This window comes from Stigmatopora nigra, chromosome 10 (genome assembly GCF_051989575.1).
Source record: "Stigmatopora nigra isolate UIUO_SnigA chromosome 10, RoL_Snig_1.1, whole genome shotgun sequence".
NCBI classification, from domain to species: domain Eukaryota; kingdom Metazoa; phylum Chordata; class Actinopteri; order Syngnathiformes; family Syngnathidae; genus Stigmatopora; species Stigmatopora nigra.
In genome coordinates, this window is record NC_135517.1 from 9,783,609 (window position 1) to 10,034,472 (window position 250,864).

Sequence of the window (250,864 nt, forward strand, 5' to 3'; positions counted from 1 at the left end):
AGTTACCCATTTTCTTTTTAAACTTTGCCGGCCTAATATCAATTGTCAGAAAACTCATAATAAACTTTTCTCAATAATATTGTCCTCCATCTGTCACTTGTTCTTTGTTGTCACTCCTTCACTTTGGAACACTGCATTAATTTTTTTCCAACCCAGTTGTCACCCCGTTTTTGTTTTCCTGACCACAACTGACCCAAAGTAGGAACCCTTTGTCTCAAAGTGAACTTTGACCACACAGGGCCTGGGACCTGTTTTTTTCTACGGCCCGAGGCAGATTTAAAGAAAGCTGAGAATGCCCCCCAAAAAACTTTTTAACCATGTGAAAAGCCAGCAGGTTTGATACAGTAGGATTGCTCTGGACTTTGGTTGATTAAGGAGAAATAATTTGGATGATTAAAGCATGAACTGCATTTCTATATGTCCTTAAATTCCAAGCGTTTCCTGGAAAAAATACACCATTAAGTCACACAAATACTAAGTCGAAAGGTCCACTGTCCCTGGGTGAAGTTTTAAACCAGGGAGAGGCTATCCTCTTGTTCACTTGGATAAAACGCAACTCACAGGTGTCAATCCACGGTTTGGACCTACAACTCTCACCATGTGTGACTCCAGAACTAAATTCCCACTCCTCTCAAAAGAACTCGTACTACTTAGTTTTCTGACAAGGTGAGCCAGACTCGTCTCTACCAGAGAGGAGGCATTCCACTTTGCTCTAGTTAAATATTAGAGCCCAAAGGTCCCTTCTCATTTTGTCATACACCTGATCTTCTATACTTTTCCCTTAGTTGGGGAGCTCAATGGAAGTTGGAGCCAAGTTGCCTCTTTGGCCTGTACAATGCCTGGCCCAGTAGGGCCGAGCACCTGAACCTTCCTATTGTGCGCAACCTCTTGTCCTGGTAAGAGCTTGCTGGTGACCTCTGACCTTGTGGGCGAAAACAATACTCTAAAATAATGTTTCTCAGAGTGGGTTTTTCTTTGGTTCCTTAGACCTCTTTGCCACGGGTGATTGCAGCAGGGTCAAGAATGCAGACAACAACCAGGTACATGGCGACACAGTAACTGGTCCATTACAATACGGTTAAGAGACATCTTTAAATGTAACGTTTTGTGTGGGTTTACTTTCAACCTGACAGGTGGCTTACCATAGAAGTCATAAGAGGTGAAAGAAAAGGGTGGCAATAAACACACCTGTGCTGGAGCTGAAAGCCCCACCTTGATTCCCCAGCAACAATCCCTCAATGCCCTCAGGGAAGGTGTGTAGAAGGAAGAAAAAGAAATGGAGAAGAGGAATGGACAGGAAGGAAAGGATTGGGGGGGGGGGGGCTTTAAAGGCCTCCTCAACTGTCAACTGATAGTTGTGTTAAGCTTTCATTAATCATTTGCATCCAATACAAATGATTGGACTGGAGTTGGCACTGCAGGAAGTCTAAGAAGAGGCTTCAGGGGGTTGCTATGAGATTCTAGAAACACACTACAACCCGTTGTACTCTATTTACCCCAATGACACAAGATTATTTTTGTTTATGGGACATGAGCGAAAGCACTAGACCTCAGTACATACAATAATGTAATACCACAGATGCTCTTTGGGGAAAAGCTCTCCAGCCACACATACAAACACAATGCAAAAACCTAGTTAGAGATCAGCAGGAACAGAAATTGTTGTACAACACTAGGAAATTACCTTTCACATTCAACTCAAATAGTGGCAACTCTGCATTAGAGGGACAAAGTACATGCCCGGCCGGATAACATTGTGATAAATTTAGACTTTAAAATAGTAATAATAATAATAATGACATACCTTATGTTAGTTAGTTATGGATTCAATCACAAAATGTATGTTCATAAAGAAGCATCTGAATTAGCTAAATTACATTAAGCCTGAAACATTATCCTGTTGGGATTACAAGCCCTGCAAGTAACTGCCGGTCAGTTAAGGTGAAACTAATATAGAAAATCTGAGTGCTGTCCCACCATTCTTTCCAGTACAAAAACAACTTAACTAGAAGTAGGGCAGATTTAGTGGTATATAATGAGCTATTCATAAGCATTTTGACAATGGATGGAGTAGAGTTTATCTACACTTATACACCGGCCCTGGCTTTAGCGATGCCCTTGTCGTTTTTATTTAGGATGGAGGGGAGTTGAGGTGATGTCACTGAAGCAGTTGCTGGAAATGACATCGTGACACATACTGATGGAGTCATGATGTTGGAGAGCATTATGCTACCAGCCTGTGGGGATTCATTATCTTTTTATCGGAAGAAACACGTAATGTTGTGTTAATTAACAGTGGCTGTCATATATGGCAAACGGAAGTGCAATGAAAGGAAGAGAAAGTCTGCATTTAAGATATTTAATGATTTCTATCAGGGCGAGGAGACAGAAAGGTTCAATGGTGGCAGGATAAGCATCCCTTGCCGAAGCATCTCACATATACATGCAAGGGAAAGTGCAGTACGTCCCTGCATCTTTTTTAATCCCTTTTCCATTCCCCAATGTATTTTTCTTTTTTCACTGGACCTCTCAACACCATTCCGAGCTGCTATTTATAGGATGCTACTGCCCCCCCTGTATGTTCCCCTGCTTGAATGCAGATCTGTGTGTGTTTCAAGGAAGCTTGAATGGTCTTGAGTTTCCGACTCCTAATCGCTATGGTGTGTAAATCACTGAACAACATACATGAGAAGGTGTGTGTCTGTGTGTGTTTGTGTGTAGAAAAAGGGGAGGGAGTATGACTGATTTATCCTCCTTGTCCAGTTGTTTCCGATGAATGTGCCGACCACCATTGACTGCTTTTCCGAAAGGCTTTGGGAACATGTAAATCATCCCTTTGGAAGTTTGAAAGTGTGGATTTATTAGGGGCTTGTGTTTGTATAATAATTTTATATGATGGAAATGATGTTTTCCTGAGATTGATGTTAAATACAACACGTGGTTTAGTCCAGCGCAGCAGTTTTTCTTGCGTGCCGTGTTTAGTTCAGGCCTCCAGCTAGCCTGATGAAAAGCTGGAGTTATTGATTCATGAGTTCACACTCTAATGGTGCTTTGCTTTGTGGGCTAATTGGCAACTGTTATGTTGGGTCTTCACAACCTACTTAACCATGCTTTATTTGAAGGGCCTCATGCTGAATTATGACATCAAGTACAAACAAACCCATGATTACCCAAGGACAAATGGCATCTGTTTGCGGTCATCCTAAGCTTTTGAGGTATAATTTAATTCGCCGTTTTTTTCTATGTTTCTGTCTCTTATCTGTCCAGGAGCAATTGGCTTGGTTAGGAACGTTAGCATGGTCCCTTAGGGTCTGTGCCAAACATAAGTTCAGAGCCAGTTGAGAGGTGCCACAAGCAATATCCTCTCTACATGCTGCAATCAACTCAATTACAATAATCATTTTAGTGTCCTTTATGTACTCCTTACTGTCTAGTTTTATTCCTCATGAGTGATTTCAGGAGGGCCCTAGTCGGCTTTATAATGCTTCTTTTGATTCAAAGGATTATATTATAAGACTGTATGTGGACGCCGAACCACCATGCCAGATGAAAAGAAAATATTTGAGGAAAGATGGGTAGTACAACCTGATGAAAAATGAAATATAAAAAAAAATGTAAAGGGTGTGTACAGGATAGGGACCTTCATAAAACAATTTGTGAAACATACTGTATACATATCACGCCGAGAGCAGAGAAGGCTCATTGTGATTTTTTTTGTGTGGCTCAGATTGTCTTCATTTCTGGGAAAGTGGAAACCCAACCCTGCTCTCCAGAGGTCTGGTTACCAGGTGAGAGAGGCCGACAGAAAAGGAAAAACGGAAAGGAGTGCGACACAGGTGTGTGAAGGAGAGCAGCGAGGGACTGTGGGATTTTGGCCATGTTCATTGGAGACTGTTACAATTTGCAATAGAAAGGCTAAAAGAGAGACAGATCACAAAACAGCACATTAAAAAAATTGAATTCCATGAGAAAAGTCATTGTATAGGAAATTGTAGACAGCTTGACCAAAATCAATCAGGCAAATGTATATAAAATAAGAGGTCAAGGTCAGCATGCTTGTTTGTATTCCAACAATCTGCTATTTTGTTTTTGATAGCCACTAAGAAACAAAACTGAAACCAAGAACAAGGATGGAAAAAAAAGTTGGAACATTACACCTTCTAGTGGTCAACACAGGTATTTGCCAACTAACCAGTGGTACTGAAGATGAATTCAAAAATTTTATTCAACATAAAACAGTGTTTTGTGACAGTGTGTGTGTGTGTGTGTGTGTGTGTGTGTGTGTGTGTGTGTGTGTGTGTGTGTGTGTGTGTGTGTGTGTGTGTGTTAAAGCACAATAGGTTTTGAGCATGGTGTTACAAAACCATGTGTGTTTGACAGAAGTGTTTTTGTGGCTTGAGTTTCTCTTTTTTTCTTTGGTATTGTCTGGAGTGGATTGTGGGGGCAGGAGCTCAGAAGAGCAGCTGCTTCTGACAAACGCTGAATACTGACTGTGTGACACTTGGGGGTTGAATATTGATTTTTTTCTACCTGTGTTTATGTGGGCGGGTGCATGTTTGAGTCAAAGTACATATATTTTAAATACAACTAAGATTGGACTTATTCTATTTGAGGCCAACATCTAAAACCCTGTATGAGTGATAACTTCCATTTATTCATTCACACTCACACTCTGCAGGGTCAGTGAGGAAGTTGATGCCAGGGTTGGATGAATCACCCTACATTCATGAGGTAAAGTAAGACAGCAAATCATAAACAAGTATAATTTCACACTTCAATAAACTACAAAAAAAGATATAATAATATAAAATATTCCAACTCTGAGTCCTCCGACATCCCCAAAAAAACATTCATAGTCCCCAATCATCATTTATGCTTCTTATTTTAAAAAGGCAAATGAAATAGAGGCCAGATATGCAATCAAAATCTATTTTTGAATATAGCCAATAAGCACAATGCACTGCATGGATCCATTTACTAATCGGTTAAATGGCAGTCTGCTTTCACCAGAACAGGTTTATCAGGTCCATAAGGCAGACACAACGCTTTACTGTCAAGCTTGATCGAGAGCTAAAAGGAAACATCCAATAAAAATATTCAAAATAAAAATTTGCCTTCTTTTTTTGCAAGTAAAATATCACAGTACATACTGAATCACTGTTGGAAAAAATAGATATTTGTAATCATTTCGGTTAATTAGCCTGACCACAGTGAGGTAAATACTCTAACCAATGAATATTTTCTCTATGTATTTTGAGGGATCTTATTTCGACATTGTGGATTGGGAGGTCAAAGGGGGAAATGGGATTCATGTTGTACAGTTAGTTATCTGTAATGGACAACAAAAACAGGTGCATGTTTTGGTGGCCCTTTAAACAAACTGAAGAGATATGATGAGATTCTGAAGCCATTGATTTACAAACATCATTTCATGTTGCAGCAAGATTTTGCACCGGTTACAAGGTTGGTATTGGCAGCTCCGCAAAGTATCAACCATCCCATCCATTTACCACATTTGGGATGTGCTGGATCCGAATATACAACAAAACATTGCAGTTTTGTTCAAATATTCAGCGATTTCCTGAAGCTATTAAAGAGTGTGGTTAGTATAACCATTCCACTGGGTACAATCAACATTTTGAGCATCTTTATGCAAAAGTTATGTAGTACTGCAATCCCCTTGGAAAACCCACACAGGCCCGGGGTGAAAATGCAATCTCCACACAAGTGGACCAACCTGGATTTGATCCCAGATCCCCCACAGTGAGGCCGATACGCTAACCACTCAAGACGCTGGGCCACCCTCATCTGCCTGTTCACAGGTCAAATTATTTATTTTATCATGCACATTATACCTCTATGTGTGATATGCGATAACTTTATTCATCCAGTATTTGGGAAATTTCATTGCCATATGGATAAGACAGATACATAGTATCTTTTTCCCAAATTTGACTATTATTGGTAAAAACTCTGGGAAACAACATGTTTTTGTCCTTGAAAAGTGTTGCTTTAAAATACTGGTTTTATTTTGAAACTCCAGGATAATTACTCGCAAACGGCCGTTAATATAACGTCTAACTTAACCTCAAAACTGGTGTGTAGACCAGAGGAGGAGTGTCGTGGAGGAGTCAACACCATTGTGACGCCTCCTAAGTGGGAATGAGGAAAAAACAGAGAACAGCAGGCAAGACGGTGGAGGAAAACCCCAAGTTGGTTTTTCCTTTTATAACTTCTTCCCACGGCAATTTTCAGCCGCCATCCGTATGAATCTGTGTGAATACTAAAAGGTAAACGAAACACCTTTCTACATCTATATGCGATGCAGGTGCACAGCGTGTATTTTGTTTGTTATTTAACTAAGTGGTGTGGGTAAACAAGATGTAAGACGGAAATAATGGTTTAGTTTTATAAAGTTGCACATTTTTAAAGAGTTGATTTCTCTCAGTTCAACGACCGATCGTTCACTGTTGACGTGTGTTTATCCGTAACATATTAACCCAGCTCGACAGCGACAACTATAACTTCTTTTTATGGGTTAAACTTGTGTTGCCATTTATAGTTGTGCATCACTCAAGCAAAGCAGGTGAGCAGCGAGGAAAAAGAGGGCAAGCAAACAAAGATGACGTACATAGCTGTTCGGAAAATGATGTTATTCACGGATAAGCGAGACCGTGTCCTGAATACACACGCACTAAATGTTGGTCTGTCAAGCGCAGCTTTTTACTTTGAAGACGGAGTTTCTTTCTCACACTCACCTGACCGGATGGAGATGTTCATATTTCGCAACTGGTTGGCACCATTTATACATTTATACCTATTCATTCATTTTCTGAATTGTTTTATCCCCACAAGGGTCGCGGGGGGTGCTGGAGCCTATCCCAGCAGACTTTTGGGGCAACTATTCTCGCTCACACTCATATCCAGGGTTAGTGTCCAATCAGCCTACCATGCATGTCTTTAGAATGTGGGCGGAAACCAGAGTACCCAAAGAAAACCCACATAAGCCCAGGGAGAACATGCAAACTCCAAACAGGTCTGCTGACCTGGATTTGAACCCAGGACCCCAAAACTGTGAGTCTGACGCGCTAACTACTCAGTCGCCTGACCGCCACCTTTATACCTAAACTGTTGCAAAAAAAGTGGACATGAACATTCGTGTGTGTAAAAAAGAAAGCAATGTAATTGTGATATTGTGTGGAACAGGCGGGCACAGTCATTCAACTTTTGGGTGGGGATCTGCGGGACTCGTAGATTCAAAAAGACTGACAGGTCAAACCAGATGCTGCAAACAATGCGTGAGGAATTTTTAGTGACACTTTTGGTAGTGCTACTTTAGACTCTGTGTACACTCTGCCACCTTCACAGTACAGTAGCTTGAAATGTTTCCATGTGTGTACAGTAATCCCCGAATATCGCGGTAAATGTAGACCAGTCATGATAATTGAAAAATCGCCAACTATGGTCACCACTATGATAACTTTTTTTTTTCAGTGCTGAGTCCTAGTAGCAAGAGTGGATTCCGCTTGTGAGTTTCTACGTGGATTTTCACAATTTTGCTGAACAAGAAACAAAACAAAAATCATAATTTAGAGCAGAAAAAAATTGTGAAGGAGTGAATTTGCGATGAGTTATATTTTTGATATTTAAACCTGTGTACTAGTGAGTTCTTCAAATCTTGTCTATCTTAAAGATATAATAAATGTACATCTTTCCATAAAAGTCTGCAACTTAATATGTTGAAGCAATGCAGGCCTTAATACATTTCACTGTTTGGTAACAGTTAATGAAGCGGCCAACTAGTTCAAGTGTACGAGGTTCGGGATAGGGTCTTAGACATGATACCCACCTAAAGAGCACATTATGTCGCCGTCTTGGAGGTCGCAGACACTCTTCTGAACTACTTTGCTTCCTGAAGAGGGCTGCAGAGGAAATCAAACAGGAAGTACTGGGTCCCAAATTTGTAGGAACTCTTATAATGACTTCCTGATCTAAATGACTTGGTGCATGCGTCCCTCATCTTAAAGTTTGGTAACTATTTTTGGAGCGATACACCGTTATAATCAGTTTTGGGGGGTTGTTGACCATCACTACTATCAGTGGCACATTGTGTGCAATACATAGGCATGCATAAATTCAATGCATTAATGTAAAGTCCTTCATTCTTTAGTGGCTGCTCAAATTTGCTTGATAATTCTTATGTTGGCTTATGGAATCTATGCTCTCTCCACATTACAAAAAAAATATTTTTTATAGTGTAGACTTGGTTTCTATGGCTAAATATTTGCTGTATGAGTTATATAAGTAGACTTTAACATATTTTTATTTCTATTTTTTTAGAAATCTAATGATGCAGACCTCAGTTGACTCCTCCCAGTTGATTGATGTCTCCAAAACTAAGCCATCTCTCCCTCCTAAACCGCGACTTACTCCCAAACCCTTTTCAGCACAAAACAACATAATTCGCTCCATAAATGCCCCAAAGACTATTAATGTGTCCTCTAAAGACAAGGATGGAAAAACTAATATTGCTCCTAAACCCCCCATGACCAAACCAGCCGCCAAACAACCTCAGCCACCCGCCAAACAACCTCAGCAAAAATCCATGAGTATACTACCTTTAAAGGATCAAACAAAACAATCCAAACCTGTACCCAAACCTATTGCAGTACAAAGAGAAGTTGCCAAAACAAACAACAAAACAGACACACAGGCAGTGACAAACACTAAACAGGATGACATCAAAAAGGGCGAAAACAAATCTCCACCAACCAATGTCCAGAAGACCGACGAAGTCCTGAGTAATGATTCCCCAAATATTAATGAAACATTTAAATGGGGAGGAACCCGAAAGCGCTTGTCTGTCGAGCTAACTTCAAAGTTTAACTCTGGTGGCATCCCTCGGCCAAGTGAACCCAGCAAAGATTCATCTATGAACAAGGGAAAAGAAAATACAAACCAAACAAAATCAATAGAGCCAGAGACACCCATAATAGCAAGTGATGAAGACCAAATAATAGAGAACACCAATGGAGGTGGTAGTATTAAACGCCGGATAAGTCTTCTCTTTGACACAAGGCCTGAGGTTGCTGTGAAGAGAATTCAGCCGGAGTTTGCTAACGAAACCGCTGGTGTCAAAGAACGGATTAAGAACTGGACGACTCAGGAACCCAGGTTAGTAATCCCCATTTCCTCAGTCAAAATTCTGTCTTTGGACATCATGCATGTAAACCTTATGTTTGATATTTTATTTCATGTCTCTTGGGGATTATGTCTTGGTTACAGTCACATTGTACAGTGTAAAGTTCACACACTTTAATTATGAATTGTTCCTCAGTGAACTTCTTTCCAGATAAACAATTAAGCTTCAGTTAAGCCCCAAGTTGTAAATTGTTCAAGCCTAGATAGCAGCAGGCAAGACGAGTATTGGCAGATCAATTTAACGAATGAATGAATCTTCCTTCCCAGCGTAGTGGCCCCAACTGCACCAACAATAGAGAAGACTCCCAAATTTCCAGCTGTTCCTGAATCAAGGAAGCCTGACACAACTGAAAAATCAAGCCTTGAGACATCGGAAGATTTCGAGCCCGGACATCATGACGCCACCAATGACTCCTCACCTGAAATTGTTAAAAGATCTGACACTCTGAAACGCCGCTCTCTTCACTTTGGTGCCACGGAGGGAGACAAAGGCGAAGCTCCTCGTGACATAGTGTCGAAAGTTGATAACAATGTAGATGAAATGGGAACTTTAAAGAGCAAGGGCGAGGGCATGAATGAGGAGGGGAAAATAATACAGGAGGAGAAGAAAGGAAAAGAGGAGGATGAGGAGCAAAAGGAAGAAGAGACGAGCCCCGGGGAGGCCGAGAATGAAAGACATAGGCTTGCAGAGGAACAAGAGGAAAGGCAAAGGATAGAGGAGAGAAGGCAGGAGGAGGAGGAGGAGGAGGAGAAAGAACGATTGAGACTGGAGCGGGAAGAAGGGGAGAGGCAGAGAAGACAGGAAGAGGATAGGTTGAGAGAAGAAGAAATGAGGATGGAGGAGATGGAAAAGCTAAGAGTAAAAAGGTTGGAAGAGGAGAGGCAGAGAAGTGAGGAATTGGAGAAAGAGAGGCTAAAAGAACAGGCGAGAAAAAGTGAGGAACTAGAAAGATTGAGGCTGAGGAAAGAAGAAGAGGAGAGGCAGAGAAGGGAGGAATTGGAGAAGGTTAGGTTGCAAGAAGATGAGAGAAGAAGGGAGGAATTGGAGAAGGAAAGGTTGCGAGAAGAGGAGAGGCAGAGAAGGGAGGAATTGGAGAAGGAAAGGTTGCGAGAAGAGGAGAGAAGAATGGAGGAAATTGAAAGATTGAGGCTAAAGAAGGAAGAAGCAGAGAGGCAGAGAAGGGAGGAATTGGAGAAGGAAAGGTTGCAAGAAGAGGAGAAAAGAAGGGAGGAAATTGAAAGATTGAGGCTGAAGAGAGAAGAAGAGGAAAGACATATGAGGGAGGAAAGAGAGAGAGAAAGACTGCGGGAAGAGCAGACGAGGAAAAAAGAGATAGAAAGCTTAAGACTGAAGAAGTTGGAAGAGCAGAGGAGAAGGGAGGAACTGGAGAAGGAAAGACTTCGGGAAGAGGAGCAAAGAAGGGTTGAGATCGAAAGACTGAGGTTGAAGAGAGAAGAACAGGAAAGACGGATTCGTGAAGAATTGGAGAGGGAAAGGCTCAGAGAAGAAGAGAAAAGGCGGGAGGAGATGGAGAGATTAAGGCTGAAAAGGGAAGAAGAGATGCGTAGACAGCAGGATCTAGAAAGGGAAAAAGTAAGGGAAGAAGAGAGAAAAAGGCAGGAAATTGAAAGAATGAAAGTGAAAAAGTTGGAAGAGGAGAAGCTGAAAAGGGAAGAATTCGAAAAAGAAAGGTTGAGAGAAGAGGAAAGAAGGAGGGAAGAGATAGAACGACTGAAGGTCGTGTGGAAAGAAGAGGAGAGACAGAAAATGTTAGCCTTGGAGAGGGAAAGGAAAATGGAAGAGGAGAGACGGAGGCAAGAGATAGAAAGATTGAGGGAACAGGAGGAGAGACGAGTTCGGGAAGAATTGGAGAGGGAAAGGTTAAAGGAAGAAGAGAGAAGGAGGGAGGAGATAGAAAGACTGAGGCTGAGGAGGGAAGAGCAGGAGAGACAGAGAAGAGATGAATTGGAGAGGGAAAGAGTGAAGGTTGAGGAGAAAAGGAGAGAGGAGAGAGAAAGACTGAGGCTGATGAGGGAAGAAGAGGAAAGGCGCTTGCGTGAGGACTTTGCCAGGGAAAGGCTCAGGGAAGAGGAGCAAAGAAAAAAGGAAATGGAAAGATTGAGGCTAAAAAGGGAGGAAGAGGAGAGACAGGAACGAGAACAATTGGAGAAGGAAAGATTAAGGGAAGAGGAGAGAAGGAGGGAGGTTGAAAGAATACGGCTGGCAATGGAACAAGAGGAGAGATTGGAGAGGGAAAGACTGAGGGACGAGGAGAAACGAAAGGAGGAGATCGAAACACTCAAGTTGAAGATAGAACATAATGAACGGCAGAGAAGGGGGGAAATTGAGAGGGAAAGTATAAGGGAAGAGGAGAGAAGATGGGGGGAGATGGACAAATTCAGGCTCAAGGTGGAAGAGGATGAGCGACAGAGACAAGAAGAATTGGAGTACAGGAGAGAGGAGTCTAGAGTGGTGCAAGCACTGAAGGAAGAGGAGTCCAGGACAAGACAAAAGATGGAGATGAAAATGCTACAGCAAAGGGAAGATCTGGAGAGGATGAGGAGGGCAGAGAGACAAAGACTGGAGGCAAGAAGGGAAGAGGAGGAGAGAAAAGAAAGTTCATCCAAATTCTCGCCACAAACTAAAATAGTTTTTGATAACTTCTCAGTCAATGAGCCTGCACCTCTGGGGGATGTCGGTCATTTTGACGATTTTTCAGTGAGGCCAACTCGATGGGGTTCACAGCCGAGAGTGGATGTAACTACACGGGACGCAAGAATAGAGCCGCCCGTGCCCTTCAATGACGACAATCGGCAAAGAGATGCTGAAGAAAGAGTGAAGAATAAAGGGGACTTTGAGAGAAGATCGCACTTGGACAGCTTGGAGAAAAAAACTGAATACCGAGGGCAAGAGGAGGAGTCTCGAGTGCAGGAGGAAGGGTTTCCCCAGGAAGAGATGACAAAAAGACACAGATCTATCAAGCATGAGGTAAATTCCATAGCTTTTCTTCTTTTAATGTATCCTTATAATCAGTTACAGGCAGAGAGTTTATGGGGCAAATGTTGGGCCTGGATATGTTGCAGTCTTGAGCTCTGAGGTGGTGCCGTAGGGTCAACATCACTGAATGGTCAGGTGGTCCAGACATAGTCATGTGTGGCTCCAGGCCACCCTGCTTTGTACAGGGTCAAGGGCAATTAACAAAAACAACAAATGCTTACTAGGACAGCTGACTTTACAGAGCTTATTTTTTGTGGACCCGAAGGGGGGGTGGGGGGGGGGCACAGTTAGTCCACATCTACATGAAGCCTAGGAATAGCAAATGGATCATTTTGCTCCATTTGTACAAGGAGTGAAGTTTACTCAAACGGTCATTCTACTGTGATGGACGAAGGCTTTTCTTGCTCTAATTTAATAGTAAAATTAAAATTTGTCACCCGTTATAACTAATCATAAAAAGACTAAAAGAACAAAAAAAAATCTGCTTATATGTGGAATACTGTCAATAATTGCCCCATGCCCAGAATAACATGAAATACTGGGCTACCATGCCTGAATCGTCATTTTCTGAAAAATAAAATAACTCCATTGGGGACACTTATTGAACCTTTTAGATTAGAAATGTGAGGAGGTAAATAGAGTGTACTGTATATAAAAAAATCTTGTTATACTCGCTTCACCTGGTTACGCCATGCCCTAAAATTGTGTCTTTGTTTGCTTGTGTGTTGTGTTGTGTTGGTGTGCATGGGTGTGACTATGATCCTGACTACAGAAACCACCTTTGCACATAAACTAGATTTGCATCCACGCATTATGACAGGCTTGGATGCTGATCATGGTAATTATAGAGGAATAGGTATGATCATATTGTCTGACTCATTCATTTGTTTTAAAACAGGTAGGTAGGTATACAGTAACTCAAATAGTAAATCTAGTATGGATTTGATGATTGTGTCAATCAGTAGCTGGTTCTCAAGTTGTTTACAGACAATTTAGTTTTATTAACTTACCTGATAGTTAAAAAAAAAAATAGACTGTGTTAGGGTTATTAGCCCACTACTTGAAATAAATTTAAAAAAAAAATAGGTCATACACATACTAAGTTGTGCCACCTTTAGCTTTGAGAACAGCATGCATTCAATGCGGCATTTTTTTCAATAAGCTCTAGTCACATAATTTATTTCCACCCAGTGTTGTATTGCAGTACAGTCTTTGGGGATTGGGGAAAAAGAACAACTTTTTAATGAGTGACCTTTGAGCACAAACAAGATTTATAAATTGTGTATATTTTTATAGAGCCCTTTTACTATATTTTACTTGATTATCTTACATTTCTGTCTAAATCAACACATCCTAATAATTCTGCTTACCACACTTCTAAATGATCCAAAAAGCTTTTTAAACTTATTTTGGTAAACATTTTTACAGAGTCGAAAAAAAGTCTGCTGTCACAATTCACATAGCTGCTCCTCATGACTCAGAATGGATTATTTGTCACTTGGCTTCTAATGACTCATGCTGTTTACGACCTAACCAACTATTTACTTGTAAAAAAAAGATATATTGTATCATGGCTCAAAAAATACTTCATATGAACACAGTAGTAATGAGGTACATTACCATACTTAGGTTAATTCTTAGTTTTTCCTTCTGAGGTGTTCACTTTAAATTCTTTGGATTCTTTGTGAGAAATTCACACGGTGCATGTATCCCAACCCCGCCAGATGTATTAATGTACAGTCCACATACCGATGCCAATCCAAATGTACATAAGCCTGTACAGGTTTTTAATATAACAATATACTCTTCATAGAGAAATCCGATCTATTAAGAATGAAGAGCAGGCACAGACAGATCAGTTCACTTGCCTGTTTGAACAAGCACAATGTTTTTAACTTAAAACAGCAGGCTCTGTTGCACCCATCCCTGTGGGTTTGTGTACTTTGTGTGAGAATGTGTGTGTGCGTGTGTTTGTGTCCTTGTGTACACTTTGGGTGTGTGCACACATGCACAGAGTGCTCCCACTTTCTTTCTGTAGCTTTGTATGTCTCAAACTCCCCATTTGGTGGGTTGTTATCGGGTACCACACTGCACATGCTAGTTCCACATGATTTTTTTTCCGTCCAAAAATTGCGTTTGTGAGAAAGTACATGGTGACCTGTTAAAGGCTTATCATGGATAAGATAAGGTTTTTGAAAATGGGTATCTAAATCTTGGGCGATCCGGTGCATGAGTGGTTAGCGCGTCGGCCTCACAGTGGGGGACCTGGGTTTAAATCATGGTTGGTCCACCTGTGTGGAGTTTGCATGTTATCCTCGGGCCTACCATGCATGTTTTCGGAATATGGGAGGAAACCGGAGTACCCTGAAAAAACTCACGCAGGCCCAGGGAGAGCATGCAAACTCCACACTGGTGGACCAACCTGGATCTGAACCCATGACCCCAAGCCACAGGGCCACTTTAGTCAATCTATTACTTTGTTGTTGTATAAATCAATTTGAAAAAAATATTTTTTTCCAATCAAATAGTTCTAAGGTTGAAATGGCTAAATTATTGTAGTGGGTGAGGCCTCTTGGCTAGGGCTCAACTCAGGGTTGTACATCAATGCTTGTTCCACCAGGTGGCAATGCTTCCTGACAAAAAGTGTCCTGTTAAGAAGGGTAATTCTGTGAAAATAACCCCAAACGTCCTAAACCGAGACAAATATGTTTTGAGAACAAATATGATATAATATGACACACTTATATATATGTTTACCCTGGGGATTAATCATAATTAAACAACAGTGCTCCAAATATTCAAATTTTTTGAATATGTATAGTATACCCATGTGTGTGTGTGTGTGTGTGTGTGGTTGTGTGGTTGTTTGTGTGTTTGTGTGTATGTGTATATATGTGTATATGTATATATATACATACACACACACGATTAAGAAATGTCAATGTCGTCGAGTGTGTGCATTTGCGTGTGTGTATTTGCTTGCAAACACATGCCCACGGTGCTATGTTGAGCAGAGCTTTGCCTCTCTGAGCAACTCATTAAAAGACCCATGCTTGAGTATTCTTTCTCTGTAATTTTTGCACTGCACACAGTTCATATAATCATAATGAGATGAGGACAAGTGAAGGAACTTTCTAATGGTGTCCAAACATTTTCTTTCTGTGTCATTTAGGACCCCACCAGCAGTTACCGCATCCATGCTGAAGATAAGGAGACGTTGATAGACTTTGATTCAGACAGGCACCATTCAACCTATGAATGGAGAGCTACAACTGACAGGTAGGATAAACTGTTGCTGAAAATATATAAAACTAATGGTTGTTCACATGAGAGCATATAACTTATTTTTTGATGGAACATATATTCAGGTGCTCAAATGTGATTACAGTGCGCCACAGAACGAGAAGCATGTATCTTTTGGATTTGAAATAAAATAACGTGTAGCCATTGTTGAAGTTTTAGTCCTATTTTTGGAGGATTCAATATTTTTCTCTGATTTCAAAGGACTAATATTCATTCAACTCCCAACTCTTCCACTGATCCGTTCCCTGATGCCTCACTAGAAGATATCAATGAAATTGAATCAGAGCTATCTCCTTTCCCTGAGGTTAGTACCACCCTTATACACAATAAACATTTTGGAATCTGATTTTAATAAAACACAACCATTTGGTATATCATTTTGTATCTACTACACTCAGTACACACAGTAGTGTTGAACTATAAACCTTAAGCCAGACACTGATCATTTAGATCAGTGATTTTCAAACTTTTTTGGCCACCGCCCCCTTCACCGCCGGGCCAAAATGCCAACGCCCCCCTCTTTACCCCTTTCCAACGAACGAAGCTTAAATAAATAGAAGACAGGCGCCTCAGATATTATTCGCTAATTTCGTTTCTTTTAATAGACCAATGCGCAGTTCACCTCGAATCATAAAAATTGATAGCTGATGCATTAAGCCGGTCGCTGTGCGCATACGTCTGTGGTTAAGCGTTGCCGGCGCGCTATTGTGTGCTCCTCTGCGGCTGACTGGATGGTGGTGGTTTCCCCAGTCGCCTGCATCGACGATAAACTCGCGACAATTAGTGATATACGGTATATGCGCGCTGCTCGTGAGCGCTCGAGCAGACAACGTTTCTTGTTTCAATAAAGCTTGTTTTTTGTCGACTTTTTATTACAGACAATCAATTTTTCCGGTCTTTCTACAAACACCAACGTCACATTTTACTGTAATTGCTCCATCGCCCCCTTCACTATTTCAACGCCCCCCATTCGCCTGTTTATTCGTCAGCGCCCCCCTGAAAGTTCACACCGCCCCCCGGGGGGCGGTACCGCCCACTTTGAAAACCACTGATTTAGATCATTTTAAATCAGTTTTGAAACTTTTATGGGTTTTACCTAGTGCTGGCGTAAAGCATTATCCAGCCATTAAACTAACAGGTATGACTTTGAAGAAATTGGTGGTGAAAATTACATTTATTCAATTCCCAGACTCTTTCAAAGTCAGATCTTCTACTGTATACACTTTGACTTTATTAATCTGAAACTTTTTATATTCCATTGCACAGAGCTCCACCCCTCTCCTTGACACCAGCGCACAGAAATCCAGGGCAGATCTGGGGAAGAAGCGCACCCGGTCGCGTCCATCACGCTCAAGCCGCTCACAATTGTCTATGAAAGAAAATTTGGACTGGCGGTCTTGTGACTCCACAGGTCATCCTTAATCTCATTTTCCATTTAAATGTAGTTGAACAGTTTCTTTTGAATTTACTGTTGATAGCTAAATGCATTGATTTGATGGGGATTTTAGATAGAGGACGTGGACAGTCCGACTCGGAAGAGGAGCAGCCAAAACTAAGGATCGTCCCTTCTCCTACTCCTTCTAGAAAGAGCAATGTGTTTCCTGGGATGAGTCCGTCCGCCCTCATTGTGGGTTCACAGAGACCACAGCTAGATATACAGTACTATATCTCAACGTGGTCTTACTGTACTTATCACGTTCTCTCAGGCTCAGATCAAAAAAAGAGCAGAAGGACGAGAGGAGTATGAAGAAGACAAGGAAAGTGCAAATGATGAAGTGGTGCCATCTCCCTCCCTACTGCCTCGCTCTCCCCACCTTCCTCGTTCCGCTGCTCTGCTTGCTGGGGCGGCACGAGTACTTCCACCAGTAGGCGCTCCAGATGGGGGGTAAGAGCAGCTGAAGACAAAATTACTGCTGTATAAAGTCTATTTTATTTTATTTTATTTTTTGTAATCTTTGTGTCCTTTGCAGAGTGGTCTCCTCTCCAGCTTGGCTGACAGAGTTGAAGACCAAAAAGCGTATCAGTCAACTTGAGGGGGAATGATTGCGGAACCACATCTAGCAAGTGAGGATGAAATTGAATACATAGCAAAAATGAATTACTATCTACAGACACTATATATGGTTGAATGGGTATCTTAATGCATAACCGTGGAATTTTTAAATCACTTCTTCATGGCAAATTCACCCATTATCTTGTTTCATTCAAGATGCGTCCTTTTGGTCCTTGAAGTTTCATTTTTTGTTTTATTGTCGTACCTATTTTGAAAGGTTTACTTTCTCAGATCTAAAAGACAATGGAATTTGTTGTTAATGAATGTAGAATGTAATGTCTTTTTTGAATTGTGTTTCTTGTAGGAGCTACTAATATGGGCAGGATCCATCCATGTCAGATGTTTGTGCCAAGAGACACTTCAACAACATCTAAACTATGCACTTAAGTGCCTTATTGGGACATTTGAACCAGATGTGAAATATGCAAAATAAAATTTTGGCTTTTTTATGCAGAATACATAAGTAATTCAGATCTGTATGTTTTGTAAATGGTTTACCAAGGCTTTGTGTCATTGTATATTTATGCCCAGGACATAAACATGAACTAATGCTACAATAGAAACCTGTGATCATCAATGCAATGTGGAGCATGACTTAGATTAGCTATTTTTTTTCCCATTCTTATTTTCTGCTTTTCCAGTGGTTCTTGAAGGGGATCGATGTCGTGAGGCCCCCTATGCTACCAATTTATAGCCACTCACGTGTTGTCTTTAGTGGATCATATTGTATTTCGATCCTTTAAGGTAAATGTTTGCACTTTAAGAAATATGATCATCATGCAGACTCTATATTTATATCATGTAGACATGAACAGACAATCATTTTTTCCAGATGCTAATTGCAAACACATCATGATATTGGCAAAATTGCAGAAAATGTTGGAATATTTTTTATACTACCACTTTGTGTGAATATGTCTATCTACTGTACTTGAGATTTTTTAAGTGCCTGTTTTCCAATGGAAAAAAAATGACCAGCAGTCATTACATAGCAATGTTTAAAATTTCATTAAAAGCTTTTCTATTGAATGTAGTATTTGAGGTTTACCTAGAATCTTATTTGTGGTAAATCACAAATTACATCAAGTATTTAAATTATAGTTTATGAAAGACACCATTGTTGCCCATAGAGTCTCCTCTAGGCAACACACAAGGCAAATAACCTGGTATGAGCCAAGCAGCAATAAGTTGGATGAGCGGATTGCAAAAAGCTGACTAGAACAGATATATAGGTTATTTCTCCTGGCTGGATGGTAGAACACTCATCTATGGCAAGATCATGGTGCGCTCGGTAATACAGGCCGAGCTGGGCAGCCTTTGCCAGGAACAGTGGGCAAGTCTATTGAGAAGCAGTGTGATGAATACAATGGGTGCGACAGACTTGCTGCATCAACAGGCTTTTTGCTGCTGTGGCCAGAAATAAACCATAAATACCCCCACTGGCTTGCACCGAATGCTCGCCAGGCCTCCACACCCTCACACTAAGACAGGTTTTGAAAATAGACAAGAACAACAAAGGACGCAGACATTGGCTTGTACCATACCAGTTGCACTGACACCAGCCATTCAGGTAAATCTGCAACTGGAAAGTTTATTTTCTTAGTTTTTTATTATTTATCCATCTGAGTTCTACCTTCAAAACAAAGTATATCTTATTAATGGGTATGCAGAACGGAAAATAAGTGAATGTACAGAAGATTTAGTCTGACAAGTCTGATCAGTCAAAACGTATCAAGAAAAAATACCACAATTGTCTCTCCAAAAGCACTTTTTCATAAATATGGCTAACGCATTGGATCTTATTAGATTGTGCAGAAGCCCAAATATGACAGATCAACAAGGAAGCCCAGACCAGTTCCCTGCAGAGAAAGGCCAAGGCGGAGCTGGAGCCTCATATAAGGTACTTGAATGACTCAAATTTGACTAAATCAATCTGGAAAATCATTTGGCCATTGCAGTTATTCATTTCTGTCCTATAGTTGGTGGTTTTTGAGTTTGAGAATTTCCGTGGAAAGAAAGTGGAATTGTCTGGCGAATGTAAAGATTTGTTGGAGAAGACAGCGAAAGTTGGGTCCATCATTGTGGAATCTGGACCGTAAGGGATTCTGTGTCTTTGTTGAATAATTAAATACACCAGAGCCCTTACAGAAGAATGTGTGAGCATTTCCTCTCTCTTCTGTTTCAGATGGATCGGTTTTGAGCATATAGGTTTTGCTGGGGAGAAGTTTGTATTGGAGAAGGGGGAATATCCCCGCTGGAGCACATGGACCAATTGCCAGAGCCACTACTGTTTGGGCTCGTTCAAGCCCCTAAATGTGGTTTGTATTTACAATAACCATAACTATTGCAATGTAAACACATTCACTAGGGAATCAAGTGCGTATCTTTCCAGGATAATGCAGATCACAAGCTGCACTTGTTCGAGAATGCAGGTTTTGAGGGCCGGAAGATGGAAATTGTTGATGATGATGTTCCCAGCCTGTGGGCTTATGGTTTCCAGGATCGTGTGGCTAGTGCTAAGGCCATCAACGGCACGTAAGACACCATCTTTTGTTTTTAAATATATGCAAGGTTAAATAGTATGGTAATCAGGCGTTTCATTTGGCCTATTATATTCAAGAACCATTATTCAGTTCACTGTCCCTTTCCTTTTAAGGTGGGTAGGCTACATGTATCCGGGCTACAGGGGACGCCAGTATGTGTTTGAGCATGGAGAATTTAAGCACTGGAACGATTGGGGAGCCGCTGCACCTCAGATCCAGTCTGTCAGACGTGTGAGGGACATGCAATGGCACAAAAGGGGTTGCTTCGTTGCCCCTGCTCCTGCTCCCAATTCAAATCCAAAACCTACCCCAAATCCCAATCCTACTCCTATCCCCAAACCGTCTCCAAATCCCAAGTCCCAAACCCAGGCCTGAGTCTACAACCCCAACACCTCCTTACAAACCTTAAGCCACATATTAAAGCTAAAATCTGCATTAGAACATGCAAATGACTAACCACTATAATTTATAAAGATGAAACAGGCTTACATTATGTCATTGCAAATAAAAGCTTCCTGACCTCTGCATATTTGCAAGTGATTATATGTCATTAAATTGCCACTAAGTTTTTTTTGTAACATTTATTTTCCTTACCGCTTATCCTGCACAAAGGTCACGGGGGTGCTGAAGTCTGACCTAGTCAACTAACTACAGAACTGTAGTTTTACACTTTTACACCAACAATCACAGATATGCAGCTTTTATGGGGCACCCACTTAACCTATTGTGCATATAGTAAATTGATATTTAAAATTATAATTAAATACATCATAAAATGTAAATATTTGATAAAATAAAATATAAAATAAATGCATATAGAAGTAAAAGGATGCTGGAGTAACCCGAGGAACCCTGCACACCCACTCATTCAAATTTCCTATAAACAAACTAACAAAGAATAATAATTTTAATATACGCAATTTTTGATAAACCCAAACAAGTGATCTCATTTTGCCCATTTCTGGGCTTTAAAATTGAGTTCTCTATTTTGAAGACAGAAGTTTAATATTTGATCATCTAAAATAGATATATATACTACTTCCTTAAATATATTGTAAATAATAATGAAGGGATTTAATGAATTCACTTTTGCACTTGAAAATATTATTATTATACAAATAACAACATCATGTCAATCTGTTTGTAAATAGCCAAGAAAAGCGGCCTTCAACATTTTTCGACGCAGAGTGGCCGCTGGTTACTAAATCTACCAACTCCGCAATTAGACATCTCACGTTATATATGTGATATCTTCGAGACGCAGTGTATCAGGTCAGTGATTGGTTAAAAATATGTGCAGTGCCCACAACCACAGATCTAACCAATCACAGAGCAATTCGCCAGCGCACACGTTGGAAAAAAAATAGGCGGTGAACCTGCAAAATTTGAAAGTTTGCCGGAAGCAATGAAGACTCAGAAGGCAACAAGGGAACGTTTTAGATCTTAAAGGCTCTTTATAAATTATTCAAAAGATCCACTACCTGCATAAAAGTACCGTGAGTAGAAATACTCTTTAGTTCTTGTGGGAGTAAACGTTAACTCTTTTTTTATGGTTTGCAAACAATCTCTTTATCTAACAGGCTGAACCAGTGTTTACGTTATCATTCGATTCATTTAGTTGTCGTTCTCCTGTACAATGAGTCGATCAACCATACAATTTAATTAAAAAGCTTTGTATGTGCAATCGCTCCGGTTAGATCTTAACAATGTTGAAGTTCAAATACGTGAGCCAGGTAAACGAGAAAACAATGGGAACCTCCCCTGAGCCAATCACCATCCGGAGCTCGAAGCTCAACCAGCTGTTTCAGGTGCACATACCCCAAATATTGTAAAGATTCATAACATAAGAACATGTCCAACAGTGTGCAATGAGGTAACTTCCCCTTTCCTCCACAGGGTCGAATCAGCCTGAGTGGACAGGAGGGAAGATGCTTCTTAAGCCGGGAGCAGTTTGTTGATTCTCTGCTGTTGTTGTACAAAGAGTGCAAGTCTCCTGAGCTCATGAAGATATCTCATGTGGCCAATTTTGTCAACAAGTGTAAGCACTCTTTGCACGAGTTAAATGTCATGTTTTGTAATTGGTAACAGGACATTAAGTGGGGAACCCAAATTCACCATCCTCTGAATATCACTGCTGGTATATAGAAACCTAGCCTGACACTATAAAGTCTCATAAAGCCTTATTTGAAGAGCGAGACGACACCAAACTTTGCACATATATGCTTCGACTTGCTGTCAGACCAAGTCACTGCACGACCCAACTCTGCAAATTGTTAAATTTTAAATTTTCAAAAACAAGTACGTACTGCACACAATAATACACTGTGTACTCTTCAATTGCTTGAGAATTTGAAATTGACTGAAGCCAACAGCATGAGTCACATTTTGTTTACATCACCTCTGATTGATTCTTTCAGATTCAGTCTGTGCTTGTTAGTCGCACATCTAGCATCGATTTTTGGGATGCAGCCCAAAACACAGAGGACCAGACTGATTTGTCAATCTATTTTGTATATGGTCAAAGTCAAGCTAGACTAAAAAAGAAACAGCAATATTTTACAACAAATATAAACAACCATACTCATTCTAATGGAATCTTATTGGCGAATACAAGAACTTCAGTTGATGCATTACCTGTAAACTTGTCCCCTGCTCTGTTTGCATGTGATGCCAGTTTCTGAGGTGCTCTCTGAGCTCCAGGCCTTCCTGCCCAGCCTTCACGACTTTGAGATGCGTTCTGTGGTGGGCCAGGGACGCTTTGGCAAAGTACAAGTTGTACGGGAGAAGGCAACAGGGGATTTTTGTGCCCTTAAAATAATGGAAAAGAAGGTTTTACGCGCTGCGGAAAACGTAAGTATTCTACTGCATTTCATTATCAAGAATTTGACTTATTAAATCGCCTAAATCTCTTTTTTTGTATCATTATGTATGTATTTATTGGAGGTCCAATCACGTAATCAGAAATCCAGGCAATCATGTCATTTCTCAGAGCATCGTAGTTTGGAGAAATATATCAGGTTTTAAAATGCATTTATTGATTCATATTTTAAAATCTTCAAGGGCTATAATACAACACACTAGTCCAAAACTATATAACCAAAAAGAGCTATATAAAACCACAAAAAAAATGTCTTGATAGTTTTTGATTGTCTTGTAATTTTATTTTTATGTCCAAACTAGAATATACACTTAAATGTATTTTTTCTTATTTTTGATGATTTCAGAATTACAGAGATGAGCTAGTTGCTTTTATTTTGATGGGAAAAAGCTTTATGCAGAAAATCAAGCTGAAAGTCATTAATTCAGATTCCACGGAGGTCTTATATGAAAGATTGCTTTGAACATGAAAAGGAATATACTACAGTAATACATGCGTCCTTGCTCCAATTATTGCATTCAAAGAAAATCCCACTGGAGGATGCTGTGGAGTCAAAGTGTGGATACATCATTCCACAGAACTATGACTAACACATCAGATCATAGATAGAGTCAATGAGTTGTGACAGAAAGAGAGGTGAAGTGAGCAATAAATGAGCAGATGCTGTTATATATATATATATATATATATATATATATATATATATATATATATATATATATATATATATATATATATATATATATATATATATATATATATATATATATATATATATATATATATATATATATATATATATATATATATATATATATATATATATATATATATATAATATATATATATATATATATATATATATATATATATATATATATATATATATATATATATATATATATATATATATATATATATATATAAGAAATGCATTGAAATGTTCAGTCAACTTGTATCTGTTATGGACACATTAAATGTAACCTCCAGTGATATACACTGTTGGGTCCAATTGTTTATTCATCTTTCCTACTGCTTACTGCTTAACACATTTGATTTAAAACAATTGAATTGAAAACGTATTTGTCTTTTTTCATATTCTCCACCACATTTTCTCCAGATGGTTTTTCACGAAGAGGAGCGAAAAATTCTGTCTTTGAATTGCAGTCCTTGGATTCCACAGCTCTTTTGTGCTTTCCAGGATGAGGATAACGTCTATCTGGTGAGACTGTAAATTCCCTCACATCTTCTAGCTCAACTACCACAACAGTTTTTACCACCACTATTATGATAGGGAATTCATAAATTATATCCTCAGTTGTATTTAGAAGGTTAATAGTAGTCATTGAAGATATTATTAGGCATTTCGCCGTGAGATAAAGTGATTGAGCTATGAAAATTTAAGACCACCTTGTAAACACGATGCACTCCTGCCCCTAATTCTGTTTCAAAATGTGACACTGCTGCACTTCTGCTGTATGTACGAATATTGCTATGCTAATTAGACCATTGCTAATTATATTAGTTTCGTCCAATAGAATAATTCATTCATTTCATTCCATTCATTCATTTATTTTCTGAACCGCTTTATCCTCACTAGTGTTGTGTGTATGTGTGTGTGTGTGTGTGGGGAGGGGGGGTGCTGGAGCCTAGGCAGGGAACACCCTGAATTGGTGGCCAGCCAATCGCAGGGCACAATGAGACAGACAAATATTCGATCTCACACTCATACCTGGGGGATATTTAGAGTGTCCAATCAGTGTACCATAAATGTTTTTTTGGAATTTGGGAGGAAACCAGAGTGCCTGGAGAAAACCCACACATGCTCGGGGTGAACATGCAAACTCCACACAGGTGGACCAACCTGAATTTGAACCCAGGACCCCAGAGCTGTGAGGCCGATGTGTAACCACTCTTATGCCAGGCTCCAATAAAATCATAATGACAAAATGAGCTAATTCTAAATTCTTTCTGTTTCATATTCATGCTATATATGTATGTAATATTCATTATGGTATATATGTGTAATATTCATTCCCCACTGAAGATTAACTACATCAAATGATTGTATATTAAAAATGCAAATGTTTGCTTATTAAAATATTTATCGATTTATTTAGATTATTTTATATCTACTATTGCTTACTTTTTAATTTTATTTTTTATTGAAAATATCAGTTTTTTTTTAGCTTGTGTTCTCTGTAGTGTATGAGCAGGTTGAAGCATTAGCTAACATAATGGAAAGGAACTTATAGTGCAAAATAGATAATTTACAATATATTGACTGGGAAAAAGTAAATTTGTAAAAAAAAAATGTCCACACAATACTTTTTTCTTTCAAAGCCATGAGTTCTAGGATGTGAAACGAGTAGAACGGTGATATCAATCGGAATAATACATGAGTTGCTCTGGGAAGGAACCTGAATTGTGCAATGTGGGGAGCAACTCGTATCAAACAGCAAAGCTTTTGTATTGAAGGACAAAAATAGTCCTAAAAAAAATGGAAAAGATACCTCTTTTTCCATAATAACGCCTTTATGGATGGACACACAGGAGACGTTAATTTCCTTCAGGTGATTGTCAAAGATGAAAAGCGGCCATTAAAGCTCTGATAATGACAAGCGTGGAATAGACCTGGACCTAATTTCTGGCAATTTTTATACTAACTGGAATGATAACAGTAAAAATTTATATTGAAATTGAATTGTTTCACAGTACTAAATGCTGTCCAGTATTTTGTGATGGCCGTCAGATCTGTTAACACTGTTAAGATAAGTGAAGCTTTATGTGTCCATGGCGTCTGCCTTCCTTCTCCCTGTTTGCGTTTTCTTTAGTGCCCCTCTGTCTCACCTTGCTCCCCAATAGAGCATGGAGGAAAATACAAAGCATCCATCTCTATCTGTGTGTTAAAGAGGCTCCCAGCCTCCCTGTTGCTAGGTAACACAGCAAAATGCTCCCGCTCATTCAGACTTGCCGACCATTCATGCACCAGAGGCTCTCATCTGTTATGGCTATAATGGTTGCCGCGTTATAACTGATATCGGCCTGAACAAAAGTCGTTTATTTTTGCTTGCTTTCTAGAAATGGAAAGCCGTGTTTAGAATTCCGCTTAGGAAATTCAAGTGTCATTTTACCTTTTGTAAACTTTAGGAACTTACTGTAGCGATTTACCCACTATGTCCATTTTTTTCTTTGTATTTTGTTTTTTTCCTTTTCTTTGTTATGATTTTATTTTTTTCCTAAACAACAATCGTTTGACTGGAGTGTGGGAGCTAATCCGGTACCACATCTGAGGTTACATAATCTATGAACGATACCCTATAATCCTAAACTGAACCATGCTTTGATAACACGCATGGTTTAACTGTCGCCAGCTTTTCTAAATATAGGTCCGCTTATGGGCATCTAGAGATATATTCTCGACATGTGATAGCTGTGTATTTTAGTCACAAACAAATCAGACTGATCCCACTGCTATGTTTCTCACTTGTGTACATTTGTGGGTTTAGGCAATGGAGTACTTGCCAGGTGGCGACCTTCTGTCTCTACTCAACCGATATGAGGAACACTTTGATGAGTCCATGGCTCAATTCTATTTGGCTGAGCTAGTAGAGGCCATTCATGCTGTCCACCAGCTGGGCTATGTCCACAGGTGAGGCACTACATGATAAATGGGACAATAGGGTCGACATTTTAGTAACAGCGCCACAAAAATGTAGGTTTTATTTGTTCAATGGATGGTTTTAAGTCACAGAAGGAATTAAAAGAAAACCTTTTAAAATCAATAATGCAAAAACAACAACAACAACGACAAAAAAGCCACTACACTTTCTGGTCTTTTGTTGCTTGTTTTTGTCACCCAGAGTTATACGATACGCACTCATTAATAAACAAATTCAATTCACTGATCAAAACTTCTTACTAAATAATGTTCACCATTACAATCTAGCGCATTGTACAATAAATACAGAAATGTACCAATTGCCAAATTTGTGAAAACAATCTCTTTTATCTGAATCACCTGTAGAGATGTCAAGCCTGAAAACATTGTCATTGATCGAACTGGTCACATTAAGTTGGCCGACTTTGGATCTGCTGCCAAACTCACCGCTAACAAAACGGTGAGAGCATTGTAAAGTTTGCTCTCTGTATTAATGACCCTATTGTTGATGGGTGCATCACTGTTTCATTTATAATTTTCCAGGTGACTGCCCCCACAGTGCCTGTGGGAACCCAAGACTTCCTCTCCCCTGAAGTCTTGGCAGCCATGAACGGGGGTCCTCACAGCACCTATGGTACTGAGTGTGACTGGTGGTCCCTCGGTGTCACAGCCTATGACATGATCTATTCCAGGCTGCCTTTCTCTGATAGCTCTCCAACAAGGACCATCCACAACATTCTTAATTTCCAGGTTTTTAACATTTGGAAACACTGTAATTTTCAGTTCTTGCATGTTTAATATTTCTAAATATTACCTACTTGCAACAGGTAGAGATAAACTGATCGAACTTTCACTTCCTTGTTGTGTTACTCATAGACTTGCCTGAAAATTCCAGAGGAACCGCGAGCCAGTAAACAGTTTGTTGACCTGGTGCTTAATTTGCTGTGTGGATCTGATGAACGTTTAGGATTCCAGGGACTCAGATGTCATTCATTTTTTTCCACCGTTGACTGGAACAACTTAAGACAAGGTGAGGAAATGTTTTACCCTGGCAATAGTGTTTTTTTTTCATTTAAACCCCGAATGCAACCAAAAATATTACTTGAGAGATAATGTATGAGGGCAACACGGTAAAGGAATCGCTATCTAATCAAATCGTGTGGTTCTTATCCTAAAGAGAACAGCCAGTCCTACATTGCATTGCTAGATGTAAGCAAACATCTATTTTTGTCCAGTGGAGGATACTATTGAACGGTGGAAGAGGCTAAGGAAATTAAGTGCATCAAGATTTTCTTGAGTTAAGGAGAATAAACAACACAAACAAGTTGTATTGATTACATTGACAGTAAAGAGTAATGCTGCTGTGGTTAAACAGTGAAAGACGTAGAAGTTGACATTTTCAGCAGAGCATCTGTGACAAAATCACACATAGTCACACTGAGGAACATTTTCAATCACATGCGCTCTCATTAAAATGAGCAACAATGTTGTTATTCCCAAGTGTGTAGCCTCCTGGGAATACATCATGCCACTTAATTTTGGTTTATTTGCATTATGTCCAAACACAAAATATAACCAAATATATACTAATTTTTGCTGAATTTCAATTTATGTTTGGAAATTAATCCACAATGTCATCTGCAGCCAATGAGGCAAGATTTAGAATCTATTAAAGCTGCTTTTGAAGAAATAGAATAGGAATATATATTTAATGGTTTAGATGTTTTTCCTTTTCATTTGAATTTCATTCATTCATACATGAATAGTGTAAAAAAAAAAGGGGGGGATCTCCGATGTATTTATAAGTGTATGCAGATTGAGCTTTGGGGTTTAAGCTGAGAATCTTGCACTGCTGCAGTGAGAGAGGGCAAGTGAGCATGAGAGAAAGTGAGTGAGCGCAAGGAGGGAGGGACAGAGGCAACATCAACGTGCGACTTACCGCACTCTCAGTGCACATCGCTCTGTGAGGTTCCTCCTCCCCTCAGTGTTTCCTCTGCTCCCCCTTTTTTTAACTGGCATCTCAAAACATTTCTTTGCCTTTTTCATTCCACTCATTGTCTGCTTCCCACAGTTCTTCCACCTTTTGTTCCTGCGTTGAATGCTGAAGATGACACCTCTAATTTTGAGGAGCCGAATCAGGCAGCCCCCCGGCTAGCCTCGGCATCCAAGCGAGGAGCTCCCCCTGTGGGCTTCCAGGGCGAGGATCTCCCCTTTCTAGGATGGTTTTTCAGCAGAGCCCTGACAACATTGGCCAAATCGGAGTAAGTTCAATCTGTTTATTTTGCAATGTTGGGCTTTTTACATTTTTTTATTTTATTTTTGTAACACTACCCCCTTACATTCTACCTTATACACCTTTGTTAATTAAATACCCCGTGCTGTCATTGGTACTTTCTGTGCCTTAACAATTCCCCTTTACTTTAATAACAAATTGCAGGTAACCTGGCTTGAGTTAACTAGATAGTATTTGGCTTATCGTTAAGGTCATGCCTGTTGCGACCAATTTTTTTCCCCACCTTATATTCTGCAATTAGAATAAACAAGAGGCGGGTTCTAGTCCCCATGTGGTGTTTCCTTTCTTCAATTGGTATTTTTTGTGTGTCTTGAGAGCAACTTGCTGGTAGAATGACCATAGAATGCAAATTTATTGGACAGAAGCTCTGAGCCGGTGTTATCTAGCCATCGGTGCTTATTGGTATGCAGCTGAGTATGTCAATGAGGTTCGCTGAGAGGTGGAACAGCCCTCCCTTCACACACACACACACACACACCCACACACACAGACATGCACCCACGCAGCGACATTCCCGCCCTCTCTACTGTTATTGTGCTGCTTAATAGCATCCTGAATACAGCATGAGTTTTGGGACCATAATTATCCCTAATGCTATTTGACATCTTCACCTCTGGTAATAATCCAAGAGAATGTGTTGGAGTCTAGCTGTCTGTGCCAGAATGATCGTGCCGGAGACTGCGGAGCATGACAGCTGCAGTAGCAGAAAGGAAGCAAAAGGCGTGAGCAAATTAGGCAGCAAAAGGGATGAGAACTCAGATTGGGGTAGAACATCTATTTCCATGGTGACCACCGTAGTGTTTTTTTCTCCCTCGGTTTTCCACCCCCATCGTGACTGTTCTCATTGTCTCATTTTTTTTCTTCCATTTTTAAATATCGCTTTCCCTGCCTAGTGCACTGGGAATCTTGCTTTCTTTCCTCCGGTAAACTACTTATAGTACAATTTTTTTGCTCATGTGTTCCAAGTGGAAATGCTTTTTCCCCCTAGCACGTGTCACATTAGTGTGGGCACACGTGTACACTTATACATTCACAGAAAAATAGAATTCAGCTTAACATTGTGAATAATGACAATGCTAATCATGTGCTTTGAGGCGTTGTCAGAGTCCTTCTTTTGTTTTCATTTTTGTTTTTATGAATGTGTCTAATGCGCTCATTAGTACAATTGACACGAACTGCCCGAAGCAGAATGCCTTAAACGTAAAATATACTCTGTGTTTTGCACAGGGCCATTATTTATTTTGGAGAATAAAGAAAGAGAATGGGTTAACAGCTTGGTTGCAATCTTTTTGTCATTTTTTTTGGAATATATATTGTATACAGAAGAATGAGATCCATTAACCCAATAGTTGGTTTTTTTTTAAATTCACCTCTGAATGGAATTTGTAAGAATAGATGTGTTGTGGTAAATATTCAACATTTGAATCGAGCGCTCAGACTAATTGACAAACAGGTCCTATTGCCATGAATAGACACAATCGGTTGCTATTGATGAGAGCTTTCACAGCTCCACAGGGAATGATCTGAGGTCACAGAAAAGAACAATCGAGTTTTTCAGGAGTCATGAGCCTTCTTCCTCACAAAGTCCCCCTTAACCATTGGCCTGACCTCTTATATATATTTTTTTCCAGATACAATGCTTGCCAATTTATATTCTAACTAAAAATATATTCATTTAAAGCCTAGAGTAAAGGTAAATATCTTGATGTTCTACTAAAATAACTCATCGAAGCACGCTACAGTATTGCTTTGTTAACTGGGATACAGGCATTCTGGATTAGGAATTTGCCCAAATGTTCACATAATGTCGAAATTGTATAATTGTCTGAAATGTCTTGTTATGCAATGATTATGATTAATGAGCACTAAATTGCTTTAATCCAGCTCTAGATTGTTCGAATTAGGATTTGTGCAAATTCATCCTCCAACATTAAAATCATTCATGATTTAACCAATATTCTTCTATCCGTCAGGAGATACACATCAAGTTGCATATTTGGCTGTTCAGACTGCGTTTTTAAATAACTTATTTCCTTCCCTGCTTGCAAGATGTTTAAATAGTATCAAAGTTTCCTTCCCAAATCCCCAAACCACTGATAAGATTTTTATTTGAACCCAACATGCATGTCATTTAAATAATAAAAACAAGTTCAAATGAACTACGACTACCCAGCTTGTTCCTGACACATTGAGAAATGAAAAGCACCAATTAAGCACAACGTTTTCCATATATTTTATCACATTTGGTGCAGGTCTCAAGAATGTTTTGGCTTCAGCATGTACTGCCGCATATACAATTCAATCGAATGTTTTTTTTTCCCTCGAGGGGATTGTCTGACTAGTGATTTTTATTTTCTCTGAGAAATAATAAAGCTTGCTACTTCTACATGCACTGGCATTAAACGGTAAAATTTGACTTACAGGTGGTCAAATTTGTATTTTCTAATGTGTATACACTATTTTTTTATATTTGGCTCCATAAGAACTCTGTTTTGATGTCTTTTTGATTTAAGGGCAGCTTCTGCCGGCCTTAATTCTCCTGCTAAGACCAACTCTATGGAAAAGAAGCTCTACCTTAAAAGCAAAGAATTACAGGAAACCCAAGACAAATGTCACAAGGTGAGATTTGTTACTAGCTGTATTTAACATTAGAATTTGCGTAGGTGTTTATGCCACATCACCCGCTGATTCATTGAAGGTAATACAATACTAATATCTATACAAGAAAATAAATAGAGTATATACAAAACACACACACAATGGATAGCCTTTTTTATAATGAGGTTAAAAATAGCCAACAGAAATGCGTTTTTCTAGGTTTCTGAAGCGCGGCAGTCATTTTAACTCCCACTAAACCGACCATGATAGAGTGGGACAATCCCAAAAGTGATCCCCCTCAAGTAATTGTGTTTATGGCTTCTTCTCTGTTTGTTATCCGTCAGCCCCCAATAAATGGAGACACTATTCTTCCACAGTGGCTGTTTTAAGCTAACCATTGATGGGTCATAACTCAGTACCTACCCCCTTTAGACAATATAAACCTCTTTGTTGTTGATTGATGTACTTGTGAACTGAACGCAGTGCATTGGTGGGCAGCTGCTGTTCAATAAGGTCACTCATAGGTTACTTTTACAACATCAAATTTCACCAGCTGAACTCCGGTGGTTAACAAAATGTTAAATATTGATATTGATGATAACAGTGCAAACATCAAATGAATAATAAAATTAAACATATTACCATTAAAACAGACTCTATATTATGGCTGCTCAAAATGTGTATCCGTCCACTTATGATAGATTTCCCAAGCCATACATTTCGGCCCAAAAATATTTCTATTTGCGTAGCCGTTATGTTTAGTATAATCTTCTCTGGCAGTATAAATTAATACTGCTGGAGAAGAACAATGCATGAGCAAGAACAAATGTATTCCCAAAAGCATCGAAATTCAAAGTACATTTGATTTATTTCCAACAATGCTCATTGTTAAGCTGCAAAGACACGACTTTATTTTTTGAACTTGACATGGATACAGATGGAGCAGGAGATCTCCAAGTTCCAACGCAAAATGAATGATCTGGAGTCAGTGCTTCACCAGAAAGATGTCGAGCTGAAGGCTTCTGAGACTCAAAGAGGCATCCTCGAGCAAGACCTCGCTACCTACATAACAGAATGCAGTGTGAGTCATCCAGTACACAATACCTGCAGTTATGAGAAGTTCCCTCCAGACATTTTGGAAGTTACATAAACATCCTGTGATATGTCCTCCCGCAGAGCCTAATTACCTCAGTAAAATCTTATTTATGTTTCTGTGAAGGAAGCTTTGGATCATGATGTTGCAAACAGCCTTTTTCAGTGGCACTCAGATCCAATTGATCATTACCAATATAAATGCTGAGTTTTGAAAACAACCGCCACACTAAATGTTGTTCCACAAGATGATGTACTTTGGTGCCTTACACTAGATAAACCATACTTTGAGCCACGATCCGTGTATATAACGTGTTTGCAGAGCCTAAAGCGGAGCCTCGAGGAGGCACGTGTGGAAGTCTCTAGAGAAGATGACAAGGCTCTGCAGTTGCTGCACGACATCCGGGAACAGAGCAACAAGCTGCAGGAAATTAAAGAGCAAGTATGTGTAGTAGCTACCAGACATAATCCCTGTTCTCCCTTGTTATCAGTACTGGCCTCTTATTCAGTGTTTTGGCCTAGGTAGATTACAAAAAAGATAACTCAGGTGACAGTAAAGGTTTTTTAATTATATTTTATTACAACATTAGATTCTTTCTTTTTCAAATTTGACAAAAGTGACCAGAATGTCAAATGACTTTAGTCATAGTCTTTTTTGTGCCACCAGACGTACAACACCAGACGTTTAATGTGTAATTTTCTCAGTCTTTAGCACTCTCGATGTCAGTGGAAGAAGAACAGCGTGACATCACACTGTGACCATTTTCAAAACCTTCTGTTTCCAGAACATTGCAATTTGCAAATGCGGTTGCAATCACTTTAAAAAACAAACTAACCACAGAGATAAGGCGCTTCAAATGGGGCATAACCCCAATTTGACGGACAGTTATGCATGAAACAGTTAAGAAAATATTGGAAACTGACTTTAGTGCCTCTTTAATAAATGGGAACATTCATCAAATCCATCCAATCCTCATGGGAAATCACTGTCCCAACCTGTAATAATGGACTGGCTGAAGGTGCAGTGCAATGATGCACCTTGTCAGCCTTACTCAAGCAGCATATCACCTCTGAGGGTTCCCTTGTTCAGCGTACTGTAATCACAAAGGTCATCCCTGCAGATGGCATGCCTGCAGGGTACAAATATGGAGACTTTGATCATTAATCAAGATGCTTGCCTACGCTTTTCTCAAGAGGGGGCTGGAAACAACGGTTAGATCAGAGAATACTGTACACATTTAATTGAGGAATACTCTTTACGTTATGTAAATGAAGATATCCTAACTGATATTCAGGATTTGTTTTTATGAAAGATGAATCCATTTGCTATACAATAGGTTTATTTTGGTCCAGGAAATTACAGAATTAGATTTTATTAATCTTTTTTCTTTGGTAAATTTCATTTTTTTTGGTGTGGTGATGAACCATCACTACTGCAGTTCACTGCAACGTCTACAGCTTGCTGCATAGTGGAACAATGTCAGCATATCTTTGTCAGGCTGGAGAATAGTTCTAATACTTTGCAAACACCACTCGGAAATAGCTTTTTGTTCAATTCACATTTTGTCCACGAAGCTTAACTGAGGTAAATTTGTATGTCAATCAAAAGAAAAATCAAATCGTAAAGACGGATGATAAGCAGACTTAACATTTTGTAATGAGGAGTTAAGCAGAAACATGCTGTATTCCAAATCTTCTAGCTTTATCGTAATGGGAGTGTGATAGATTGTTTATGCCCTGGTCGTTTAAAAAGTGTCTCGTGAGGCAAAAAAAAAAAAAATTGCAACCATCCCTGGTTTATTTTTTCATACTTTAATACGTACTTGCTAGCGGAGAAGTGTTAACTCCAAACTGCTCTAATGGTCATACTTTCTACTCTTTGACATTGTCCCTCTGAACTAACCTTGTATCAATTATTGCGGAAACAGTTGATGTAGCTCTTTTATTGGTTCCTTGAGGTTGTGGCTTGGCCGTGTTGTTTTAGGAGTACCATGCCCAGCTGGAAGAGATGCAAGTGACCATCAGGCAGCTGGAAGAAGATTTGTCTGCTGCCCGTCGCCGCAGTGATCTCTACGAATCGGAACTTAGAGACTCAAGACAAACCAGTGAGGAACTCAAACGAAAGGCTGTAGAATACCAGCAGAGAATTCAAAAGGTACATTAACAAAGATTTTGCAGTATATTGCACCGCATATTATTATTTGCCTTGCCTTATTACTCAATAATCATTTAAATATTGGGTGGAATGTTATTCAATAACCCGCACACATGATTGCATTACATCAAAGGTTATGAAAAACACTGTGAAAAGATGACTAAAGAAAGGTCACCTCACATTGTTGTTTCCAGGCCAAAGAGCAGGGAAAAGCAGATGTCGAAGAGCTACTCTCCAAACTGGAAAAGGTAAAGTGAGACTCGGTGGCCCATTTTCTCACAAAAGGCTTATATCAAGGCCTAAATCAGATTAGTAAAGAGGTCATTTAAGTGGCTTTCATGAGTGTGGCTTAAATGTTGTCTTGGTTAGTTCTAGACTATGGGGCCCTGGGGTAAGCTTAAATGAGAACGCTTGGTTAACGCCTCATTAGACTAAGTGAGAAAACAGCCTGTTGGTACGTAACATGGCACTCGTGAAATTCTGAAATGTAATTCAGGGCAAATCTGTTCCTCCACATCCCGAATGGCATCTTAGAGAGTAGATTACGCCATTACCTTCCAATGGAAACCAACAAGTATCTCCGTCCATGTAGAGTTAGCCTTGAAACTTCATGAGCAAAAAATGAAAGACATGGAAGAAGAGGAAGACCTGAAAATGAAAATTCACTGTACAGGTTGGATTGGATATTTTCTAACAAATACATGTCAGAAATCTATGCAATAGCATAGATAAAAGTCCTGGTTTAGTTAATCAACCCCCCGTCGATTATATTATTTGCTGTATACCACAAACACAATTAAGGAAAAAAACAAGGGATTAATCCTTTCAATTAACTGAAGTGCGACAATGTGAATGCAGCTCTGTGTGCAAGTCCTCGGTTATTTTCTGCAACCATTATCGATCACACGTCTTCCATTGGATAGTCAGAACAATTAAGCTTCGAGAAGTTGTGCGGCACAGATTCTGCATTGATCAGCCTGCAGCTTCTTCGCTCAAAACCAAGTGCATTGCATAAACACTGAAATCGATTTTTCCACACTTGGTTGGTTCGTTCGACCATCCCTCTGTTTTATCATCACGATACAAGCGCTGGGGATGGAGTAAAATTTAAACATTTGGCTGCTGATAACCAGTAAATATATGATTCCTTAACTGTTTTTCTTTTCTAGACAAATGCTGAGCAACAGGTCAAAATCCAAGAGCTCCAGGACAAACTGTCAAAGGTACTTGTATTAATGATGAAATAAATGCATTTATTTCTCTTTTTCTGTTTGGTTCATAGATTGTCTTTAGACTAACCATGAGAAATCATTCAGCTAGAGTAAAACCTTCCTTGCCTATCACCCTCCTTAGGCGGTGAAAGCCAGCACAGAAGCTACTGAACTGCTGCAAAATGTCAGACAGGCCAAAGAAAGACTGGAAAGAGACCTGGAACGCCTGCGAGGCAAAAGCGATTCTAGTGACACGCTCAAACGACGTCTTAGAGAGACAGAGGTATCACTATAGTCAAAAATGCCTGACCTTACTCTTCTCACTGTAAAGTTTTTGACACATTCTTACTATATTTAGATTTCTATACATTTTCCAACTTCGTAGCATGTATACACTTCATCTCATGTCTTATTTGGTTGATTTTGGTGTGTAAGCAGGAGGGCAGGAAGACCCTGGAGAACCAGGTTAAGAGGTTGGAGATGGTTGAACGCAGGGAGAATAAGCTGAAGGATGACATTCAGACCAAATCCCAGCAGATCCAGCAGATGGCTGAAAAGATCCTGGTGAGAGACCCACAGATAAGACTTTCTTAATACTCTTCACCCCTAATTTCACCCTCTGCCCATGTCCATATATCTTCATCACTCCTTTCAAATAGCTCATTCTTGCACACTACATGCTTGGGCTAGCTCACTTCTCATAAATGGGAGCTTATAAACTAAATACATAGAGTGGAGCATTTAACCAGCGTCAGCATGAACAGGCGCAGCTACAGCCGTTTTGTGGATTTACAACTTTTCAATGCAAGTCTTGATTCCTTTTTTTTTACCTTACATTTATTGTTATACTAAATTTGCTTATACAGTTTTAGTGCTGGTACATTCTTTTAACAATACAATGTAAATGTATGTCAATTTTAGGAAATAGTATATTATTACACACTTTTTTGTTTGATTCATGATCCTTTACTTTCCAGGAACTAGAGGACCACTTGAGGGATGCCCAGTCTACAGCACAAAGGATGGAAACTCAGCTTGTCCAAAAAGAAAGGCTTTACGAAGATAAAATTAAGGTAGTGTAATTATGGTGCTGAAAATCACTTCTTTGTGATAAACCTAGTACAAAAGCTGATAACAACATAATGAAGCTATTAGGTTTACTAATTTAATTCTTTGCAGTAAGGTGCTTTCTTTCTTTGAGTCTTAGCGTACAATTGATCTGGTGTATATCTACATATTCATTCAATGACTTTTGCTGATTAAGGTTCTGGAAGCCCAAATGAAGGTTGACCTGGCTGACAAAGAGAGCCTCGAGGCCAAAAGAGCTCAGCAGGAGGAGGAGTCAAGAGAGAACTCCAAACTCATTAGTGAGCAGAAAGCAGTAAGTAAAATGGCAATGCATTAAGATATTTGGTAGAATTTAGTCAGATAACGGGCTTTTCAAATTCTTACATTGATAATAAATAATTCAAGCAAAGTTAAATATTCTGTTTCCTCCCAGAATTGCTTTTGCTAGATTTAATGCATGCCATAGCTTCTGATGTTTTGGTCATTTCCAACATCATATTTTGTCTCCTCTTTTCCTGCAGACCATTAATGCCATGGACTCAAAGATGAAGAACTTGGAGCAGCGCATATCTGAGCTGTCAGAGGCTAACAAGCTGGCTGCTAACAGCAGCATTTACACCCAGAAGAACATGTGAGTTAACAAGACCTCCTACCCACTCTCGTGAGAATCTCTATACACACCAATGGCAATCCACACTTAAACCTCCAAATCTCTTTGCACTACAGCTGATGGACCCTTTTTAATGATGCAGCATTGCTTACACTATGCAGAAAAAAAAGTGTCTTCAACTCGTATTTGAATAAATGTTATGCATTTTAATAAATGCTCTTAATTATCATTTAATGTAAAAAAAAACATTTCCTGCCATAGCGCTCTTATTTTCACTTTTTTGTTAAAGAGGTGTTTTCGGTATCTGTTCTTTTAAATATACAGTAAGTTAACTGTTGTTGTTTTTATATATACATTTTAGGAAAGCTCAAGAGGAAATGATATCAGAGCTGCGACAGCAAAAGTTCTACTTGGAATCCCAAGCTGGCAAGCTCGAGGCTCAAAACGCCAAATTGGAGGAACATCTCGAAAAAATCAGTCAGCAGGAGCAGACCAAGAGGACCCGTCTGCTGGAGTTGGAGAGTAGGCTCCGAGAAGTGAGGCAATAGGACGCAAAAGCAACATCTTTTTGCTCCGTATTAACCAATGCGCTTAAGCTGTCTCTCAGTGTAGCTTTACATTACAGTATTACTCTCCACAAAGAGGATTAAGGCATCCGATCGGCTACCGAGCTTCTAGCCTGTTTCCATCAATTAAATGGGACTAAAGATCTGTCAAAATATGATGGCTTCATTTGAGTGAGATTAAAAGACATTTTTGTCCTATACAGTAGTTTCTCGCCAAATTTGACATTAACATTAATCATAATGGGCTCTGGCACAAGCTCCTTTTTAAAATATTCTGTTATTTCTACATTATAGCAGAGTGAATATTTCTTCTCTTCCTCCACACATTCTTCCCTGCTGTGACTTCTTTCCTCCATACTTTCTTTCCTGCTGTGTACTAGTAATGCAAAGTCTGTTACTAATTGCTGACTACTCTGCACCCTCACACGCCAACACAGTCGTTACCCACTATTATATAGGTACTATTTTTTTTTATCTTACTCTTATCGTGACTGTAAGGCATTGCATTTAAATTGACTAGGCACTCAAATTCACAAATATCTCAAATGCAATATATCTGACCTTTAATTCCCTTTCCTTAGCCTCAGTCAAGTCTAAATGAGGGATCCAAAATTACTTTCCACCAACAAATATTCACAATTGCCTTTTGTTTCCCAAACTGTTATGGGAAACTAAATAAAGAAATCAATAAAAACCTACCATCTGGTAGACACCCTGTACGGTTGAGAACAAACGTGATAATTATATGCAAATAGAATTCTTTTCAGGTCATTGTGGAGATGTAATTAAACACAATTATCCTTGTCCTTTGGCTTTTCAGATGGGCTTAGAGCATGAAGAGGAAAAACTGGAGATCAAGAGACAGGTGTCAGAGTTGACCCTCTCCCTACAGGAGCGCGAGTCGCAGATAAGCAGCCTGCAGGCAGCTCGTCTTGCCTTGGAAAGCCAGCTGCAACAAGCCAAGACAGAGTTGGAGGAGACAACTGCCGAGGCTGAGGAGGAAATCACCGCCTTGAGGGTAAGACTATTAATGAATGTTCTCAAATCTACATTACAAGCAACAATGGCATGTTCCATAAACTCAATTTAATCTTCAACGATACCTTTTTAAATAGTTTTTTACATTTCATTGTTTTCATACAGCATGTATATCTCTTTCCTGACAGAATCACAGGGATGAAATTCAACAGAAGTTTGATGCCCTTCGAGAAAGCTGTTCAGTAAGTGCTGATTTATATAACGTTAATTGAAATGCATCAATTACTTTTTAATGTAGCCTAATTGAAAAAGGCAGTAGAGCTATTAAATTGCCTGCCCCACTATTTTGAGCTTGGATGTTAATCATGAGTTGTGCCTTTGTAATGTAGAGTTTGTTCTTTGCATGCTTACAAGGGGTTTAGCACTGGTACTCCAGGTTAATCCATTACTTCCAATGCATGTTTTACATTGTTTTTGAAAACTGTAAAAGGAGTTTGGCTCCACCCCAACTCAGGACCTTCATGTGGGCACGTTATATAGAAAATTAATAGATGGATAATTATAACCCATATTGATACAGCACCTTGCTAAATATTTTATGAAAAAATAAAACGTTGCCACTGTCACTTAGTTTTCTATTCCAGTAGCACTGCAGACTCATTTATGTCTTTGTTTGCTTAAGGTGATCACTGACCTGGAGGAGCAGCTTACCCAGTTAAGTCAAGAGAATGCAGAGTTAAATCGCCAGAATTTCTACTTGTCCAAGCAGTTGGACGAAGCATCAGATGAAAGGGATGACCAACTGCAGCTGAGCCAGGAGGTGGACAGGCTCAGGAGAGAGGTGGCAGACCGTGAAATGCATCTCAACAATCAAAAACAAGTAACGTTGCCTGATATTTTGATTTTTCAAAAATATGGGAAAGACTGTCTCTTCAATCTGCCGTTTTATTTACCTTCCCAGAACATTGAGACACTAAAGACCACGTGCAGCATGCTGGAAGAGCAGGTGGTGGAGTTAGAGTCTCTGAATGACGAGCTTCTGGAGAAGGAGAGGCAATGGGAGGCTTGGAGAGGGGCGTTGGAGGATGAAAAGAGCCAGGCCGAAAGACGTGCCAGAGAACTGCAGCGACTGCTGGATAATGAAAAGCAAAACAGGTAATGTTGAAGAAGTTTTCTTTAAGAATGTGGTGAAATTCTCTGACATCTCCAACATCATACACGAACACAAACACACACAAAAAGGATTTTAATGTGTTGCTGCACTTTTCAAAGGCTGCGGGCAGACCAGCGCAGCACAGAGTCTCGCCAGGCAGTGGAACTCGCAGTCAAAGAGCACAAGGCTGAGATATTGGCCCTGCAGCAGGCCTTGAAGGAGCAGAGACTCAAAGCTGAAAGTCTGTCTGATACTGTGAGTTGCAATAGCTGGCTTTATATTTCAGATGAAAGATGCTTCTAACTTTTTAAAATGTGGTTTTAACTCAGCGTTTCAATGCTACTATTTCAGTGCCACCCTCGCTGCTGCAAAATTTGATTATGAATTCCCTTCTGTATTTTCCTAGCTCAATGATCTGGAGAAGAAGCACGCCATGCTTGAGATGAATGCTCGCAGCTTGCAGCAGAAATTGGAGACTGAGAGGGAGTTAAAACAGAGGCTGATGGAAGAGGTAGCAAGTCAATTTGGCTACAGGGCATTTTTCCACACAAATGTAATGCACTTTAAACATCAATTTCAGAACATGTATGGCATGGTAAATTCCTCAATTTTATTTATGTTTCATCGATCCATTTTCTAAGCCACTTGTCATCATGCGACTGATTTAGGACGAGAGGTGGTATACAACATTGATTGTTCGCAAGTAAATTGCTTCGCACATACTGTAGACATAAAATTGGACCAATGTTTGAAAGCAATTCAATACGCGATTAAAGTAACCTGTTCGATAAATAAAATTCCTGCGCAAATCAATTGACAAAATAAATATGAATGGTGACAGTGATGTAAGTGTGGCAATGTAAAAATACACAATTAGGATAATACTAATTGCCATATGGCTGTGATCTGAATTGAGCAATTGCCTTAAAACATCAAGAGTTAGGACACACCTCCCATTGTTTAATGTGCTTCTGATGAAGCCAAATTTGTGCTAGGTTTCTATGATATTCACACACACACACACCCTCAATGTGTTTGTGAATACCATTTCATTGGCTGTCATTTATGGCGGTTATGGCCATTCAATTTATAAACTGAGGGGGAGCCTGACAGACTTTCCATGTCAAATGGATTAAACATCTAATGGGGAAAAACTCATTTAAATTCACAGCAGAAAGATAGAGTCCAATGATTGGATGTCTATCATAGTCAAAAGCAATGAGACGTAACACTGCAACAGGATTGTTTTGGTTTTCTTTACAGAACTTTTCAGGTGCCATCAAGTCGGCACCTATAACACAGAAAGTAGTATGAAGGCCAATAAAGTAATACGGTATAGTCACATAATTACGTTTTTTTGTTGTTGAAGGTGGTGGTCAGGTTCATAATTCAATGAGTAATATTAGGTATTTTTTTTCCCCATATGATATTATTGTTATTTTTGACAATTATAGTATTTGCCTGTTTATGTGTTCGCAGCAAGGGAAGCTACAACAGCAGATGGATCTGCAAAAGAGCCACATTTTCCGTTTAACACAGGGCCTTCAGGATGCACTGGATCAGACTGATATGCTCAAAACAGAGAGAACTGATTTGGAGTACCAGCTGGAAAATATACAGGTGCTCAATGCAATGGAATTAAGATACTGCTTAGGGACTCTCATAACTGATTTTGAAAATTTTAACGATTCCTAGTACATCTACTGTAGGAAAAATAAGCAATGTGTTCTAAGATCTAAATAATGTCCTCAAAGAGGTTTTAATATTACTTTCTACACACAGGCTGTATATTCTCATGAGAAGGTGAAGATGGAGGGCACCATCTCACAGCAGACCAAACTTATTGACTTTCTACAGGCCAAAATGGACCAACCCACAAAGAAAAAAAAGGTCTGTGTAAAATATTACATGGCAATAAGCTTTACCTTGAATCTGTAGGTGCAAGTAAAGCTACTGTTAAAATCATTAGTCCTAATACTGTGCACATTACACAGCTTAAAGGTATTGGGACACCAGGCTTTTATAGCTATGGGTTTCCTCAACAGCAACATTGACAACATGAAGAAGATAATCATTTCATGATCAGTAGACAGTAATATAACTTGACAATGTTCTCTGTGTTAACAGGGTATTTTTGGGCGAAGGCGTGAAGATGTAGGCACGACAACCAATGGAGCATTGACTCCTCAATCTCAACCGGCGGTTCCCTTGCAGTACGGTGATATGAAGCTTGCTTTGGAGAAGGAGCGCTCAAGATGTGGGGAGTTGGAAGAGGCTCTTCAGAAGATGAGAATAGAGCTACGATCTCTAAGGGAAGAGGGTACGTCATGACGACTCTTTGAAGTACCAGCAGTCAATGCTTGTCAGCTCTCATGTAACCTACATAAAAAGCCACACACACAATTAAAATAAAAAGGGGCACTTTGGGAAATAAATCTTGTCTGCTCCTTTTTAAACTGAAAATAATAATAATTTCACCATCAAATTCCCCAAATCACTTCCTTTATAAATAAATAAACACACTACGCAAGCAATTTCTGCTGCGTATACTTAACTTAATCAGGTTAATAATTATTTGTTTCCATGAGGGTGAAAAGATAGTGATGCATGCACCACTGCACTGGAAGTGTTTAGTACCATATATTTAAGGGACAAATATATCCAGACCACTGACGATGTCCCTTTAACTTTTCTGAAAATACAGCCGCTCATTTCAAAGCACAGGATCACATGACTTCGTCCACTCCAGCCCAGGCTCGCCATCAAATTCTCATGTCCGCCATTGTGAAGTCCCCAGAACATCAACCCAATCCTTGTGGGCTGCTTAACCCAACAATCCGCTCCAAGGAGACCTCTACACCTGAAGGTGACACACATACACATACACAAATTGCCTCTTTGACATAAATCTTCAAGTCTAATTTATCAACATCTCAGTATGCTGTTACGATCAACAAAATTGGGTCATTTGTTTGTCAATGTGGTGTGGTTTCTGCGTTCGTTTTGACTATCAACAAGAATCAAAGCACAATTAAGTGCTCAATTATGTTTAATAACTATGCTCAAAGACATATAAAGAAAAAAAAAGTTTGCTTTTTTTTGTTAAACTGTGTATATTTTAGTTATCCAATTCAGCCAATATTTAATCAGGCATGATTCTGTCTGACCGGGAAGGATAATGGATTAAAAACCGATGAAACTGGTTTTAGGGCAGACTTTCCTATTCAGTAGAAGAAAAATGAAATTGTATCTCATTAAACCAATCCTGTTTTTTAATAACTTCTTGAAAGTCTTCTTATCAGAGCGATAACATTAAAAAGTGAACAGACTTAGGCATAATCTGCTCCTATCCCATCAGTGCCATGACCGTTGACTTCCTCTGTGAAGTAATTCAGGCCTCAAACTATTTGTGTGTTATCGTTAGACTGCTATCTCCTTTCTGTCTCTTTCCTCTTATTCCTTGCAGAAAAGAGGAGGGTCACCTTTGAAAGTAAGTTAGCAGTCACCCATTCCTATATCTCACATTTTCTTGAATAACTGTGGTTCTCCATTCAAGCATTTTGTACCATTATATAATTTATTCTTTATTCATCCCATTATAATTGGCATGCATAATGTGGTTCATATCAATTCATACCAAAACCCAGGTTTACAATCCTTTTTATTTCACCATTTTTATCCAGTCTGCTTGTTTTAACCCCCTTAAAAATCTTTCTGCTCACAGTTGTGCATCTCCAACCCCCATTTTTTTTCAATTTGCAGAGTTTGGTCGTCGCGTGAAAGAAAGAATGCACCATAACATTCCCCATCGCTTCACTGTGGGTCTTAACATGAGGGCTGCCAAATGTGCCGTCTGCCTGGACACAGTGCATTTTGGACGCCAGGCTGCTACTTGTCTAGGTATTTTTTTTAGGTTATTCTTATCAAAAACCATAACTCCATCTTTTTAACCTAAATTTAGACTGTATTTTTCACTTGTTTGAAAAGGATCCATTTAGAAAAACGTTATTTCAGGCAATCATTTAAAAATAAATCTCTTCTTTTTGTGTGTATTGCTTTAGAGTGCCACACTCTTTGCCATCCCAAATGCTCGCCATGCCTTCCCGCTACATGTGGCTTGCCAGCTCAGTATGCCACTCACTTTTCTGAGGCTTTATGTCGAGAGAAGGCAGGCTCCCCTGGGCTACAGGTGAAGGAGGCCAGTGGGCATGTTCGATTGGAGGGATGGATGAAGCAACCAAGGTTAATCATTCCATCTTTCTTACATACTGGATGCTGGAGAGTTACAGAATTTATCCTGCTATATATGTGGACATGATTCGCTATAGATTTTTTACTTATAGTTTTGTGTGTCTTTTACAAAGGAATGGCAAGCGTGGTCAGCAGGGCTGGGAGACAAAGTATGTCGTTCTTGATGGAACCAAAATATCAATTTATGATTCAGAGCCCAGGGAAGGTAACGGTTTTCTTTTATTAATATGAAACATTTGCATTCAATATCTAGCTCCTACAAGCTAATATTAAATATCTATTTTAGACTGCATAAATGTAGAAGAGGAGTTTGAGCTTTGTCTACCTGATGGAGAAGTAACTGTTCATGGAGCTGTTGGAGCTTCTGAGCTCATTAACACCGCAAAGTCAGGTAGTGGCTTTCACACCTAATTATAATTTTTTTAATGCAATATATCCACCCATGGGAAATATTCACTATTTTCTGGTGTCTATATCCAGACATTCCTTACATTCTGAAGCTGGAGTCGCATCCCCACACCACTTGTTGGCCAGGCCAGTCCCTCTATTTCATGGCTCCCAGTTTTCCTGACAAACAACGCTGGGTGGCTGTACTGGAGTCTGTGGTGGTCGGTAGCCGCGGATGCAAAGACAAAGGGGATTCAGATGCTGTAAGTGTTAATTTTTTTTTTCAAAATGCACATACCTCCTTTATTTTTGCGAAGTAAACCACATGCACCATACGCAGTATTGATCAGCACTACTGTCGGTGAGCTGACAGTTCCTCGGTGAGTGCTGCAGCCGCACTGCTTAGCAAGCACTATATGGCCGCTTAAATTGTGTGGACATTTGGCAAAGTGCACAAAATGATTCAGCCAAAATATCATTCATTAAAATACATATAAATTGTATGTTGGTATGTACAGTATATGTTTCCATTTGGAGCCTTGGTTGTCACATTTTTGTCTCTGTAAATTTTAACAACACCTACATGTTTCATGCCCGTGTCATATGTATGGCATTACTCAAGGAAGTGCATACTGTTGTTGTTACTGTATGTCGACAACAGGTATATTCAATCCATCTCACTTCAGCCAGTACTTTCATATCTTTTACTCATTTTCACTGTCTCTTTCTGCATGTTATCACCCTCCTGTCGCCCTATTTATGTTTTTACATTGTCCTTTTGATGTGATTAAATGCTGTGTGTGTGTGTGTATCCCCATTCAATGCGGTTGTGTGGATCATCTTAGGCAGGTGTTTCTAAAAGACAGAAGAACCTATCACCCCTGGTTCAGGTACAGTAAGAAAATGCATGAATACTTGGGCTTCAGTAACCAATGGGCTGAGCATGTAGTTGCTGTACCTGTCCATGCATAGAACAATATCACTGCTCTGTGCAGGATCAATGAGAACCAGGCTGATGAATGGTCCATAGTCACTGTTTTAAGTAGCCAAACGTGCACATAAGTTGTACTTTGCAGAATGCATGGGTCTGAATTGAATTCTGCCCGTTTGGCCCATGGCATGCTGTGCTATGCATGCTTTTGCAAGAGCCATGCGCTGCTTCAACTCTTTCACTGAAATACATGCAGCACAGTCTTCTTAAGCGGTGTCGATTTTTAAATGCGCGTTGTCAGCATTTTGATGAATATGAACACTCAATGTCTTTTTTACAAACACAGATTTATCAATTTTTAAAATTTGCTCCAGCATAGATTAGGGAATTTTTTGCAGGCCATTATATTTCAGGTTGGTTTTCAAAAGCTACATTTATATAAGGGTCTAGTTATTGTCAGTGGCCTACATATTACCCATTAATGCAGGGGTCGAGGACCTTTTTGATGGAAAAAGTCATAAACAATTCATATTTTTAAAATGTTAATCCTTGAGAGCCATGCTCAGAATTTAAAAGTCAACATACATGAAAATGTGTGCCTTTTTTAGGCACTTCACCACTTTTCAAGTACAAAAAGTCTCTGAATTCTTTTGACAACATTGTTGCATTGTTGCCAATCAATGAAAAAATCCATGCAAAGGAGTGTCATGAAAAAAAATGATAAAGGCGCTGGGAGTAGTGTCAATGCCATCATACAAACCTAACTATTCCTGCGCTTTCTCACCAGCAGTTTCCATAGTTTACCTCACAGGTTATTGGAGAGCCAATGCACCCATCAAAAGAGCCATATGTGGCTCCCGAGCCAAATGTTCCCGACCCCTGCATTAATGGTTTTAAGTCTACGATATTTTATGTGGATTCACATACACAGAGGGTGGTCCCGTATTTAGTTTTTTCTTAAATTAGGCATTTGAATGCTTATTGTCACTTTTGACGAGCGTCTTACTGAATTCCTGTTTCACATTCCCTGCTCACGGCCTGCTCTTTGTTGTCCTTACAGAAACTTCTGGGAAACTCTTTGCTGAAGCTGGAAGGTGACGACCGCTTGGATATCAACTGCACTCTTCCGCTCACTGACCAGGTCCTATTCTGAAATATTTAGTATAAGCTTGTCATTAGACAACTTTTACAATCTGCCTGCAAGTTTCAAATAACACGCGACTCTGTCACTCGTTTTAGATCGTGCTGGTCGGCTCTGAAGAGGGCTTGTATGCGCTGAATGTCATAAAGAATTCCTTAACCCACATTCCGGGCCTGACCTCCGTTTTCCAGATTCAGGTCCTGAGGGAACTTGATAAGCTGTTGATGATCACTGGTTAGTCATTCGCACCATGCAGGAATTATAAACCTCCCCAATTTTATTACCCCACCACGGTGTATCCAGTAATTTAGTTTTTCATTCATTTTGCTAATTTTTCTCTGTATGTGCTCATTCTGCTCATACAGATATCAAGTCTTGTAAAATATACATTTTTTTGTTCTGGATGTGTCTTTTAGGAGAAGATAGGGCCCTGTGTTTGGTGGAGATCAAGAAGGTAAAACAGTCTTTGTCGCAATCCCACCTCCCAGCTCCACTGGACCTCAACCCCTTCATCTTTGAGACAGTGAAGGGCTGCCACCTTTTCTCGTCCGGAAAGGTGAGTTGCATTACGTGCATCATGGAAAAGCAAGGCATTCTTTTTTGCAGTTAAAGTTATGAGCTGAGCATCACAAAAAAAAAAATGGTTCTCCACAGATTGACAATGGGGTCTGTATATGTGCTGCTATGCCCAATAAGATTACAATCCTACGACTCAATGAAAGTCTCAATAAATTCTGTATCAGAAAGGTAAGTGTGAATACAAGAGTGTGTATGTTTTATGGTGCGTTATCTTACTCAAAAAGTGACTATTCACAGGAAATTGAGACCTCAGAACCCTGCAGCTGTATCCACTTCACTGGTTATAGCATTATTATTGGCACCAATAAATTCTATGAAATTGAAATGAAGCAGTATGTGCTGGAAGGTTAGTCATCCACCTACACCTATTCAATCTATTGTAGTTCCTCTAACATTTAATTGAAAGTGTCATCTTGTGTTTTAACTTGAAGCTGACTGAGCCGGTGTCTATTCCTACAGAGTTCCTGGATAAAAATGACGTCACGCTAGCCTCAGCTGTGTTTTCAGCATCTTCCCATAGCTTCCCTATCTCCATCATTCAGGTCACCACAGCTCCTCAGAAAGAGGAATACCTGCTTTGTTTCCATGGTGAGATGTTCTTTTTTTATGTGCCATGCAATGTGCTACATTGCCAAAGCAGCACGCCATTGAGCACATATGTACATTTTTAAAGTCTTCCCACTATCTACATAGACGAGGTTATTTTATTTTTACCTTACAAATAGAATGTCTAATTTGCAGAGTTTGGCGTGTTTGTGGATGCTTATGGTCGCAGGAGTCGAACCGATGATATCAAATGGAGCCGCCTGCCTCTGTCATTTGGTGAGGTTTGGATAGATACATATTTTCCTCAAAATAGCATATCATGTTGTAATACTAAAACAAGACTTTGTTCTTACAGCCTATAGAGAGCCATATCTGTTTGTGACCTACTTCAACTCTCTGGATGTGATTGAGATTCAGGGACATTCTGCATTAGGGTAACATTTTCATGTTGGATTTATTTATTTTGCTTGTTGTCGATATTGATATTTGAGGCTGAAAATTTGTTATGCAATATACTGACTGTTAAACCAGTATCAATGCTTATTGCAGTAATACTTCGTTTTTTTTCCTGATCATTGAAACTGTACAGTATAGATTTCAAAATCATGCCAAGACTGGTCATTTATTGATTTCAGGTCCCACTCATATGCTCACCTGGATATTCCAAATCCACGCTATCTTGGCCCAGCCATCTCCTCGGGTGCCATTTACTTGGCCTCATCATATCAGAACAAACTGCGGGTCATTTGCTGTAAGGGCAACTTGATTCAGAATCAGGATGGTGGAGGAGACTTGCAGCATTGTGGCTCTGGACGTAGGTGGGTACTGTTTTGTTTTACCTACTAGTCAGTTATTTACTTAGTTTAGTACTTAGGATAAATGAAAGTTTATATGAAAATTCTAGTTATCTGTACAGCTCAATATTTATGTAAAATATTCCTGCCTTTTCTTTTCGTTCCTCTCCCCAACAGTCCAAACAAACGCGGTCCTCCTTCCTACAACGAACACATCTCCAAAAGGCTGGCAGGCAACCACGGAGAAAGTGGCACACCCCACCACTACCGAGAAGCCCGTACTGAGTTTCGGCGTGACATATCCCCCAGCCGTCCTTTGGAAAGAGAAAAGTCTCCTGGCAGAATGCTGGAGAACCGGATGGTCGCCTCTCCCGGCAGAAGCATGGCCGACCCCCGGTTAGATCGCTCCCCTGCCAGGGCCATGGCTGACCCCCGAATGGATCGCTCCCCGGGACGTGTTATGGATGTTCGCCGGGAGAGGTCTCCGGGTCGATTCGAGGAGCGCCAGAGGCTTCATACAGGCTCTGGACGCACGCCAATAAACCCTGTTGCTAAGGTCAGCTGATTAAAAAAAATACAACAACAACAACAAAAAACAAACATTTACAGTAAATATAGTGCTTCCATGCCTTGAGCCAAGGCAGATTTTTATTTAAAAAATAGTGCGGGACAAAGTACACACAAAGTACTGTATATACAGTATACCTACATGTATAATTTTATCTCAGTTTAGTGGGAGTTCTTGGCCGGTTTCATATGAATGGCAAAAAAGTTAACTCATTTCAACTCATTATGTGTCAGTGATAGCAATAGAAGCCCAATCACAGTACATTGTAAAGAGAGTTCAATTGTGACACATTGACATGTCACGCAGTGGCTGTTATTTACAGCTTTAATTTGACTGCTCTTTTTGATTTAAGTAGCCATTTGGGTGATGGAGAGGTGGGCGGACTGTGCTTCAATAGAAATATTTTGGGTAGTAATTTATCAATGTAGAATAAACATGAGCGAGAGCTTTCCTAAAAGATGCTTTATGTGGCTTCCTTCCAAAGGCCAGAGGCATTTTCCATCATTTATATTAATTTAATCTGTCTCCTGGCTCCAGCTTGCTATTTGCTCTAAATATTGACGCGGTAATGTTTGTAAGAGAGCGCTCAAGTGGAACAGTCAAAAACGTTGGATTGCTTGGCGTAACAGGTGCCAAATTCCTTCTGTGTCCAACTGTGAATCAAACCAAATCCTAATGCCTGTTGTTTTTCCTTCGCTAATTAGATTTCATTTTTGTTGTTGATTTTTCGATTTCCAGTTTTTGTTTTTAAATCCAATATGTTGAAAAAAATGAAATAGTTGACTTATTGTATCTTATAATCATGCTTCTATTTTTTGATGTCTTTTTCTTATCTCTTTTGGACAGGTATGGGACCAGTCATCTGTTTAGGAGCTCTTCTAGCACTGACAGCAAAGTCCATCTTCCTGAAAGCCTGAAAAACCACAGAAAATATCACCAAGTCCCTAAAAAACACTGCCACATCTTCATTTTGATTGGCATCAATGCAGACCAACCCACCCAGATAAATAACCAACAGCTTTCAGAAGCAAGAGGTAACCGTAAGGGGAATGAAAAAATATATTTGATGCCGTATGAAAAACCTTTCAAGCAGCATGTTTTTGCTGTGTTGTAGAGTAACCCTGCCTTCAATTGAATGAAGTTTAAAAACATAAAATAAAACAACTTAAGGCAACTAGAAAAGCTCACCCATACCAAGTCAAACTGAACATAAACAGAACCAATAATTGGTAAAAGAAACAAATAGAGGCTTCATCACGGCCTCAGTAGCATTTACATTTTAGAAGCATCAATAGCTAATTATAATCAATCACTACTAAATCAATAAGTGGCCAGATTGACAGTGGTCACCAAATTCTAATAACAGTGAACAGAAACTGTATTAAATCAATAAAAGTACTTCCTGAAGATAGCTTGACACTGAAATTGCACTACCCGCAATGCTGAGCAGCCATGGAGCAGATCCTTTCTAATCCTTCAGAAAGCTATCCGACTGTAAATAGACGAGACATAATTTTATATACATATATAAATATATATTGAGAAGGAATTTGAAGGCTGGATAAGCCATGTCTATTTTTGTTAAACAAAAAAAAGTGATATCTCGCCCTCTTGAATGTCTAACAAGTATTCTTTTATTGCATCCAGATGTCTATCAAAGTGAGTGATTGTATTTTGGCCATGACTAGTGTAGCACCGCCATTGTCAATGACAAACCTTCATTCAAAAAAAAAGGAAGCTAAAAGCAGCATTTATGACTCTCTCAAGCATTTTGTCAACAACAAACTGGTAAAAGTAGTCAGTGGAATTTTGGTTCGTGTGTGTGTAAAACAAACATGACCTTTCTGCTTCCCCCTCCTTTGGATTATTATTATTATTATTTTTTTTTTAATTCCATCACTCATTTTACAAAGAAAAACTACTAGATACATTCTGATTCTTCTGTTTTAAAGTCAATCCTGATGGTGTAAAATGTCAGTATACAGCAGTCAAAAGAGATATTTGTTTATTTAGTAATGTGTTTATTATTTTTCTGTAGATTCTAATGTAACCTGTGACCTCAGTTACATTGTGTTTACACAAAACAAATGCTGTATTTGATGTATTTTTCAATCAATGAACTTGAAGATTCTTCTTTTAGAGTTTTCAATGTAAAAGCTTTCTTGAATGTATTGAAAACTAATCACAATTGGTCATAAAGAGCAAGTCATGGAACCGAATACACACATTTCCTGCTGATCTTGAAGCAGTGAACCCCCCATATTTAGCAGAGGGTTGGGTTGAGACTGAGCACTAACCCTGCAAAAAAAAAAAGAAAATATTATAAGACAAGAAAACCAGTAATTATGCTGACTTGAAACTTCATTTACTTCCTTGAAATCCAAGCTAGTGTGATAATGCAAACAGCAAATAGATGAGTTTTTCCAAAAACCATAGGTTCGGAAATATTTGCAAAAATTCAGTTCAGGGGTTCACTGTTTAGAATAGATTGTTTAGTCATCTTTATTTTTTTTAATCTTTATACTTTTAAGTTGTGCGTTTTATTCAAGTGTTCAGAATTGCTTTGATGCAGCATATGTTATCGATGTCTGCTATCAACAAATGTTTTATTCCAGTTCCCTGTAGAGATTTGATCACAAAATATTAAATATATCCATTCTCTTTAAACTTTGTTAGCATATTTCCTTCATCCGCTGGCTAGGGTTTTTCGAAATCACCTCGGGTGAGTGGGGGGGTTTATCGTCCAGCAGCGATGTAACCATTTGTCCATGTCTATTGTGTTTCCAGGGATCGTTCTATATTTAAGCCAGTACGTACATCCCAGTCGTCAGTCCTCAGCCTTCAGGGAGACAGTGGCTCATCATTCCAGCCACCGTAGCTGCTTTGGCTGCTCATACATCACAAATGGAGGAGCTGCTTTTAACAATAGCATTTGCCCCTTTGGGTAACAATAACTGTGACCTGGCTGTTCATTTTAATGCTTGCGACATGACACCCCCGACATCTGCCGCGAGGCCATCAACGGCCTTTTACTTGACAGCGACTGCCGAGAGCGCCTCCCGATTTAGCTCGCACTCACCGCGTCGCCGCCCACCTCGGGCCCGTTCTCACACACTGTCACTTTTCTTGACCCGGGAACCTTGAGTCAATCTGAGAGGGCCTGTTAATGAGGCTACTCCCATTGTAAGGACGTGTTAATTTAGCAGCTCGCAGTTGAACGGCTACCGGCGATGTTGCCGAGCTCGATTGCCACAACACACACACACACACTCACACTACTTAGGGATGCCATTCCGTTTCTCCACCAGTCTAAAATTAGAGCATCATTTAAAAGGGAAACAAACAGGCTTTCCAACAGTGTAAATATTTATTTGGAAGGATCACAGAAGACAAAAAAGATCTACCAAACACTCATTCAAGCTTTTTTTGTTTGTTTGTTTGTTATGTATATAGATAAAAAGAATCTAATGTAAAGACTATTATACTAAACAAATCTGAATTCCTTTTAAGGATTATTATTAAACCATTTTTACTATTTTACTTTTCTTCCAATTGTATTGGTTCCTCTGGGTGGTGGCAGTAAAGTTTAAAAGTAATTAATATGATCCACTAATGAGTTTTAGTACATATAAGTATATTCGTATGAAACGTGTTTGGATGAGGACATGATTTTAGCAGATTAAACACACAGCCAATAATACTAGAAATAAATCCACCCATAATCTTCGCACAGTAAAATTGATGTTCTGCTGACACCTGAGGTTATACTTGAACCATCAGCCTGCTTTGAATATTCTAATCCTGTTATTTAGCCCTGCCATTGAAAAAAAACCAACTGTGTGTGTGTGTGTGTGTGTGTGTGTGTGTGTATGTATGATGGAGAGAGAGCGAGTATGGAATCCAGTATGTGGCAGACAAAGTGTGTCAAAGCATCATTTACCTGTCACTTCCAAAACAGGACATCGTTTATAAATATCATCCAGTGGAACTGAGAATTGGGGAGCTACAAAAAGCCACCCACCTTCTCCCCATTGTTCACTGGCATCATTGTTGGTCTCGCCTCCCAGCTGCTCAGCCATGGTAAGTCACCCTGTGGGTCTGAGGTGAAGAGAAAAGATGCTAACTGAACTCATTTGACTGTTACTTTTTCACCACTTAAATAATGAATGACTTCTTTCTTTAATTATGTAATGATAACATGTCTTGTGAGTGATTTTTTTTCAAAAATAAAAATATTAACTATTTAAAATAAACAAAAAGATAAACTGACCATTTAAACTTGTGAAGTGGGCGGTGTACGATTATGTTTTTTAATGAGGGAGATAGACGAAGCAATCCATTTGGACGAGGAGGACTGGTAGCGATCATTAACCTCATACTCGCACCTTTTCTTTCTATAGTCACCCAAAAAAGCCAAGAAGAGGACAGGAGATGGAGCCAATTCCAATGTGTTTTCCATGTTTGAGCAGGCCCAGATTCAGGAATTTAAAGAGGTGAGACATTTTTTCATACCTCTTACGCCATTTGAATTTACAAACTCATTTTGTATTCGGAAATAGTGGCAAGAGAAAATGCGATAACAACAAGTAGTAGCAACCCTGTTAGTCCCAAAGTAGGATCTTTCTGTCATGTCCATTCAAGTCTGAGGTTGGAAGACAAACACCTGTCCTCATTTTTGTCCAAACAACAGCCCCCCTGCTGGCATGCGGCTTGGTCAAACCGCAATTGGGTTTCCTATGAAATGCTCATCATGTGCTCCATGCCAAATTTAAACCTTGTGCCCCAGGGATTTTTTTTTTCATACGCCAACAGGCATTCCCCAACATGTAGCTCATTGTGTCCTTTTTTTTGCTTAAGTTTTTGTCAACATTCTGTGTGTGTGTGTGTGTGTGTTTGTGTGGCAACAGGCATTTACCATCATGGACCAGAACAGAGACGGTTTCATCGACAAGAATGACCTGAGGGACACTTTTGCTGCTCTAGGTGTGTTTATGCAAGTGATCCTGGTTGAACACTCTAAATTGCCCCTAAGAACGAGTATGAGCATGAATGTGGCCAAGTCACCCTTGTGAAAGAGATCTTGATCTCAACATGTTCTATCTGGTTAAATATAGGTAAAATAAATAAATGTACCTGTCTTTGCTTCTTCAGGACGCCTCAATGTGAAACAGGAAGAAATTGATGAGATGCTCAAAGAAGCTCCAGGCCCAATCAACTTTACCGTCTTTCTTACAATGTTTGGAGAGAAACTGAAAGGTAGTCAGAAAAACACACATCCCATTTGTTCACCACACGCTAAATTGACCAAAAAATGTTTGTGTGTGTGTTTGTAGGTGCTGATCCAGAAGAGACCATTCTCAATGCGTTCAAAGTGTTTGACCCAGAGGGCAAAGGAGTGTTAAGGAAGGACTAGTAAGTAGCGACAAAATCACCATGAAGTATGAAGTATGCTCATTTGGTGGTGTGTTTGCCATCCACAGCGTGACACAAATGCTGACAACACAAGCCGACCGATTCACCCCTGAAGAGGTAAAGTGCTGTCTTTTTTGTTTTTTTCCATCCTCATGAACATGGGACAAATATGTCTTCTGTGTTTTATAGATGGAGCAGATGTTTACCGCCTTCCCTCCAGATGTGGCGGGCAACCTGGACTACAAGAACCTGGTCCACATCATCACCCACGGAGAGGAGAAGGACCAGGAGTGAACATCTCAGGGTGGGACACGTGGACATAAACAGACTGTAATTCATTCATACGCCGTCCTGTCCACGCTTGCGTCGTAGTTTCTGTGCTGTAACATTAAGTGATGGCCACATTAAGGGAGAAGATGAAGTACAGTCCCACCTCAATACCGACGGATCCCCCATTGATACCCTTCAACACATATTTCTGATTAGATTTGTCAATTTCTCCTCGTTTTTACTGTTTTCAATGAAAATATCCATTCGGCCTGTGCTTGTTTGTCAAATAAAAGTTTCCAGAGAAATGTCTGTTTTATTTATGAAATGTAGACAAATTTTATCTTGGCGTCCCCATTCTAGAAGAATTCTATTGGATGAGATACCCAAAAATGTATGTGTGCTGTGATTGATTGGCAACCTGTCTTGGGGAAGCCAAATGAATGGGGATAGGTACTCGTATTACGGTATGCAGTTTAACACCATGTTAGGTAGTGAATGTGTTGGGGTTGTATAAAATTCCACAGAGATTAAGAAGGAAGATTCATATGTTCGTTGATAGTGTGTTTGCCTGTGTTGCATGCTGACATAAAAAAAATAACCTTGAATCTTTGAATGTATGTAGGTAGACCTGGACGTTTATTTCATGTATACCAACGAGGCAATTACTCACTTTTCCACTAGATGGCAAAAAAGTAATATTAACTTTATGATAAACAGTTTTCTGTTGAACACATTACATGCAGCAATTAAAAAGGTTCTGCAATTTGAGATCTGATCATTATTATGCCACTATCAATACTCTTATTTAACATTTTTGGGTATGCCCTGTAGTGTTATTTTTCACTGTATTAATTTAATTGAAGGCCTTTATTGTTATTACTATGCACAACTATACTACAATGAGATTTAAAGCCTCATCATAAAGTGCGCACATAAATAAGTAATACATAAATAAGTAGTCAACATAATAAGTAGTCTGAAAGATATACATGCATACAACATAGAACTATAGAGAACATGAATAATAAATGCATACATTTTTTAATGGTCACTTCCACATCCCTTGTTTTAAGTTAGGCACCCGCAGCACTTTAATGCACGATGCTGTCTCTTGTTTTGCCACTAGATGGCGCTAACACTCGAGTGTTTGCCTAGTGGGCTGCAGGGCGGCATTGGGGCTGGAAGGGGGCTGCTCCTGCTTGTTAGAGACTCTCTCTCCCCTCTCGGAGGCGATGTGACGATGACAGTGTTTGGTGGGTGTGTTAGAGAGGAACTTGAAAACTTGGCTGCGTTTAGCCAGCACATTTTAGCGAGCGGACGCTACGTTGGAGGTGCGGCCACCCCAAAAAAAAAAAAGAACGGAGCTCGACGGAGCGGCAACGTAGCGGGGTATCGACAACATTGATTTCCAGCCAACATGGATGATTTAGGTAATGTATAGCTCGCCTTCAGCGCAACATTTCAGCAACACGCGTTCGTGTGCGGGCGCCCTTAGCGTTTTCGTGGCTTGTTTTGGGTTGGAAAAAGACATCAACGTGCCCAAGTTTGGGGGAAAACAGCACGCCCGAGTACAATCTGTGAAAGCCCCCATGTGGATATTTAACGAAATGATGCCTTCAGGTACATTAAGAAAACTCCTATTAATTTCCGGGTTTATTTATTTATATAGTATATGTATCCTTTCGGTTTCACGTTCCTCTAACTTTTAATACTTGGAGCCAATTATTTGATTAAAAGCTGTGAGTAAACGTAAAATGGGAAGGCAAAACTGCCAAACATCACGGTTTTTATAAGTCAATAATTAACCATATTGTCACAGTAGCAGCAGAAAGAAGTGAATATACGCTTCATTTTTAGTCATCTACACCACCACTTGTTAAAAAGTCATTTCTATTTCAGATCATCCTGCAACGTGTGTGATCCTTCTGAAGTGTAAATATTTAAAGTCAAATTCCCTCTTGTGTTTAAAAAAAAAGTCCTGTAATTCAAAAGGAGGGGGAAACCTCAGAAGTAGGCTAATTAAACCATGACAGTGTACTGGGACTTCATTGGTAAGAGTGGTACATAGTAATCTGTATTTGCCAAATGTCTTGAGTTGTAAAGTTAATTTTAGAAGAGATTCATAAAGGAATGCTTACATCAGAATGCATTCAGTAAATCACACATGTTACATCTTGTTCATGGGAGGAAATGATGGACCTCCTTTTTGCAGCATCGCTTAAAAATATGGACTTTTCTGTCCTAGAACAGTAGTACCCTTTGAATATAGAGTTATGCCTACGCCTGCAGTCGCCAACATGGTTGGGATGACACTAGAATATTAGTCACTCGATAGCCCCCCAATATTTATGACTACTAGCTCATTGGGTGCTTAAAAAAGAAGTGTCACGCAACCCAGTCTAACATCATACAGTTGTAAATAATACCATGGTTCTAACTGCCGTCTGTAAACCTCTCCTTTCCCATGCAGCAGTGCTGGTGTTTTGTCTTCAATTTATGATTATTTAAACAGCTATTTGGGATGTTAATATGTTTATTCACCACCCAGATGAGAATCCCTCCATGTATTTTTAGCAGAGAGGAAGCGTCCTCTTCTCAAATGATGTGCCAGCAGCAACCTGAAACCTTCGATTGGCCTTCAGACACCTCTCTTTCATTTAGTCTACACAGGAGCCCACGGCGGATTGTGAAATGTAGTCGTGGGAGCGGGGGGGGGGGGGTCTAGCCACATGAAAGCCACAGCCAGAATTCATGCTCCCTCTTGCTCCACCAACTCTTCTATGATGCTGACGATGCCAGTGGCCAACCACACAAGCCACTGTCTATTGACTATTTAAAAGCTGGCTGAGCAGATCAATGCAGATTTTCATTTTTGGTAACCGGCTTTTTAGTCAAGTAGGCATCTGGAAACATGTGGGCGATGTACTGATTTGAATTGCTTCGTTGTTGACACAGATGTGTTTAATCTTCTCGTGATACCGTGACATTTCTCTAGGTAAACTTGGATTGACCTTGCCTCCTCGTTTTTTCACTTTACATCTTTCACAAGCAAAATGCGGTTGTCAAACAGCCTCTAAATTAGCTTTCTTTCTCTAACGCCGATGGGCCCTACCTCAGTTTTGTTGATTCTTTGTTTTGGTTTGCCACACTGTCATTTTAGTAGCAGCGTTTTGATGTTAGGTGACTCCCTAGTGCGTTGTCAGCTCAGCCGCCGCGGCGTTGAATATGTCACTCACAGGGTGGGGGTGGGCGTCGTACTTCTTAAATGAGAACTGATGTAGCCTAGATACGCTTAAGTCTAAATTTAGGCTGGCAAACTGTCTACACCAATACAAAAAGCTTAAGAAGAGAAGAGGCTACTTATGGTTAGTTTCACATTATTCTGATTAACTCTGCTAAGTATAAAAGTTAAGGCAAGAGCGTTTTTTTGTGTTGAAACATACAGGTAAGATGCATTATTGTAATGGAGCAGAATCAAGGTTGTTTACTAACAAAATACACGTCATATTGTTTTAACATTATGTTCATAAGAACATAATTGTTAAAATGGTGTCGTACAAACACAATGTCAAGACAATATACTCCTGGCATTTTTTGTTTTAGGATAATGTAGACCACTCACTGCATTTTTTTTAATTGTAGTTCCTTAAAACGTTATTCATTCTAGTTCCCATTTTACAATATGCCAAAAAAAGTAGGAAAAGGTTATGTACACCCACTAGCCATACTACTAATAATGCATGTCAGAGTTTATCTGGTAATCTATATATGAACATTGACTAATTCTGTGACAAAATGCTCCCCAAAATTCAGTATTCTGCTATTTTAAACAGGTATTATTTTGTCACCTCTGGCACCTAGTTTTTGAAATAACTTAGTTAAAAAAATTCACCATTCGCAGTGTTGGCCTTCCAGTTAAAAGTCAACACTGGATGAATATAACCAGTCATATTTTGAAGGAATCCCTCAGGGTTTTGTCCATCTGTTTAACTTTGAAGTGAATTTGCTGAAGGGCTTTGAACCATATGTTGGTAGGCACACGCGAGCACGCACACACACATGCACGATGTCTTCAGGTCACAGTCCGCTGGTGTGGACAGGCACTTTGACAAGCAATCTTACTGAGCAGTGACGGTTCCACAGTCGGTCCGCCAGCCATTATGTCATTTGGCATTGGTTTTGATGCAGCCTTTGAGGCGACATCTCCGTACCTGTGGGATTCATGCCTAAATTAGGATATGATCTGTTTTTGTTAGTTTTACATTGGCAACTCTATTGTCGCTGTACATGTAAGATCCTGCTGTTTGCGGCCACTCCTTTTTTTGCTTGGGTGTATGAAGAAGTACATGTGACAGGAAGTGCCCTATAAGACCTCAGTGCTGTGGTGGACTATATTCAAGTGCACTATGTGCCATTAACTAACACTGCAGGTCATAAATGCTGTTAGTCACTGGCTGGCTTTTTCTGAGGATTTCCTCAATGAGACGTCCATGCCGAAACGGGAAAATCCCAGTAACCTTCAATATCTTTAGTGTCCTTTGCTTCCTCATGTGCCCCTTAGAAACCAGATTTTGAAGCTAACGTTAAATGTCAAGACCCCATAAAAGTAGCCTTAACAACAACAAAAAGGTTGCAATCTTGATATATAAGATGGCTTGTTATTTTTGTAATTCCAAATCTTTTTAAAAGTCATTTCTTTTGTCATTTTTAAATCTACATATTTCTGCAAACATGTCTGTTGTACTCCCCTGCTTGACTGTGATCCAAATTAAGGCATAAAAACAAAAAGAAAACTACACCCTTCCCCCTTTCAAGATGGCACTTTTGTTACTTGGGTGGGTGTGTTTGGTTTTGGCAGTGTGTCCAGTCCACCACAAATTTTATTGTCTTGGGCGTTTAGAAAGAAGTAACTTGCTTTGGCCCCTGTAGTGGTGTAAATAAATGCTATCTACCGAGGATTTTTCATATTTAAATAGTCTTAAATTTATTAAAAATAATATCTAGTGCTTCTTAAATCTGTAAAATGTTAAATTGCAGCCTATTGCGTGAAATTGTATTGTAATTTTTTTTGTTCATTTGCGGAGTTAATCATTCTATGCAATGTTTTATATAACATTTGCCATAGAATTAGTATGGAAATTCTTTTCTGCATGGTATTTGAAACCTTTTTCAATTTAGCTCGGGTAAACTGGCGACACAGTGTGTGAGTGGTTACCATGTCCACCTCGCAGGCTTTTCCCTTGCCATTTACATATTCTCCCCGTGCCTCTGTGGGTTTTCCCCGTGTAGTGGTCACTCCCAATTGTCCCTGGAGGCGAATATGTATGTGAATAATTCTTCATCTTTGACCACACCTACTGTCAGTAGTTAACTGGGATAACCTCCAGCACCCCCATTCAATTGGTGAGACTTAACGGCTCGTAAAAAAAAAGAAAAAAAAAAGAACAAACTTGATTAAAGTCTTTAGGATAAATCCTTTGAATTACCCTTTTGATAAAATATTTCTGTAAGGGTTACAGGATGTGTGTGCAGGGTAAGATAACACTGCGCTTATATGAGAAAATGTTGCCAGAGGTTATAATAAATGGTTAGCTATGAATGGATTTGATTCATGGAGAAAGATAAGGGTTACCTCTGCCAAGTGGGATAGGGCAAACATGAGACAAGGGGTGGTTTATTCACACCTGTTGTACAGAATAGAATTGTATTCTTTTGCAAATTTCTGTTTACTGATGATTAGCCACATGGCCAAGAGGCTTAAAATGTGTCATTGCTGTTGTATCCAAGGCCCAACTTCCCATATTTCAAAATCACATTGGCCATTGGTTCTGGCTCTAGAAAGGAGTAGATTACATTGGCACTATTCATTGATTTTTTTAGTTTGTACAATAAAAGCATGTTCCTGAACTCGGATATGGATGAAGATGACCAGAACATTGTGTAATTTGGCTTTGTAACTTGTGTGTGGGAGTCTGTTCATCCTGGTGAAAATATTCAAGGGATGTTCGTTTTCATTTAATGGAGCCAGGTTTCATTATACCATGACCGCCGAGACCAGTGCTTCTCATTTTTTTCCTTTGCGCTCTTAACAGTAGAGTTGCATAGGTTTTTTTTTTTTTTAATATTTCCTCCTCTTGGTTTTCAAGGTGACTTGTGTTTGATTCACTATCTGTGTTGCTCTCCGGCTTTTTTTTCCAACCCTGTCAAATTATTTTCCATGGTGTTTTGCTGTGGTGCCCTCTGAGGGCAAAAGCCCCAAAGTCAGTCAGTCAATGTCGCTGACTTCTAGTACACCAATGGTCAGATGCACGTCGGGGGGCTCGCCTCAGAATTTGAGAAGCACTGGCTTAGACACACTGTAGCATACAATGCCATTGACTCCTTTGATGATTGTCCCCAGCCATGGCCATTAACAATTTTGGAGGTTACTATACGCATTGTGCATAAAAAGTCGGGTTCATTCGGGGAATTATTATTTTAGGCTTTAACACTGTGTGACCAATGTATGGTGAAGATTATTCATCCACATAGACTGACAAATTCAGGTTTAGGGATTTCTAGTCATGTGATTTGCTTCTGCTTTGCAGTGACTGTCCTCTCCGTTCACTTCCCCGTGTCCTTGTCCTCCTGTAAGGGACAGAGAGCAGCTTGTTTTTGAGCATCTGACCTACTTTGCTGGAGGGAATACACGACCAAACCAGACCAAACTGATTGCAAGTAGGGAAAAAAATGTCAGGACATCTTTCCATCAAATTGTTTTATGTACTCTTGCTTACTGATGAGGCACCATGACCAAGTGGTAGAAGAGTCTTCTCTCAACCCAAAGGCTGTCCCAGTGTCCTTGAGCAAGATTTGAAATCCCCCTATACTGTTGAAGGCGTGTCATCAGTAGGTGAACAAAAAAATGGCGTCAAAGATTTCGAAAACCGAAGGTAGAAAAGCATTAATTTAAATATAATGATAACTGGTTGCAACACAAAGGTCTCGTAAATAACTGTTAGATTTATATTTTTTAACAAATGAATTAGCCATCTTAATTCTGTTTATTGGCTTTTTTTTAAACGCCACTCTTATTAAAACCCTAAGGTACAGGATTTATTTGCCTTCTGCGCGCTGATGCCATTTATTGGCAAGGCCGTATCAGTGATTTACTTAGCATCGTTGAGAGGGTCTTTGGACAACCTTATCCCTGTCGTTGAGTTCTCTGTCAGACAGATGATGCAAGTTTAAAGGATACTAAAGTGTCAGAATTGGACTTATTGCATCTAGGGACTATCCAGTCTCCCAAAGGAGCAGGGCTTATCACAGACCACGTTTTTTCTGTCTTTTTACTACTGAATTTGGGTTTTGCGATCCAATGTTTTTTCCCGAATTAATTATGGAAAAAATTACACTGTGTGCTTGCCCCTCCATAGAGAGTCCCCAATAAAATATGTAACATAGATTCGGTAAAAAAAAACATTTTGTGTATGTTGGGACAATCTGTCAAGTCGGATCTCATGGGTCAAGGTCATACGGTGAGTATATTTTTGGCGATTTTGTTTGTGCTTCAAATGCAAGCAGCAAGACTGTGTGGTTCACTTTATGTTGCACCTGCTTGTGCGGGTTTGGGGTGAAAAAGTTCATTTTGTCTGCTGTCCTCAGAGTGGCCCTTGGGGGGGGGGGGCAACAAGGGCAAGTGCATGACTCACTAGGGATCGTCTCTTGTTTTGGTCTAAGGCTGGGGTATTCATTGTGTGCCAACACGTATTGCAGCGACAGGCCGTCTCGCTCACGACACTACATGAAAGGCTGTCATATCGCGTTATACGCTCACTCGCTCTGACTCAACACGCGGAAAGCGTAGCCTCTTGAAGCTATCTTGTTCAGTTGTTCACCACTCATGTGTTCCCGTATGAACAACGAGCTGTGGCATGTCAGGAATTCATACCAGCTACATCAAATACAGAGGAAGACCCTAAAGAGTCACAGGAAGGAATGAAAGGATGGACAGAACCAGAGCAAAAATAGAGGATTTTATATATTCTACTTAAAATGTCATGACATTTCAAAACTTCAGCGATAGACATTGTTTTTCGTATATGCCTTAAGCCAGAATGGCTGCCCCACCCCTTACTGTGAACATTACTATATTATCCCTTGATGCTTACATTTCTGTTTAGTCAACTGTTTAGTGCATTTATATAAACCTAACAATTAATTTTGAACCAGCATTTCACAATTAAATAAAAAATATAGTTAAAAAAATCAGTCAAACTGTCTCAGTGTAATCCTGACTTTTTAATAATTCAGTGCATTGATTTGTACATGCATTCATTACCAAAAAATGTGTATACTACGTTAGAAGGACAGTGCTCTGCCTCGGTTGATGTCCTTGTAAACTAGTGCTCACTGGTAATTTATTCAATTATCTTTCATATTCTGATCTGAGAGCTACTCTTTCTGTAGTCTGGTATGGCATTGTTGAAAATGTACTCCTTATATGGCTCCTTCCATACCCTTTTTTCCCTGCAGATCCCCCTCCCTCTTTTTAAATCCTGTTCCTCTCATTCGCTATCCCACCACCCACATCTCCCCAGTTCCTTTTTATCTTCCTCTCACTTCCTTTTTCGCTTTCCTGTAATGAACCCCTGCACAGAGCAATGTCCGTGTAATTAAAATGCATACCATTCATCTGGGAGGAAGGAAGTCTACTCCACCTGCCTCAACCCAGATTTTAGTCTTGAAAGATGGGGATACACCAGCGTTGCAGTAGTTTTACCTATTTCATAATAATGCAATATCTAGGGTAAATAATAGCAAGTATATATACATATATATATATGTATTACGATTGAACTTATTTAAACACTACACCCAGATCACCCTATCGTTATGTTTATTTGGGTGAGGGTGTCCCTCATTTAGAATGTGTTTAGTACTTAATATCAGCTCCAATGAGATTTCATTCAGTGTGTTGTCCATAAAATACAAATAGCCAAATAAAACTATTGAAATGACATGGAGACTTTTAAAATAGGTGTTCTGATCTGTAGCATCTGGATGAATGCGATCCCAATTGTGCATTGATAAAATGCTTTAAAAACTGGAGATGGCCTTGTAATGTTGGGAAGGGGACAGTTTCAATGGGCTCTTGTTCTTTTTCCTCATTCATGGGAGATGAAATGTTGCTCACAGGAGAATGCTTGTGTTAGTGGTATGTCCTTTTGGCAGAGGAAGCTTGACACACCTCTGTGTTTGTGTAGTTTGTGGATGGGCCAGAGCATGCCGAGCACTGGCTTTTCAGCCAACAGCTTCAAAACATCCTCATCACTACTTCCAAACTACTCCATTAGCTTTGTTTCCAACATTATTTGTGCCAATTGGTAAACAAGCTACACGTTTCGTTCACCACCGAATAGTCATTTTGGGCAATTCAAGTTGTTTGTAGCCTGTGGTTAAATGGTTCGGCGTTAACTTATTTTGGAGCTGCAAATTGTTTTCAATGATGCGTAAAGCCAGTTCAGATGCACTGCTGATTTGATTAGCATCTCTTGTGTAAACCATCTGGACTAACATCTGTTGACTAGGGTCTTCAGCACCTGCAGGAAAGCTTTGTTCCGAGAACAGCAGGAGATGGCAAATTACGCAGAGGAGTTTCTTGCAGATATAATGACGTTACCCGCAATATTCGAGGGATTATTGTATCTTACATTGTATTGATCTCACTGACAGAATTGTTTTTTTCCCCTCTGCTACTTTTCAAGGTGTATATACTGCATATGTTAATTGCTGACTTCAGCATTATACTACCCAGTTTTGTGTGAGGCGTTTTGACACAGTTGAGACTGTAACTGTCCACAGTTGCATCCCTGCCATGCAACCCAGTCTACTGGCATGTAAAATATGCTATATATCACAATGTTAACTCGGTCCAAGTGAATCTGCTATCACTCTGATCCTGCTGTGTCTCCTTGCTGTCTGGGGACTTTTACCAATGACACAGTGCTATTCTAAGCGATGGTTTCCAGGTTGTCAGATGTTTCTAATGTTACAGTTTTGATCTTCCTCTTTTATTTAAAGAGCATAGTTGATGTTCAGTAGCCTGTGAGGACCCCATAGAAAGCCAGATAGATATTGTCAAACACTTTCAGGTAAGATATTTGAACAAAGTCATTGTGAGGGGAAATCCATAGGCATCCATAGTGTTCTCTATTTGCTCTCACATTTTCCATCTGCATTTGTGATGCCGAAATTCGCCAAATACCCCTGAGTTTTATATAGGACAGCCAAAAGTGGACAAACGACAACGACGACAGGAATCCGAATTTAAATACGCATATGTTCCTATTTAAAATTAAACTCTTTATGTCAAGCGAATATAGAAAACACACTCCCTAGCCTGGCCCTATCATTATGTCTTTTTTTCCAGAGAGATTACAACTTGAATTTTTACGGTACTAAAATTTCAAACCCCATACGATTGTCTTGAAGCAATTATGTATGTGGCCCTACTGAACTAATTCAAATTTTGTACCAGGGTAAATAGAGAATGTGTTGTTGATGTTTAAATCAAACACTTTTACATGACAGTCAACATTAATTGCTCTGTCTTTAAATCAGCCCCTATTTGGCAATCAATAATACAGTGCGATTTTATAATAAGTTATGGACTTTGCCTTTATCTTTGATTAGAGCTGTTGGCTATACTCCCCCTCCCAATAAGCCAGGAGAAGTATTAGATGATCATTATAATACTGTTGTATAATGGTAGCTGCAGTATTAAGTAGTATCTAATGCATATGAATATGCACACAGACTGATTAAGCCCTTTATAACTGATTGATGATACCGGTTCTCTTCTGTTAAATTTCCTTTATCATCGCTACCTCGGGTAATGTGCCAAGTTTGGAAGCTTCTCTCAGACTCATGTCACTCGTAGTTTGCATGCTTGGCTTGCTCACTTGAGGCAAGTAGATACATTAGTACTTTGTTACTGGCATGGCGTGTGAGATCAGTTAAAATTGACTGTATTTAATTTTGTACGAACATAACTGTAGATTGGTTCAGAATAAAAAAAAAGTAGTATTTACTAAACATATGTATGTACTGTAAATTCTTTCTTCTGTATTTCCTAAGATGCTTTATTGGCGGATCTGGAGTCCACAACATCTCACATTTCAAAACGTCCACTCTTCTTATCTGATGACACGGCCTACTCTCTTCCTGTTGGGGGTCAGAACCAGCAAGATTTCTCCTTTTCACCCCAAGATCAATCTATTCCAACTGAGAAAACCCTCAATGGATTACAGGAAACAGACGTAAATACTTTTGGACATATAATAATCACCAAGACTAACTTTCATTTAATAGACCTAGTACAACTGACTACTTACTTTGTGACTTCTTTTCCTTAGTCGCAAGATTGTAGCAGTCCACTTCAACCACCTGCAGAAGAGGACCATGTATACAGGTAGAATACCCTGTTAAAGAAGAAAAAGAATATGTTCTCTTTGATAATGTTATTCTGACCATTAAACCCAGAATGTATTTTTCATTCTCTGATTATTAATACGTCTTGAATGTTTCTGCTTTATATGTAGTTTTCCCAATAAACAGAAGAGCAGTGAATCTTCTCCTGCAATTAACCAGTCATTTGGCAGTAACCTGTCAGAATTGGACCGCCTGTTGCTGGAACTTAACTCTGTGCAACAAAGCACACCAGCCTATGCTACTGAAGGTTTGCCTATGACTTGGTGTCATGTTGTGAAATGTGTTATTTCCAGTATGATGAAAGCCTTCTAATGCCTTTGTTTTACAATAGAGGAGACAGCCCCACCACTCCCTGCCAGCATCGTGGTCCACAGTACTCAGGAGAATGGAGGTTCCATTCCAACCCAGGTCTCGCCACCTGTGTTGGAAAAGCACTGTGCCACAGTCAGAGGAATAGAAGATGTACGACCAAGCGTAGAGAGCCTCCTGGATGAGCTAGAAAGCTCTGTACCCTCACTTATGTATGTGAGATTCATCTGTTATAAAATGAATCATTGTTCTGACAAGTCATTTGAATCATTCCTCTTTTAGTCCTGCTCCCTTGGTGGTGTCAGACGGACAAGAGGAAACACAAGCACAGCAACAAGCACGAATGTCTGCATCCTCTGCGACGCGAGAACTCGATGAACTGATGGCCTCCTTGTCGGATTTCAAAGTCCAAAGCAATGTGAGAATTTTAGACATATATTTTTTCTATCATTTGAAAAGTAAGAATACTTCAGACAGATACATCCGAGTGTAATTGCTGTGAGTTAAAATAGAAAATTCCTTGCCTCTTTCGGGGGAGACCCAAGGAATCCTAAGTGGCTTACTTATTTCAACCCTGAATGACTCTAGTTTGTTTTTGTCTATGAGACATTTCTTTCCATTCCCTTCATCTCAACCCATTTTTCTTGATCTTTCTCTTTTCTCTATCACCGTGTGTGTCTTTGTTTATATGTATGTGTGTGTTATTGGTAGTCTGGCTCTCAACTTTCATTGAAACAAGAAGTCTTAGACCCCTCTTTTGCTACTGGCTCACAAATGGTCATCCATGACTCTTCATCATCAATTACCCATTTTGACTCATCCTTGGATCTTGATCCGTTATCTAGTTCCACTCCACCGTCCTGTACTCCTCTTTCCCTGGAACTCCACATAGATGAAGATGGTTGCTCGACCCCTACCTTTACTACTAATTTGACTACGTTAACAGCATCTAAAAAAGGAGGTGGTGGAATTGTCACCTCAGAGATCTCTAATTTTGAGAGCTTTGGTGTTTCTAATGGTCAAAAGCAACCCATTCAAAAATTTATTAGCACATCTAGTGAGTCAACCAATGAAGTCTCTAATAATGAAGTTTCAGATTCACAGTACATGAATTCAGATATTTCCAATTTAGACACTGCCTTTTTAGTAGCAGAATCCAAACAAAGCCCGCCTAGTTTGCCCAAACAGTCTCGTCTGACTCAAGACCATAGCCCCCTTTATGAACATGACAACCAAGCGCCTGGACCAGGCTTAGATATGCTTAATATCAATGAATCTTCTGTAACACCAACAACTCCAGAAACATTGCCAATGTCTGCTAGACCTGTAACCGTTCCAAAATCATCAGGTCAGGTTTCAAGTAATGTTCGTAGGAGTCCAGCATTACTTCCCAAGCTGGCAATTCCAGTTCCAAAGCTTGAAAGTCCTATGACTGTCCATGGTGTCTCCAGCATAGAAACCGCATCCAAAAGTTGTACTCCAGAACTAGTTGCTAAGATTGCACAACCAGTACGTCCAAACATTTCAAGTCTATCACCAGTTCGAAAAAGTGAAAATCCAGCCGCTCGGAGTCCTACTGTAGTCGTGAAAAAGACCTATATGGTTGCAGCTACTAGTACTAGTCCCACAAATTCACCAGTTTCACTTGCTGCTTCACCAACGACTCCATCTTCCCCTCCTACCAAATATCAGCAAAGTGAAATAATGGACTTGACATGGCCATGTCGGGATCCTGTCCTGGATAATGCCTTAGATAAACTTTTAACACCTGAATTGACCCCGTTAGATGAGAGCCGTACACCAACTTTTTTCATGCTCGGGGAGGAGAACAGACCATGGGATGTAGATGATGCCTTGTACCCAGACGTGAGCCGAGAGGATACCCTGACACCCATGACCGAAGCAAGTTGGCTTGATGAGTGTTTCACGCCCTCCACCTGCCCAGGGACACCAGATGCAGCGCTGGATCTTCCTACACAGCAGCCATCTGCCATCGAGCGTATATCTACTTCTGGCCAAGTAGGCGATGCATCAAATCTTCTCCCAAAATAAGATGTATGAGATGAATGAATGTAAAAGTATCAAATATCCCAAACATCTTATTTTGGGAGAGCAGTTCCTGGAATTGGACTGGAGTTGTGGGAATGTCTACTTTGTTGAAACCTCAAGTCGGTGTGATGTGATGCATGGAGTGTCTTTGCATAAGACTTGCTAAAGCCTCTTAAGGAATTGGTTTCTTTGTGGGAGTTTTTTGTGGCTGGTGTCGAAAGAATTGATAATAAGATGACTGCATGCCCCCGCTTGCCTAAATCAAGAATTGTAGTCGTCATAGGGCCGCGCCTGTAATGTTTACGCCATCAGCAATGATGCAATCATCAAGAGGTACTTTTGCAAGACTACTTTTCTGATATCTAGCAGTTTTCTCCCTGCTGTATATATTTGTTTCAAATTTGATCCTCAGCCCGACTTTCTCTCATGCAGACTGATTTGCAAGCGCTTTGTGATGGATGAGTCTCTGGCATGCCATGCCTCACTTACCTAGAGCAAATGGTTTTGAGTTGCATTGACAGAAGAGAATTTTTCTTTCTTCTGCAAGAATTTAAATTGGATATGGCTTTGTGTGTTGCAAATGCAGAGCATTTTGGCAGTGCCATTGATTGTTCTTCCTGTGTTTAACATGACACGGAATTTAGCACAACCTGCACTATCATCTGCTCTCCAGCTCAAGTCGGTTATACGTCGCACAAAAGAGACCACCAATGTGCATCCGATGTACAAGGACGGTGTTGTGCGCCGTAAAATGGGACCAGTTATTGTGAATAAGAGTAATTCACAAGATCGGCTCATTGAGGAGCTGCAGGGTAAACTGGGAATTGGCCGCGTGGAACGCCGTCGCAAGCAACAGCCAGATGATTGGCTGACGGAAGGAGTCATCGTCATGTCAAACCCACAACGAATCCGGGAAGACAGGCCCGTGGATAAGGTAGACATTAGAGAGGTTTAGCAGTTTGATGACATCCAGTTCAAATGCAAAATTCCGATGATCGGAGAAGTGAGTTTAAAATGTTCTGCATTATTTAAGGCTGTAGCCAGTTTTTCATTTGTCAATTCTATTTTTCTAACATTTCTTCATCTTCTCTACCAATATGCTTTACTTCATTTACTCCTCTTTGCCTTTTACTTTCTAATTCCTACTACAGATACCCATCCCTCCTGAGTCTCCTGTGCCCCAAAGAAAAGTCATCCCCCCTTTGAAGTCCCCTCCAGCCCCCAAAAAGCTGCCCCCAGTAAAACAGGCACCGCCGCCACTACCACTACCGCCATTACCACTACCGCCACCCCCTCCAACACCTCCCCCACCCCGGGAACCCACCCCACCACCTCCGAAGGAACCTACTCCTCCCCCAAAGGAGCCTACGCCTCCCCCTGTACAGCCTCCTCCATCACCAAGCCCCCCACCCAGGCCTATCACTCCACCACCGCCTCCCAAGGTCTTTATATCAGCGTCCTGTCAGACCGAGTATGACGCCCTGTTCCCACCTATACAGGCACGGATCACCTCTCTCCTTCTCTCTCATTAATTTTCACTTTAAAACGGCTCCCATTTCATGAGCGTCACAACTACGAGAGCTGTCTGTAATTCATTTGACCATTGCAACTTGAAACTGCAGTTTATACCTTCTGTATTTAAGGCAGCACCAGGCTTGAATAGGCCTCGGGTCTGTTTTTGGCAGCACACTGAAAACAGATAACCTCCTTGAGCTACCACTGAAACCCAGTCAGTCACCGTCATGAGTTGCACCAAGCCCCAGGCTAGTGATAGCTAGGCCCCATTTCTAATTCTGATGTCTGACAGTGCCAAGGGTTTTGAGTTCTGAGTGTAGTTTAAAAGATTAAGGCAAGTTTTGTGTCATCCCCCTGGCCATGTGTAGGAATGTTTAGCTTGCATTGCAACTGAAACCCCATTCGTCCTATGACAGCACATTTACCATTCCACTTCCAGCCTTTTCTGACTGGACACCCATAGCTCAGAGTATGCCAGTTTATTATCAACCTCAGTAAGGTGTATGTTAAATATTTTTAGCTTCAATCACTTCAAAGCTATGCACTAAATGACGCATCATGTCTTTGATTGTGAATTTACAAAGCAAAAATGTAGGTACTATAAAGGCGAAAGGTTTCGAAAGGATCGTGATGATAGACTGTGGTCACGTAAATTTGGTTGGGTTCAAACATACTACAATTGTGCAATTGCTCCATGGTCTAGTTGGCAGATTTTAGCCTTCAGCTTCTAGTAGTATTACGTGCTTTTTACTGAACAGAATGCCCATCTATTTGTTGCCGTCTTCGTCTCTTACTAAATGTCCACATCTCTGTCAGATCCAGTCACAGGGAAAGACTTCTCCCACTGGACCACCGAAACCAGCCAATAAACTGGACAACATGCTGGGGAGCCTGCAATCTGACCTGAACAGACTGGGAGTTCAGACTGTGGCTAAAGGCGTCTGTGGAGCTTGCAAAAAGCCCATAGTTGGACAGGTGATTCTATAAAATCCAATACCATGTAGAACTTGAACATGGTAGAGACGAAACAGTCTGATGTAATTGCATGCACAGTATGTAGGCCAAGGATATGTTGTGTAAGCACTCCTATTTACTACAAGATGACAGTAGCCTAGATGAAAATGATTTTTCTCTGTAAACCATTACGGGGTATTCTTAACAAGACCCGTGAGGATGGGAACGAAGCGTTTTAAGTTGTTTTGAGACTTCACTGTTCACTAAGAATAAAAAAAAAGCATATACTGTTTGAATTTCAAATGGATATTTTCTTTTTATCAGGCATTTTTCCCTTTCATTTTGTTTGTATTTAATCCTGTATGCTGTTAATCCCCTAGGTAGTGACTGCCATGGGAAGAACATGGCACCCCGAGCACTTTGTGTGCACCCACTGCCAGGATGAAATAGGCTCCAGGAATTTCTTTGAACGCGAGGGACAACCTTACTGCGAGAAAGATTATCACAGTCTCTTCTCACCACGATGCCATTATTGCAACGGACCCATACTGGATGTGAGTAATGCATATCTGAACACACTCACGCCATTTCCTCGTGTACTCCATGGATGGGTGGATCTTGTTTAGTTCTTTATTCATAGGCTAATGGAACATGGCTTTTATTGAGTGAGCGACTTCTTACAGACACTCTCATATCTGTATTTCCATTAATAACACACGCACACACATGCGTCCTTCCAGCGTCCCTTGAGGGGGAAGTACCGTAGACTCTAACACGGGAATGTCCAACATTAGTCACTCAAGATTTTTTCCATCCATTTCCTCAGAGGTTCTTGACACTTCTTTCCTGAGCAACATGCGTAGACATTTAAAGTATGACAATACATCCTTATGATGATATAGCGTCATAAATAATGAGCCAACTAGTTGCTAACAAAATTGTCCACTCTGCTTGCTTTATTTACAGAAATGATGCACTGAAGTACAAAAGCGAAAAGTACAAAAAAGGAAAATTGTTGATTTTCCCCATTTTTCAATACTATAAGGTTACCAAAAAGGTTCTGTCTATTTAAAAAAAGACATACTAACACTAGCTTTTTTGGTTGCCTTATAGTTTGTTTTTCTATTTTATAGCTTTAATAAAGAATATTATAGATTGATTTCCTGAATTTTTATATATCGCCTTATTGAGCTTTGTGAGTCCTGCCTCGCTCATCATATGGTATTGTGGGCTAACCAGAACTTGTCAAGTTGTGGACGTATACTTAATGTTGTGGCTGGCTGGTCTATTAAATCTAATTTGCATTATGGTTAATTGGATTTGCACTGATGTGCTAAAAGAATACTACAGTAGTTAGTCTTTTGAGACCTTGTTCCCTCTAGTGGTGAGCTATAGGATGCAAATTCTTTAAACACTTGTCCTCTCACAGAAAGTGGTAACTGCTTTGGACAAAACATGGCACCCAGAACATTTCTTCTGTGCCCAGTGTGGCGCCTTCTTTGGACCTGAAGGTACTAGAGCACTCCCCGAATACCTCGCATGGGTAGATTAAAGTTAGGCATTAAATAAACATGAAAATGTCATCATGAATCACTGCTTCCGTGCAGGATTTCACGAGAAGGATGGAAAGGCATTCTGCAGGAAGGACTACTTTGACATGTTTGCTCCCAAGTGCGGAGGCTGTGCCCGGGCCATTCTGGACAACTACATCTCTGCACTCAACTCACTGTGGCACCCCGAATGCTTCGTCTGCAGGGTGAGACACGTTGAGTCTCCGTACCACGGTTTAGCATCACTTGGCATCGCCTTATTTGAGTCTACCATATACTTCTCTTTTGTAGGAGTGCTTCACGCCGTTCATAAACGGCAGCTTTTTTGACCACGACGGTCAGCCGTACTGCGAGGCGCATTATCACGAGCGGCGTGGCTCGCTGTGCTCGGGCTGCCAGAAGGCCATCACGGGCCGCTGCATCACAGCAATGGGCAAGAAATTTCATCCGGAACACTTTGTGTGTGCTTTCTGCCTCAAGCAGCTCAACAAGGGCACTTTTAAAGAGCAGAACGACAAGCCCTACTGCCATGGTTGCTTTATCAAACTCTTCAGTTAAGCCCGTACGTCTTTTCTAGCTCGTCTAAATGCACACAATGGGTGTTTTTGTACCACATGCGTGAGCCTTGGATAGGGTGGTTCACATAATTACAGATTCATGTCGCAACTTCTGACACTGAAGGGACTTTTTCCTGCCTGTCCAATCTCTCAGGCTTTTTGCTAAAGGCGTTTTATCCATCCAAAGAGTTGTTGACAATTTTAATCTTTTCAAGCAACAACATAATACAGTTTCCCCTCGTTTGTGTAATCCTAAATGTATGCCAGGGTGTTTTTATGGTCTACGGGATAACAGAAATTTCATGTATAAAATGTGCGATTGAGCTCCCCAGGCTGGAAAATTTTTTTTACCCTATTTTTCTCTTTTGTCAAAATAGCTTGAATGCATGGAGCGTAGAGAGCAGATATGGTGTTTTAGTGGCCAATCTGTGTGATTAACCCATGAACAATCATTTAACAGTTTTTGTCGTTGCACTCTCCTAACTACATTATTTTTGATTAGACTGTCCTAATTCTGGTGAGTTTCAGTGTCTTATGTTTCTACTCCTTTTTTTTTTTTTTACTGTACACCTAAAAAGAACATCTGTACTGGGTAGATACCTAGTTTGTCATCTACATTAGCTGGTGACTTAATTGTGATTTACACATCTTGAGTTTTATACCCAAAGGAATAACAATTGACTTTTCTTTTTTAAATCCGCCATTCAATTAGAAATAGGCACATTTACTAATGGTGCAAAAACGTTAAAATACAGATATGTATTTCACATCTGTATTCATGCACAAGTTCTACTATTACAATTCATTCTTTGTGATGCCTCAGTTAACTTTTTCCATATTTTAACTCTTGTGATTTTATTACTGTTTTAATACAAAGGCTAGTTTTACATATGCTAGTGCATGTTACTGTGATTTACAGTTTTCTACCCACCAGCTATTGTTGCAATCCAATCTGCAGTAAATTTATATCTGTGTAAAACTGTCAACCATGTGACAGAACTGTGTTTTGTTTCTGTTTTTATGAAAATGTATATTTGTAACTCAAATTGCTGTGGAGAGAGCTGGCTCTACTGGCATGAAAGCTGAAAGTAGATCAGCCTGGTCTCTGTCATGCACACAGAAACATTTTTATCAATCTGTGTTTTAAAAAAAATGTTTTTCTTACCATATTACCAAATTTAGTCTTTGATTTTGCTTCAAGTGCCAAACGTCAGCAGGTTGTGGCGGTCTAAGTGTTTTTAATACACCTTTTTTTTACTCCAAGCTTTTTCACAAGCTGATTTTTCATCAATGAGTATGCAAGGTGTTTTAATCTACATTTATAGTTGCAAGGAGGGGGGACGCAATGTGCCAAATGTGTCAGTGCAATAAGGTCGAATACACTGTGTAGCCGTTCCTGTGATTTGACTCTCTGGTCAGAATTCAGGGAAATCTCTACTGTGCTGCATCTTGTTTTTAAATGCACAAGTACAATGTAGTACGTGGGTGGAGGAAAACATGGAAATACTCTTAGTTGACAGTAACTGTAAACATTCTGCTGCTTAGATGTCCACAACTTTTGACAATGTGTATTTCGGTATGACTATATTGGCTGACAAGTGTTAACAGTTTTGTTTTTTAACTCTCCATGTAGTGTTTTTGTTAGTTATATCTTTATTTTTGCCTGTCAAAAAAGATGAGCTTTTTAATTTTCAATGAGATTAAGTAAAACAAGTCAAAGAATATGTTGTGATCTTTAAACATTTTCTTTCCCAAAGAGCTTTGGTTTTTCTTGGGTGCTACCATGTAAGCTTATGTGGGGCCTGATTAGATGGATTGATTCATCACACCAATGCAAATTAAAGAGAAAAAAAACTGGATTCCCATTTTTTTCTTTGTGAATACTGTAATTTGTTTCAACACAATTGTTTTACATTCAGGTTAATACAAATGTCAGTCATTTTTCAATGTATTTTAAAAAAACAAACTCATTCACAGATGTTTTTCGACGTTGTACGGTGGCCGGTGAGACCCTCTCTATAACACTGACAGTCCAAACTGTCTTCTTGGTGCGAGGTTGTAATTTGGATTTGGTTGTCCGTGACCTCTTGGAATTTTGCGACCAATTTAGGAAACGTAGGCCAGGTATCCAGAATCTCCACATATTTTAGATTTTCCATCTCTTGAAAGTTAAGAATATCATCTTCTGGCACACCCTCACCACATAAACTGATACTTTGAAGTTTAGGAAAGAGTGAGGGGACATAAGAGGCAAATTCATCCATACATGGATTTTGGTAGGAGTCAACATGGAGGTGGATGAGATTGGGTAGAATCTTGGAAATATTCCGAATGTCCTCTAAAGTTACTATTTTACTGCAATATGTGAGACTGCTGAGTGAAGTCGGAATGGCTCTGATGTAATGTAAAATGCTTGGACCTGAAGTAATGGCCAAGGTTGACAGGCGATGGAGCCCACGCAGCCAGATTTGCAAGTTCTCGCTGGAGGAACCGAGGAACTTAGTCTTTTCCTTATAGCGGAGAACCAACGTGTCCAGGTTTGGCATCATCTCCATCACACCTTGTGTCAGTGAATCGCAAAACATATCGAGTTCCAAACTGGATAGTGGGTGTTCCCACTCTAAGGGAGAATGTTCAGGGACCCTGATTCCACCTTGAGCTGGGGTACAACGCCAAGACAGATGCCTCAGACGTGGAAAACTGCAAAGTATCCAGTGAATAATCGTCGATAGATCGCAATTCTTAACGATGCGGTCACACACCAACGATCTGAGATTAGTGAAGACTGCCAGTGCAGAAATAAAACGTTCGGGGCTCCCTTTAAAAAAGATATCACACATAGACAGATGAGTCAACCTCTCCGCTTGTGGAAGTGTGAAGAGGTTCGGCGAAACATCGCTGCAAGCTCCCCGCACAACTAGATGTTTAAGTTGGGAGAAGTTCTTCAGGGAGTCAAAAATGTCGTCAGTGTTTTTGTCCATAATCAAAGTGGTGATAGAAGGGAGGTACCGAGCCAGCAACTCCCAGTCATTCGCCACATGGCTTCTCATCACCACTTTAGTAACGTTTCTTCGGCGCAGCATCTTCCAGAAGTCACAACTGTAACGTTTGGAAGATTTGAGGACTGGAGTCCAGTATTTCCATAGCAGTCCGCAGTCAACAAATTCTTTAAGGTAAGTACACGTGGAGCGGATGCTGTGCTTGTCAATCATGTCTAGATATCCAAAGATTTGGAGTAAGATTTCTCCTGGAAGTTGGTGAAGCGGCATTATTGAGGCAGCGAGATCAAAACGACAAAGATAAAAATCGGGGTTTTGTGAGCCACCCCGGTGCTTATTCCACACACAAAAAAAAATGCATTTTCTTCTCCGCTTGTTGTTATTTTTGGCCGTTGAGCATACACACATTATGCGCATTACCGCCATCTATACCGTGAATGATGGGGCAGTATGTAGTAAGGCATTCATGTTTTGATTGTTATTTTGTTTTTAGAGACTATTTGTTGTGACGTTTGGGAAAAATGAAAACTTAATTTTAATTTGGAAACTGAGAATTAAATCCATGGGTTTTTCCAGCAGACTTCCTCAAAATGATTGACACTTGAAATGCTCACTAGTATTTAGGTTACGCCCACCAAGGCAACGTGATTGGTGGTGTTGGACACTATAAGGTCCGCTTTGTCTCGTTTCACTTCCTCTTTCTTTCACGCGATCCTCCGAGACGGTAAGCATTTTATTTGTCCCTGAATCCACAACCCAATAAAAAAACACAAAGCTCAAAGTACTTCGGCCGATTTAAGCTAGTCAAACTGTGCGGCGTCCTTGAAGCATTTTCAGCGTATTAAAAGCCATTTTCTCAGGGTGTGTCTGTGTGTATAGTCTTACGATTCTACTTGTTAAGGCCTACTACTGTCCTTATAGCCTTAGTTAGCGTTAGCTGCTTAGCACGTGGCGTGCTTGCTCATAAAGATATCAAATTTGCTAAGGGCTTGAGTATTAATCTTTGCAATATCATTGATTTTTCCTGATGCATGAGTTTTTTCACTAGGGATGGTGACATACGTCAAATCTACTTGAAACGATGGGGTTTTTCGTCAGTGTCAATACGGTTTAGCCTTCCAAATATGATATAAGTATTAGGTTAATAAAGTAGTAGCGATCGGAAAGATTTCGTTATTACGTGCATCGATTTATGTATCCCATGTCAAGGGTGTCAAGGCGGTCTAAATTAACGTCAACAAGTCTTCTCGTGGGCGGGACCATTTTAGATGTATGATATTTTTTTTAAATCGGAGTAAAATAACAATCAAAAGTTGTAAACATTCTTTTGTTTGTGCCCCCCCCCCCCCACTAAGGGAAGAGTCTAATTAGATTTTTATTAAGACTCATGATTTACTTTCTCATGCTGCACTAAATGTGGCGTGCCACCCCTTTGATAACTGTTGTTTTGCTTCATGTCTAACAATAGACGGCATGACACCCTAAACTGAAATGAGTTAATCCTAAAAGTCAAAACTCTTGTTGCAGGTATCATCTTGTCTTTAAAACAGCTCTTAAGCGAATCCTTGGTAGCACTGCAAAGATGCCCAGGGAAGACAGGACCACGTGGAAGTCCAACTATTTTCTGAAAATCATCGTAGGTATCTATCGTTTTTCAAGCCTATGAATGGATTTTGTTTTCTTTTGATACATTCTCTGAAATGGCCTGTTTGTAATTTTCCAGCAACTCCTGGATGACTATCCAAAATGCTTCATTGTCGGAGCTGACAATGTGGGCTCCAAGCAGATGCAGACCATCCGTTGCTCTCTGCGTGGCAAAGCTGTTGTGCTGATGGGCAAAAACACCATGATGCGCAAAGCTATCCGTGGCCACCTGGAGAACAACTCTGCTTTGGAGAAGTGAGTTGCACAAGGTGGCCATTTTAGAGACTTATGCGGGATAGCTTAAATACAGCCTGTGTGGTGCTGTCTTTGCGTTCCCCCCGCAAAAAGAAACTTGTTTCCCGCTATCCTTGTTTGTTCAAATATACTAGCAACCAGGGACGTAAGGTTTCAGACACCTGTTTATTTTTCTCACTGCCTGTATTGCAGTCTAAAAAAGTAACCAAAACAGTGACTGCAAAATCTCCTTTTTACAGGCTCCTCCCCCACATTAAAGGCAATGTGGGGTTCGTCTTCACCAAGGAAGATCTTGCTGAGGTGCGGGACATGCTGGTGGACAACAAGGTATAATGCACTGCTTGATCAAACAGCGTTCCAGGTTTGTTTGGCAGGATAAAACTACAGCGCAGCTTGTTTGGTGCGGCGTTCGTCGTTCCCCCTGCAAAAAATAACTTGTTTCCTTTTGGATCTACCTCTCTGCCCAAACCTACTGGCAGCTTAGGCATTCTAGGTTTCAGACATTGCAAAATGGTTTTGTTTTTGGATTCAATTCTGATTCCCGTGAAATTTAACTTGTTTGACAAACCAGGTCCCCGCTGCTGCTCGTGCTGGAGCCATTGCCCCGTGTGATGTGACAGTGCCTGCACAGAATACCGGCCTGGGTCCCGAGAAGACTTCTTTCTTCCAGGCTCTCGGTATTACCACAAAGATTACCCGAGGAACCATTGAAATCTTGGTAGGCTTTCAAGTGAATGGCTTTATCGTGTGTCAGGTTCAAGTTTGTACTCGCTGTTCCTTTTCCCCTCAGAGTGATGTCGGTCTGATAAAGACTGGAGACAAGGTTGGTGCCAGCGAGGCCACGCTGCTCAACATGCTGAACATCTCTCCATTCTCCTACGGACTCATCATCCAACAAGTGTACGACAACGGGAGCGTCTACAGCCCTGATGTGCTTGACATCACTGAGGCCTCCCTGCATGCCAGATTCCTGGAGGTGAGATGAAGGGCCACAAGGAAATAACTGCATTGGCTAAACAAGTGTTGGTATATACCTATATAGTACAAGTATATTGTGTTCATTGTGGAATGCCTCTCCTGCTGTAGGGTGTGAGGAACATTGCCAGTGTATCTCTTGCAATTGGCTATCCCACTCTTGCCTCTGTGCCCCACTCTGTCATCAATGGCTACAAGAGGGTCCTTGCCATCGCCGTGGAAACTGATTACTCCTTCCCTCTGGCAGACAAGGTTTGTATTGCAAATCATTGGACGAATGAACAGTGTGAGGAAATGCTAACGGATGACACCTTTTGACAGGTTAAAGCCTTCCTTGCTGACCCAACTGCCTTTGCTGCTGTGGTCGCCGCACCTGCTGCAGCACAAACTGCAGCAGCTCCAGCCGCTGCTAAGGAGGAAGTCAAGGAGGAGTCTGAAGAATCTGATGACGATATGGGCTTCGGGCTGTTTGACTAAGACCAACCTTGATGAATCAATACCATCTTTCAATAAATTGTCAAACATTGAGCATTTTTTCGTGTCATTGATGGCTCCTGTAAGTCTGAAGATTTTTTTTAATATCACAAAAGCTAAATCATGGGGGGTGGTGTAATGTTGGTTGGTTGTAGATAAATGAACTACTGCCAACTTAACCTTTAGGACAAGCAATTTAGACTCTGCTTGTGGTCCGTCTGTCTCAAGTGTTTGTGCAATCTGATCTGTCAAAGATGAAGCAAAACTAAATATGTAAGTTGCAGTGTCCTATATGCATTGATTTCAACGTGCTGGTTAATGATCTCTGGCTAAGTGAGGCACTATCTAGTGTTAATGATGAGATGCAATGGGTGAATGTTGAAATGAATCTTGCAGAACATATTCAAGGACATTGCCTGTTGACTAATGGAAACGGGCCTCTAATTGATTTTCTGGTCGCATCGGTAGTTGGTATGCCATATATGTAAGTCTTTTTGGATCATTGTTTCCAGCCTTTGCAGCTTTCGTTTTTAAATCAATTTTAGGATTTATGGGATGTCTAGCGGTTACTGTGATATGTTTAGTTTCGACGTAACACTGACGGAGTAGCGATTCTTTTATGTTGAAAAACCCATTCGGGAGGTGACGTTATTACCGAAAGGGCTGTGATTGCGCCGTACGAATGCGCAGCAGCAAAGGGAGAAACGTCCACAATGGCCGAGGTACGACATTTACGTGTTTATTACTGTTGACAAATACCTGAGTGCTCTTGGCTGATTTACAAAGGAATATTAAAAATATTTATTTCCATTTGTGATGGAAATAGCAACAACGGACAATAACTGCCGCGTATTACACAACGATGAAGTCAATACAGAAAATGTATGCTAAGCGTTAATAGCAATTACGAGGCGTCATTGCTCTTTTAATGAACTAGCTACTATTCATGCGAACTAAATATCCAGTCATTGCCAACAAAGTGAATCAATTACTCACATGTTGAGACAATTTCAATAAAACTGTGTAAAATGTATTTATGGGAATGCTAGTTTGGATTTTCCTTCTTATGTGGGGTTGTCATGTAGTAATTAATGTGTCATTATTTTGTGTAGACTCACAGTTTACAGGAACTCCAGCAACCTAGTGCCAGCTCCAAGGTGTTCATCCACAGAGACTATAGCTCAGGAACTCTTTGCAAGTTTCAGAACAAGTTCCCCACAGAACTCGAATCCAGGGTACAGCAAGGACTTTTGACTAGGATTTAATCCATATCCAATGGAGGTTTACCTGTTTTGCTTGCTTGCTTTTTAGATGGAAAGACAACATTTTGAGGAGACCATTCAGACTTTGAACAACTTGTATGCCGAAGCAGAGAAGCTTGGGGGCAAATCCTACATTGAAGGCTGCCTGGCCTGCCTCACTGCATACACCATATTCCTTTGTATGGAAACTCAATATGAAAAGGTGAGCTTGGTCCTCAGTAGGTGACATTCATAGAAAAACGATGACAAAGGAGTCTTAATATGAAATGGTTGAGGGCAAAATATTGATTGATGTTAATCACAGTCTTCTATGTGGGTGTACAGGTCTTAAGGAAGGTCGCCAAATATATTAAGGACCAGAATGAAAAGGTCTACAATCCCAGGGGACTTGTGTTGACAGACCCTATTGAGAGAGGCCTGAGAGTTGTATCCTTTACCAAATGGACTGATTATAAATGTCATGCCAGCCTGACTTTTAGCGTTTAGTCATGTCCAACATCAAATGTTGACCTTAACTGCACATTTTCCAGGTTGAAATTACAATCTTTGAAGACAGAAGTTTTGTTCCTACAAGATAAGACAAAGGTATGCTTTACTTTATATACTACAGGATACTTTATATGTTAAACCTTTCCATACCATGCACAACCGGTTCAGGGCAGAATAACCAGTGATAAAAAATGGGCTATAAGGTTGCATGTACATTTAGCCACAGTGAATATTTAAGTGTGTGGCAATGAATGAATTGATTTGGTGTTATTGTGCTAACAATTTACTTTTTGTGTGCAGACTGGTGACGGACTGATCCAATATCAAAAAAGGGCACTCAGATGTCTGCTTTTTTTCTAAATTGATGTATATAATAATTTCCTGCTCTGTTTTTATTTATACTGTATAGTTAGTTCACTGACTGCCGCTCTTTCAATGTATGGTGATTGTCTTGATATACGCAATGAAAAGTTTCAGCTGATCATTGGGCCTTTCAAATACTGCCATTGTTTAAAATTAACAGTGCAATTTCTCAAGTCGATTAGGACACGTTTGGTGTCTAATATAGAGTTTCTGTAAAATTATACATGTGATGAACTCGTTTGTAATGGTAGTATTTCACATTATTCTTGATTTTTAAAGTGGAGATTTTAATTTTGATACCTAAATTAATATTTTTACCCTTTGTAGAAAGACCATCATCCAAGTGTGATTCTCTTAAATATTGTGAGGCCTATTTATGCCTTTATTGTGAATGTTTGTTTTGTACGATCACCACACAACCACTTCACATTCCACACATGCTTGCTTTCTTGGAAACTTTATTTATTCAACTCTGGTTTCACCTAAAAAATATCACTTCAACCCCCCTTACACAGATTCACTGTAATATCTTAAAATTCAGCATACTGTACATGTAAACCCATTTTAAAATGCAATTCAAAATACACAAATACATAAACGCATGTACTCAATAATAATGGATTATCATTATAGTACTCATTTAGATATACATTGATCTTGGTACATGACCTTTCCTGTTAACTCTTGTGACTCACTTTACTGGTCAGGTAAGCATTTATTGCACGTTAATTTAATTAAAAAAGGCTAATTGTACTCATTCAAAATTTTAAGTTTGTGTTTCATGTGTTTTATTACAGTTCTTGACGCTATACACCGGTATCAAACATACATATCAGATAACAGCATTTTAAATGGCACAAACCAGTTAAAGAGGGTACAGAAAGTAGTCATTTTCAACAATGGTGCTGCAGACTATCCCAGTTGATTTTGGGCTAAAAGTGGACTACTATACACCCTACCAGTTACACTCACATTGCCACTGAGCAGGAATCGAACCCAAACGACCTGCACCCAAGTCAAGCAAATTTACCACTATACTATCAGTTGGCTGTAAGGTATTCAAAATCTATTCAATCATTTTTTTCATTTTGTTAATGTACACAAAACACACCATATTGATAGGAAAACAATTGTTAATCATTTGTTTTCAAATGTATTATGAAAAGGTGCATGGTTTTTGTTTTGTTTTTATAAGGTTAGTTATATGGTCATAGCAAATTCATACACTTTGCTGTGATAATTAAAAACTTAGATCTGGATACTTATACACAATTTTAAGATCTTGTATGTATACATGGTTCGATTTCAATAGATCTTTTGATTATTTTCAATTTTTGACACTTCTCGCGTTCCGTACCGTAAATCAAGGAATACCCAATCAACAGTATTGTTAATCGCCGCATTGTAGTACTACTAGGAACTAAAATGTACTCTTCCTGAATTACTCGACTTTTAAAATTAACCATTGCGTGTTCTTTTAAAAAACATATAACTTTATTCTAGAGCTAATTTCAGCACCGCGTGTTTTTCAACTGACTGTGCATATGACACATTACAACTTCTAGCTTACATCGCTCTCAGCTGTTGTTGGCTCGTTTTTCATATAGTCTGTAAGTTCAATATTATTTTGTTGTTCACACTGGCGTTCCCTTGCTACGATGGAGCTTATCTCCCGAAGCAAGAAAATGAATTTATTAACCAGGTTTTGGATGAGCTGGAAACATACCAGAAGAGGTGCTCCCAAAGGTAAGTAATAAGATGTACTCATCAATGATTTCTGTTTTATCTGTGAAGAAATGAGTCATAAAAGGCCAATATCAAGCAATTGCAAACAAAAAACACTTGTCATTCATTTTCTGAACTGTTTATCCTCATAAGGGTCGCGGGGGGTGCTGGAGCCTATCCCAGCTAACCACGTACACCCGGAATCGGTGACCAGCCAATCGCAGGGCACAAGAAGACGGTCAAACATTCACACTTACACTCATACATAAGGGCAATTTAAAGTGTTCAGATAACCTACCCTGCATGTTTTGGAACTGTGGGAGGAAACTGGAGTACCCATAGAAAACCCACGCTGGCCCAGACTCAGGCTGCTCTCTTGATTTGACCTTTTTTTTTGCCCTTCTGTAGTGTCCTCCTGTTCCCAACTTTACCAAGCAGACTGCGATACCTGATCCACAGGACAATTGAAGACTTGCCAGAACTCACTACTTTCTCAGTGGGTGAGAGCAGTTGTCGTCAAGTGGTCGTTTGCCCCTCGGAGTTCAGGTAGGAAAAGTATATGTGACATTTGATCAACCCAAATCATTATGCATCATGCAGGAGATCATTATAGGAATAGGAAAGTATGTTTTTGTTTAAAGGACTTGCCCCTAAACTGACCACAGTAGTCGTATATTTTCTATATAAAACCTGCATGCACACACAGAAGTGATTTAGAGAGGGCACTTAATGACAAAAAAGCTTGTTTTTGGTGATATTAGTTTGAAAATAAGTCTATAGTTTATCTGGTTGGGGCCTATAAACAATACAAGTAAAAGCTTTATCATCAAATTGCAGAATTTTGGCACCCAATATCTTTTTTTCCATTACTGTTTTGTAAGTATGAATCATTATGGTATTTTATTTTTCTCTAGCACAATATTTGTAAGGACTTTTGTTTCTCAGAGATGAGGTGCAAGAAGACAGTGACATTGAGTGCAACTCCACCTTGGATGTAGAAGCTCTAAGAAGTACTAAAAGTAAATCTAAGAGTAGAATCCGAGCACCCAGGAGACCAGACAAGGCCCTTTACACCCCACGAGCTGCTCGTCAGAATCAGAAGAAGCAAGACTCTGAAGCATCCAGTGATATCCAGGATCCAACCACTTCAACCTCCATCACTACTCAATTGAACTGCTCCTCCTGTGTTGTAATGTCACCACTTGTACTAAGCAAAGAGTCCCTCCCCATCACAGGAGATGGTGCCCTTGTCCATGAAACAACAATGGAAAGAGAAGAAAACCTTTCATTGAGCATTCACAAGGAAGACATCACACTTTGCCGACTGAGTGAAATGAGCTTGGAGGATGACACCGCCGAGAATGAAGGCCTCACATGTGACCTGATGGAAGAGGTTGGACCGCCAGTGGTGCTTTTGGTTATGTTCTTTCTCTCATATGTCTTTATGTCATCACACCTTCAGATCAAGAAACACCTGAAAGAAACGGTGACTTTCACCGTTCAGCACGTAGTCGAGGACTACTCCACTTATGAGAATGTGGTCATCAGCCTTGAGGACTATGGCCACGTTATAGAGATTTATGATTTCCCTGTTATATTCAAAACAGATGATCTTTTGGACGCCTTTACCGAGTATAGGTAGGGCAGCCTTCACTTGTTAATTCCTGAATTGTAAATGTGAGTTGGGTTTTAATCACCTATTGAAACGCTTTTCTCTTTCTATTAGTGATACTGGAATGAAAATCACGTGGGTGGACGACACTCACGCTTTGGGCATTTTTGCCACTCAAGCGGCAGGTGAGATGAATTATAACATGACTCTAGCTGAGAACAGAACACATTTATTCACAATTTAACAATATTACATGACTCTTGCATTGTATTATAAATGATAGTGCAATCAATTTGAATTTGCAATGAGGAGAAGAAATACATGAACTATGTTAATTGTTCATTTGAGTAAAATGACTCACTTTGTCTTGTGGGTGTCTTAAAAATAAATCAAATCAAATCGCAAGCCTTTATTTTCATCATACACAGCTGCGTATAACGAAATTGGTGGTGCTAGTCCACAAAGTCCGTTTTCCCAGTAAAAAAACAAAAACATAAGTAATATAAAAATGTAAAAAGTCACGTCCTGGCAAGGTAAATTCTAAAATATTGCACAATCTTATTGATTTACAATACTGAAATGTTATAAACTATTGTTATGTTTGTATATGATACAGCCACGCACGCCCTCTCTATCTGCCACCCACGGATGAAGGCCCGATCACTTACCGAAGGCAGTAAAAAAGCCAAAGCGAAAGCCGTTAGCCGAGCAGGTGGGTCCTTACTTTCCTGTCTAATCAATAACGTTTATCCAGTAAATTGATATTTAGATCTTTCCACCCTATTCTTTCATTAAAAGGATGTAGAATGATTGAATTTGCGTTGATTATGTTGTGCAGAGTTCATCCAGCCGGTTAAGGAGCGTCCGAGGACTGACAGCGCTGTGGCTAAGCGAATGGTCACCCGAGCCCTGGGACTGAATGGACGCGGACGGGGGCAGTTGCTCAGAGGAAAAGTCTTGGCAAATACAAGTCAACCAATTCCAAAAAGCACCAAGTGAGATGTGGTACGTAAATACATTATATGTTTCGCTCATGATAAATCGAAATTTAAAGTGGGATTAATAATCTGATTTGAAACGAACCGTCCTAAATGCTTGTTCATAAAAATTAAGAATATGAATGTGTTGTACTGTAGTAACAAAAATATATGTAGTACTTAGTAATAATAACAATTGGTCTTTGGGAAACATTATTTTAATACAAAAAAAAACCTTGTTATATGAAAAGTGTTATGGTTAATTTTGCGATGCCAGGGGTTTGTTCACCAGCAATATTTATTTTGTCATAAACTGCCTTTTTTGATTGGGATTTTCTTTTCTCTTTTTTTTTTTTTTTTTTTTACAAAAATTTTTTGATAAATTACCTGGTTTAGAGTGTTAATACATGTTAATTATATCTGCCTGGCGAGAAGAGCACCGTAAGTACATTTTCAATGTAAAAGAAAACATTTCATGTTCTCTCGGCTTCTGTAATTATGAGGAATATTTTTCTTCAAACATTTATCAGCGTATTTTTAGTCAAAGAACCGGTGTTGTGCTTTTTTTTGTAGTAAAGAGGATGTCAGGAAATGTAGTCATCTTAATCAAATGCCATAACATATAGGGGTGGCTGACAACTTTATAAATGAAAGGGAATTTGTCATATGAACAAGACAGCAACAAAAGAATAATTTTCACTCAGACAATTTTGAGGCTTTGCCACAATTCCTGCCAGCAATAATTTAATGGAAGACAAGGGGATTATACACAGATGATGGACAGCATGTTTAAGCTAAAAACAAAAAGTCAATAAATAAAAGCTTTTCAAAGTCAAGTATTCGGGATTCAGAGTCTTTGGTAGAAGACACAAATACTTTGATTTGAGTAAAGAGCGTTTCATGCCTAAAAATGCCTAAAACAAAATCAAATAGCCTTGAATTTGGAGTATTTAAATTGCTGTAAAATATTTTTTTCTTGTTACAAAACAGAGGTGAAAGTTTCTTGAAGTGACCTCTCGACGGTACAAAATTCACAAACATATTTGGCAACACATTTTCCCTGAAATATTTATCAAAAAGCACCTTGAATAAAATGTACATTTTTTACAAAAGCACCACCAAATAAGAGCTGTACTGCACGTGGTGTATCGATTGAATAATTTACCGGATCACTTTCCTCACAGTCACTTTGAGAAAAATATTTCTGTTTTTATTTATTTTTTATCAGCTTATCAACAAAAAAATAGGACTTTATAGACAATTATGTCTATATAATACATGCCGTGAAAGAGACTTTCTGCTATTTTAAGAATGTAATACTACATGATGCGCACTCAAATGTCTTCAAATGTGCTCGTTGTCCGTTTGCACTTGTATTCTGCATCCCACGTTCTTAGCTACGTCCTCCTCCTCTAGTGGTTGTGAGACACTCCTCCGTGCATCCTTTGTATCTGTCCATCATTCTGTCTATTTACCTGTGTGAAACTTGATTGGTCAGTAGGCCAGGAAACTGGTCATCTGTTTCTGAACTCCGTGAGCCACCTGTAATTTTTGAAACATTGACAATTACTACATACGTAGAAAGAAGTTCATTTTACTGGAGATAATGAATAGTAAAAACAATTAACACACCGAAAAAAAAACTCATTATGATTTTTTTAAAGAAACAATAGGTATGCAGTACTTACTCTCCATCTATAGTACTGTCATTTACATTGCCTTTACTGTTCTATTCATTTATGTCCTTAGACAGGTTTTGATTAGAGATTGTTGGACTCAATGATAGTGGTCTTAACATTTTTACATGCAAAAATTCAACTGGTTGTAACATTTGGAAGAGAAAAGGGTGAGAATACTATTGTCTAACCCGTTCAATCAATGGAATTTGAGTGTGATCTAAACATGTTGGCATTGATCTTAAGCTTTTTACCAAAAGAATCTGTGCTGTGCAAATGGAAATACAAGTATTTTTCCACAGAGTATTATGTTAATTCCCAATAGATATTAGTGTTTTTTTTAATGGTGAAGTATTGTATTGTATATGTCACAATTGATTTGGGTAGAAAAGGGCTCACCTATTTGACAGTTGTACATCCAGACACGATTTCCATCAAAGCGGCTGCGGCACTTCATTATGTTGTTGGTGTAGTCCGATTCTGCAACTTCGTAGTTTGGGTTGATCACAACCTAGAAGAGCACACGATGTGTAAATGGGGTAACACAAGTAATTGTGAACCTTTTTTACCAGTATTGTTGTGGCCTCAAACCTACATGAATGACCACATTTTTTTTGTATTACCTGGAGGATGTAGTCGCCCGGAGGAACATCTGTGATGTCAATCCACTGGCAGTCAATGTCGTGCCTGTAGGTATCCGAGCAGCCTACGCTGATGCCCTGTGCTCCAAAGTTGGCACATTCGTATTTCTTCTCAATGCCTGTCAGAATTCAAATGTGTGTTAGTTAACATGTGAGAGTCCTTCACCATTGTTGTTAGGATAGTTTTCAAATGGTTCTTCAAGTGGTGTTTCAGCTTAGTGTTTGACCAAATTGTTTTCTTAACGTGATAATGTTTGATCTTCGTAAATAGATCTCACAATTAGTATTTTGGAGGTCATGGGATTGTTGGTTATAAGGCCCTAACCCGGTCGGATGAGTAATTGAGGAAATAAGACCCTCATCTTTATTGAAAACTAAATAAGTGTACCTTCTTCACAACGTGTGTCCTCCAGGCAGAAGCTGGCTTTGTGACCCTCTGCCACTTTAGTTCCATTCATATTCATCAAGTCATAGTGGGTGAAAACCTCCATGCTGTGGAAATGTCTGTATGAACAGACAGAAAAACTTGTGTAAAAGGACACTCAAATCCAAAGGGAACAAACAGCAAATGTTGTTGCGCTCTTGCCTGTGGCACTCATGCCAGGTCCAGGATTGATGGCCGGCCTTGGGCCTAAAGTCTGTCTGGCCATTGTTATGTATCTGCGAGGAGAAGCGTAGCAGGCGGCGATAAGAATTTATGTCAGCGTTGTCGGCACTGCTGGACAGACACTTTTCCTCTTGGGCACACTGCAAGGCATACATAGGTCTGTCTTCCAGGTAAGCAGTCTGCTCCACTGCATGGGCGTTAAGGACCAGGTCAGGAGCCGCTAGATGGGAAATAGTAATACCATTAGGTTGTGGTTAGAAACCATGTCCATTGAAGAAATATTTTTCTTATATGTAGTAGTGTCATTATTTAAACCCCTCCTTACTCAGAGTACAGGCAACTCCAGCCGCAAAACGTCCGCCACCTTTAGGGCACTGAATGTGTTTCCCATGATGTAGGCACTGATCCAGAGTAAGCTCAGTTCCTGAACATCTAACTCCGCTCATCACAACATTATCAGTTGTCCCATCGCTTTGCCAGTACCACGTCTCCTGTTAATGAAGAAGCGCAGAACACAAGATATAAATTGACAGAACACCAGTCAGTCCAAGGCAACATCATATTTACCATGTATGACATTATCAACTTCTTTTTTTAGACACATCAAGTTAAGTTAGGATAAGCCCATCTCGTTCAATAACCTTTTTGACATATGTAAAATAGCTTAGCTCAATTTGATTTATGCCAGCCACTTCATTTTTTTCGTAGACAAACAATTTATCGTTATACACTATTTGTGGTGACACAAGGTATATAAGCAAATTAAACCAATGCTTGGGATCCTCTTGGCAGATACATTAGGAAGAAAACATTGAACATATAACTAGTCTAATAGCATTCACCATTCAATAAGAAATTTGAAAATATAAGCTGCGATATCAAATCCTATATGGATGTGGAAGACAAAAATCACATTCTGTCTTGGTCCACATGAAGCCTTGGTCTAAACCTGCCCACAATCCGCGCTGTAAAGTAGCTTTAGGTATATCAATCATGAAGTTTCTATTCTTAAGCTGTTAGACAGATGTTTAGTTATTTATTCATAAATGTTAAAATAATCTGCGAAAAGGCATGCCTCACCTCAAATCAGACATGAGATGTATGGAAACATTTTAGGTTTTAGGATTATCTCACTGGTAAATCTTTTGCCATGTGGCAAAGCTAATCGCAAAGTATAGGAGAAATGTAACGGGGGGTATCTGTTGTCCCCAAGGTCCTGACTCAGCCTCTTTTGTGACCACATGGAAAGCATCTTAAAAGAGTCAAAGTTTCCAACGTGACTGATGTGGGAGCTTTACGACAGAAAGTCTGACGGAAAAGAAATCTTAGTTTGCGCGTGAGTTAAGGGATATGGACAGGCGAGCTGTATAGTGTCTCACTGGTAATTTGATGTCATTTCTTCCATTTGTTAAAGGTGTGCACATGCTGATGTATTTAAAATCCAGACAGACACAATTGAGCATGATTACATCCTGAGTCAAGGGAGGGGAACTGCTTTGTTTGTCAATGTCACCATTTTTGAACTTTCCGTTTAATCCAAACACACGAGAAAATACTTGACTAATAGAAAACCCAAGGTAACAAGCTCACAATGATTAGTTGTTGTTCCACAGGCGTACAATCAATAGCAGTTGCACACTTTGAAACTGTTTTATATGGACTACCACAGTAGATAAAAAAAAATAAGCAGACGTAATTTAATAACATGCACAATGCAAGGTGTTGGTTTTATTGCACCAGCTCATTCACTCACGGCTTATAACGAGTGTGAGCATCATAAACCTAGCACATGGTACCGTTTGTGAACAACCGAAATGGGTCTTTTTAATATCTCTATTATTACACAGTTCAGCTGTGCCATATAGTACACTGTGGAGGTGGAGACCCCCCTGAATATTAACTAGATGTTGTGGCAGGCATAATGTTCCTGCTGAGGGAATAAACAAACATCTGCATCATGGCTTAGATATGGTCAGGTATAAAAAAAATGTGGTAGTTAGTTTAACATGGTTTTATTCCAGTTATTGTCTTTCTTTGAAATGATGTCAATGGTGCAACTCTTTGACAATGCACAACTCAAATATTCAATTTTCTTTTACGTGAAGGCATGTACTTGAACAAATGAGTCAGACTGAAACCAAAATTGGCTCTATTGAAAACCAGTTGTCAGTAGAGGCTGCTGTTGCTCACTAAAAGTTGATTTGAAAATCAACAGAATACCCATCCGTGCAATATACAATAGGCCTCGTCAGGAAGGATTTAGAATGGAAATGAATTTTACCTGGAAAGCGTGACTGGCAAATCCCAATCCCAGCTGTTTGCACACCACCATGGCCTCCATCGTCCCCCAGCTGTCACTGCACACAGCCCCCCACACCATAGAGCCGTTCTTCTCCGCAAGAACCTCTACACGACCCTCGTAGGGATTACGCCCACCGAACAATCGAAGCTGTCATGAGAACAGAATAGAATAGGTATTGCAATTTTAGATGTGCTAGATTGGAAAATTGTCACTGTGGAAGAAGCCACTCACTCGGTTCTTGAAACCCATAGCAGGAACATTACACTTGACTGCGACGTCTTCCTCGTGGCTGCAGCCTAGTGAATCCCGGTTGAAGTGACACTCTGTCAGAGATTTCTCAAAGCCGGAACATTCCACTTCATTCATGTGCACTGGCCCGATGCCTACAAAGGCAACCGCACAAAGAACATTATCATTCATATATCATGTCTGTAGTGGGAAATAATCACAATTGTAATAGCATTGCTGGAAAAATGCAACGTAATCTTTGGTTTACACAAAATCCACTAAGAATCATCGGACAATTGAGCTGCAGCCTTGTCAGACTGACTTTGGTCGTAGGCAATGAAAAGAGAAATGATTGAGCTTTTAGTCACTCTCTGTTTTCAATAGAAAAATGGGTCTAAGTAAACAACATTCTTATATCAGTTCAAGTGAAGCACGTATTACAAAAACGCATGTGTGAGTACTTCCCACCATGCTTCCAATGTGTCTAGGGAAGAATGTCCTTAGTGATGTGAGCTCTCAGCCAGAAATGTGTTAACCACTGAAGGAAATAGATCAACAATGAGCACAACTTTGCAGCTGAGACTAGTAGTTAGCTCTTCAATTCTTTCCTATCTGACCATCTCTAATATGACATTTTTTTAAGACTTACAAAAATATTCCATGTGTTTGAAACACGCATGGCTAAACAATACCCTTTAAGAAACTTATCTATGATTTACGGTGACATGTATTCCAAATTAAAATGTTGTTAAAAGGATCTGCATATTTGGAAAGATCTTTTTTTTGGCATACTGATTCCCAAATTACAAATCCCATAGGCTATTCTGAGTCTATGTGTGGTTCCCTTTTGGAACCAGAGCAAACTCGTGAAAAAAAAGAGTGCACTGTCCAGAGAGAATTCTTTCTGTGGAACGTGAAACAGCTGGGTTTTTTTGGAGGAACATTTTGTACACTCCTCTCCGTTTAACCTGAAAACATGTGGATGTCTTACTGCTTCATCAAATGCAATATACGGCAAAGTACTTCACATTTCTCTGAATCCTATTCTGTAACACAATCGTGCATTGTCCATACAATCGTTTGGTGGCCAGTTATGCTGACTTTAGGTCTAGACTAAGTGAAATTTGATGAAAACAGCAGGTGAAGATTTTTTTGTCCAGATGTTTGAATTTAAACAGTTGAAATCGGGTTTAGCCAAACTCTCTTTTCGAACCAAACAGTCCAACTCAACCCCATGTGTAAATATATTGATAAAAAAAATCTAATCTGACTGACTATACAGATTGTTGATAGCGCCACTTCTATTTTTTCCTTCTTGTTCTGTTGATTTAAGACAAGATTCATTTGATTTACAATTGTTTACATTTTAAGTAGCTTTGTAAGGCCATGCCCAGTTTAATTCTAGTTCCCCATCCACATGTGATGTGGGCAAGAATCTGATCAGGTGGAAAATGTTTTCATTTTCCTCATCAGTCATGTTAAAGGTCAAAGAATCATCCATGCAGTCGCATTGGCCCTGTTAATATCAGTAATTGCGTTTGAGTGTACCTTGTCCCATACTAGCTCCAGTCAAGGCCTCTTTGGCGCTGCCGAAGCCTAGTTCTCGACAGACCACGGTGGCAGCTCGAATGTTCCAGTTGTCGTCACACACTGTGCCCCACTCGCCGTTCCTCAACACTTCCACGCGACCCTCTCCTGTCATGGCTCCGCCTCGTAGTCGCACCAGGGGTTGCTATGGAGATAGATTAGAAGAACTAGAAACTTTGAATTTTGGCTGAGAGGCTAAATTTAGGGAATTTAGACCGTAATTTAGAGGATACTGAAACGTACCTCTACTCTGTATGCCTTTCTGAATCCTGTGCTGAGGCTGGGAGCAAAGGTACGTCCAGGAATACAGCTGACTACTACAGGCATGCCTTGCTCGCAGGTGTCGTTACCCTTCAACTTGATCTCTCCACCCAGTTTGCAATCAGACAAGTCAGCCTCATTGCCAGTGCAGTTTACGGAGAAACCCCAGTAGTTCTTCTTGCGTCGCTTTGCCAGCAATCTGAGGGGGAACAGGGGGTAGATGTATGGTATTCGTGAAGCCATATACCACAAAACCTTTTTCAGACACATTTTAGTCAGAATGGTTCTTATGTCAATTCGTCTAACAATCTACTAACTTAAAACATAAATACGAACGTTCTTTTTTGCTATAATGCAGCATTCTTCGAAGGACTGACTTTCAAACAACACCAGAAAAAGCAACAATAAAGTATTCAAGTGTTGATAGAAATTTAATTAAAACCCGTCTCTAGAAGATAATCAGCATTTCTAAGGAAAATGTTTGTTTAGAACTGAGGTTTATCTAGAGCGCCCAAGAATGGATGAGACTACGCACACTGCGTTAACAATGACATCAGAGAGTATACACTGTCTAAACAACAGCACAGAGAAATATTCTCTCACGTCAACAGTACCTTAGCAACAAGAAAATTATTTAGTTGAAAACGCAAAATATTTAGAATTTTGACCTTGGCTTCATTCAAATTAAGCCAGAGCATCATTTTTAATTAAAATAATATTACTATAGGCTGCAAAAAATATATGTAGTGTAATAAATGCATGAACACCAATGATTATAACCTATTATATTTCAGGTTATATAAACATGGACTCTGTAGGAGCATATTTTTACTTTCTTTTGATCATTTCAATGATTAGACACATCTGGCAGGAAATACATTGTTTGTGAGTCAGTGCAGAGTACGGCCAAAGATTGTAGTGGTATTCCAGACTGCCAGCATGGCCACACTCGTGCTCAAAGGAAGAAAAAAAGACAAAAGTTTTGCAAAACATTCCCCACCCAGTCCAGTTTCTTTCTGTTAGAAATAGATTTTGTGAAGGTCAAAGGGTTAAAAAGGATTATGACTAGGGAACCAAGCGATTATGTAACATACACGTAAATCTCTCGTCTGTGTTGCAACATTTGAAGCCCCAAAAGATAACGTCCTAAATGCATTTGAAAACTGACGACTCACTTGTAGGGCTTGTTGTTGAAGCGTTTGTCCGCAGGAAAGCCGTACATGCCACATATGACCCTGCTGTTCATTTCTGTCCAAGCTGTGTTGCAGATTTGTCTCCACTTGCCATTGTCTTTCACTTCCAAAAAGCCCTCGGTGATGGGTACCCTTTTTCTCTGAGAAAATGTGGCCCTTATCCGGACATCCTCCACATTCACTGGCAAACCCTGATCAATTAAAGAGATGTTTACATTACTAGTCAAAGAAACATCGGTGTAATGCAAAACTGATTCAGAATGTACCCCACCCAGTGCCTATAGTTAGCTGAGATAGGCTCTAGTACCCCTGTGACCCTTGTGAGGATAAGCAGTTTGGTAAATGAATGGTTGAATGGTAAATTCCTAATGAGCAACAAGTAATTGATGAACCCAGACATACTCCTAGTCCAACGTTTAGCACAGCTTTCTTTTCAAAACATAATCTTCAGAATTTCTAAATAGTTTGAACATCATCCAATGTGTCAGATAAATCCTCCACTGGGAGAAGAAACAGAAGTGCCTGCTGTGGAATAAATTGCTGTCGGCTTTCAGGTTGATTTAGTATATGTGGGTGGTCTTTGCGCCATGAAAAAGCTGCAGAGCCAGTTGCTAAAATGAATCTCTCAAACCCAAGCTTTGACATTTGACCTTTAAGCCTATTGGGAAAAGGCAACGGCCTCACCATCGTGCTATTGTTCATTACGTTTTTTGAGTAAAAGTTAGCAGTGGGGCGCTTCCATTAGTTTGAGTTATATGATCTAAATTGGGGCTGCAGATTTTTAGCCACTCTGAATAACCGATCTCATTTAATGTGAGCCGGTTGACCTTCCACAAACTTTCAACGTGCCTCAAGGCATGTCTCCCAGAACTATTAAACATTTGCCCGCAGGATGGTTTCCTGAGATGGCGTCAGCTTCTGGGAATGTTCTACAAACCCCCAGTCAGTGGGAAGGAGGAGGGGACAATTAAGTCAAACTGTGACCTCGACCCTCCTGACTGCTGTGGTTTGAGTGGGAGAAATCGTTCATTCATGAGGGGTTTCCTGCTGAATGTAGCCTGACGTAAGATTTTCCACAGACATGATCTCAGAGAAGAGGTTATCAATGTAAATCTCCAGTCTTTCGACATTTTCTTTTAGGGATGGGCATTATTTACTGATTGCCCTTTATTTATGTATCAACAGAGTGGATAGAAAGTAAGATTTACTTCACGTCTACTTAAATGTTTTTGAGTCAATGGGTTGTTTGCATGTTCTCCATCTTTGGCACTTCTCTGGGTATTGTGGCTTCCATTGACTTTTTCAAAACAAGGCTAGGTTAATTTGAGGCGTGTAAACAGAAATTGAATGTGACTGTAATAACTATTTGTTTTTATGGGACCGACTGAGCACCAGTACACAATGTACCCCAGCTCTGTTCAGAGTCTGTTGTTATAGGCTCCCTGTGAATGGTGGTAAAGAAAATAGATGGATGGATCTGGAGTTTGCTGATGTAATGGCTGATATAAAAATCTAAAGTGTGCCAACTTATACTCCAAATTTTAAAGAGGTTTGTGTGGTTGTTTGCAGTGACTGGACTGATTGTCACTCAGTTGCTTCGGCATAGTAGTACTGCAATAATACGCTCGTATTACTTAACCAGACTAAAGTTGGCTCGTTCACATGAATGTGAAGTGTATTAGCTTTCAGAAACAGACTGAACAGATTTGTTGAAAAACCCTATGAACCCTGTCATTTCCATTTACTACTATCAAATCTACTCATTCGTCACTCCCCTATTTAAATGCTCCTGTTTGACCTTTTTTTCTCTCCAAATCTTGATAAGGATAACCAATTGATATTTCTCAACATCATGAGAATCCTTCAACCTAACCACTAAAAGTGTTTTATTGTGCATTGGATCTAGGTGTGAAGGCTTAAGTCCGTCTGTCAAAAATGTGCAAGCAAGAGTGTGAGACTGGTGCTACCAGTGTTATTTTTGGCTCAGGGTAAAGGAACCTGGTTGTTTGAACCATGAATGTGAAAAGAGGAAGAAAGGAGAACAGATAGCCACAGCTGGATTCAGTTCAGTACCCCTCTAAAAAAAAAAGTCTAGAACAGCAGACATAAACTGAGTGTAATCTTGTCTGGAAGAGTCCCAAATCTCTACACGGCTTATTTTCAATGCTCACTTCATGAATGCTAAGAGTTCAGCCTCCACACTAATGAGAAGCCAAAATGCAGTTGCTTCTAGATTTAATGCAAAATTGTTGCTCATCCACAAATAGACCAAAACAGACCCTCTGGTAGTCAATTTCCAATATTCAAAATTTTACACAGATATCCATCCACATGTTTGGGATTTGTTTTAAATATTTACCTGCACAGGCAATAATGGAATAATAATAATGTACTAATGTTGTGTATGTTCTTATGGAACCAGTTCATGCTGACTCTTCCTCTAAAGTCATTCTTAATAGAAAAGCAATCTCTTGACATAGTCAGTACAAAAATTAACAATGTTATGTGACACTATCATTAGTATTAATATTCACATCTGTAACTTACTGACTGGACCATTCAGCACACTGCCAGTTTGGACAAATGCTTTTTTTCATGCCAGGCAGCGCTGTTCTATGAAACCATAACTAAAATGTTCTCAAACTGTAGAGCAGACTTGTTTTTTTAACTGCTTCAACACGTTTCACACAAGCGCCCCCCCACCGGCTGCCCAGCGAGTCGATGCGCGAACATGAGACAGTGGTCTAGCCAGCGTTTCCCCAATACTTCCACAACTGTGCATTTCTTCCACTTTATTCAGGCACGAGACCAAGCCTCACGTTTATCTGCACGTGACAACATCTAGCCCCTACTCCCACCCACCTAACACACACAAATACCTACTCTGCCTGCCTGTCTCGCCCTCGACTTACCCACTAGCCCACCTTGCTTAAACATGGTGAATGTGAATCATTATCATACTACTGTGCCGCTGAAAAGCTCTTTGAGAAGACACAGCTGCACTGCCTCGCTGGGCTCCAGCTTGCTTGGACAAGTGTGCATATTTTTTTCATGCGTGCATGTGACTGCTATGCGTTCACGTATTCCCCCATATCACTTAAGAGTCATTTAAATGTAACTGAGCTGATTAGGGAACTTACTACACCTAAATGGCCAATACATTATATTTGAAAAGTTTAGGCCAAGGTCTGTGGTATTCTTGTGGTCATGTAATAACTTGAGTATACATATGGAAAATGTTTTGTATAGCAGTTAAGCAGAAATATTTCTCCTTTTTGTATCCAATTTTTAAAAATTTTCAACCCATGATTTTAACTACTGCGATACTCTATGACTTGACCGTTTTATTCTCCATGCATAATTAGTTTTCTCTAAAGGGTTCATAAACACCTTTGGTTATTAATATTTCATTAAATCATAAAGTGCAGGTATGCACTATGCATGACAAGAAGCTGGACTCTGGCTTGTGTCATATTTTCGGCCATGATGGGAAACATCTGTTGAACATGTGGCTGTTCTTTTTGTATTTCAATCTAAGAAACAACCTTTTCTCCCTTCGGTTACGCTCCTCCTTACAAGCCAGGCGCATACATCGGATTTCTTGGACGCAAGACAAGCTTAGACTCAGATTTCATCTTTTTGTTCTTTGAATGGCAGCGAATGCAAGGATTGAGAATTCTTGAAAGCTGACACCATGCAGTCATGCATACTTCAACATCTTAACAACAAAATGCTTTAACTTTGCTTTCTTTTGTTTCCACGGGGCTTCAAATGTCTTTATATTTGCTCTGGTTGTGTTCGGTTGGGGTAAAATCACTGAGGGGTATGGTGGAAAATTACAAACCACTTTGCATGTTTATTTCCTTCAACCAGATGTCATATTATTTGAAGATGAGCTCATCTCAATTTGAGTCAATCTGGACAGAGAACATCTCTTATCTAAGTTTCATCAAATGACATCGCTGGAAGTGTAAGAGAGACAATAGTGCGATTGATTTTTGGGCTTCGCCATAAGTACCACTTGGACAAGCACACATTAGTTTACTTACTCAAAGACATAGTCTGTTCGAGCGTACAACATCTGGAAACCAAACTGTTTACATAGTTAGCATGGTACGCTTCCTAGAAGCAGGTGAAAATTAATGTGGTTCTTTTTCTCAGTAATGTTATGTTTCTGTGAATTATCAGACTGAAAAGTCCAGGTTGTAATTGTGAAATATTGTCTTCGTCACAATTTTTCCATTAATAGAGAACCAATGAAAAGTCTTATTTGTGGGTAAGGCTTCTGTCACCAGTCAATTTCAACCAATCGCCATTGGCTGCAAAAGGTAGTAACTTTTCGGTATCATTCAATAAATTACACCTGGCAATGAACCTCACAAATCCAGGCTTTACAATGACTATAATCAAAACTATTCACTATACCAGTGAAAATTCAATTTTTTGTTGTCATCAAAAGGTGTTCAGTTCCTTTGTACTGGGTCATGTTTGATATCTTATGCAGTATATTCAGCCCATGGAATGACCAGTGAGTGCTTTCCTTTGAACTGCTTTAACTTAAATGCACACGTTGCGTCCACTTTCCGAACTGAGCACAAAGCGTCAATTCATTCCGTAAATAAACACACGAAGGGAAGGAACATGGCCTGTTGCAGGCCTTTGCTCCACAAGGGTCAAAGTGGTACAGCTGCACCTAGCTACACTTGGCCCATTCCTTTCTCCTTCCACTTGAAAGGCCTCACCCAGACTGAGGAAATATTTACAGGGTGGGGGACTAAACGGCAGCAACTCCCCTGGAACTGTAAACACAACAAATAAGGAACCAGAGGGTGCATAAATACACCTCCTGTAAAGAATTAGGTAGTTAGAGGCACTGGTGACATGACTAAGTCTTTAAACATGTCGCTCCCAACAGAGTGCACAGACATTTGCTTCTTTTAACTGAAAGATTGTATTCTTAGACAAGCGTTTCCTTCTCCTTCATGACGTCTTCTCTGCTATGAATGCCTGTTAGAGGATTGGATATTTCCCTCTAAAACAAGTCTTGCTTCATTCCCATTAGTCAGGTTCAAATGGGAACCCCCTGTGTCAGAGTTTTTTCAGACATTCACTCTGTCTTGTATGAAACTCACATTAACTTTCCATCTGTTCTAGAGGTGTTGACTGCAGCCAGACATGATCATCTTCGCTTGCTCACAGGGTGGCTTAACCTTTCCAAAATCTCCAAGGGGGTTGAGTGGAAATGACTTTTGAGCAGACAACAAACCTGACAAAGTCATTACTTCACTTGTGCAAAATGTCTGCACGTGCCTGTTGACTCAACGCTTTTACACAGCCACAGTTCCATCGGAATAGTTGTGAATTATACTATATTCGGATTTATATGTATTTAGAAATCCATTCATTTTCCAAACTGCTTATCCTCACAAGGGTCGCAAGAGGTGTTGCTGGATAGGCTTATCCTTATACTTGGTTGCAGCTTCAGTTTTGTTTGGCAGACAAATGTTCTCATACTGGTTTATTCAGTATGTGATAATACCTCATAGAGACCATCATTTATTTGCTTCTGGCAAGGTGATGTTTTCCTACATATCTGGCATTTCTCTTTAGGGTCTTACCTCCTCACCAGTGGTCTGACTCCGCATAAACTTGAAACCTGGAATGCGTTGCTGGGAGCACACCACCCCAACGTCTTCTGAATGTTTGCAATCGGTCACACCAAAGCCGTTCGACCGACATTCGGCGAGGCTCTTCTCTCTCCCGTTACAGTCCACATTGTCTAGCCAGATGCGGCCTGCAATGGACAACAACAACAAAAAATATGATATATAGATAAATTATATGAAAACAACTAACCATCCATGGAACTCAATCATCTGGAGGAAGAAAATGCCCTTTTCTTATGTAAATTTACATAAATAGCAATTGAATCAGGATGTTGGATCACCTGACCATAGTACTTGCAAAGCAAACCCAGTTATACTTAATTAATGGTCAAATGGATCAATTGGACTCACCTCAATGATCTACACGTTTGAAACCAAGAAAGTTTGAGTAACTTGTACTACTACGTTAAGTTGTATTTGCTGGACTTGGTGGAATTGTATTTAGGAAGTCGAGGCCTTAAATGTCTTATTCAAATACTTGTCCATTCGTTTAACATGCTAGGGTTGCAACTCTTGTGTTAATTTTGGCAACTAATCGGCTTGTAAACAGTTCTAAATGGAAAAAGAATAACATTTAGTCAGGGTTGACAAGTCCCTACTTCTTTACTTAGTATACTTTAATCATCCTGTTCCTTCTCCTTAGTTTCTTGGTGCATTATGCATCTTACTGAGAGGACATGGAAAATCTCCCTAATTGCTTTTATGGCCTTGTGTCTCCACCAAGAACAAAAAAACAACAACTGATGAATTGTTTCCATGCAAACCACTTGTGTGGCGGTTTTCAGGCACCCAAACAGTATTCACTTATCCACTCCATAATTTATAACACTTTACCGTGTTTATGTTCAAGGATTTAAATTCTAGGATTACTACGACTGTATTGATTTATCATTTTAACAATCTGTTTTATGCCGTCAAATCGGCACACGTGGCTTAGGTTAATAGACTTAAATCAAATACCCAATGTGTCAGCACATAGCACTCTATAGTCTATGGCCTAGAAACTACATATTTTTTATTGTTTATCTTATGTCAATTGGGAATTATGTATCATATCATTTATCAGGCGGTTTCCTGCCACAATGTCATTTTAAACATTTGATCATGGCTGCAAAAATGGCATTCAGCAGCAGCTACTCCAGATGTGGTTAACCTGATGTGCTCAGTTTTATTTTCGCAAATACAGGAATTCCCCCACTATCTAAAGCACGTGCAGACACTCACAATGATCATTGTTGATTGCCGTGCTTTCCTTGGCCTCTCTCAGCACAATAAATCAGATCTTTTCTTCATTGATTGGACATATGAACATAAAAGCCAACATATTCTGCTCTGGAGTTTACAACATTCTGGCTCTTGGCTCTTAAGTATTCTCCTCCGTCCTTTGGACAGAGTAATAGCAAAATGAGAATCTTGTGAGGTGAGTCACAGAGTTTTTTCTTACCTTGTCCCCTGCCGTACTTGGCCGAGGGCGACCATGACTCAGCGTCCACAAAGCCGAGTTCCCTGCACACCACCTGGGCGGCGTAGATGGAGAAGTCATCATCGCAGACTGTTCCCCACTCGCCTTTGTAGAGAACTTCTACTCTGCCCTCGTGTTTCTTCTTCTTCACTCCAACTAGACGTAGTTGTATGGCCGCAGTGCCGGGTTCGCCTTGGACATTGCACAGCAACCACGTGCAGAGCGTGGTCCAAATAAGGCATTGGGTCATTGTTAGGCGTAACATGATGCAGCTAATAGGAGAAAAGAAGATAAGCATCGGTTAGAAAATTTGAAACAACCATTTATTTTAAATTGTCAGAGAGGAGGTCTACATTTCACATCTTTCCACAGCGACTGTCATTGCTTCTTTCTCGAGTCAATCCACCCTTACTATAGAATTGCTTGGCGTAGGGTGTCCTGCTATGAACATTTGCATAAAGAGCCTTGTTGAGCTATAAATATAAAACAATCTAATAAAAAAAAAAGTATGTGTAACTGTAAGGTTTGCACCTTTGCACAATATTTTTTAGATACTTTGAATTAGTTTACATATTGTGATATTAGGATCTCCTCTATATTATTTTCTTCTCATCTTTTTTCTCTTGTTCTGTTTCTTCATATCCTTTTGATGCTAGTTGAGGGGAAAAAAAGAACCCACCAAAATGATAGAAACAAACCCCTTATGCTAAAACACTAACTAATCTAGTGACAAAAAGTGAAGTCTGATTCTGGTTGCAAGCAGTTGCTCTATTTTTTGCGGCCACTTTTTACGACTTCAGTGGTTGGATGTCAATTTGGGATGTTTGAACATTAATGCTTTTCCATAACGCCAAAGAATTAAAGTGAGGCTTGGAACAGATTCATGGACAGGGACGAGGCGAGGCATAATTTGTGGTGTGTGGTACTTTACTTTGAAGGGAAGAACAGTTTTGTAACACTTGTGTTTGGCCGTAAGTTACCTCGTCTTTTGCCCTCAGTAACACTATGGTAATAACTAACAGATTTGATAGGATTAGACTAAAAACAATTGTGACAGCCAAACAACAAAATACAGGATTTATTATTAGATGATAGAAAAAAATTATCATTTGAGTGCTTTCTCTCTCTCACTCCCCATGACAACTTAATGGAGAGCAAATGTTAGCTTCGGCATGAAAAGGGCCTCCCCTATCATTTATCTCAACTACGCCCGGAGGTTCAACTGGCGAAGTTCAAGGAAATTCTGCTCCACCTCAATATTTCACGACCAAGCATGGTATTATCGGCCAGGGGGACTAGATGCCCTCGGGTAGGAATGCTTCAGGACACGAGAAAGGGAATGGAGAAGAGTGAAAGTGGGAGGCGCAGAGGCAGACGATGACCGAGGGGGAGGTGATAGTTTTAGAGCTGACATCATAGAAACTGGCAAACAAACTGCAGCGGGAGCACACATTAGAGAGTAAGCAGGAAAAGCCGTCAAGTAAATCATGAATCTGTGGAACATCTTTACTTCCTGAGGGTTCATCTTCTTGCGCCAATACTGATAATGCTCACTTCCATGTATGGACTTTGTAACCAATGTATCATTTTTTTTATTCAGAGTTCTTGAGTGTTAAACACTAAAAGGGCCAATGATGAGAAAAAGTGTTCTTCATTCATCATTGAATGTAGACCCAAAGATGATTTAATAGGAAGAGCTGAATGAAAAATTCAACCATAAGAACAAAGATGATAAAGTATTGCTCCAAAAGTCTTTTGGTCGCTGTGTCCGAATAGTTTAGAGCTTTAGACTTGCAGCGTATTATACAGATAGATGTTTGTTACAATTTTCATGCACTATCTACATGGAAGTGACACTGTTGTTAAAAGGCCTTTCTGATACACCATCATATCTGACATCAATAATAATGAACATCAACATTTGTACTTATTGGCAAAAGTATATGTCAGTTTTTGATGCAAATGTTGGATTAAATGTCAGTGGAGTGTGTACCTGGGGTACTCAAATTGCAGTTCTAAGAAATGCAGGAAGGCCTCATTTCTGAGATAATCACAATATATAGGACAGCAACAAACAAACATAAATGTATTTTGCATTGAATTTATTCCTCTTTGGTAAGAGAAAGTTTAAGTAATGGTCCATAAAATGCCAATCGATACGTAATCTATGTAGAAGAAAAAGGATTTCATGTTCCCCAGGTGCATTACTATAAATTAGTTATTTCCTACCTAAAACTTGCATTATATACTAATGAGTTCTGTCAAATAACTGCATTGTTTTTGAGAGTTAAGAAAAAAATCGTAAGAACGATCAAACTGGAAAAAAAATGTGTGTAATTGAAATTTTTCTGGTGACAGATGAGACCTACAACTTGACATCAAGTCTGGTATTTGGAAATAAAGTAAGATAGATCATACCTTATTAGATGACGAAGACTTCTTTGCAAAAAGTGGACTTGATGTGTTCCACCCGTGTAAGAGTTGGAGTTGTTAGGTATTGCTTCTTTGTTCCTTTTTGTACTTTTGCTGGCTCTTCTCACGGCTCCCCTCACAGCTGGCAGCTAGCTCCCGTCCCACTCCTCACGCTTCTATCTGCCAATCAGCAGTGGCCTCAGCATCCAGGCCCCGCCCTAGCGCCCCCCTACACCCCAGACCCAAACACCCGGGTTATACAAACACCATAACGTGGCTCCAAAATCCATCATAGGAAACCTATACTGTACTTTTCATTCCGTTCTCCGTGTAAATGTATGGCTTGTGTTTTAGTGTTTATAATTTTCTAAATTTAATGTTCTGTTTCATTTATTTTTTTTAACATGTGCAGTCTGCGGTATTGCACAGTCTAAGTCGGACTAGAAACAGGGCAGACCACATCCCACAATGTCCTGTCAGGAATCGGACAAGACATTCAATTATAGGATGCTGTTCTTTTGTTTAATTTGAAGTTTTTATCATGCGTTATTCAGTCACATTTTTTCGGCCTTATGTAGCTAGAGTAGAGTCGGTTCTGAGGTCTGATGTTTGATTCTCAGCTCCGTCCTGTCTCCCTGTGTCGGTTCACTTAGATGGGCCTTCTCCCACATTGCGTAAACAGCTTCCACAGAGACTAAATTCTCTTTTGTTTGTTTGTCTGTACGTGCCCTGCGATTTACTGGAAACCACTCGAGGATGTACCATCTCTTGTTGAAGTCAGCTGGGCTTAGGCTCCTCCTCACCTCTGACTCAAGTAGTCAAATACCATAGAAAATTGGAGTATTTAACAGTTTTTAAAAGGGGGGGTTCTTGTCAATTTCTTTTTTTGACTTTTTTTTTTTACTATTCCATTTTGCTATTTAACGTTAATGATTACACTATTTTTCTGTAAAGACTCACTTTTGACACACCCCAGGAATATTTTTCAAGACATTCTTTTCAAGGCAGCTGAAATGACGTATCACAAAAAAAAAACCCTCAAATTAGCCCTAATTAGGGTGATCCATGTAATCCATTTAACTGTAGCTATTAAACATCACTCAGTTTGTGCAAACGTGGATAAGTGAAACCCTGTTTTGGGATAAATCATAAATGGCCACCTGTGTAGATTTGAAAAGATAATTGCCCGTCATTTAAAGCCCAGAGGCCTCAACTACTTTTTCCCCCGTCAAATCTCAACATATCTGCAAAAACTCCATCAGATTACATGCATGACCTCAAGCATTCAACCTTACCTTTGCGTGACACTTCAAAAATAAAAGAGTTCGACAAACAAGGTTTCTTAGAGCAGGAGCAGAATTGTAGGCTAACAAAACAACTAATGATTAAAACAGCAGCAGACAAATGTTTTATTCAGGAATGCACAAAATATAACATATAATACAATTAGTCTACTATAATTCCATATACAAATATTAAGTATAAAATGTACACAATGGAGCTTTATTTTCCAAAAAGATACAAGACAACATTGCAACAGAATGTCGTTTGTCATTATATTGGCAAGAGCTTGTGCTGAAAGGACAGACTATTCATCACATTACATCTTCCCCTAGGTTCAATTTGACCCAAGAATGCCATCAATGCTGGAACAAGTTTAAACTGCACGTTGATATTGCATTCGCATAACAAGATGGATGTAAAAGATGTTTACTTTGGCTGACGACTGCATGAGGTACTTACAAAGACACTTTTCTTTTTGTTTTTTACAAAATAAACCATAAGGACACATCTTATTTGGATAGACTAAGCATGCAAAACATAGTATATACTGAAAAATAATAGTGGAAAAAGGCTAACTGAATGCATGATTCAATTCTACCAAGTGCTTACTTGGAAATGATTGCACAAATTTCAATTGCATGATAGTCATGATGAAAATAGCTATAAATTAAGGTATGCAGACACTTCTCAATACATTTGAATATTGTTGGGAATGGAGTCAGATGTTAGGGTCACTACAGTCAATTATTTTTTTTAAATTAAATAGATTTACATAATCTACTTGTGTTCATAGCCATGGAAATTCATAAAAGTACAGCAATACCCCGTTTTTTGCGTTTTTTTTCCACCACGAAAAACGGGAGTCCTGCAGAAATATTTTTCATACTCTTAATCTCATCTCTATTTCGAGCACTTAGCAAAATATTTAACCAAGTTCAGCTCAGGCACTCAATGATACATATTTCACTTATTTCTGATGCTCCAGAAGGATATTGTATCTTTTACTAAATATGATATAAATGAGTTAATGGCAACACCCCCACACACAAATGTCATGAAAAAATTGTGACTAAAATATCCATACACTTTTCTTACGCTCAAACTATGCCTGACTTTTGTGCTTGAACTCTGTCCGAGTTGTGTACTGTAGTATGAGGTATGCAAACACATTATTCTCCACTCCAGATAATCGAAATGGTTTGGCGTGCTTTTTGTGCTCTTTTAAAATGGAACACGGTCATTGTCTATTCCGTTCCCAATTTGGCAATGAGTTCGTCGCAGATCTTGGTGAGCTCCTCAATCTCCTGATTCTGTTTGGACAAAAACAATGTTGTTAAAGTTAACGACAAAATTGTTTCATTCGACTGTTCTCAGTTTGTTTCAATGCTGTCCCCTTGTGTTACATACTATTATTGTAATTCATTATAAAATACTGTGCTGATTATGAATAACAGGCAAATGTTTTCAGGAGGGAGAGAATTTACTGGATTTTATATAATACCGAAAAAATTATTAGAATATTTCTTTCTGTGGTTCATTCAATACTCCCGTCAAATTTAATCCTAAAATGATTGCCCATTTTCACAAAATTCAAATTGTGATTATTAAACATTTGCTGTTTGGTACCTTCTGAAAGACACCTCTCTCAAGTGAGTCCACCTTCATCTGTTCCTTCCTTAGGCTGGCGTTGAGTGCGATACCCTCTGAACTGGCCTTGGAACGCACCTGAGCTATCTCCTCATTAGCCCTGCACATAGAGGGCATACAATAATGAAATTTGCACAGATAATTTGCTATTTATGCACACATACAGAGTGGCTGTGAAACATGGATTTGAAACATAGTGTCGTATTGGTGTACAGGACAGTGAAAAGAGGGGAGCAATTGGATGAAAACTAATGCTATTGGGTGTTTGTTCTATTCTTTTTACTGTCAACGCAAGCAGATAGAAGCCAAGTCACTTCATCTTTTCTCACCCACATGAAAATTCAGAGGGAAATGAAATATTACCGTTAATCCAGCATTCATGGAACCTCGGCTACATCTGTAACTCATTGCTCAATTTCATCCCTGACTGCCACTAGTAGTGCTTATTTTAGCAATACATCAATACAGCATTTATATATTGCTTTTGGTGTATTCATTATTACATTTCATAATTCTGATATCATTTTTATTAAGTTCTATTTTCAACAAACCTGGAAATATGGGATGACAAATAGCCCAAGGAAGGTTTCAATCATAAATCTTACCTATCCAGTTTCTCTTCTGCGTGTACTTTGAGGGTTTGGTAACGTTGTTCTTCCTGCTTGATGCGCGTCAAATAGTCCTGTGCGCACTTCTTGAGGACTTCCTCGTTCTGCAGACACGACAGATGGCTTGTCAGCTCTGACACGAGGGTGCATATCTCCAAAATCTCATGACTTTGCAAACACGACTAACCTTCTTGAAGCCCTCCAGCACCCCTTTCATGTTTTCATACCTCCTGAAGAGGTCCGCAAAGGAGCGCTCGACAGAATTGAGGTCAGCCAGGGCCTGGTCCCGCTCCAGAGTGAGCTGCATGACCGATTTACTACATGACAATGTCTTTTGCTCCGTCTGATCCTCTGTAACAAAGATGATGATGTTGTTGAATATATAGATTATCTGACGACAACTGTGACATCACAGAGATGAGCAAATAAATATGAATGGGGCTGCCATGCTTCTAAAAATCAAGATAAACATGCAAGCACTAGATGGCAGTGACTTACCAATCATTTGGGCCACTGTCTTTTCATATTCTGCAACAATTTTCCTTGGAAAACCAGAACACAGTGTCAGCAGTCCGTGTGAGTAATCTTTCAATATTTGGGCAGATTTATGCCTTGTACCTCATTTCTAAAACCTCATTCCTGCTCTCCTCGTACTTTGTCTTCCACTCATTCACCTCCATCTCTTTAGTGATGATCTAATAGCAGTAACAAAGGCAATGGAGAAATTAAATTTGTGTTTCCTGATCTCTGCAACACATATTTTGCACTAAGAAGTATTATGTCTAGAATGATAAACAGAGGTCCGTCACAATTTCAAATTTCTCGTATGTTAGCCTGTGTTATTTTCACATTCATTGTTATTTAAATGAAGGCAACCTACCTCCTCTCTGATGAGGGTCAGCACGGCAGCCTTGTCAATCTCAGTTAGGCAAAGTTTGTCTCCGGGCAGCACCTCCAGGTCATTTTCGCTACTACATCCCATTTGACTCTCATGCTGTTAAATGTTGGAAAAAAAACACAGGAACTTCAGTCCATCAAAAGAAACCTGATAGTGTTTTATTATACTTTTCTATGGCAACTCCTTAGACCGCTGCTGTCAGCGATTGTTGTAAAGTACAAGTGTACTCCTAGTGTACTTAGGTGATAAATTTGGATTGTATGCTTAAGTGAAAATTTTGCATGAAAGCGGTGTTCACATTTGCATTTTCAAATATTTTCAAAACTTAAATGAGAAACGTGTTCATCTTGGACAAACACTGAAACAGTAAAAGCAAGTCGTTGCTACCAGCAATGGAAAGGAAATGGTAGAAAACATTTCAATGATGAATGCACTTCACTTACTGTTTCATCCTTCACAATACATGTGTCCTTCTCAACTTCAGGATCCATAATCTCAACTTCTTTTTCCACAATCTCGGATGCTTTGAATTAAAAACAAATAAGAAAACCTAAGTGGAACATCTATTGAAACTGGCACCTATCACCTAATACCGTGGCATAAAACTTATTGTTAATATAGAACCAGTTGTATATGAAAAAAATAAAGAATAAAAAAGGATGAAAACATACCATCTGTGATAACCACGTCATCATCACTGGGCTGTTCACAAGATGCTTTACTGCTTTCAAAATCTTCTTTTTGCTGGCCCTCATTTTGGGTCACCTGACTCTTAATGCCTGTGCATGCCAACTTCTCCTCATCGGTGGCATGGTGAACTGGCTGTGAGATCTCTGGGGGTCGAACCACAACATCCTCCTCTTTCTAAGAATAAGGGAGACACTTATGACAATTAAAATTAGTTCCCATTATATTAACCAATTTGCCCATTTTCTAAAGACCTTGTAAGTGTGAATGACAAGCATAGTACTATGTATGTTTTCATCCACAAATTCATAAATTCCTGTTAATTGATCACTCATACATGTATATTAGAAATTGCATTTTGCAGTAAGTATAACATCTACTAGATACATCCATTGATCAGTTCAGAGAAGAAGTATTTATGTCTAAGGTCATGCTGGAAAGGCATGGGGTGTTTGTACTAGTTAAATTGCTTAATAATGAATAGTGTTGTCTAAACATTCCACTTCAGACTCACACGATCAATGACAAATGATTACCTGAATGCACATATCCTGCTTTTGTGATTGGCTCTCGTCATGTTTCTCCACTTTACAGGGATTCCTACCAAAAAAAAAATGTACAATCACCATCATGGTCTAAACAGAGTTACTCAACTTTACAGTTAAGCATGAGTTGCTTTGGGATTAGGCAAATGGGAAAAAAATCATTCAAATGTTAATGTACGGTGTTGCTTCACATGCCTTCTATAGTCGCTGACTGATTCTAATGAGATAAGCCACAAGCAAGCATTCATCGTGAGAGTACTTACAAAAGAAAACAGAGAAACTTGGCTGGCTCAGATGTCCTGAAGCCGACAGGAGTAGATGAAAAGTGGATATTAAAGTGTTACACAGCAGAAGAGAGACAGAAGAATGAAAGATGGTGATTATAATTATTGTAGAGAAACAGAAGGGGCATGACGGGAGGTGTTTTATATTTGCATAGTGAACAAGATGAATGGAAGTACATGCTGCGTGCAAGAGTTGAAATCATTCCAGCGATCACAGTTCCAAACACTTTGAACAGCCTAAATATAAACAGGTTCAGGAATCGCATCAATGACGACTATGCAGTGCTAAGTGATTGGCATGCACACATAGCATTGTGGGCTAGGCACCCCTTCACTGTAGTATAGGCAATACCAAAATAATACATTTAGCTTTGGGGAGACAAATAAAGTTTCGAGGGAATCTTTTGGACATTTCTAGAGGACGATTGAAAATTCAGTAATGGAAATCAAGTCGTTTCATGTCATGAACTTACTTGGCTGTTCTCTCTTTGTTTTTCTTGGGAATCCGTTTCTTTTCCCTCACTGGTTCCTCTGCTTTTTGTTGGCTTTCATCTTTTGTTTTGTTCTCACACTGAGTGGAATCACTGGAGAAATCGTCATTTCTCAAAGTGCTAGAGGGTTTGAAAGGGTCCACAGAATCTTCAAACATGTCCGGGTTCACACTGTTGGAGCATTTGGGGAGCTCTGGAGGATTGCTCAATGTGCTGTTGCTCCCAAATGGATTGAAATTTGGGTCATCCCACTGACTGGGATCAAAGTTGTAAGTTCCTTTTTTAGGAATGGGAATGTCATCTACGTTTAGAGGTATATTGGAGTCTGAATCTGCTACTTTGGTTTCTGGTGCTTTCTCTGGGACAGATGTTGGATCAGAAACCAATTTTGACACAACAGGTTCTGGTTCACGAGTTGTTACTGGCACTTTTGGCTTTACTTGTTTCTTGAGTTTGCTGGTTGTTTTTTTACATCCAAGTTTCTTTGGAGGTGGTTTGTGGACTGTCTCCTCGCCCAAATCAAAGTCTAGAATCAAAGGTTTTGCCTCTGATCTTAAATCTTTTGTTGGTCCAGGTGTGTTGTCTTCTATGCAAGAGCTACCGAGTGGTTCTGGTCTAGGGAAAGTTATTGAACTGCACGGTGGTGGAGAGTTCTGGATTTTTGATCCACCACTAGTGAAAGGATTAAAACTCTCATCTATCTGGTCAGGGTCAAATTTATATGAGGCTTTGGGAACAGGAAGTTCTTGTTCTTCATTTGATTGTGTCTCCTCATTTTGGATCTCCTTCATTGATAGGGAAGAAGGTTTAGGTTTGCGTGTTTTATTTTTGGAGCTGGATTCGGATGTTTGGATGACGCCACTGTTTTGGAGTTCCGAATCGACAAAAGCCTTCCCTGACTGCTCCATCAGGGGGTCTGGGACAGCTTCACTGCTTGGGACTGAAGTTTTTGCAGGTACTGGAGAAGAAGCTGGAGCAAGCTCCAAATCTGGTTTATTCTCCAATAAAGAAATTATGTCTTGGGGTGACAGTGCTGGTGATGGAACTGTGCATGTCGCCATATCAGGAACCGATGCCTCTAGTCGGGGGGGATCTGGTACTGGAACGGGACATTTCACCACTTCAGGGACCAATGCCTCTACTCGGGGGTGATCTGGTACTGGAACGGGACATTTCACCATTTCAGGAACCAATGCCTCTACTTGGGGAGGATCTGGTACTGGAACAGGACATTTCACCACTTCAGGAGGCAATGGCTCTTCTAGATGGGATTCTAGACATGGAACTGTGCATTTCATCTCTTCAGGGACCAATGTCTCTTCCCGGGCAGGTTCTGGCCATGGAACTGTGCATTTGACACTCCCGGAAATGAATGTCTCTGGGAAGGAATCTGGAACAGGTACATAGTCTAGTGGCTTTGACAAGAAAGTATTTTGTTGTGCTTCTAGTTGCTCGGGGTCTTGCTTGGGTACTGCTGGCTCATCTTGACCCATGTTTTGGAGGAGCAAATTATTGTAATCCCCAAATGAAGCTGTAACAATCAACTGCTCATCCTGATCCGCATCTGAAAAATAACAAATATATTATTATATATATTTCTCCAATCAAATCAGATCTGCGGTCAACACAATATCTGATTGGTTCTCAGAGAGCAAGCTATGATGCTGCTGACTTCCATTTGTAGCTGTTGCTATGGTAATATCTTGCTGTGACATGATAGCTCAGCCATTTAAACCATGTGCATTGCAAAATTATTACTGGAACACCATAGCTTATGCCATGACCTGAACAAGTGAATGAGAGAGTGTGATTGCTTTGATGAAGTCTTTGACTTGAAACGCACAACAACATATTTCCGTGTGTTTGTCATGGTGACCACGTGTCATGTAATATTATGTTGCTAGGAGACAACAGAACCTGCTGGGTTTCCATCTTCTTGTACAACAGTTCACCAGAATACATTTTTATACCACTACTAATTAATGAACCTATTTTTAAATTATGTTATGAATGTTATCTTTCCAAAATGAGCATTTTTCAAGTAATAGCTTTTGTTCAAAATAATATTTAATTAATATTTTTAATTCAATTAGTATTGGCAGTTCAAATATGCAATGAAAATAATTTAAAAGCAGCATAAATCAAGTGAAAATATGTCATTATAAAGAAATGGGGGTTGTTTGTACCTTTGCAACTTTAAAGAGTATAGTGACTTAGTGTGCCCTGTAAAATAAACCCAGAAAGAACATGTTCAGCTTCAGTAATGGAAACTTTGGCTGGCTAAGTACAAATATAGTTACCAGCATGTTGAAAGGCTTCTTTAAATGCTTTAGCTTCTGTCGACCAAGAATTTCTACACAAACGCATGATGCAGGAGGGGAGGAGGTTGTTGACTCATATTGAAATTCTCTCCTAATATGACTCCTCTTTGTACGTTCCGATGTGCTCTCTCAGGGAAATGTAGAAGGAGCTGTTTGACTGGAACTCTCTCAAAAAAACAAAAGTGTCTGGTGTACACAAACAAAAAAAGTGCCTGGTTCCAAATCTTTGAACTTAGTTGCCGAACGGGAAAACTGTTAGCCTGGCAACCCCCCTTTAAACCTCCCCCAACCCAGACTCATCCTGACCCCCGCCAGAGATCGACACAAAACAGGGTGAACTGAAGCTTTTGTTGAACCTGTTGAATTCCAGAGCAAAATCCCTTCCCACACTAAGCAGTATTTGTATTAAAATAACATCACTTCTGTAAGAACGCCATCAAAATTCCCATCAATGAGAACACTTGAGGGAAGAGGCCAATGTTGTGTGTGGATTGTAATATTTTGGTGTCAAAATAAAGGCAGCTAAAAGGTCAATTATTAGTGAGAGCTGGAATGTAGTAGGCAGGTACATTCCTAACCCTGCCTAGCTGCATGTGGATTCAATTACAAAGAACTTGATCCATCATGTATGTGCACTCTTCACATACACACTATGGTTGAGCTCATTCAAGTCCATGTGTGTTCAGAATAATTTTATGGGCTATTACATTTTTCGTTCAGTGGGTTTCCGTGGCAACCCCATGGGGGGAGCATTCTTTGATACTTTTATGGGCAATGCAAACCCATAACTGACTTTTTCAGGTGTTTCTTCTTCTTTTTTTAATTCCCTTACCTGGTTTATTGTAAACATTGTCCAGCTCTCCTGAGGTGATGATGGGTGGGCCACGGACGGGAGTCGATGCCTCGGGAGTATCAAAATGACCGTCGGAGTCAGAGCTGATGTAAATGGGGCAAACAAGAAATGTCCTTAGAACAAGTAGGAAATCTGACAAACGTTATAGAATAATGATAACAGAATTGTGCATTCAGAGAACTGTAGCTATTTCAAGTTAGGCACAATAGATCAACTAGACTTGCATCTGCCACTGCCTAAACAGACATTTCTAAACATTTAAATAGACACACTGCTTTACTTCTCTATTTGAAAGACATAACTGATGAAGGAACAATATCCAACATCTGCAATGCTGCTGGGCATAAAGCCAACATGATGGTCACTCTTGACATCTTGCCACTGTTTCAACGGTCAAAATCACTATAACAGAGCAACATTGTGGAAAAGCCTCAATTTGCATGTCTAAAATAGAAGGGCACTCTGCAAGTCAATGTCTATGTACACTAATGTACCCCTTTTGCTTAATTATTGGACTTCCAAGACCCAAAAAATGTATGGAAAAGTTAGAAAATCTGATGATTCAAAATCAGAAATACCTTGAAAATAGACTATTGTTAAGATTGCAATATGCATGCAGTGTGTACAATAACTGCAATGATTTGACTTGTCTTGTGGAACAAATGGAAACAGGAAGTAGAAGTGGTACAGACAGAAAGAGGAAATAGGCTGACCTCAGACCTGTTGTCTTCCTGCATGCTGTATTCAAACATTTCCTATCATTTCCAAAAATAGTCCAATCAGTAGGCAGCTTTTATACTGTGTGACGAGCCTTATCAACCTGATAAATTTGATGCAATCACACTTTGGCAGCAGTTGAGGTGATAAAACTGAAATAATTGATACACCCATCTTCTTGAAATCATGGGCAAGCTGATCAAAGCTACACCCAAAACACCTCTGTGAATGAAGCATTGTTTAACTACACATTTGAGTCACAACACACAGGTTGAGAAATATTTTGTGAAAAGCACAGCCATCCCAAAAATGTTCAGCTAAACACAACACACAAACACGTGTCATCCTGACAGGCAAAAAGGAGGGTGATATATTCCGCTTTCATCTTTCTGAGCAATACCTCCATCATTTTCCTCTTGTTTTGAGAGGGAGAACATACCTATACACACGTCTCACTGTCACAATAGTCCTAAAGAACACTTGCCTGCAGCCTTGTGATCGCTCTTCATCGTCTTCCTCCCTTTTCTCACCAGGATCTACTGTTTCCTCGCCCTCCTCCTCCTCATCTGCCCCTCGCACCGCCGTCCACGTCCATTTGGCCCATGACACAGGTGACAACCAAGACATCTCTATTTTTTTCCGAGGAGGGCTCCCGTCTGAATTCTGGGCGTTGATTCCCTCGCTTGTCGGAGAACCTTTAAATCTCCCAATTGTACTCTCCCACCATCAAATTAAGATCCCATTGGTGGACTCAAGATAGTGAAAGGTGTTTTCTTCATATGTTCACCTCAAGCCCTTTGGCCGATCAGCTGGTTCTCTATCTGCTCGCCCGCCTCTCCTCCTGCAAACCCCCACCAGCTCGAAAAGCAGACAGTTCCACTGATGCTAAATCTGATCAGGGGGAGGGAGAAAGATTTCTGGTGCAGGAATGGATAGAGGCTTTCTTCAGCGAGCTCCATGTGTTACCCTGTGGTTGGAGAATGGTACGGCCCATCAGCTTGCTGTTTCTCTCTGAATCAGAAGGAGGAGGGAGTTTGAAAGCAAATAGTGAGGGACAGGAGGAGGAGGAGCTGAGCTGCAAAGCAGGGACTCCTCGCTAGGAATGTGGGGCTGCACCTAAAAAGTGTTTTCTCAACCCCCAAGAGGTTTAACGTTTAACTGGCTTCGCTGTCATGTGACAGACGGGTATAACCAGTTTAGTAGCATCACATCAATCAATGCAATTGACGAAATGGATTCATTTTAGTCCTCAACTTCTACTTTTGATGTGCAAAATAGCATGAAATATATATTTAGACATACTTTTGTCTAAATCAGACAAAAAAAATTTTTTTACTAATTATGCAGAGTTCCTTATTTGGGATTGGACGTGTTTTTGCTCCCACATGCGGATTTCCTTAATGTTCTAACACAATCAATATAATCTGGTGGCATAATCCATTGATTTTAATTGGAACCTAATATAATACAGTGTTTTCTCAATGTCATGATCATGTACAGTGTATCATCTGAGTGTATGATGCATGTACTATACACAAAGTTTAAAACTGAGGAAAAAAATGCAACCATTTGCTCACAAGTCTCACTAGTGAGCCGAGGCACACGTGGCTCATTTAGCAGTTCCATATTGGAGCTCAGAGGGTGGAGTTATTTACTGTCTGGGCATGCAGATGGTTTCAGGGTGTCTGTCTGTAGGTTGCAATTATTGTCTCGTAACATCAACACAGGAAATTTGTAGTCACTAGTGGTCAACAGAGTTCTGATAAACCTAGCACTGGATAAAGATTTTGTTCACAACTAAAAAAAAAAGAAAAATTAAAGGTTCAAATTTCAAATTCTGATACTGGGAGGAACCTATGCAGTAATTTTCCGAAGTCTCAGCTTCCAGAAGGAAAAACAATTTGACCATCTTTTGCATTGCAAAGTTTTCTTCAGTAGAAACAATTTATGCTTTGCAGGGAAAAAACAGATGGTAATGATCATTTCTTAAGTCTCATAATCCAGCTGCAATAATGGCACAGTTCAAGCCTGTTCTGAAACGCACAGCAAATATGCACAAAGCTTACTTATATGGGATTTTCAAAAATGTGGGTCCATTGGACATTTTTGTGTATTTTCTAAATCAATACAATATAACATATAAGCAACAAATAAAATGTGATCAAAGTGCAAAATGTGTTAGTGTTTTTTTTTTTAGAATTTCGGATTACATAACAAATGTTTAAAATTAAAAGTAATATATTTTTTTCTCGCCAGAGGGCGACAAAGACAATAATGTTCATTAGTTCATTAGGCTGAAACGGAAGTCCGCCAAACTCGAAGAAGTATTGTTTCCGTTGTGGGGCATTTGTGTCATGTTAGTAAATGGCGGCCGCGTACAGCGTTGTCTGTCAGCATCTTCACGGTTTTAATTGTAACTGTCTAATTGTAATTAAACATGTACTCGGGTGTGTTGAGCATGCGGGTTAGTTACACGATATTTATGTTCAACTTTCAGGTTGGGTCATGTGCAGCCGTGGTGTTTGGAAAGTCACGGTTTAAGGCGGCCACCCGAAAACGACGCAAACGGTGAGACGTGCAGTACGATGTTTGGAAATACACTGCTGCCTTAACGGCCTCTTTTCGTATGCCTTTTTCCGTCAACGTGCAGTGTTAAAACATAACTTTGCCTTCTAGTTGAGCATGGAGGACGAAAACGGAGAGAAAGACAGCGGATGCGAAGTCGCCGAGCTCCGACTTCAAGTGGAGTCGTTAAAAGAGGAGCTGAAAGAGTGCAAAACTGAGCTGGCCAAGTTGCAAAAGCAACTGAGCCATTCCGAGAGACTGCAGAGGAGCACGGACAGCTACAACGAGGATTTGCGGAAACAGGTACGACTCTGACAAATGCAATTGAACGATCGTTAATACAAAGGCTCTCTAAAACTTACGCACTATTTTGGAAAATGAAAAGCCGTCTTCTGTATCTACACTGTCGGAGGCGACATCTGTTTTCCAAACGAAATGGAACCACCCATTGATCGATCCGCATTTGGCTTGTTTAAATTTGAGTGGCACATTAGCCTAAAAAACCACGAATTGTGATCTGTTTTTAATTTTGAATCGGAAATTGGTCTCCAACATGCGGGGTGGGGCCAATGTTGGTTCGTGGAATAATATGTTGCGGCCCCCATTTGACATATAAGAGTTGTAGTATTGGTATCGCCCGGGTTAATTTTCTGATGGGCAATTAAGGAATAATAATACAATTAATTTATTGAATGGTTTATTCAAAAATGTTTACCCTGGGCCTGCATGGATTTTCTCTGGGTACTTTGATATCCTCCCACATGCCCAAAATATGCATAGTATGCTGGGTAAACATTCTAAAATTTAATCAAAATGAAAAGAGACTATTTTTTTATTAGCGCTATTCAATCTGGTTTATTTACTGCTCTTTATGCCGAAACCGCACATTGAGGACCATTGCAGTTCTAATTGTATACGGCTTCACTTGTATAAACTTGAATTGTCTTATTTCTGCCTACCAAATTATAGGTGGATCAACTGAGCGCAGAAATTCACGAGTGGAAGAAAAAAAACAAAGAAAAAGTTCATGCTGAAACACAGACAGAAGAATATGTTTGGTCTGAAACAGGTATATTTTTACATCTTAGTAAACCAACCCTTTGTGTTTGGTAAGTGTGTCTCACCCTTTTTTTCTCTACAGACTATTATAACTACTACTATGGTGACTACTATCAGAACGCCAAGGCTGGCGATGCCCAGGAAAGTCAGGGGGCCAATATGGCGGTGGACCCACCTGCTGGAGACGAGTCAGCAGAAGTTGCTACAGTGGAGCAGGAAAGCGCAACAGTGGCCCCAGCTGCAGATGCATCTGCTCAACCCGAGAGTAGCGTGGTAGCTACAGCCCCAGCTACGGCCCCAGCTACAGCCGCAGCTACAGCCGAGGTGTGTAGAGATAAAATTGCATTCACTTTTTATTGCATAGAAACATCTAATTTGGAGGCAAGCTCTTATTTTAGCATCTACATCTCAATCTCCCCCCAGGAGGGTGATGCGTCGTCCATTGCGGACATGCTGAGAGCCACTGCTGAGGAGGCCATGACACAGACTGGATTTGTCTTTGATGAGACAACCGGCATGTACTATGACCACGCCACTGGCTTCTACTATGACTCGGTTTGTAAAATGTTTGTCTTTTCCTCCACCATTTATGGATGGAGATTATTTGCTACAGTGACAAAGCTTTGTCCATCTCCTCATTGACATTGTTTGTTGAAAGTGGGCAGATCCATATTGTGTGTACTGTAAAATATTGTGTATGAATTGGAAGGGTGCTGATTTGATTTTCACCTCAGGCCAGCCAGCTGTACTACGATGCCAACACAGGCATTTACTACTACTATGATGCAGAAAGTGGACGTTACCAGTTTCATTCCAAAGTTGAGGTTTCTGCTGCGCAGACTGGCGAAAAAGACAATTATGCGAGTGACAAGAAAAGCAGGTGGTACAAAAAAGGCGGAAAGAAATCCTCACATCACCGCGATCAGGTAAGTGACTGACGGCTCTTTCAATGGTAGTTGATTGCTGGCTTTAGAGTGACCGTGGCAACTGGACTGCTATCGCCATTAGAATTACATTATGGTCTCAGTCTTTAAACGCATGCTATCCTCCCAATCAGTAGCCAACGGGAGACTCGCCTAAATTACTATTCCTCCGACCTAGGTCTACGAGCTGACTAGGTCGTTGGCTAATATGAAGATTATCTCAAACTGGAGCACTGCTTGCAACCGAGGTACACATTTTTAATCACATAGCCTAGCATTAGAGTTCATGACCAACACTGAAGCTACATCACCGCCATTAGAAATGAGCTTCACTCCTAATTATTTTCACTTTTGCCAAATTATGAATTGCGTCCACGCACCATAAAAGATGAAACTGGATCCTCAATAGGCGACTTCAATTTGTTCTGGTAAAGGTGGTAAAAAGCAAAATCGGAGATTCTTAGCAGAATTCATGAATACGCCTTAAGATAAATGTTGCCCTGTTCTAATCAACAGTTGGTACACCAAATGTCCTTGCGGTTTTAGCTCAATGGCATAGTTCTTATTATTACACAGTCCACACATAAAACTTTAAGCCTAGCTAAGTACATCTTGCTGCTTCGATTATGAACGGGTTTAAGGATTTTGTCATGCCATCGTTACATTCATTTCTGAAACATGCCCTCACACGTACGCGTAATCTACCTAATGTATTGCCATCAATTTGACACGTACAGCCACGTGGCCTTTTGTCTATTTTTTTCGAATAATTCTTAAACCAATATAGTAAATAGGCCGTAAACCTCTGTGATGGTTAGTATCAACTTAGGTTTGCAATCTAATTGCAATAGGGGGAGACATTTTTTTTAAATCTTGAATAAAGAGTGTCCCTGTATTGAGCTGCCTTTAATGGCTGAGACTGTAAATCCAAAATGTTGTGCCAAATCATTTGGGATCTCCAAAGCCAGCTTTCTCCCTACCATCCAACAACATTAGAAAATCTAATATGCCAAATTTTTAATGTCAGGAGTATGATGAGGGCAAATCAGAGGAAGACGAACAGCATTCGAGGCGCTCTTCAGAATCTCGAAAAACCAGACGACGATCTCGTAGTCGCGAGTCGAGAGGAAAAGACTCCAAACGGCGGGGGGAGAGGGACAAGTCTTCCTCCAAAAGGAAAAAGCATAAGAGTGGTTCGAGCCACGACGAGAAGAGGAGATCCAAGAAAAAAAAGAAGCGATCCAAGTCGTCGTCGCGCAAGAGGTCGCGTAGCTCGCCGGATCGGAGCGACGGCTTGGAGGGCAACAGCGAGGCCGAGGAGGGGGAGCTCACCGAGTCTGAGAAGGAGCAGTGGGAGTCTCCCCGCTCCGTGTCTCCGTCTCCGAGCTCTCCTCACAACCACAGCCCAGAGTCTGAGATGGACAGTCAGTGTCGGGCAGGTGAGCTGGCATCGTGTTGCATCTGGATCTTCTCAGTCCAATGACAGGAATCAATTAGATCTGATCAGTGAAGTAGGGCCACTTGTCCCATATACAAATTCATTTGGTAATGACTACCCAAAAAAATAGATAAGACAAGTTACATGTTGTAGGATTGAATGCTGAACACCGTTAACACGGATTTTGTCATTGTCACACAGCGCTATGGCCGCCGTGCGTGAGAGTCACCGTGGTCCGCTCTCCGGTGCTGCAGGTTGGCACCTTGTTTATCATCACAGCTGACTCTACAGCCACCATAGGCAGGTGGGTTCTGCCTACATAACAATGGAGAAGCGTCATTCACACAGACTTCAACCAAATCTCAAGGCGTCTCAAACGTTGCAAATGTCTTTTTGCAGAGAGAAAGAAATGGATCATGCCATTCGGATTCCAGAAATGGGAGTGAGCAAGGTAAGGTTGTAATATTTGACAATCACTTCAGCACGCAAAGGATGCTTAACATTTCTTTTTTTTGGTTGTAGTGCCATGCAGAGGTGTATTTTGACCAGGAGCAGCAGGGCTACATGCTGGTGGACCAGGGAAGTCAAAATGGAACGGTTATCAATGGAAACAGAATCTTGCAGGTACAGTGTTCCTGAATGCTTGTCTTAATATTGTAGTCATGTGGCTTGTTTTGTTGTCCATTTTTCAAGAATGAGTTACAACAGTTTAAATTGCAGATGAGTGATTTTTTTTTCTTTCTTTTTCTCCTCCCACTTGTCCACAGCCCAAAACCAAGTGTGAGCCGCAGCCTCTGACGCACGGCGACGAGGTCAAAATGGGAGACACGGTACTGTCCTTCCATATACACTCAGGAACCGATACCTGCGATGGCTGTGAGCCAGGTCAAGTGATGGCTCACCTCAGCAAGCACAAGAGAGAGGAGACGCCGGGCAAGTGACCCCATAGAGGCTTTTTGTCATCTACCATGGTCTATGTAGATTTTAATGGATTATTTTTTTCTCTCCACAGGGCCTGCACTACCCAAAGAGGATAAAGAAGCGCTGAGACAGAAAGAGCTGAAATCCATGAAGGCCAAATATGGCCTCCAGGTAAAGGTCGCTCTCTGTATTTGAGGTTTTGTACATTTGCTCGCCATTTGAACTGCTTTTTTTTTCTGTCGGCAGAATAATGAGTTTGAAGAAGGCAAAGCCCTGAGAAATCCAAAGTACAAGGACAGAGCAGAGTCTCGACGCCAGAAGGTGGGCAGCGAGGGGCTTTTCCAACAAGATGATGCTCCCGCTTCTGTGCATGTGTAAGTTTACAGTCGCTAGCTCTAATATGTCAGTATGGCAAATGAGGCTTTATGATTTCACTTTGTGCTCTCAAAGGGAGATCAGCGAAGTCAATAAAGGAAGAAAGATGCTGGAAAAGATGGGTTGGAAGAAAGGAGAAGGCTTGGGCAAAGAGGGGACTGGAATGAAAGACCCGGTGAGATGTTTTATAGCAACTATTCAACCTCCACATTTATCCAGAGGAATAGAAATAACTTGGTCATGAGAAAAAAAAATGGTCTCAACGAGGGGACTCTCTTACTAGCGTTTGCAATTTCTCTCCTTTTTCAGATTCAACTTAAAATCAGGAAGGCCCAGTCGGGACTGGGGGCGGGTGGCGCCATGTCACTGGACGAAGCCTCAGTGACCAGAACGCAATCCCAGAAGAACTGGGAGAAAGCTCGCGAGAGATTTGCAGACTCGTTTCAGGGGGACTCGCCTTCGTCCAAAACCCAGTGCGCGTCCCCTAAAGCCTGGGTCAAGGCAGAGCCCGAGGCTAGCGTTGAGCCGGAGACCCAATGTTAATTGGTCCGACTAGATATGAAATGCATGCATTCCTGCTAAAATTCTAATCATACACACAATGCTGAGAGGACAATTCAGGGTGAGGGTTCAAATGGCAACTGGCGGCCAAATATTGACGCTAAGTTCTGTTTCTGACAATGAAATCATGTGAGGAGATGACTAAGGACGCGGGCAGATGTGCGCCGCAATTCTGAGAAGAACATTTCAATGTAATTCCAACACAACATAACTGTGATTGGGATTGTTCGTAACATTTACATGCATTCTTTACTTTGAGCTTTCATTTTACGCATAAAACAACAAACATTTTGGGCTTGTTCCTGGTTCTCTTTATACTTTAATATTGTTAGTTATGATCAGACACTTTGAGGAATAACAAACGCCCTTTGAAAAGCAGCTTGACAGTTGTCCGTCTGTTTGCAGTCTTATCTTTGGGCTGCTATTGAGGGTGTGGGAATAGTCGCATGTGGGCGCTGGAATAGGTCAGTCACGGCAGAATTATGTTATGGAAGCTACTAGTTTAGTAAGGTGACTTTACCATGCCATTAAGATAAAGAGAAGTAAAAACAGAATTAATTAACTGGTTAATGCAAAGTAAGGCAAAATGTAGAGAATACAGGTTTTCAGTGAATAGCTATGACAGGCATTAATGTCTGCACTCACGTGACACTGTTTGTGTGAGTCTTGCCGTCGGCCCCTCCGATACTCTTCTGACTTATGGCGCCGCCCATGATCTTTGCTTTCGTCCAACCAACACGAACTTCAAGTCCAGTTTTCCGGACTGCTCGAACACAGAAGCTCTTCTGCGGGCGGCTCTTGATGCCTACCAAAGTCTTGAGACTTCTCTCAGTCGACAGGTGACAGTGTCATGCCCTCCCTGTGTGTCTTTCCGCCTCCGCAAACTCGCCCTCCTTAGTCTCCTCCCTCAATTCAGCTGTATGAGCCGCGAGTAAACAATCATCTTGTCGTATTGGCGTTCAACATGGGAGGGATCAGAGCTGGCCGGATTGGCATAATTGTCTTCAACAGGATTGTTTTGTGAGGCGGCTTGTGGCCTTGATGAATGTCGATTGACTGGTTTATGGCACTTGTCAGTGTTTAATGCCTTTTTCCAAGCGTAGTATCATCAGAATAAATCATCTGGCCATGTAAAGTCGGTCCTCCAATGCTACATCCGTTGATAGAACTGTCCAAGCATCTTTATTGGCAGAGACAGATTATCTTGATGCCATAAATCCTGAAATCCATACGCTATGACTGACATCTTGGAAAGAGGATTCACTTTTCCATCTCAAAAATATGGCTTACTGACTTTTAGGCAATTTGTCATCGCTCCTGAAGCATTATTTTTTTTTCTTTTTAGAGTGGGAACAAGCCATGCTTCACTTGATCTGTCTCAGGTGGGCTTTGAAAAATTGTAAAAATGGACTGCACAATTCCCTTTAAAAAAACAAACAAACTGAAGGATATCTTGTTTTTTGAGCTTTGAAAATGACACTGCACGTAGGCCATCTAGAAATATCAGTCATCCCCTATCAGAGCAAACATACTGTCACATGCACACAGCACCTTTACAAATGTCTGGTGTTGTTTGAGACAAAGTAATCTGACTCTCGATAACCGATAGCGTAGGTTACAAAGGTGAACTGTACTGATTGTCTGCTATCACTGCTGAAGAACAGGTTTTTTTCCCCCTCATGTCCATTCAGTAAACACACAAAATTATTACAAGGTAATCCTGAGATTGGGTTAGGAGTATTACTAAAGCCAAGCTCACATTGACTGCTGTTTTGACACTGGAAAATACTCTTATATTTTGCAATCTGACCTAGTGGTGTGAAACTAAGCTTTCATGGTCATGGGAATGCAGTGTAACCTTATCAACCACAAAGTGTTGAATTGAAAACAAATATGAAAATATGTTTTCAGCATAATTAACTAATGCATGGAGAAAGGGTGACCTTTGACTCACTAAAAGGTTCTTCAAATATTCTTTGAGTATGAAAAGTGAGTGCTCTTGGTTGTAAGAAAAAAAATGGATATGCTCATGATTTCAATGAGCTCAATCGAGTTCTGCCCTCTAAATGCCTGAATAGTTCAGTTCTATTTACAAGAATCCTTTTGCTCAAAGCGATCACATGAGCGGCTTCTGGAACAGCTTTATATTTTCCCCTTGCACGGTGATCTCCACATGGTGGGCGGGAACCATAGCAACACCAACAAAAACAAAACAGTGTATTCCAGATGCAAGGCAAAGTCATTCATTTTCTGTGCCGCTTGTGGCAGTGGTGCCGGAGCCTATGCCGGCTAACTACAGGCATTCGGCAGAGTACAACCTGACATGGTTGCCAGCCAATTGCCGTTCAAGTACAACCCCGGTCACACAGCAACAATGATGACAAAGGCTTAGGAACAGAAAAGGGAACATTGAAATTTCTGCTAATGTGGCAAATCTAAATCCTAAAATACCTGATTTAATTATGAGCTTTTTGCCCAAAGCTCATTTCATTGCTCTGATTTTAAACCACACAATTTAAATCATCTTGAGCTGTATGAAACATGTTATCCATCCATTCCTGCCTTTTCCCAGTTGACTTAGGACCAAAAACAGGCCACAATCTGGTCGCCTGCCAATTGCAGGACACAAATAGATAGATAAACAATTCACATCCACACAAATTTGATGGTTTGAGTTTGTGCCTTTGTGTATTTTGCGTTGGAATTTTTGCATGTATTTTATTTTTGTTTTGTTTTATAGACCCTAAAACAGACATGTCCAAAGTCCGGCCCGCGGGCCAATTAAGGCCCGTGGACAAATTTTTACCGGCCCGTGGCCTCTATCATGAAATCAATAATACACGGCCCGCCAGCACTGTTGACCACAGTATAAAATACATGAGTTCATTATTTTTTTTTGTGATGGTCAAAATCACAGTTTGAATATGCAGTGATCATTGTTTTGTTTTCAGCACTGTTCCTACAGTGAGCATATAATAGTGAATAATATGTGATGTTTCACATGAACTTAGATATCCTTGATAGTTTTCTTAATTTTTTGTGGTTTGTGATTTCGGTAAAAACCTAAATGTAAAAAAAAAATTAAAAGTATGCCATTTGTAATAAAAAAAAATCCCAAAAGGTTAATTTGTATTTAATGTTAATTGTTCAAAGAATGTCAGGCTAAATAGTCGGCCCGCACACATTTTCACCTTACCAAATCTGGCCCTCTTTGCAAAAAGTTTGGACACCCCTGCCCTAAAACCTCACGTAAGAGTTAATGCTAGATTAATTCAGAATCTCTTTTACTAACCAGCATAACACATACTCTTTAACTTGGGCTGACAGTGAAGAGTTAAGATACCGATCACTTTTTAACAACTGTTCACTAAATATTGCTATTAATACTAGACAGAAAATGTCCTCCACATCCAGTTTGTTTACTTCTGATATTCATGCACTTGTGTGACTTAGCTGTTGAAGTCAAAAGGAGGGCGACGGGTTTAAAGCTCCTTTAAAGGTCACATTTTTTCCCAATTTTTTTTCTTTGCCTGACAGGAAACGCTTCTCATTCCAGCAACATTCCAATGACAACTTCAGTCAATTCTTTATCAAGTCCAATGAAGGCATTTATTCTTTGGGGTCAACATTGAAACAGTAATGAGCGTTACACATGACTAAAACGGCAGCAGACTACGTAGAGCCGTATTTGAGAACTTTCCACTCTCGGCTGAGACTAGACGAGCGTGTCCAAGCCTTAGGGTGTGTCTTCCGGTGACCTCACCCTCTGAGAAAAGCCAGCAGAAACCTCAAAGGCGTGCTCGCCTACGCGAGACAGTCCCTTGTCAACTCCTCGTTCAAATAGAGGCAGTTTTTGTCAGAACAGCATCCTGTTTACACAGCCTGACACCAGCCATTGTTAAAGCTGAAGTGACTTTATTTACCTGTCACTTTTATGGTGCAGTCAGCAACACACTGGCTTAACAACACTAGGTTACTATTGCGGAATGAAAAGAAGCTTTGTGTTCAAACATACAAAAAAAACCACTGCCCTACTCATACAAAAAAAGATGGTATTTGATGTTTAGAGCTGATGATGTAAAGTCATCCCATCAGGACCAGAGTCAATGACATCTCTAGAGTCAGTTTATCCAGTGTGTCCCCTTACCTCATCAGTTGCCGGGGTGTCCAGTTGTCCAAGTTAGTTGTCAGTGTGAGCTGTCAAGAGAGCATGTGCATGTACTTGGTGGAGCTCGATCCATGTGGCTGCGAGGGAAACGGGAAATGAAGCTCCCAGGCAACAAGCCACAGAAGGGCTGGATTTTAAAGACACAGCAGTCACACTCGGGCTCCAAATTGTGATTCTGTAATGGGGTCAGAAACTTGTGGCTACAGAGCTGTGGGGAATTTTCTCACTTTTCTGCTGAATGTGACTTTGGGAAATTATTTCTATAGATTTTATTTGGATAAAATGTGTTATTTTTTATAACATTTGAAACAGCTTTAATCAAGAATCTCTTAAAACGACATGCAGGTGAGTGCATTGATTTCATAAATGCAGCCCATGAAAATTAAAAAAAAATATATAAAATAGAATATGCATCAATCACAATTTAAAAAAATATAGAAACTAATATACTGAATAACCATCTGTTGTGTGTATCTCATTAGGCATAAAATTGGCTATGAATATTTTCATTATGAGGATTAATTTTAATCTACACTGATCTTAAAATTCCCATTTTTTATTCATCCATCATTAATTGTCATGAATGGCATGAGTGATGTAGGTACATATATACTAAATGATACATATTCACCTTAAATTTTTATATTTTAAATTTGATCTAAAGGAGCTACAATAGGAGTTCATAATTAATACTATTCAGATTAACTGCTGCTTAACTCCAGTCCAGCGGATTTTTAGACATTCTGTCCTTTTCAATTTCTGAAAGTCTGTTCCATGTTTTTCTTGCAACTTTGCTTGTAATCCGTGCCATGGCTGCATGACTTCATACGATCAGCTGTTGCACGCAATCGGAGTAGAAAAGTTTCAATAACGGCTAATATGATTTTTTTTCCAGAAATATATTCATCACTGCAGTTAGGAATTGCACTAGCTCATACTTAAATCATAAAGAAAGAAAAGTAAAGGTGGAGTACTAAGATTATTTCATGATTATTAAAGACCACCCTTTTCTGTCAATTGACTTCAGAATGTGTTGATACCCGTGATAGTAAAACTAATTTGTTTTTAAAAAAGCATATTTATATTTTTAAAGACCATGTATAGCAATGTTCTTTTTTATATATAAACCAAGTATTTAAAAAAAATGTAAGAGCGTGTATAGTTAGGCTTTTATTTTGAAAAAAAGAGTCATTTTTTTGTTTTAAAATAAATAAAACAAGTAGACCATGTATAGTAAGGCTTATTATCGTAAACTATTTTCCTTTGCTCTTATTGAGTAAAATGCAACAAAGGATAGAAAGGTATTTCACAGTACATAATGACACCAAAGCGGTTCAGTAAATGATATGAGACACACTGTTTTGTTTTTTGTTTTTTAGCATCAGGACTACAAAAATCACGAATAGTCTACGTCATCTTCAAACTATGGACATTGAGTTGAGAAGACAAACTATCTCGTAGAATGCGGTAAGCAATCCACCATCTTTTCCACATTCAATATGTCGGGACAATATGGGCGTGGTTACGCCCATTGTCCACGCAGCTGTGCGTAAATTACGCACATGCGCAGCATCTCGCCCTTTGATACAGCGTTTAATGCTAATGGACACGAGCACGACGAGGTAAGGCGTCGTAAGGCAAGTTACTGGCCTAAGTGCATTTTTATCACGCTATAGGTAGATCTTTAAGGCATCAATTGAGTCAAAAATGCCAACAAATCTTTTAGTTTAATGCCAGCTTGAACACATCGTCGACAACTTAAGTTTGGGGTCCTTTTCGGCTTTGTGCCGTATGTAACTAGTTATGTTAGCATTAGCCGACGCTTCCTATTTGACTTAAAACGTATGTTGTCCGTTTTCTTTCCATTATTGAGTCGTGGGTCTTTTTTGATTTAATCAAACAAGGCCGTGACATCAACGCACAGTTTGGTCCAGTTTAGCTTGGTAAAGGCTAACCTCAAAAATGACATCCGGAGGCACAAATTAGCTCCTGGTGTGTTGTAAGTAATGATAGTTATCACTCCGAATGCTAAACACCCCTTTCCAATGGGCAACTGTTCTGTTTTCACCCAAAATATCATTTATACTAAAATTGTTAAGCCGTCTTTCTCCTAGTTGTTGATGTTTGATCACCTTGTCTGGTAAAGGGAAAATAGCAAGGAGTACTCAAACGTATTTTCATTGTTTATCGTGATTGTTTATTAAATATCTAGTAAGATTTCTCTTTACTGTAATAGTTTGTCAACTCCCAAGTATCATGGTTTAATTAAATTTTCCTTGTTTAGTGTCAAGATACAGCTCTTCCTGGATGTCCAGATCACTCACAACCTTGAGGTTACAGGAGAGGAGACGGGGACAGATCAAGGTAAAACAGAAAAAAACTAAGCCTATCTGTTGAATCTCCAAATGTGATAACGTTTGCTTTTTCTTTTTGCTCACATCAGGCCTGTGTCCAGACAATCTTCCCAAGTCAACCACTTGTTAAGTGTCAAGATACAGCTCTTCCTGGATGTCCAGATCACTCACAACCTTGAGGTTACAGGGACAGATCAAGGTAAAACAAAAAACCTCTAAGCCTATCTGTTGAATCTCCAAATATGATAACGTTTGCTTTTTCTTTTTGCTCACATCAGGCCTGTGTCCAGACAATCTTCCCAAGTCAACCACTTGAAGATGATGCCTCTTTTATTGCTCTCATCAGGCCCGTGTCCAGACATTCTTCCCAAGTCAACCACTTGAAGATGATGCCTCTCTGACAGGTACATTTATTCTAAAATATCCAAGTATTCATTCAAATTAAAAGCTTAAGTGCCTCAATGTGAAGTCTCACTACCCCCCTCTCTTCTATAGGTTAAGTCCAGAGTTTTCTGGCTCATGGTGGTAAAACCCCTAAGGTAAGTAGGATCTTATTTTTTTTCAAGTTTTATGCCAACAAATAAAGAGATTTGAGCAGCAATTGTCTTTTTTGAAACACTTGGTGAAAAAAGACCTAAAAGCCCTTCCTGGGTCTTTTTTCTTTTTTTTTTTTTTTTTCTTCAAATTATTTTCTATGTTCATTCCATTTGTCAATAAAATTTTGGGAAAAAATAACCTAAGTGTTTACTGGTTTTTTTTTTATTTTCAAAAAATTCTTTAAAAAAAAAATGACTAAGTGTTTAATGACCTATTTTTTATGCTCCTTCCATTTAAGTGGGAAAAAAATTACCTAAGTGTTTACTGTCTTTTTTTAAAAGAAAATTGTTTAAAAAAAATGACCAAGTGTTTAATGACCAATTTTTTTCCATAGAATAAGTCATGTTTCTACAAAATTTTATTCTAAGTGTAAAAATTTTTTTTTCTGCAGGTGGAGGAAAAATCAGATGGAACAAATCAACTCTTCAATGTGATTTCTAAATGTGCAAATGTGTTCCTGTTAATAAAATCTTTGGCTAAATATGTTACTTGCATTCCTTTGTTAAGTAAATGAAGAATATGACAGGGTTACTTTTCAAGAACTTTTATTTTTCCATAAAAAATTGGAGCTTTTCATGTTGCTTCATAAGGCATCCATCGGTGAAACTCTGGAAGGACAAAAAAAGTTAGACATTTCATACACCATTAAAAAAAATGACAAAGAATAATACTATGTATTATTTAAGAAAAAGATACTTACAAGGAATAATACTCAAGTGCCAACTTTCCTCCAGTCAGCAAACCTCTATCCCACTGCAAAAGAAGGCAAGCAACATTTAAGACACAGGAGGGGAAAAATGGAAATAAATTATACATACCCATCTGATGGCTTGCTTTGCTTTTTCTTTTTGTCCAAGGCAGAGACTCAAAAATAAGAGTCACTATAATAGGGATCTCAAGGGCCCTGATCCAGTCTTCCAACACCACGATCAGACTCCTGGACAGCTTGCTGTGGAAAACAGACCGGTGTTAAAGATCCCTGCTCTATAACAACAAGTACCAGTGAGGTGATGTTGTCCAAGACTGCATCAATCACCATGTCATCAGCCCTTCTTTAGCGTTGATTTGGTAAACTTGAGTGGACCCTGAAGAGAAGCAAAATACAAAGGTTTAGTACACAAGAAATACAATAAATAACCAGAGACATTTGGGTCTCACCTCATCCACAACTGCCTTGATTTCTTTGGTCTTCTCATCGATTATGACAGCTTTCACCTCATCCATCTACAAAACACCAAAGCGTGAACATGAAATTGCTTATTTAACCATTTTGATGCACAAAATGCTATGGTATTTCATTCTGGATGAGTTTTTCAGTCAATAATTGCAAATTCACTTTAAATAAAAATAAATATCCCAAAAAGTCATCATCGCTTCCATTTATGTCTTCTTGCACTGAGGGAAAAAAATCAGTTACTTAACCATTCTTCAGTCAAAAATGACCACTGTGCTATTGTTAAATGAATGTTTGTCAAAACCAAATTTAAAACTAAAGAGGTCCAAGCCTTGAGGCCTTTGAGAAAGTGAAGGGAAAATAAGCCTTGGTAGGTGTATGGTAATCTGTCGAATATCACACAGCTTTAACTTTAGCAGCTTTTCCACGTCACATTTTTTTCCTGGGGGGAATTTTTATTTATTTGTTGATAAAGATGTGAAAACTCACTGAAACTTGCAAATGGAAGCTACTCCCTTGTCCTCCACTTGCTACTAGGACTCAACACCGATGTTAAATATTTATTTATATATATATATATATATATATATTTTATAAATAGGTGACCATACGTCAGTTTTTTGTTTATCACAGCCATATCTGGTCTTCATTAACCGCGATAATCGAGGGGTTATTGTTTTTTTTCTTTTCTGTATCTGCATAACCTTCTTGCTACTGTCACAATGAAATTTACCGAATACGGGATGAATAAGGTTATCCAATCCAATCTTCTATAAGTATAGTGATTATTCCTTACGCCTCCACTAGATGGCACTTGTCTGGGTGCGAGTTAGCCACACAGGTTCTTGCTGTCAAAAAGCAACACCAAACCAGTTAAAGTGCATTTTGATTCAAAATTGGAATACATCATAATGGGAAAGCAATTGGCAATGCCGTGAATACTGAACGCCGATATTTCATTATTACACGGATCGAGAACACTAAATATATTTTGAAAAAAAAAACACTCACATAGCTGACAGACCGCTCGTCCACAAACTGCTCCTTTTGGCCACATTCTTGATGTATCCCAGCAATCTGTGCTCGTTGAGGAACTGAAACACACAAAGGAATTATTTCTTATTAAGCAAAGAGCTATAGTTAACGCAATGTAGTCAATTCGTTAGCAAACATTTTCTGCGTCCATCCGCGTGGGGCTACATCACGACCGAAGCAACCCCTCGTCAAAAAGCACTCTTAAAATGAAAACTGGGGCTTGGAAATCCCCAAATAACAATGTACCGAATCCGCTGCATTGTCCCGTGAGAGCTTTATCCGGTCTTTCTTCGGTAAATCGCCACTTCGGAGCTGTTCTGAAGCCCACAGCCTACTAGCTCTTTGCTTCTGGCTTATCTGCCATTTTAATAATGGCGGCCACTTGAACTCTGACCTCAGTCATGTGACGTGTTGTTAAAGCAACAGTTCTATCGACGCATATTTTATGCTACAGGCCTGCAGAATTGATCGTGAACGCTTCCAGGTAGTTTTATGGCAACAAATAATGGCTTAAATGTGCTTGGTTAAATGTTTAACCCTATAAAAAAGTGGCCCGGTGGAGTAAGTGGTTAGTGTGTCGGCCTCACAGTTCTGGGGTCCTGAATTCAAATCCAGGTCATGTCCATATGTGTAGAGTTTGCATGTTCTCCATGGGCCTGTGTGGGTTTCCTCCAGGTACTCTGAGCAGCTGACAGACAATTTGGAATCAAAGTATTCATGAACAAAATATAATTAACATCAGTCTGTGATTCTGATATCGAGCAACTGTCTCCCTCTAGCGTTCATCTCACAGAATGCATACTATTTGTTTTTATTTGACGTTTTAATTTCTAATTTAATGTACATTCATAATTATATATATATTTGCTTAGTCGTAGCCTTTTTATTTATCTTAGTTTTTTAAATGCTTTTTATTTATTTATTACTATTTAACCATTTTTCTCTCCCAATGTTTTTATTTCAAACTATTTACAAATTATATTTATCTAATGTTTTATCAATAAATTAACATCTTAAATAATTATAATTATTTATATTTTTGCTTACTCGTGGCCTTTTAAAAAAAGGTTCTTACTCCAAAATGCTTTCAATTAATTTATTCATTTATTTATACTATCAAATAACTACAAAATATTGTCTGGTAAATCTAAAATAAAATTAAAAAAACATAACTCGAGTATGAAATTCAAGTCATATTCGATTATTTGAAATTTTGAAAATGGAATCGATATATGTTTTCTTTTGAAGTGACTTTTGCCTCTGTGTGTGTGTGTGTGTGTGTGCGTGCAGATCCGTTTTGCGGGGTCCCCAAGCACCCCCCACTGGCAAGCGAGATGGAGCGACGTGCTCGGAGGCTGAGATGAGGACGTTACATCACTTGCAGTGCAGCATGCCGCATGTAGAGGGACTGAGGCAGCCTGGTCATATTGTGCAGCAGCAGTGGCAACAGCATCAGCATCAGCAGCATCAGCACCAGCAACAGCATCATCTCTCCTCTCTTCTCCTCTCCTCCATCCATCGCAGCGGCTGCGTCACACACACACACACACATCGAGGCGCTCGTCTACATGACTCAATCAACAACAAACGGCACCGTTTAACAAGGGAACCATTACCGTCCACATTTTTTTAAGACAATACAAACGACGGACGAGGTGAGTGTTCTGATTTTTCTTCTATTTTGCTGCTCAAGCACCTCGCATCAAGCGATGGAGGTGATTTTTTTTTCTTTTCACGGTCCACCAAAAAGAGAGCCCTCACGGTGGTTCCAAGCGAGGCTATTTTAGAAGAAAATAGCCCATCTGAAATGGTTTATATCAGCACAATGGCAGATGATGTTAAACATGAATAATCAAGGCCGACGCTTGCTCGAATCCCCCTCCCCCTCTTCTTCTTCTTCTTCACGCTCCTCTAGGTTGGTGAGCGGACAAAATGGTTAAATTGGGGAATAATTTCAGCGAGAAAAACAATGGAAAGGGGGTCTCTGAAGATGGATTTGACACCATCCCCCTCATCACGCCTCTCGATGCCAGCCAGCTTCATTTCCCTCCACCGGACAAGGTAAAAATATGCGAGATCTTGGTTCTCTTGAAGGTTTTGGGGAAACAAAAGCTAGGTTGTGCATTGGTGAAGATATTCGTATTAATGCAATGGTCAAAAAGGAAATGTTAAAACGGTTTAAACTTCAAACACGATAAATTAAAAAATAAACTCGCCTTGACCATATTGGGGCTACACTCACCGTCTATTTTTATTCATTTCAATTATATTATTTTTGTGAAGGTATATTGCATTAATTAATAATTTAAAAAATGTAAAATTAATTATTCATAATTCATAAAAAAGATTATTGAGACTTGGCGATAATTTGAAGGCAATAAAATGTTAGTATTCTGTATTTAAAAAAATCCAGAGTGAAGTCTTAGCTTCATCTTTAGAATACCCCAAAATAAACACCCTAAAGCAGGGATGGCAAACACGTGGCTCTCAACCCGCATGCGGCTCCCGGCCAAAATAAAATCATCTCTTTGCCTCATTGCACGTTTTTCTTTTTTTTAAATTCCCCCATTAAAAGCAATGAATAAATTCTATTTAAAAATAATTTAGCAGATTGGATTTTTGTTCTTTGGCTCTTCCAGTTCAAAATGGATTGAATCTCTATCCATCAATGGTAGGGAATGACTTAAACAGATTTGTACCATGCAGATACAAGTCAAGTTAACCCAGTGCTGCATGTATGTCTACCAATGTGTGCTCCAGGTGGTGGTGAAGACAAAGGCCGACTATGACGGCGACAGCAAGAGGGGCAAAATTAGATCCCCCAAAATTGCAGAGTTCTCCATAAGCATCATCGATGGCGTCTCCGAGCGACTCAAGGTAATACTCCTGGTGTACAAGTTTGGATATTTGTAAACTCAGATACAGATTGAACAAACAAGTCCACCTAAAGCTTTCCTAAACCAATGATATATTTGGGCACCCTGAATCGGTGGCCAGCCAATCACAGAGCTGTTTACCATCACTTTTCTTAATTTTACTAATTACCACATTGATGCACATAACTGTGCTGGTGGTGAACGAGTTCAGGATAAAAGTATAGTGTAATTATTTCAACAAAAAGAAATGTTTCTCACGCAATTCCCTTTATTCTAATAGCTATGACCTGCCTAAGTGAGAATCCATTCTATTCAGCGAAGATGATTCCCTCGGGCCTTTCATCAGACACCGATTAGCAGCTTCTCTCACACCTCTTTAGAACAATTTGAACATGCGTAAACGCCCCAGACTATTCCTTGCGGGCTAGCTTGTCATTTTCAGGTGTGATCAAAAGTATCTTTGAGGTGCAGGAGGGAATTGTTGCCTCACAGATCTTTGGAAAAGCCCTGTTGCTTTGCTTTTGTGTTTGTCTCCTGCCTTGATGCACAGTAAGTATCAAATGTGACCTAATAATAAAGGCCAATAATTTGGAATATCTTTTTGAAATACCTACCTCCGATTTTCACAAAACAGAGATATTTCTAGTTACCATTTCATTCCATTTTCAGGTCTAGAAATGCTGTTCACTTGCAAAGAAGTCATTTTGCCTTGAAATATGACCAACATTTTGAAAAAAATATTATCTTTTAGATGTGAATGGATAAAAGGTATAATGATTAATAAACTAAATTGTACAATTTCAATAAGCTAGCTTTAACAACAACCATATATACTCATTTTGTCTTTATATAAACACAAGACAGGGTTATACAGTAATTCAAACTACGGTGATGGACTTCAAAATGATTGTAAATGGGAGGCCTAGAAATGCTAGTAATTCACTTTTTTAGTATTGAAAAGGAGCATAATACAGATATTCATGCAGCTAATTGTTTTCTAATCAACTGTATGATTGACTACTGTCTTTCAGGTGACCTTGCTGGTGATTTGCGCCCTGGCCTTTTTAGTGTGCGTGGTGTTCCTGGTGGTCTACAAGGTCTACCAATACGAGCAGCCGTGCCCTGACACCTTTGTCTACACGGTAAACACGTGACTTTTTTTCAAAATGTGTTTTCAAACTTATTTCTTCTTAGGTTTAACTGCCGTAAATGAAAGCAATGTCTCCTTAGAAACTAATATTAGTAAAAGATGATCATATAAAATTTGTCAACATCATTTCTTGGGGTACCAGGAGGGAACATTTTAATAGAAATGAAATATGATTCATCAATTACTATGATACATTCCTTTTACTGGTCTAAAAACATGGTTATTAGCAAATCCTATCTTCAAAAAAAGTTTTAACAAATTTGGAAAATGTTCAGTTAATCTTTGTACTTTCCAAGTAATGTGATAGATGGCACTACTTGATTAAGTTGATTCAAACCTCAGCACATCTTTTGACATTTTTTCTCTCCCCGTGGAGCAGCAAGGTCGCTGCATGCCAGCCGGGCTGTATGGCGGAAACTTCCCCCACCAGGGCCCGGGTGGCCGCGGGCGCCTCTTCACCCTCATCAACCACTACAACATCGCCAAGCAGACCATCACTCGTTCCGTGTCACCGTGGATGACCATCATGTCCGAGGAGAAGGTCACCCAGCAGGAGACGGAGACGGCCCAGAAGCTGGCTTGAGCCGGCCGAGAATAGAGGACCAATAACACGCTTGCGCCATACAAGCAAACCTGCTTCCAGGTCAGCCCGACGGTTTAAAATGTTCACCTGATCAGCCAACGGCTTTGTTTGAATGGCGCAAGCTGTTATTTATTGGTACACGGCAGAGTGGCATGGCCACCCGCACACATTCTTGATGTTAACTTTGTACATAAACACAAGCTAGAACTCAATTTAGTGAAATGACTGTGAACTATCATGTTTGTGACACATTTAGGTGAACATGCACGCACGACAATTAGAACCGTACTTTGCTTTTCGTCACTCTGGTTCCGATAGAACCCGTTTTTATGGTCATCGGGGAGCGTGGGCAGCGTGAAAGTCTCTCAGGTGCAAAAACATCGTTGCCAACAATTTCAGATGGAATGGTACAAAATACCAGCTCTGAATTCAGTGTGGCGTTTTGAACAAAAATCTTTGAAATTGTTGCAAACGGAGGCTTGGCACCGACCGGTTGGTTGCGTCGGTAAATTAAATCATGTATACACAACTTTTGATTGTGCAGTTTGAGCCCGGCTGCTTACCGCATAATATTGCCGTCAGGTTTTTCTGTGTTTATGTATTGATTGTATATTTAGAAAAGAATGCCATCATTTTTGTGAACAGTGTGCTTTTTGCAGGCAACGAGATCTAAAGGACACAATTTTAGCATCAATTCTATGCTGCTACACTGAATGTTGTTGCTTTGATAGTAATGACGCCGTATTGTGCAACCCTTTGAATTTATTAATGTCATCGGATGGTGACTGGAAAGCCATCCATCTACAGCCTGTTTTAGTTGAACAATCTGAAAGTAGTTGCTTGCTGCGCGGCTTTTTTTCCCTGTAATGTGTCTTTTCAATAGTCACAAATGCCTCATTTTCATACAGTGTAATGCGTACCATTCAAGTGCATTTGCTACATTCAATGTTAAATGAAGAATTAAAATAAAGTGCCCACGTTTCCCACCAACAATGTCTGACTCTTCATGACGGAGACAAAAATGCCCCAGGAAAACTAAAGACTAAATCGAAAAATCTTTATCTTCTAAATGTAGAAAAATGTGCCTCTTTTATCCCAGACTGCAAATGGGTTTATTTTGATGGTGAAATTGGAAACTGTCAATTTTAAAGGCAGATTCTTGAGGCAATCTCTGATCCTGCTAGTACACATCTGCAGCTTCACGTTACCCTTTCATTGATGTCCCACATAATTGACAAGTGCCCTAAAGTGACCAATCCCCGAAAAGCTGCAAGTTTAAATGTTCCACTCTCGGGGGCGCTAAAGGACAAAAATGTTCCCCTAGTTGACCACCGTTCAATTCCCATTTTTGTTTATAAACTGAGAAATACTTAGAAGAGTGTTTGACAGCAACATAAATATGAAGTAAAACAACTTGAAGTCTGTCTAACAAGTTAAAGTTTGACTCACCATTAAGAGGCCAAATGCCAAGTGTGATGGATACCCATCAATAGAACCTTGATGCTTTCTTCGGGGAGTCGCAAAGGAACATCTTCCAAAGTCTTATACCACATGGCATCACACTCTGTCTTCACATGGCCTCAGAAACGTAACGTTAATCGTAAGACAAGTCGTCTTTTAGAAGTGTCATAAACTCTTCGTCATAGACAGCCTGTAAACAGCTTATCATTAGTAACTATCCTTCATATACAAATGAGATTGATTGAGACATTTCATGGTCTGCTTTATATCTCAAAACATGATATATAAGCTGTACAGTACTTGCATATTTCAACTGCATTCATTATTGTCAAAGTACATCTTGCAGTGAAGAAAGACGGTAGAGCACGTGAGCTGCATATAATATATCAATATTAGCTGTCTACAATAATCAAGTTCTCCTCGTGAAGGCAAAACAATTCTCAGTCTGACAGTAAAGTTTGATTTGTGGATACATCATTGTTAGAACACAAGACAGCAAAGCCAGTGCGGTTCATGTCCATGGTAACCAGGCAAGTGTACTAAGGTTATTGACCAATGGAACATACATTGATTTTTCTCTTTGATAAATCACTTACTTCTTGAGATTATCATGCTACTAATTAAAAAAGAGGACCTAGTGCTTTTTAAAGTGTATCTTAATCCATAGAAGCTGCCTTCAACTGTGAGTGAAGCATATATAAATATTTAAGGTAAAGAGTTGGCTACAAGAGTCTGTTGTCGTTAAAGTCCAACATGATAAATCAACATACTCAATCGGTCTTGTCTTCATTTCATCATGTGACCGAACGTGTTCATTATGCCGCCGGCTGGGACTGTTAGCTATCATACCAGTCCAGGAAGAGCAGTGAGAAGGAGCACATCACTAGGAAGAAGAGGATCCACACACGGAAGCCGGCATTGTTTTTGATGGCCTTGGAACACACAAAAAAGTGACTTTTTCACAACTCAAGAACATGAAGCGCAAGCGGTTTTGATGAAGCCTACCTCGCGTATATCCTCGTTACCTTCCTTAACATTCTCTGTCGCGCCAACGACTAACTGGTGTATGTTGTCAATATCAGTCTCCTGCAATAACAAGTCAGGAAAGACATGTTTCTCCTAAATCTCAAATGTTGACCAAAAAAAAAAAACGCAGCCGTCGCGTCGCCTACTTGTTGAAGGACTTTTTCGGAGAAGATTTCCTGCAGTCTGGAAATTTCCACCACCTTGCCCTCAATTTGCCTGGCAGAAGGAAGACATCCAGATTTATAAACCTTAATTTCTGGTGCATTGATGGTCATTTTGATAATTCTTAAACAGTAGCAACAGTTGATCTGGAGTGACTCACCTGACTTCATCCACCAAGTTGCTCATTTCACTGACCAGCCTTTGATTTTCCTGCTCAAACTTCACACACACAACATAAAAACCACTTTAATAATCAATGGAAGAAAAAAAGAGTAAAGAAAACGCCATCTTTATCACATACTGAGCTCTTAATAAACTATGACACACATTCTACTAAAAAGATAACTGATCAATATTAGATTAAATTGTAATTCAGTAGGACACATAAAAAGGATTTGGACCCACAAACCATTTGAATCTCCTCAGGAGAGAGCTCGTCTTCCACTTTGCTGTCCTCCCACAGGTTGACACTTTGGTCCAACACCTCGGTTGCACTCTTGTCTAAATCCAACAAAGATTTGACAAAGTTCAAAAAAGTGTTTTCTCTTTCATATGGAGAAACAAGATTCAAAAACTAAACTCTGAAGTTTTCTAATTCATATTTAAACAATTCTAAAAACATGGGGCTCATGAGTCACTGATCAGAAGTCTAATTGAAGTTTTAATAGAACAAATATAACAGAATCTGCTGACATACCCAAGCTCTCCTCCAGATTTGTCTTTTCCTCCTTTCGTTCTTCATCCACCGCTTTCTCCACACGAGCGAGCTGATCGGATCCCAGTCGTGACCTGAAATCAAGAGCCTTGGGTGTTTAACAGCAGGAAATGAAGAGGCCTAACAACAAATGAAACAAATACTCACAATCTTTTTTTGTCCACCATTCTCTTGACTCTTATGGCCCTCTGCTCTGAGTACAGCTTACATACCCCTTTTAAAGCAAACAAAGATTTAATATGCATTCTGAACTTTTTCCTTTCTTTCAAGAAGCTGGAGGCTTCTTACAATGAGATTCATCCACTCACCTTTCAAGTACATTTCAATAAGATCCAAGACTGCGCCCCTGTGTTCTTTAGTTTGGGGTGACGTCACCTGCTTCTCTGCTAGAAATCAAACAAATACAAGGCAATGTAAAAAAATAATAATAATAAAAACTAGGTTGTTGCCAAAATCTGTGATACCATACCTTCAGTGCGTAGCTGTTTGATAGCTTCAGAGCATGTCCTCATGAAAATTTGGGCATCCTGGTCAATCTGATCCCGTTCGTTATCTGTCATGCGGGTGAGGTCTGATGAGATGAGGCTGGAAAATACATGATGACAATTGTCAATAAGACAAATGGTAAAAACTAATAGGACACTCTTATAAAGCTGAATTTAGTTAAAATGAATCTTTTTATTCTGAAAAAATCCGACGGAAAAAAAATCAAAGAAATAGCTCGTCAAGACCTTACGTCAAAACTATTCCCATCAAAGTTTTGGGAGTAAAAAGAAAGCCGAAAATCACGTCGCACACACATCCAAATTGATTTTTGACGGGTTTTCCCAGGCCTTTTGAAAATTAGGCTTCACCGAACTAAAACCATCTTGATGTGGACTTGGGAGTGTTGTGGCGGAGACTGGCAGAGAGGAAGTTCCGCAGTTTTCCCGGGACGTTAATCCTACTCTGCTTGGTTGCACTTCAATTATGGCAGACAACTAGACTGGAGCCTGCCTGCCTGCCTGTTTTCTGTGTAAGACCACACTACTTGTTGAGGCTCACCAGAAGCAGAAATGTAGAATTTGACACATACATCAAGTCAGTGTTTGTCACATTGGTCGTAGTGGGAAGCTGAGGCTTACCTTCCCGCACTCACATAATCCTTCCTGTGTTGCAGCAAGAAGTCTTTGAGCTTGCTGATGTTAATGATCTAGGAAAATACAGTGAGAGAAAACATCACTCAGTGTCATTACAAACTTGTCAAAGCATCGAATTGACCTAAGAGCAATTTTCTCCCGACTAAACTGTCCAATCTTGAGCTTATTGAAGATGACGGGCGACCAAAGCCCGTCAGTGGTTGTGAATGCACAATATTTATCTTTGACAATTCATCAGCGTGTGGAACATTTAAAAACTTGCCATTTCGCCATCCAACTGCCCTTCTAAATCATTAAAAAAAAGGCTAGCTATTACACACAGAGCGACTGCAAATAAGCACTAAATCCACGACGTGTTTCTATTTATCGCCGAGTGTATATGTGCACAGTGAAACCAAAGGAAACATGATTGAATTCAATATTTGCCCCTGTAATTCTGTTAAATATTAAAAAAGAAGCAATTGCTTCCCTGTCCACAGACTCGTGCTGGCAGAGCCGAGCCTCACACAGCAGGCTCTGTTGGACGCCGTATAAGACAGGACTCGGACAAGCCCAGGATTGAAAACCGACACAATGGCTTTGACTGTGACGGGATTTGGCCAGCGTGGGAGATTATTATGATAGCATAATGTCTTCGGCCTTCAACCTTTTCCACTCTAACAACACCAATTATCTAATTGCCTTGGCTGTAAGCAGTAATCTGGCACCAGCTGTCTAATAATATCCCTAAACATCCATTCTCGCATCACGCGGGCCTGAAGTGAGGTTTTATTTAAGCTGACTCTGTAAATGTGGAGGGGAGGGGGTCCCTCAGAATTTACAGGGGCTAAGCAATTTGTTGGAAACATAGATGTGCTTTTCTTAGTTGCGTCACGTACGGCACGGTTTTAACGCAGGCTAGTCGACCCTTGTAATAATACAATTATTTGAGGTCAGGAGTTAATTGTTGTTCGCAGCAGTTACGCTTGGGAGGCCAATTAAAGGGCGAGCTCAACTGCTTCAAAGATGTTTGAAACATGAGTCGTATTGTTCGCCGTCTACGGCCGTGAGAACGGCAGACGTGCGACGCCGTCAAACCTGCTGTTTACTATTTATGACGGCGCTGCAGTCTCAATCAATTTAAGTAGTCACTGAACCATTCGCTGCCATTGATGGTGGGGAAATTTAAATTCGATTCAATTAATGGATTGGCATGCCGTGGGCAAGACAAGACATCCAATAAGTTTTTCATCGAGAAGAGTAAAAAATTATGTGGCACAAGGGCAATAGAGTCCCCACGCCACCAAATAGTGCTGTACAATATGACAGAATCTATTGCCAAAACAAAATAAAGCATTTTATCGACATTTTACAAGGTTGCTGTTATCGCCATGAATAGACCTGTTCCTGCAATGGATATTTTCAACAACAGATGGAAACCAAATTGTGCTGACTTGCTAAACTGATGGGATTCCATATGCCACAGTAGTACCGCCAATGAAGATGCCAACCGTGAATAATGCACGCAAAATAATTGAAAATACCAACATATATAATTCACAGATACAACTAAATTTGGTTCCAAAAATAAATAAATTCAATACTAATGATATTATGCTACCCAAAATCAACAATCACATTTGTAGATAATTAGATATCTGTTCACTTGATCAAAATATGTATGATGCTGTGCTATAATACTGCTTTGGTTTGAACTGGATAGTTTTAGGATGTAGCGCTACTTGATATATTAAACGCTTATGGTAGGTCAGTTTGATGGCAGTTGAAAAATAAAGCCAGCAAGAGAGAAAAGCTTTTAAAAATCTCGTATAATTTTCACCAAATAATAAAAGATGTCTTATATCTGCCATCCTGCTATCGTAATATATAAAGAGACCCACATACGAGCAGTATTACACATTTTGTCCAGCAGATAGTGCTAAATCCATAACCTAGAATGAAATGAAGATGCCAGGCAGAACGAGTGTGTGTGTGTGTGTGTGTGTGTGTGTGTGTGTGTGTGTGTGTGTGTGTGTGTGTGTGCGTGCATGCGTGCGTGAGTTGATGGGTTACATCGGTGTGTGTCGAGAGTGCTGCTCTGGGGGTTGAGCTGTCTCCACTGTGTATACATTGGGGCTCGGATTCCCAGCTCAAGCTCAAGGGCTTGCAGGGGGTCAGAGGGATCAATTGCTCTTGTAACCTAAGACCATAAAGAGCAAGTAATTCCTCGACAATGAGGAAGGAGGCGTCCTTGTGCGCAGGGCCGCATGTCTACGGATGAACACGCAACAGTGTCTATTTGCCTTTCTGCATTAGTGTGTGCGTATGGATGCGAGGCCGCTTGAAAGTAAATGTGACGGAGACAGTCTGCCGGGCTGAGTCTAATCTCGACATCATCAAAGACCCCCCACTTCAGCTCCTCACATTCTGCTTGGGCCCGCAGCCCTGACTGAGCCCAAACAAACCATCAGGAGAGATTATTATGAGCAAGACAAGAGAAAAAGGCTTAGTTAGCAGATTTTTCCAAATGGATTCAATGTCTCTTTTGTTTTCTCAAATCCAGGTGACTGACACAATTAGATGACGACTAACTCGATTCAGTTGAAATCCTCAAGGCTATTTTTACTGACGCCATGCTATGTTGGATTTAATTACGCGGGTCTGATATATACAGAAGGAGACCTTAGCAGTGAAGACATGCTGATTTTATTTCCAAATTCATGTAAAGCTCCCACGGGGGTGAGGTCTTTCTTTTGTAAATAGCCAGCAGAATCAGTTTTTCACTGTTTCCGGGACACATTGAATCCCCTCCTTGAAGGGAATCTGGTTGTCATAGTGACACTGCTAACTTCTGTAGAGTCATAGGCAAAACAACACCATTAGTGCAGGGAAGTAGAGTTTCAATGGGTAATGTTATCAAACTCTATAAAGATTAAAGAATAAGAAACTTTTTTTTGCATGGATGTCTTTCATATATGCAGAAAATGCATGTTGTACTTAGTGCACAATGCAATGTGGCACACGATGTTTAACTAATTGGGGACTCTTGAAATCCTTAACTCATTGGCTGTCATTGACCGCGATGGACGTCTAATCCCTTTTGAGTGGAAGGGATGGCCGCGGTCATTTACAGCGTGAGAATCCCAAATTACCTGCCTTTCCTCTTTGTCATTAATATTTATGCATGGTATAACTGACAACATAAAACCTACATTTTTGACGTGTTAGGTCAGAAAGTTGCTAATTAATTTATGCTATTAGATTCTAAAAGTGATGAGGTTTTTTTTATATCACCTCAAGTTTTTAACTATACTATCCTAGTTTCATTAAAAAAAATACAAGGAAAAATACTACCCTTAAAATATGTGCCTGACAAAATGAAATGTCAAATATTGACATACAGGCATGTTTATATGACACTACTTTGTTTTTGTAAAGAATTTGGCTACTACAATTATAGCTGTTAACAAGTAGTAGAGAAAAAAACTTGACAAACTAGAACTATAAAATTGTTATGCAAAATTGTGTAACCAGACTGCTGACTTAAATTTTAATCAACAGAAAAATCTAAAAAGATATTTTTCTTTAAAAAATTCCAGTGTTACAACTGCTTGAATTCCATCCATTTTCTCCATTGCTTATTCCCACTGAAATCTCACAATAATTAAGGACTGATATTGGTACACTAAGTAGGCCAGGTAGTTGTTTAAAAAAAATCTAAATTCATAGCAAACATTAAAAGTTAAGCAAACTTTCACTGTGCTGACATGGCTACATTTGAAAGATGTTAAGAGTGTTGAAAGAGCAAGTTTTGGAATGACGATACTAAAGGCACGGCGGGGAGCCAGGCACGATACTATCCACACAATTTAACAATTTTAAGGTGACCTCCACTATTTAAACTTGAGAAGGAAAGCATGCTGCGTAGAGGGACTATGTGAACAGTGAAATGAAGATCACAGTGCCCTAAAGCGACCTCTCTGAGGGGAAAGATTCCCCTCACTAAGCCCAAATGCGCTCTTCACTTTGGTCAACGCAACCTCATTTTGGAGTGCCGTTTAGTTACGATTGACTTTCAAATGGGTCGGATTTTTGTATCAAAAGCACGGTGCGTATGTCAAATTCAATATGCTCTTTCTATTTTTGTGACGCTCCAAAGAGCGTTCTGCATGTCTAGAAGGGCACCCACATCTGTTGCACATTAGGTGCCGGCCGTCAACATTGTTGCCGAGGACCTAATTTAATATTTTCTCTGTTTTGATCTTCCACCTTTAATCACTGGCTCTTGGGAGGATCGGCTTTCCCCGAGAAATTGTTCGAGAGCAGAAAGCAAATGTTATTCCAGTATGTTTATGGAATCGTGCATGCGAAGAGAGGAGTCGCACACAAAGAGAAATGCTTGGCCATGTCAGACGTGGGAGAAAACCGCAATAGAACCAACCGTAAGCAGTCAGGACATTCCAAACTGGCAATTTAAATTTCTCCACTGAGATGGTTGGAGATGATATGTGCAATGCGAGTAAAACAGCAGTAGGGGGGGAAGAGAGCAGGAGACTCGCACCACAGGACAGAGTAGGGTTTCTTTGAATCAGCACCACTGCTTTTATTAAACCACCATTTCTAATACCTATGTAACATAACATAACAAAAACTTGGTTGTGCAGAACCGAGGTGAGTGGGCTCATGTTTGATGCTTGACATCAGGCACAACTTAAAGTCCAGACTCCCTGAGGGAAATGTAAAGTGCTTCTTCAAGGCGCCTTTGAAGAGGTTTGTTTTCACGGAGCTCATGTTAGGCTAAAGACTCCTTGCTCTATAAGCAGTCTTCATGAATTGGAAAAAAAAAGCCTCTTTTATTTTTTGTTGTTGTTGGAAAATGCCAATCGTTTTGCTTCTGACCATTAGTATAGGCTGCCACCTTATTGGCATGCGTAACAATGGTGTTTTTAAAAAAGAAATTTATATCTGAAAATAATGAGCCATTAACAAAATCAATAAAAAACATAATATTATTTTAACAAATGCCCAAGACAAGGCATGCTGGGAATAATACCATCGCAACATTTTCCAATCTGTGCGTTGACTGCTGCTTGCCAAACAAGTGGGCACAACCTTCATATAGTTAAACCCATCCATAAATAAGAGTTAATAATTAGTTTTACATTTGTATAAAAATAACAAATTACAGAAACAGTTTGTTGAATCTCAGTTCTAAACAAAGCGAACAGTAAACCAAATTTTTGTATTTTTTTTCATTGAATAATTACTAATTATTATATCGTGGCATGTCCTTGCTGTGATATGAAACAGCCCTTTTGTGAGAAATATGTACAAAAAGTAATTTGCAAAATACAAATTGGATGAAAAAGTAACACTTACAATATGAAGGGAAAGAATGATGTGTCTTCTACTGCATGGAAGTGGTCCCAAGTTTCCACCATTTACCACTACTTAGTTTTCCAAGTACCACCATAATTAGTAACATTAAAATTCAGTGACATAAATTTAAGCTAATTCCTTGAGAAAAAAGCTACAGCATGAGGCTTTAAACATGCCCTGTTCCATGTTACAATGTCACACTTCTACTGAGCACTGAATGAAATACACTGTGACTTGCTGGCAATGAAGTGTGTAATGAATTTGAATGACCTATTACAGATTGTAAGTAGCTTTAAATTACTTTTCAAGATATGTGCATGAAATGTTTAAACAAAATCAGGGTACCAAAACATTTGAATGTGACTCCTCTCATTCACATAAGCGATATTTTGTCCAGTAATGCTTAAAAAAAAACAAGAATGCAGAACGTAATAAGAATGGTATATGACCGCTTGTGCTCCATCTTTATCGGTAAATGTCACACAAAAGCCCTCCAAAAAGTGCAGAGTTTCAATTTAACATACACATTCTTCCTGGGTGGCAGAGTGGTCGACTGACTAGCACGTCAGTCTTACAGTTCTGAGATCGAGGGTTCAATCCCTGGTGGGTTCCCAACCTTGCTGTGTAATTTGCACGTTTTCCCCGTGCCTGCATGGGTTTCATCTGGGTAATCCAGGTACCTTCCACACCCCCAAAAAATGTTTGACCCGAGATAAGAGTGTGAGCGTAAATGGTTGTTCGTCCCACTGTGCCCTGTGATTGGCTGGCAACCCCACCACCCTTGTGAGGATAAGCATTATGGAAAAAAAATATGAACACTTTTTTTTTAATGTAAGACTTGAGAATTGAAGGAAAGGGGGATTCTGAAAACTATAAAGTTCCATCATTGTATTACACTTAAGAAAATGTCAAACATGGGTCATAATATTATCACTGAGGCAGTTTTCCAGCTGGACAATGCGTGCAAACTGAATACTGTAATAGCACCGTGATAGCCAAGATTAACACCAGCCACAGAGGCATTTGGGCTGACCCCTTCAATAAATTGTACATACAACACCAATTTTGACATTTTGATAATGCAAAGATACTATCTAAACCAGAACTGCAACCTGGAATAATTTCCTTTTGGCAAGAGCAGTTGAGTGCCCATGAAATAGGGATTTATCCTGATGGGAAAATACATGGTGATACATTATCTCTGTTTTTTTATCTTCTATGTAAACATGCATAGATAACTAAGGAATCATAACACACCAAGGGTGCGACAATGCATGAGTTTATAAGTGCAAGGTGGACAAAATTATAAGCAGAAAATTTCCTGTCGGTACAATGAATAAAAATAATGATAAAATAGCATTATGAAAATGATATTACATTGCTAATACTGTAGTAGACAATAAGACCGTCCCTTCACTCAAGGGGTGGGATCAATTGTTATCTTTTGACTTTACTTTAAATTATTAATTAAATGATTATAATATTATGCACAATACAATATAGGACATATCATGTAAAAAATATATGCATAAAATCATAGTTTTGCACCCCATGATGTTACTGTAAACCTGGCCAGTCTGATGAGGGCATTTAACAATAAGATATATATGCAAAGAAAAAAAACGTTTGTAAATTGTGCTAATTAAAAGGTGATCGGGTGATTATTGATGCACTTTTATTACAGATTTATATCGGGAGTTTGTATTGGCATAACATGCTAAGCTCCAGTTAGCTGGATCAAAACACTTACCACTTCTTTTGCCTTGGGGGAGAAGCCACTTTTGGATCGGCTGCGCTTGAATATCTCATCTTTGGGAGAATCAAACCCTATTCCTATCGCTTTGTTTCTCGTTTTGACTGTTTTAACACTGGCTTTGAAAAGTAGCGTTATATCGACAGCCATGTCTGTGGCGCTCCGCGTGCAGGAGATCCTGCTCTGTAAACAAATGGCCACGTCACCATAAATTCACGTCATCATCCAGCGACCACGGCGGTGTTATCATTCGGAAGGAAATTGAAAGGATTAAACCTCAAGGTTTTTCACAATGACCGCTTATTTTAGCGTGATCAGGACATAACATTTTACCCTCTGGGTGCCTTTAAAGATACGCTTAATGCAGACATCTAATATCGGGTTTCTTTCATTTACAAAATCAGTGTGATAAACACTGCGAGGTCTTTTAGAACATTGTTTTGATCTCGAAATACTATCGGAAGGGTTTTTTTTTTACTATATTCATTGTGATCGAATTGTAATTGAGAATTACATACAACTAATAATGCCGTTTCAACTTGAATCCATGTCAAGCAGAAAGCGTAGACCCAATTGGACAGACCAGGAATGTTATCTTCTCGCTCAACTGGTTCACGAAAGAAAAGAAGTCATCAGGGGGAAGTGCACAACTGGTTTATATGATAAACGACAGGCTTGGGACGAGATCACCCATACCATCAATTCAGCCTTTCCACAGATGCAGCGAACAATGTCTGACTGCAGTAAAAAGTGGGAGAATCTATTGGCAAAGTCAAGGGAGGAGATCAAACGACAGAAAATACAAACAGGTACAGGTACGTTCAAATGACTTGGATTCCTAAGAATGTGACACAACCTGCGGAGCATCCGTGAAAGTGTAATCTAAATATGTTGACTGCCTTCAAACAACTCTTTCCCTCCTATTGTTGTATTAATTAATCAATCAATCAAGCAATCAATAAATCAATCAATCATAACAGCATTAAAAACACCAAGGTCTGTTCTATGACAACGTAATTGTTAACGATTACAAATAGTCAGTGTTACTAGATTAGACTAGTACACACTATAAAGAAAAGGAAATCAATGTCCTCTTAATTTTTGAAAATATACAAAGCATTGACTTATTTTTTTCCCCAGATGACGACCTGTCCCTGGATCAGTTCAGTGCTTTGACCCAGATTGTGATTTCTGTGATGAACCCTTCAGTACTACAACAGGATGAGGATGACTCCCAGCCCTTTGATTTGGTGGAAAATCAGCAAAACAGGTATTCTATAGATATACTTTTTTTTTTTTATCAGGCTATTTACTTATACTATATACACAGTGGTATATTGACTTACAGGTTTCAAATATTTTCTCCATTGAAATTAGTTTAAACGTCCCTAACCACTTCAAATCACCATAAAGTTCCATAAAAAAAAGATTATTTTAATTTGAATATAAGAAATAAACACTTGCACACACTGTAGTTTGTCTGCTGTGCGTGAAAGTGGACATGAAAACATAGTGTCAGACCTCAGTTTGCCAACTACCGCACGTTGAGTGCAGTTTTTTTAATGTAATTGTTTTGTTTGTTGTTAAACTGCATCTGCAACCGTCACTTGCATTTTTGTAACTCTTGGTCTTGACTGGTTTAACATGAAAAACTGCAATGTTTGTGCAATAAGTCAACCTACCATTTCAGTAATCATTTATTTAAAGGGATCTTAGTGCCTATTGAGGATATCAATGTTGGCTTCCTATTTCTTTTCAGTGGCAGTAAAGATGGAAGCATGTTCTCAACTGGTGAACAGTTTAAACCTAAACTTGAGCAAGCAGATCTTGGGCTTCCTGCCTATGCTGGTGAACAGTTTAAACCTAAACATGAGCAGGCAGATCTTGTGCTGCCTGCCTATGCTGGAGATCCATCTTCGACAACACCACTGGGACAAAAAATGAGCCCTTTTTCGAACTTTCCGAAACCACTCGCAGTACAATTCCATCCTCATTATCCTTCTGCATCGGGGGAACAGTCAAATACCCACTCTCTCCCTTTCACAAATGCAGCACAATGCACAATGTCACAAGAAAGAATGGATTTGGAAATGTCCGTGCTCAGAAGACAGGATGCAGTCCTCAAACTTCAAGAAGAGTATTACACACTAAAAATTGAGTGGATGAAGAAGCAAATGGCACAATCTACTTTACAGGACTGAAGTTTCTCATGCGGGGCATGTTATCATGTATAGATGATACGTCGATGTATTTTGATCTTCGCGGAAGAGGCTCCACTGAACTCTTGGGGTTCGATCAAAACCAGGTTAAGAATCACTGTTCTAAAGTCAGGATCGTCGTGATTACATTATAGTGTAGTCTGAACATGTTTGAAATCTGTAGCATTTGAAAAATATAACTTGCAAAATACTCTAGAGCCGAATTACTGTGGTCATGTTTTATGGTAGGTTACTTTTTTTTTGATGAAGTCTACTTACAAAGTTAGTTATGAAATTTAAATTACTACATTTACCTATTTTGAAAAGAGAAAGCCATTAGTGTGACAGTGAGTTTCATGCAATTTCATCGCATAGAATGATTTGCAGTATGCTACCGGTATGAAAAATATTCATGCCAGGGTAAATACATGAAATTATGTCCCGTCTAGACAAAAATGTTGTCATTTGTGCATAATATTTCTCATAAAGCTGTGTATTTGTAAGTGACTGAGCCTCACACTCAAAAGGAAGCATAGAAGCCAACATTTTAAAATAAAAGTCTCTTATTTGCTGTGTGGTTTGCTCATTTCCTTTGTTTGTGTTGAGGCATGCATATGTACTATGAGGGCTGCAGTTTTCTGCCATTTCAGAATTTAAACCATATATTTTATGTTTAGTCTTTTTTATCTTTGACTGAAAAGCAAGCAGGGCTTTAAAAACAGTTTGACAGCTAATTTAGATTTTAATAATGGAAAATCAGTTGATTAAATCCTGAAAATTAACTTATGCATTTCTGAAAACCAGGGAAAATAATCATTTTCATGGGGGAACAAAAAAAATCTGTCTTGAGTTTTGCCTCCTAATGGATGTTATGTCAAACCGCCCTTAGAATTTTGGGGAAAAAAAGGATACTAATTTCAATTGTTGCATCTACTCGAAAAATCTGTGCAACATCTGTTACAAGCCATTGTGGTTTCTAAGATATTATCAAAAAATAACAATTTTAGATCACAACAACAATAAAAACATTTTGTACATACTGTGGAAGATTTCCATTCATTTTCTCTATTAAAAAGAACAAAAAAACTTTCAATTTCAATACACAGGCATTCTTTGGCATTCCTAGATGCTATCAATGTTGGATGAAGTGTCAGTGACAGTATCCATTACTCCATTTCTGACAGATGCACCATGTTCTGGAGTGTCCTTTGGGCAGTCCACTTAAGTGCTCGAAAGAAATCCCTTAATCTACACTTTCTCTTTGTTTGCACTATTATCAGAAATGTCCGCCAGGACTGTTTTATCTTCACAGGACTCATCAAGTGGCTATCTAACTGACATGGCTTAATTCTATCAAAGGTTCTTATCTTAACTCTGCCTGAGGACGCACCCTCGCACCAACTCCCTAAAAAGACTGGCTCTCATTAAGCTCCACTTATTCAAAGTGAGCGTCAGGGCTTTGCACAATGGCTTTAATATATGTTGCGCTCATACTTTTCAAGTTTTCTTGGTGGTGGCAAGCAGTTTGCCACAAACAAGTATGTAATTTTTCTATTCATGAGTTATTTAATAGGGGGGAAATGAGACTTGTTTCACTGCTCTAGGCAGTTGAGGACACTTAAAAGCCTTGAAACAGTAGAAGAATGTCCTGCGGCCTGGACGGATGAGGAGTAATGACATGGGAGTTGTTGCCTTTGAGTTGGGAACTTACCCGTCACACCCTTCAAGCTCACAAACAAGCCCCCAAACAGGTCTCTCCCCAGTTTGCAAGACCTGAGACTTTGTCGGGGCATAACATTTGGTTGTGTTTAAAATTATTCATCCCCCACTGCATATTATTGTAGAATAACATTATTTTTTAAAAAATCTTATTCATAATCAAATGAAACTAAATCTTGTGCAATGAACAATTGCGTTTGTCCATATTACATCAAGTCGTTTTTAAAAGTCTCTTTATAGATTGGATAAATAAATAACACAATAAAACAGGCTTCTTGAGCGCCAAAGAAAATGCATTTAAAAAAATTGCGGTATTGTTCTTGTCATATATTATAACGCGGTCATGCACACGCACGCAAACACACACACAGCCTTATTGTTTTCTGCGCTTAACACGAGTTTGCATGTCTAAGTATAACCATTTTATACCACCATACTAGCCTGTACCCACTTTTTGGATCAGATTCAATAAGTATTGCATGCAAGCTCATGCGCATCCAAGTTTCCCGGAAAAATGATGCAAAACATATGGCGCAATAGGTTAAGTACCGATGTTGCAATCACACGTTAAGACTTTCCATAATGCAGCTGCTGTTACAAATGTCCAAGTTTATTTAGATTAGAAGGGCAATACCCATTACTAAAACGACCTCGGGCACAATGTGGCTTGTCACTGGGTAAGATAGCCACAACTAATGCTTTTATTTACTTGTTGCAATTACATTGGAGAAAGGAAAACCTTTTTTGGAAAGGGCAATCCCTTGTGCCTTTCTTCATTTCAAACCAACTATTAATTTATATTTTGTATATGGACATGTTAAAATATGTTCAGTCTCCACCCCTCTTTTTCCCACTCATACATTCTTATTGATTGCCACATTCTTTTACTGGAATTGTGTTATTGTTCCATATGGCCTCACTAATAGAAAGCCAGATTAGAACATTCTGGATATGCCTGACTTGATCATTTTCCACAATGGTCTTCAAAAAAGGGTCAGCCATTGCTGTGCCAATGAAAGGGGATCCTCTTTGTAATTAAAGCCAGGAGAAAATTGGATCATTTTTTGCCTGGACAGCTTTCACATTCCTACCTAATATGGTACTTGAAGCTTTTTGAAGTAGCTGTATTGCTTTCCTAAATTATACCTTTCATCAGTTAATCGTTAAAAAAGGGGGTTGGGGGGGCTGACATTTTCAATCGGGTGTTTGTGTGGGTGCCAGTCTTATCACGATAAAACAGCAGTGATGGTACAATTTCAATCTTCAGTCGTACCTTTTACATTCACATTTTCCAAAGATGACAGACATATTTACTTCAGGTTTTCACTCCTTGACTGAAACTTATACAGGTTCGTTCATGTATAGTTGAAGCTCTAAAATTAAAGTAAGCATTCAACCAACATTTTGGGGTGTGACCCTTGTGAGGATCAGCGGTTAAGGAAATGAATGAATGAATAACTGAATGAAAAACCCAATATTCTCATTCCCTATTGGGCCACAATGATTTTTGTCCTTGATTAGGCTTTGATTACTTTGAATGAATCTTTCTTTTCTGACATCACTTTTTTTATGTAATGAAATCACCCTGACATTGCCTAGAAATTAAGATAGTTGGTTGAACTAAAACATTTAGCCTTTAGAAGTCTTCGAAAAAAAAGTAATTCTGGATGATTCACAGGACACAATTTGTTGCATTCCCTCATCACTGATGTCATTGAAAGTAGAAAGAGTTGTTTCCCATTTTCGAGTGGAGGCCATTTGTTAGACATTTGCGCTAAGTAGTCACCCCTGCACAATCACCCAGTAATAATTTGACAGCTCTGATGCAGGCAAATGCATTTACAATGACACAAAAGGGTGGAAAAAAGCAAAATGGACACATTTAATGGGGCAGGTTGCACGACTTCCCATTGCCTCATCCTCAGTGGAGCCATTTTACATTGAGATGGCTATTGGTCAAAGGCATAATGCCATGGAAGAAATTGCCAGTGAGCATTCTTTCTGTAAGTGGATATTATACCGTGCTAGGTGACACAAGCTGCTTTTTCTTTCCCATTAGTTGACTTTACAATAAGGTGGCTCCCATCAACAAGGATTACTTTTGTGCATCCTTTTACATTTTACCAAGACAGACTATCAAATAAAAATAAATTAGATTTTGGCATTTTCTCTAACTCTTTCTCCTGTTCATTCTCAATGTGAGAACCTATAATGCATTTTTTTACGCCATCAGGATGGAATAACTCGGACTAACTCACTGTTGTGACACCCCCAGCTATTACAGATGATCTCCTCCCCTGAGTCTGAATGTCTCATACTGTAAGACTGCAAGAAGAGAAGGTCAAACTATGTCTTTTTAGCCAAAAACAAAATGATTTGTGATTTAGAAAACTACACGCAGAGTTTGAAGAGGAAATGGTCTCAATGGCAAACACTCAATTGCACGTAATTACAATGATCCAACCTTGGAAGATACGCTATTCCGTTTTGTTAAAAAATGCTTGTCTTGTCCATGTAGCATTAAAGAGAGGAAACTGGGAAAGCATTACAGAGCCAACAGAGACCATGTCAAACTGATATTGATATCATTATTTCCTTCCTCCTTCAACTATTGAGCTATGAGGCCAGCATTTCTTAATTTTAATGACGGAATATCCTGCTTGGCAATTATCATTCATAACGCAGTACATAATTTGGATTCTGGACACTGCTTTAAAATTAAGTAGTATTTCTAATACAGTGGTACCTTAAGTTACTTAAGTGGACCGCAACTTACACGTTTTTTCAAATATACAATGTCTTAAACATCCCCCAAGAAGTAATAGGAATTCTACATATTGTGCCCAATGGAGTACCATTATTTTCATCACGTGGGATTAAAGATGCCCCTTTTTTGCCTACTTATTAATTGTTGGAAAGCACAAAGTAAACTTTAACCTTTTACTCATTTCTAAGAACATGGTTGTATTTTAAACTGAACTAAAGCCAATTCCCACGATAACAGAATGCATCAATTCATAAAATGTGCTAACAACAAATCATTATAACGCTGGTTTTATACAAGATCATAGTATCAAACATCCATTCATTCATTTCTGACACCGCTTTAACAGTAAAAAAAAGTCAGAATTTAGAAGAGATGCAGTCAAGCCTCCTTGTCACATTTTCAAAAATCTATAATTCTCAATCTTGTAAATGTGCAAAAACAGCATGCTCGGCTGTCACTTCACATTTGTTTGATTCGGGTGTTTCATGTTTGGAGAGCGGTGACGGTTTATTTCCACTGAAACGTCTTCACACAGGACAGAGGCTTAGTCATCGCTTTATATCCCTAGCTCCAATAGACTTTTCCCATGCCTCACTATAAATTCGGCCTTTTATAACCAACACATGGTCAAATATCAGCTCACTCAGTGTCTGTGTGCGCCTCTGGCCTACACCACACACCGGTGGAAGAATGAGAACTCTGTGTGATTGATAGTCACTTCTAATTTAGCTTCAGGCGTTTTGTGTGTTTCCCCGCTGAAATATACGCCCCTTAACGAGACCGAATCACAGACGTGTGCAGGCCAAAGGCTTTGAAATGTAGCAACCCCTGAACCAGAAAATAATCAAGGGGACTTAGCATGGCACTGTGGCCGGAAATTCACTGTGAATACTGGTTTCAGGCATGACCATTTCAGATTCCAAATTTTGGGCTTTTAAAATTCATTGGGAGGGGACCACTGAGCTCCCCCCTACCACCCACCCCTTATTCCAGTCTCCTGCTTGGCTGTATGTAAAACGCTCAATTTGTGCTTCCTCTGACCTAAAAGTGGAAGAGTAGTTTCTCTGTTATTTTTTTTAAAAAGGGGGTTGGGGGGGTGCTACTGACTTTGTGACGCACACAAACGTGCACATGTACAGTAAGTTCTTTTTCGGCATGTGGTTTGCCATCCGAACTTACGGCACATCATAGGTATGGGTTCTTTTCTGCTCGTCTAGCACAAATGCCACAGCCATGCCCCCCACCCTTGCCCTCCTGTTATTTCTCCGCATCTTCCACTCCAGAGTAAGAAATTGCGGTTGAAAGTTTATGCCAAGTCTCCCCGCAGCTTGTCCTGATTACTAAGTAGACAAGTACCCACGAAGAGAGGCAAGCAGAAGCCTTTGGTCTGTTTACCTTCCTTCATGTCTCCGATTGATCATCTCCAAGGGAAAATTTTAATTATTCCTTGCCATGGCGCTTCTTTATGTGTTGATTGTTATGTTAGATCTCAATCAGTTTGTGGCAATACACATCATATAAGCATATTTTGGATAAACAGCACCGGGCCACAAGTTTTTTTAATCTTCAAAATGCCAAGGAAAGCTTCTTTTAGTTCATCGGCAGCTTTACTTTCCCAAATCCCCCTTTTCCTCTGATCACTGCTTTTCTTCTGATTTGTATCTACATCTTACTGCCTTCTAGCCAATTAGCAAAGGCAAACACAACAACAATCAGTCTCTTGGCTTAATATACTCCACCTCTTCACCAGTAAATACCAAGTGATTCCCAAGTGTTTTGTCATTCAGAGGAACCTGCTGTCTTTTTATCTTTACCAAGTTGAAAGGGAATCTTTACAAATGAAAAGCCACACCAAAGAAACACTAATTGTCAAAGCGAGAGACAAAGACAAAAGAGGAATTCCACATTAGCTGATGGACCTTAAGTCCGATTATAGTTAACAGGTCTCTAGTTAGTCATTTGAGTATTGGTGAAATCCTGTCCCCCCAAAAAAGAAGTACACTTTGAAAAATATGTTTTAGAAAATATAATATATATAAAAAGTGAATTTATTATTTTCTTCATCTTCTTCATTTTATATATATATATATATATATATATATATATATATATATATATATATATATATATATATATATATATATATATATATATATATATATATATATATATATATATATATATATATATATATATATATATATATATATATATATATATATATATATATATATATATATATATATATATATTTGTTTTGGTTTATATACATGTGTATACATATATGATATATATTGTGAAAAATGTGTGAGGTAAACAAATAATTAAATAACAAGACTATCAAATGAAATTTGTGCAGATGTTTACAAATAACTATTGCTCAATCCAGCAAGAAAGAAAGCAATCCAACTTTACCCGGTTACTCATTGTATAAAGATGTTTGTTAAAATGTGAATTGTTGTTAGTACAGCATGATGTCACTGCTGTCAAATGTATCGTAAATATCCCATTTACGCCATTTATTAGTCAAGGTATTGTGAAACTGGAGTAAATTGACTTTATTGCCTGTTGACAAAGTGAGAGGTAAAAAGCACAAGGGAGCTTCATCACAATGACAATGGCACATCAATAGACAGTACCATAACAAAAGGAGCATGCAGTAAATAGAGAAATGTTTTGCATGTAAATCATCCCAGTTTCCTTGGCGTCATGTGAAAGTATGCGCGACCGTGCGAAGCATTCCAGGCATGTTGCTGGTATGGGAAGGCCCCGATGGCAGACCGAGCGGCGGCGCCATTGTCAATTTGTCCATCCGAGTCGCTCTTAAGAAACGCGCAAATGGCGAGCGGTGGGGACAAAGGGAGGGACGGGTCGCCAGACAGGCCACAATAAAGGATGAAAGGAAGCAGAATATGATGTAAAGGAAGAAAAGATGGACAGAGGAGCAGCAAAACAATCCAAAAGCGACAACAGGTGCCTGGAGACAGAAGGGTAGAGAAGGGGGCGAGGCAGAAAGATGGATGAAGATAACCCCTGCTGAGTGTCCGTCTCAAACTCTCGTCTCAGACTTTCTCTGCTCCCGTGAGCACAGTGGGAGAACCCGAGACAGCAGATCTCACATTCACAAATCTTAGCCGTTATGTATATGTTGATATACTTTTAATCACTGTATGAGCCAAAATAATAATCCTTCGCTACTTTGTGGTTCAAGTTTTGAGAACACGTGAATCACAGACGTCTTTGTGTGACAAATCCCTCCCTCTAGATGGGTGCCAGGTCTAGCTCAGGCAAACTATACGTAGCAGTGAGGGCCATTCGCTTTGAGCTCCAGTGGAAAGCAGTTGTCGCCTTTTCTTGGCTTAAAGGATGCAAACCGAACCAACAAAGTATGAAACTACAACACTCATTTTAGTCGAAAGAGGGTATGGATCGAATCCTCTCATCATGTCATGTGTCAATAGTAGCCTGGCGATAAACGTGAAATTCCACACCAGTGTAGTAAATACATCTTAGATCAGCTGAGAGAAAACACCTCGACTTCTTTAAAACTGTACTTAAAACTTCTCTGGGAAGGGTAGGAAAATCAGCCAGGACCCTGCATTTTGTGTTTTTCTAATATCAAAATTTCCTCTACATTGGTATCACTGAAAAACACATTGCAGCTGTCATATTTTGTGTTACGTTGATTTACAGGTATAGTGAACCGACTTTTAGAATGCCGTTTTTCCTAAATTTTGCATAGATTGTTTTGCAGTTTTAGTCAAAATGAACCCAACCCCGAGAACTAGTCACTACTATGGAACACCATTTTAAAGAGTCTGAACCTCTGAGGGTAGTAATTATGAATTGTGAGTGTCAGGCTCAGCCAGGACATTGAAATGGCTCATCCTGTGTCACTTGAGCCTTTGTTGGGACTAAGTGACATTGATGGATAGGATATCAGGGGCCCCGATACCACTAAATAATCCCCACCCTCCCTTTGACTGCTAAACTTTGGACTAAAATGGTGTGTAATTAAGTGGCAGTCAAAGCAGGTCATGCTTTTGTTGGTGGCAGCAACAGCAGACGAGAGTCAAGGGGGAGGTGTGTCATTTTGGAAAGAATGATGAGAATACAATAATAAAGAAGAATAAAACCCACATGAAAGTCAATGTTTACTCACCTCTTCTTACTGTGGTGTTGGGTATGTTTGAGGAGTGGTGGTAGGGTTCTTCACACAGTCAAGGGTCATACAGACTTAGGCTGCACTGTTTATACTGGAGATTTTGATTTTCTAGAAATGACAGAAGAAAGTTACAAAAAATGGCACATTACTTTTTTCTTAAAAAGTATTTTCACTTTCCTAATCACTAGGAATGATGTCCAAGAAAAAGTTGAATTACTACTGATGAATATCCCAGTGACATAAGCTCAAAACACTAAAAATAAAATATCCAAGTGCCTCACAGCTGTTGAAGAGGTTTTGTTAATTCCTGTGAGCATATCAGTTGTGCTGAACTAAACAGACCCAGATTTTACATGGAGTAAGTCAATTGAGCCAAGATCCTCATTATTTCAGTGTGCAGTGTATACTTTTCATAAAATCCTTCTTTGGATGAGTGCCATAAAACTATCTTTAACACATGTCTTTTGTCAATAGTGCATCTATTAAATGGGAGTTTCCAAAACAGGCCCTCCCTCTTGCATGTGCACCTCAGAGGAATGTGAAGAGCGCGCCGGTGGAAGCGAGCTGATTTAGCTGTTCTTTGATGCTCCCCCTAGTTAGCCGTCTCCCACTGAGCTCTGACATCCTGTCAGCATGAAAGCTCTTCTTATCCCCCGGGTTTGTCACTACATGACCACAAAATGTTGTTCATCTGGGTTTGTGCGTGTGTATGTGTGTGTAGGGGAGGGGAGAAGGGTCCTAGTGGCTGAATGGGAGATGTTTTGCTATGTAGAAAGTAACCAAACACAGTAAATAAACCAAAGGAGAACGTAACGATACAATGCCAAAAGCATGGGTCTGGTTTGTCTAAGTTGCCTCTGTATGCTTATAATGGTTATATTATACAGTGTTTACGCAAATAGCCGCCAGAGGGCTTGGGGAATAGAATATATCTATTTTCAACTATACAATAGATAGAGTAAGGCATTGTTTTTGATATTTGGAAACATTTTAAGATTGCAGTGATACCCCGCTATATTGCATTTTGTCAGGGTGAACATACGTAAAATAAGCTTTGAGAAACCAGCTGGGGTGCGCTCTTTTTCAACTAGTTTGTTTTGTTCCACCATCTATCTATTCTGACACACTTAATATGCCATTAAAGAAATGGACGTAGTTGCGAGTACATTTTTCTAAGCTTTTATATTTTCTGAGATAACAACAAGTCCCAATGTAAGCCTTTTTATTAGACAGATTTTTGTTCTTGTTGTTGGCATTTCATTTTTTATAGTTTTAATTCCACAAGTTACATCACTTAACGTTTAAAAAATTAGAACCTTTGAACAAAATGTAAAACCCTGAGGATTGGGTGGAATCAAATGTAACTATGTACTTGTTATGGTAATTATAACTCCTCAATTATCCAATAAAGCAATCTTCCCAGTCCTTGAGCAAGTTCCATGTTCCCATATAAATGTAGGAGGAGATTTCTCAGAAGTGAAGCCAGGTTTATGCCACCTTAATTGTTCTATGGGTGTTGAGTAGCTTTAAAGTAAGATGCGGTAACACAAATCAAGTACTGAAAAATGATTCAAGGTTTCTTTAGGCCCAATTTCTCCCCACACAACTAGAATGATTAATTCTTTTCAAGAAGCAAAAAAAGTAGTCAATGCAGCTTTGTCATTTGAAATCAATTTTGAAAATTATGTTAAAAAAATACCCTGGCAATTGTTTTAAGAAGGGGACAGTATATTATTGCTATTTTTTTCTACAAACCCATTATTAGGATATGTCATTTGATATTAGTTCATACAAAAACATGGTTGGTTAAATGAATTATTTGAATTTGAGGAATTTAATGAGTTGATCTCCCAGTTAAAATGCATTGGACGTCTAGTGCTTTCAATGTCACTGAAAGCTGAGCATTCAAAAGGAGTCTCCCAGTTTAAATAAATTATTAGGTGTTTTGCATTAGATTATATTTTGTCAATGGTGGACAAGCAGTTAAATCTTGTAAAGGTGACACATGGCATCAATATTAACTTGCAGGGAAGCAGTTTTGTTAGCGCGTTCATTTATGGTTCTACTTTCTATTTACAAAGTAGTCATTGGGTAATCGGGCAGCAATTTTCATCACAAAATGTAGGTAAACAGATTTGACATTTGTATAAACATGTTTATTTTGGTACTATTCACACTTTATGAGCATTCAGACCTCTTGAATGCCCTTTTTTAGTTCTAGTTGACTTTCCCTTTGTCCACCAGATTTTACCAACACATTCATACGCTTGATTTAGGATTGGGGACACACACATACACACACAAACTGTGAACTCCTAATGAGTAATAATCCTTTTTCTCACCCAGACTAAAGGGGAGAGGACAGAAAGCATCAGTGATCCCCGCTTTTCGACAGCACGTTGTAAAGTTTAAACAAACAGTGGTAATTACCTTTGAGATCAGGTTCTGTTTTGACTGTTTGTCATCCGTACGCCATCTGAGGCGTTTTTTTGATCTGCAGTCGAATGGCAGCCGGGCCTCTTGTTCACTCTTCACATCTCAATGAGAGACAGCAAACCACCGGGTGTGCGGGGAAACGTGGTCACACACACCACACACCCGAAGCACTCTTTCCCTTTGCAGTGGTTATCCGCTGACCAATAAAGACATAAAACAGTATTTTATAAGTTTGTATATAAAAAAGAGCCACAAACATTCTTGCATGCAACAAGTATGGAAACATTTTCAGTCAAATTAAGCTGACTAAAAGAACTGAAGCGATTTCCGATAAAGTCTAAACAGATGTACTTAAACAATTAAAAATGGTACTGATTGATTTTGTTGCAAATGTCAGTGGATCAGTGTCATAATGCATGCACACTTGTACTCATGCTTAAATTGTATTCTTGGAATTTGTCACGACGTCAACAAAATGGAAATATTTATTCACTTTGATCCACACATGGAATAATCAGTTCTTCTATTATTGAATATGTGTATTCCATCCAAGCAACAAATGGAGGTAAAAGCATAAGATCAGAGTAGAAGGTAAAAAAAAACTCACATCTACAAATAGTTGGACATAATAACGACATTTATTAAGAAATCTAATTTGATTTTACCCACTAAAAACTCTGTCATTGCCTGACAAATGATGAGTGCGTTGAGCTCAGAGGTCATTCCTGACAAGCGCTGATCCAGGTACAGCTGACCTTGTCAACAAGTTCCCGTCAAGCCCGTCAGCAGGAGCGCGAGTGTAGCAGTAGCCGGGCGCGACCCGAGCTAAGGTGAGGTTAATGCCTCTAGCGACAATCAGTCTGCTTTTCATTTTCAACCTGCCGGATCATCTCTCCACGTTTAAAGGTCTCTGTCAGAGAGAACAAAGTCTCTTTTGCCCCCGCAAGTCATTTTGACATGTCAATTACTTTGGATTTACTGTTATTAGTGTGATTGCTGCAATAAATCCACCCTATGAGTTTGCCCATTCAAGCACATTTCTGAGTCTCTGGGATTCCTGACAGGAAAAAGTACAACAACAACAACAAAAAACGCGTCTCTCCCACCAGTTGGTTTGAAATGTCTGTCATTGTAATCTGTAATTTTAGTTGTAAAGCAGATTGATTAAAATTCCTTTCAAATTAATTCCAGATATAATACCGTGATTATTCTTTTCAACACCGCTTATCTATCTGATACACTACTTTATAAGCAATCTTTTTTCCTGCAGCATTTACGGCCTTGAAAAGGGTTTGGCCTCCAAATGAGGCATAATGACAACCTACGGGCAAGGCGAATACTAATAAAACCGTCTGACAACGGCATAAGGAATGTTGCCACAATTAATGAAACTTACCGGCCTCTCTTCTGTCTGGTGCCAAGGCACATGTGGAACCTCTAAAAGCTTGTGTATCTGGCCCAGCGAATTACCCCCTCCGAGCAGTCACACCAGGGTATCAGGATGCAGCCTGGACAAAAGTTAAAAGGCTTTGTGAGGGCTCTAATCCTCCTAAGAGCAATATTGTATACACGCAAGCTCTGGCGACGGTTTGTGCACGCCTAAACACAAAAATACACAGACAGGAACTAAGTAGGACTGAAGATCAGTGATAGCCTAAACACTGTTTTGACTTTGAGGTTGATGTCACTCAAATCGCTTATAGAACATGAAATCAGCATCAGTGTGTTACACATTTCTCTGACGACCCAAAGTAGAAAAGAAATGAATGGAGAAGTTCGGTGGGATGAGGAAGACCAGCAGAAGGCAGGAGAAGGGATAAAAATAAAGAGGAGTCAATTGTTAATCGCTGTCAAGCAACATGGGAGAAATCCAGAGGCCTTGGGCTCATATTAAAGTGACCTGAAAGGTTCCAGACACAACAAGCTCTAAACAGTGCTGTCTCCACTGTGGAATGGGCCTCCTACATGGACCTTCTTTGACTATTGGAGGCACTACAAAAGCTTCTGTTTCTATTTATTTTTTGCATGATGATTAAAGAGATAAATAGCAGGAAAAGTGCATAGATCACCTCAGAATTTGTATCATAAAGGTTGCCTTCAACATATTTGAACTCATTTAAGGTCACCAATTATAATGTCATGTCTTATGAAAGACGACGGGAAGCGATACTAACACACAATTGTGTTGGGGAGTGTTTTTTTTAAATGACTAGCTGAGTGAGCCAAACCAGAAAACATACTAATTATATTAATGAAATCATAGCACTTCACTTTCACAACAATTGCGCTACAATTATAGATAATTATTTAATGATGATGATTCAATTGTGAACGTTTAATTTGTGTGATTAGTTTTGGGAAAATGTGTGTACTTTGTGGGAAGACGCACAAACATTTGCTTAGATACATCACAAACATTAAAGTGTTGACTGATATGGGAAACAGAAGTTACGCATCTTGACACCAAGAAATATCATTAAACGCAATAGTAACATGCAACAACAAAATGTAGTCATACTACTAAACTCGCTATAATTTCCTTTATATCAGTAAAATATTTGGTGTAAAATATCTCTAAGAAAGGTCAACGTGACAATGATAAAATGTAATTTATGAAATTACAGTACTAACTGGAGTAATATGCAAAGTCTTGAGCCATTAGATTATAGATTAGATCACTTTGTTCATTCCGTACTCAGGAAATTCACTGTCAATGTCACATGACATTATAAAAAATTGTTCTGGGGTCCCAATCAATTAAGTTTTAAACAAGTAAGTGCGATCACTTAGATTGCACGTACCTACTGACCAAGGCCTACCTTAGCTCAGAGAACAGAGCCACTGTGGCTCCATAATGGGTGGAGTCCTCAAACAAATAACCTGGCCCTGCCTGCAGCTCCCTGCAATTAGCATTATTGAACCTGTCACTCAGACCGATCCCAAAGTGACCCGGTGTGAACATCAATGAGAAGGTGCTAGGGGCGAGGCCACGAAGCCGCTTGGCCCTCACATGTTCAATGCAGCTATCTGTTACGGCTTTAATAATAGTCCGGACTGTCGTTCTGAAGATCTTTTTTGACGCACTGATTGTTCATTGGCGTGACGCGATGTAATGAGGGACACATGTGGGTTAAGGGGGAGGATGTGTATGAACGCAACATCAAAGACATATGGCCAAAGCTTTGAAAAATATGACAAATATTACAATGTGTTTATATCTTTCAATAAAGATGCATTCAAAAGCAGTAAATGTAGAGCCAGATATGAGGGGATACACTAGACAGGCTTTGACAGGATAAATAAGTCCACATGGAGTTAAACGGAAAAAAAAACAGGTTTTTTAAATTTTAGTGAAAAAAAAGCAACAAATGCTTTACCCACAGTATTATCAGTAGGTTTATTAAGGATCCACACTGTTATAATACTAAATGTCTGTCTCCATTATCCAATTGTATGTAAAGTTTAACCACAAGCGAAATGTTTACCTCTGTGCTCAGGTCTATCTTTGTGAAAGAATTGTTAAGTTTATTAATAAATGCACCACTTTTTCATTGCTATTATCTTTTATAAGCTTCCCAATTGTTTATATTTCAATGTGTAACTATATGTTCTCTTTCTCCTTCTTGAAATGTACAACAATAATAATAAAAATTAAAATTACACTTGCACTATTCTAAACCTTTATTATCACTAAAATTAGAATATTTTTCAAGTTTTTACTTATTCTTAACCCTGTATTTTCAAGACCTGCCCTAAAAAACATCTTAGACACAGTCTAATTTCACCAACCTTGTTACTATTTCCCAGCCCAAAGGGCCATATTGTGTAGTCCTAAACACCTTTACTATAGTCCTCATCTGATTGTTACATATTCTATGCTCTTCTATTCATCTAGATTAAACAATGTACTATTTCTTACAGAAAAAAAGGTTGTTAACTATTATCACATAAAGAAAATGCCTCGAAGAAATAAAGAAACTGTTATACATTACACACATAAATTAAGGCGATTTTCAGTTAAGGTCTCATGAAAAGCACCTGCATGCTGCTAAAAACGATAAAAGACCTTTGTTACAACATCCAAAGGTATTTGTGGGCCTAATTACAGTCATTTTCCTCCTGGCATTTTGATGGTAGAACACTTAGCTACGGAATTTTCTTTTGCTTTGAACACCATTGTCATGGATTCAAACCATATTTTTTCACCCGTGGGCACTTCTAACTTCTACTTCTAACTTCCAACATATACTCAGTAATGTTAACATTTTTTTTTTGTCAGGTAAGTACTATCAGGCCTCTACTTCTATCTAGTATTGACATGAGGATGTGTTTCCATATCCCACTATTGCATGTAAGCTTAAATGGAGAAACCTCTAGGTGCCTGTATGGAAAATAAAATGGATGCCTTTCTACAAGCAAGCACAAGAAGCCGGATTTGGCCGAGAAGATGCATCCGTGTCTGTCACCCTTCTACATTGAACATGCTTGGGTAGAAAAGTGGAATACAATATAATAATCAGAAAAACTTGAAATAACAACCTTCTTAATCTCCGTACGCTTCCCTTTCAAACAGTAGTGTAAATACATTTGATATACGTTTGGAAGTCCCTTTTACAATGACATTGAATTTGGAACTGGATACAAACGTCAAGTGCAATATAATGTTTCACCTTTCTGGGGCGGTTGACTTGAACAGCCTGAAAAAATGCCTAAATTGATGGGAGAATACGCAGAAGGCCAGATTAGTTCGGGAACACCCATATTTTATAGTCGAGATCATACTTTTAAGTCAACACAACATACACACCCTTTAACGTTTTAATTTGCAAGGAATGTACAACAGTCATGTGTGAGCCTCATTTATTCATTAATTGTTGAGTTGTTTCCTTATTGGGAAGCCTCTAGCGTGTGAAGACACACATTCATCTCCTCAAACAAAACAAATGTGTGTGAAAATTTCAGGTGAAAGTTGCAACTCATAAATCACACCACAAGTATGCTTTCACTATTTTCTGGTTAGTCCCACTTCAATGTCCCTACAATTCCAGTGTCATCAAGCAGAAATAATGCTGTCATGTGAGAGAGAAATGAAGTTTTTTTTATGGGGAATATAAAATCACAAATATGACCCAATGGCATTGAGTTTGACATATTTGATATACACAGCACATTATATTAGGCATGCCATCAATTCGCAAACACACCTGCAAAAATACATATGCAGAGCATTTAACCCACGAACACTCTTATAAATGCTTTACAGCACTTTCTATAATTTTGTTAATATTTTTTTTTGCAATCTCCTATTACTCACAACGATTGCATGCTTCTTGGGTTGTTCTTCTCGGGAGGCCTTACCCACTCATTTGGGAGTACAAACACAACAAATCTGATCAATGCAAACACAGCAGCATGTTATTGACCTTTTATGCACATAAACATCCCCAAAGAGCATTCCCTAACAAAATCCACATCAATCATGTGTCGTGTGTTGAGTTGAATGCCTCTGTGATTCACAAAGGGGATCACAAGAGGAGGAGATTTATTCTGGAGTAGATTTTAATTAAATAGCATGAATAAGAAGACATTAGTCACTTCAATCGCCAAGTGGCTTAGCAGTACAAAAGCATGCATTCGTGCACAAAAGCGGAATCAAACACACACGCACAATGCTGCGGCCACTTAGTCTCTGAGTCTTGAGGCAGGGTGTTGCAAATCCAGCACTAATGACAATATAATGGTTCATTAGCACATGGCATGTATTGTGTCTATGCAGATGTGTATGAGCATGTGCGTGCACCCGTGTCGTAAATATGTGTGTTTTGTTTCCCAGGCTAACCTGACGAGGTGAGACACTTTGGCACCAGCCTCCGTATGTTGCCCTCAGGGGAGGTGTACAGTGCTAGAGCCTGCTAAGTGAGGAATGCACACACACACACACACACACACACACACACACACACACACACACACACACACACACACTCATACACTCACACACACCCACAGATGGAAAACAAAGTATTTTGTATTGTAATTAATAACATACTGTTTTTTTTTTGTTTTTTTTTGTTTTGTTTTTTAGTTGTTGTTTTTTTGCCATCAAACTGAATGAAACTTTTGCCATTTGTGTTAAAGTGTATGCATCATGTTACACTTCACTCACTGAGTTCTTGATGCAGCGATGGTAGACTTTCAGGGTCAGGTCTCTTCATGTGTTTGACATTATTAGCAGAGCTACCATGTAATCCAGACACAATCCTCGGGCCAATGAGACTTTACTGGGGGGTGAATGGTGGTGGTTATGGAAGCTATTAGGCAATAATGGAATAAACTCTCCCTTGAACTTATTTGGTCCCTGGAGGCTTGTCGCTTTTTACTGACGATCCTTATCGACGGAGACTGAGAACAAATTAACGAGATGCTTTGAAATATTTTGGGAGCTCTCATTTTGAGACTGATAAATCCAGTTTTGACTCAAGACGCCAGTGCAGTATGAGAGAGAGCATAATCACAAAATAAAACAGAGGGGGGTTGAAATGTGATCTGGAGGTAGTAATTTATCAGCGTAATTAAGTCATTTTAAAAACTATTCCTTGCTTAAATGTCTATTTTTTGGTCTTGGAGTATGCTGTCAAATAACAGAAAATAGGTCACGGGTGCAATTACAACTAAAGGATAAGGCCCTCCTGAGAAGAAAATTTTAAATTGAAACAAAACAAAAACTTTAATGCCGTGTGCAATTGTAAGCACGCTGTCTTCTTTGCAGTAATTATCCATCATTACTGTCTATTACTCATTAAGTTGTTGAACTGATTATCATCTCTGAAGAGGCCACAATTACAGGGCACCTTGCCAGGAAAGGTTTAAAAGCATCTAAGACAATATGTTGTGACGAAAACAAATTTGCTACAGTTTGCTTAACTTCCTCATTTTTCTAAACTACATGTCCCTTATATGTAACTCTGCTCATCTTGTTTTACTTGTTAGAGTGCTAAAGAGGAAATATTTAAATGTGTAAATACTAACAAAGTATACAACTGCTTTCCAATGATTCTCTTAAAAAAATACTTTAAAAAAGAACTACACATTTCAAAACACATTTTTTAATAGAAAGAGATGGGAAAAAAGTATTATCCTACTATTAAAAAATTCCCAATATTTTTAAACCAACCTTAACTCTGATAGTAAATTATTGGCTTGTGAGTTGGTTAATCCTGTTATTATTATTATTATATATCCTTGGTTATTCCTGTTTGTGTCACTTTTCCAGGTTGTTATTTTGCGATAAGCCATAAAAAAAATAACGCAATTAAAGTAAATCCAACTGAACGACCATTTCTTTTGACAACACCCATTTCCTTCAAAATCACTCTCTAGGATAATTTTTGTATTGCACAAAAAATACATATTTTTAATTTGTCCATTTTTAACACATGGGTCCGTTCGGGAGGCACTGTGAGAACGCGGCATGAAGGCTAAGCTTCTCGCCCTATTGGAACGTGTTTTCCTTTCTCCATGTTTGGACACACAGCAGACAAGTGGAGGTTAGGACAACACTCCGGTAGGAGCCGAAAGACTTAGCCGACAAGTAATTAGGAGCGGGGTCAAGTTGAGAGAACTAAGCTCTGTAATTCCTGCTGCAATGCTCTGGGTGAGGTAAGGCCCACTATTCTCTGAAGGCCAGAGGACACACGGCTAGGAAGCTTAAAACGGACGTAGAATCTTGTGTTTGAAGCCCTTCACTCAGGAATATTAACATTTTACCAAGCAGTAAGTCAAATTTTGCATTTTGTTTACTTGCTAAAACACACTAACACTATAATTTTATCTGTAAAAACACAAATGCATTGACAAAGTGATTTACCTGCACCCTCATTTCTTTGGATTACAGATTCTTTTCTTCTATTTTTCTTTTTCTGTAATGACACTGTGCACAAAGCAGACTATATATGCAGAAATTTGACTAAAATATTTTTACCACGGTTACTTTAGGACACTAATTAATTAATAACACCTTCATCAAATGTCAACCACTGAAAGGAATAACCATAATAATCATTATTATCATGACAATAATATTAATATTAATTTGAGGGAACATTTTCAACGACAGCTCATCTTAAACAAATAGAAATAAAATCTTACGGTGTGTTCACATGAGCCCAAGGAAAAAAAATGCCTCACGTCCCCTTTACCCTGCCAGTGACCTCCAACTCTACTTTCATGTGGTCCAATCCAAAACCGACCGCAGAAGCCACAACACACTCATAAATCACCATCGGATGACTTGCGCAGTAATAATTGTTCCGTTTGAAAGGCACATAAAGAATAAAATATGGACCAAAAAAAAAAGACGACATATTTTGGTATTTATAGCACACCGGGTGCTTTCATCTGGATAGTTATCATAGCAAAAGGCTTTTGGGGGATCATCCGGGATTCATCTTTTCGATTATCACATGCACAGACATTACGTAGAATTTCTTGCTGTCAGAAATGATTGTTTCCTGTATTGTTTCTCTTCCTGCATTCTTGGATTGAATTTAGAAGCTTGTCGTTGAAAGAAAATTTATATTTAGGAGGTCTGTTCATTGGGTGTTCATTGATGAGGCTAATGTGTGTGTTTAAAGTCAATTAGAAGGGGGAGAGGCCAAGCTTTAGGGCAAATGGTGATGAAAGACTTGCATGAAAGTACATAGAGAGAACTTCTGTTTTCCATTTGTTCAAACCGCTTTCTTTCTCACCGCACACACACAGGCACTCATACCTGGATGTACTTTATACTGTACACAGTAAGTCCCCCACATACACACACACATACGGCTTGCTTTCTCTTTGTGGCCTACACATGTAAGTCATATAGTAAGGAGAGAAGGCCTGGCGCCCAGGGAGAGCAGCCCTAAGAAACTAAATCCATTTTATCATACTGCCAGACGTCATTTCCAATCCTTTTCCACTGGACGCTACGTTCACCAGGCAGCCACACAGGGCACGTTTTGACATTCTAAATTATGGCCATTGCCTGGCTTTCATGCACTGTTTTACATTTAATCTGCATGTTGAATATGTTGCAGCTTCTAGAATGCACTTTATCATTGTTATTTGATTATTTATTTATTTTAACTAAACATTCAACATTGATTACCATAAACCACAATACGCAATGCCAGTGACGAGGGATGAGGGAGTCAGATTTACAAATAAATGAACCTGCATCTCATTCATCAATTGAGAAAAAATAGAAAATATAACATCAAATATTAATAATATATAATAGGTTTTTTTTTAAATATTATGATTTTACTACTATGAGCTACTCACTTGAATAAAATCACCAATAACTTGCTTGTAGAAGTCCTCATCTTTCTTCATTTTTAAATGCCATTTTATCAGCTTGCCAATATACAAACATTAATGCTCTTGTTTGATGCTGAATAGTGGGGAAAACCTGAACCCCTGAGCTCGCTATTGCCCCCTAGTGATGAAGCATGTAAACTGCCTGCGTCACTTTGCAGTTGTGTGCACAAATATAATGAAGCTGTGCAAAATAATACATACTAGTAATTCTATTATTAAAATGCATACAATATATAATACATTATATGTATTATATGCTGTGTTGAGACCGTGTTGCTGTCCCTCTGCATCTCACAATTAAAATGATGCATTTTATATAAAGCTTGAATTTGTTGAAGGTGAAGCATGAGATGATAATTAATGACTGTCCAAAGCAAAAGATCCTCTCAAGTGTATCTGTTGCAAATAAGGCATGGGCCAAAAAGGAGCTCATGGTAAATTATTCTTCATTATAAAAGGGTCATGAGATGCCAAGCAAAGCAAACACATTTCAAAGTCCAACAGCTCCCTTGACGACTGGAGTGGCTGCTCAGATTGAACAGGAAGTAAGCGGTAATTTGCCATGGGTTCTGTCCAGTCTCACATCTCCCAGACATTGTGTCGTCCAATTAGAGCGCAGTCTCGTGCTTCCACAGCCAATGGGTCACAAAGTTGAAATGGATTCTTGCCATCCCCAGACAGTTGGTGATTGACTCCTAAGTCATCTGTTTACTGAAACCACTCATTAAATACATCTTTTTTTTATTTTAATTAGAGTATACAGCTGCTTCAAGGAACCTGGCCTAAAAAAGTGAATATCACAAATATGTTCAAGGCTGGTTCAAGAAATTGAGGGCAATATGGTTTGAATGAAAATGAGTTTCTTCTTCTTTGATTGCGTAACTAACTACGTTTTGAGTTTTTCCTGTTTTCAAAATGAGTGTTGTCTTCAACAAGGGGGGGCATTTTAACCAATTTTCACGGGATAATTAATTTGTTCCACTCAATAGCTTGGCAGGGCCTTGATTATAGCATCAACATTTTATAATAAAGCTATCAAATACAAACAATCAATTACTGATTGCTCACCAAAGAATCTTTTCATTGTCAAAATAAATTATATGGCTATAGTTGTCGCCCCAAAAACAAATTTGACTTTGAGGGCTGTTAAAATTTCTTACATGTATTTTGAGACAGCTACTTGGAATGAGTTGAATCATTTTTGGGGGGAGGGGGGTACTTTTGGATTGATAGACACAAACATAACACTGAAGAATGCTGGTCTGATTCCAAAAACCAAGTCAGCAAAAATGGTATACTATTCTGTTTATATATCCCGAGGGTCCACTGTATGTTCATTTTTCTCTGCAGAAAAATGTCACCCTTAAGACAAAAAAAAATAGTTTTGGTGAATTTAGTTTAGGCATAATTTTCTAGGAGTATATTTGTATTAAAATAAGGAAAATAAGAGTGACTGGAACTTACATTGAATATAAGTGCAAGCTATTTTCCCAACACACTCAGGAAGTGGTTTTGCAACCCTGACCAATCCCATGTTGCCATGCTTGGTTAACATGGTGTCTCCTTACCACCTCTTCACATCTTCCTCTTTATCCCGCTTTTCCTGTCTTGTTTGTTTGTGTCCCTGATGTTTTTATTTAAGGCATCAAAAGAACTTCCCCCCTCGACCCACCACCCAACCACCACCACCACCAGCAACCCACTCACTCACTCCCTCCCTTGCGACATCCCTCCCTGAGCCCCTAAGCAGCCAGGATGATTTGTAAACTTCAAATGACTAAAGAGCCCCAGCCTGGGCTCCTCTGCTCATTTAGGTAATTCAATAAGCCAGAGGGGACGGGAACAGCAACGCACTGGTGCCCCCCGCTACCCTCTGAGCCCCCACTATTCCGAAGGAAATCTCGGCAGACTGTCTGCAACAAATGTCAGCACGTAGTGGAGGCCGTGTCTGCTGACGAGGAACTGATGATCACAGATGCTCCTCACCAGTCGTCTCCCTGTCCAAAGTTCTGGTAAAAAAAAAAAAAGTCAAAAGTCTGCTTGAAAAGTCAAGGAAAACCGACAATTCCCAAGCATCGTTTGTGGTAACAACAGCTGTCACTATGTTCATACTTTGTGCAATGCTTTGTTCTATGTATTTTTTGTATGACAACTAACTTTTAAAGTAATAATAATAATAAATGAAATTAAAAATACTTGCTAAAGTAACTATGAATGGATGGGTTATCTAACTTTTCCGTCCGACTGCCTGGCGACTCAATCTTTGTGTACCCGGCCTCTCTCCCAACCACATATGAAGCTCTATTGGTTAAACTGGTGGTAAAGAGAATGCATTGTCTGTAAAGTATGGTCATTAATAATAAAAATGATCTGAGAAACTGATTTCAGTTTTTGAGAACAATATTATCAGACAAACCACAAAAATCTTTTCTTTTATTACATGCAGATTTGTTTTAGACATTTGTGTTTTTTTTATTATTCAAATCTGCTTAATTCAAATGAATTAAACCACATCCCCGTGATCCCAAACAAAACATACATGTATCCATAAAAATCAAAGTATGGATACGAACCGGTAAAATTTATATAAATATTAATGACCCTCTTCTGATTCCCTCCAATCCTATCAAGAATATTTAGTGATAATTATGTGCATGAGACCTGCGAGATAAAACATAATGACGACTTGTCAAATCCGATAACCTTTCTAAAGACACCCAAGGGAAATCCGTGACCATGCCATTCACCGGGACTGTCTTTTTCTTATTAATGACAAACAAAGCCATTTTAAAAGATATTTTCTACTGCAGACGTTCAGTATATTTTGAGCTTTCTTCTGCATTTTTAATATATATATATATATATCTTCCAAATAATTGTCAATAATCTACAGACAGTGTTGGGGAAGTTGGTTTTCTATGTGCCAATTAGTTTGGAGTTCAGTTAACAAATATTACAATTAACTACCTCAGTTCATAGTTCTAAAGTGAACATTTTGGATTTACTAGTTTATTATTCCAAAATAATTATCTTGTGCAAGTCAAGCCACCAATCTAGCAGTCTATTAGTGCTCAGTCACAATTTGGTGAAATGGTAGCGATAGTGTGAAAAAGGAGGGACCAAAGGGGCCGGACGCAGTTAATAATAACTGCCCCCCGCCCTGCTTGTCGAGAAAGAGGTGAAGACACAAGTCGCCAGTACCAAAATGGTCCTCCACCATAAAAGCTCCAGAAACATAAATCTCTATCTTTATCAAAACCCCACAGAAGCATAGCTGGACCACTCCCATCACTTGGAAAATCTGCATCTGATAAAAGCCACCACGCACCCACCCTACTGATCCACATCACACATGGCTAATAATGGCTCACAGAGTCCGTTAAGAAGTGTTAAAAAGCCGCTTTCACCGGAACCGCAGCCCTGACCTTGTCTAACTTGTAAGAAGTCATGTTAAAAGATAAATCACCAAGTTGGTGATCCGGATCTTACCACAGTAGTGTAAAAAGACCACAGTGCACAATAGATTACTGGGAGGAAAGTGTTGCATTGTGAAAATGTTGCAAAAGAGAAGCAAGTCAGCCAGTTGCTCTGGCTCCTCTGGTCTGCAGTGGCCCACCCCCAAATAAGTGCAGTAAATGGTCCATTTTATCTCTTTGCTGTCAACCATGACTGCAACAGCACCAGATAATCATCTCAGGGATGTAAAAAAAAGAGCAAAAACTATTTAACTGTGATTTTTTTTTTTGGTTTGTCCACAGCAAAAACCCACTTAAAGGATGCAATTGGTGACCCTCTTCCGCAGGACGGAAAAGCTGACTAATTAGCCCAACATTAAAGTTAGAAACTCATCATGGCCTGTCGTCACCGTTCGAAAGATTTTGCTGCCCACTCATGCTAAAACGCATGATTTGCTCTGAAGGGAAAACAACCCACAGAGGCGAAAGCTATTTGGTTTATCCAATTCAAATATTTTCTGTTTCTACGCACAGTCAACACCAACCGGTGCTGGTAAAGCGGCGGGCCTCTGTAATTGGGTTAATTGTCAGTGATTACTCCACTGTTTTGTATGCACTGGCTTCAGACCCCAGTCGGGGCGGAGACGGATCTGGGTTAATGATGTGTTTCCATATTAATTAACGCTGTGGTCCGCTCTGCGCAAAGTATGGGCGTATAGACACATGCAGAAGTCATTTGCTGGAGACCGACACAGTTGGACGCCGAGGGTGGTCGTCTGACACGACACCAAGTGACTGAAAGGAGAGTTAATTTGCCAAACTGTAGGGGAATTAAACATGAGGTATTACCAGTGGATACATTATGTTTCAATACATATGACCTGTGTGACAATGAGACATAACATGAGGGGGCATTAAAGTGGACTTAAATGAACATGAGTGGATACTGTTTGAAAGGTTTAGGGAACATTTCTCAAGGGGACTAAGTGTTATGTTGGAGACTGTAAATGTCATGTTTGGTTGATGTGGACTTTTTTGCCTTCTAATTGATGTTTTGGGGATTTGGGGTTTGGAGAGGAGAGTGGGTGGGGGTCTAGGCGATTAAAGATAATATAAAGCAAGGAGGTTTAAACCCACAAAACTGCCAGAATGCCTTGAAACCAAACTGGATGTTAATGTTTCCCAAGTCTGGAAGTGCATAGTTTGGATCACTGAGACCGGAAAATTGGGTCACAGTGTAATAATAAACTCAGCTTTTATTTGCAATCACTAAAAATAATATTAGCCAGTACATTAAAAGGCCGACCCAAGAGTATGCAAGGCATCACTGCAGTGACCAGTAAAACAAGAAAACGTTACCGCCGTTATATTTTCAAAGTTTGGATTTTTATATGTTCTTATTTATTGTGCGGTGCTACTCTACAATTTGCTGCCATTAAAAACAAATTTCCTATTGGAGAGACTAATAATGGCTCAATGCTTTATAATTATTTTTAAAGGGCCAGTTAAATTGTTGTCATTACATCATATACTATTATAATTCTAAAAAGATGTCTCTTTACTCTCCGTTTCATGCAGCTGCCTTATCCCTGTCACATCTATTCGGTCCACACCGCTCTCCACAGCGAGTGGGTTACTCTACTGTTTACAATATTTCAAATTCCCGCTCAAGTGTTTGGCTTGGCAAGTTGTGCAGCCTTTTCCTTTGCAATTACAGGCTTGCAGGCTTTCTCAAATGGGGCTTTTGAAGAAATAACACTTTTCTCCCTCAGCTCAAGGGAAAAAACAGAGACATTTGGCCCACAGCTCAATAGTCAATCACTCTGGCCAGTTCAAACTGTCTGACGCAGTTGGCTGCTAGAATACTACCGTAACTTGGAACTCTGTGTGTACGTGTTTGTGCCTGTGTGTGGGTGTGTCAGTCTATATGTGTTTGTCAATAAAATGAATGCACATACACATGGAAACTGACATTTTATACAACCTTCAAAATTCTACTGTGTAATCCCACTCTAGTAGAAAAATGCAAACCCATAAAATTATGGCGCTAAGAGACTAATTGGAAAAAATGGGGAATTAATTCTATCACTATCAATGCCGATAGTCAGCTGGAATACATATTTATATTTATAAAAAAAGAAATCATAATTTGTTCTCAATATAAATATTTTACTAATTACCAATAGTTGTCCATTTTCTCAACGCACCCTGAGAACGGGATAACCAGTGGGGAAATTTAATGTATATAGAATAATTTAAGGCCGGCCATGCAAATGAACGAATGATTTAAAAGTCTGACAAGCTAATCATATGACTGTCGTCCATAGAACACTACCACCTGGAGCCAAAAATATTTGGTTTGCATCAGTACGAAATGAAGATAAATAAGATGAGTCATGCCCTGGTACAGGAAATTGGAAGAAGATTACAAAATGAGTGTATTTGTTCATAATTGCCAAAAAAAATGAATCATTTGAGCTGTCCCATGTGATAAAGCAGGTAAAAAAAAGTGTGGCTACAACTTGCATTGAAACATCGCACCAGCCCTGACAGATGTATACGCAGAGCACTATTCTGGTCATCGGCATCAACATAATTGCACAATTACTCAGCTAAATGTTCACTCTGAAGATTATTTGATGGCGAGTTCAGATGAAAGGCACAATAACATCAACATTGGTTGGACTTGCATTGTTAGTCGGGGGGGGGGGTGCCTTTGGAGATGTGGTGGTGGTGGGGGGGTGCCCGAGTTCCTCAGCCCGAGGCTAAGAATGGTCCCTCCCTCTGCTTTCTACCCACACAACGGAGTTAAAAATCCCATTTTCTCTGACTGGAGCCAGGAGTTGGCTTGAAAAGGCCGCAGACAAAAAGCAATTTTCCACGGAACAAAACCATTACAATGGTCCCTCTTTGATCTGGCCCCCTCCCCACTCCACTCCACTCCAGTGCCAATTGAACTTTGTCACCATGCAACTGTCATCCGCAGAAGGAAAGCCCTTCTCTGCTGAATGAAGCAGTCCACAGCAATTTTGCCCAGACAACGCTTTGAAGTGCCAAGGAGAAGTCCCGCTCCAGAGTCGAACTAGTCTGCACTCCTTTTTGTCTTCTCACCCTCTCTCTTTCCACCTTCTTCTTTCATTCGCCTGCCAAATGCTAATATCCAACACGGACAGTCCCGCGGGGCAGTCAAAGAAGAGCAAGGACATTAAACATCCAGCACCTTTGCATTTTCCCCTTCCCTAACTCACCCTCCCTTCTCGCCTTCTGAGTAACAGAGGCATGCAGCGCTGGCATGTGGATAATCAGCCATGGGGCCCCTGCGACATCAAAAGCTTGGAGAGCCCCTAAGAATACAAATGTGAGGCCTAATGGTACACTTCATTAATGTCCTCCCCATCAAAGGCCACTTTACTGACTTGGGAGATTGACTAATTTACACATTGTGGGAAATTGCTCCCAGCCATGCGTAAAACTGCCAAGCATTTATATATAGAGAGAGAGAGGTGGGAGGAGGGAATGCATGGGACAACCACTGGAGGAGCTTGGATTGCGTCAAAGTGGCTCTAGGCCCAGTCACACATGTACTAATATATAACAACAGCCCACAGTCGACACTATGGGTTCTACTGTTGCTCATCAATACACTCACTAGTTCTGTGCTACTCAATGAGTGAGGGGAGGGGGATGCACCCAAATTCAGTATACTAAATGTTTGCTACTATAATAATTGTTTATCCATCCATTTTTTTGCAGAGTGGATCCCAGCCAATAATAGAATAGAATCCATTTTCTCAAAGTAGCCCAACAAAAGTAACTACACAATATTTGATTTTAAAAGCAACTTCATAAATTAGAGTGCGAGTTAGCTTCTTTAATATGTTCAATAGATGCTGTCAATTTTAATGTAACACAAATTGACCGCAATGGTTTTGCCAGGACACAATTGAAAGGGCATCTTTTACAATGTGGATTCAGAATAAAGTTGAAGGTATATACAGTGGGCTATTGTACTATATTACTTAAAGCTTTGCTTTCAAAAAAGCTTTTTTTGGCTTTCACTGAGCCTAGAGTAAATGTGTTATGTAGTCTTACCTTCGCCTGATTTTGGAGAGCCAATTGCAAAGATTGTCTGTTCTTCAGCTGACTGGCGACCAGTTTAGAATGTAGTTTGCCTTTTGCTTGAAGTCAGCAGGGATAGGCTTATGCACCCCGTGATTCCTACCAGAATAAGCAGTGTAGAAAATTGAGAGATTATTGGATAAATGGGCTACTTTTCATTCATTCATTTTCTTCATGGGGGTGCTAGAGCCTATACCAGTTAACTACGGGCATCAGGCGGGGAACACCCTGAATTGGTGGCCGGCCAATTGCAGGGCATAAATGGGCTACTTGCTTCTATAAATTTAAAATCTCTGTCAATAACTACATTTAGCATATTTTTTAATATTAAATAAATGTGGTCTCTTTTCAGCCTTCATATTTAAACTGGTTATTTTCCAATGGTCTAATTCAAGAGTCATAATGTAAATGGTTTACAAATATTAGTATTGACTTTGGGACCAAATGCATTTGTGTATTTCCATCTTCTTCTTCCGTACAAACTGTTTAAATTCCAAATTAAATCGACACATTAGTCATCAGATTAATTTCAAGGCCGGGGCATCAAAAACTTGAGCAACATCCTCCCATGACTAAACTTTCAGGCTTCTGGCCCAGCCGGTGACGGGAAAAAAATCCATTCAAATTGACAATAGAGCTTTTTGAGTCACAAATAGAGAAAGGCATGTTATTGTTAAACGTTTAACAACAGGACTTTACCTGACAGCTCATTCACTCTATGCAGACAGTCACCCCAAGTCATGTTGCAGTCATCGCCATTGATTACGTACTACAGGCCACATTCAAACCCAGCATGTTTTACAACTATTTGTCAACCATGCCCCGGTGTTTAAATGACGTCATCAAATATGTTTTGTGGCTGTCTTACATGTACTCTATAAGTCTCACTTGGCTTACAAGTGGTATATGTGTGTAAGCGTGTCTAGGTGTAGTAAACGTCCACCTTGGATGCCGACACCTGCGATACAGTAAGGCTCTTTCAGGAGCAAAAAATTATATGGCTTTAATTTGTCTTCTTGAAACAGCCAAGTTCCGCTAGGCTTTAACTTTGAGGAGAATGTTAAAAGTGTGTTGAGTGTCTGTATATGGAAGCGGAGCCTTGACATAAGCAAATAGAGAGCTTTGGGTGTAACACCTGTTTATGTTGGAGACCAAGCGAGCTGACAGATATACTAAAGAAGTTTTCAATGTAGCCCAAGAGTGGTAATGAATTTCTTTCTTTTTTTTTGAGGAAAAAGAGCTTTGCTGCTGGACTGGTTTTGCTGGCAAGAAAAGGAGAGCCAAATGTGTCTCACTTTGCATAGTTTTGTGGTCGGGCCCAGGCCGCAGTAGCACACACTTCAGTCATTGGCTGGTCAACAGAGACCATTTGAATATCGTGACTAATTCCACCAATTAAACTGTCACAGGCCTATTTTCAATGGGTCTTTTTCACAAGCGGCTCATCCATAATGCTCGCCTCTGTTATCCCAGGCTTTGACTTTAACTCACTCTATTCACAGTGAAGCAGGATCATAGAGGATGTAAAAGCATAGTCAGAGGCACTACTTGGCTCGAGTCACAGATGTTGCGACAGCTATACAATTGGAACATAAAAAGTCTGTATAAACACTTAAAGATGCTCTTAGCAGCTCGTAAATCAAAATGTGACAGGTAGAGCAGCATCTGACAATCAAACGTAATCAACTCAATTACATAATATGGATACAATATAGGCATTTTTTTGACGATCGCTTTATTGTTGTAATTAGATTCCTTTTCCCCGAGGAACCCAATTTCCTTGGTAAAACAGTTAATTGTATTCGAATAGATTAAAATTATGTTTAGTTTTTCATTTTACATCAAGATGGATAGCTTTAGGTAATACATATTTAGAATATTAAGCACTACGAATACACATAATAAAAGGTTTCAATGTGTACATTAGTGGCTCATACATTAGTTTACTGTATTTAAAAATGTCTAACTACATGAAGCGCTATGATATGTCTCAATAGTCTGAGTAGTCAGTCTCTATATGGGATTATTCTTTTGACAATTACATAAACTTTAAGATCATTCATATTAGTGGTGCATTCTCAAAAATATTGATGAAGCATCATTTATTATTACAAATATTGTAACCATGTCATCTCTGAGTCAAATCCAAATACATTTAAAAGATATTAAGGATTTTTTCTCATGAATTTTGATGTAGTCAAATGAAATACTAAAAATTATGATATTTAGCATTTTATTAAACATCATTAGTCACACTTACATGGTTCTTGAAATATTTTTTTCAGTGTACTATCGCAACATCAGCAGTAGTGGCCTTAGACTTTGACCTTTAAACTCAAATGATACGGATTGAGTTATGTTTTGTCGACATATAGAGAGTAGTCAAACAGTATTAACCTCTCACTGATGTTGCTGACTTCAATTTTTGACCCCCATAGGTAAGTATAGGTAATCCAGATTGTTTACTACTGGGTATACACATGTAATTTGGAGGGAGATGGGCATCTGAGAGTGGCTTATAGACTCAGGGAGGTTGTCAAATCAAACTTTATTTGTATAAAAAATCATGTTATGCTTCACAATATAAGGTGAAACGCTTATTTTGCTTCCGTATGGAAACCAAAGTTAAGATCAACAACAGTATAACCGTAAAATGTTTTAAGAATGTTAAATTAACTCATTGTTAATCTGAACAAAAACTAGTTAAGTATACTTGCACAAATGTATTTATTTCATTTAAGGTTAACTGTAAAACATTTAACCAAATATTTATTAAAAAAATAAAACTTTATAGATTTCAATTTGTTCTCAACTCAATTATAGTAAAAACATTTCACAGGTGGAGCGTTCCAGGAGAGAGTATGTGGAATTTCAGGTTAAGGGATTTAGTGCAGAACATTTTGAAAGACTAATTAATCAGTTTAAAGATTTGACATTAAGTCAAAGGTAACATTAACATGACTGGTTTTGCAGCTCTTTTATGCTGTCAAGGGAAATAATAATCTAAATGTATGACGCTGAAAGTGATCAACTGAGGGAACATCCAAACTTTGTTGTTTGGTTTCAAGGCAATTACATCCCTCCTTTGTGAAGATTAGTATTAAAAAAATGCAACCCTAATTAGCATAAATTTGTTGCCAAGATAGTTGAGTAATAATAGGTTGTTCATTTGATCACCCTGATAAACCAGTTGAGTTGCTTTCCAACGGCTCTGCAATTAAAACTGCTTGATTACCCCTAACAATCATGTTACCAGCCCATGAAATGAATAACATGAGATTGCTGTGAGAAAGTTCATTTCAATTCTTACACAACACTTAAATCAGTCACCTACGATGACTCAGCTTCATCGTACGATCCACCCAAATTGCAACTGTGTAAGGGGGTTCAATGGAGACATTTGGGGGCCTGGCAGAGAAGACATCAATAGCTGGACTCGGGTCTCCTGAAATTCAAAGGGAGAGCTTGAATTCACCTTTTGTCCAGCCCCAAACGAGACGTTGAGGAGGCAGCCCCAATCTAATCCACAGATCTTAAAGTGAGCGAGAGCCACACTTGGATTGAGGTAATGCGCTGCTCCTTGTTGAACAAATTCACCATTGTGGCTAGTTAGGCTGATACTATCCACATACCTGCTTGGGGGGGAACGCATATGAAAAGGCGGCCCGCCGTCTGTGCCAGGACGACGGATGGAGTGGTGAGGAAAAAGGAGGGGCTCCTCTTAATGGGTCACAAATTCACATTGAGAGGAGCCGCCACATCTGCATTTTATCAGCTGGGCCCAGATAGTGTTACAGGGGACGATTGTCTGCAGATTGGCTATTGGCTCTTTTAAAGTGGTAAATTGTTGAGCAAAAGCAGAGCTGCGTGCAGGATGCTGTTGCTACGGACTGCCTGCCACTCATGCCACTCACACCCCTGAAAAGTAGAAGGCCAAATGATGTTCAAGGATCTTTGTATTGTTAAAACTTCCCCAAAACATTAATTTTCGTCCTATTTTTTGCGGGAAACCCTTACGTCCATGAGAGTGAGAACCATATAGGTGGATTTCGAAAACAGTGATGTCCCTAATCTTGGAGCGTGGAAGAAAAGAAAAGCTGCATTTTACATGGAAGCAGCCCAGTTTGACGAGCTGGCCTTTTTATTTACACGAAAACATCAAAAGTATCATTGCTAATTTAGCAGAAAGCCGTTATCTGAGCAGGCTGGGCCTCTTCCCATGCTTGACCCACAACATCCTCCGACACATCTTCTCCACAGGGAGCTGTGGACGTGGGGGCCAGCGTGGTCTGACAGTGAAACAAGTCCCGAGGGGTATGAGAGTCCCCGCCGAGACCCCTTGTCTCTGCCCTTTACTTCATTACCATCTTCCCCCCTCCTCAGTCTCCGCTTTCATCTGCGGTCTGTTGCTGGCTCCATGTCGCTTGCATCCGGGAATATGGGGGGGGGGGGGGGCGGCTGGGAGACTACAAACGGATATGGGAATAGGCAGAATAAACACTATAATGAGAAGGGGGATTTTCATCTCAGTTTTAAAGCCTCTCTTTTACGGCAAAAAAGCTGTCTTCAATGTAAAGAAGTGGTGGGAGGATATGCTATTGTCAGTTAGCTGCTTGAGTCATTATGTTGTCAAGGAAATAAGCAGAATACTGTGGAAAATCTAAAAAGGAAATGTTAGGAAGGTTGTATGATTCAGTGAGCATCAAAGGATGGGGGGGGGGGCTTATGCGTTTTTCTTGGCTTATCTCCCAAAGATATTGTAATAAAATAGATTTGTTTTTTTATTTGTTTTTAAAGAGAATTAGGTCAAGCTTTGAGAAAGGTGGATACAAATTGCTTCCATCGTTCACGATAAATTTGTCTTTTCACACTTAATTATAAACAGTCAACAATTGCATTGTAACTCCGAAGAATGTTATAAGTACATGTAAAAACATCAAAAGGTCTTGGTGGGTAATAGTGAGATTCTGGAAAGCATTTGACTAAGATACAATGTGGATAATATTTTTACAACTGTGGGCTGCTCAGTGCCTGACTGTTAGGCACTATGACCTTACAGTTCAAAGGTCAGGTGTTGAAATCCTGGTTCGACCTGTCCGTGAAGAGTTTGCATGCTGTCCTAGGCACTCCTACAGCATAATTGAAGAGTCTAAGGTTTCAGTTGGTACTAATGTTTGTCTATTTGTGCCCTGCCAGTTGTAAGTGTACACTGCTTATTGCTCAAAGTTGCCTGTTGACTGAGCGACAATACAGATAGACGCAAAATAAATGTAAATGTTGACTATGCAGCAGTATATATATATATATATATATATATATATATATATATATATATATATATATATATATATATATATATATATATATATATATATATATATATATATATATATATATATATATATATATATATATATATATATATATATATATATATATATATATATATATATATATATACATATATTGCAATTGACATTTACCTTGCGATGATAGTCAAAATTCAGGGAAGGAAAAATGATTCCATTAGTCTAGAATAGAGCTCTTCATTTTATCTTAATTATGTGATTATAGAAACCAATTTAGAGTCTAATGGTGTGCATAAAAAGACACAGGAATAAACAAATTAGAGCCGATGGACATGATAAGGCACATACAGAGCACTATTACGTGCACATTTCTCTTCGAGGTTAAATGTATGAAACAGTCAGAATTCACAGACTCACAACACTCATTTATATTTGGAAAAACAATGTAATTTTGCAAAGTGAATACATCGGAGGGTGCATTTTCCAGCACAGTCCAATAATTTCAGGAGAAAGTGAAAAATCTTGCTGCCCACTGATATGAAACCAATTCCGGGCTTTCATTTGTTGAGAATTTGTTAAATAAGGAATGAGAATTTATTGGTTTAGCATCTATTGGGGCCAGCTTTGAAGCATATTTTCCCCAGGATGCTCTCCTTTGATTCGTCAGACACGCACCCGCACGCATACCATTGTTTATGTGCATTTCATCTACACACAGACTGGTTACGATGAGGCTTATCACCAGACTCTCATGCGCCCCCAGACCCCACTAATCAAGACAAACTCCAGCCATGCCCCTCATTCCTCCTCTCATTGCTCCCCCTCAACCCCACCCCTGGGCTCTTCCATCTTCCCTCCCCTCGTCTTGGCCTTCTGTGACCGCTGGGCCGCACCGAGACCCACTGTAATTGGTTTAGACATAATTTACTGCCCACTTGGTAATGTGGCATTTCAGCATCTGATAAAAATCATATCAAGTCACAGTGCTGGCCACTCCAACTTGAAAGGAGCTCATTGTAATCATTTAGATAGGCCAGGAGGTTCCTGCCTCTCTTTCTGCTTCTCCACTGTCTCATGAACGCACAAGGACACTTTCATTATGATGTGTGTATGTGTGTGTGTTGTTTTTCTTTTTTTCTTTTCCTTGCCCTTTTACCACACTTTACTATCAAACTCGTTTTTAAAGGTCACGACAAAGCTCAGTGGTTGCCTGCAATTACCTGCTTAAACAAAAGGACACAAGGGAAAGTGTTATCTTTGTCGGTGGTTCCCAGAATAAATTATAATTATAATGATGGGTGTAATCGTATTTCTTTACCGGAGTACCTTTTTTTGATGTTTTAATTAAAGATTTACGTAAAGATTGGTGTCGATATTTGTTTCTATAAAGCTCGTTTATATGGAGTAGTCCATTATTTTAAAATAGGCTCCAGCACCCCGTGACAAGGATAAGTAGGTTTAAAAATGAATGATTTCAAAAATAAATTATTTGACGTTTGGGGTCAATAAAGCTAATAAAACAGTGTGTAACAGTGTAAAAGAGTGTATTTTTTTCCTCATACAGATAATGAAAAAGGTCGTACCTCGTTTAGTCTTATATTCTTAAATTATTTTCACTTCAGGGTCAATTGCACTTGAAAAGAACTTTCCCGCAATTGAGAATAGAAAGCTAATGTTGACCCATTGAATCGTGTAACACCTTCTGGCTTGAGTCTTCCTATTGTGAACCCGTCTGTATTATCTTCTTTAGACATGCTGTGGAAATATTTGGTGTCCTTTTCAAACAGATAAATTGCATAAATTGAAGGAGACAGCTCTACCTTATACTCACACAGCCCTCTGTTCCTTTGAATAAATCCTCCATAAATCCCCATGATAGTTTTGTACCTTTTGCAAAGAATATTAAAGATGTAAATGTCAACCCACATACAGAGTTAAAACGGTAGAAAGAATCCCCCTCAGGGGGGAAGTGGTATTTTGGATGGAAATTTAGTGTTCCGATTACCGAGGTCTGTAGGAGATATAAGTGCACAATTAGATCCTCGCTTTGTGTTTTATGAGTGCCACTAAATCTGGCTTTTATCAGCTATTTCAAAAGTGTGCAATGGGAGGCCAAGATCCAACTCACCTCGCTCCCTCTTTGGGATCATCTGCCGCACGCTTGGCCACACAATCTCAACACTAAACAGAGGCCTCCAGTTCGCAGCATTCCAGATAAGTAGACAGGTGATCGGCATTTGATCAAAGACCCAACAATACTTCCAAGGAGAGATTCTTTCCCTTTAAAACCACACAACTGATTGTGCTAATTACCGCCTGCCGTCCTTCCTTCAACGAGATAAGTGCCTTTTTTGACATCAAATATCTTTGAGGCAAAAGCAACTTTGTCTTTTTTTTCCACTGTTTACTTCATTTGAAGCATAGTAACAGACAGGATTCCACATTCCATTGCATATCGACTGAGCTATTAGAAGGTAGAAGGATTATGCATTCTTAGTAGAATTTATGTTTTAAGATTCCAAGAATAGCAAAAATAGCAGCACAATTTACAGTATGTGATGCCCTTCAAACGCTACAGGTGCAACTGCATGAATTAACCTGGTTAATCATTAAACCCTTTACACTCAAGTCTTTATATAACATATAAATAATGTACAATAGTTCCAACAATTTTCCAAATTTATACATAGCTTAAAAATAATACTATTAATTATTCTATTGGCTATTGTGTAAAATTTAAATGTCCTAAAACTTCACCTGAGAGAGTTCTTCAGTCTATTTCAACAATATAATCAAAGTTTTTTGGAAAAAATAAACATGAAACTGTTGCTTAAGTAAACACGTCGTACCAATGAAATTCAAAAACATTTGCTTCATATTGTTTTTCTCTTAGAAATCCTAATACTTGTAAAAAAAAACAATGATTAAAAATCTAAGATAGTGATGGTTTTGTTGTTAGATACTTTTTCTTATAATTGTGGATATCTCTGTTAACTTCCACATAATGTGCATTACATTGCATCTGAGTCATTTTCCAGATGTTGGTTGTGTTTTGGAGTCTTAGTGCTAGTCATGTGTGTCTAAACTTTGTAACAACTGAAGGCTGTTGAACCAAGATGTGAATGTGTGTGAGTGCCTGCACCGTTTTTAGTAGTAACGGAAGTCGCCACAATGCCGCAGTCATCATATGACGCCTCCATCCGAGGTTATTTGTACTCATTTGGAAAAGCATGCCGGAAAAGTAAGCCCTATTTAAATTAAAGGCAGATTGCAATCTCTCCAAGTAGAGGGTCTTCAAATTAAGTGCGTGGTTTTCCTGATGGTTCCAAACTAAATAAGTTAGAAAACCGTTTCCATCCATTTTAGGGCAGGATGATCTGGGTGCTATTTACACTTTGAGCAATTTATTCATCTCGCGGCAGCACATTCATGACCATGTGCGCAGCTGTAAGGTATTCTACAACCTTGAGAGAGTCCAAAGCTTGTCGACTTGGAATAACAGCCAATGGATTAACAATGCGTGTGGTTGAATGCGGTTTAAACGGCCAAGCTCTGACTTGATAGCCCCAACGACTTAATAATATGTACAAAAGGGCCAAAGTGGGCTTCCAATTATGGTGGGAAAGGGAGAAAAATACAATCTGTTCACAAAATAGCTTCACAAATGGAAGCCATTTCTGAGCACAAATAGCAACTGGAGTGTTTTAAGTCACTTTACTCAGGTTAACACAACCTTAGAAATCAGATCTGCTGTCATTGGTGGACGGGGTAATCACTTGTTAATCCAGTCTAATACGTCTCAGACTGAAATAATCATTACAAAACGATCATTGACCACTCATTGACTTACTTTTATGAAACCTTATATGACACTGCACTGTGGTCCTGAAATCACCATGCCATAGAGTTGCGCTCTTGACATAAGTGCTTTCACTTGATAAGGCTCACAGAGTACTTAAGGGGGGGCATTTTAGGCACTTGTCAAGAGTCAAGTGCGGCCATCGGCCCGACCCTTTGCATGGAGTTGGACTCTTTTATCAAGGCGTGGAGGATTAGCTTCAGACCAATAACACGCAATTACATTTATTTTCCAATCCTAAGCCTATTAGGGTTCAGCCGAGCAGGCCTCGGCCTCGCTTTAGCTGGATTTAATTGTATTCCTTATACCCAAAGAGCTTTGTACTGCAGGGGGTGCATGAGTGGAGGAGGTCTTTTGGCACAGCCCAATTTAAAAGATTCACCAGAAGATCTCATCTTTGAGCAAGCTTTCAAACTGTAAAGTGAAAGTGACCCCGCACGTGACCGCGTCACTTTGCACACCACTTCTTTCAAGGGCACCGTAATCCTGTTAATCCCAAAATAAGGGACTGGCCACATCTCCCTCTTCAAGATCTCACGCTGTTGGTTTACAGGCCATGTTGCCTTTGTATACATGTGGCGCTTTCTTCCATTGTTGACTCAGCGGGGCTCCCGCTGCATTGTAATACGGGGGGGGAGACATCCTTTCATGCTGAATTTGGAACATATGCTTGGAAACTAGGAGTCAGTGCCAGTGTATGTGCATGTCTAGTTAAATAGCGCACTGTTGGATTGGCTTTTGCCAGTTTGAGGCAAAATCTCTGCCCAGGCTGGCAACTTACACTGTACTACTTTTTATTCTTTTTTTTTTTACATGTTCTTAACAGTGGTAATCTATTAAGTTTTCAAATGGTCTCCAATTCAAAGGTTTATGTTGGTGACAATTTAACCCTTAACTGGGTTATTTTAATCATTGCAATGGTAAATACATTTTCAAGAAGAGGAATGAATGAGAATTTGTGTGGCTTTGATTGAAAGGAATTCAGTCACACAAATGAGTCAAATGCTACACAATTATACCAATTGATCCCACTCTGACTGACCATAAACTTAATGACACAATTCAGACGTGCAGGGTATACATTGTGGCCTACAATTGCAGATTAAAAACTCATTTTCAGCCATGGTAGCAATAGTGCTGAAAACCAGCCTTTTCTATTAGTGGACAAGGTCTATTTTTATCCTTTTACTTGTTAGTTATTCCCAAAAGATGATTTATGTCTGAAAAGACAAAGAAACTGGCTATTTTGTTCCAACATGAATCAAGAAAGACAATTTAGTGGAGCTGCCAGGGAGGATTTTGTCAGACAATAAAGCTAAACGTTAATTCCTCTGATAATGCTCTCAATCAAAGCTGTACCTGCAGCCTTCCTTCTATTCTTCTCTATTCCCCAGCCTCTTGCTTAGTATTCAGCTACACATTTGATGTCTGGCAAGTAGACAAATGTAAACTTCATCCCTCCGTGTCAGACCGACAGAGTACCTGTGCTCACAAATAGAAAAAAACCCACAAGCAGAGCGCTCCATCACGACGGACGCTAATGGGTAATGAACAAAACGGCAATGACGTCTCAAGAGAGAACCTCAGAAGCACTGTGCGGATCCCAAGACGGATCACATCACTTCCTGATACGGATTTATTCCCCAACAACACATACGAACAAACTACTAGTGTTTTTCCCTTGTCGTACACAAGCCTTGAGCATTGGCCCGCATTGACCGACAAATTACGCCTATTAAAAGTAGATTTCACAGCCCAGAGTAAGACAAGAGAGTACTCAGAGACGCCTTGAGCTTTACGCCGCGCAATCAGAACAAAAACAAACATCTGAAGCGGCAAACTGTCATTAAACCATCACGGCCCGAGACCCCCACTTTAAATTGAAACACTTCTTGATGGCTGAACTAACAAATCCCAACATTTTAGTGTTTGGCTTTGGGGGGCAGATTAGTAATCATATCTCTGTCCTGTTATTCTATGTCTAGGCCTGGAGGAGGGGTCGTATGCCTGGGTGGAGAGCTTTAGATGAAGGAGACCTGAGTGGGCTTGGTGGACTTTTGCTGAAAACATAATTGGCAGGGCCCCTGTGACACTGTCTGTCAGATTGTGAGCTCACTCTCTGTGTGCATTCAGCGGGCCCCTGCAATGTTTCATTAAACAAGGAGCGGGGGCCTCTGAGATGTTTGTGCAGCCTCCGTGGCTCCACCACACAGTGAGAGCGCACCACCACAGCCCTACACACATGCAATTAGTAAAGCAATCCCATATATTATAATGACTCTCAAAAAACACATTTTTCCATCTATATACATATATAGTATTTTAAACACTTCTAAAACTTTTATTTGTAATATATGTACGCCACTGCAAAGTACTTTTACAATCATAATATTTACAGTAGTTCATTATACCCATCTGACAGTTACTGTTACAGTTTTGACAAAATAAAGTCAAAAGTATTGTCAGTGTTTTAGCTACCTTAGTTTAAAGGATTAATGCATTTCATAAAGGATACATTAACTTTACACTGGTGAAGGTTCAGAGTATTTTTCTTGAGTATTCTTGAGATTTGGTGTGATTGTCATCACTTTAAATCACAGTTTTTAGAATGTCCAGGAATTCATAATTTCGGGGGGAAATTGCCTGTTACAGATTTGACTAGAAATCTGTCCCATTGACACTAAGGATATGTATTTGTGGTATATATAGCTCCAAGACTGTTGGGTTTGAGAAGATAAAGATGATTGACTTTGGAATTTTTTTCATTCCGAGTAATGCCTGTTGCTGGAAAATGTTGAACCATAATTATCAGAAGTGGGGGGAAATTAAATGCTGTTATGTCTTGGACAGGAAATTATGGCATACATTATCGGAGGTGAAAAAGAGTTTGTGTCTAATAGGAAATCACTCATCTTTTTAAGCAAAAAGAGGGAAAAAAAGAAATGAAACAAAACACCGTATAAGCAGCAAATGTCAAAATGCTAAAGAAAAGTACAAGCTTCCTTGGATTTAATTTTAATTAAATAATATTTGTGCTTTATTAGTGATGTTTTCTTCATAGCAAAAGTTTAGAGGGATAATGTTTTTGTGTGTACTTATGTGTAAAATAATAAGTTACTAAAGAATGTTAAAAATATGACTAAAAATATGAATGGAGGAATATTTTAAACAAATATTATACAAAATGTCTGTATTTAAAAACTGATAAAATAAGCAAATAGGGGGATATGATGTTTGATGAAAAGATCATTTACTTTGCCTAAGCTGCCAGATATTGTTGAACTAAATCTTTTTAATAAGACCACTATGATCACCTGTTAAAAACAAAAGCAAACCAAAATCTGGTACACTCTGAAAAATGAGCCATGAAATGAGTCCTGGTTGTTCATAAAAGGGCAGAGGCTGCTTTTCATGGCTCTTCACTTCAACTGAGATAGTCATCGGCAATATCGAAGAATAGAATGTGAAGATAATAGAAAGCCTTGAAGCTGAGAGGGATTTGTGTTGCCATATAAGGAAACTTATGTAGAAAGGGGAGAGGACAAAGTATACAGAGAGAAGGACACCTCATCTTTGGTCAACCTTCATAAAGGAATGTGAAAACTAAATTGCTGTTTTAAGAGGGCTAAACAAAAACTACCCTATGTAAAAGAGATTAAATGCTATAATGAAAGCCAGCGTTCCTCCCATTTTTCCAACTTTTGATCCCCAAAAGCGGACTCCTCTCAAAGCCATCTCCTCAACGGAATTGCCCCTAATTCCGCCATTCAAGTGGCTCACGGTGTTTTTCCACCATGCCATCCAAATCCGGCTCGGCGGCATTGTTGCATCTTCCAGCCCGGCCCACCGTTAAATGTACTTTTCACTATACTCACGTGTCTGTCAAATGAAACGCAATAATCATATTTATGTAACTCACTCTCATCATTCCCATTCACTCAACAGAAGCTATGCATCTATCGCACTTCAGCCCGTTATGCACATTCGTTTGCATGCCTGTTAGCAATTAGCATAAAGGTTATGCTCAGTTCTGTTTTGTGTGTGTTCGTGTGTGTGTGTGTGTGTGTGTGTGTGTGCGTGCACAGGCCAACCTCTGAGAAAGATAATGGGCCTTAATCGGTGAGTGGCGTGGTAATTGCAAAGGTGTACGGTGACACGACAGTCAGAGCAATTACCCTACTTTTGACATCAATTCTCTCCTCAAATGATGTAATTGAAATGTGACTCATTGCCCTCACGCCCACTCAACCTTGGTTTTGCTCCTACACACGTGTACTTTCTAAAAGAGTGAAGAAAAATCATCCATTTATTAAAATGCGTCGATTTGTTCCAAAAATTTCAACTCCGATTGAACAAAGCACGTCACCTTTCCTCTACCGAAACCATAGAAAGTGACTGGAGTCGACATTTCTGTTTCCACTTAAATCTGGTTTAGAATAGAATTTACAATGTGCCCGTGTGAACTGTATGCAATATTTTTTATTAAGTGTCAGAGGCTACTTGTGTTTGAGTTGCCACTTAAATATCAGCAGTATAAATGTGTTAAGCAAATAGCTTGTTACAGTTTTACTATCACATCCAACACAATTCATCCAAATCACTTATTCTTTACTGCACTAACTTAAAAGTGGATGGTCATAAATAATAGTAATGAGAATGAGCTTTCTCTCTTATCCTATCACACTTTTTTTATTGTGTTTTTATCTGTCTCATGCACACTTCTATCGCTGCTTGAATTGCAGCACTGACCAGCAAGTGGTAACAAACACAGACACAGGCAAAAGGCCACCGTCATAAATAAGCACAAGAATTTGTAAGGTTGACTTTTGCAATTAGGAAGGCAAGGGAAAATATATTGGCAAGAAAGAATTTCATGAGCTTCCACTTGGCAGTCATACTGTCTAAAGAGAGCATCCCAAAAGCAGTTCATCACTCAAAATGTGAGAGATGAAAATTTTTCAGACTGTGAAATATTTCATGGCCAAATATCCCCGGGCAAGATGAAATATCAACGTCATTAAAAAAGATAATTTTTTACCCAGTTTTCCCCGAATTCTGCGGCAATTAATCTGCCCAATTTGATTACGAAGGGCACAAATTAAACAATAAAGAGCTGTCTAATAAGGGATTAATTATGGGTAGGAGGAGAGGAGCGGGGCAGAGTCTACGGCCATACGTCTGTGTCTTTTGCAGACAGCCAAGGCCCATAAGGAAGACAAAGAGGCTCCTCGCCCATGTGGTGCTGCACTGATAGGGCCCCCCCTCATCACAGATCAGTAGATCCGCAGCCCATGGAGCTCATAAACTGCTGGGCCATAATTGAAAGTGCCAAAATCAATAGCGCTGACAGGCCTTAATTAAATTAAATATGTCTCCCAAAGGAGAGGGTTGAGTTTTGGGCATGTGGGTGGATGGATGCGTGCATACGTGCCGATGCCCGAGTGAGCTCGCAGTTAGAAGCACTCTCATATGTGGAATATGTGCATTCTCGGTAGGGTTGACAAAATGCTTCTTGTCTTAAATTGCGGTGCTTTTACGTCATTATAGCGGGATGCTTCCATATTTAAATACTGTCTATTTTAAATCGGCTATTTGTGTCAGGAATGATGATGTCATGCCATATATTTTTTGCCTTTTACAAATGGAGTGACCAAGGAAACAAATACTACTGCATTCATGGAAAGATGGATGAATGAGGGAGAAAAATAATTCAGATAATCAACTGTTTTTGACTAAATCTGTTTAGCCAGGCTTTTTAGTCTTTCCTGCCTGTTTTGTTTTTAAAAACAATTGATTGAAATATGTTATCTTTTAAGTATAATAAGTCTTGCGGCATTGGTTCTATGGTAACCATCCCATATTCCATTTGAGTGTATTGTTTTGGTTGAACTACAAATTGAATTATTTTTGGAATGATTACTTTTTAGGATTCGGATATGACAGATGGAACAAAATTGTGGTCTATATGTGCTTTATTTTATAAAGGAATCGTTCTAAAGCCATCACAATTACATTTTGAACAAGGTGAACATTTAAGGAGCAACAAAATAATAGTCCTTCAAGTGATTAGCATTTCTGGAATGCAAAAAGCTAGTGTTTAAGAGATTAGTTTTAGGGCATTTTTTACATCATTGGCATAGGCAAGACTAATTTATTTATGCAGCAGAATTCAACACTGGGTAATTAAAATTGGCCATGAAGATACACATACAAATAAAATGACATAAAAGTCACATTAAATGATCAAGACTTTGTCTGATTAAAAAAAGGTAAAATACCAATAAAGGTTGTGAGGATAAACTGTACCAATAATAAAAAATGACTAATAAAGGTGATTTTTTTGTGTGTCAAGTCCTGTGAGAACATCAAAATCCACTTATTCATACTGACGCATGTGGAACGCCAATTGTGTTTTACCACAAGCGTAATCAGGGGAAAAGAGAGAACATCAGGTGTATTAAAAAAAAAAAAAAAAAAGAAGGCAAACTCCTCATCATTTTAGACTTTTCCTAACATTTAAGGATTAAGGCGGCCGAAGTCAGGAAAAGGTCACTGACAAACTGTTCCTCTGGGCAGGAGGAGAGGAGAGTGGCAACCTCCTGATGGGGGGTGCAAAAAGCCCCCTTTGGATAAATTTGGGATGTAGACGTAGTGAGATTAACATGGAGCCAGCATTGCTGTGGTGATCTGAAAGACATGGATGTGAAGCACCTCGCCATCAGTGCGCTAACTTCCCACACTGCCTTCCCCCTCCACTCCCCATTTTTTGCTCTACTCTGGTTTGCTTTTCTTTGCTGGGATCACAAAGACGGAGGCAAAGAGACGAAATGATGGGCTTAAAGTTTGAAAGAAAGACGGTTTATGTACATGGTGTCACTGCCAGGGCAAGGCAAAGGTTTCTCCTGTGATATTTTTAATAGCTCAAGTTCACACCCCTGCAAAAATCCTTAGGATTGCATTTCATTATCGCTTTAGATCTGACAGGAATTTCCACCAAATTAATATCCATTGCAATCAAGTTATAATATTATTACTTTTATTCTTTAGAAAAAACAATATTGCAGTTCTATAAATGTTTTGATGTATCAATACGAATGGTAGGTTCACATTTTATTAATTTGATATTAATATTTAATCCAAAATTCAATGCAATTAGTATTGTATTATTAGTGTTGTTCTTGTTTGTCGTGTTTTGTATGTTGTTGTTGCTGTTTTGCTTGTATTAATATATTATTAGCGTATTCCCCTTCATTTGATGGCCAATTATTTCCACTGAAATGATGAGTGACCGAAATGATTGCTTGTTATGCGCTTATTAAGCATTTCATTCAAAACTCTATTTCATTTCTAATCAACAAGCCCACCCGAGCAAATGATAGTTTTATTGACATAAATCATCATCCAATCAATCCATTTGGAAGGTCTGTATATCTCATATTGCCCGCACCAGTGAAGAGCAAATGGTTTTAGTGCCCCTTCCTGTTTAATGGTGCGAGCAAATGAGGGGGCGCTCACTCAAATTCACAGCAAATAGAAAGCTGTTCGTTCACGATGGGAATCTTGTAAAAGATTTTGCTTTTTTTTATCGGAGCCTTACAGAGCAAGCCAAAAATTAAAAAAATAAATAATTCTCATAATGAGATTTTTTTAAGTCAAATGGAAGTCACTGTATGACAGTGATTTGTGAAGAAGGATTATTGTGAGCATTATTTTATTTATTATTATTTAATGAAAGTGATTTTTTAACCATTAGAATAAATTGGTCATTTATCATTGTCATCGATTCTATGGCAATAGAGAGTAAAAACGAACTATGGATATTGTCTTTAAGAAGGGAAACATGTTTGATGCAACAGCGTAAATCAAGTTTTACTTAAAATGGCATGCTTAATGAATAAAGGTACTCTCGAAATAATATTATATCACAAAATAGTGTATGCAGCTGGTTCGATATTAACAGTTGATCATTCGACCGACTGCATTTAACAACAATAATATTAATGACAATCCTTATAATAATCCTAATTATTATGGGTTTCTGTAAAAAAACATACGGACATTAATATCAGTTTTAAAATTATGCGCAAATAAATGAGAACCTAAATAACATTTCTCACGGGCACATTGAACAATACGTCCATATACGTGAAGATTAAACGACTGATTTATTCGTTTTTTAAATTATTTTTAAAAAACTGCGCATTCCGAAATAAATAATGTAATAAATGAAAGCCTCGTTCTGGAGATGCATTTTCTCGCGCATGGTATGTATTTATATAACTGTTTTACACCATCAATGGAAAAAAAAAGTGCACGGGAGCCAAGCCATTGTGTGCGGGGGAAAAAGTGTTTGGCTCGCAGCACGCAAGTGCAAGCAAGCATTTAGCCTGCGAATGCCCTCTGAGGGTCCAAGCTGCCCCTTTCTTGTGCACACCGACAGCGGCTGTATGAAAGGGCTTAAGACAACTCGGAGGGGACGTAACAATGGGCCTTTGTGTGGAGCCCTGCCTCTCGACTGGGAATCAAAGCTTGGTTTATAAAGTCAAATAAAAGCCCGATGAGCCTTACAGTTAATTGTTTTCTCTTGCCCCTAGGAATGAACTAAAACGCTATATGCTAATGCTCCCGGCATGGAAGATCATCATGAAGTCTTCTTAAAAGAAAACTGTTTGGAATGCAAATTGCCATTAACACTCTTTTTCCTCCCTATATATATACCCCTTTAAGAGCTTGACTTCAAAAAGTTTCAAAAATACGTGCACTCAAAGAAAAATGTATTAATTGATGTCAAAAAAATATTATTATTATTTTTTACAATTAAACAAAACTCTTGGGACCTGATGAGAGTAAAAAATGTGTGCTATTTCTCCTATATTATATGGTTGGGACAAAAGCCCATCCTTCAATATGGAAACATTTCAAGTTCTCCCACTCGATATGACACGAGTGGTGGGTATTTAAAGAGACCCAAAGTGGCGTGTGACTGGCTGAGAAAGGACAACTTTTTCAGCCTGAATGGGTCGGTGTCCAAGTGAGCGCGTGAAGGAGAGAAGGAGGATGGGGAGGAGGTGGGACGAGGGGGTGGGGAGGCGCTCCTATGTGGGTGCGTCGGTGAGGCTTGAGCGCGTCTATAGTCTCGCCGAGTCGAACGCTTTGATCGGGCTTGCTGGCGCCTAAAGACAACATAACTTGTCTGCGATTTAAGGTGACTGACAAATCGTGACAGATTGTTTATGCTTGCTAATTAGCGACGCTTTGCCTGCCATCGCAGCCTAATTACAACCTATAGGACACAAATGTTCCCAAACATTAGAACAAAAATCCATGATGCAATTTTTTTAAGTGAATGAATAAATCGTGGTCAATTTAACGATTGTGTTTTGGAAACAGTTAAAAGAACAGAAATATAAGCAGTTTTTATTGACTCTTGCATAAATTGAATCATATTGTTTAAAGCCTTTTCAATAAATGTAATCATTTTGAATCATTATATATTCATTAAAATGCAAAGGGAGTATTCTAGCCAACCACAGTAATAAACAGTTGAGTAATCTCAAATCAGATGCATTTTGAATTAACTTGTCACATTTACCTGCAATTTATGTGCCATATAAATCTTATATTAAACTTTATTCATCCCATTAAGTTTCAGTTGCATTGATATATACATTTCCTCTAGCAAACTGTACATCATTTAAACATACACAATAGTATAACTCTAACCCATTCTAAGTCAAATTGATTGAGTCAATTAACCTCATTATCTTTGAAAAGGCAGCTCTACCCAGCTGTTGCATATTATTAGTCCAAACCATTACATAAAGTGAATTTGTATTGGAAAACGTTTACTTTATTTGAGCTAATTGGAGTGCATGGCATGTACCAGAGTCATTCACCCCCTCTGTTTTTTTGGACTGGCCATGATTTTTAATGGATGTATAATCAAAGGGAAAGAATCCTAGTGATCCCTCCCCCAAGGCTGATAATTAGCTCTAAATGACTGCAAAGGCCTGTGTGTTGCAATCTGATTAGAGCCCTGCAGCTATCAATAAACAGCATGCTGCAAGGGGCCGGGTCCATTAAAACACAGGGACAGGAAGCTCTTTTAATGCAATAGTCAACAACAACCACTCAGCACTCGAGTCACTGCAGTGTCTCACACCTCGTCACCATGTCATAAAGGTTTTTTGTCAAACCTGATTACACAATAGACATACTGTAATGTCTAGCGGCAATAAAAAATATGTGTATGACTAATTTCGCACATATAGTTAAGTTCTTTAATTTACTGTTGACAAATTTGAGCAAATTTACTTATCGGACACTGTTAAGTGTCCACTCTAACGATGCAAATATCAAAACAGGACTCATGTTCAAGGTATGCTGTTATTGTGCAGCCTAAGGTCAAAATATTTGGTCACAGGTCACGAGTGGACAATGGGCAGATGATCCCTGATCATAACCCTATTGAGTTTTATGGGTATATTGGTGCAAAGATAACCTAAGTGTCCATCAGTGGTCACTATTTCAAATATACTCAATAAATACCCCAACTGCAATGGCTTCATCAAAACAAAACAAGCTTGAAATACAGCCACGAGCAAATCACATTTTTGAGCAATTATTTATGCTGTAGTATGCAAAAAAATCTTTATGAAAGTGCACCTCAGTTGTAGAAATATTGCCAAAATAAATGTGAAGTAAAATGAAAGTTAAAGTGCATTTGTTAAAAAAAATGATGGTTGGTCATCTTCATGTGTGCGTATATACTGTCATTTAACAGGACAATTGTGTGAATAAAATCGTATATTTTTAAGATAGCCTCTTGATCTGATTATGGGCCTCGTGTGGTTACAAAAAAGGCACGAGTTGTACATGGTCGTAATGGGCCATTAAGGGTTTGTCGTGTTTATTTGAAGTTACTTTGTGGGTGGAAGCATTGTTAACTTTCCCGTTGGAGTTTTTTTCCTCCTTTTTTTGGGGCCAGCCCCTGCGCTTTGTGATTGGTCGCCTCCCACTCCTCGCCTGTCTTAAAGCTCTGCTCTCCACCCGGCTCACATAAACATGAGGATGTCGATGTCGACACGCTGACGCAACAACTTTTCGCCTCTTTTTTGTTTTGTTTAAGTGACATTTATTTAAAATAATAATAATAATTTAAACAAATTCAAAACTTTACCAGATCGAGCAGGAGAATCGTCGCCTTCGCCAAACTCCACCGTGTTCGCCGGACCTGCATGGCCCCATCGTCGATGCGGATGTCAGTTGTGGCTTTGACGGATTTGAAAAGTGAAGATCTCCCTCCGCGACCCTCGCTCGTGACGAGAGGCGACATGCAGACGAGCCTGAGCCCCGCAGAGGACGCTGGGAAGCCCAAAGTGGCCATCCTGCCCTTCAGCGTCGAGGCTCTGATGGCCGATCGCAAGCCGAGCAGAGAGGCGCCTTCCCCCGACGGCGCCGCTTCCGTGGCCGGGACGTCCCAGTCTATGGGGAAGGGGCTTCGGATGGGACCCTTCGGAAGTCTGGATTCCTCCTCGGCGCCTGCAACTGTCTCGATTGGCTCTTCATTTTCCGTCAACGAACTCATCAACGGCCAGGAGGACGTGTTGATAAAGCCCGAGAGTCCCGAGAGCCAAGAGAGGACTTCTTGGGTTCAAAGTCCTCGTTTTTCTCCCACACCTCCGAGTAAGTCCACTTTTAAACTGTTGTTTCCGGTGCTGCATGCGCTATTACGCACGGTTCAGTGGACCTTCGGGGGTCTTTACGTCCACCTTTTAAGACCCTCTTAACTTTGGGGATGCCAATTGGAGTGGAACTTTAGTACCGTGTTCAATTTAGCCCCATATCTGATTTTTTTTTAACGATATAAATGATTACTCTTTGTCTAATTCAAAGTGGATATTTTATTTATTTATTATTATTTGTCTTATTTATTATTACAATGGCCTTTTGAGTTTGTTCTCACCCCAACATACAAAAAAATTGATTCACGCTTCGGGCAAAAGAACTGCAAATTCACATGATACAAGAATGAAGTCAACTGAATTTTTATATTGATGTAAAATAAATGCTACAATATAAAAAAAATCTTAAAAATGACAAATTGATATGCATCTTAACTAAATAAGAGCAAAGTAAAACATGTTTTCTTTTGTTCCGCTTTATCATAGGAAGGTTAAGTCCTCCGGCTTGTCCTTTGAGAAAACACAAGACCAACAGGAAGCCTCGGACCCCTTTCACGACATCCCAGCTGTTGGCCTTGGAGAGAAAGTTCCGCCAGAAGCAGTACCTGTCCATCGCCGAGCGCGCAGAGTTCTCCAGTTCCCTCAGCTTGACAGAGACCCAGGTTAAGATCTGGTTTCAGAACAGGAGAGCTAAAGCCAAACGACTGCAAGAGGCAGAACTGGAGAAACTGAAAATGGCAGCCAAGCCCATGTTGCCTCCCGCATTTGGGATTTCCTTCCCACTGAGTGCGCACGTCCCGGGATCCTACGCGGGCTCGCACGCCTTCCAGAGGCACTCGCTGCCGGTGTCTCCCGTAGGACTCTACGCGGCCCACGTCGGATACAGCATGTACCACCTGGCTTGATGGACACGCGACTTTGGACATTATATTATCGTTATCAGTGGGGTAAGACTCATCTTAGAAAGATGTATCAGTGTCTCTCTTCTTTAGAGGACATGACATGTGATCTCGCCAGTAATTCCTCCAAAAAAAGGTGTTTGATCATGTGCACATACATAGTGATGCATTTGAAATTTCCTGTTTTCCTTTCTATTTTTATTCTTTTTTTGGAGAACAAGGGAAGACAATTTTATCAGGAACCTTACTAACAAAGCACAGTTATGCAGCAGGTTTTGTTAAAATGCAAAAACACTTTTGTGGAAGCCCTTTTTTTAAATTTCATAATGTCCATACAAAGGATAAAAGTGTCCCTGTTTTTTGTAAATAAGGAAAAACAACAGCATTTAAAAATAGCAATGAAAAAAAAAAAACAGCACTCATGTCTGTTGTTGTAATGATTCCCTTCGCAAGGGATAAAGTGTACTGTAACATAATGTATATTTTGAAAAATATCCTCATTTATATTATGAATATATTTGTGACATAACTTAATAAATTGTTTATTCTTTTTTTTCAATTTATTTGTCTTAATTGAAATCATGCAACGATCATTGACCGGCAGGAGAAAAATGGTGACGCGGGCATTATCCTCCCGATTGACGGGCACAAATCCTCACAGTATAAAATACTTCTTTAAAAAAAACAAAATCCACTTTTCTGCTAGCAACGTCAACTTGTCACATGTTATTTTCAGGAATGTATTTCTACAGCTGTTGCCCATTGCTTTTGAGACGACTAACCTAGATTCTGTTGGCGCCAGCAGAGTTTAGGGGTGGGGATCATGTGGTGGCTGGAGGTTGGAGGGGGGGGGGGGGGGGGGGGGATGCAAGTTGACTAACCCACTTCAAAACACTGATAAATATTGGCGCTTTAGTCCACGGGTGTCATTAGCATGGATTAAAGGAGTGTCAAATGAGGCAAATGACAGGCCATTAAGGGCAACTAGGCCGTGGCTCTTAGGCGCATTCCAGCATGGCGCACCTGAAAGAAAAAAAACCTTTCCAAAATGCCGGATCAGATTGTTGCAAATTACAGAGCATGTACTTTGCAATAAAAGGCGTTCTCCTCTTGTTCCGATCTGACCCGAAAGAGGTTAAAATGAAGTAAAAATAATGGTTTGTAATGAGCACAAGCGGCTCCAGAGAGGCTGTAGCTCCAGGCAAGGCGGAACTTTTTATCATTCCTAAAATGTCAACGGGGGACTGGGACGCTCTGATGCGCTGATTTCCTCCCCAAAAAATGACAAACTAGTGTTTTGGACAGGAAAGTATTCTAGCAAGGGAGCTGCTCTAAAAAAAGAAAAATAACAACAACAAAAAAGTGGCTTTTACAGTGAGTCACTCACACCATGAAGGCATCATGTGGAAAGCAGAGAAACATGACGCAGGCGAGTCTAAAATGAGATAGAAAATGTTTTTCTTTCTTCTGTCTTTGGCTTTGAGTGAAATTTTCAGTGACTTATGACAATCGGCCTGGAGATCACACTATTGAGTGTCATTTTTGCTCTTTGTGATTTATTGATGGGTTTGAAATCAGTCACGCATGTTTTAAAAGCATGCCTTCACATGTTTTATATTTCATTAAAATTATTTTTTTGATTTAGTAGGAAACACCATGCACTAAAAAGTTTTTTAAATTTGATTTATATTTTTCCAACACACACCTTGCGTACACCAGTGAGTATTTGCTAAAATGTGTTTGATTTGGGCATATTTATAATAATGGTTGCAAATTGGGAAAATAATTTAGGAATGTTTTTTTGTCATGTTCTATTTTGCCATTACTCATTTTTCAAGAGCAGTCTGGAAGATATAAATTAGATGGAGGCCGGATTCTTGGAAACAGTCACTTTTTCCCCTATTTATAAACAGAATAGGGTATATTGGCTCTTTATTTTTCAATTTTGGTCATGATATGTATAAAAGAGTGAATAGTTGGCAATTCCAATAAAACTAGTTAAGAACTTTGCTTTAGATGTTATTTTACAGCTCACAATTTGGTCGAAAATCGATAGATTCCATCTTTTGAGAGTTGACCACTGAAGAAAATTATCTTTATATGACCAATCCATATTATATTCAAATTGGTAGTGACTCTACTGTTTCAGGCCACTAATTAAAAATTTAGTCAAGCTACAAAAGACAGGTTGTAATGTATTTAATATGAAACAAACACAGCTACCATTTGTTCAAAAGCCACACAGTGCTTATTGCATTTCCAAGTTTCAAAGTGTTTAACCTCCAGAACCTACAGAACTTTTAGATCTCTACAGATTGAAAAAGTAAGAGCAACTTTCAATTTGCTACATCTTCACACATCTGATATTTGCATAGAATAACCCCTGTTACTGTCATATTTTTTCCCTATTATAGCAAAAGTATATAGTTTTTGACGCTGAGGCATTAAAGTTGAATTGAGAAAAGAGTCATGCAATTGTCTGTTTGGGTTTGTCTCCTAGAATGTCAGCAACATAAAAACAAACAATATTTCATTTTGTCATCTTAAGAGACAATAAATAACCTAAATTACATCTCAAGGGAATATATTTTATATATTTCTATCTACTACTGGGCCTACACTTTTAACATTATGAATGGAGTCATTATTTAATAAATCAAAGTTCAGCCATCTCACAATAAAGCCATCAGGAAAAAACTTCTGCTTCATATATCCAAAATAGAAGAGCATATCATAATTTAAATTGACAACATTAATTAAAAAAGTTATAATTCCGTATACTAAACAAAATAATAAAATTTAAAGATTACTGTAAAAGGGTTAAATTCCAAATGGTGACAGTCTGAATTGCTTATCTAATTTTGAAATGTTTATCAAGTGCAAAATAAAATAACCAAACTTTGTCCTGATTTGCAATGTATTCTTATTATACAAACAACATCCCTTAGCTCTTTAAGGAATGAGGTCGTAGGATGTCGATGGATTTCATGATTTTATTGCAGTGATCTACAGTCTCCACGGGAGGGCAGTAAATAACTCAAATATGAAGAACAATATAGTATACTGTGTATAGTATACAGTGGATTAAAAAGCAAGGGCACACACACCTTTCGTACCATATCATACAGTTAGAAAAATTAACCAAGGCTATGATAAATCATTTCAACATTTTTTTTCTGGGGAAGTAAAAATAAAAATCTTAAATAATCTCACTTGTGAACACAGCACTTTCAACTAGGATTTGGCCGTGTTTGGAATAGTCCCATTAAAATTATTTGAGAGTCACAAATGTGAAATAAATGCTTTGGCTTCATCGTAAATATATTTAAGACATGGTACTAATAAGCTTTTCCTGGATTTATTATTACCACATGTTCAGTCCAATATCAGTTGTTTATTTTTAGTTATTTTCTAATGAATCAATCCTATTAAGTTTTCTGAGTTTTTCCCTTAATAGTAGTCAATTAAGCCCCCCCCCCCACTATCCATTGTACATTTACCAACCACTGTTATAGAGCCATCAGAACCGTGGGAATGTTAGACTGCTAGAATTTCAAACTACATTACAATGTCCAACAGTCTTATTCATTTGAGTCAATTATGTGGGCTTTTGAAGGCAGATTATGAGAAGCTAAGAGGCCCCCCACATAAAAATAATGGAGGCAATATTTTGTTTATTATCCAGGCCTTTTGAGGCATGTTTACAGTACGGCGGAAGCCAAAGCTCCAGTTTACTATTTCAGTTTGGCTAAAACTCTATAACCCTGGCATCTGCATCCTCATTTAGTGTGCAGCATAGTTGTAACTAAACTGAAGTGTTTTCCCAACATATATTTTAAGCGATTTCTTATGCCGACTAACGAGGCGACACATCATTTTAAGATGTAATAAAAAGTGCCTAATGTGATGGAAAATTGCCCGAAAACCCAATAAAGCACAAGTGAATCACAAAGTACATCAGTGATTCTGTACCGTAAATAGGTTTCTGATCTGTACTTTACGAGCTCTTTTTGTTTTCAACAAGCAGAGAATGATTACTTTGATCCCCAAGGGGCAAAGCTTTTGTGCTTTATGTAGGCTCACGCAACATTAAATTGGGAAATTATCTGAATGCTGACTTAACATTTTGTTCTCATTGCCTTAATGATACAAAAACGATGTAAATTCTGCAGCCCAGTAAAAATTATGATCAATAAGCACAGTAATTAAACTTTATTACCACTTTATTTTTTTAACAAGCCTCTTGTGGCTCACTAACATTTTGCTGTTGGAAAGGTTCCTTCGGTTCTTTCATTAGAGAGGGGCTATTGAGGACCCGGACTTGGCCACACCTACGCCTAACTATAAACCTAACTATAACTATGACCTTAACCCTAGCCCTAAACCAAAGCCTAAAGCTAACCCTAAACCTAACCCTATACCTGACCTAACCCAGCGCGGTAAAGAAACCCTAACAGTTACGGACTGATAGGGGCTCTTGAGGACCGGACTTGGCCAGTCCTGTGCCAAACTCTAACCCTAACCAGAGCTGTGAGGCCGATTCTCTAACCCAGGGATAGGGAACCTATGGCTCGGGAGCCATATGTGGCTCTTTTGATGGGTATATATGGCTCTCCGCCTTTTTTAAATCATTTTTTTTTTATTAGACTCGTCTGCATGCATTCACTTATTGATTAGTAACAGTGAAATAATGTTCTCAAAAGAATTCAGACTTTTTTTTTTACTTTCAAAGTGGTGAAATGAATAATAAATGCTCACATTTTCATGTATTTTTACTTTTAAATTATGAGTATGGCTCTCAAGGAATAATGTTTGAAAATATAAATTGTTTATGACTCTATTCGTCAAAAAGGTTCCCGACCCCTGCTCTAACCACTTGCGGCACCGGGCCGTCTATAAATAGATATTAGAAAAATATGTTATGAAATGTGTGTAATATATATACTAGATAGTATGTGAAACAAGTAATTTGTTGCTAAATAATGATGAAAAAAGAAGAATTTTCTTACACACTGCAGAGCTGGACGTCTCCTGTCCTACACATTCACATTGCACCTGTCCACTCCTCCTTCTTCCACCCTGCCGATCATAGGGTAAAACATTCAGATTTAATTGAACTCAGTTCTAAATGACAGTCAAATTCACCCCAAACCTTCAGATGTGAAACTGAATACCACCGTTCAACATGAGAAATATCTAAATACAGGCAGAAAATCCCAAAAATAAATCAAATACAAAAAATATAAATTTGTAAAAGTTTCACTCAATGTGTATTTGAAAATGATGAGAGAAGGGGGCTCTGTACAATAGGCATGCCCCTTGAAAAATGGATAAATATTGTAGATATTAATAAGATAGTTATATGGGCCTATTGAGGTGTACTGCAACCCCCTACAAAATGTTCCCAACTGTAAAACTGAAAGATTAGTTAGTTGATTTATGAAGAAGATAAATGGACATATAGACATTAGATAAAATACATTTTAATGAAATATAGTGTGATATTTGAGTAGAACAACAAGTCTTGGTTTATTGTAATAAAGGAAAGGGAGTAAAAGCCTTGTTCATATAAATGCTGCACAAGGGTTATGGCAACACAGCCTATTTCACTTAATGACATCCAAAACTTTGATCAGCTCTGGCAAGTAAACAGACGCTAAGGCCCACTCGCGAGCAATCCTTACTGGTTTATTATTTCAAGGTTAGCGTCGGCATGGTTGGCATTCAGCAAATTTCCTGTGGAAAGTTCTGTCGTTCTTGCAGGAATGTAACCATGAATGTCCACTAAACACGTGTTTGCACGAGTCAGCGCAGCGTGCTGTGGGGCTTATGACTAACTACACTGCAGGGTGTGGTGTTGAAGTTTATATTCATGCCATGACGTGAGACTGCTAATTGCTGCTCTAAAAGGCTACTCTTTGTATTGCTTATCTCTCCTCCTGCAGAAGCTGAAGTCGGTCCTCTGCAAAGTGGGGCCTGCTGTGTCCAGTGTCGATGGCCTCGCAGTCATCGGTGAAAAACACCAAGTCCTGCCAAGGCAATAAAGACACAAAGTCACGTTTACCATGCCATAAGAATTGATTAGAGATTTGAAATGTGCTTACTCGATAGCAAATTCTGGTGATGATGGTGTACAAGTTCTGGATTTTTGTTTTTAGCAGCATTATCCTGGGTCGCTCTCTGCAGTATTGACTGGGATGGTTCACAAGCACGTAAAGGAAGTCGCGGAGTTTGGTTGTTATGCAGGAGTTCTACAACGAGAAAGACATATTATTCACAATTATGCTGGTTCAGATGCCCCCTCTTGTTCCCAAAGAAACACAGAATTAAATGTTCAAATGCAATAATATTACAGTGGTTTGGATTTTCTTTTATATATTCAGTCCCCACTATGTAGAATTTGCATGTTTTCCCTAGGCTTGTGTGGGTTTTCCCCGGGGGTTTCCTACCACATCACAAAAACCTGCACTGGTTGATCACTCTAAAATGCTAGGTATGATTGAGGGTGCCCCCCCCCCCCGACCCATAGTTAGCATCATGTGACTTTTGTGAGGATAAACAGTTCATAAAATTAATGAATTAATTTTTCTGCGGACCAATACAAAGTTGGCAGTGGACCACAGTTGGCCCATGGGCCCTAGTTTAGACAGCAATCTCATTGAATGTTTTTTTGTGTGAACTTTACCAGGTGTATTGTATTTGAAGTTATAACTCACATGAACATCAAGAAAGATGACCGGCAGTACCTCAGCACATGTTTTCTGACAAAACAGAAGACAAAAAGGGATACATTTGAACATGGTGACATTGCAAGAGTGGAAAAATAAGGGTGGGCTTACCGTGCGATGGTAAGTGTGGATTTTATCCAGCAGGGTCATCACTTCTTTGCTCAGGCTCAGCGCCCTGGAGTAACAAGTCGGAGGAGAGCATTGGGACAGACACAAATAGCTGAAGAGACACAAAGCGATTGCCGATGCAGCTCTCATAGCGAAGATGCGTCGGTCCAGTTGATCGTTGATCTGGTTTGTGCAAGAGTGGGTGCACAACTGGTGCGCTCCACCACAGAAACAGGAATTGAAATCAGAGGGCGATTTGCTTCACTTTAAATGAAGTGGTCGAGGGGGGTGGGAAACATGTGGAGGATGACGTGGAGCATAGCAATGCCAAGGAAAACATCAGTCCACCACTGCGACAGTTTTTTCAAGGGGTTACTTAAGTCCTGCAACTTTTTTTAGAAGTAAACTTTCTGAGATAAACATATCAAGTGAAGGTGAATAAAATGTGAAAGATGCACAAGCACCAATGGGCATACTTTTCAGCTTTAATTTATAAACAGAGATAAATCAGTTAGTTATAGTATAAAAATATTTCATTTTTATCATCGTCATTGAAGTTTTGATAGTACCATATTCAGTTTGTTCGAATAAAATCTAAGTAGCAAAATATTCAACTGGTATTTTATAATAAACACAATTTAAAATGTATAATACAACCAAAAGAAAATTGTAACCAACACATTTCAGGATCATATTGAAATCTTATACAATCCCTAATTAGACGCGCATTTGGGAAAATGAAGGCATGTTTGATTTTGAAAATGGAAGCCCACTAAAGTCTACCAAATAAACAGTTACTTTTCAAAACATAGCACCCATTTGCTGAAAACAACACTAAACATTATCTTGACCTCAGGATCTGTTTTAAGATCCAAGTACATTTTTAAAGGGATATGCAGATGGGCAGGCAACTTTTGTGGGTGTGCCATGCAAACCAAAAAAAAAACCCAAATGCAAAGTTTGCAAAGGTCACTCTAAAACATTTGGCATCTGTCTGTCACATAGCTGTCCATAATTTTGTTTTTCTCCGATCTATTTGTAGGGATTTTGAAAGGATAGTCACTAACAATGTTTAAGGCTGTGCCACGCATCTGTTGTTCATCACACAAGTTTTACATAGCAAAAAAATAATGACAATGGATCTAACTACAAGTTCAAATGAGATGCATTAAAAAAATAAAAAATCTGGAAGGCTACAGATTTTTCTATTAAACTCATTTTAGCTTTCAGAGACATCTTAAATGCATGAAATAGAATAGAGTCAATAATCTGAAGTAATGGACAGTATTAAAAGAGGCAGCCAGCAATATGCGATGTTTTTGGCAAAAATAAATATGGAAACAAAGGATCATTTCTGGCAGCCCAGAGGCGCGAGTGGTTAGCACGCCAGCCTTACAGTGGGGGTTTTGGGTTCAAATCCAGGACGGTCCACCTGTGTGGAGTTTGCATGTGGTCCACAGGCCTGAGTGGGTTTCCTCCGGGTACTCCGGTTTCCTCCCACATTCCAAAGACATGCATGCTAGGCCTATTGGACACTCTAAATTGCCCCTAAGTATGAGTGTGAGCTTGAAAGGGTTGTTTGTATCCTTGTGGCCTGCGATTGGCTGGCCACCAATTCAGGGTGTCGCCAGCCTCTGGCCCGAAGGCATCTGGGATAGGCTCCAGCACCCCCTCCTTCTATGACCCTAGTAAGGTTTGTTTAAAATCACGTTTGGGGTGTTGGAGACACATAACCTCTCTTCATATTGAGGAAGTTCCTCTTCCTTTTTTTCTTGTGAGAGTTAATACTAATGTGGGATTGAGATGGATCTCGAAAGACAAACAGCCTTTCACCAGTGTCCTCGTAGATCACTTCCATATTGGCAGAGGTTGGAATCATGTCTTCTGCTGAGCTTTGCGGTGTTTCATTGCCTTGCTCCGCGTTGCTTTGATTGGGAGGTTCAGTGTGCTTGTGTGGGTTTTCATTGATGGCTGATTTATACCTGGGCAGCGTTCCCATCATAAAGCTGTCCTCCTTCTTTTTAACCGCAAATGGCAGATGAAAAGTGGGAAGAAGTCTTTCCATTAGGCTTTGCCTCTTTTCCTGGAGTTTGTGAGATCTAGAGTACAAAGGAGCTGCTGTTTTGAAGGCCATCATGTTCATGGGCTTACCTCATACATGCACACCTCTGATGAAATGCATATTTTACCTTATTTAAAGGCAAATATACATTATATAAAGGTATTTCCCTTCATGAATTCAATTTTTATTGCCGACATGGATTTTTTAATCCAAGATCTACTACTCAAGGAGTTAACCTTCCACAATCTATTTTATTTTTACAGGCCACTGGTAAAGCTCAGCCATTATGTAATAATATACCTCACTTACCTTTCAATTTCCACTCTTGGCATGCTCAGCATACTTCTGTGTAAAAGGTCTTCCTTCAGTTTGATAGGAAGATGCAGATTAGGCCTGCCCAGAGACATCAATGTCAATAAAGATGACATTACAGTATAACAAACATTGCCACCATGGTAGGATAACCTTTCTAAAATAGATGAATTCTTTAAAAAAAAAAGGCTAGTACAGCATGTTCATACAGTGAGTACATTTACACATTGAAATTAGATATTTCAAAACCATAAATATTCTGTACAAACAGGCTGTTCTTTTGCTCAACATTATAATTTGTCAATTCCTGACTAGTTTTTTGTTACTTTCCAAAATGTTCTAGTATATAATTAGGTATAGTATTTGTAATCAGTTCATTAAAAAAACATAAAAAAGGATGAAAACAGAAATATTAAAAAATATTGAAAACCGAAATCTTACTTTTTCAACAGTATTATTGTTTTTTTAGGAGTTCAAATTACACCTAATGTATAATACTGTCATTTCAGATGTGTTTGATTGTAATGACATATTACAAATATTATCATAATGCTTACCCAAAATGCTCCTGGTCAGTGGATGAGGAACAGAGCTGCTGTTTGGGACAGAGAGCATCAGTGACAGAAAGAAGTTCACTTTCGGGTATCGTGGGGAGCAGTAGACGCAGAATCTCGAGGAGAATCTCAACAGACATCTGGCACTGTTTTGCCAGTTGTGATGCAAAAAGCAAGTCCTGAAATACAGAAGTGACCACAAATAACAACCAAGTTAAAAAGACACGCGCACAGAAAAAGTAATATGGAGAATGCATGAAACGGGTGGGAACCTGCTCGCAGTTTGAATAGAGTCTCTTGAGTGCCAATTGTTCTCGCAGATCTTCCACAGACTGAATGTCCGCTGACATCTGCTGCAACCTTCAATTGTAATACATAATGAAGATTAATACAAAGCAATCATCACTCTGGGATTCTGCTGACCCACCTCGTGGCCAATATAGTGGTTACTTGAGGACACTTATTGAGAGCCTCCTCAAGGATGGTTGACATTCGGCTGTCTGGTTGCAGCCTGAACAGCTCTTCCTCTGCCAAATCACTGTGCTCGGTGTGTGTTGGAGTTGACCAGTGAACAGTTTTCAGGCGGTCCATCTCTCCCTTTTCTTCCTGGAGGTGTTGTTCTACTTCCTCAAGGCTCTGCAGGAAAACGGTAAAGCCACCAAAAGCATAAGGCAATACATTCCTCTAATTAAATCAGACATCAAAATCTCCTACCTGGAAGTGCTTCTGTATACTTGAGATCATTTCTTTTCTTGACAGACTTTTTGTCTCTTGAAGGTGTTGAGTTAGCAGGCTTTGTAGAGTAAGAAGCGCTCTAGACATCTCTGAGGCTTTGGTCCTCCTCTCAGCTTTTTGGTAGTGAACACCAGCCATCTGTGCTGCCAGGCTGTCAGCTTGAGTGCGTAAATATTCCTCTCGCTCCTCCCTCATCTCATCCTCAACCTGCAGAATATATTCAGTGAGCCTCACCTCAAATGATCTTCATGAAATACTAGACAAAAAAAGCTCATACAGAGAAAGTCTTTCACTACATTAACATTCTCAATAATCATTCATTGTTCGGCTCCCATTTCTGTCATATTGTCAACAATATGGAGATCCCAAATTATTGGATGGTTGAAAATTATAGATATTTTTTTTCACATTCTGTAATTTTATAGAATTGTGATTTAGATGCAAATTTTTAACATATTTTCTCAGTCGTAAGATGTAACAGGGCCAAATATTTCTGTCCATATATAGTATTGCGCTGTCAACACCTTAAGTTTAAGCCATTGGACACCTGGTGAAATGAGCATGACTGAACTAAATAATAAATTAAATAAAAAATTGCATTATTTTTTACGTTTACCTTTTGTATGACACCATTATCCATCTCCCTTGCCCTTTCCTCCTCAAACAGTTGGATCTGGTCTTGAAGCTTTTTCTGCAACTGAACTATGCTGGACAGGTTTTGTGTTATCAGACTGTCTTTCCCCCCAAAATTTGGATGTATCTGCAATGAAATTGGAAAGAAAGGCTATTATGATGTTCCAAAATAAATCTACATATGATTATAAAGGAAAGAACTCTGTGTAGTATGTATACTTTTGTCCAGCACCATTGTAGGAAAGCCATTAAAAATAAAAATAAAAGAAAAATCACATGGCAGCCCACTGGACAAATTACAGAGAATGATGTTCATGATGTTCACGTGCTCACCATTTGTTGCTCATTGTCTTTCCTCCAAAGTGTGTGGTGAGTGTGAATTTTAGTCCTGGAAATAGCATGGGGTAGCATGAGGCATTGGTCCATCACAGAGAGATACTTCTGGAACTCAAGTTTAATCCCCAGACGCTCATCATCAGAGAGAGTCAGCTGAGACGAGCACAAGCATCTGACAAGAACATGTGAGAATATTCAGGCTAAGTAAGTTTCATTGTGTATTGCTCAGAAATGGCTCATTTGGGATACAGGAAAAATATGTTTTCAGGACAGTTTGAAGCAGCCCAAAGGAACTGGCTAGTAATTAAAGTTCAATGTTTATACTGTTCATTCGTAATTGTTTACTTCAGTATTGTTACTGCCTGTTTTGGATGCCTGTGGAGTGAGTTCAAGTAAGTGTAATTTGGTTCTCATTGCATTTGTGGGTTGTTTTATGACGGTTCCCCATTATTATTAAATGTGTACTTAAATACAGGATGTCTCCCACTTTAAATTAGTGTTCCAAAATATTTAAATAGCAATATAAGATCATTTATAAAAAAGCTGAAGTTATCACCACTTAGTAACCCTGCCTAAAACGGGAATAGACAATGATTGCCTATACTGAGGATATTCTATCCAAATTGGGCAATGGGACCGCCAATGTAAATCCACTCAAAAAACTGTCACATTATACTATTAATATAATAACCTGAAGAAAGCTCTGCAGTGTGCCCTGATCTCCTTCTGCTCTTGCAGCTCCCTCTCCATGGCTCTGTTAAGCCTCTCCCTGGTGGTGCTAAGTGTGTGTAAGGCTGATTTGCCTTCCTGTTGCAGCCTCTCCTGGCCCTGCAGGAGTGCGCTCCCTCCTTGACCTGATTCAGATTCTACCTGCAGCAATGAATGCTGAACGCTTGGTGGCAGCATGGCGAGCAAGGCCTGCGTTGTAGTGGGCTGAATGGCTTTGACATCTGCCATGGAGCTCTGAATTACACGCATGGTCACCTAAACAACAGACCAGGCAAGCAAATATTGATGTAGTCTGTGTACATATTTTTAGGCCAGATGTACATACATACTGTGTGTGTGTGTGTTGTGTTAAATGCCAGTTTACCTTGCGAATGTCAGCTGCAGCTTCCTCGTCTAAATTATTGATGAGCTCAGCAAGCTCCAAGCTATGAGTTGTTAGCAGGTCTTTCCAACAGGATAAATGGGCAGCAACTTCTATGTTCCCATCTTGATTCTTAGAAAGGGCAGACAGGTCTTTCTGTCTCTGCACGTGGACCCTGAGCTTAAGAAACAAGAAAGCAATAGGAGTCCAAAGTTATTTCCCGCTGCCATAACAATAAATTAAACTGCAAAAACAGTAATTAAAAATCTCAACAAACACAAACAAAAGTTGTGCCCTTGCTGGATTTGGAGAGGGGGTGGTGGTTTGTTATTAAAAAATAAATAAATTGGCTTGCAGCAGGATTATTGTGCATGCGCAGATCATTATAGCAATGTTCAAACCGCATATTGTGCAGGCCGAACATATATTGTCACGGAAAACAAAGTAGCGGTGTAAAAATGAAATGAAATAATAGTATTAGTAGAAACAAAAGTAATGGTCCAAACCATGTCGGAGAGAAGCTCTCGTCTCTTCTTGACTAGACCACAACGCATAGCTCTTCTCTCTTGGCTCAAAGCATCATCCAGTTTCTGCCTCACCATAATCAGATCTTTTTGGGCTTTTTCCTGTAGCTGAGTCAGCTGTTCAGCAGGCACTGTGCCCCCTCTGGTGGAACAAATTCCAAAGTATGCATTAGTTTCTGATAATATGGGGAGAATTACGATGAGGCTATGAGGCTTAAGATATGATAATATTACTATCGCCGAACCTTCTGACGTGTGTGAATATCCTGTCTAAATTGCTGGAGGTGCAGGAGAATGTATCAGAAATGAGACTATTGAGGCTGTGCAAGCTGTGTAACAGGAACTTCCTCTGTGCATGACGTTCAGCTAGCACGTAACGCCAATTGGCAAGGATCACATCCAGAGTCTCCTCCAGCAGATCCTGGACACGGATGAAAAACTCACTTATGTACATGCTAACAAACACTGCCAGTTGAAAGATGGCGACAAACAGTATGTATGAATGCCCACACAATTATGTATATATAATATATAATTACCATGGCTGCACTAGTTACTTACCTGACATTGAAGGTAACTGTGCTGAAGATTACTAGCAGCAGTCTTCTCTAACTCTGCCATCTTTGTGGCTTCCTCTAGCTCCTCGGAGAAGATCTTATGAAGTTCCACACGCCGCCACTCAATAATTTGCCTCTGGACTTTTGCAGAAGCCTCTTCATGGCGGACCAACAAGATGCGCTGCAGGTTAGCCTGGCTCAGTTTGTGCAGCTTTTCCAGCAGGACACTACATTGAAGAAGCTCCTTGTGGATTCAATAATTAGTGAAATTAATGTTCATAGTAGTGACAGGTTTCATAATGCAATCTAAAATCTTTGGGGTATTTTCTTTGCATCACTGAAACAAACATTCTTGGAAAAACAACAGGTTACTCCAGCCATACTATCTTTCCTGTGAGCTACCACAGCATCCATCATAACTACCTGTTGATCAGCATGTTGACAGATCAGCTCAGCGTGTGCCTTCTCTAGAGCCTCCTTGCGATGCTCTGCTTCCATCTCCTCCCGGGTCTCCTGGTTGCACTTGCCTGCAAGCACAGCCATGCGGGCACCTCGTTCCTCCTTCAGCCGACCCTCCATGCCCAGCAACTGCCCATGGATTACACTGAGAAGTCTCTGCTGGGCTTGGTTGCTGACATGGCCACGGGCATGCAATCCTCCCAGCAAGACAGAGAGAACATCTTTGTAGATCTGAATCCGAGTAGTCTCCAAGCTGTTGGTGGCATGCAGCAGTGTGGCCATTTCAAGGCTATCAGAGAGAAAAAGACAGTCAAGTCATCTGTTGATCTGTTTAAAAATGGGCTCCAAATTTGGTCTGAACACAGTACTTCTCAAGTGCCTGGTTCATGTTGTGTGGTTCCTCCAGCACCATGATATCAACAATCTTGTCTTCAAAATTGGCCTCATCTTTAACATTCTCTGTCATGTTGGAGTCTGCATACTCGGGATCTGGATTGAACCTGTTTTTCTGAGGTATATATCCAATAAAAAGTCATGCACTGAGCTACAATTTGTTTTTATTATTAGTAGAAAAAATTCTTATGGATCTATAAATGCTTCAAAATTATGAATCGTTGCAAGCAAAATGTGTCTCGCAAAACTTTGCACTCTATCAAATCACTCTAAACAACAACAACTCTATAAAGTCACCCTTTGCTGAAGAAGGTTCAGTCTTGGCCCAATCAGATTTATGGCCAGAAATCCCAGCAAAAGCAGCGCAAAAGACACAAAAAACCCAGCAACAAATCCAGCAAAGTGCACAACATGGTTTGGATGAATCTAAAAGCAAACAAACAAACAAAATAATTGCATTTAAGTACACTGTACTGTATAACAATAATAGCTGGAAAATATTTTCACCAAACAGAACAATTTACCCTCGCCGTGGAATTAACATGAAGTGTCAAATTAGCTGTCAGCGGACCAAACATACTGACATCGTTCTGTGGGGAACATGACAAAAAATATGTTGAGTGTATAATTCATTTATTTGAGGAAATGTGGATTATGATCTGTTAACAACAATGGCACTGTCGAAATTACCTGTGATAAATTAGAGAAGGTGAGAAAAGCTGGAAGGTCCAGAACTCCACTCTTCTGACTTTTTATATGAGTTGTATAATTAAAAACAATTTGGGTTCCAGCTGAAAGATAAAAGCCAATCTTTAATCACTCTAAATATTAGTAAATACATAAACCTAATCATTTAGCCATAAACCACAAATGAAGCTTACCAGACAGAGAATCAATGGCAAACATTTGGTATCCTTTCTCCACAACCTTGCCTCTGGTTTTTAGGGGTATTATCCCGTATATGGAGTCCCGGATGGCCAACTGGGAGATGTTTGTGCCACCCACTGGACTCAGGTTGTGAACAAGCAGAAAGAATATCAGCTTTGGAGGCTCTGAATCAGCCAAAACCTGGGAGGGATGATCATATGACTTTGTTACATTCTAGAGCAGACTACTACAGGTACTACGTGTATAGTCAACATACCCGGGCACACTTGTGAAACTTGATCTTGAAGGCGGCTAAAGGAGTCAAACTCTGAACCTGCAGAAACATCCACAACACTGAATTATTAGACAATTCTCAATTTCTTCAGGAATACACAGTAAGTCAGTAAGAGACAAGTTATAAATGATGTAAGGCGTCACCTGAGGCAGAGTGGGGTCAGAATTGTATCTGGTGAGCGAGCTCCGGCGATCTCTAAATTGTAAAATGGCTTTCATACGGTTTAAGGAAGTGTAAAAGGAGTGCCCCCATGGATCAGTAGAAGCAGATGAAGAAACTGGCCCTTCAGGACAATAGGGATAACAGACAACAATCTTACTTAATGTGTCACACATTGCAGAAGCAATCTTTTTTTAACATTTAGATGTCTGATAACAATTGATAATGGATGGGCTACCTAAGAGACCTGAATCTTTTCAGACAAATAATAAAAAACTGAATACCACATGTGTGCCCTTTAGATAAAAGTAAAAAAAAAACAATATGGCATTAGGTGGCCTTTTGTAACAGCACCATACATCAGCTGGGTAGCACCCTATCAAATTCTAACAGCTACAACTATTGTACCTAATAGGGCAGAATAGTAAGCATTTTCGTACGTACAGTGTGTGTGGAGCCAATGATCTGTCGGGTTCCTTCCATTGCATTTGGATTCAAAGTATCTGGAAATACTTTGGGGCTGTCCAATGTAAAACATACACATACACACATACAGTATATATATACACACATGCACACACACATTTATATACAGTGTATATACACACACACATATACAGTGTATATACACAAACATACGCACAAAAACAGACAAGAAAAAAATATATAGATGTTGTTATCAAATCTCAATATAATCGGTTACTTGCCATCAGGCTACTCACTCTATTTTCGTATGATGACGTTCTGGTAGGCAGTGTGGAGCAGTAGGAAGCATCCTGACCTGTTCCGTTACAAGGAAGATTTGCGCAAACAATGCGTTGCGTCCCTCCAAAACTTTGAGTGGCATCGGGGCACCAGTCTGACAATGAACTTGTCAGACAAAAGCACGACACTTGGAAGTGGACTAATATAGACCATATTGTCGCCTTTTCCGCCATCAAGTTTACCTGCAGGATCTGTTTTGGCTCTCACTTGTGAAAGCCGCTGGCCGATGATTGCGTCGTCTCTGGGGTTGGAATACACTCTGAAAAGTCCATATTTCTACGCAGTTTGTATGAATAATTCACACATCAAAATTAAAATTGTTGGTCAACTCCCAGGCTTTAGAGATTCGGGACACGCCCCACAACAATCCATTTTTCCCCAAATCACGTCTTCCATCAACAGTCCAAAAAGTTTAGGAGAGGATTTAACGAAGGATGGTTTCCGGTTAACGGTTTCAATGTAAAACACATGAACCCGAGTAATCCAACATTTATAGTTCAAAAAGGCATACACTGACAGAAGTACGTGTTAAATTTATTAAATGTGTGCATGTATGTCATATTTTCATTCTTTACTGCCTCCGACGATGTATCTCTAAACTCCAGAAGAATACTTGGAATTATTTTGAAAGTAGATACAATCTTGCTGCTGATTGGTCAAAAACTTAACTCAGATTTGAGATGGAAAAACATTAGAAGATGCAGATTGATTTGCAAGATACGGCAAAGCATAACAACACACATGATACATAATACGCCAGGAACATTTGTGAGACTTTTACCAACATCTTGAATTTTTCTCATGGCATATTTGACTCGGCGATCGAGCAATGTCCGAGCGGGATTCGGTAGCCGAATGTAGTACTGAAGTTTTAGTCCATTTTACTGAGTCCCTGCAGGTCTACACGGGACTTTTGACAGTAGCTACAGTTTGCGGTGGACTTTTGGGAATCTTAGCAGCAGCACTGTTGTATATCTTCTGCCTAAAGACTTTAATTCTGACGAGACAAGTAAGAAACCGCCAGCGCACTACATTTTTTAGATGTTTTTCAAAGTTATGCATAATTTGCTGTACTCTATAAGGGGAACAATGCAAGAAGGCTACTTGAACCTGATGATGGGAAAGTGGAAAACAAAACGAGCGATCATGCTGAGCCTGCCTTGCCTGTCTCAATTAATGCCAGGGTATTTTATTTAATCTTGTTCTAATCCATTGTTTCTGGGCATGTTCATTTTATTTTATCATGGTACATGAAACAGGAGAAGCAGGAACCCATGAATAGTGAAGTTGCTGCATTTGCATCAAAGGCAAAAGTGGTTTACCCCATCAATCAAAAATACAGAGTAAGTACTATTGTAATCACAGTTTTGCAACACATGCATGCATGTGTGTGTGTGTGTGTGTTTATGTGTTAGTAACTTCCCCAAGCAGCTTATCCTCACAAGGATCAGGTGGATGCTGGCGCTTATCCCAGTTAATAATGGGCTGTAGACAGATTGCACCCTGAATCAATTGCCAGCTAATTGCATGGCACAATGAGACAAACAACCATAATGCGCACACTCATACCTGGGGACCACACTCACATTCACAAAACATTTCTGTCACAGCCTTTGGCAGATGGAGCATCCAACCCTTCTCTTCATGAGTGCTCGAAATTGGCAACAATGCCAAAAGACAATTCTTCGGCGACTTTCAGTGAAGAAGAGTCACTAAGCCAAGAGTTGGACAACGATGAAGGCAGCCAGTTCATCTCCTCTTCATTGGTTCCAAGGAGCCTGCAGAATCAGAGTTTTGTCAGAGTCTACCACTACCCCTATATTCTGACACAAACAGGGTAGGTGTAATAGGGCCTTCAGGATTTGATGTCTGAATATTTTGGCAATTTTTTTGTATGAAAAAAAAAGTCATGATAAGTTATTGTTTTCGCTGCAGTTTTGAAGCAAGGATAAACCTTCATTGCTTGGCTTTGACGGAGATACAACAACTTTATTCTCAACTTCTGGAAGAAAAATATGTAGTGAGTTTTCTTTTCTCCATTCTAGCTAATCACCTAGGTGATGCTTAATTTTTAATTTAAAATTGAGAGCTAGAAGCATAAATGTTATTGATAAAGTGATGACCAAGTGACAAGTGCAAAAGTTTTCAAGGCTAAATTCATGGTAGAATGTGTTTTTATTTCCCTTGGACATTTTTTTTTGCTTTAGGTTTACCTCCAAATGGTGAAAAAAATATTTTGCAGTCATTTTCCCAAAAACAAAAATGATGCCAATTTCACTGAGAAGGTTCTTCAGATGCAGGAAAAGGTGACTTTTTCCAAAGAATCAATTTCTAGTCTAATTGTAGTAATTGTATTTTTCTATTGGTATGCATGACTGTAAAACCTGTACGAAATCCTGCACTGTCATTTTAGGAAGTGGACGAGCTAAAGAAACAGCTGCAAACAGTTCATGATCACAGTCTTGATGCTCCTTGCACTTTGGATGAAATGGAAAGATGTCAAAAAGATTTTCTAGAGCGCAGTCTTCAAATGGTAAAGACAAGAGATTCAAAAAGAGAATCAGATAATCACTATACAAGATTTGTAATGACTAGGTCATGTCTAATTGTCTTTCTAGTCCAAAAATTTCTGCAGAGTATTGGAGGAGTTATCCCAGCATGTGATGAAGACTAGCAGTTTCCCTGCAGATGAAGCACATGATCGTACATTTTCTCTCAATCAAACTCTTGTGATGGTTGAGAATCAGCTAATGAATATACAAGAAGCACAATTTACGGTTAGGAGTTGGATTTCTTAATCGGGTCATAATTTTAGCAATTGTTTGGATTGATTTGAGTGCCTCCGTTTGTTCTTTACCTAGAAAATTCACCAGAAGCTGCTATGGTGGGAGGAGCTTTCAGGACTTCTCCAATCCCAGCCTGCCTTAGTCCAACAGGAAATGTCTCTGAGGCAGGTTTTGATGACTACGACACTAGAGCAGATGACCAGCGAGGATGTTTTGACTTTCAGTTGTATGGAAACAATACTTTCAGAAGTGCAGCAGGCACTTACAGAAGGCCTTCAACTGTGCAGAGAAGGTAACTTGTAATGAAATACACATTCATTCAACTTCTGTTTTGGGCATTCATGGCTTTTCATAAAAGAATTGATTGCTTACATCCATCTCGACACAATGTCATTGGATTTTCCATTGCTTTTGATTATAATCTAGATTATGCAAGGAAAACAAAGGAGTTGTTGGTTGAAAAATATAGCAAAATAGAGGCAAAACGAAAGAAGCTTCGTCAGAGCCAAGCCAAAGAGAGGAGTCGTATGCTCGAGTCAAGACAAACGCATGGTGACCCTGAACAGCTGTCAAAGGTAAGCCCGTAATGTGATGTCACTTTACAACTCTATTTTATGCACTTATCCATCTAATCAGACTCATTATAACTAGGAGTACCAAGAGCTACTGTCAAAACAGAGGCGGAAACTTTGTGATTTGGAACTGCAACAGGACAACCGAATGGCTGAAAGTCTGACTACCGTTTGGACGGTAGGTCTTTTGAATAGAGTACATAATTCTTCTCTAGAATGCATAATGGTTTGCACGCTCAATCATTATTCTGTCCTCAACATCTATTGTGTTTAGAAACTCCGCAGTACCTGGTCAAAGAGGCTAGAAGAACAAGTCAAGGGTATCTTTTTCTCCTCTGTTACTGCCCAAAGAAAACTGTCAGATCAAAAAACGGAAGCGCTGTGGTTGGAAGTAGAGCAGCAGCTTTCTGTACAGCAACAGCAATTGGAGAAAACAACCATATTTCAATTGGACCAAATACAGGCTCAAATACATCACGAACGACAGGTACAGATAACATATTTCCCACTTCATAGCCCTCTTTGCCGATAAAATCCTCAGACAGAGCTTCCAGCAGTATAACCTTTAAGGATAAACTCAATATTCACCTGATTCGTCATAGTCTGCTATAAATAGGTTTACATTTGATCTTTCATGTAGGTTTGGAATGAGTCAATGGCTTTGGTGTACGCCAGCCTCAAACATCTGAAGAATCAGCAAATGAAGAGCCTCCGAGCCATGGTACTCAGTCAGAGCTACACACTCAACAGGTAAAGCTAACACTGTCAACCATTCAATAATGACAATATCCAAATAACAGTATTTTCTCACATATAAGCCGTACCCTTAAAATTGCCTTAAAACCGTTAAAATTTACAATTTCTCGTTTATATTCAATATTTTGGGAGCACAGATATGTTACTTTGAAGGGAAAATCTTAAGAAAACGCACATGGTATTTCTGGGATACTGTATGAATCAAAAAAACATTATTACGGTCAATATAAGGAAGTTCGCAATTCATCCAGTAATGGCTGTTTTCTTACTGCAAAACAGAAAATAACCATAAATAGCGCACCACTCGGCCACCTGGCCGCCATTGTACCTTATTATTATTTATGTTAAATATGACCTTTTTTCAGTCAAGTGGCAAATTTGTTGGAGAAGAAACATGAGCACTTGCTGGCATGTGTGCAGCGCGACTTCATGGCCAGGCACTTTTCTCTACACATTCTGAAAGAGATGAGACTGTCCAAGCTAAAGGTTCTGTCTCAGACAGACTTTCGAGCCCTGTTGATAAAGGATCTCGCTACAGTTCAGTTGTGTGTTGACTCAAATTTCAAGGTAGGGAGACCATTAACTATTTCTGTTCTTTTATTATTTCGATTAGTTTCTGAACTAGTATTGACTGCAATTATCTGAAGTAGTTTCTTTTTTTCTTTTTTCTTCTTCTTCTAACCTACTGTAACAAACATAGTTCAGCAGCTCGAGCCTAGCAGAGAAGCATCTAGGTCCAGAGAGTCAGCTGGTGAGCCACGGTTTCCATCAAGAGTTCCTTTCAGAGTTGGAAACAGGGGCGGAGATTCTTAAAAACCATGCACAGCTGGTGCTAGGCAACGCCCTCAGCCATGGCATCTTGCAACTAATGGAAAGCCAGCGCTCTGAATCACAAAGCAACTCCAGGAATGATGATAGTATGAAGGTGTTGTATTCTCTTGGATGTGCTTGTTTTTCTTACTTCTGAGCTCGATGATTTTGTTTTATAATATTTTTTCACTTCCAGAACCATCTAGCAGAGGCCGCTTCTGAAAGTGTGTATGTGACTAAAGATTCTCTTGCTGCTCTAATCCAAAGTTACTATCTAAGTATGCAAGACATTGCTAAAAAACTACAACCACATCAGTCAAAAACAGATATTGGTGAGAGTGACAGACCACATGTTTACTGTGGTTTATTACCATGATTTGTTTTGATAAAATATTTTGTATACATGCGCCCTTGTCATGTAATTTTCACTCAGGTGTGACCGAGGAAGGCTCAAGTAGCAGTGAGTTGAACAAAGCTTTGCTCAAAGAGCTGGAGAACTGGGGGAAAAAACCGACATCAACAAAGTTTCAACAAAGGTACAAGAAGCACAATGTGGTTGACATAATGATTTTTTCTTTCCTTTGAAATATGTGAACACATTTTAAATAGAGTTGATGACTTTTTTTTCTCTTTCAGAGTTGAGCTTCACAAGAGAAAGTTGTTAGAGCAGTGTGACCTAGAACAGGAAAGGATGTATGAGGATCTGAGACAAAGAAAAGTAGTCCAGGATCAAACCTTAAAAAGAATCAATGCGCAACTACAGGTTTGTCATTTAAAGCAATTTAGAAAAGATGTTAATCTGTTTCTCTGAGCATGGTGTTTTTGCATCCATTAGGAGGCAGAAAGAAGCTTCATAAGTGACTTGGCAGCATTGGCTCGGGTTTTTCTACCCAGTCCCGAGGCAGAAGCCAGTGATGATGATGATAACACCCCAGGTAAATGCATGTTATGTGAAAATTATTTTTAAAAAAGAGTAAAAGCACACCTCACGATTTTTCTTTCCACAGCTGAAGTGAATGTCTCTATCATGGAACTTCTTGCACGGAACCCTGCTCTAGATCCAGCCTTGAATCCATCACTAACTCCAACATTTGTCACGCCGGCTGTGCCCAAACTGGCAAAGAAGAAAAAGAGAGAACGAGAGTCTCATATTAGTTCAAACTAATTATTTTAAAACCGTTATAGGATTAAAAAAAAAGTATAACTTCATTTTGTTGGCCATTTTTCATTTGACTTATTTTTGTATTTAATGCTGCTACTGTGTTTAAAGAAAGGTAGTCTTATGCACAGTATTTGTCCATCCAAATTCACGCCTACACCATGGCCAATTTAAAGTCTTCCCTGAATCTAACATATTATAAATAGACATTAGAATATCAGGACAAAGGTATGTTGTTTTTATTGCTCGTGCAATAAATGGATCCACGCATGCCTTTATTGACTTTGCACCGTGTGGTCATATTGGGGTGAATCAAACATATTCTGAAATATTCATATTTTGCATTAATTTGGAAGTGGAGCACTCTACACATAGAAATCAGGCAAGCAGCTCAGACTGAACCTAGTTAAGAATTTCATTGCATTTGTTGTAATGACAAATACAGAAACGTTTTCATATTTAAATTTAGAATTTAAAGAAAAAAATGTCTTTGTACATGTAACATTAGAAATAATACATGTCAACAATACTCGTATTGCACAGTGTGTAAATTTGCTTCATTGATCCAGCATTTAATTCCTTGTGGGATTGATGTGCTTTACTTGAGCTGCAAGGCGAATTAGATTGTGATTGTCAATTGTGATTGTAGAAGAGTGCAACTACTCAGATAAAAAGCCTTGGCGCGCTCTCGTCCTAATGGGGATTTAAGTGCAAAGCGTTATGGCTTATAATGTAGAGTAATGGTAAAGTCTGGGAGGGCTGGAGCAAGTGAGGTTTGTAGACTGCAATCTAGCACAGATTGATGCTCTATTGTCAATTAGCCAACATACAATTGGAATCCACTCTTTTCATATTCACAAACTGCTTGCCTGACTGGTGTGGCACCTTGACAAAATGCTCTCATTGCTGCATCCATCCATACAGCCGGTGTGCCTCAATTAAGTCATATTATGTTACTGCACAGAAAAATTCTAGTTGATGACACTCATCAGTGTCGGGGAAAACCTTTATGGATCTATGTTGAGGTCCCATTGGGGACTGCAGCGACTAGTGTGAAGATGACCTGATTTCTAATTTTCTCTCCTCCTCAAGCTGCTGAGTTTAAAGCTACAAACACAAGAGCACAGGAGAGGAGAAAGGAAGACTCGTATGGATCGGACGAATTACGGATTGTATTTTCTAATTTTAATGGGCACATGAGTTGGTGAAGTTGCCATTCGAAAGATACAGGTCAGTGAATTTTGTCTGTGTCCTTCACAAGATTTTTTACAAGCTATTTTTACATTCATGCAATCACCATGTTCCTGACCGCACTTAAACCCACCATGTGTATCATGTCATAAAATTATCATCCTTGAAAGCTTTTTTAATGAATTGGGTGTTTGTGAGTCCATTGTGGGACAGTCACTAATACAGCTGAACATAATATTGCGAATTTACGTGAACAATTATGTAAAAAAATCATCAATTGGGAACATGTGGTGTAATATGTCTGTTATTTCAGGGCCACAAAATAAGGTCGCCTTTAAGATTCACTCTTAAGATTTTTTTCCCTAGATCCACTTTTACACCTGTTTCAATCACTACCAGGTGTGCAGCATCTCACTCACACTGCAAATAAGCAAAATATAAAAATCAAAGAAATAACAATATTAAAAATAAATAAATACATGTATATTTTGACAATGTACTATTTTATTAGTAGTAATGTATGTGTATATGCATGATTTATGTACTATTTGGATCCTTTCGTTGTTTATTCACTTATAAAGGTAATTCTCCAACTAAATTCCAATGTTAATTACATACTTTTGTGTTTTGTTTTGATTCATAGTTTTCTTTGTAATAATACTGAAAAATGCCCAGCGGAAGTTTTATTTATATAAAATAATGTCTGCAGTTTACAGGTACTTGTCAGGTTGGCAGCCATGGCTAGCCTGCAGCAGGAATACCCGGGAGTCCTCCTGGGGATACTGGAAGAACTGGCCAACATGCGTCAGTGGTTGACATTCCAGGATCTTTGCCGTATGGTGAGCACCCGCTTTGACCTGGAACACCTCGTCGAGCTCCGGAGCCTGTTGTTTGCTGCTGCCAGCCGGGATCCTTGTTTTCCTGCCACTCTTTTTCGGGAACGGGTTTCCACCAGGGGACAAGGCTTGTCACCCATAGGCGTCGCTGCTGACATTGTGACCATTTTTAATCTTATTCAGATGACGGGTGGGGCCTCTGATGACAGCCAATCAATGAGAGCTCAGGGTGTCCTGCCTGTGGACCAGTCCTTTACCCCTAGTCTTCCCGGGATCTACCAGCTGAACATTCCTGGCAGGGAGAGAGCACGTGCTTATTCCGACTCCAGTGAAAGCCGTATTGACAAGCAGTTGCTTTTTCCACATTCCAACTACTCAGTGCGTAAGCGAGGCAGTCTTCCCCCTGACCCTATTTCCTTTGTAACGGCCCCTCCTGTCAGAACGCGAGCTGTATCTTTCGACTTGCCTCACACCACCCTTTTGTACACCAGTGGGCAGAGCCCCAGCAAGGCGATGGAGGATATATACCTGCCCATGGAGACGGACAGTGAGTCAAGTGGAGATTCAAATACAGTTGAGGTGTTTGAAACGGAGCGGGAATCAAGAGTTGACAAGAAGAGAAGCATCTTCAAAAAGGACTTTCACAACCAGCCGCCTCTCATACCACAGGTGACCATCAATAGCGATTCCCCCAGTCCTAAGGGGGAGAAAGGCTTTGACAACCAAGCCTTTGAAATGATTCCTAACCCATACCCTTCGCCCACTGCAATCCAACAGTCTACAGAGCAGCGAGCAAAACCTGAAAATCTGGATGACCTGCAGGACTCTACTTATTTTGGACCTGGATCAATTCAAGATCGGTCCCCGAAACACTTGAAGCCTCCCAGAAGCCAAAGGCCCTTCTGGAGTAACAAGAGTCACAGTTTAGAGGACCGTGTCATGCCAGTTTCCACTGGTATGGCACTTGAATCTTCTGGCGTAAAACTACCAAGGCGATCTAGGCCTGCTATGAGCAAAATGGGGGGTTCCTTGGGTGGCGAGATTGGAGATGTTTTGTTTGATGGAATGAACGCTCGAGGAACCCAGACTGATCCTCCAGACACTCGGCGCCTCCGTAGCCTGGTCCATGCCGACCGTCTGTCCTTTATGACCTCTTTAGATGATCCAGACTTTGCTGATGATGACATTAGTGCAATCTTCCGCTTCTTAGATGACATAAGCATGTGCGGCTCCACAGGGGTCCTGCACCCTAATGATGGATCTGGGGGCCTCAACCAGGATACCCCAGAAGCAAGACGGGGTCGCCTAGGCCAACTCCAAAGGCTGTTTCATTCTCTGGAAAGCACTGATGATGGACTGAAGGCCAGTGTGTGCAAACTGCTGCTTCGTATGAGCCAAATAGAGCGGCAGTTAGAATCACTGAATGACGTAAAAGCAGAGATTTCCCAAGTGTTGTCCGCTCTGCAGCGACTGGATGAAAAGATTCCGCAACCTCCTGTTGATAGTGGACAAAGTAGCGGTGGGCGATGGCTGGAGCCCCTCAGCGGTGTCTCGTCCTTCATGAGCCATCCTATGACCCCCTCTGAGTTTTCTGAGCCTCAGCCTCTATCTGTATCAGAGCATCTTTTTCCCGCAACAAGCACTAATAGTCTGGACTGGAGCAAGTGGAATACTCCTGGGGAGCAAATTGAGAGTGACAAATGTCCGGCTGATCTAAAAGTGGGAAAAGATGGGAAGAAAGACACCGCGTCACTCCGTGCCTCAAAAATTCAGCCTGGGGAGAACGGCGCAGCGGATTCCAAGCAAGCACATGTATCAAACATGGCAAAAGACTGGATTGTGTCTTTCTCAAAGAATAAAGGGGGAAGATCTTCAGAAGGAAAAACTGGGCAGGTGGAGTATTTCCATAACATTGCTATACATAGTTTGCATGGTCCAGCATTGTAGTTATATATGCTTTTTTAAGATAAAAGGCAACTTCTGATCTAATAGGATTGAATGATATTATTCTAATAATGGAATTATTAAGAAACATTATACTATATTTGGGTAACCACATGTGCTATTCTATGTCAAAATCAAGTGGTCAGCTCAGATCTCTTTGCATGTTTTCAATGTTCTCGCAAAGATTTTTTGCTGCTGTTAATTCCCAGAACAAATGTGGTCAGTTAGCTAAAGAATCAAAATTGTCCATGATTGGTGTGAATGTGAGCATATATGAATAAAATATAAAAAAACAATGATAACAGCATTAATAATTTGAGAAATTCAAGTGTACATTTTGGTCATTCATTGGCTAAAGCAACATACAATTTCTTTTAAAATACTGCAGGACAAGTCAGTGGTTTGTAGATGATTAGTAACATCTGCAGGTAGTCAGTGTAGTATTTCAATGACTATTTTTTATGCTTGAGTGCTTCTGATTTTGAACATTAGACTGTCACATAAATTAGGGTAGACATAATACAATTATACAATAATACAATAAAATGTATGCCATCGTTACCATGATCAATTTTTAATTTTGCAAATTTGAATGCCAAATTTCCACTTTGCTTGAATGTTATTTTTCCCATCTTTTTCTAGGAACAACAGCCAAGCAGAAGTACAAAACTTCTCTCGCAGAAGTCATCCAGCTTGGTGGAGCAAGTGTTTGGGTCTTCCTTATTTTCTAACAAAGAAAGCAGCCTGACTGGTGGACTCGGCGCAGGGAAGATTATTGAACCCAGACAGGCTGAAGGAAGAGGGAGATCTGTTTGGACCGTGGACGACCGAGAAGCGCGAGTCTCCCCATTTGATTTCCAGGTATATATTTAAATGACACCTAATGAACAGTGCTGTCCAGAGTGTTAAATTAAATGATAATGTTGTGCAGGCCCGTGATTCTATGAACCCTAACAACATGGAATTCTGGATGGATGACATCTACACACCGGGCTATGATACGTTACTCAGGCGTAAAGAGGCCGGCCTGCGCCGGGCCAAAATTTGCAAGTTGTTGGCACTCGTTGCTGCTGCAGTGGCAATCATTCTCATTATTGTCATTCCAATCTGCACTATAAAATCATGAGGTGGATTCATGTCATTTTGCACATTTGCTCTTTTTTTTTTTGTTTTAGCTATGGACAAGAACATCTATCTGTGAATGCAGCTCGTTTTTCTGCAAGAAGCTTCAGCAATTTTAAATTCAGAAGGTATAAAGAACTTTTTTCTCATCATGCACGTTAAAAATGTTGCAGTTGTCTTTCCTTTAAACAAAATAAAATTGAATAAAATTAATCTTCACTGATGCAAAGCAGATTTTACACAATAAATTCACATAAGTGCATACATGTGCTGAAATGTCCAAATAGTTTTGTTCAATTCTATTTATTTTAGTGTTTAATAATGCATCTAAATTGGAATGCAACTTTTGAATGTGCACAGGGAATGTTTGTTTTTCAGGATCAAGTTTCATGTAAAGAATGTCTTGCTGATGTTGATGATAAGAAGGGAAGAGGAAGCATTTTCTAGGAAACTCACTTTCAATGGGAGTTTCCACTTGTAATTCAATTGATGATCTGTTCAGAGTGCATCATAACGCATTAGTTTTTTTTCTCCCTACTCACTCGCTCAATATTCTTTCCAACTTGCCAACTGAATAACAACTTCATTTATCCTCCTTCATGGTGATGAATGTGGTTTTTAGTTTTGTGTGAAATCAATATTGTTAAAACATCCTGTTGACCCAGACGACACTGAGTTATATTTAATGTTAGGTTGATTAAATAAATAATGATTTGATGTAGCTGACAAGCACACTTGAGGTTGAATGTGCACCTTTTTGTAATTGGTAAAATAATCATCTTTTGTCTGTGTTTTTGTATGACTACAGCTATATTTTTTTGCATAAAAGGAACCATAATTTATGCTGGGGTATCGTATGGAAAGCTAGTCTACAATTGTTAATGTTGATATGAATTCATTATCCATGATTTCCTTATTATGTTGTTATTATCCTTACTATTCTTATTGCACTCTTTAAACAATGCATATTAGTAGGGGTTATGGAGTACATTATTAAAAGATGCTTTCCCTTTCCAGACCAAAAAGTTGCCTCTTTCTTTGAGTGCACAACCATGCACAGAGTTTAATGAGAACATGTTTTGCTTTTGTGCATCCTCCTAAGTGGATGTACATCTGCCATGTGTTCCCCATGAGTATTATTGTGTATCCATTATCACTGTTGCCACTAAAGAGATAGAACCATGTAGTCAGCACAACATGAAGGTGCTTTCTCTAAAACCTGTGTGCATTAGAGCCTCTTATTGCCCTTTCTTCCCTTGAGATGCTTTTATGAATTTCAGACTTTGTTGTTGCAATTTTGGGTAAATAGACATTTCCTATAAAAGAAAAGCTTTATAAACTGTACTGCACAAGGTAAGAGCTGATACGGTCAGTGAAAATACAGAAATTACTGTAAATAAGTTGTTTGCCTGGACGAAAATGTCAAATGCCTTTTTGAGATATTGTACGATCGTTCATATCGACAATAAAGTATTGGTGAAAGAAAATGTATGGTGAAAAAGGATGTATGTTTACAAGATTTTAATTACTTGCCCAATGCATTAATGTTCTACATAATGGACAAAAGTATTGTGAAGTTTGCAATAAATTAGTTAATGAATGGTTTCCAGGCACTGGCTGGAACAAATCAAATTGGTAAATTTTAAAACAAAATCAACAATAAAAATCTGCCAAAATTCATTTATTGGCATGAAAAATGACAAGTTGAAAATCAAAATATTAAAAACCATTGCTGTTTACAAAAGATGCCATTGTACATTTGCCTGCAAAAACATCTTTAAGCTGGCGGTGGCAGTAGAGTTGAAATGAATTATTCCCATCGCGAAGAAGAAGTAAAAAACGGCGCTGAGTTTAAACTTTGTTGAAGAATGTGCAAACTCGATCAATCAGGTGTGGCTCTGCAACTTCAAAGTCGCGATCCACACTTTTCGTGATTAAAAGTGCACATTGGTTAAATCGTTACATGTCACTCCAATTTTACAGGGAATACGTTGCAGAGGTAAGTGTTTTCATTGATTTACTTTTGTGAAACTATAAGTCAGATGCTATACACGCCGAGGGCTTCATTGCGGGTCACCTAACATTAGTATGGTTTAGCTAATGGTAAGATTCACATTTTAAAAACTTTTGGGCAACATCACGGAATTATTTTTATGTTTGCTTAATGGCGTACACTAGTGTAGTAATAGAACGATAACCTTCCAAGGCAAGCTAACGTTACTTCCAATTACATGAAGGATAGCATTGTCGTGGAAGACTATGGAGTCGACTGTGGTGAATCTTTACAACCAGTTCCAGACTTTACGAGCCCAGGTGGACGGGCTCAATGAGACCATCGAACCACGTAAGTGTTTGCCATTTGTCTATTTACTGATGAAAACGAATGGATTAAAATGTTGGGTTGATCAATGTGTTAACTGCTACAGTGCTAAGTATTGACACAAGCACGCGTTATTTGGCATTATAGTCATAGTAAAACTCTGAGATCAAGACTTTCTAACAAGCTTTTTGTAGTAATTCTTTCTGCATTACATTATTATTATTAACATTTGCTTTTTGCACAATGGCACGCGGTTTTGTTGCTTCTGCAGAGTGAAATCGAGTTTATAACAAGTAATTGTTTCCCCATTAAGTTTGTGCTATCAGAAGTTTTTCTAGTTGCACTATGGCTGCCTTGGTCTTTCTAAACCACAGAGGGGGGAAAATACATATTTTTGTTGTTGTTGCTTTTTCAGAATTTCTGCAGATGGTCCAAAACTTTGAGGACTGTCGTAAGAAGTGGTTGCATTCAGGGGAGGAGTTACTGTCCTGCAAGGAAATGTTGACCAAAGCAGAAACTGAAAAGGGTGCTTTGGAGGTGAAATTGAAACATGCACGCAACCAAGTCGATGTGGAAATACGGCGGCGTCAGAAAGCTGAATCTGTCTATGAGAAACTGGTTTGTATTTTTTTTTTTTTTTTTTGCTCTCAGCGTTTGATACAGCATTGTAGTATTGCAAAAAAATTGGTCTTGCCCTTCAGACTGTGCAACCTTTGCGGACATGACTTTGGAGATTGCACTATTCCAATAGTTGACACTTTTGTCCATCATATACAACAAACCTGAAAGGATTTTTTTTAAATACAAAATTTTAGATGTCACTAATTCCTAATATTCATCTCCTTTTTCTTTTTACTATTAGGAACGTCAGCTTCAGCTGATCCGGGATATGCTGTTAGCAGAGAACAGTAGTAGTATCCACCTAAGTGAGGAGCAGCGTTCTGCTCTGGCCTTCCTCAGTGCCCACTCCCAGGCTGCACAGTCTGCTAAAGTCATCCTAAACTCCTCTAGCAGAAGGTTATAGATGTGAAAAATGGTTCACCACAAGTCCTCAAGAAATTGAAAATATTGACATTAGCTGTCTTGTAGGTTGATGGCCATTGATGAATCAACCTCCGTCATGTCAGACATCAGCTTTGATCAAACTGATGACTCCCTGGTACACCCTTGCTTATTCTCTTTCAAGCATTAACACAACATGTAGAAACAAATATGCAGAAACCTAATCTATTTTCCCATAGGACTGGGATTCTTCTGCCATGAAGAATATGAGATTGCAGAAACGTCCAAAACGAGTGAGTTTTAAATTGATTGTCATTTGACTTCAACACAGACTAGTGCTGGTAACCAAAATTTGTAAACGCTTTAAGTCTTCTGAAATTGTCTAGATTGTTTTAAAATGCATTACTCGGCTTTGCCTTTTTTCTCCCCAACTTTGTAAGATGCAAACCATACAGCTTTTGTACAGACACTCTAAATCTCCTTTGTCCTCCACAGCGATCCTCCCGAAAACTTGAGGTTCCACCTCATGCGACAAAGAAACCTCGCTCCACGGGACGTACATCTGATCGGGTAATTTTTCAGTCATAATACCAACAATTTTAGTTTTCTGAATATCACTTTTTAATAAAAAAAATATCTCCATATTTTCCATGCTACACAGATAAATGACTCCATAGTGACCAAAACCACCATCACCGTGCCAGTGTATGGTGGTGCTGTCGAGTCTGTCTCCACAATCCAGACGGTCCCCTATAGGACACGCAGCAGAACTAGGAGTGGTGAGAAATTCCTGATTACGTACGCACTACAACATAGGGTGCGTTATGCCCAAGATACATGCTGTTACTCTGCTGTTTTTATTTATTTATGCTTTAATGTGTGATTGCAATCTTGACTTTCAAGTCCTGTAAATTTCACATTAAAAAGGTTAGATTTGGCAAATAGTAAATGTTTGATCAAAAAAGTGTTTCAAACTTAATTACTTTCACAGGTTTACTGTCATACACAAGAAAGAAAAAGCTAATTAAAAAGTAGGAAGCAATAATAACACCCTAGACAACTGGGAGGATTAATGTTTTCACTTCTTTTAAGTTTATTGATCAATTCATGGTGGAAGTTGGCTGCTTGGGTGCCGTTCAGGAGTGAAAGAGTATGGCCTTCCTTGGAAACAAAGTGAAAATAATGAATTGAATTGGACCAGCAACGATCTATTCAAAGCATACGGTCATTTTTCTTTAAAATGGTTCACTTGCTTGAACCCTTATTTCTCCCGCATGTTTGATGTGTTGCCGTGCATATGGGACCTAGTTACTTGCAACATTAAATCATAATGCACATAATTGAAATACAGTTTATTTTTTTAAATCAATATGATTTGCTTGTGTTAACAGCTGCTCCAGCCTGGGCTGATTCAACATCGATTGAGCTGTCTCAAACCAACAGTGAAGCACCAGGCACACCAGTACCAGATTTCCCCCCTCATTTTGAAACCCCCAAAGCCAATGGGGGAGGAGGAAAGCAGCATCTGTTCATCTCTAAAACAGTGAGCTATTATTCTAACCATATTTGTTTTGTGCTTTGGTTCAGTACCACCAGTCACCGTTGAGCAAAGTAAACTGTTAGTTTACGTTCTCCATTTTAAAATGCAAAGATCAAACAAATGTCACTGTTTCCAATTCTCTGAATTTGTTTAAATTGTGTTTGCCCACATAGGTGATCAGATCAGAGTTCTGTACACCCTGTGGCCGAAGAACAAAGTTTGGGAAGATGTACCTTCGCTGTCAGGACTGTAGAATTATAGCCCATCCCGAGTGCCGCGATGACTGCCCATTGCCCTGCAATCCCGTGGCCATCGGCACTCCCATCAGGACTGCAGAGGTTCAGCATGTTTCTTTCTTTTTTTTTTCACACTATTTCTTTGGGGGGGTCGTCATACAACATAAATAAATGTACATCTTTTGTGATGCGCCTGCAGAGTACCCTGGCTGACTTTGCGCCGACAACGTCTCCGAGGATCCCAGCTTTAGTAATCTTTTGCATTAAGGAGATTGAACGCAGGGGCCTCAGTGAGGTAAATGATGCTCTTTATTATAGGACATATTTTTAAACGTATATTTGGATAAATTCCAAGTGCACTGTAATTTGTAAATGCTATTATCTCTAGGTTGGCCTCTACAGAATCTCTGGCCAGGAGCGTCAAGTGAAAGCACTGAAGGAGAAGCTGATTCGTGGAAAAACACTCCCACAACTTAACAAAGTAGAAGACATCAATGTGATCGCCTGTGTTCTCAAAGACTTTCTCAGGAATCTTCCTGAACCGATTCTCACATTCCGCCACAACAAAGCCTTCATGGAGGCAGCTGGTAGGTTTCTTTTTTTTCCCTCCCAGTGTTAATATACAACAACAACAAACTTTTTTCTCTCTCACAATTTTAAAACTATTTAATTTATCTTGATAATATTGTATGAATTGCTTTAATCACCATATCATAAAGTTAATGCATTATGGAACCTCACAGTCACCTTTTCTTGTCATGCTAATACCCAGTACCATGTGAGATAAAAGTGGGGCAGAAGTTTCAATAACACATTTGCTGTTTTTTGGAAAGTAATCCACAGGCATCTATCTTTTTTTTACAGACAATAAAAAGTAAATTTTCCATGATATGTTCTTGCAGAAATCCAAGATGATAAAAACAGCCTTAACATGTTGTACCGCACCATCGAAGAGCTCCCTCAACCCAACCGAGACACTCTGGCCTGCCTTATGATCCATCTGCAAAAGTAATTTATTAGGGCTTACAGTGTAAATATTTTCCTTTTGAATGTATCTTTGTGTGAACATTTAGCATGCATGTTATGCTTGCTCACCAGAGTGTCCAAGAGTGTGGATACAAAGATGGATGTAACAAACTTGGCTAGGGTTTTTGGACCTACCCTTGTGGGGCACGCAGGTCCAAACCCAGACACAATGGCTGTTCTGAGTGACACAAGCAGACAACCAAGGGTAACCTGCATTTTTTTATCTAGTACTTAGTGTAGGGATACTAATTAAATTCTTTAAAAATGACTTTAACCCCCTTTCCCACCTCTTCCAGGTAATTGAACGCTTCTTTAGTATCCCTGTAAGTTACTGGAGTCAGTATGCATATCCGGATAACATAGACATGGAGGATTCTAACTTGACTGGGACTCCAAGTCATAATGGTAAGTGCTTCAAGGGCAGGCAGCTATTAGGCATTAAAATGAAATATTTATTTTTCCATTTATAAGCATGCTTGAGCACTTCCAAATACTGTACCCCCAAAATGAACTTTCATTCGTGTTTTTCTTTTTTCAGTTAGTATACTGGGACCACTAACCACTCCTGAGCACCAGTTGATGTCAAAGACACCTTCTGCCAGTTCGCTGTCGAAGCGTGTGATGCAAACACTCACCAGCACCACCATGTAAGTTCATTCAAACGCACGCAGTAGGTTGGTTGTATTGCAGTCAACAAATGTCTCATGAATTTACTTTATGTAGGTAGACGTTTTACATTTGTTCAGAATGTTTGTAGAATGTCTTTCATCAATAGGGGGCGTCCTAATATAAGTAACTCAGTTGGTAATTTACCATTTGTTTTCAGTTTTTTATTATTATTAAAGATTTAATTACATTTACAAATAGAAGACACACTTAAAAGATATTCAGTCTTTTTCCATTCTCCATCACTCAAATAAGAGCATTTTAGCTGAAGTAATCAGTTCTCCAGCAAAAGTTATTCCAGAATCTAATAGTATGTCAAATGTATAGAGATTATCGTTAAATGTATTTTTATAATTTTGAAAGAAGGTCACTGGGCAAAAATAGATATTTTTAATACAATTTCACTCTAAGATCGGGAAAGCTGGTAAATAATTCTCAACAGAGTTTAATTATAGATGTCTTGCTTCTTGAGCATAGTTAAGTACTGCCAAGTACTTTAGTACTTGAAACATTATTGTACATAACGTACACATTTCTGTAAACTATTATAGGTATTCTTGCTTAATGTTGACACTTAAGATTTTTACAGTGTTTCTATGCATGACTGAATTTCAAGTGTTGGGGCATTTGAAGTACCCCCACATTGCTATATTCTGAATTTGTCCTACCCAACCATCTTTTTAGATTTCCGGGCAAGACCAAAACATCGGCCAACCCCCGGGGAAACTTCTTTGAGTCTCCACATCTGAAGTAAATTCAATCACCAAAAAGACCGTAATGAATTATTTCTTGCTGCAAACTCTGTCCATTTCTGCAAAAACTTTAAACTAATGTGCAATTTTAGCTTAAGAACATTTTTAGAAATGTCATTGTTTTCTTAGTTAAATAGGTCGGTGCACATGAAGATTTTTTCTCCTTTTTATATAATCAGCAATGACATTGAGAATCAAAAGTGCCAATTCATTTTCAATGCTTTAATGACCAAGTACAGCTCCCATATTACATGGAGCTTTTCTTTTTTATGTGCTTCATCATCCCTTGATGGAAGAAAATGTGGTTGTAACCGCATGATCATGAAACTGGACCAAAGGGAGAGATCATTTTTAAATTGGATTCAGAATCTTGAATCAATATGCTAAAAAAAACTTTAAGCCTAGCATAATCACTTTATTTTTCTGTTATAGGGTAGAAAAATAGTAAACAAAATAATATATGCCAAAGTAACACTACTAATACTGACACTGATATCCAATGGGAACTAAGCATTTTTGCACTGTATCTAACGATGCAACTCACCGATTATACGTAATCACCAGTAGGGGCTGCTGTTGTATCATTATGCTTTCTTTATGATAAATACATATTGTTGCTGACTTTTGAGATTGCCATAACTGAGGAAAGCATCCTGAGTCTTGATTGGATACTAGCTATTAATGCTCCAATCAACCCTGTGTGCTTACAGTCTAACTACTGAATTTTATGATGCTTATTTTATTTTGCATGCCAACTGTGCCTTTTTAAGTTTTATCCAAAAAACAAAATCTGCCTCTTACAAAATATGTGATTGGTTGTCGCTCCTTGGAAGTGAAGTGAATTGGGAAGCACATCAAAACAATTCTGGGAAACTATCACATAATTGGTTTTGCTGGTTGTGTCAAATACTGTATACTGAAACAAACCCGGTCTCTGGATAAGGTAAAAATAAAAGTATAACATTTCAGTTTGTATTTTTTTTGGTGTTCATTTATTTACAGGGATTTTGATCCTTTGTTCATTTTGGGCAGGTTAATCTTTATATGGCTACAGTTTAACTTCTCGTTAACTCCAAGTGTTTTCATGTTTCTGTGCTGGTGTAAAGCCATTCATGTTTATTCAGCTCCATTTTCCTGGCGGAGAGTGCCAAGTGCAATTGAAAATATGTAAAGCATTAACTGCCAAAAATGCTGAAGGCTTGTGCTTTTTTTTTTTGGCTTACTCTCCCAATAGTCTGTGCATATTTCCCTTATCCACAAAATGAATGAACAGGTGGAGAATTTCAACAGGAACTAAAAGAGTCAATTATATAATGTAGATACTATTCTTATAATAGATTGGATGCACAGCACTGCCGTGGACATGCATTTTCTTCCCCCATGGCCTAATTGACTACTGAAATTTGGCATTAGTGATCCATTCTGTAGAAAGGTCATATGTACGTGTACCCACATTTCCCCCCTCTGTATAGAAGACGCTTGCAAATTATTTGCATTTCAAATCCAAATTAATAGTTCATTAGCCTGAAATGAGGCCTCCTGAGTGTCGATGTGTCCTCTCATGTGGGAATGCTGTGTTTATTTATGATGTACTGTGCAGCATAAGCTCGCCTGCTGCAGGCAGCAAACAGCTGGCTGTGTATGTGTGCTTGGAGCTCCCTCCCATGTCTAGTCTGAGTGCACAGTTAAAGTTCCACTCAGCAGTGGGACTGCAGGGGCAAATGAGTAACTAGTCCAATTAAGAGCGCTTAGATGAATTAGATTGTAGGCTTGTAAACATCATCTTAACAATGGTATGAGAGCCCTCAATCTACTGTATTTTATGAAGTGTGGGTAATGGTGTGTGAGGGAGTCAATGGTATGATTAGAGATAAATGCAATCAATGTATATTATTAGATTCTAAGATGTCTCTTTTGCTCCTAAATGACTGCGAGTTGATCAATTTAATGTTTATCATCTTCCAGTTTGTATAGCTGCAATAAATCAATGCCGCAGATATGTCAACTTAAGCTGCTTCAGTAAGCAAAACACTTTGTTAAACATATTTGCAGGTACTTCAGGATTTGGATGTGGACTACCTATGCAGATCAAGTGAGCAGCTTTCCTGTTGGTGGCAATAACAACACACTAATGAGGAGCACTGGCAAAAGGTTGTATCCTTTATTACAGGGGGAAAAGGGCTCCTTCAGAATTGTTTGTGCTTTCAGTGAATTATTGAATCAATATGCTTTCCACTTTGTCAGTTAAATGTTAGAAAAGCTGGGAAAAAAACAACCTACACTTGACATGTCGACTGCAAAAATGGCTTAGTCGCCTTTCAGTGCTCTATTTCCCCTCTGAGGCTTTATGAACCCCCGCCCTCCCAACAACACACATACTTACACCCCCTCCACGCCTTTGAATCAAACTGCCATCTTAGTTGGCTACCATACGTGGTCGATACCTTGTTACCGCCGAGAAATCAATTATCTCGACCAAGCAGCATGCGTCGGCGGCCGTAATGAAAGAATGTTCCTTCTTTCCAGACAGTGACCATGGTCATTAAATATGAATTTGTCATTAGTTGATGAGATTTATGGAGCCGGGAGTTCACGCTCGGTGGCTACAAGTGTAAACTACGTATCAGTAACTAAGGCAAACAGATTATCACAATGATTATTATAATTGTGCGTTCCTGAAAACGCTCAGAATCGATGACGGGATTGAATGAGCCCATTATTTGAACAATGTGTTACTTTTTGTCGAGTTTATCCCTGGCCTTGAACCTCACTCACCTAACTTTTGGAAAATGAGAGGAACGGAAGTCCATACATGAAGATTTGTGGTCTGTTGGTATCATAGTAGTAGCAGCTCTTACGAATTAATGAACTGCATGTTTTTAAGATCATTTTTTTCCGAACCAGATTGATAAAGTTACATGCATTTGCAGTGCTGTAGTACAAATACATGGTATATGGAAGTAAAACTTGCATGAAGGATGGCCCCTATAATGCTGTCCTATGTTGTGAGATCACAAGCAAGTCATTTGGGACTTCAGCTCACAAAGCAGCCAAATATTCAATTTTGAGTGTTGCCTCTATAAAAGGGTGCCAGTGCATGCTGGCAAACAGGAAATGTGTTAACTTTAGAATTGGGGAAAATCAACATCTGCTCAAGGCCATGTCACAAGGCATCAAAGTAAAGTGTGAGTACACATTTGCTGTCTAAAGGGAACATATTGATGGCTAAATTGCAAATTCTTTTTCACAATTTTCCAAGTGATGGGTTTTTCCACTTATAAAAGAACAGCCAAACCTACTTCTTTCTAGTGTGTTTATATTCTGAAGGACAACAGCTACTCACTGCATCATTTCCAATTTAAAATAGGTCATGATTTTTTCCCATTGATACTAAAGATGAGATTTTATCTATTTTGTGTAACCGGCAGTGGTTTTGCATTCCATACACAATGACATACATATTTTATTGTTAGTTGTGCACACAAAGGTGTTTGTTGACCTTTCCTATCATGTAGTTGGACTCTGACTATAGCATGCATTATATCTTAATGCCATGTTTGTTACTGATGCACAAAGGCTCTCAGGAGAATGCAATCATGCCAAAGATTTCTTCTTTTTGGAAAAGGAAAAAAACACTCAAGCAAAAATGACTAGCCTGAGCAAGGGAAGTGGTGTATGACAAAGCACAAAAAAAAGTCTTTTGACATCTGTTGAACTGTGCTGTGAAGTGAGTGGCACTTGCGTGAAATGCCACCGCCATGTTCGTGGGTGTAGCGGGCTTTTAAATGTGTTGGTCCTGCAGGTGACAGGAGAGATGGCAGTGATGCCAGGAATGCCTGACGGCTGTGTGGGCACGCCAGCGTTCCCAAGCCGAGGCCATTTGGGTTTTTAATGAGGGCCTCTGACAACTTGTCTGTCGCCTGCTGATAGAAGTGGTGTGGAAAAAAAAAACCCTTCATAGCACGCCCATTACGACAGTCTGCGAGAACGCAAGGAGCACAAATGAGGGTCTGCTCTTAAGGCAGCAATAAATTCCATTTTAATGGGGCACCACAAGCGCTAGCAGGTACTCAGCAGTCTGTTGTGTTTGATGCTAAATTGTGCAGAATAAACAGATTTGCTGTGTAGCTGCTGGATGCACATGCTTCCTCACCTTGACTTGCTCATTTTACCCTTTTAGGCCAATAAACCCATTCCTGGCTCTTGTGCAGGAATTTGATGAACTGCCATAATAAAACACAATGTGTTTTCATGTATATTTTTTTTTCTCCGCTTTCCCTTTAGTTGATGGCTTCTATCACGATGCCATTTAAACAGAAGTACTTCTTTTTATATGGAGACACAAAGTGTTTCATTCATGAAAAAAAACATCCCATATCTCACCCTTTTGTTTCTCAGATGATAACATTTTGATTATTCAGAGTAATTTTAGAATTGACAAACCTTTCACAAATCGATGTCTGCCTGTTGGTGCCGATGTCCCAGTTTCAATGACTCTGACTGTATATTATGCAAAAAAATGCACATTTGTCAGATTGTCTGACGGTGTGACCGTTAAGTGCATGCGATTAAGTGTTGATCATTTGAAACAAATACTACATGACCAGTGCTTAACTCCATGTAGCACTGAGTGCATCCACACATATGAAACTTTGTGCTTTTCCCTTATAAATACGTAATCCAATTGTTTCCACATACCACAAAAAAGCCACATGCAGCTGAATTTTTACATGTTCTTTCTTGCATGAGTTTATCTCAATTCTCATGATTGTGGAAGCGTGTATTTTATATAGAATATTGGTGTATGCATCAATGAAACTGTTTTGCATTCACTGTATGGGAGTCTGTTTCTGATAGTTTTTCGTTAGTGTTGAGGTTTTTACTTAGTGGATGGACACAACCATTTCTATGCATCAATGTACGGTTCATATAAACACACCATCCATATCCCATGTCATTATAGTTTTAAGCAGTCTCTTTTCATTAGTGTCACTTCTAATGCTGCAGCCAAACTACTGCCATTACCAATCGCTGATGTCAGTTTAGCTTAGAAGTATGATGTAACATGTTTCTCACTCAGTGTGTTCCACACCAAAAAGATTTGGTGCTCTTTGTGTAAATGATGTCAAAGACTTTAATGACTTTGGGAACAGACAAAAACATAGAAAATGACTGAATACATATATAGTATATAGTGGTTAGCATGTCAAATCCAGGTTGGTCCATCTGTGTGGAGTTTACATTTTTTTACAGATGAAATCCCTTTTTTGTACCAAAAACTTTTTACTCCAAACTAAAATTCCTTTTTAGAACATTTTTTCAGGGGGTTTCATCACTGGATGTGTATTTCATCATTTGCGCAACAACTGGTTATAATGCACTCGAGGTCAGCTTGGAAAAATGTGTTAAGAAATATTCCAAAGGAATTTATTGGATTTGAATGGCTGTAAAATGTGCCATAGTGAGGCAAAAAAGAGTGCTAGTCAAATCTCAGTACTTCAAAATCAGCAATTAAAATATTTCCTAGAGCACTTATGGGCCCTTAAAGTCATCATCACAATTCTTCCCCCCTCCCACCAATGTTTTTTATTATGACAGACAAGGTATTTCCAATAAGATGCTTATGTTATTATAACTTTTTTGCCATCAGTAAAATTTATTCTGCGTTTTGTTGACTGTATTTGATACAGGGTCCGCAGTGGTTGGCCACTGAATAAAACTATTGCGGAGAGGGATTTGAGCCAAATAAGGAAGCCGTTGATTTACCTGACTATTCCCACCCTTGTCTTGCCCTTCTGTATACAAAAAGGCTTTACAAATAGTGTACACACAGCAATTACTCGCTTTGTTGGGCATTGTGTGAAAAGCAGATAAACACTGGATGATGGATCCGATGTACCACTTCTGCGGAAAATATTTCACAGCTGCACCCAAGGGTTCCCTATTGCTGGAAAAAATATGTATACACAAATATTCCTGGTAGTGGTGTACTTTTATGATGATAGGACATAGATTCTTTGGACAGCAATACAATATTTGATATTACAAAGTCTTCCATGATTCGAGAACCTTAGATTGATATAATACAATATTCAGTACACACTTTCACATGATCAGTTATGTTTGACCCAAAGCAATAGAAATATGCAAATGCATGTTGTTTAGGACAATGTTGTTGCAGAAAGAATGGCACTTTTAATTTTTTTGGACAAAAACAATCAAGAAATAAAAGAATAAAATATATAAATTTTTATCAATGTTTTGTGTTCTGATCCAATTGGGCTTATAGGTAAATAAACATTTGACTTAGTTATTTAATTGAACACTTAGTGGGCACACAGACATTGTGCACAAGCCATTGAATAGTCTATTTTCCAAATGCCTCACTCAATAATAAAAATTAGGGTTGTATTCGAATTAATGTGGTATTTCTTTCAAGAAAATGGAGCTGTGGTTATTACAAATTTAAGAATTTTGTGTTTCTGTGTACATGTATGTGATTTCATAGTCTTATTCATTTGTGGAAAAAAAAGTCTTGGTGTGCTGGTAAGTTGTCAAAGACAAAAGCATCATATTTTTATTAATACACAGCCTTTGTTCTAATGAAGCATAGTGACTGACACCTGTGTTCTTGTATCCTACCCTTGCTTTATCCTCCTTCCCAGCTGCTCCTTGTCAATCATGTTTTTTTTTCTTCCGTCTCAAAGAGTCTCAAAATAGAACCTCATGCGTGCATGGCTGTTTGGTGACCCGCCATGCAAATGACGAATAAATTATGTCTCTTCATTTTAGGTTAATCACTTTGACACCGAGAAATTGTTTTATTCTTAGATTGGGGTGAGTGTGTGTTGGGCTGGGGAATGTGTTTGGGGGTAGGAGGGTAATGGGGATGTTTTACATCATTTTGGTTATTTGAAAAATCTTTGAGCTAAAACTTCAATCTGGAGCCATAAAAAGCAAACGTTTTCCACACGGAGCTCAAATAATACACTTATTATTGCAGAGGTGGAAAGGAAAGTGCACTTTGAACACCACCACAACACTGACAATTAGATTGACTCATATCTATTGTAAGCTTGCCACTTGCTTTCAGCTCCATTGTAATTTTCTTACAACCATTAAGGATTTAAAAAAATGAAGTGACAGTTTCTTTTCTGCTTCAACTGTTTCCACTTCCAATGACTGAAGCGTGGGTGGAAGGAAATAAAAAATGTGTAGTAATGCATTTAAAGAATTAAAAAAAACTCTTCATAGGATACTTTATTACCATGCAGTATAACACTATAGGCTCCTTTTTGATAGAGTAATGCTAATTGATTTTTGTATTTCATATTTTACCACATAGTGGTGTTGTGTATATTGCCTTGAAAATGTTTTTTCTAACTTGTTATATTATTACAATTTGGTATTTTTATGTGAATTACTGACTAATTATTTTTTTTAGGCTTTAGCCTTTTAATGATTTGAAAAGATGATGAAATAACTTTTTAAAAAACACCTTTATGACATTCTGTATTTTTAGAATTGCATTACGATGCTCATGATGTGGAAAATAAGCAAAGATAGTATGTAGGTCTTGTTGTAAATTTTCCACACTTTTCCCATGAGATTAGAGAACTCCAGATTGAGACAAGCACTTCGGATCAGGGTGAGGCACGAGTGCAGTATCTCAGTACAAACAGAATCTGTGACAGATTTCCAACTCTGTCTGAATGACCGTTCTGAGGGACAAAATAGATGAGTGCAGATGGTCAAACAATTTGAAGGAATGCGAGACGGCTTTTCTGCACTGCTCATCCTCATTAGCTGCAGTCAATACCAGTTGACTCTGGGCGAGAGACGAGACGTGCCCCGGACTGTTCAGTTTTGTTTCAAGAACATTCATTATTCCCTCTGGTCTCAGTGTCAGCAGAACTCATTCCCTCTTTCTTGTCGAAGCACTGAGCAGAAATCGGAGCCAATTGTGGCTGTTGACACCAGTATAATTCTCAGTTATGGACAGGAGAAACTATTTCACTTAATGAACAAACCAGGATTCCCTTTAGAATGGTCGTAGAGGAGACATGGTCAGAGTTCAACGCTGGCCTTTCAGCGGCTAATTGCCTGAGCTTGCGATTCCAACCAGAAGGTCCAATCATTAGAGCCTTCAACTTCCTCGGTTTGGTCTTTCGGTCACGGCTTATGTAGCAGTGGATTGACCCTGATCCACTGTATATGTCATCATAACCAATTTAAAGTGACTCATTTCCCATCTTTTCATTTCAAACCACTAATTCACTTGACTCTAATGTGATGAGGGTGTTCACAATACGTATGCCATATAATTCTTTGACTAAACTTGCTATCCAAGTTCTGTGTCTTTGAAAGTGGAATTAACCCCTGGTTTTTGTAAAATGACAAGCATTACATTTTAAAAAGGAGTGACCTTTACCATATCTGTCTGAGCCATGGTAAAACATGCTTAGAACTCCTTAGGAACCACATTAATCTTGGCTTATATAGGTCTACCTTCCTTATTCGCTAAAAGGAAATTGCCAAGCGAACAAAAGGTCTGAGGGCTAATCCTCCTGCAGTCAGGTTACAGGGACAAGTTGGGAGATAGGACTGGGACATAGATAAGACCTGAGATTCCGGCAGCAGAATCACCAGCTGTAAATGGCAGGAGATCTATGGACCTGATAGAAAATGAAAGCTCCTGCAGCCATGGGGCCAGGCCTCCAGGAAATTAATCAGATCGAGGCCCATATAACATCTTCCAATGACACACTTGGATACTAATTGTGACAAGGGCAACAACAACACCAATTTTTTTTTAAGGAAAAGTCACATGTCAGCAAATCATTCTTCATATTTCATTCACGGCACTTTCTCCCATAGGTTTTCATCAACTTGACACTGATATGTTACCCTCTGACATCACAGTTTGAAGAAATGATGTAATTGCATTGGGAGCTCTTTCAAACAATAGAAAACGCCTGCCAGTATCTGTCAGCTGTCACAGAGGCCATTGTAGCCCTAGAGGACTCCTTCCTCAGTTTGATGGAATCCTCATTGCTGGTATCTACAAACAAAGGATTGCTGTCACAAAAATAGGCACCAACAGCAACACCGGTCATTAACCTCAATGACAGAGGTACCAAAAACATGGCTTATGCATGATTCAATGTCCCTCATTTCCACTGTCAACATTCTGCTGGAGGCGAGAGTTGAGGTTGATTTTGACACCTGGAGCAGAAACTCACAATGTGCTTGGGCCTGTCAACATCACACTTGATGGCAATCAGACATTAATTCTGTTGAAAATGGCTGTGCATCAATGTAAACTGAGCAGTCAACGCCCAATACAAAAATATGTTGGGTGTTGCCCTACATGCCTGGATACAATTACAGATGACACCTTATTGTAACAGCATTGTGTTAGGATTTCACACAGAGGAGTGTGATATTGGCTTGTTATCCTATAACAGTCACTTTTAACACTTTCCTTTATATGCACCCTGCTACATACATCGGCGGCTCTCACTCTGCAAATGGCTTGCATCTCCTTGCAGTAGCATTCATATTGCTCCCACAGGGGCTTATTAGAGGGAATGGTTTGGCTTCCTACTACCTCAGCACACTAGCTTAGCCTCTATAGTATAGAACGCAACATCCAATAGAGAAAGGGAAGAGAGATTTGCAATTACTAAGCTTTTGTTGTCACCCTTGGACACTGCAGTGTTTCTGCAGTAGATACTGCATGCTTTATGCGAAATGTAGATCTCATCTCATCTCATTTTATGAACCGTTTTATCCTCACTAGGGTCATGGGGCATGCTGGAGCCTATCCCAGCTGACTTTGAGCCAGATGCGGGGGACACCCTGAATTGGTGGCAAGCCAATCGCAGGGCACAAGGAGACAAACAACCATTCACGCTCACACTTAGAATGTCCAATCAGCCTACCATGCATGTCTGTGGAATGTGGGAGGAAACCGGAGTACCCGGAGAAAACTCACACAGGCCTGGGTGAACATGTAAACTCAACACAGGTGGACTGACCTGGATTTGAACCCAATGTGAGACTGATGCGCTAACCACTCAACCGCCGGGCGATAAAGACAGTATTTATGAAATGTGTGTTTATAAAATGTTTTATTATAAGAATGTACTTTGAGAAACTATCTGCCTTTTCATGGTAATGTTAGCCTTCAGTTGGCCTTGAATCGTGCTTGTGCATGCAATTATGTATTATGTATGTCACAGAACTTTAAGTATTTATGTGACTATTTTCTATTTCTTTACAGCTATATAACATTGTCTCGTATGCTGTCTGCAAAGGAATGGTGATGTCTTTACTTCATTCAAACACTAATGAGACAAAAGCAATGTATGCACAGCATTTTGCTCAAGAGACAATAAAAGGGAGAAATGGAAAGTCCACCATTGGCCATTCAGGTATGAAACAACATGGTTTTTGTTTTTCGTCTGTGATGGGAAATCGTTGAGATGAATTTTATACAAAAAGTTGGCGCCCAGAATGTGACTGAAAGCGCAAGAATATTCCTATTTCCTCCCTTATCTGTTTTTTTTTAGAAGAGACAGAATGGCATTATTGTATGCAGCTCATGGGAATTATGGCAGGAAAATTCTGAATTCCTGTAAGCTGTTTCCTATGTCAGGATAATGGGATTGTGAGGTACAATCGGTGTGCATTCTGGTTAATTGGACATCAAAAATAGCATGTACAGCATGTATAAGATGTTGTTTGTGAGGAAATGTCAACCTAGTCTAGACTACTGCTTTTTCCCCATTACATACTTTATGGTTGGCTAAGAAGTGCTTTTAATTCAATTTCTCACTTTAATTTGCAGAGGGAGGTTTTACAATGAAAATCGCTGTTTTATTTCTACTTGCCCCTTTGCTGTAAGCTGCTAATTATCAGAGACTTAATGAGAACACAATAGTGAGTCTGGAGGACTTCATTGCAATCTGTCTTCTTACTGAGGCAAATGAGACCAACTTGAACTGACCATCTATTAAAAGGTCAAACACTACAGTTACAGTGCAACTCAAAGTCTTAAAAGGTCACATAATATATGATTCAATTTTTAAAAATCCTTTTGAAAACGACTCTTGCATATTAACTCATGGGAAAAATCAATTTCAAGTACCAAAACAGTACATACATTTCTCAATTAAAAAACATAGATAAAAAATACCAAGAAATCAGCCTTTAAATCATACAGCCGTGACAAAGCTGAATATTGGGAGACATTGGACATTGGACCTGAAGCATGTTTAAGGAATAAGGAAGCAAGTTGTATTAGTGGTGTGCCATTTGCATGTGTTTTATTGGGATTTCTTGGAATAAACAAACTAAAAATTCTGCTTATAATTCACAATTATGCACAATTTTGGGTCAGTACATCCATCCAAGTTGAAATTGCCTGAGAAATGAAAGATCTTTCTGAAACCCTCACAAACGGAGAACTTAGAAGAAAGAAAGAAAAAAGACCGGCCTTCCTAGCTCCCTTATTATAGCAAACAATTTATCAGCTGGAAACATGCAGGAGGGGTAAAGGTTGAAGAGCCTTCCATCTGGTCTCACTACACCAAGCACTACTCAGTATGCTCTACCTGGGTTCATTTCACCCTCCAGCAGACAGCCGAGTCTATATTGGCCCTCTCAGTGAAAGACCCGAGGCACTCCCACCCACACTTGCGCTCAAGGCTGCCTGAGGGCCGTCTAAGACTGACAGCGCCAACAGGACAGAGAGTTATAGCTCTAAATGCGTTCACGCTTGTCATTACCGTGGTACGCTCATGCGCTAATGTAGGATTTGTCTATCACACTTGCCGTTCTCCACATTCAAGTCTGTCATCCCTTTTCGATACAATAACATAATAGAAATTTTATGTCATGAAACAGATTACTTCTGCTCCGGAATTCAACAATCCATTACCGCCATTCTTTTTATAACTATAGACTAATTACATTAGCCATGGTGGCCATGTTACAAGGCTTCTGGGCTCGATGCATAGTGTAAATGAATGGTCTTAAATTGATTCTGGGAAGCTATAAGTCAACTTATAAGCCTACGGACTAGAACTTGCATAAAGGCTTGAGGTCATGGTGCTGACACAAGCAATGATCCTGCAGGATGGTTTCACTTCCAGGACATTAATCATTTGGGATGAAAAATGTCTTACAAGCTCATTTCTGGTGTCTTTTATCAAAAGCTAATTTAACTACGGACGGATTTTTTTTTCCATTCTTGCTTCCTATCCTTTCTTTTGTATTAAAAGAAAAATGTTTTTTTTCTACTTGTACTAAATTCTGTTTATAATTGTAGTGTCGATTTTAGGTAGACTTGGATAAAATATCATTAGATATCTATTACAAAAGCTGTGCCAATTAGTCCGATCACAAACCGAATCTTAACCTTTTAATGTGCCCCCACACTCATGTTGAGTTAAAAAGGTTATATTTCGACATTTATTATATCTCCAACTGATGCAGTATAGTTCGTATCCACTTCAAAAAGCAACCAGTTAATGTGCAAAGTTTAAAAGAGTTCTGTTTTAAAATAGATCACAATAATGCAAATAGGCAATATTTGAATATTGAACCTCCTGCCTTACATTTTCTATCTCAATCTTCCATAATAAAAATACATCAACGATTCCAATGAATATGATACAGCATTGGCAAGCAGTGCCTAACTGTTATAGAACAAAGCTGGCTTTACACCCCCCCCCCCCCAAATGTGAAAATCTTTCAATGATGAGCCATTCCTCACATTTCTTTAAGACTCTCAGACGTGTAAACTTGCAAGAGACACACCATACACCAGTTTCTACCGGTCTGCTTTGGGTCCTGATAGTGAAACGCCTTTTGATTTCTCAATGACATGCGTCACTTTGATCTCACAATAACGCAAGGTATTGTGTCCTTTCTCTCAATGACACACACGAACACTTTTGCCGGGAGCTACATTTGTCACTGAATAGAAAAAATGGAACATACTCTGGATTTCAACAGATTTCTAGTGTTTTTTTTTTATTCCAAGAAATGATGAATGAAGAATGGCAACAAGGGAACACTGGAATTGAATCAAGGGAACTCTGAATGACAATGTGCTCAAATGCATCTGGATTTAAATACATGAATTATAATGACTTCCTTATAGCTCTACAGCTTTCCAAAATGGCAGTTTAAAGATGTAGCTCCTATAGCTCCAATAGTAGATTGGCATGGAACTAATCTGCATGGAAAATAAATCAACAATTCAATTAATATATTGACAGTGCTGCTCCCTTTGATCCACAGAATGGGGGACTATTTGCATATGCCAAATGTGTGCACGTTGTGAGTGTGAGTTCTTTCTTTGTTTTCCGTGAGCATCCCATGGCAATGGCCTTACTTTATCCCAATTATATGTTGCTTTAAAATCACCTACATAGCTAACAGCATAATTGTTTATCATGTGGTAGGACTTCATTGTAACATTTTTAGTTTATTTTACACACTGTGTAAAAATAGAAATTCACTGCATATGTTTTGAATAATGTACTTGGCATTTTCATTCATAATCAGCTCAAGTAGCAATTCGTTTTTTTTTTTGCATATTATCTAGAAGTCTTTTATTCGGGTATCTCTGCATAACCTCGAGAAAATAAACATTGCTAATAAAGAGCACACCTATGGGCCTGTTGTACAATATCTCCTCAACAAATGAGCATCCAAATGAACCACTTGACCCAAAGTTAGGTTTGAAAAAGATAGAAGTTGATGAGAAACCTCTCACTATCACATTCTGTTTGGAGTTGCGCCGGCTGCTTGGAACTGTTTTTTTTTTTTTTTGCATTGGTGACACCAATGCTTGCATTAATGCGTAACCATCACTCTCTCCTGCATCTAAATGTTTCATTACAGGCAAAGCGCAGACACAATTTCGCGGCCTATATGGGGCCGGTCGCCAGCTAGCGTGCTCTCTTGAGGGAAAAGTAAAGCATGACAAATTGAAATAAATGAGAGACGAAGAGAGGAGAAGAGACGCAAAGGGGGGGAGTTGGGCGATGAGGACTTTTCTCCGCATGACCATGCAAGGGAATATTTGTCCTAATATCTCTCTTTCTATCTTCTGGCAATCTAAAGTGTCCCACCCCTTTTCTCTGCTTTTTTTTTTTTAAATCCATCTGTATTAGGGGTGACGAAAAGGATCACTATCACTTCTGTTGATGCTTTTGAAAAGAAACTGAAATTGGATAAAAAGTTAATTTTGTCACTGTCACTTTCCAAAATATGAGCACAATTTGCCATGCATGACAACTGGTAAAAACATGCTTTTAGATTTACTTTTATATAACTAATTAAGTTAACTTACGATATGCTGATTAACATTTTACTTCCCATTTATTTATGACTTTAGAAAGACTAATAAACTAATATCAAATAAAAATGGTATGAAGTGCCATGGTACCAAAATAAGGCTGAGGGAATCAACATTATTGTTGTGTTTAGTTTATATCTATTTATTTAGAATTGATTTTTTTGGGTTATTTTCTGTATTTTCTGTTGTATTTGAAATTTCTATGAAGTGTCACACAGATAAAATAGATTTTCTCTTAAATTATAAGCAATTAAGAGAAAATGGACTTGCAGTTTTTAAGATACAACTACTCAAAAGATACAGACAAATCACTTCTTGATAAACATTTACTCACCTAACCCTCAGCTAAAACATAGTGCCAAATCAATGAAGTGCAGCGAATGTCTGCAATAGCAGGTGTGTTGCTGTGGCAACAAAGACCTTTCCTCTCCCAGCTCCTCATTGGTATGCATATTCTGAGACATACTCACCCGTTCACCCCACGATGCCAATCAATCACAGTTTTGTCTCATCTCTACCTTCTGATTGGCTTGTTCCTCTTGTGGCCTCCTTCAAAGAAATGACCTTCAGACAGTGACTGACGACCTGAATGTCAATGAGGAGACTATCACCTGTCTTGCTGTCAATGTATGACTAAAAAGAAGAAACCACACCTGTTGAATGTTGAATGTGCTACAAAGGGGAATAGTTAGGGCTGCTGTAAAGTCACATGATGCTTGACATCATCAAAAAATGATCTTTAATCTGCAATCTATTGCTAATATGCATTATTTGGCAGGACTCAAATGTTTTTTTTCTTTTAGCAGGACGTTACTGGGCTTTGTAGCCTTGCAAGTAAAATAGTCGTTCATAATATGTAATAAAATTCGTAATGTACTTGAAACATTGCTTTTCATTTGGACTGAATATGATGATTAAGTCTCTCAAGTGCTTGTGTGTGGCTTTATAGTTGTTTTACCATTTCTTGGTCTGTTTGTTTTTTTCTGCTCCGTTTCTCCCAGGGAGCGCAGACAGAGTCATTATTGACTTTGGCCTTTCCAC

At 39.3% G+C, this 250,864-nt stretch overlaps 21 protein-coding genes and 3 long non-coding RNA genes across 40 annotated transcripts; 16 read left to right on the plus strand and 8 right to left on the minus strand.

Annotated features, from left to right (window-relative positions):
* Positions 1–6,120: 6,120 nt before the first annotated feature.
* tnks1bp1 (tankyrase 1 binding protein 1) lies at positions 6,121–18,584 on the plus strand. The gene is made up of 10 exons (XM_077726274.1): positions 6,121–6,290; positions 8,341–9,174; positions 9,469–12,190; positions 15,372–15,478; positions 15,704–15,806; positions 16,769–16,913; positions 17,011–17,129; positions 17,209–17,387; positions 17,473–17,566; positions 17,860–18,584. Exons 2-9 carry the CDS (start codon positions 8,348–8,350, stop codon positions 17,543–17,545), a joined length of 4,275 nt encoding a protein of 1,424 aa, XP_077582400.1. The 5' UTR covers positions 6,121–6,290; positions 8,341–8,347; the 3' UTR covers positions 17,546–17,566; positions 17,860–18,584.
* Positions 18,585–19,010: 426 nt separating this feature from the next.
* On the plus strand, positions 19,011–20,625 carry LOC144203677 (beta-crystallin B3-like). The gene is made up of 6 exons (XM_077727243.1): positions 19,011–19,125; positions 19,362–19,455; positions 19,535–19,650; positions 19,741–19,873; positions 19,948–20,090; positions 20,212–20,625. Exons 2-6 carry the CDS (start codon positions 19,381–19,383, stop codon positions 20,471–20,473), a joined length of 729 nt encoding a protein of 242 aa, XP_077583369.1. The 5' UTR covers positions 19,011–19,125; positions 19,362–19,380; the 3' UTR covers positions 20,474–20,625.
* Positions 20,626–21,499: 874 nt separating this feature from the next.
* Positions 21,500–52,225, plus strand: cita (citron rho-interacting serine/threonine kinase a). 3 transcript variants are annotated; one of them, XM_077726718.1, is made up of 49 exons: positions 21,500–21,906; positions 21,995–22,136; positions 22,773–22,948; positions 24,097–24,198; positions 26,486–26,628; positions 27,004–27,097; positions 27,181–27,387; positions 27,514–27,667; positions 28,709–28,898; positions 31,444–31,549; positions 32,466–32,609; positions 32,943–33,062; positions 34,605–34,775; positions 34,970–35,023; positions 35,945–35,998; positions 36,129–36,269; positions 36,422–36,550; positions 36,964–37,059; positions 37,251–37,367; positions 37,576–37,685; positions 38,026–38,200; positions 39,051–39,248; positions 39,397–39,450; positions 39,891–40,088; positions 40,170–40,363; positions 40,481–40,616; positions 40,768–40,872; positions 41,841–41,981; positions 42,144–42,251; positions 42,489–42,681; positions 43,066–43,227; positions 43,828–43,851; positions 44,124–44,261; positions 44,423–44,603; positions 44,726–44,817; positions 44,899–45,003; positions 45,093–45,262; positions 45,845–45,889; positions 46,991–47,071; positions 47,170–47,305; positions 47,488–47,627; positions 47,726–47,818; positions 47,888–47,996; positions 48,110–48,238; positions 48,392–48,472; positions 48,552–48,630; positions 48,832–49,014; positions 49,168–49,546; positions 50,405–52,225. In XM_077726718.1, the coding sequence occupies exons 1-49, from the start codon at positions 21,805–21,807 to the stop codon at positions 50,426–50,428; spliced, it is 6,405 nt and encodes a 2,134-aa protein (XP_077582844.1). In that variant the 5' UTR covers positions 21,500–21,804; the 3' UTR covers positions 50,429–52,225. The 3 variants fall into 3 exon arrangements, with proteins under 3 accessions (XP_077582844.1, XP_077582845.1, XP_077582846.1); XM_077726719.1 differs by having other exon boundaries at positions 36,425–36,550; XM_077726720.1 differs by lacking the exons at positions 43,828–43,851; positions 45,845–45,889 and having other exon boundaries at positions 36,425–36,550.
* A 1,257-nt stretch (positions 52,226–53,482) lies between these two features.
* Positions 53,483–55,520, plus strand: myl2a (myosin, light chain 2a, regulatory, cardiac, slow). Its single transcript, XM_077726058.1, has 7 exons — positions 53,483–53,638; positions 53,959–54,051; positions 54,466–54,541; positions 54,710–54,814; positions 54,892–54,970; positions 55,039–55,087; positions 55,160–55,520. Exons 1-7 carry the CDS (start codon positions 53,636–53,638, stop codon positions 55,262–55,264), a joined length of 510 nt encoding a protein of 169 aa, XP_077582184.1. The 5' UTR covers positions 53,483–53,635; the 3' UTR covers positions 55,265–55,520.
* Positions 55,521–56,403: 883 nt separating this feature from the next.
* LOC144203200 (paxillin-like) lies at positions 56,404–75,505 on the plus strand. The gene is made up of 11 exons (XM_077726558.1): positions 56,404–56,670; positions 66,359–66,540; positions 66,637–66,692; positions 66,823–66,959; positions 67,044–67,233; positions 67,304–67,439; positions 71,402–71,560; positions 71,920–72,093; positions 72,969–73,050; positions 73,147–73,295; positions 73,381–75,505. The coding sequence occupies exons 1-11, from the start codon at positions 56,658–56,660 to the stop codon at positions 73,645–73,647; spliced, it is 1,545 nt and encodes a 514-aa protein (XP_077582684.1). The 5' UTR covers positions 56,404–56,657; the 3' UTR covers positions 73,648–75,505.
* Positions 67,508–70,262, plus strand: LOC144203201 (uncharacterized). The gene is made up of 2 exons (XM_077726559.1): positions 67,508–69,040; positions 69,744–70,262. The coding sequence occupies exons 1-2, from the start codon at positions 67,796–67,798 to the stop codon at positions 70,023–70,025; spliced, it is 1,527 nt and encodes a 508-aa protein (XP_077582685.1). The 5' UTR covers positions 67,508–67,795; the 3' UTR covers positions 70,026–70,262.
* A 1,770-nt stretch (positions 75,506–77,275) lies between the features above and the next one.
* Positions 77,276–80,047, plus strand: rplp0 (ribosomal protein, large, P0). 2 transcript variants are annotated; one of them, XM_077726981.1, is made up of 8 exons: positions 77,276–77,369; positions 78,173–78,281; positions 78,369–78,544; positions 78,784–78,871; positions 79,116–79,262; positions 79,335–79,520; positions 79,631–79,771; positions 79,841–80,047. In XM_077726981.1, exons 2-8 carry the CDS (start codon positions 78,228–78,230, stop codon positions 79,994–79,996), a joined length of 948 nt encoding a protein of 315 aa, XP_077583107.1. In that variant the 5' UTR covers positions 77,276–77,369; positions 78,173–78,227; the 3' UTR covers positions 79,997–80,047. The 2 variants fall into 2 exon arrangements, with proteins under 2 accessions (XP_077583107.1, XP_077583108.1); XM_077726982.1 differs by having other exon boundaries at positions 77,351–77,369; positions 78,173–78,285.
* Positions 80,048–80,582: 535 nt separating this feature from the next.
* LOC144203093 (golgin subfamily A member 7-like) lies at positions 80,583–82,877 on the plus strand. 2 transcript variants are annotated; one of them, XM_077726357.1, is made up of 6 exons: positions 80,583–80,715; positions 81,106–81,228; positions 81,305–81,457; positions 81,580–81,681; positions 81,786–81,840; positions 82,045–82,877. In XM_077726357.1, exons 1-5 carry the CDS (start codon positions 80,707–80,709, stop codon positions 81,831–81,833), a joined length of 435 nt encoding a protein of 144 aa, XP_077582483.1. In that variant the 5' UTR covers positions 80,583–80,706; the 3' UTR covers positions 81,834–81,840; positions 82,045–82,877. The 2 variants fall into 2 exon arrangements, with proteins under 2 accessions (XP_077582483.1, XP_077582482.1); XM_077726356.1 differs by lacking the exon at positions 80,583–80,715 and adding an exon at positions 80,722–80,875.
* Positions 82,772–106,221, plus strand: r3hcc1 (R3H domain and coiled-coil containing 1). The gene is made up of 9 exons (XM_077725568.1): positions 82,772–82,814; positions 83,604–83,853; positions 84,241–84,378; positions 84,778–85,225; positions 85,295–85,470; positions 85,559–85,629; positions 86,061–86,156; positions 86,283–86,449; positions 106,073–106,221. Exons 1-8 carry the CDS (start codon positions 82,772–82,774, stop codon positions 86,441–86,443), a joined length of 1,383 nt encoding a protein of 460 aa, XP_077581694.1. The 3' UTR covers positions 86,444–86,449; positions 106,073–106,221.
* Positions 87,610–104,597, minus strand: loxl2a (lysyl oxidase-like 2a). The gene is made up of 14 exons (XM_077726162.1): positions 104,463–104,597; positions 102,027–102,316; positions 100,535–100,710; positions 94,899–95,107; positions 93,706–93,922; positions 93,424–93,607; positions 91,879–92,030; positions 91,627–91,794; positions 89,671–89,836; positions 89,325–89,565; positions 89,127–89,242; positions 88,721–88,857; positions 88,497–88,608; positions 87,610–87,963 (listed from the first exon to the last, which is right to left on the minus strand). The coding sequence occupies exons 2-14, from the start codon at positions 102,307–102,309 to the stop codon at positions 87,893–87,895; spliced, it is 2,232 nt and encodes a 743-aa protein (XP_077582288.1). The 5' UTR covers positions 102,310–102,316; positions 104,463–104,597; the 3' UTR covers positions 87,610–87,892.
* tacc1 (transforming, acidic coiled-coil containing protein 1) lies at positions 105,842–126,905 on the minus strand. Of its 4 annotated transcripts, none has more exons than XM_077726161.1 (14): positions 126,781–126,905; positions 114,054–114,157; positions 110,883–112,464; positions 110,389–110,424; positions 110,117–110,180; positions 109,565–109,757; positions 109,337–109,416; positions 108,876–108,989; positions 108,614–108,690; positions 108,494–108,537; positions 108,183–108,346; positions 107,993–108,099; positions 107,367–107,487; positions 105,842–107,050 (listed from the first exon to the last, which is right to left on the minus strand). In XM_077726161.1, exons 1-14 carry the CDS (start codon positions 126,783–126,785, stop codon positions 106,985–106,987), a joined length of 2,757 nt encoding a protein of 918 aa, XP_077582287.1. In that variant the 5' UTR covers positions 126,786–126,905; the 3' UTR covers positions 105,842–106,984. The 4 variants fall into 4 exon arrangements, with proteins under 4 accessions (XP_077582287.1, XP_077582285.1, XP_077582283.1 ...); XM_077726159.1 differs by lacking the exon at positions 126,781–126,905 and adding an exon at positions 123,279–123,649; XM_077726157.1 differs by lacking the exon at positions 126,781–126,905 and adding an exon at positions 115,276–115,793.
* Positions 117,084–130,235, plus strand: aggf1 (angiogenic factor with G patch and FHA domains 1). The gene is made up of 22 exons (XM_077726163.1): positions 117,084–117,204; positions 117,289–117,359; positions 117,468–117,659; positions 118,326–118,425; positions 118,498–118,739; positions 118,839–118,970; positions 119,150–119,341; positions 120,366–120,777; positions 120,978–121,080; positions 121,176–121,227; positions 121,299–121,400; positions 121,544–121,709; positions 121,789–121,868; positions 121,944–122,071; positions 122,148–122,247; positions 122,382–123,472; positions 128,181–128,423; positions 129,086–129,165; positions 129,245–129,354; positions 129,434–129,559; positions 129,651–129,694; positions 130,144–130,235. The coding sequence occupies exons 3-16, from the start codon at positions 117,474–117,476 to the stop codon at positions 122,613–122,615; spliced, it is 2,229 nt and encodes a 742-aa protein (XP_077582289.1). The 5' UTR covers positions 117,084–117,204; positions 117,289–117,359; positions 117,468–117,473; the 3' UTR covers positions 122,616–123,472; positions 128,181–128,423; positions 129,086–129,165; positions 129,245–129,354; positions 129,434–129,559; positions 129,651–129,694; positions 130,144–130,235.
* Positions 130,236–130,359: 124 nt separating this feature from the next.
* LOC144203000 (uncharacterized) lies at positions 130,360–133,030 on the minus strand. Its single transcript, XR_013327602.1, has 6 exons — positions 132,208–133,030; positions 131,938–132,020; positions 130,911–130,976; positions 130,789–130,837; positions 130,527–130,701; positions 130,360–130,495 (listed from the first exon to the last, which is right to left on the minus strand). It is a non-coding gene; the product is annotated as an uncharacterized LOC144203000 (long non-coding RNA).
* A 235-nt stretch (positions 133,031–133,265) lies between these two features.
* On the plus strand, positions 133,266–137,563 carry LOC144202999 (neuronal vesicle trafficking-associated protein 1-like). Of its 2 annotated transcripts, none has more exons than XM_077726168.1 (5): positions 133,266–133,616; positions 133,877–134,022; positions 134,722–134,838; positions 135,869–135,979; positions 136,364–137,563. In XM_077726168.1, the coding sequence occupies exons 2-5, from the start codon at positions 133,894–133,896 to the stop codon at positions 136,568–136,570; spliced, it is 564 nt and encodes a 187-aa protein (XP_077582294.1). In that variant the 5' UTR covers positions 133,266–133,616; positions 133,877–133,893; the 3' UTR covers positions 136,571–137,563. The 2 variants fall into 2 exon arrangements, with proteins under 2 accessions (XP_077582294.1, XP_077582295.1); XM_077726169.1 differs by having other exon boundaries at positions 133,276–133,616; positions 136,367–137,563.
* On the minus strand, positions 137,472–148,424 carry stx18 (syntaxin 18). Of its 3 annotated transcripts, XR_013327601.1 has the most exons (12): positions 148,182–148,410; positions 141,059–141,126; positions 140,404–140,519; positions 140,243–140,320; positions 140,082–140,148; positions 139,917–140,008; positions 139,629–139,720; positions 139,380–139,438; positions 139,204–139,273; positions 139,037–139,117; positions 138,802–138,963; positions 137,472–138,221 (listed from the first exon to the last, which is right to left on the minus strand). XR_013327601.1 is itself a non-coding variant. In XM_077726165.1 (11 exons), exons 1-11 carry the CDS (start codon positions 148,332–148,334, stop codon positions 138,868–138,870), a joined length of 969 nt encoding a protein of 322 aa, XP_077582291.1. In that variant the 5' UTR covers positions 148,335–148,424; the 3' UTR covers positions 138,593–138,867. The 3 variants fall into 3 exon arrangements, 2 of the variants coding, with proteins under 2 accessions (XP_077582291.1, XP_077582290.1); XM_077726165.1 differs by lacking the exon at positions 137,472–138,221 and having other exon boundaries at positions 138,593–138,963; positions 140,243–140,317; positions 148,182–148,424; XM_077726164.1 differs by lacking the exon at positions 137,472–138,221 and having other exon boundaries at positions 138,593–138,963.
* Positions 148,388–150,953, plus strand: LOC144202997 (uncharacterized). Of its 2 annotated transcripts, none has more exons than XM_077726166.1 (3): positions 148,388–148,999; positions 149,325–149,454; positions 149,944–150,953. In XM_077726166.1, exons 1-3 carry the CDS (start codon positions 148,711–148,713, stop codon positions 150,383–150,385), a joined length of 861 nt encoding a protein of 286 aa, XP_077582292.1. In that variant the 5' UTR covers positions 148,388–148,710; the 3' UTR covers positions 150,386–150,953. The 2 variants fall into 2 exon arrangements, with proteins under 2 accessions (XP_077582292.1, XP_077582293.1); XM_077726167.1 differs by having other exon boundaries at positions 148,389–148,993.
* A 6,449-nt stretch (positions 150,954–157,402) lies between these two features.
* Positions 157,403–164,587, minus strand: LOC144203001 (uncharacterized). Of its 2 annotated transcripts, none has more exons than XR_013327604.1 (5): positions 164,289–164,587; positions 162,866–162,977; positions 161,464–161,665; positions 159,031–159,141; positions 157,403–157,845 (listed from the first exon to the last, which is right to left on the minus strand). It is a non-coding gene; the product is annotated as an uncharacterized LOC144203001 (long non-coding RNA). The 2 variants fall into 2 exon arrangements; XR_013327603.1 differs by lacking the exon at positions 157,403–157,845 and adding an exon at positions 157,856–158,908.
* Positions 164,588–181,497: 16,910 nt separating this feature from the next.
* On the minus strand, positions 181,498–185,959 carry LOC144203616 (uncharacterized). Its single transcript, XR_013327732.1, has 3 exons — positions 185,841–185,959; positions 182,036–182,321; positions 181,498–181,848 (listed from the first exon to the last, which is right to left on the minus strand). It is a non-coding gene; the product is annotated as an uncharacterized LOC144203616 (long non-coding RNA).
* Positions 185,960–198,595: 12,636 nt separating this feature from the next.
* Positions 198,596–200,713, plus strand: msx1a (muscle segment homeobox 1a). Its single transcript, XM_077727123.1, has 2 exons — positions 198,596–199,256; positions 199,742–200,713. Exons 1-2 carry the CDS (start codon positions 198,809–198,811, stop codon positions 200,158–200,160), a joined length of 867 nt encoding a protein of 288 aa, XP_077583249.1. The 5' UTR covers positions 198,596–198,808; the 3' UTR covers positions 200,161–200,713.
* A 4,904-nt stretch (positions 200,714–205,617) lies between these two features.
* cytl1 (cytokine like 1) lies at positions 205,618–207,260 on the minus strand. Of its 2 annotated transcripts, XM_077727126.1 has the most exons (4): positions 206,994–207,237; positions 206,871–206,915; positions 206,259–206,405; positions 205,618–206,183 (listed from the first exon to the last, which is right to left on the minus strand). In XM_077727126.1, exons 1-4 carry the CDS (start codon positions 207,138–207,140, stop codon positions 206,082–206,084), a joined length of 441 nt encoding a protein of 146 aa, XP_077583252.1. In that variant the 5' UTR covers positions 207,141–207,237; the 3' UTR covers positions 205,618–206,081. The 2 variants fall into 2 exon arrangements, with proteins under 2 accessions (XP_077583252.1, XP_077583251.1); XM_077727125.1 differs by having other exon boundaries at positions 205,618–206,405; positions 206,994–207,260.
* A 197-nt stretch (positions 207,261–207,457) lies between these two features.
* Positions 207,458–217,130, minus strand: LOC144203067 (limbin-like). Of its 2 annotated transcripts, none has more exons than XM_077726310.1 (23): positions 216,689–217,130; positions 216,411–216,486; positions 215,951–216,090; positions 215,790–215,846; positions 215,527–215,713; positions 215,336–215,436; positions 215,170–215,235; positions 214,943–215,071; positions 214,621–214,760; positions 214,217–214,541; positions 213,798–214,037; positions 213,482–213,657; positions 213,219–213,378; positions 212,716–212,892; positions 212,314–212,606; positions 211,620–211,794; positions 211,270–211,413; positions 210,633–210,860; positions 210,346–210,554; positions 210,191–210,278; positions 209,922–210,097; positions 209,362–209,445; positions 207,458–209,089 (listed from the first exon to the last, which is right to left on the minus strand). In XM_077726310.1, exons 1-23 carry the CDS (start codon positions 216,902–216,904, stop codon positions 208,696–208,698), a joined length of 3,981 nt encoding a protein of 1,326 aa, XP_077582436.1. In that variant the 5' UTR covers positions 216,905–217,130; the 3' UTR covers positions 207,458–208,695. The 2 variants fall into 2 exon arrangements, with proteins under 2 accessions (XP_077582436.1, XP_077582437.1); XM_077726311.1 differs by having other exon boundaries at positions 216,411–216,478; positions 216,689–216,926.
* A 275-nt stretch (positions 217,131–217,405) lies between these two features.
* evc (EvC ciliary complex subunit 1) lies at positions 217,406–222,927 on the plus strand. The gene is made up of 20 exons (XM_077726432.1): positions 217,406–217,740; positions 217,814–217,915; positions 217,991–218,074; positions 218,342–218,568; positions 218,667–218,751; positions 218,939–219,037; positions 219,145–219,264; positions 219,350–219,508; positions 219,593–219,809; positions 219,944–220,092; positions 220,169–220,267; positions 220,364–220,576; positions 220,730–220,839; positions 221,211–221,412; positions 221,546–221,770; positions 221,852–221,987; positions 222,089–222,191; positions 222,292–222,418; positions 222,491–222,590; positions 222,663–222,927. The coding sequence occupies exons 1-20, from the start codon at positions 217,561–217,563 to the stop codon at positions 222,818–222,820; spliced, it is 2,895 nt and encodes a 964-aa protein (XP_077582558.1). The 5' UTR covers positions 217,406–217,560; the 3' UTR covers positions 222,821–222,927.
* A 1,792-nt stretch (positions 222,928–224,719) lies between these two features.
* Positions 224,720–229,294, plus strand: minar1 (membrane integral NOTCH2 associated receptor 1). Its single transcript, XM_077726643.1, has 3 exons — positions 224,720–226,734; positions 227,428–227,646; positions 227,717–229,294. Exons 1-3 carry the CDS (start codon positions 224,743–224,745, stop codon positions 227,909–227,911), a joined length of 2,406 nt encoding a protein of 801 aa, XP_077582769.1. The 5' UTR covers positions 224,720–224,742; the 3' UTR covers positions 227,912–229,294.
* Positions 229,295–229,734: 440 nt separating this feature from the next.
* LOC144203667 (rac GTPase-activating protein 1-like) lies at positions 229,735–245,923 on the plus strand. 3 transcript variants are annotated; one of them, XM_077727214.1, is made up of 19 exons: positions 229,735–229,906; positions 230,145–230,251; positions 230,643–230,845; positions 231,090–231,244; positions 231,317–231,386; positions 231,469–231,522; positions 231,725–231,799; positions 231,891–232,008; positions 232,621–232,772; positions 232,943–233,107; positions 233,205–233,300; positions 233,394–233,592; positions 233,908–234,013; positions 234,104–234,236; positions 234,328–234,436; positions 234,570–234,678; positions 235,382–235,447; positions 237,502–237,600; positions 245,735–245,923. In XM_077727214.1, exons 2-19 carry the CDS (start codon positions 230,167–230,169, stop codon positions 245,775–245,777), a joined length of 2,037 nt encoding a protein of 678 aa, XP_077583340.1. In that variant the 5' UTR covers positions 229,735–229,906; positions 230,145–230,166; the 3' UTR covers positions 245,778–245,923. The 3 variants fall into 3 exon arrangements, with proteins under 3 accessions (XP_077583340.1, XP_077583338.1, XP_077583339.1); XM_077727212.1 differs by lacking the exon at positions 245,735–245,923 and having other exon boundaries at positions 237,502–239,811; XM_077727213.1 differs by lacking the exon at positions 245,735–245,923 and having other exon boundaries at positions 230,150–230,251; positions 237,502–239,811.
* Positions 245,924–250,864: the final 4,941 nt, after the last annotated feature.

What these genes read in the sequence shown, in the direction of transcription:
- tnks1bp1 (XM_077726274.1), top strand. Translation starts at nt 8,348, where the DNA reads ATGATGCAGACCTCAGTTGACTCCTCCCAGTTGATTGATGTCTCCAAA. An exon ending in TGGACGACTCAGGAACCCAG is followed by an intron (nt 9,175 to 9,468) that starts GTTAGTAATCCC and finishes CTTCCTTCCCAG; the next exon opens with CGTAGTGGCCCCAACTGCAC. An exon ending in AGCTATCTCCTTTCCCTGAG is followed by an intron (nt 15,807 to 16,768) that starts GTTAGTACCACC and finishes TCCATTGCACAG; the next exon opens with AGCTCCACCCCTCTCCTTGA.
- LOC144203677 (XM_077727243.1), top strand. Translation starts at nt 19,381, where the DNA reads ATGACAGATCAACAAGGAAGCCCAGACCAGTTCCCTGCAGAGAAAGGC. An exon ending in GAGCTGGAGCCTCATATAAG is followed by an intron (nt 19,456 to 19,534) that starts GTACTTGAATGA and finishes TCTGTCCTATAG; the next exon opens with TTGGTGGTTTTTGAGTTTGA. An exon ending in CGTTCAAGCCCCTAAATGTG is followed by an intron (nt 19,874 to 19,947) that starts GTTTGTATTTAC and finishes GTATCTTTCCAG; the next exon opens with GATAATGCAGATCACAAGCT.
- cita (XM_077726718.1), top strand. Translation starts at nt 21,805, where the DNA reads ATGTTGAAGTTCAAATACGTGAGCCAGGTAAACGAGAAAACAATGGGA. An exon ending in GGAGACCTCTACACCTGAAG is followed by an intron (nt 43,228 to 43,827) that starts GTGACACACATA and finishes TATTCCTTGCAG; the next exon opens with AAAAGAGGAGGGTCACCTTT. An exon ending in CATTAACACCGCAAAGTCAG is followed by an intron (nt 45,004 to 45,092) that starts GTAGTGGCTTTC and finishes GTCTATATCCAG; the next exon opens with ACATTCCTTACATTCTGAAG.
- myl2a (XM_077726058.1), top strand. An exon ending in AGATTCAGGAATTTAAAGAG is followed by an intron (nt 54,052 to 54,465) that starts GTGAGACATTTT and finishes GTGTGGCAACAG; the next exon opens with GCATTTACCATCATGGACCA. An exon ending in GGACACTTTTGCTGCTCTAG is followed by an intron (nt 54,542 to 54,709) that starts GTGTGTTTATGC and finishes TTGCTTCTTCAG; the next exon opens with GACGCCTCAATGTGAAACAG.
- LOC144203200 (XM_077726558.1), top strand. An exon ending in AAAAGCCCATAGTTGGACAG is followed by an intron (nt 71,561 to 71,919) that starts GTGATTCTATAA and finishes TTAATCCCCTAG; the next exon opens with GTAGTGACTGCCATGGGAAG. An exon ending in CGCCTTCTTTGGACCTGAAG is followed by an intron (nt 73,051 to 73,146) that starts GTACTAGAGCAC and finishes GCTTCCGTGCAG; the next exon opens with GATTTCACGAGAAGGATGGA.
- LOC144203201 (XM_077726559.1), top strand. Translation starts at nt 67,796, where the DNA reads ATGGTCATCCATGACTCTTCATCATCAATTACCCATTTTGACTCATCC. An exon ending in GTATATCTACTTCTGGCCAA is followed by an intron (nt 69,041 to 69,743) that starts GTAGGCGATGCA and finishes TCTGCTCTCCAG; the next exon opens with CTCAAGTCGGTTATACGTCG.
- rplp0 (XM_077726981.1), top strand. Translation starts at nt 78,228, where the DNA reads ATGCCCAGGGAAGACAGGACCACGTGGAAGTCCAACTATTTTCTGAAA. An exon ending in ACTATTTTCTGAAAATCATC is followed by an intron (nt 78,282 to 78,368) that starts GTAGGTATCTAT and finishes GTAATTTTCCAG; the next exon opens with CAACTCCTGGATGACTATCC. An exon ending in AACAACTCTGCTTTGGAGAA is followed by an intron (nt 78,545 to 78,783) that starts GTGAGTTGCACA and finishes TCCTTTTTACAG; the next exon opens with GCTCCTCCCCCACATTAAAG.
- LOC144203093 (XM_077726356.1), top strand. Translation starts at nt 80,810, where the DNA reads ATGGAAATAGCAACAACGGACAATAACTGCCGCGTATTACACAACGAT. An exon ending in TGGAAACTCAATATGAAAAG is followed by an intron (nt 81,458 to 81,579) that starts GTGAGCTTGGTC and finishes GTGGGTGTACAG; the next exon opens with GTCTTAAGGAAGGTCGCCAA. An exon ending in TTGAGAGAGGCCTGAGAGTT is followed by an intron (nt 81,682 to 81,785) that starts GTATCCTTTACC and finishes CACATTTTCCAG; the next exon opens with GTTGAAATTACAATCTTTGA.
- r3hcc1 (XM_077725568.1), top strand. Translation starts at nt 82,772, where the DNA reads ATGACCTTTCCTGTTAACTCTTGTGACTCACTTTACTGGTCAG. An exon ending in CAGAAGAGGTGCTCCCAAAG is followed by an intron (nt 83,854 to 84,240) that starts GTAAGTAATAAG and finishes GCCCTTCTGTAG; the next exon opens with TGTCCTCCTGTTCCCAACTT. An exon ending in TTTTGCCACTCAAGCGGCAG is followed by an intron (nt 85,630 to 86,060) that starts GTGAGATGAATT and finishes TATATGATACAG; the next exon opens with CCACGCACGCCCTCTCTATC.
- loxl2a (XM_077726162.1), bottom strand. Translation starts at nt 102,309, where the DNA reads ATGTTACGCCTAACAATGACCCAATGCCTTATTTGGACCACGCTCTGC. An exon ending in TGGAGCTAGTATGGGACAAG is followed by an intron (nt 92,031 to 93,423) that starts GTACACTCAAAC and finishes TTGCCTTTGTAG; the next exon opens with GCATCGGGCCAGTGCACATG. An exon ending in ACCTGGCATGAGTGCCACAG is followed by an intron (nt 89,243 to 89,324) that starts GCAAGAGCGCAA and finishes CTGTTCATACAG; the next exon opens with ACATTTCCACAGCATGGAGG.
- tacc1 (XM_077726157.1), bottom strand. Translation starts at nt 115,418, where the DNA reads ATGTCTTGGTTGTCACCTGTGTCATGGGCCAAATGGACGTGGACGGCG. An exon ending in GAGCGATCACAAGGCTGCAG is followed by an intron (nt 114,158 to 115,275) that starts GCAAGTGTTCTT and finishes CATTTACATCAG; the next exon opens with CTCTGACTCCGACGGTCATT. An exon ending in AGCAGGATATGTGCATTCAG is followed by an intron (nt 109,758 to 110,116) that starts GTAATCATTTGT and finishes CCTTATTCTTAG; the next exon opens with AAAGAGGAGGATGTTGTGGT.
- aggf1 (XM_077726163.1), top strand. Translation starts at nt 117,474, where the DNA reads ATGGAGGACGAAAACGGAGAGAAAGACAGCGGATGCGAAGTCGCCGAG. An exon ending in CTGGCTTCTACTATGACTCG is followed by an intron (nt 118,971 to 119,149) that starts GTTTGTAAAATG and finishes TTTTCACCTCAG; the next exon opens with GCCAGCCAGCTGTACTACGA. An exon ending in GGACTGGAATGAAAGACCCG is followed by an intron (nt 122,248 to 122,381) that starts GTGAGATGTTTT and finishes CTCCTTTTTCAG; the next exon opens with ATTCAACTTAAAATCAGGAA.
- LOC144202999 (XM_077726168.1), top strand. Translation starts at nt 133,894, where the DNA reads ATGGTTAAATTGGGGAATAATTTCAGCGAGAAAAACAATGGAAAGGGG. An exon ending in ATTTCCCTCCACCGGACAAG is followed by an intron (nt 134,023 to 134,721) that starts GTAAAAATATGC and finishes TGTGTGCTCCAG; the next exon opens with GTGGTGGTGAAGACAAAGGC. An exon ending in GCGTCTCCGAGCGACTCAAG is followed by an intron (nt 134,839 to 135,868) that starts GTAATACTCCTG and finishes ACTGTCTTTCAG; the next exon opens with GTGACCTTGCTGGTGATTTG.
- stx18 (XM_077726164.1), bottom strand. Translation starts at nt 148,334, where the DNA reads ATGGCTGTCGATATAACGCTACTTTTCAAAGCCAGTGTTAAAACAGTC. An exon ending in TATTGAAATGTACTTGAAAG is followed by an intron (nt 140,149 to 140,242) that starts GTGAGTGGATGA and finishes TTGCTTTAAAAG; the next exon opens with GGGTATGTAAGCTGTACTCA. An exon ending in CCGAAAAAGTCCTTCAACAA is followed by an intron (nt 139,118 to 139,203) that starts GTAGGCGACGCG and finishes TTGTTATTGCAG; the next exon opens with GAGACTGATATTGACAACAT.
- LOC144202997 (XM_077726166.1), top strand. Translation starts at nt 148,711, where the DNA reads ATGCCGTTTCAACTTGAATCCATGTCAAGCAGAAAGCGTAGACCCAAT. An exon ending in GAAAATACAAACAGGTACAG is followed by an intron (nt 149,000 to 149,324) that starts GTACGTTCAAAT and finishes TTTTTTCCCCAG; the next exon opens with ATGACGACCTGTCCCTGGAT. An exon ending in GTGGAAAATCAGCAAAACAG is followed by an intron (nt 149,455 to 149,943) that starts GTATTCTATAGA and finishes ATTTCTTTTCAG; the next exon opens with TGGCAGTAAAGATGGAAGCA.
- msx1a (XM_077727123.1), top strand. Translation starts at nt 198,809, where the DNA reads ATGGCCCCATCGTCGATGCGGATGTCAGTTGTGGCTTTGACGGATTTG. An exon ending in TTTTTCTCCCACACCTCCGA is followed by an intron (nt 199,257 to 199,741) that starts GTAAGTCCACTT and finishes GCTTTATCATAG; the next exon opens with GAAGGTTAAGTCCTCCGGCT.
- cytl1 (XM_077727125.1), bottom strand. Translation starts at nt 207,140, where the DNA reads ATGAGAGCTGCATCGGCAATCGCTTTGTGTCTCTTCAGCTATTTGTGT. An exon ending in TCCACACTTACCATCGCACG is followed by an intron (nt 206,916 to 206,993) that starts GTAAGCCCACCC and finishes CTGTTTTGTCAG; the next exon opens with AAAACATGTGCTGAGGTACT. An exon ending in TCATCTTTCTTGATGTTCAT is followed by an intron (nt 206,406 to 206,870) that starts GTGAGTTATAAC and finishes TTCTCGTTGTAG; the next exon opens with AACTCCTGCATAACAACCAA.
- LOC144203067 (XM_077726310.1), bottom strand. Translation starts at nt 216,904, where the DNA reads ATGGCGGAAAAGGCGACAATATGGTCTATATTAGTCCACTTCCAAGTG. An exon ending in CGTCATCATACGAAAATAGA is followed by an intron (nt 216,487 to 216,688) that starts GTGAGTAGCCTG and finishes TACATTGGACAG; the next exon opens with CCCCAAAGTATTTCCAGATA. An exon ending in ACAGTTACCTTCAATGTCAG is followed by an intron (nt 213,658 to 213,797) that starts GTAAGTAACTAG and finishes ATCCGTGTCCAG; the next exon opens with GATCTGCTGGAGGAGACTCT.
- evc (XM_077726432.1), top strand. Translation starts at nt 217,561, where the DNA reads ATGTCCGAGCGGGATTCGGTAGCCGAATGTAGTACTGAAGTTTTAGTC. An exon ending in ACCCTGAACAGCTGTCAAAG is followed by an intron (nt 220,093 to 220,168) that starts GTAAGCCCGTAA and finishes CATTATAACTAG; the next exon opens with GAGTACCAAGAGCTACTGTC. An exon ending in CAGAGCTACACACTCAACAG is followed by an intron (nt 220,840 to 221,210) that starts GTAAAGCTAACA and finishes ACCTTTTTTCAG; the next exon opens with TCAAGTGGCAAATTTGTTGG.
- minar1 (XM_077726643.1), top strand. Translation starts at nt 224,743, where the DNA reads ATGGCTAGCCTGCAGCAGGAATACCCGGGAGTCCTCCTGGGGATACTG. An exon ending in CAGAAGGAAAAACTGGGCAG is followed by an intron (nt 226,735 to 227,427) that starts GTGGAGTATTTC and finishes ATCTTTTTCTAG; the next exon opens with GAACAACAGCCAAGCAGAAG. An exon ending in TCTCCCCATTTGATTTCCAG is followed by an intron (nt 227,647 to 227,716) that starts GTATATATTTAA and finishes AATGTTGTGCAG; the next exon opens with GCCCGTGATTCTATGAACCC.
- LOC144203667 (XM_077727212.1), top strand. Translation starts at nt 230,167, where the DNA reads ATGGAGTCGACTGTGGTGAATCTTTACAACCAGTTCCAGACTTTACGA. An exon ending in AATCTGTCTATGAGAAACTG is followed by an intron (nt 230,846 to 231,089) that starts GTTTGTATTTTT and finishes TTTTACTATTAG; the next exon opens with GAACGTCAGCTTCAGCTGAT. An exon ending in ACACTCACCAGCACCACCAT is followed by an intron (nt 234,679 to 235,381) that starts GTAAGTTCATTC and finishes CCATCTTTTTAG; the next exon opens with ATTTCCGGGCAAGACCAAAA.